This window comes from Haliotis cracherodii, unplaced genomic scaffold (genome assembly GCF_022045235.1).
Source record: "Haliotis cracherodii isolate W230 unplaced genomic scaffold, xgHalCrac1.p SCAF_8, whole genome shotgun sequence".
Lineage (NCBI taxonomy): Eukaryota > Metazoa > Mollusca > Gastropoda > Lepetellida > Haliotidae > Haliotis > Haliotis cracherodii.
Window position 1 is genome coordinate 39,910,042 of NW_027266341.1, and position 288,358 is coordinate 40,198,399.

General features: G+C 40.2%; 6 protein-coding genes and 1 pseudogene across 15 annotated transcripts; 4 read left to right on the forward strand and 3 right to left on the reverse strand.

Moving 5' to 3' along the window:
- Positions 1 to 1,418: 1,418 nt before the first annotated feature.
- On the forward strand, positions 1,419 to 72,065 carry LOC139449517 (serine/threonine-protein phosphatase with EF-hands 1-like). Its single transcript, XM_071230944.1, has 15 exons — positions 1,419 to 1,507; positions 27,843 to 27,932; positions 28,694 to 28,821; positions 39,499 to 39,604; positions 43,363 to 43,511; positions 44,648 to 44,809; positions 54,968 to 55,134; positions 55,347 to 55,383; positions 55,743 to 55,892; positions 57,605 to 57,697; positions 59,388 to 59,573; positions 60,586 to 60,737; positions 62,457 to 62,563; positions 66,573 to 66,736; positions 68,467 to 72,065. The coding sequence occupies exons 2-15, from the start codon at positions 27,875 to 27,877 to the stop codon at positions 68,917 to 68,919; spliced, it is 2,112 nt and encodes a 703-aa protein (XP_071087045.1). The 5' UTR covers positions 1,419 to 1,507; positions 27,843 to 27,874; the 3' UTR covers positions 68,920 to 72,065.
- A 21,842-nt stretch (positions 72,066 to 93,907) lies between these two features.
- LOC139449426 (neuronal PAS domain-containing protein 2-like) lies at positions 93,908 to 149,738 on the forward strand. Of its 5 annotated transcripts, none has more exons than XM_071230810.1 (15): positions 93,908 to 94,165; positions 110,582 to 110,638; positions 119,048 to 119,196; positions 123,269 to 123,360; positions 129,252 to 129,341; positions 129,677 to 129,794; positions 132,707 to 132,826; positions 133,293 to 133,479; positions 133,777 to 133,883; positions 144,277 to 144,424; positions 145,037 to 145,230; positions 145,424 to 145,680; positions 145,843 to 145,917; positions 146,034 to 146,667; positions 147,092 to 149,738. In XM_071230810.1, the coding sequence occupies exons 1-15, from the start codon at positions 94,059 to 94,061 to the stop codon at positions 147,352 to 147,354; spliced, it is 2,598 nt and encodes an 865-aa protein (XP_071086911.1). In that variant the 5' UTR covers positions 93,908 to 94,058; the 3' UTR covers positions 147,355 to 149,738. The 5 variants fall into 5 exon arrangements, with proteins under 5 accessions (XP_071086911.1, XP_071086912.1, XP_071086915.1 ...); XM_071230811.1 differs by having other exon boundaries at positions 146,034 to 146,616; XM_071230814.1 differs by having other exon boundaries at positions 146,034 to 146,208.
- On the reverse strand, positions 148,919 to 205,248 carry LOC139449427 (telomeric repeat-binding factor 2-interacting protein 1-like). The gene is made up of 12 exons (XM_071230815.1): positions 205,132 to 205,248; positions 204,042 to 204,088; positions 202,414 to 202,518; positions 168,922 to 169,005; positions 168,679 to 168,793; positions 164,032 to 164,164; positions 162,447 to 163,009; positions 157,505 to 157,583; positions 155,465 to 155,539; positions 154,348 to 154,409; positions 152,427 to 152,541; positions 148,919 to 149,963 (listed from the first exon to the last, which is right to left on the reverse strand). Exons 1-12 carry the CDS (start codon positions 205,246 to 205,248, stop codon positions 149,833 to 149,835), a joined length of 1,626 nt encoding a protein of 541 aa, XP_071086916.1. The 3' UTR covers positions 148,919 to 149,832.
- Positions 205,249 to 210,872: 5,624 nt separating this feature from the next.
- On the reverse strand, positions 210,873 to 232,305 carry LOC139449343 (arfaptin-2-like). Of its 6 annotated transcripts, XR_011652170.1 has the most exons (7): positions 232,244 to 232,305; positions 229,121 to 229,394; positions 223,855 to 224,259; positions 222,592 to 222,685; positions 222,275 to 222,449; positions 215,511 to 216,227; positions 210,873 to 215,462 (listed from the first exon to the last, which is right to left on the reverse strand). XR_011652170.1 is itself a non-coding variant. In XM_071230663.1 (6 exons), the coding sequence occupies exons 2-6, from the start codon at positions 229,374 to 229,376 to the stop codon at positions 216,075 to 216,077; spliced, it is 1,035 nt and encodes a 344-aa protein (XP_071086764.1). In that variant the 5' UTR covers positions 229,377 to 229,394; positions 232,244 to 232,305; the 3' UTR covers positions 210,873 to 216,074. The 6 variants fall into 6 exon arrangements, 5 of the variants coding, with proteins under 5 accessions (XP_071086764.1, XP_071086759.1, XP_071086762.1 ...); XM_071230663.1 differs by having other exon boundaries at positions 210,873 to 216,227; positions 229,169 to 229,394; XM_071230658.1 differs by having other exon boundaries at positions 210,873 to 216,227.
- A 547-nt stretch (positions 232,306 to 232,852) lies between these two features.
- On the forward strand, positions 232,853 to 240,597 carry LOC139450018 (mitochondrial import inner membrane translocase subunit Tim9-like). The gene is made up of 3 exons (XM_071231638.1): positions 232,853 to 233,009; positions 238,588 to 238,683; positions 240,182 to 240,597. Exons 1-3 carry the CDS (start codon positions 232,977 to 232,979, stop codon positions 240,353 to 240,355), a joined length of 303 nt encoding a protein of 100 aa, XP_071087739.1. The 5' UTR covers positions 232,853 to 232,976; the 3' UTR covers positions 240,356 to 240,597.
- An 8,703-nt stretch (positions 240,598 to 249,300) lies between these two features.
- Positions 249,301 to 250,314, forward strand: LOC139450048 (uncharacterized; annotated as a pseudogene).
- A 21,181-nt stretch (positions 250,315 to 271,495) lies between these two features.
- Positions 271,496 to 272,083, reverse strand: LOC139450990 (uncharacterized). Its single transcript, XM_071232810.1, has one exon. It carries the CDS (start codon positions 272,081 to 272,083, stop codon positions 271,496 to 271,498), a length of 588 nt encoding a protein of 195 aa, XP_071088911.1.
- Between the last annotated feature and the right edge of the window lie 16,275 nt (positions 272,084 to 288,358).

The window sequence follows — 288,358 nt, forward strand, 5'->3', positions numbered from 1 at the left end:
TCTCCTCGGTGCTGAAGATTTGGAAGTCACGAATTTCATTTTAATCGCATCGGATGGTTTCTTCCCTATTAATCTTGTTACTTCATTATTCAGCGCTGATACAACGGCTGATAATCATGTCACCCATTAGGTTGATCTCAATCGCTCGGATTTCATTTCTATCCCATACTGATAGCCAAACAAACGTTCCGCTAATGTCCTGTTAAATCTTTCGACGATAGCTTGACTGCGGTGGGCCTCTCTTTCACCACGGACGATTTCGACATCGTGCTTTGTTTACAGTTTAGTTACCGATCCCATAAACTCGCAACCAGGATCTACTTGAAATAGCTTAGGCCATTTAAGCGGTCCACGTTTATATATGTGGCTCAGTGCATTAGCTACTTCTGTTGAATCTTTCGAGGTTAATGGCTCAGCCTCTTTGTATCGACTAGCCACATCCGCTACTGTTAAAGCGTATTTATACGTTTTGCGTTTTACCTTATCGTGGGGAAGAAACAAGAGGTCAGCCTGATGAACTTCATTTGTTGTAAAAATATCAAACTTCTTCCTCGGTATATAACGCGGTGCCGGTAAATATATTTGCCACAACGCTTGTTTCTTTAACCAATCCTTGGCCACATCTTTAGATACCTTAGCCGCGGTAGCTAATTTTTTTATTGCTCCTATACCTTTCCAATATCCTCGTGGGCTATAGTAAATTTTATTCATTATTAATTAATATTGATGTTTCGTTTAATACAACTCATGACTATCGTTGAATCGCATAATCATTTTGGCATAAAAAATGCCATCTGTAGTAGCAGTATAGGTAATAAATCTAGCTCCAGTGGAGTTGCGGCAGAACCCCCATTACCTATACTACTCAATCATTGATATTCTTCACACACAATCAACAACATTCTTCAAGAACAATCATCGATATTCTTCACACACAATCACCAACATTCTTCATGCACAATCACTAAGATTCTTCAAGCACAATCATTGATATTCTTCACACATAATCACCAACATTCTCCACACACAATCAACAACATTCTTCAAGCACAATCATCGATATTCTTCACACACAATCACCAACATTCTTCATGCACAATCGCTAAGATTCTTCAAGGAAATCATCAATATTCTTCACACACAATCATCAACATTGTTCACACACAATCATGACATTCTTCATGCACAATCATGACATTCTTCAAGCACAATCACAATAACAGCTAAAGGTGTTGTTCCCACTGCTCATCGCTGTATCACTTACACGATTGCTTTGTGTGCAAAAACCAATATTCACAGAGATTGTATAATGCAGTTATTGCATGCATGCAACTCGCTAATAGGGTCTTCCTTGTGTGGCCACGAGCAAGGGAAGGAGGGAGACACCAGTGCAGAGCCTGGCAGTGGGCGAGGGAACAGGGCCTAACGAGGAGGTTTACGCTGTAGCTCGTACTGAGAAGGAGCAAGCTGTTGTGTGGGGACATCATAGATTGTTACAGCCAGCACTGTGAGTACAGCTGAGTATGTGCCTCGTGGTAGTCAACCTAGCTGTACACAGATGTCATACACTTGTCATAAGTCATATACTAGCTTAGGAAAAGGGCTGATTTATTAGGCATTTACTGTCTGCTGTGCTTGTCTAATATCAAACAATAGAATACGGCATTGATAAAGCCTTGTATGTCAAAGTTTTACACATTGAAGTTAGCTAATGCCATCTCTATGTTGTAGACAATGTCTCTTTTTGAGTAAATACAACACACAAACATATAGTGAAGTACGTTGGTCATTATCAACGGCCATATCCCAGAGGAGGATAGTGATATCTATCAAGTATGAACAAATGAATTCAGACTGATGATAGTCCTTGTTCCTTGATAATTCTAGGAATGGTGTAAAGGTACTGTACAGGCATATAATCTGATTCTGAAACAGCAATCATCAGAAACCAGAAACTACAAAGTATGTGGAAGTAGACTTTGATGAGGTACATCTATGCCAACGTATGCCAACATGTTTCTTCACATCCGTGGCATCATGTTCAGGAGAGGAAAGTTGGATGTTTTAGCCAGTTTCACTTTAACTGAATTTGTATTGAAGGATGAAATGTTTATACTCTTGGATAGACTGATGTATGTATGGGGTGTGAGTGGCACAGGGAGTTTAGAGTCTTAGATAGACTGATATATGTATGGGGTGTGTGGCACAGGGAATTTAGTGTCTTAGATAAAACGATGTATGCATGGTGTGTGTGGGGCACAAGGAGTTGAGACTGATATGTATGGGTTGTGTGTGGCACAGGAGTTTAGGGTCTTAGATAAACTGATGTATGTATGGGGTGTGTGTGGCACAGGGAGTTTAGGGTCTTAGATAGACTGATATATGTATGGGATGTGTGTGTCACAGAGAATTTCGAGTCTTAGAAAAACTGATATATGTAAGGGGATTGAGTGGCACAGAGAATTTCGAGTCTAATGGGGCCGTCACACCATGACACTCTGGTCAGCGTTCTATGACGTTTGAGGAAACGTTGGTAGTCGCCCATGGTCGCTGGGATAGCGCCAGAAGAGCGCTGTGTGAACGCTAGTGAACGTCGGTGATCGCCGGGAATCGGCGGAGAACGCTGGTCCGGAAAAAAAGTTTTGAACATGCACAAAAGTTCTCACTGAGACCAGCTTAACTGTTTAACCAGTTTAATTTTAAACGCTGAAGAACGATTAAGAACGTTCGTGGAACGTTTTACTAACGTTCGCCGAGCGTTGCACGCGTTCGGCTATCGTTAGTCAGTCGTTACTCTAGCGTTACTTGGTTGTTACTAATCGTTTGCTTTGCATTGAATGACTCACTGGCGACCTGACAACGACCGCGGAACGGTCCCCTAGCGCACCGTAAAAATAACACACCAGCAAGACGCTATTCTGTCGTTATTCACACGCTCAACACACTCGTCTAACGTTGACAAATAGTTCGTCGTGCGCCAGTGGCACGTTAGCACACGCTAATGGTTTTCAGGGGTATCTTACTTGGTCGCTGTTACACGCTTCTTGTGCGTTAGACACACGCTAGTCATGCGTTAGGCACACGTTAATCACACGCCAGATGTGTCTTCCTCATTCTAGAATGCTAAAAAATTGAACGATTGAAATGTTCAGAGAACGTTGACCAGAACGTCATGGTGTGACGGCCCCTTTAGATAGACTGATACATGTATGGGATGTGTGTGGCACAGAGAATTTCGAGTCTTTAAATAGACTGACGTATGTATGGGTGTGTGTGTGGCACAGGGAGTTTAGAGTCTAAGATAGACTGATGTAAGTATGGGGTGTGTGTGGAATAGGGAGTTTAGACTAATATATGTATGGGGTTTGAGTGGCACAGGGAGTTTAGAGTCTTTAAATAGACTGATGTATGTATGGGATGTGGGTGGCATGGGGAGTTTAGCATCTTAGATAGACTGATATATGTATGGGGTGTGTGGGGCACAAGGAGTTTAGACTGATATATCTATGGGTTGTGAGTGGCATAGAGAGTTTAGGGTCTTAGATAGACTGATATATGTATGGGTTGTGAGTGGCACAGGGAGTTTAGGGTCTTAGACTGATATGTATGGGGTGTGTGGGGCACAAGGAGTTTAGGGTCTTAGCTAGACTGATATCTCTATCGGGTGTTTTTGGCACTGGGAGTTTGGTGTCTCAGATAGACTGATCTATGTATGGGGTGTGTGTGGCACAAGGAGTTTAGGGTGTTAGATAGACTGATATATGTATGGGGTGTGTATGTGGCACAGGGAGTTTAGTGTCTTAGATAGACTGATGTATGGTTGGTGTGTGTGTGTGTGGCACAAGGAGTTTAGGGTCTTAGATAGACTGATGTATGTATGGGATGTGTGTGGCACAGAGAATTTCGAGTCTTTGAAAAACTGATGTATGTATGAGTTGTGAGTGGCACAGGGAGTTTAGTGTCTTAGATAGACTGATATATGTTGGGTTGTGAGTTGCACAGTGAGTTTAGAGTCTTAGATAGACTGATATATGTATGGGGTGTGTGTGGAATAGGGAGTTGTCTTAGATAGACTGATGTATGTATGGGTTGTGAGTGGCACGGGGAGTTTAGGGTCTTAGATAGACTGAGGTACGGTTGGTGTGTGTGTGCCACAAGGAGTTTAGACTGATATATGTATGGGGTGTGTGTGGCAGAAGGAGTTTAGGGTCTTAGATAGACTGAGGTATGTATGGGGTGTGTGTGGCACAGGGAGTGTAGAGTCTTAGATAGACTGATATATGTATGGGTTATGAGTGGCACAGGGAGTTTAGAGTCTTAGGGAGTTTATTGGTTGGTTGGTTGGTTGTTTTACTGACTGACTGATATATGTCAGGGGTTTGAGGGGTATGGGGAGTTTTTACAGGTGTCGGAAATACATGACCAATAGTGTTGGTCACTGTTGTCCATACAAACATGCAGTTAATACAAATAACCTGCAAGGTTTTATTCCTATAGTATCTTGGAGAGATGTTGAAATGTAAATGGATTAATAAAGACATTATGAATAACAGCAGAAACCAAAGTTGATGAATGGACAAACCCAGAATGTATGAACCTGTTTACAAAGGGTACATGGATCTCCTGACTGGGTGGTGTGCTGGAAACACTGGACCAGAAGTACTATGTTCAGGGAAACTTGGTCTTACACTTGTTCTTATAACTACTGCAGCTGTGATTATTATCCCCAGCCACGAAGTGGAAGGGGAATATAGGAATGGGTGCTGTCCGGCCGTCCGTCCGGCCGTCCGTCACATTTCGTTTCCGGAGCAGATCTTGAAAACCGTACCATATTTCTTCACCAAACTTGGCACATAGATAGATCTAGTAGTGAACTGGTGCCTTTTGATAGTTTGGGATTTTTGAAAAAGTTATTTTTTGAGTTTCCATGGAACCCACTTTGATTTAGACTGAAAATGGCGGTTGTCCTCGTTTCCGGAGCAGATCTTGAAAACCGTACCATATTTCTTCACCAAACTTGGCACATAGATAGGTCTACTGGTGAACTATAGTACTCACGGAAATGAAAAAAAAAAGTTTTTTCGACCTCAGATCTTAAATAAATGCAGTTGATATACAAAATATGTAAATATTCAAACAACTAAATTAGTACTAATTGGGCCGTTGCACAAATACAGCATATCAAATGTTTTTATGCCTTTTCACACATAAAAGTGTATAAAAATGTGAATAAAACAGACTATTGTGAAACAGAGCATAACCAGGTGTAAGTAGATCAAGGTGACCTATGACACCTTGACGACAGGTGAGAACAGGTGCATAATGCCTATAGTCTGTTTCTGCTATGTCAATTTGGACTTAGTTTTATTTTTGAATGTTGAAAGTGCCGACAAATTACCTCCTGTAAAGTACTTTTTTTATTGTTCACTGAGATCAAACTAGCAAATCCAGACTAGTACTTTTCGAGTTGTTTTGTTATTTCGTATTTACAGCTACGTAACACTTTGTGTCGATTTTTAAACTGAGAAAAACAGTTTTTTTTTCATTTCCGTGAGTACTTTAGTGCCTTTATATAGTTTGGGATTTTTAAAAAAGTTATTTTTTGAGTTTCCATGGCAACGACTTTGATTTAGACTGAAAATGGCGGTTGTCCTCGTTTCCGGAGCAGATCTTGAAAACCATACCATATTTCTTCACCAAACTTGGCACATAGATAGGTCTAGTGGTGAACTAGTGCCTTTATATAGTTTGGGATTTTTAAAAAAGTTATTTTTTGAGTTTCCATGGCAACGACTTTGATTTAGACTGAAAATGGTGGTAGTCATAGTTTCCGGAGCAGATCTTGAAAAACGTACTATATTTCTTTACAAAAAGGCCCAGTGAAAATAGTTCACAGGAGCTAATGCACTGCACACACCCGACATGTCATATTGTCGGGGGATGTGAGTATTTCATGCTTGTTTGTCCTGATGATTCAAAGCTAGTTTGTTAGGTTAAAGTATGTGTTACTCAAGAGAAGGGCAAATTGTGGTAGATATTGATTGTAAGTGAGCCAGAGGCTGAGTAATGACCAATGCTGATTGCAGGCCTGCAGCTTCCTTGCTGACGACAGAGGCGCACTTGATGAGGGGGATGGGAAATAAAGACCATCTTCTCCTCATAGTGTGGTATTTGGAGATGGCCAGTTTAGGCACATAGTAAGACTTTTATGCAAGGAAGATTAAGTAGATAGCAGAAGTGCTGCACATTAACTTGGCTATGCTGATGGAGCAGGTGTTGAGGCGGTTGCTCAAGACATACTTGGCTCACTGAAGGAGTATCATGACCATAACTCTGAACAGTCAAGAAGGGATGAAATGGATGTAGTGACAGGTCATGTGTCTGCCAGGTCCGGCAAACCACCCAGACAAAGCCTGTCTGAACAGTGGCAGCAGTAGAGGCAGTGTGCACCCACAACAGTGTAGATTACCGACAGCCCTGATTTGTTTGTCCTGTGTACTACCATGTGTCTTGTTGGAGTGAGTGAGTGACCCAGCCAGACATGAGGGAGGGAGGGAGGGAGGGAGAGATGTGGGGGATGAGAACCTATCATGCTGGTCTCAATCTTACAACTTTATTGCTGATAAACCTGGGAACATAATCACGGCAAATCTGGGATTCAAACCCATGGTCACTGAGACCAGTCACAACATGGGTTTGGAACTCTGCACAACAACATGCAGCATACACTGCCCATGCTGCCTTAAAGTTAAATACTGTTAACAACAGTGTATTGAATCCCACCAAGCCTGGGTAATCAAGTTAAGATGCTATTATCATGTTCTTGCTGACAACGGGTGCTCATGAAGTGGAGAGTCACTGGACCAGTGAGATCCATTCAGTTGACCAGCAGAGAAGTCCAGCATGTTATCACTTATCAGCTCCACTGAATACATGGAGAATACTACACCCATTCTCTGTAGATCACGAGTTTCGTAAAAATGATGAGAATGAGTGTGGTATTTTATTTATTACCCATGTTAAATATATATTTAAGTGTAAATACATAACTTTCGTACGTTGACAGACCAGACTGAAAACCGGTTGCAAAATCTGGTTGAGCATGAATATTGATATATGTATCATGGGATTATTACGGTTCTGTTTGGTTAAACAAAACCTTCCAAATGGCATGCTGGTTTTCTTTGGGGAATTAGTCAGCAAAGAGCTGGAGTCACAGGAGACTAATCACAATTTTATTTACAAGAACAGTTAACGATGAACAATTTACAATATCTTAGAAATAAAGCTGAGGGTGCCACAGAGAGTCGGTACAACCCTCTGGGCTGTGGGAGAGACATAACCCTTGTCTTATTGAATAGTTTGTCTAGGAGATGCGCTCCCATTACCTTAGGCTAGCATCTATCTAAAAAGCTATAACTGAAACTACTGATATTTTATATATGCATTTTACCTGATGATAAGTATTACTTGCTAAACTATAATCATATGAAATGATGTATAAATAATACACCATGATAACTCCTAAAAGCACTTGATGTGGATCTAATTTTTATAAGAAAACTAAGTATAAATGTTATATCATAATATATGCCCAAATATGGGCATCGCATATGTATTAACAACATGCGCTTGCAGCTGTGTTTGCAAACAACCTACGCTCAAGATCAAGATCCTTTAGGGAGAATTTCTTCAGCTTATGGTAATTCAAGTGTCATGTTAGTACGCAGGACACCTATAAGAAAATTTTGAAAGTCAGATAAGAGCTGCGCTTTGAATATCAGACCAACAGTGTTCAGGTGGTCATGCTCATGGGGACACAAGATCTATTGATTGGTAGTCGTACATTGTAAATATATATAGCATATAATGTCTGTAGAAGCTCTATTCATAACTTATATAGAATGCAAACAGAATTTAATGTGTGACTATCTTGTTTAGTTTAATAAAGTGTTTGTAAACATCTCTCGCTCTCATAAGATTGCTTCAGTTCTGCCTTGTAGTTGATAAATGAATGACGTCTTGCGATTTTTTATGAATGAAAAAAGAAAAGTCCCAGTGTGACAGAGGTCACGGTTATCCAATCAAAACGAATAAAACAAGGTCAACCTTGTACGACACATGTGTGAATTATAAATGCAGGTGCATGTCCAGACAGGACCTGCATTTATACCACAAGCATTAAGAATCGGGAATATCCTATTGAGAATCCAGTACTCTGGTTTCTCTCTGTGCAAGAGCTAATGTTGCTAATGGGGGCATCCTGACACTTAGACCTAGGAGTGTTTACACTGCAAGAGAAATGAGTATCATGAACTGCCTTGATTTGTTTTTGTTTGTTTGTTTGTTGTTTAACGCCGCACCAGCTATATGACAGCAGCAGTAAATAATTGAGCCTGGACCAGAAAATCCAGTGATTGACATCCTGAGCATCCATCAGCGCAATTGGGATATGATGGCATGGAACAACCAAGTCAGCGAGTCTGACCACCCCATCCCGTTAGTTGCCTCTTACAATAAGCATGGATTGCTGAAGACTGATTCCAGCCCAGATATTCATGTGTAGCCTTAATTTACAGCTCTTAAATGAACAATCGCTATATTGGACAAGGTTATATTGAACAATATTGTCTGCCTGGTGAGATGGATGAACTTGTAATTGCCTTTATAGACTTTCTATCTGTGTAATTAACAAGGCAAATTAGAACTCTGTTCCCCTGGTGTGAGTGAATCAAGAGGGTAACTTAATTAAAGGCAGCAAATCATTCCTTATCACCCCAACATTGGCTTACAAAATATCCCAGATATAATACCTTTGTTTAAAAGCACAAAACACCTGTATCCAGGTACATCACAGTCACAATACACCTGCATCCAGGTACATTACAGACACAACACACCAGCATCCAGGTACATCACAGACACAATACACCTGCATCCAGGTACATCACAGACACAATACACCTGCATCCAGGTACATCACAGACACAATACACCTGCATCCAGGTACATCACAGACACAATACACCTGCATCCAGGTACATCACAGACACAATACACCTGCATCCAGGTACATCACAGACACAATACACCTGCATCCAGGTACACCACAGTCACAATACACCTGCATCCAGGTACATCATACACACAATACACCTGCATCCTGGTACATCACAGACACAATACACCTGCATCCAGGTACATCACAGACACAATACACCTGCATCCAGGTACATCACAGAATGTTTCATGTGTGTGTGTGTGTGTGTGTAGCTTCTGGATAACAGAGTGAATGTTATATGTGTGTGTAGCTTCTGGATAACAGAGTGAATGTTATATGTGTGTGTGGAGCTGTTTGATACTTTGGCCTAAATTAGGTATCACTTCATTTTCAATTTCTTCAGACATAACATTACTTCTGTTAGAAACTTGTGTGAAAAATGGAAACATTAATAGTTATCAGAAACCTTGTGATATAGAATTACAAGATGGCTATGGTAGATAAATGGTGATGTTATGGACCATCTATCTGTAACACTTTGAACAACTACCTGTGCATTTGCCAGAGAAAGAAACTAAACTAGGTGCTAAATGATGTATCTATGCAGTGACTGGTGGACATATGAGACTTCCAGCTGGCATGCAGTGTCCATCAGATATATGAGACTTCCAGTTGTCATGCAGTGTCCATCAGATATATGAGACTTCCAGTTGTCATGCAGTGTCCATCAGATATATGAGACTTCAAGACCGCATGCAGTGTCCATCAGATATATGAGACTTCCAGTTGTCATGCAGTGTCCATCAGATATATGAGACTTCAAGACCGCATGCAGTGTCCATCAGATATATGAGACTTCCAGTTGTCTTGCAGTGTCCATCAGATTTAATGAGACTTCCAGATGGCATGCAGTGTCCATCAGATTTAATGAGACTTCCAGACGGCATGCAGTGTCCATCAGATTTAATGAGACTTCCAGTTGTCATGCAGTTTCCATCAGATATGAGACTTCAAGACCGCATGCAGTGTCCATCAGATATATGAGACTTCCAGTTGTCATGCAGTGTCCATCAGATATATGAGACTTCCAGACCACATGGAGTGTCCATCAGATATATGAGACTTCCAGTTGTCATGCAGTGTCCATCAGATATATGAGACTTCCAGTTGTCTTGCAGTGTCCATCAGATATATGAGACTTCCAGACCACATGGAGTGTCCATCAGATATATGAGACTTCCAGATGGCATGCAGTGTCCATCAGATTTAATGAGACTTCCAGTTGTCATGCAGTTTCCATCAGATATGAGACTTCAAGACCGCATGCAGTGTCCATCAGATATATGAGACTTCCAGTTGTCATGCAGTGTCCATCAGATATATGAGACTTCCAGACCACATGGAGTGTCCATCAGATATATGAGACTTCCAGATGGCATGCAGTGTCCATCAGATATATGAGACTTCCAGTTGTCTTGCAGTGTCCATCAGATATATGAGACTTCCAGACCACATGGAGTGTCCATCAGATATATGAGACTTCCAGATGGCATGCAGTGTCCATCAGATTTAATGAGACTTCCAGTTGTCATGCAGTTTCCATCAGATATGAGACTTCAAGACCGCATGCAGTGTCCATCAGATATATGAGACTTCCAGTTGTCATGCAGTGTCCATCAGATATATGAGACTTCCAGACCACATGGAGTGTCCATCAGATATATGAGACTTCCAGTTGTCATGCAGTGTCCATCAGATATATGAGACTTCCAGTTGTCTTGCAGTGTCCATCAGATATATGAGACTTCCAGACCACATGGAGTGTCCATCAGATATATGAGACTTCCAGTTGTCATGCAGTGTCCATCAGATATATGAGACTTCCAGTTGTCTTGCAGTGTCCATCAGATATATGAGACTTCCAGACCACATGGAGTGTCCATCAGATATATGAGACTTCCAGACGGCATGAAGTGTCCATCAGATATATGAGACTTCCAGTTGTCATGCAGTGTCCATCAGATATATGAGACTTCCAGTTGTTATGCAGTGTCCATCAGATATATGAGACTTCCAGATGGCATGCAGTGTCCATCAGATTTAATGAGACTTCCAGTTGTCATGCAGTTTCCATCAGATATGAGACTTCAAGACCGCATGCAGTGTCCATCAGATATATGAGACTTCCAGTTGTCATGCAGTGTCCATCAGATATATGAGACTTCCAGACCACATGGAGTGTCCATCAGATATATGAGACTTCCAGTTGTCATGCAGTGTCCATCAGATATATGAGACTTCCAGTTGTCTTGCAGTGTCCATCAGATATATGAGACTTCCAGACCACATGGAGTGTCCATCAGATATATGAGACTTCCAGACGGCATGAAGTGTCCATCAGATATATGAGACTTCCAGTTGTCATGCAGTGTCCATCAGATATATGAGACTTCCAGACCACATGCAGTGTCCATCAGATATATGAGACTTCCAGATGGCATGCAGTGTCCATCAGAATTAATGATACTTCCAGTTGTCATGCAGTGTCCATCAGATATATGAGACTTCCAGATGGCATGCAGTGTCCATCAGATTTAATGAGACTTCCAGTTGTCATGCAGTGTCCATCAGATATATGAGACTTCAAGTTGTCATGCAGTGTCAATCAGATATATGAGACTTCCAGATGGCATGTAGTGTCCATCAGATATATGAGACTTCCAGATGGCATGCCGTACAGTGAGTGAGTGAGTGAGTGAGTGAGTGAGTGAGTGGGGTTTAATGAGGCTTTGAATAGTATTCCAGTTATATTACGGTGTGTCATTTTCATGTGGGAGGAAAGCCTGAAGTAATGCCACTTTGGTGAAATCCACCAGAACGGATACGGTGCTGACAAACCTAAAAACATAATCAAGGCAAACTGGGATTTGATCCCTCAATCACAGGTTTGTGGTACGCCCAAGGGACGCATTTCTGCGCAGTGAATTGCAGCGCCAAAGACGTCTGGGTCCCCCATGACCCCTGTAGCACATCGAGTGTTGGGATTTGTTACAGTCGGTCTGTTAGGATGTGGAAATGTGAAGGGATAATGTTGTAGAATGTGGAGGCAGTTATCATATTATGACATGTGAAAGCAGTGCTCTTTCAAATGGGAAGACAGTATATTATGACATTTGAATGTTGTATGTGTGGTGTATTGCCATTGTGATTAGTGCTATAGTAAATAGTACCAGCTAGTTCACGCTATGATGTAGCTCATGACGTCATGACTGACTGCATGTACTGCTGCCATGATAAGAATAAACCCATGTCTTCATGGTTTATTGATACAGAGACAGTTCCCAATATGAGAACTCCAGGGTAGCAATCACAAGGTTTTGTAGTAAGTGAGAAAAATATCATTTCTGTGTGATAAATGTATAATCTTTTATATCTGTAATAATATCTACATGCAACCATTTGGTATCATATACCACACGCCGGGCAGACAAACTGCTATTTTATATGTGATGGTCCGTTTGTTTACATGAGTACATCCATAATTTCTGGAGAATATTACCAATAAGTTGGGTTCTAAATTTCCCATCAATGTTTTAAACAAGTATTGATTTGCAAAGCCAGGTGAATGAGTAGCTGCATATACATGTAAGTCTTATCACCACGTGTGTCTAGTCCATTTACCAATCAATACCCAGTAATAACATAAACCAAGTTTACATGGTTGGGGAGATGTGTTGAAGTATTGCCTAGCAACGTGAGGATTACTTCAACAGCAAGGGTTCGGCTAGCCTCTGGCCAACTCAGTTCTGATAGTGATAGTCTATGTGGGGTATGCATTTGATGTGCATCCCTTAAACTGTCATTGACAGGATCATTACTTATCTGAGCTGGGTTGGTCAATACTACGAAGGAATAGCTAATGTAGACTGTGACAGTAGTTTGAAACAGGTGAGTTATACAGTGTCGAGGGGTTACTCTCTAAAGTGATCTCAAAGTGCCTTCCATTTGTAGCCGGGCGTGGTATTTTGTTGTCCAGCCACTGGGTTGCTAGTCAAAACATGAGGCAGTTCTTGGATGATGATGATGATTTATTTCTGTGTAGCAGATGGTGGGAGGGAAGCTGTAAAGAAGAGTCCTCCCTCCATAAAGAGTTCATGCAGAATTGTTATGATTTAATTTAAGCCAAAAAGGAAAAAGATTAATTTATATGGATAAGTGGGGTAGCACATGGTTGTAGCACATGGTTGAAGACCATGTGCTCAATTAATGTAACACAACATGTGTGAACTGGCAAATATTTAGATATAACAAATTGAATAATAATGCAATTAAATATATTTTACTTTGATGAAAAGCTGTGATACCCTTTCTGTGAATATATTTGTTTCCAAAGCAGGATGGAAAGAGATAAGAATATTGAAATGTTTCTCACCTGTAAAGAGTCCTCCCTCCATAAAGAGTTCATGCAGAATGCATGAGGAGGGCAGGTGAGAAAGGAAGTTTAAAGAAGTGGACCAAAGGGCCAATCAGAACAAAGGTAGCATATGACAGGTAGTCAAGATGCATCACAGTAACATGAAGTGGTGGACATATCTAAAAATAGATAGGGGGAAGTCCAGGTGAAGCTTGAGAAATTACAGAGGCTGCAAAAGGGTATCAAGGTTGATGTTAGTTGGCTGACATTCAACTGCAGACAAGGACAACATATAATGAACACAGAATGAAGTGATGGTGATAATAGATGAAAATGTATATATGTATATAATGAATACTAGCTACAGGGGGTTATAAGTGGGTGGTACTTATGTGGCTATAACTCATTCAGAGTTAGTACCACCACCCGGCTACACATTGTTTACAACTGAGTTATGAAAAAGGTTGAGTGGAGACTGGTGTGTAGAGCAACGAGTCCTCCATATTGAATGGCATTTGGGAGCCCATTCCTATAGACATTTATCAGTCTTGTCTGAAACATACTTCCTCCAGATGCAATCGCAGAGGACGGCATTCAAATAATATGATCAATCTATTGACATGATGACCCTGTGATCACCAAGGACTGTCCATATTCTGGACGTCCACTAGTAACACCAAGGACACCATATTCTGGACGTCCACAAGTAACACCAGGGACTGTCCATATTCTGGATGTCCATGAGTAACACCAAGGACTGTCCATATTTTGGACGTCCATGAGTAACATCAGGGACCAACCATATTCTGGATGTCCATGAGTAACACCAAGGACACCATATTTTGGACGTCCACAAGTAACATCAGGGACTGTCCATATTCTGGACGTCCATAAGTAACATCAGGGACTGTCCATATTTTGGACGCCCACGAGTAACATCAGGGATTGACCATGTTCTGGTTGTCCATGAGCAACATCCGGGACTATCTATATTCTTGAAGTCCATAAGTAACATCAGGGACTGTCCATATTCTGGGTGTCCACAAGTAACACCAGGGACTGTCCATATTTTGGATGTCCACTAGTAACACCAGGGACTGTCCATATTTTGGACGCCCACTAGGAACACCATCGACTGTCCATGTTCTGGACGTCCACGAGTAACATCAGGGACTGTCCATATTTTGGACGCCCACGAGTAACACCAGGGACTGTCCATGTTCTGGTCGTCCATGAGCAACATCAGGGACTATCTATATTCTGGAATTCCATAAGTAACATCAGGGACTGTCCATATTCTGGGTGTCCACAAGTAACATCAGTGGTCAACCATATTCTGGACGTCCACAAGTAACACCAGGGACCAGACATATTCTTGACGTCCACAAGTAACACCAGGGACCAGACATATTCTTGACGTCCACAAGTAACACCAAGGACTGTCCATGTTCTGGATGTCCACGAGTAAAGTTTATTTATTAATTCCCATGATAGTCAGTGATGCACAGGAACATTTTTCTGATGGTAATAATGAATGTAGTTGACTTTAAATTTTATGACCATTACATATCCACAAACATGGCCCTTCAACTGATTTAAGGAATGTAACAGCCAGTGGCTCTCATGTTCCATTTCCTCACTGTTGGTAAGACCTATTTTCAGTGAGTATGGTTTTACGCAGCTTTTAGCAATATTCCAGCAATATCATGGCTTCACACATCGTACCCATGTGGGGAATCAAACCCGGGTCTTCGGTGTGACTAGGCTACCCCACCACCCCTTTTCAATAAGACTTAAGTTGGATAGAAATAAACACTAAATACATCAGTTTGTGAGGTATTTATTCAATTTCTTTTTAACACAAACAAAACTATACAGGTTCCTGAAAACAAAGTACATGCAACTGCTTTCAGGGGTAATATTTACATCTTGTCGCTGCGTGACCTTGACCTTTCCCTGATGTGGTGTCTTGTATTCCAACTGAAGGGCCACCTCCAACAGCCATCCATGCAGGAATGATGTCACCTGTAGGGGGTGATGCTCCTTCCTTTGCCATTGTTAACAGGAGGGAAGCAGAGATCAAGAGAGAAAGGGAGAGCCTTGAAGAAGATCCAAGATCAGGAAGACCTTCAACCACCACCCACAAAAGGAAAATGTTGATAAATCACATAATATGATCATGGATGATGACGACCCTTCCACATGTCATGAGATAGCTGAGAACATTCTGAGGTATGAATTGGGCATGACAAAGGTTTCACCACACTAGATTCCAAGGATTCTGACTCATAAGTTGCATAAGTTTGATAATTTCTGTGGCCAGTGACAAAACTTCAAATGAAGTAGCCCGGACACAATGATGTGTGTACCATCCCAACAACCCTGCTCTTACCAAGGGGGGTGGTTCACATGACAACATACAGCACTGTCTGTAGTCTATTACATCATGGGCAGTGCTTTTGATGTCATCTCCAACCATGATAAAGGAGCTGACATCAGGTCTCCTGAGCCTTGAGTTTAACAAGGGCCAACATTTCAGTAGTTTCCTTGAGTAGACTTATTATTTGAGCTGACACATTAGTTAACTACCTTTCATAAATGAACACATAACATCAACATGAAAGCAAAAACATTTCTCCCAATAATGAAACACATTACAAGTATTTTGTTCGGTTACCTGTAGAGTTAACCAGAGAAAACTGAATTTGGAATTAAATGTGCAGCATTGAAAACAAAGAATTTTCTCCATTAGATTACATACAAACTCTTTGGTTTTTGTGAAGATATTAAGTGAAGTGTGATGGGTTGAGTCTTTAGTTCTGCAATTTCAGAATTGTCTGGATCTGAATTAAATAATCCCATAGGACTGCTCCTTCATGAGCCAAAATGGGCACCCCAGAGAGAACATTCAGCAAGCCTTGCAAGGTTTGGTTCAACATAACATGTCACTAACATGATGTCGCACAGCTCACTGTTATTAAAAAAATATGACAGTGGGAGTTAAATGTAAATTATCAGGCATTAATAAAAGCTGATTAATTTAAAGTAATCTGAAAGGCACTTTCATATTGCTACTTGGTGTACTTAAAATATACTATACTTGGTATACTATAAATAGACATACCAATATGACCAATACAATTCTACAGCACAAGGTCATTTGCCGAATCAACATGGCAGAAATTCTGCATGATCAGAATAATATGATTATGGATGATGACGACCCTACCACATGTCAGGAGATACCTGAGAACATTCCGAGGTATGAATTTGGCATGACAAAGGTTTCACCACACTGGGTTCCAAGGATTCTGATACCTGATCAGAAAGCAGCCTTGAAAGAACTCACATTTATATATCCTATCTTCCCTTTTGTATACAGAGAGCAGCCTTCACATTATCCCTGTGAATGTGGCCTGTCTTCCCTTCTGTATACAGAGAGCAGCCATCACATTGGTTCAGTAAGTGTGGCCTATCTTCCCTTCTGTATACAGAGAGCAGCCATCACATTAATTCAGTAAGTGTGGCCTATCTTCCCTTCTGTATACAGAGAGCAGCCATCACATTAATTCAGTAAGTGTGGCCTATCTTCCCTTCTGTATACAGAGAGCAGCCATCACATTGGTTCAGTAAGTGTGGCCTATCTTCCCTTCTGTATACAGAGAGCAGCCATCACATTAATTCAGTAAGTGTGGCCTATCTTCCCTTCTGTATACAGAGTGCAGCCATCACATTAATTCAGTAAGTGTGGCCTATCTTCCCTTCTGTATACAGAGAGCAGCCATCACATTAATTCAGTAAGTGTGGTCTATCTTCCCTTCTGTATACAGAGAGCAGCCATCACATTAATTCAGTAAGTGTGGCCTATCTTCCCTTCTGTATACAGAGAGCAGCCATCACATTGGTTCAGTAAGTGTGGCCTATCTTCCCTTCTGTATACAGAGAGCAGCCATCACATTAATTCAGTAAGTGTGGCCTATCTTCCCTTCTGTATACAGAGTGCAGCCATCACATTAATTCAGTAAGTGTGGCCTATCTTCCCTTCTGTATACAGAGAGCAGCCATCACATTAATTCAGTAAGTGTGGCCTATCTTCCCTTCTGTATACAGAGAGCAGCCATCACATTAATTCAGTAAGTGTGGCCTACCTTTTCCTTCTGTATACAGAGAGCAGCCATCACATTAATTCAGTAAGTGTGGCCTATCTTCCCTTCTGTATACAGAGTGCAGCCATCACATTAATTCAGTAAGTGTGGCCTATCTTCCCTTCTGTATACAGAGTGCAGCCATCACATTAATTCAGTAAGTGTGGCCTATCTTCCCTTCTGTATACAGAGAGCAGCCATCACATTAATTCAGTAAGTGTGGCCTACCTTTTCCTTCTGTATACAGAGAGCAGCCATCACATTAATTCAGTAAGTGTGGCCTATCTTCCCTTCTGTATACAGAGAGCAGCCATCACATTAATTCAGTAAGTGTGGCCTATCTTCCCTTCTGTTTACAGAGAGCAGCCATCACATTAATTCAGTAAGTGTGGCCTACCTTTTCCTTCTGTATACAGAGAGCAGCCATCACATTAATTCAGTAAGTGTGGCCTACCTTTTCCTTCTGTATACAGAGAGCAGCCATCACATTAATTCAGTAAGTGTAACAAGGTAACGACTCGATCGCCGAATGACAAGTGTGACACCATGTTTGTTTATAAACACTGAAATCCGTTGGCTTTATCCTGCCAGGAAACCTACCCATTATTTGATAAAACAGGCTATTTCCTCGAACATTGCTTATATTCCCCATATATATGTTCTGAAACTAGCAACTACATCATGAGACAAAGCTATTAAATTATTTCTGCTTCTTTTCGCTGACGATATAGTCATGTTCTCGAGCACAATACCTGGCCTGCAAATGCAAATACATGTATTAGAGAGTTATTGTGACGGGTCAAAACTTACTGTTAATATGGATAAAGTTGTAGTTTTTAAAAATGGTGGTAACATATCCAGAAAAGAAAAATGGCTTTACAGAGGGAAGCCTGTAGAAGTTTTCCATTTTATAAATACTTAGGCTTGTGTTTTACAAGTAGATTAACTTGGTCAAGGAATGCACATAACAGTTCATTGCAAGCCAAGAAATTTTTTGTAGGCATATTCTTAGAGTTCTGGACAATGTTACATATGATGTTTATTTTAAAATATTTGATACAAAAATAAGCCCGATTCTATTGTATGGATAAAAGAATTTGGGCCTAGAACATTTTTTTTTGGATGTTATTGAGAAAATACATTTATATGCATGTAAAAGGTTCTTGGGGGTAAAATTTAGCTCAGAAAACGCAAGGGTATATGGTGAATGCGGACGGTTTCCCATATATATCAATAGTTATTTAACGGTTATTAAATACTGGGTCAAGCTATTAAATATGCCATCTTCAAGATACCCGAGAAAATGTTATAATATGATGCTTCTCTACGACAGCCATGGGAAACAAAATTGGGCATCAAAAGTTAAAAACATGTTTACGAATAATGATATGGTAATATTTGGTTACAGCAACATGTAGATATCCCACAACATTTTTTCTCCCGTTTGACACAGACTTTAAAAGATATGTAGATTCAAAAATGGCATGGTTCTTTGTCCAGTTCTAGAAAAGCAAATTACTACACTACATTTAAGACTACTATTATACTAGAACCTTATCTATTAAGTGTAAATTTACATAAGTTTAGAACAGCTCTTTCTCGATTTCGTTGTGGCTCACATGATCTTTTTGTTGAAACAGGCAGATATGAAGGTATTGCAAGAGAACATAGACTTTGTAGGATTTGTAAAACTGATCGTATTGAAGATGAATATCACTTTTTTTGTGTATGTCCAGTGTATGAAGATTTAAGAGCAAAATATCTAAATAACTATTTCTACGCAACCCAAATGGTAACAAATTTTGTAAATTAATGACTTGTGATTGTACAGAAACTATTAGAAATTTATCAATGTTCATTTATCATGCCATGAAACTAAGAAAATGTATGAATTTGTAACACGCCCCAGACAATGTACCATAGACCTTTGGCCTCATAAGTACCATGAATAAAGATTGATTGATTGAGACAAAGCATGTTGTGTGTACATGGTATCTTTTTGTACCCAGCAATCAAGTCAGCTAAGAGGCAGCAATAATATTCCACCCCTACTGCCATGGCAAGGTGGACAGTCTGACCTACAGCTACAGGAACAACTGGGCATCCCCTGCAGTGCCTGCCAACATCAGCTGGTCTATATCAACTGCATTGTAAGTGGAACTAATATAGATATAACTGTCAAGTATATTTGCAGTTCTGATGACTTTCTGCCCTGGTTCTACATGTACAGAGAGGGATAAACATACATATATTAGCATGCAAGGAACAGACATCATGTATGTATCAATTACACACAGGCATTTTATCTAGTGTTTAAGGCCACATTGCCCATTGTATAGTTGACATTTTCAGTTTTATTTGCTGAGTCATGTGATGTACATGATATACAAAAACTATCTGACAGAGAATATATGTTCAACAACATGGCTAGTGAACAAATAACAGCAGAGTTTGGGGATTTTTTAAGACTGATTGTTAACATCTTGTTTTTATGCCTGTTGTTCAACTTTGGATTGTACTTTTCTCAAAGATGTTCATATTTATCACATACTTATAAAACATGAAATTCATACTCAATCTCTCCTAATTGGCTGTTTTCACAGTATATAGAGGTTATCACGCGAGTGTGTTTGGGGATGGTAAATATCCTGCATTAGGAATAAACATTGTATTTAGCGAGCCATGGCGAGCTAAATACATAGTGTTTATTCCTAATACAGGATATTTCCCATCCCCAAACACACAAGTGTGATAACCTCTTTAGCATATAATGTGATTCTTTAAATTTGTGGTTGGAAATTGCTTTCCCTCTCTCACAAACATTACCTGAATATTACCAGTTTTCCTGGAATGCGCGCATTAATATGTATTACGTCACAGGGTAAGTGATGTGTCAGTCGGACAGTGACAGTAGCCAATACAGTTCCAATTGAAATCTGTTTCTTATCCAGTGGCGAAGCAACATATACGCAAAACAACAATTGTTTTTACTTGCATTTCGCGGCAATCCATCGGTCTGTCCACTAGAGTAACTGCCCTTTGTCAAAGGGAAGCTACTCTAACCCTAGTCTATGAGACGTCACGGCCACATTCAGATGTTGTTGATATTCGGCCTGTCCTGTCATTACGTTAAGAAGTGATGTACACACAGGGACAAAACGAAACAAGGTAACAATTCAAACATATTTTGGCCAAATCCAACTATTTTAATTTGTGGAATTGGTTTCAAGCCGCAAAGGTCTACAAGCACAGATATGGCTACTGATCCCATTTGGTTAGAACTAGCCCCCTCGCAAAATTGTTTCGAAATTTATATCTCCAAAATTGCCAAAACTTATAAAATGCCTTCGTGTCACAGTTAGACACTGATTTTCAGTATATTAGACTGTTCTTTTGATAATAATAGCAATTATCTCTGTAGTTTATCCAGATTCTCGATGGTTAATTCTGACTCGATTGCCGAATGACAAGGGCGATGCCATGTTTGTTCATAAACACTGAAAGTAGTCCCTACTTGACCTTTGATATTTGCATCTCTATCCGCATTTGACCCCAACGGATATCGTTTTTATAGGTTGGCTTTATCCTGCCAGGAAACCTACCCATTATATGATAAAACAGGCTATTTCCTCAAACATTTCTCATATTCCCCATATCTTCTCCACGTTTCCACTAAAATGATATCAAGTCTGCTATAGAACCAGAGTATATAAGTATGTTAGAGGATAAATTGATAATTAGGGCATAATGTAATTCAGAGTGTCATTACACAATTAAAATGTAAATGTTAGGTATATATGTGAAAAAGAGAAGTTGACATAGGTTTCTGTATCAATTACACTGACATTTAAGAAAGAATTTTTAAAGCAGAAATAGATCATGTGCACATCAGAACAGAGGCTTCGTTCTTTGTTGGATGAACAGCACCATGGGAAAGCAACAAAGTAAAATCATATTTGTTTGGATTTTGTAATAAAATCCTTTTTTCAGACTTGATATCTAAGGAGATACTAAAAGCAAATGTTATTTGTTTTTCATAATCATTTTCATTTTCACTGATCAAAAAAGAACAGACCGATCCTTGTCAAAAGCGTGTACAGCAAAGACAGTAAACATCCTCCTCATCAGAACCATTTCTTTATCTTCCGCTTGACAGATATACCTCAATAATATTAGGATTAATAAAATAAAAATTATTCACATGAAGAACTTTAATTTTTTTTCCAACCCAACCAAACATTTTGTGTGTAAACAATCCAAAAGCAATAATACATAAAACTTGCCCAGCTTGAGAGAATGACAACAGGATAGAGTACATGTGTACTGACAAATTACCAGGCTGTTCTGAGAATTAGGACACTGATTGTTAAAAGTTACATCACCAATAATAGTTGACGTCATAACTGTTGTGATACCATTACACTGTACATGAACAATGCTGTAGGAGACACTACAAGCCTGAAATCCGTAGTAGGTCAACAATGGCGCCCATGAATGCAAGTGTTTTCTGTATGGAGTTTTATTTATGTCACTTATTTTTCTCCATGTGGAAAACAGATAGTCACAAGACTCCATCTCAAACATGGATGCTAGGACAAGGGGGATGGGCATTTCCTGTACAAACTAGACAAACTGTTACTGATTAGAGACCTAGCATATATCTGAGTCTTATGTGATAATTAAGTAATAGAGTCTGCAGAATACCAGTACAGTAACAAGCCTGATGACCCCCCTTCTAATACATTGAGTTGTCCATAGAAATGATAATGATCTTATTGGGACTGTGAGGGTACATCTACCTTTTTGGATATCTAAACATTCTTTTCTGGAGAACAATTGACTTGCCTTTGCATGTGTTTATGGGCAGGATAAGCTCACCTTTTCATGAACACCTGGTATCTTCACTATTCGATAGTGATTCATAAATACATGCTCATGATAAAGTCAGAATCATACAAACTGCATTTGGTAAATATATATATGAACATAGAAAGGGTTTTGCTGCTAATATTTATTAATATGCATGGCATGTTATAGGAATCACAGTGTAGGCACAACAAAAGGGCATTGATTCTTGTACTCGTGATTTACTTCCTTTTGACATTTGTGTTTACACCGCAGGGGAATGTCTGCTAAGAGAGCAGGGACGTAAAATTGCTAGGTCAAATGGGGGAATGTCTGCTAAGAGAGAAGGGGCTTAAGATTGCTTGGTCAAATGGGGGAATGACTGTGAAGAGAGCAGGGACTTCAGATTGCTAGGTCAAATGGAGGAATGACTGCTAGGAGAGAAGATGCTTAAGATTGTTAGGTCAATGGAGGAATGACTGCTGAGAGAGCAGGGGCTTAAGATTGTTAGGTCAATGGAGGAATGACTGCTAAGAGAGATGGGACGTAAGATTGCTAGGTCAAATGGAGGAATGACTGCTAAGAGAGAAGGGGCTTAAGATTGCTTGGTCAAATGGGGGAATGACTGCGAAGAGAGCAGGGACTTCAGATTGTTAGGTCAATGGAAGAATTACTGCTGGGAGAGCAGGGGCTTAAGATTGTTAGGTCAATGGAGGAATGACTGCTAAGAGAGATGGGACGTAAGATTGCTAGGTCAAATGGAGGAATGACTGCTAAGAGAGAAGGGGCTTAAGATTGCTTGGTCAAATGGGGGAATGACTGCGAAGAGAGCAGGGACTTCAGATTGTTAGGTCAATGGAAGAATTACTGCTGAGAGAACTGGGGCTTAAGATTGTTAGGTCAATGGAGGAATGACTGCTGGGAGAGAAGGGGCTTAAGATTGTTAGGTCAAATGGAGGAATGACTGCTAAGAGAACAGGAACTCAAGATTGCTAGGTCAATGGAGGAATGGCTGCTGAGAGAGCAGGGCTTAAGATTGTTAGGTCAAATGGAGGAATGACTGCTAAGAGAACAGGGACTCAAGATTGCTAGGTCAAAGGGAAAACGACTGCTAAGAGAGCAGGGGCTTAAGATTGTTAGGTCAAATGGAGGAATGACTGCTAAGAGAGTAGGGGCTTAAGATTGTTAGGTCAAATGGAGGAATGACTGCTAAGAGAGCAGGGGCTTCAGATTGCTAGGTCAAATGGAGGAATGACTGCTAAGAGAGCAGGGGCTTTAGATTGTTAGGTCAAATGGAGGAATGACTGCTAAGAGAGCAGGGGCTTAAGATTGTTAGGTCAAATGGAGGAATGACTGCTAAGAGAGCAGGGGCTTCAGATTGCTAGGTCAAATGGAGGAACGACTGCTGAGAGAGCAGGGCTTAAGATTGTTAGCTCAAATGGAGGAATGACTGCTAAGAGAGCAGGGGCTTCAGATTGCTAGGTCAATGGAGGAATGACTGCTAAGAGAGCAGGGGCTTCAGATTGCTAGGTCAATGGAGGAATGACTGCTAAGAGAGCAGGGGCTTAAGATTGTTAGGTCAAATGGAGGAAAGACTGCTAAGAGAACAGGGACACAAGATTGTTAGGTCAAATGGAGGAATGACTGCTAAGAGAGATGGGGCTTAAGATTGTTAGGCCAAATGGAGGAATGACTGCTAAGAGAACAGGGACTCAAGATTGTTAGGTCAAATGGAGGAATGACTGCTAAGAGAGATGGGGCTTAAGATTGTTAGGTCAAATGGGGGAATGACTGCTAAGAGAACAGGGACTCAAGATTGCTAGATCAAATGGGGGAATGACTGCTAAGAGAGCAGGGACTTAAGATTGCTAGATCAAATGGAGGAATGACTGCGAAGAGAACAGGGACTCAAGATTGCTAGGTCAAATGGAGGAACAACTGCTAAGAGAACAGGGACTCAAGATTGCTAGGTCAAATGGAGGAATAACTGCTAAGAGAACAGGGACTCAAGATTGCTAGGTCAAATGGGGGAATGACTGCAAAGAGAGCAGGGACTAATGAATTCTTGGTCGAATGAAAAGAGCAGAAATGATTCCAGTGATGGAAGGAAGAGATGATTCCTTTGATGCAATGACATCTAATTATGATGTTTGGCAGTTATTCTGAACCATTTAGTCTGGCTTAGTGCTACTGTCATGGAACATATGTTCTGAATGCTTAAATTCAGATGACCTACAAGGCTGTGTTTATAAGGCGGCAGTTGAAAACTGCTCTGCGATCTGGTTCCAACTTACCATTACTGGTTTTAGTCCCCTCCATGTTTGGTAGATAATAGAGAAACGCTGGATCCATATATTTCTGTATGACATGAGTGTGGGGCTCCTGTGGGGCGCCGAGAGGGAAGCCATTGACTTCAGTTGATGAATGAGATTGGAAGCACACTTTGATGTAAGACCACCTATGTAATTGAACTTATTTAATGATCACAACTATAGATATCAAATGAGTAAATTACCCATTGACATTGGACTATTCTCACATGTGAATAGCCCATTTGCTTATATATTAGCATCACATGAAACACACAATACATCAATTCATTCCAAGTTATCAGTGTTCAGAAACCAATGTTGGACATTCATGAACTGGAATTGATTTTTTTGAGGAACAGAAGTCAGAGGAGGAATGTATAGTCCATGTTCTATCACTGGTTGATGTACACCTGAGGCATCTGACAGTGTTATATAGTCCATGTTCTATCACTGGTTGATGTACACCTGAGGCATCTGACAGTGTTATATAGTCCATGTTATATCACTGGTTGATGTACACCTGAGGCATCTGACAGTGTTATATAGTCCATGTTCTATAACTGGTTGATGTACACCTGAGGCATCTGACAGTGTTAGGTATAGTCCATGTTCTATCACTGGTTGATGTACACCTGAGGCATCTGACAGTGTTATATAGTCCATGTTCTATAACTGGTTGATGTACACCTGAGGCATCTGACAGTGTTATATAGTCCATGTTCTATCACTGGTTGATGTACACCTGAGGCATCTGACAGTGTTAGGTATAGTCCATGTTCTATCACTGGTTGATGTACACCTGAGGCATCTGACAGTGTTATATAGTCCATGTTCTATCACTGGTTGATGTACACCTGAGGCATCTGACAGTGTTATATAGTCCATGTTCTATCACTGGTTGATGTACACCTGAGGCATCTGACAGTGTTATATAGTCCATGTTCTATCACTGGTTGATGTACACCTGAGGCATCTGACAGTGTTAGGTATAGTCCATGTTCTATCACTGGTTGATGTACACCTGAGGCATCTGACAGTGTTATATAGTCCATGTTCTATAACTGGTTGATGTACACCTGAGGCATCTGACAGTGTTATATAGTCCATGTTCTATCACTGGTTGATGTACACCTGAGGCATCTGACAGTGTTATATAGTCCATGTTCTATAACTGGTTGATGTACACCTGAGGCATCTGACAGTGTTATATAGTCCATGTTCTATAACTGGTTGATGTACACCTGAGGCATCTGACAGTGTTATATAGTCCATGTTCTATCACTGGTTGATGTACACCTGAGGCATCTGACAGTGTTATATAGTCCATGTTCTATAACTGGTTGATGTACACCTGAGGCATCTGACAGTGTTATATAGTCCATGTTCTATAACTGGTTGATGTACACCTGAGGCATCTGACAGTGTTATATAGTCCATGTTCTATAACTGGTTGATGTACACCTGAGGCATCTGACAGTGTTATATAGTCCATGTTCTATAACTGGTTGATGTACACCTGAGGCATCTGACAGTGTTATATAGTCCATGTTCTATAACTGGTTGATGTACACCTGAGGCATCTGACAGTGTTATATAGTCCATGTTCTATCACTGGTTGATGTACACCTGAGGCATCTGACAGTGTTATATAGTCCATGTTCTATAACTGGTTGATGTACACCTGAGGCATCTGACAGTGTTATATAGTCCATGTTCTATCACTGGTTGATGTACACCTGAGGCATCTGACAGTGTTATATAGTCCATGTTCTATCACTGGTTGATGTACACCTGAGGCATCTGACAGTGTTATATAGTCCATGTTCTATAACTGGTTGATGTACACCTGAGGCATCTGACAGTGTTATATAGTCCATGTTCTATCACTGGTTGATGTACACCTGAGGCATCTGACAGTGTTATATAGTCCATGTTCTATCACTGGTTGATGTACACCTGAGGCATCTGACAGTGTTATATAGTCCATGTTCTATAACTGGTTGATGTACACCTGAGGCATCTGACAGTGTTAGGTATAGTCCATGTTCTATCACTGGACAATGTTTGTTTGTTTGTTTGTTGTTTGACACCGCACTCAGCAATATTCCAGCAATATGACGGCGGTCTCTAAATATTCGAGTGTGGACCAGACAATCCAGTGATTGACATCATGAGCATCAATCTAGGCAACTGGAATATGATGACATGCATCAACCATATCAGTGAGCCTGACCACCCGGTCCCGTTAAATTAGTTGCCACTTACGACAAGCATGGTCGACTGAAGACCTATTCTACCCTGAATCATCACGGGTCCACACTTGCCAATGAACACATGGGACATCTGACAGTGTTAGGCATGGCCAATGTTTTATCACTGACCCAACCATGACACTGGGTCTACCATGACACAGAAACTGGGCCTACCATGTCACAGAGACTGCTACCCTGACACAGAGACTGGGCCTACCATGACACAGAGACTGGGCCAACCATGACACAGAGACTGGGGCAACCATGTCACAGAGACTTGGCCAACCATGTCACAGAGACTGGGCCTACCATGACACAGAGACTGGGCCTACCATGACACAGATTCTGGGCCTACCATGACACAGAGACTGGGCCTACCATGACAAAGAGACTGGGCCTACCATGTCACAGAGACTGGGCCTACCATGACACAGAGACTGGGCCTACCATGACACAGAAACTGGGCCTACCATGACACAGAGACTGGGCCTACCATGTCACAGAGACTGGGCCTACTATGACACAGAGACTGGGCCTACCATGACACAGAGACTGGGCCTACCATGACACAGATTCTGGGCCTACCATGACACAGAGACTGGGCCAACCATGTCACAGAGACTGGGCCTACCATGACACAGAGACTTGGCCAACCATGACACAGATTCTGGGCCTACCATGACACAGAGACTGGGCCTACCATGTCACAGAGACTGGGCCAACCATGTCACAGAGACTGGGGCAATCATGTCACAGAGACTTGGCCAACCATGTCACAGAGACTGGGCCTACCATGACACAGAGACTGGGCTGACCATAACACAGTTAAAGCATTTTTATGTTGATAATCATTAAGGCATTTTGTCTGTGCAGGTAGAATGTGAGGGAGTCCACCAATCTCTACCATGGGGTGTGCCTCCTCCAATACTGTCAGCCGCAAGGAAATGACCAAGTCAGAAAAAGGTAGCTTAGATGCATGCAGGGTTAGACACTTTGATGAGCCACTAGAAGCTGGGATACTGTCAGCATTAGATGCATGCAGGGTTAGACACTTTGACGAGCCACTAGAAGCTGGGATACTGTCAACATTAGATGCATGCAGCGTTAGACACTTTGACGAGCCACTAGAAGCTGGGATACTGTCAACATTAGATGCATGCAGGGTTAGACACTTTGACGAGCCACTAGAAGCTGGGATACTGTCAACATTAGATGTATGCAGGGTTAGACACTTTGACGAGCCACTAGAAGCTGGGATACTGTCAACATTAGATGTATGCGGGGTTAGACACTTTGACAAGCCACTAGAAGCTGGGATACTGTCAACATTAGATGCATGCAGCGTTAGACACTTTGACGAGCCACTAGAAGCTGGGATACTGTCAACATTAGATGCATGCAGGGTTAGACACTTTGACGAACCACTAGAAGTAGCATCTAATCATCTCCTCCAGCAAACAATATAAATTATGTCTAACATTCTGTTTTTTAATTAAATGGATTTCTGAGAAAAAAAAATAAAGGTCAAGCTTCAAGATGTGAATAAATGCAAATGAAACTTATACAAAATATGACATTCATTCTCTGGATCCACAAAAGCATCCTGATTAACTTCTTAATGAAATCATTTTTAAAGCTCATGGGCTTAGCTATTGATTGGAAATATTACTGTCTACTATATATTCCAGATTTTCCAGATATATGTATAGTTATATGTTCTGCAGCGATCAAGGCAGCCATCTTGATACAGAAGTGGTACCGGCTGTACACAGCTCGACTGGAGGCTCGCAGGAGATGCACATGGAACATCTTCCAGAACATAGAGTATTATGGGGAACAGAACCAGCTGAAGGTGAGCACTAACATCTTCCAGAACATATCTCGTCTGCTCACTATCCTGTGACCACAAAGGTTAGAAATAATATAAGGGTGACGCTATTTTTCAGGGCATTATCATTTACAGAAGCCCAAGGTCTTCCATTAATTGATGTACTGCACTGATGGAAGTGGTTGCAAATTATTTTTTAACATAATCCCCTCTTATGTCCACACACTTCTGCCAATTTATGCTGGAGTGCTTTTATCCCAATGGAGTAGAAGCTTCCTTCTTGAAAGATTTAATTATTTCGGATCGCGATCTGAGTTTTAAGACTTCACAGGGAAGGGAGGTAACTCGGAAGTTGAAACGGCGGTTCGATGGGTCTGGTGTGCTTCGCTCTGGTGAAGTTACCACATTGTAGGCATTTGGGGGTCAGAAATTTTCTTGAACCGACGACTAATCATGGAATACAATGTACAAAACACTGCAGTGTAAACAAAATGTGAAGATGAAGTAAAATATTGAGTACAAGAAACAATGCCCTTTTGTTGTGCCTACACTTCCTTTGGTGCAAAGTGTCCACCACAGCAGAAGTAATATCATAATCAGCCATGACGACAACACACTTGGGTACAGGTTCATTCGTTGTCCAGGTTTAATAACAAACCTTCTTCATCAGAGATGTTAGATGTTTCCACCACTTCAACTGTTGTTTAGTTTCTGACTGATATTGAAAAAAAACAAGACCATGGCTACAAATCGCTCAACAAATTACCTGGTTCTGCTTCAAAACAATGTAAATTCTCATGAGAGATAATGAGCATTCCAGATCAGGAGTCAGAAACCTTTGTTGTGCCCAGTTCATTCCTCAGAGTGTTCTTAACTCTCTCATGAGAGATGCCTGTTTTATATTGGCTCTGTGACATGTGGAGTGTCTTCAATCATCAACATCGGCCTTACTGGTGGCAGTTTAAGTTCTTCCTGATCTTGGATCATTTTCTAGGCACTCTCTTCCTCTCTAGAACTCTGCTGCTCACCTCATCACAGTGGCAAAAGAGGTAGCATCATCCCCTAAAGTTGATACTTTAGTCACCCCTTTCAGTTGGAGATGACAGCATGTATGCCGATTTTGTCCTTTTTCATCAACATTGAATACCTAGTCACTTGAAAGGGCGTGCTATACATCTCGTGTAAGTAGGATCAGAACTTACCCCTTGTAATTTAGGTTGCGCAGACAAAGATCAAGTATAGGCTGTGGAATGAGGATTTGTCTCTTCCTGGTTGCAGAGATAACAAGAGTCATCCGAAGATGATGTATCCCCCCGACGTGGCATGTCGGTAAACTGTGTGTACCTTCAAATGTATTGAGAATGGCAAGGAAATCTTTTTCCTTGATGCCAAAACCAGAAATATAATGAAGGTTATTATATATTGGTTCATGTAGCTCACTTTCTGATGATCTCATGAAATCGTAATAACAATAACTTCGCAGATTCGCATATGAACAGCTCTGTAGTAGCCTCATGACACAAAAGCATAAAGAGAATGTACTAGGTTATATAGCTCACATCATATATAGTATATGATATCGGTAAATAGTACACCTTAGAATGTTATTGCATGTATAAGACAATAGTATTTATGTAAGTTCATCAATTTTCAATTTGAATTGAAAAAAGAAAAAAAAAGAAGAAAAAAAAGAAAAAATCTGTTAATAGCAAAGCCACCACTACATAAACTGCTTGATAGGTGTAAAAACGTTTGAAAAGCTAAGTTGTATGGTTCGGGAGATATGGTCCGGACAAGAGCACTACCCTCAAATTTCCTAAGTTCATAATATTTCCATGGAAACGACAAAAATATAAAATTCTAAAAATCTCTAAATAGCAAAAGGCACTTCTACTGAGCCTGATTGTTAAGTGTACCAAGTTTTGCGAAGCTAGGTTGTACGGTTTAGAAAATATGCTCTGGACAAGAGCAGTACCCTTAAATTTCCTAAGTTCATAATATTTCCATGGAAACGACAAAAATATAAAATTCTAAAAATTTCTAAATAGAAAAAAGGCACTTCTACCGAGCCTGATTGTTAAGTGTATCAAGTTTTGGGAACCTTGGTTGTACGGTTTAGGAAATATGCTCCGGACAAGAGCACTACCCTCAAATTTCCTAAGTTCATCATATTTCCATGGAAACGACAAAAATATAAAATTCTAAAAATCTCTAAATAGCAAAAGGCACTACTACTGAGCCTGATTGGTAAGTGTACTAGGTTTTGTGAAGCTAGGTTGCAGGGTTTAGGAAATATGCTCCGGACAAACAATTTTTACAGACGGACATACTGATGGCTATATCCCCCCGTCATTATATGTCGGGGGGAAAATAACCAGTGACATTTAGCATACACTAGAGTTGTGTTTATAACCCTGACATTATTGCAGGGTCTTAGCTCATTCTAAACAGTTACGATAATCAAAGACAACTTTCAAAAATATCTAATAGTAATTTCATAGTGTGTTTTCTCAAATAATTAAACTTCAGTGAGCTTTTTGATAATTTATTTTAAACTCTGTTTTGTCTAGTCACTTAAATCAATACAATATCAGAATTAGACCCCCTTTCATGAAAGTTTGTAACTACATCTTTCAAGGTTTTCAGTATAATGTGTACAATGATGGGCACGAAGCACCCATTTCCTCTGCAATCAGTGGAACATTTGTGACATCCCAGAGGGTATGTAATGGTAATGGGGCCTTTACACAGGATGGCGACCTTTGTGCCTCCTGTGTGCGACCACGAAATTTGCCAGTTTGTCGTTGGAGGCTCAACATAGGCAGATTGGTTGCCTAGGTCCTTCCAAGGTGGTACAGGTTTAGACATTGTGATGGACGCCATGGTCGCCGTAAATTTTTGAACATGTTCAAAACAGTCGCACAAAGGTCTCCGAGAAGGTTGGTTGCTCAAAGGTGGCTCATAGGAGGCAGAAGGGAGGCACAAGCATTGCCGTTGTTGCAGAATGAAGGCACAGTGGTCGCCCAATGGTCGCAAGGTAGAAGATGCGTTCAGCTGCAAATGTATTCCGTTAATCTGGGCGATGCATCTGCCGCCCTTGTGCCTCCTTTGGGCAACCAACAGCGTGCATTGAATGATGACTGTGGCCACTGCCGTGCCTCCATTAGGCAACCACGACAACCCTTGTGACACCATGGCAAGTCTTCTGCCTCTTTTCTGCCTCCTTTGACCTACCTGTAGTGCTTCGTCAGCCTGCCTATAAATATAGGGCTTGTACCTGCAGTGTTTCATTGTAGTTGCAGACGCTGAACAACTCGAGCAGTTAATGCTGAACAACTGCTGGAGCAGTTACACAGAAACATGATTTTCTGGGTTTAGGCGACCATTGAGCATCCTGGCCAGTTTTTGAAAGCTCAAAGGTGGCACAAAGGTCGCAGCCCTGTGTAAAATGGGCTTAATCTTGGGGTCACACTCATTAAGGTGAAAGTTTCCAGCACTGGTACAGTCAAACTCAAATTCATGGGGACCTGGAAACAGTGTGAGTTATCTGGGGTTCGAGACAACTAACAAAGTGAATTTTCGAAATTCAAACATTATGATATGAGAGATTATTACCAATTCCGGATGCAACACTAGATGTCAAGGTGTACGTAAAGTTCAGTTCAGGCTGCTGGAAGTAGAGGGGGCGGCATATCAGGGGTATCATCCATCTCACGACCCCCATCTGGATTGGCGTCATTGTTCATGTCCTATCTCACTAATATAATCTTGATCCGTTTTAATTATTTCTCAATTGTCATCGGCAGTCACGTGTGAACACTTAAGTAGCATGCTGCCGATGTGTATACAGTAATCAGCTTGCACCATACGCCAGTTTAACCATTATCACCCAATGCGACAGAGGGTGGGGGTGGGTCAAGGGAGATAACTCTGGTGACTTGCCATTATAATAACCATAAACAATAATGTTGGCATGACCACCTTTTCTCCTTCTCTACGGGAGGATATTGAGGTTAAACCAATGGTTGGACAATCAGTGACATTTATCGCATTAAAAATTGCAAAATAACTGCCTGTTTTATAAAGTCCAAGATTATTGAATTTATGAAATACTTATTCATTAAGCACTATAAGTCCCTTTTTGTTCATAAAGTCACAAGAAAAGTCAATGTTTTGAAACAAACTGAAAAGAAGAGTACTGATGAAGCATCACTGGACAGACTTACCTCAGGTTCATGGGGATTATTCTGCTCCTTTTTGCGTACTCTCAAACACAAGTATTTATGTTTAAATCAGCTGACATTGTAAGCAAACACAACACAGTATTAGAACCATCATAGGACAGACTAACCTCAGGTTCTAGGGTATTATTTTGCCCCTATGAAAAAAACCAACATTTCAAAAATCTAACACAAAATCTTGAAGATGTGAGGGTCTCCTTCTTTCCCGTTTTGGGCGGCTAGGCGTAAGTGGTTGGCTACAGCCCTGTATGGGTTCTGGAGGCTGGACTATCTCTGAGGGAGGATCTGGGTATTGTGGAGGTTCGCTTCCATTTTGATTGAACAGGGGTTGAACCATGACACGTTCTGGCAGGGTCTCTAAAGGTTGATGTGGACTCTTGTCTGTGTTCTCAATGTCTACCATGACTGACTCGTTGGACTCATCTTTGTCAATTTGGCTGACTTGGGGTTCTGGAAGGGTTGGCGAGACATGATAGCAATCTGAAGACTGGACACGATATGCAGTGTCTCTCAGTTGTGCTCAACAAACTTGCGTATATCACACCATAAGCCATCAACACTGGTGACGAGATACCGTGAACGAGAACAAGCTTTGTTCTGATCTGATTTCAAGTACACAATGTCCCCGACCTGTAAGACCTGGTGTGCTGGTAAGTTGCCATTTCCAGCTTTGGCATTAACACTATGAGGGTGGTTTTTCACACGAGATTCATGTTGTGAGAATATTAATGTTCTGTTAGACATAGGAATCTGTAAGTGAGAAAATTGGTCTCATTGGGTCCAAACTTCTCGAGCTGAGAGACCACCTTGACGAATGCGTGTGTTTAATGAGGCAACAGCGACAGCTAGGGTTGTTGATGAGATCGGTCCCCTTGACGGATCTGTTCGTAGAATTTCAAGTTCCAATTTTTGAATAGCTTTCTCAGCCACTGTATTTTTGTTAACGTTTTTAACATGGCCTATCTCAAGTGACAATCTGTGCTTCAGAAGCAAGGGGTTGTTATGCAAGGAGAGAAATCCTGGGGCAGGATCAACCACGAATGACGCATCTAGGGCCATCAAGTGGACACATGCCTACACACAAGCGAAGAAGAGTATCACACAGTGTACATGCCTCCTCATCTTCAATGAGACATGATTCTGTATATGATGATATACACTCTCTGGGTGCAAAAATCATTTGTCGCTCTCGGCGCATCACATCAGCTGCATAGGCAATTCCTAGCACTTCTGGTGGTTTGGATGTTGATTGTTCGACTCTTACTGTTGGTGTCTGTCTGTTGAAATGCATTCAATTGTTTTGTCAAAATCAAGGGCATAAAAGTATCTATGCAGAACCTTCTTCAGTTGATATGTTGAGGGATGGTTTAACTTGAGGTGTAAAGCAGTTACAACACCGTCAATAACCCTACGGGAGATAATAACACACTCTCTTGGCGGTTGCAAGGGATCAGCATACTTTACGACCAATAATCCGTCTTTAGCCATAGTGGCAACAGCTAGATAACGTTTGATATCTTTGATATTGGTCAGTTTCTTGGAGGGGCGTGTGCCGTGAACTAGGTGAGCATGAGTATGCCTCAAATCATTACATTCCCCCTGTAATGATCGCCATGTACTGCGAGTCATAAATGGCAAACAGGTTTTCCCGGACATTATATCCTCAACTGTGGTGCTTCATACGACAAGAGTCTTCCATGGTTTCAATGAAGGAGCATATTTGACAAGATTGGTCTGAACACTCAGGTGCATTTCTGCTGGCAATATCTGAAGGAATTTTAGAGGTTCCTGCTAGGTGATCTATTGTGGCCTGATAGTGACTTACAACAGAGAGGAAAGTTGATGCCCTCAGACTTGCTGAGAACTCTCCCTTGCACAATTTCCGAAAGGCAAGTACACAAGGTTTACTATCTGTGAGGACGTGTGTTTTGTGGCATGATTGTATCAAGTGCCTGATGGCAGCAGCAATCGACAAATGCTTCAACCTCACATGGGATCCAAGATATCTGAAGTGGTTTCAACTTGGCGCTGAAAAATCTGGCTAATTTCGTTTTTCCATCTCGGACAAGGTACATTGTGGTGCCAATACCTGGTTTTCTTAAAGCCCCATCTGTAACAATCCAAAGCTCATCATCAGGACGTGAAAGAGTGATTGTTTTATTCATGGCTAAGGATTTTTGAGCATAACATAACATAACAAGTCCATTTATACTGCGCCAGATTCCATTCACCAAGTCAATGCTCATGGCGCTACATAGTTTTAGCAAATATTGCTAATGAAAGGGGAGTAGAGTTGATAGTGTTGTCTGAAAAGGTGTGTTTTCAGATGAGCCTTAAAGGATGAAAGCGATGGCGACAGCTTAAGATCAGATGGTAGTTTGTTCCATAGCGAGGAACCGCAGAACTGGAAAGATCTCTGACCAAAGGTTTTGAGACGGGTTTCTGGGACTTGTAACAGGTGGTTATTCTGAGAACGGAGAGATCTGGAAGGCTTGTATTTAGGCAGTAGTTCGGTGAGATATAATGGGGATGTTTCCATGAAGCATTTATAAGCCAGGGTTAGAATTTTGAATTCAATTCTGGCTTTAAGTGGTAACCAGTGCAGCGACATCAGAGAAGGTGTTACTGGAGTCCACTTTGATGTCTTCGTGACAATACGTGCTGCTGTATTTTGTACACATTGGAGCCTGTGGAGTTGATCATTTGTGATGTTACTCATGAGACTGTTGCAATAGTCAAGCCGTGATATAACTAAAGATCTAGCCAAAGTGTGTGCAGCTTCTTTTGTGAGTAGATGTCGAACACTTCCGGTGTTGCGGAGATGAAAGAAGCAGGACTTTGAGACATGGCTTACATGTTGTTCCATAGTTAGTCCACTGTCCAGATAAACGCCAAGATTTTTCACTGATTTTGAGAAATCGATATTGGAATCAACAACTAGAATCTTGTTAACTCACATTTTCTCAAGATTTGTTCGGATACCAATCAATAAAGCCTCTGTCTTGTCGTTTATTTTCAGTTTGTTCTAAATCATCCACGACTTGATGGCTCTGGAGCAATCTTCGACATTTTGAAGCTCTGTTTTAGTTTCAGATGGCATGAAAGTCTTCATCAGTTGCGTATCATCGGCGTAGAAATGATAGCTCAGTAGCTGCTTAGAGATGATATGACCCAAACTTTTAGTGTACAGTGTGAAAAGAATGGGGCCCAGAACTGACCCTTAGAGAACACCACAAGAGAGAACATCTAAGTATGATTTAAACCATTTGAGAGCATTTCCTTCTAGTCCTATCTGATGGTGTAAACAGCAGAGTGAAAGGCATCCACTAGGTCATCAGTCCATGCAACTTTATCACTTGACTGACATCCTGCAGTTAAAGAATCAAGAGAACCTATTGTTGCCACACAGTGTGGGAGTACCCGTGACAAAATTTTGTAGGCTCCAATGAATGACCATAGTCCAGAAACAATTGTTGGAAGCATGCAGGAGGACAGAGTGGCAATGCAATGAGGAGTTGTTTGGATAGACCCGTCTTGCCACTTCCATGCTAAAATAGTAACTGAATGTGGAGCAATGAATGACTTGTTGGGGGACAGTTTCAAGTTGTTTTTATCCATAGCCTGTAGAATCAACTGCCAGTTTTCGCTACTATAACCTTTTCAATAAGATCGCTGAATACACGGCACATGAGTTCCTCCAAAGCAGTCTATCGGGCATTAAATTTCCATCGCTGATCGTACATAAACCCTCACTCCACCGAATGGCATTGCCGCCCCACAATACTTCAAAGAATCCTTCGACAGAGGAATTTCTTAGAAGGCACTGGACAGGTCAGTGGTGATGAGGTACTTCGATTGGCTGATTTGTCGAAGGGTAGAATCAACATCAGGGAGCAATGATGGTTGGGGTTTGCTGTAGCGTCCTACATCCTAAAATGAATTAACAAGACGGTATCCTCCAGATGCTTTTTGACTAATGATGAGGCAAACACACCAGTGGTGGAAGAAGGCATCCATGTATGGAGATTCCTCAACATGGACTAGCCTTGCTAATGTGTTATTATCTGGAAAGTCTGTCACATCAGTATTTGAGCACAAACCCTCATCCTCACTTGAGGGTGTATTATCAAAAATGTGTGCGATCAGTCTTGCCTTCATCATATACTTGCGATCCCTCTCCGGTAAAAATTTGGATTCACTCAAAAAGTGGTTTACATTTGACCGTTTTGCTGCTGTGCAGATCGGACAAGATTTTGAATTCTGAAAAGATTGCTTTGGATACTGGCTACGCGACTAGGCCTGAGATCGCATAACCTTTTACATCTTCTGATGTGCGTATTTCCTCTAACAATGAGTCCAAAGCCCAAGAGATTTCAGGTTTGATTGAGGCAAGTGTGTGTGACCGTAACTCGGTCTCACACCATTGCTTAACTAAGCGAGGGAGGTCTTTGTGTAGAAGTCGTAGCCATGTCAATACTATGAGATTCTCTACAGTAGGTGAGACTTCCTCATCTTCTGGGATCTCCTCGCCGTGATGAGTAATACCGGAGTCGCGCTGAAGCAAGTTGTCCTCCATAAATGCTGTTAAACCCTGGTATAAGTCCTCTGGTCTCTCATCTACCCATAATGAAGGCAAATTGATTGCCATATGTACGGTAATGAAGTTGAACTTCTCACTATTGTACTCCTTGATATGACAGGACAATAGCTGGCCTAACATTAGTTCTAAAGTACTAACATTCTGAACGGCAGTTTTACGCCGTGCCTCGGCGACGCCCTTGCCATCGTCAGTGAACCCCCTGTTTGGGTTTACACGAGATTTCTTTAGCCAACTAACACCTACTTCTAATAAAGGGGTAAATGCAGTATCTGTTGATAAGGTGTACAACAAATTTTGTTTCCATCCCTCAAAGGAATTGTCTCATTCTTTGTGAAAATCCACTGTTTTGGAGCCCTGTGTGTTTATGCCATTGTGGTAACACGCAGAGTTACTAGTACGATATAATCAAAACATCAATGCGTTTACCCATCCTAGTGAGAGCGTGTCGCTACGATATCGCCTTGGGAAGGTTTACCAGTCTCATCAGTTGCTACAGTCGCTGCCACCACTTATTACTTATCACCCAATGCGATACCTACACACCAGGAACACGCTTGTAAAACTTCAGTGTTTAATGGCAGATGTTACAGATGAAGGGGGCAAGGGAGATAACTCTGGTGACTGGTCATTATAATAACCACAAATAATAATGTTGGCGATAGACATAAGGTGTGCTTGTTAATTAGGCTTGATTGGCTGATGTCATATTGGTAAAAATTATCCTGCCTTTTATGTAACTCCATTAGTCGCAATGAGTTCACTCCATTGTGAAGTGAGTTGAAAGTTGAATGTTTGGTGAGTGCGTTGTGTGGATGTTATGAATTATTTTGAACTGTTTGAGTCATCAGGGAAAATTTAAATGAGGTCGAGACAACTGGGCATTTAACACATCCAGATTGACAGATCCAAGTATAAATGATGATAAATATAAAAGGAATTACTAGGGATGGGAAGGTGAGTTTGAGACTACCGGAAATTTGACACATCCAAGTTCAACACAGAGGGGTTCAAGTGTATGTTTAAGGGCTGTATTTATTTAATCCTCAGTAAAAGCATACAGCCCAACATATTTTGGATAAACAGAATGTAAACAACTTAAAGCAGTTTGCCTTTAACTACCAAAATATAAATCCAATCATGGAAAGAATCTCAAGACAAAAAGTTTGCCTTGAACTACTAAAATATAAATCCAATCATGGAAAGAATCTCAAGACAAAAACGAAACGAAACACGCTCATCATACATTTCTGGATGGTGACAATTTTCTTTGTATATAGCAGATGATCAGGTTACAATTCTCAGACATGGTTAACAATGCTGGTTTCAGTCATGTACTATGAACATCCTGCATTATTTAATTTACTACATATATCTTACACTCTTATAGTATACTTGAATTACTTCTAATCAGATATTAGCCCTACTTTCATTGGCATTCACGCATGTTTAAGTCGCAGTACTTATTTATGAATTAATGTTAAATGGGGAATTTTAAAATTAATTGCTAATGCTTTGGTGCTTGCATATCTAATAATAATGTTTTGTCCAAAGAGTCATTTTCAATTATACCTGTTATCAATTTTGGCTTATTTTTTTAACAAAATGATTTGTGTGAAAGGAGAGGAAAAGTTGGCGTATGTACAGATTTTACTACATTATGCTCTATTAACCAAAACATTCCCAAAGGACTGAACAGAAGACTAATGTTTATACAAGTTTGAATGCTCCTTTTAGCAAGCAATGTTTAAATATTGTAGTTATTTCATCAAGTCACATTGAACTTCTCACAGCTGGATAGTTACTAGACAGTCATCAAAAGGAAATGACTGACCAAACTAAACCCCACTCCTTGCCTTGCAGTTGTACAACTTCTTCAACAGCATGCTGTCAGAGTTTGATGGGAAAGACACGATTCAGCCTAAGATACTACATGCCTTCAGTCCAACCCATCATCCAACCATATATGGTGAGTAAGCAGACATGTTCATGGACCTGTATATATATACTCACACGCAAAAGAAACGCTAGTCGAGTATGCAGTATACGTGTTATTTATTTTCAATAGTAAAGATAAGAAATACTAATAGGGCAAGATTGACAAGAATTTGGCTGAAGACAGTTTAATGGATTAAAAAGCAGATGACATAATTGTGTTTTTCAAATGTTAAGGGCTTACACAGTTTCGGGTCAATACCCAAAATGTCAGTCAATACCTGGTGTGACCACCATTATCATTGATCACTGCCACACATCTCCTGTACATTGAGTGGATCCTCTTGCACACATCCAGAGCAGCTGTGCGTAGTTCATCGGCAGTTTTAGGGACTGTGCGCACATTGTGCCGACGCCACAAGTGTTCGATGAGGTTCAGATCAGGGCTGAGGGCTGGCCACGCAGAAAGGCCATGGTAGCTCTGGCAACATGGGGACGAGCTTTGTCCTGCTGGAAAATGTGTTGTTGATGGGGTCTGATCACTTGGTCGATATACCACTGAGCAGTGACGCCGTGTTCCCGACCTTGACCAACATTCAGAAAGCACATGGGTCCAAGTCTCGCACAAAGTCCAATCCCTGCCCATATCATGACACTAGGTCCACCCCATGGATCCCTTTCAACAACGTTTCTGTCAGCGAAACAATCACCTCAACACCGCCAAATTCTGACTCTTCCGTCTGCATGGGAGACACAAAAGCGACTTTCATCAGAGAAGATGACACACCTCCACTCCAATTGCAATGACCCTGTGCCCACTGAAGTCGTGCTTGTCGATGCCGTGGTTGGAGAACAGAACGATGTGCTGGTCGGCGACATCTGAGGTTGTTGGATTGGAGACGTCGGATCACAGTGTCCCGGCTAATGTGTCGATTATGTGTTCCTATGGTCTGTCAAGCACTTTCACTTGCAGTTAGGAACGGATGTCGCTGGGTAATCTGCCGATCTTGTCGAGGTGTGGTGACCCTAGGATGACCGCTCCGAGGTAGGTCATCTGTGGTCTGTGTAGCATTGTATCGATGCAGGAGACGGTAAATTGTGGTTATGTTAACGTTGAATTGACGGGCAACATCTTGGACAGACTCTCCAGCTTCCAAACGTCCGATAGCCTGGTTTCTCTGAATTTGAGAAGTCGTGGCATTGTTGACCAAGGAGTGGCAGGTCCAAGAATCAGCCACAGTTTTATACCCACAACAGTTCGTGCATTTTAGATTTCACGAGATATGGGTGCATGATACCCACATATTCATTGAAATGGTGTGTTTTGGCAATTTGTATTTTATGTTGCGTTTTAACTCGGGGCTTCCAAATTGCAACCAAAAATATTGATAACACCATTAGGCTTCACTACATGCTAAAACACGTATCAATTTATGGTTCTGTGTTTATTACTTATTTGCTTAAAACCACTCGCGTTTCTTTTGCGTGTGAGTATACCTTATAGGTTTTTCACATTAAAAGATGCCAAAGTACTACATAAAATAATGTTATCAGACCTGTATCTTTACCATATGGGAAATCAATCAGCATGGTTACTGTGCCTGGCGTCAGTACGGTCAGCCAGGGTGGTCCAGTACATCAAGCCACAGGCTACATCATTCCTCATTCTCCCATGTCACTGTCGCCATACTTGGATAACACACGTCACTTGGAAGAAAAGTAATGATGCTATTCTACAGACACTTACAAAGAGATTGTGATGAATCCTGATTTGTTTTTATGCTTATCATATGATTGACATGCCAGTTTGACATTGATCCAATAGAACTCTATGATTGCGTTAACTTGCATCCATGTAACAATGTCCATTCCAGTAATGTTGGGATATGCCAATAACACAAGCTAACAGTAATCAACTGCAACAAATATTGTAATGAATAAGGGCTGATGTTTGTTTTCCCAATGGTCCTTGTTCTGTCACAAGCTCTTGTCGTTCATGCGCATGATGACAGAGAAGGGTATAACATTAATCATATGTCAAGGCATTATTGATCCTCACAGAGCAAACGACAGCTACTTCTACATCATCACAACATGCGCCTGGTGGCTTCATCACTACATCCTAATGCCAGTAATTTAATCCACTCCACTGATATGTGTGCTCCGAGTATACTAGATGGCAAGGACGATGATATATTGATATCCTTGTTGTTGACCATCAGGAGATGCCCCTCGTTACTTATACTAATTACCACAAACCTGTAGATGGGAGGGCTCCACTCGTCAATTCCCATGCTGGATCATCGACTGCTGCTGCATCATATCCCTACAGTTAATAACCATCGACAAAACAAACCATGGCCATCATGATATAGAGCAAAGCTTGAAGACCAAGCTTACAGAGTAAATAAGAGTAAACAATATCCTAACTGTAAACTATATATTGACAGAAACACACTCACACGTATTCTACCATGCTGTAGTAAATCATGCTGATCATGTTTCACATGTAATACTATTATCTCACACTGATATGTTTCAGATGCCATACAAGTATATCAAACTGATCGTGTTTCACATGCCATACAAGTATATATCACACTGATCATGTTTCACATGACATACAAGTATATCACACTGATCATGTTTCACATGCCACACAAGTATATCACACTGATCATGTTTCACATGCCACACAAGTATATATCACACTGATCATGTTTCACATGACATACAAGTATATCACACTGATCATGTTTCACATGCAACACAAGTATATCACACTGATCATGTTTCACATGCCACACAAGTATATATCACACTGATCATGTTTCACATGACATACAAATATATCACACTGATCATGTTTCAGTTGCAACACAAGTATATCACACTGATCATGTTTCACATGACATACAAATATATCACACTGATCATGTTTCAGTTGCCACACAAGTATATCACATTGATCATGTTTCACATGCCACACAAGTATATATCACACTGATCATGTTTCACATGACATACAAATATTATACACTGATCATGTTTCAGTTGCAAAACAAGTATATCACACTGATCATGTTTCACATGACATACAAATATATCACACTGATCATGTTTCAGTTGCAACACAAGTATATCACACTGATCATATTTCACATGACATACAAATATATCACACTGATCATGTTTCAGTTGCCACACAAGTATATCACATTGATCATGTTTCACATGCCACACAAGTATATCACACTGATCATGTTTCACATGCCACACAAGTATATCACACTGATCATGTTTCAGTTGCCACACAAGTACATCACACTTATCATGTTTCACATGCCACGCACACTCACCTGTACTCTACCATGCTGTAGTAGATCACGCTGATCATGTTTCACATCTAATACTATTATCTCACACTGATATGTTTCACATGCCATACAATTATTCCACACTAATCATATTCACATGCCACACAAGTATATCACACTGATCATATTCACATGCCACACAAGTATACCACACTGATCATATTCACATGCCACACAAGTATACCACACTGTTCATATTCACATGCCACACAAGTATACCACACTGATCATGTTTCACATGCCACACAAGTATACCACACTGATCATATTCACATGCCACACAAGTATACCACACTGATCATATTCACATGCCACACAAGTATACCACACTGATCATGTTTCACATGCCACACAAGTATATCACACTGATCATGTTTGGAAGATGTGTGTTGATGCAGTTGACTGTTTATTCCAGACACAACTGCTGAGGAAGACGATGAGCTGCATGAGCTGACAAACCCTGACACCATCGCCATTGAGCCCAACTACAATGGCCCTCATTTGTTCTTTCCACTCACAAGTATCCAAGTTAAAGGACTCATAAAGGCATTCAAGACAAAACAGGTGGGTTGGAGTGTTTGTTCACTTCAACAGGTGGGTCGAAGTGTTCATCCACTTCAACAGGTGGCTCGAAGTGTTGATCCACTTCAACAGGTGGCTCGAAGTGTTGATCCACTTCAACAGGTGGGTCGAAGTGTTCATTCCCTTCAACAGGTGGGTCGAAGCGTTGTTTTACTTCAACAGGTGGGTCGAAGTGTTCATTCCCTTCAACAGGTGGGTCGAAGTGTTCATTCCCTTCAACAGGTGGGTCGAAGTGTTCATTCCCTTCAACAGGTGGGTCGAAGTGTTCATTCCCTTCAACAGGTGGCTCGAAGTGTTCATTCCCTTCAACAGGTGGCTCGAAGTGTTGTTTCACTTCAACAGGTGGGTCGAAGTGTTCATTCACTTCAACAGGTGGGTTCAACGTACCTGCTTATGTTGTCACATGATACCTTCTGTTGTTAGCAACTCCATGTGAAGTACCAGCTTATGGTGTCACATGTCTTCTGTTGTTAGCAACTCCATGTGAAGTACCTGCTTATGGTGTCACATGATGCCTTCTGTTGTTAGCAACTCCATGTGAAGTACCTGCTCATGTTGTCACATGATACCTTCTGTTGTTAGCAACTCCAAGTGAAGTACCGTTGATGTTGTCACATGATATCTTCTGTTGTTAGCAACTCCATGTGAAGTACCTGCTTATGTTGTCACATGATACCTTCTGTTGTTAGCAACTCCACCTAAAGTACCTGCTTATGTTGTCACATGTCTTCTGTTGTTAGCAACTCCATGTGAAGTACCTGCTTATGTTGTCATATGATACCTTCTGTTGTTAGCAACTCATTGTGAAGTACCTGCTTATGTTGACACATGATAACTTCTGTTGTTAGCAACTCCATGTGAAGTACCTGCTTATGTTGTCACATGATACCTTCTGTTGTTAGCAACTCCATGTGAAGTACCTGCTTATGTTGTCATATGATACCTTCTGTTGTTAGCAACTCCATGTGAAGTACCAGCTTATGCTGTCACATGATATCTTCTGTTGTTAGCAACTCCACCTGAAGTACCTGCTTATGTTGTCACATGATATCTTCTGTTCTTAGCAACTCCACCTGAAGTACCTGCTTATGTTGTCACATGATATCTTCTGTTGTTAGCAACTCCATGTGAAGTACCTGCTGATGTTGTTGCACGAGGCCAGAAAGATCCTCAAGAAGAGAGGGAACATCAACTATGCAACCACATCTATCTCCAAGCAGATCACAGTGTGTGGCGATCTCCATGGCAAGCTGGATGACCTGTACATGATATTCCATAAGGTATGGCACAAGGGTCCCCAAGGGCTACTACCATGACTATAGCAGATATTGTGAGAGTAAACGTGTTTCCCCTGAACATTTGTTCTAGGGGAATCGATATGTTCCTGTGGATTAATATACCTGGGATAAGGACACCCTCCTTCTCTTGGTCAATTTCTACGGAACATATTCATACCTAGGACTAATAAATTGTACACAATATCACCCGGTACAGAAAAGCATTTTAGAGAAATCCTCAATTATCCAGCTTATATTGTATTATGAAAACTATCCAGGACCTATTCGCCACCATAGCCCTGTTTAGGATGTGACATCACCAGTGTCATGCATCTGCATCACTAAGTTCGCACAGAATGTGTCTTGCTCATGAGCTTGAAATCAATACCTCTTCGGAACACAAGTCAGGCATAGAGGTATATTCAAAATCATCCAAACAAGTCCTCAGAATTCAAACGAATAAAAAGATTGCCATTTATGATTTTTAGCTGGAAAAGATGTTTTCTTGGGTACAAAGACAGGGAAGGAAGTCCCTACACTACAAGACGTTTAAGTTGTAATTGCGACGGCACGCCAAAGGCAAGACAAGTACTTGTGGTATCGCTACTTGTTAGAATTTAAATCATTCAAACCAGCCTCAAAAGGAAGCTTCAGTGGAGAATGGGTCTATGGTACTGATCATGACAGAATGAAGATACAATACACTGGAGCATCTTGGATGTGGGGAAGCATCTTTCTAATTCATTTAGCAATTCTAAGTTGATCAATGCTGTTTTTCTGAAGAGGCATTTTTAAAGAGTGAATGAGTTAGCTTTAATGCAGCTTTGAGCATAATTTCAGTTATATCACGGCATGTCAGCTGAATGTGGGAGGAAGCCCGAAGTGATGAAGGTCTTAAACATTTACCTTTCAGGTGAAACCCACGAGAGTGGGTGTGGTGCTGAAAAACCTAGAATCATAAAAGGGGTGAACCGAGATTTGAACCCACAATCATAGGAACAATAGACATCATTGTAATTAATTTTAAGAATACTACTTCTATTACATCATTGGCATGATCCCAAATTTTGGCTGCAATCACACAAAACTGATCTTCAGCATTTAAAACAGAAGTCCTCTTCACTATCAACTACACACAACCAGCTGTCAAGACAATAGAACCGGCAATCAGCATCCTGCTCTTTAGCTTGCCAAGGCGGGAAAACCTCTCTACTTTCCAAAACGTCTATCATCTAGAGACAGACGAATGAGGAGGAGGGTGGGAGTACGTCAGATGTTGAGGTTGTCAGAGGTTGTATTCTTAGAATTATTAACAATGATGTCTATAATTCTTACAAATTCTGAACCTCTATTACATCATTGCCAGAATATACCAGAGGGTTAGGCGGGTTCTGGCTCTGGTATACTCCCAGCGTAGTTGAAAGTAGAATAACATTTTGTGATTTCATCCGATGGTAGTTGTTTCCAATCCTGAGTGAGTGAGTATGGTTTTACGCCGCTTTTTAGCAATATTCCAGCAATATCACGGCGGGGGACACCAGAAATGGGCTTCACACATTGTACCCATGTCGGGAATCGAACCCGGGTCTTCGGCATGACGAGCGAATGCTTTAACAACTAGGCTATCCGACCGCCCTCCAATCCTGAAGGTGAAAAACAATCACCTCAAGAGGACAAGGAAACTTTATGTGCAAAACACAAATATGTTTTATCATCACTAGAACTACCATGATATTTGTTATTCTGTGTATAAATAATGTCGTTGATACTCTAAAGCCATCTCTTTCATTGTCATTTCCGGTTTGGTGACATCACTTCCAGTCTATCATACTTCCGGGTATGACATCACTTCTGTCTTTTTAAATTTAATATGACACCATTCTGACATCCTTTCCGGTTCTGATGTCACTTCTAGTTATATTTCTCCCTCCGATTGAGATGCCAATTCCGATTTTTAAGTGTCATTTCCAGTTTTGTGACATCACTTCTGGCTATGTCCAGTCTATGATAACACTTCTGGTGACTTCTGGTTATGACGACACTTCATTTAGTGACGTCATTTCTAAAACTGACATCACTTCTGGTCTTAATCTACCGTGACATCATTTCCAGTAAATCTACTTCTAAGTAGCCTGTAGCCTATGCACCTACCTTTTAGAAGGCAGGTTCCGGCCCCCAAATCCTCCTTTTTTCCATAGAAGGAAGGAATATTATTGGCTTATGATAGATTGTGCTGCGGCAATCAGACCTAGTGAGTGTGTCGTGTGTCCCTCTCATGTGCAGCTGAACATTACGCAAGTAAACGCTGTTGAGGGAGTCCCATTGAGAGCTGGATATAAGTTGTTCTATGGAAACTGTATTCCGCAATGCGATACTTGATGGACAGAGCAGCATGCGGGTGTAGGCGAGGAGTCTTAAGCTCGTTTATAGCTTTAAGCTATTGTCAATACTTGCAAACCGTAGCTTAAGGAATGTCTTTTTCCAAGAATGCACGAGATAAATAGTTTCTTCCTATGTCTCCTATGAGGTTCTGTAGCTTTCAGACAGAACTTTTAGTCATGCATTTGACACAGTAATTGATCTGGGTGGTCCATTGGGTCCACTGATGTGCTGATGCAGGAATCGTAAAAAAGAGTTGTGCAAAAGATGTGGCTTGGTTCTTGGCAACAAAGTCCGGGAGTGATCTGACTGAAATTGAGCTTCAGACTTCGGCTTTTGTCAGAGTTGAAAAATCTGGAGCATGGATCTCTGATACTCTAGCCGCTGTGACCATTGCAAGTAAAAAGTCTGTTTTCCTTGATATCTGGATCAAAGTGGATTAGGCGAGGGGTTCAAATGATTCCGCTAAAGAGTGCTGAAAGAACCACTGGAAGATTCTTGGAGCTCTGATGTCTTCCATAAGAAAAGACCTCACGAGTCTATTGATAGAGGGATGAACACTTATAGACAATCTATCAAGACGTAGTACGGAATGAGTTTTCTATCTTGCCGAAGATGGAGTAAACATCTGCTTCCATTGGGATAGTCACAGTTCTGTCTCCCAGGTTATGTCGTCTTCTCTACTGGACAAATGATTCCATCCATTGTCATAAAGTGATGAAGATGGTCTCCATGACTAAGCCACGGCTGCAGAGACGGATTTAGAGAAACCTGCATCTTGCATTTTTGTGGAGTGGTCAGATGAAGCATATGCAGATTGTTGTCAAAGAATAAGGGAGCACTTTGTTTTAAACACTGTAAAATGACATGCTATCATGCAATCCCACAGGAAACAATGCACACAAACCCATCTAAACATATGATTCTGACATGTGTTGCATTTGTATGCATGCTATTTCAAATGTACTACCAATATTGCTTTTTTTGCTTTATTTTTCATTGTTCCCTTATTTATTTCCATCGGTCTCGGACTGGTTGACGTAGGGGATCTTGTCTTCAAGGAAGATGGATTGGTTCTTCCATGCGTAGTGTAGTGGTGTAACGATACGGCGATACAGTATTGTATCCCGATGCACAGCCCACGATACCATGCATCAATTTGGAAAGCATGTATCGCGATACATACGATATTTTCATTACACAGTTTTACTTACCGTATTTTCTTGAGTATTGTGCACACTTTTTTTCCAAAAAACACAGCTGTGTAGAAGGGGGGGCGCATTATACATGAATTAATGAGTTTTGATGTTTACCATGAGCACGTAACACCGGAAATACCATGTCAATAAATCCATACTGAAGTTCGCAAATTATTCATGCAATTACACTGTCTGGCTATAAAAAGTGTTCTTTGTATATCTGGACTTATGTTTGTAACTTATTTCATTAATTTTATTCAAAATTCCTTTTAATATTGTTTTAATTAATTTCGGTGAAATCATGTGTGAGGTGATCGGAAGATCGCACAACTCACCTTTATTAACAGCAACCACGGTCAGATTACCACTATTGACGCCTTGAAACGAACTTTAGTTGACAGAGAATGGATACATATATCATAAATGCCATACTTTGATTCGTTAAAAGTCATATTTGTTTTTGTTGGACGATTCTATGCCAACACGTAATTCTCGCCATCACGCGATCACGTGCACGGGAGCCTTGACGGTGACTGGTCAGATTGGTTCCATGTAAAAAATAATACCCGGCAATAGCGATCAGCTTTTCCGCTTAGGGTTATTATTATTTTAAATATGTTTAGTAAAAGCTGCATCTAAATTAACAAGATATTGGAATATATTAGTCCTGATAAAAAAATAGTTTCAGATACAACTTCTGCCGATCCTTGCATTAAAATCCTGTAAAGTTATATCATTGGGTGTGTCTTGACCAAATCACCGGTAGATTCCAAGAAAACGTGTGTACAGCTGATTGCTGTGTCCGGCTTAGTTTACGAGAAAATACACAAGGTAATCTTAATCCCTGGATATAAAACAATGCCTAGCTGAACAAAAAATACAATTTAAACGGTAAATCAACATGTCTGGTGATTTTTTATCTCAAATTTCAAATTTCTACTGACGAAGTTTCTCATCACCCGTTCGTTTGCCGGACTTCGCTGAAGGGGTATGGAGTAATTTTTTTACTGCACAAAATATTCAAATTTCTTTTTTTCCAAAATATTGAACCCCGCTAGAGGGGGGTGCGCATTATACATGGGTGCGCACTATACTCAAGAAAAGTACTTTTAAACATGAAATATGTTTAACAGTTTCAAAGCCAGTTTTTTGTTTCAGTAAAACATACTGTATTGCTGACAATTTGCTATAACAGTAAATAAACACCTTATATCTTCTTCAACTATACTTGTCACATCTTTTAGAGAGCAGAAAGACATCAACTTGGCTTAGCTTGTACCAGTAAACACTGTATCGTGATACCTATCGTATCGCGACCCTCCCGTATCGTTACACCTTTAGCGTCTGGCCACAGTCTGGGAAACCATGGTCTGCTTGGCTGTAAGGGCAATATCAGGAGAAGGGTGCAATCTGACATCTCTGTCTTCCGGAATACTTTGTCTGGTAGATTCCATGGAGGAACACATAGGTGAACAACCGGTCCAATCCATCAATAGGGCGTCCACTTCAAGAACCATCGGGTCTGGTACCGGGGATGCATAGACTGGAAGACAGTTGTTTAGACAAGTCGCATTATGATATCCCATAATGACACTATCCATATACGTCTGGGTGTAAGGACCATTCCATTGTCACTTTCTTCCCTCAGTGAGAAAAGGCTGTCCACTAGGGAATATGTCTCGCTTCCATCTGGCAATTGATGGAGTCTGTCAAGACGAACAATCATTTCATCGCCGTCATCAGGGAGCTGGACTTGGTTCCTCATGGCTTCTGAATGTAATTAAGCTACCACTGTGCTGTTGTCTGTGGCTATGAGGAGTGAGATAGTTGGACTTTTCAGTTCTTGATTGCCTTCATTTTTAGGCAGTTTATGTGCAAGTTCCTTTCAGAAGAGTTCCAAAGACCTTGAACCTTGAGATTGTCTATATGGGTTCCTTATCCCAAGTTGGATGCATCCATGAATAGGTGATGCTCGAGTGCAGGATCTACTAGGGGAATGCCAAAGAGGTTCTGAATAAAATCTCCTGGAATCTGGAGTGAGTCCAGGATCTCCCTCTGTATGTCAAATCTTTAAGGGATGTTAGCCTCCCCTATAGAGACATCCTTCAATGGAGAGATGGTAATGTGTGTAACATCATCAAGGTCTTGGTGTAACGATCCTCCGTGGGGCATAGACAGCGGAAGATGTAGCCATCTTCCCGAGGCAAAAGTGTTAACTGACTTTAAATGTCTAGTTTCCACCCTTGCCAAACAATGCTAGAATTCCTGGGCTCGATTGTAGTGCCACCAGTGGCTATTACGAGTCATGTCCCTTCTATGCCTCTCCTATGGACCAATCAGATTCCACCTCTCGTATCACATGCATTGGCTTCAAACAAAATGGTGGCGCCTAGTTAAGACGATCTGATCGATAATCAAAACCTATATTGTGATAAAGCAGATCTTACATAGCGAGGTGCATCAAATCACATGAGCACCTTAATTAAAAACATGAAATTTTTTTGAAAATATCTGTTGACGAGTTGGCAGTGCACATGCTTTGCAATCCTGCAATCGACCAAAATCTGCATGACAATTTACGATTTAGATTTCTATTTTGTTGCATGATTGTGATTGGATTATGCTACTCCAGCCAAAATGTAATTCCATAATACCAGGGTGGAAACTGGACTTTCATAGTGAGTTAACTCACTTGCCTCGGGAAGATATGTATGAATTTGGTCCAAAAGTAAACTATGTCTTGTGTTGGGATGGTCTCTGACTTAGTTTGATGTACCAAGAAACCCAGGTAAGACATTAGTTGAATCAGGAAGATCCTGCGCTGTAGTAACCTTGATCTGGTGGCAAAAAATTGTCTTGGAAGACAAACTAGTTGCAGATGGGTGAAGTTGATAATCGGAGTTGTGACTCTTGTGCCAAGGTGCTAATGATATCCCGAATTGAAGAACATGGAATTCATATCTTCTTCTCTTCATAATTTGTGATGGATGTATGGGTACACGAAGATGTGGATCTTGCAGATCTATACTGATGAGCCAGTCTCTCGTTCTGAGGCTTGAATGCAACTTCAGTATTGATTCCATCTGGAACTTGGGTGGCAGTATGAGAAAAAATTTGTTGAGGATCTTGAGATCTATTACCATCCTCATGTCTGGGGAGTTCTTCTTTGGCACACGAAATACTGGGGATTAAAATCAAGACATCTGTTTCTTTAAGTTCCCATATGGCCTTCCTTTCTAGTAGTGCCCCAATGGCAATGACAGCTGCTAGTTGCTTGGCCCCTTCCAGATGGAATCTTCGGCCTTCTAGCTTGGATATGAGTAGAGGATAGTGGTGGAAATAGAGAATACTACACTCATTCTCGTTAAATACCATTTTTACGAAATGAGTTGACAATCAATGGTATCTTACCGAACAAAAGCGAGGTCAGACACTTTAGAAAGTTCACCAGTTTCGTAAAAATGGTATCTGACGAGAATGAGTTTGGTATTTCATTTATTACCCGTGTTAAATATATATTCAAGTGTAAATACATAACAACTTTTGTTCGTTGAGAGACCAAACTGAAAAATCTTGTTGTGCATGAATATTAATATATGCCCAAATATGGACATGTTGACATTTCTATGCATACACATTAACAACACGCTCCTGCAATTGTGTTTGCAAACATAACAGCATCGACGCTCAAGATCCTTTTGGAAGAATTTCTTCAACTTATGGTCATTCAAGTGCCATGTTGTTAGTACGCAGGACACATATAAGAAAATTTGAAAAATCACATTAGCGCTAGGGCAAGGTCACCACCGAAATAAGAAAAGACAACTGTCATCTACTCACAGCGTTTAACGCTGGAGATAGGGAATGTTATTGTTCACATTTGGGATAAATTTGGGCCACATAATCAGGAGTCAGGCACACTTCTACGGAGTTTTCGATTGATTTGTATCGGAAATATTCAGTTTGGGTGATCTGGTCGTGCAGTCGTGAACAAACAACTCCCTAAACAGTGCCACAAAATACGCTTTGAAGGGGACACAGATGGCACAACCAGACCATCCCAAGTAAGTCTAGATATCTGTCCAGATATTTTAAACTGACTTCATTTTCACCACACTTAACCTAAATCTAATTGAAAGTTACGAAATTTGATGTGTGTGACTATCTTATTTGGTTTAATAAAGTGTTTGTAAACATCTCTCACTCTCATGAGATTGCTTCTACTCCTTGTGAATGAAGTCTCGCGATTTCTTATGAATGAAAAATGTAGCCCCGGTGTGACAGAGGTCATGATTATCAAATCAAAATGAATAAAACAAGGTCAACCATGTACGACACACGTGTGACGTACAGATTTAATATTTTCACCACGTGGGTAATAAATATAGTTTTACCCTTTTGATACTATGCTGAGGATCCAGCACGTGATCAGCTTCCAGTTCTGGGAGTATGACAAGAGATGTGCCCTTACTGGACCCTGAGTTGGCATTCTATTGAAAGTCAGCAATCTTGAATTGTAGTCCATTGGATGGTTGCCATGTCCTGTGCCATGTGAACCTGTGGTCACCCCGACCTCCAGGTCTGGTGCCTCTTCTGCACTGTCCCCGGCGCTTATAGTCAGATTGGTGTGATGACTTCACTGGTCATTGCGCTCTATCCCTTCTCCGAAATGGTTGTAACATCTAGCTGAAGGAGGCTTAACTATGGTGTTTGGAGACGGGACCGGCTTTTGAAAGTCCTCATCCAAAACTTGAGAAGGGGAGATGATTGGCCTGACTCAACTTCAATAATTCTCTGATGCAAGGTCAATGATCTTGTGAGCATAGCTTGGCCACAGGAGAGTATGATAATGGGTGGAACGGGGGCCTGAGATCCCACATACCCTGCCATCTGTGGCAATTCAAATTCCTCAGACTTCGGTTGTAACAAAGGTATAAGATAATACAACTGTTTGATCTGTCCTGAGGTAGAGAAATAAGGGTCAAAAGCTACCAATGGAGAATAATCAGATCGATCAAAAGTATCTTCAACTTCCTCTGATTCCATAATATCAGGGGTAAGCCATGGTTGTGGTAAAGCCTGGCATATGGCAGCCAGATCAGTCAATGGCTTCACATGATCATCACCTGTCTCATCGTCCAAGGGTGACCATGACTCGGGGACGATAAAGGCCCACGAAGTGTGAGACTTTAATACACATGAAACGGTTAAATGACAGTCAGCTTGGTCTTGATTGCCTTCCCTACTGTCCTTATCTGAGTGCTTCTGAAACGCCTGAGGGTCCGGGGGCTTGTGTTCAGAAGAACCCATATGGGAACTGTTCGGAGACTGAGACTATGATCACCTGGTACAATGACAGTGGCTCGGCTTCTCCCGTGTCTGTGCAGGTACCGTATGGTGATGACCTGCTGTGTTTAGGCAGCTTGGTGCTTGTCTGGTCCATGCAGGAGGTGGATGGTTGGTTTCCCTTGCAATGGTCCTGGTTACTGTGCCAGCTGTCTTTCTTGGGGAGGTAAAGCTTACTGGCATCTACCTCCCTGGTCAATGAGTGACAATCTAGGTGCTCCTACAGACGGTGGTAGAGGTTTATCCAGTGGCTGTCCTCCTAGTGGCCTCTTCTTGGATATTTCCGTTTGTAGTTGTTTCAGCTGTTCCACCTTGGTATAAAAGGCCTCTAGGTGAGAATCAAACATAGATTCCATTGCCATCTTCTACAGATCCAAAGGTATTGTCAGTGTTGTCACTGGTGGAGTAGGAATCTTAGGCATTCCCGATCTCAAAGGTGTCTCAACTGGAGTAGCAGTAGAGGTAGAGGAAATAACATCAGTCATCTTCTTGGCTGCCTCTTTCCTCCTTGGCTGTCTTAGGGACACGACTCACTGCAAGTCTCTTCTGTGCATGAGGTGTCTCTGGAGGGGAATCCCCTGTAATCATAGACTTTCCACCTGATTTACAGGCTGGAGCTTGAGGATGCCATCTGGACTCACACACACACCAAGCACACTGATACTTGAGTGAGTATCATCTGATCAGGACCTTTACTAAAATGGGCTTCTAAGAGTTGAATAAGTTGAACAATAGATATCAACTAATTATCTGAAGTTTAGATATCTAGTGTGACTACATAGCCCTAAGTGCTCAGGATTAGACTCAGTTGAAATACTGATGTTGGCTCTAGCACAACAAGTTTTCCCAACTTGGCAAGCAAGAGAGCTGGATACTGATTGGCTGTCCTATTGTCTTGACAACTAACTGTATGTAGTTGACAGTGAAGAGGACTTCTGTTGAAAATTGATGATTAGACTCCGATGACTGGGCCACCTGTACCCCTGTATAGTTAAAGACAGAACATACACTAAGCAACTTAAATAATGGGTCATCGACTTAATCCATCAGATAACTTGTCTCCATTTTGGAAGTTTGGTCTTTAATCCTATTTTGCACAATGAAGATGTTACAGGTCTACAAAAAGAAATTATAAGACACATTCATGCTTGATAATTGTACTGTTTCTAATCTCTGCATAAACAACTCTCACTATGAATAAAGGTTGAATACTACAGTGATGCTCTTAACATTTCAGAATGGCCTACCATCAGTTGACAATCCATATGTATTTAATGGAGATTTCGTTGACCGTGGGCCCACATCAGTAGAAGTGGCAACAATTCTGTTTGCAAGTTTCGTTGTGTATCCGAACGAGGTGTATTTGAACAGAGGCAACCATGAAGACCACATCATGAACATGAGGTACACATCCATTCAGTCACCTCCGACATGTGTCATTGTTAGTGACATGGTAGCAAGTAAATCAGACAATCTTGCTTCCCAAAATATTTTTCCTCATAAATGAAATCTTCACGCCTTCTTATCCAAAACATACCTCATGTTATTCATGAATGTTTTAAAGAACTAATTTCAAATAAGTCATACATGTTGCAATAATTGTATTCATTTTTCAGATACGGTTTTATAAAAGAAGTCATGAGAAAATACAAAGTATGTTACTTTTTTCTTTTTCACAATCATCATTTAAATAATCAAGAAAAACTTGAATAATAACTTCCAAACACTATTATTTCTCACAACTCCCCCAGTGCTTCTTCATTCATGGCCAGTTGAATTATGCTTCACAGCAAATAACAAGCAAATCCCACTTGATGGATATGCACATAGTTATTGTCAGTTTCTGCACTAACATTGGAATGATGAATTGTCAGCCGTCTCACCAGCAGCAGCATCTCAAACAAGACTTCTGTTATAACATTTGTGTGTCATTAAATAACTTTTAGCATATCATCATTTCTCACTTCATCCAGTCAGGCATTTGATGAGTTGGTCATAAATATATATTCCAGCACCATGCAGACAAAGCAATCAAAATGTTTGAAGAGATCTTCAGCTGGCTGCCATTAGCGACAGTGATTGATGATAAAGTTTTAGTGGTGCATGGTGGGATATCCGAGCAAGTCAACTTGGAGGCCCTTGACCAAATTGACAGACACAAGGTACACTACTACTTATCGTGATTATGTATACCATTCATTTCATCAACTAAATTGAAATTTTCTCTGTAGTCTCCTAAATATATCTCTCTTGTCTATTTACTAAAGTAATAGGTGATTACTCTAGATATGTTTACAAAGACAGTGATACATTTTCAAACATGAAACCATTCAAAGTGGAAACCTATCTGGACAAAAAATTTCTTTTCAAAATTGTCCAAATAATTGATTTATTATCAAACAATAGATAACCACTCTTAAGTTAACTCAGTGTCACTGCAATACACATTTCAGATATTGTAACATGGACTAATGACAGAAGTAGTGCTACAACCATCGTATCTCCCACTCTATAACATGGACTAATGACAGAAATAATGAAACAACCATCGTATCTCCCATTCTATAACATGGACTAATGACAGAAGTAGTGCTACAACCATCGTATCTCCCATTCTATAACATGGACTTATGACAGAAGTAGTGCTACAACCATCGTATCTCCCATTCTATAACATGGACTAATGACAGAAGTAGTGCGACAACCATCGTATCTCCCACTCTATAAAATGGACTAATGACAGAAATAATGAAACAACCATCGTATCTCCCATTCTATAACATGGACTAATGACAGAAGTAGTGCTACAACCATCGTATCTCCCATTCTATAACATGGACTTATGACAGAAGTAGTGCTACAACCATCGTATCTCCCATTCTATAACATGGACTAATGATAGAAGTAATGCTACAACCATTGTAACTCCCATTCTATAACATAGACTAATGACAGAAGTAGTGCTACACCCATCGTATCTCCCATTCTATAACATGACTAATGACAAAAGTAATGGTACAACTATTGTAATTCCCATTCTATAACATGGACTAATGACAGAAGTAGTGCTACAACCATCGTATCTCCCATTCTATAACATGGACTAATGACAGAAGTAGTGCTACAACCATCGTATCTCCCATTCTATAACATGGACAATAGATAACCACTCTTAAGTTAACTCAGTGTCACTGCAATACACATTTCAGATATTGTAACATGGACTAATGACAGAAGTAGTGCTACAACCATCGTATCTCCCACTCTATAACATGGACTAATGACAGAAATAATGAAACAACCATCGTATCTCCCATTCTATAACATGGACTAATGACAGAAGTAGTGCTACAACCATCGTATCTCCCATTCTATAACATGGACTTATGACAGAAGTAGTGCTACAACCATCGTATCTCCCATTCTATAACATGGACTAATGACAGAAGTAGTGCGACAACCATCGTATCTCCCACTCTATAAAATGGACTAATGACAGAAATAATGAAACAACCATCGTATCTCCCATTCTATAACATGGACTAATGACAGAAGTAGTGCTACAACCATCGTATCTCCCATTCTATAACATGGACTAATGACAGAAGTAGTGCTACAACCATCGTATCTCCCATTCTATAACATGGACTAATGACAGAAATAATGAAACAACCATCGTATCTCCCATTCTATAACATGGACTAATGACAGAAGTAATGCTACAACTATCATAACTCACACACTCTAACATGGACTTTTTGGGATGGGACAAGGGAAATATAAAAGATAAAATAATATGAAGAGATAGACTACAATCAAAATTCTATAAGATTTTGAGATGAATTTCTGTTAAATGCTGTTTCTGTGTGTCCAGTTTTTGTCTGTGCTGCGTCCACCCGGTCCCACTGACCTCCACAGCGTGGACAGTATGACCCTGGAGCTAAAGGAACTTGAGGAGTGGAAGCAGGTGACTGCATCAGGGCAACCTGTGGCAATGTGTGTTTATGTAGGGCAACCTGAGGCAATGTGTGGTTATGTAGGGCAACCTGAGGTAATGTGTGGTTATGTAGGGCAACCTGAGGCAAAGGGTGACAACCTGTGGCAATGTGTGTTTATGTAGGGCAACCTGAGGCAATGTGTGTTTATGTAGGGCAACCTGAGGCAATGTGTGGTTATGTAGGGAAACCTTAGGCAATGTGTGGTTATGTAGGGCAACCTGAGGCAATGTGTGGTTATGTAGGGAAACCTGAGGCAATGTGTGTTTATGTAGGTCAACCTGAGTCAATGTGTGTTTATGTAGGGAAACCTTAGGCAATGTGTGGTTATGTAGGGAAACCTGAGGCAATGTGTGGTTATGTAGGGCAACCTGAGGCAATGTGTGGTTATGTAGGGCAACCTGAGGCAATGTGTGGTTATGTAGGGCAACCTGAGGCAATGTGTGGTTATGTAGGGCAACCTGAGGCAATATGTGGTTATGTAGGGCAACCTGAGGCAATGTGTGGTTATGTAGGGCAACCTGAGGCAATGTGTGGTTATGTAGGGCAACCTGTGGCAATGTGTGGTAATGTAGGGCAACCCGAGGCAATGTGTGGTTATGTAGGGCAACCTGAGGCAATGTGTGGTTATGTAGGGCAACCTGTGGCAATGTGTGACAAAGGGTGACAACCTGTGGCAATGTGTGTTTATGTAGGGCAACCTGAGGCAATGTGTGGTTATGTAGGGCAACCTGAGGCAATGTGTGACAAAGGGTGACAACCTGTGGCAATGAGTTGTAATGTGTGCCCATGTGTTGTAGTGTGTGACAGCTTGTGGGGCAGTCTATGTCAGGTCTTAGTGAGGCAATTTGGGGTAATGGCATGTCATCATATCCTAATTCCATGGAGCAATGCCAATGATATGAATCACTGGATTGTCTGTTCCAGACTTGATCATTTACAGACTGCCATCATATAGCTGGAATATTGCTGAGTCTGGCATTGAACAACAAACAAACAATGTGGGATAATGCATAGCTCCAAATAAGCTCTGTATTAGCATAGAATATACAATACACAAAACAAATCACCATTTTCAAATTAATTTTGAGTTGCTTACATACAAATATGCATGAAAAAATTGAAGTGTCCTAATAGTATAACAACACTTCCAATGTCCATCCTCATACCTCCATGTCAGAATGATAAGATCTGATTGGTTCACTCTTGCCTGGGAGGGAAGTAAATGTCTGAACTCCCTTATATCCCGCTTCAAAGTAAAAATCAGCACTTGGATTTTTCCGAGTCATGGAAAGTACATAGCACATGATGTGATGATGATGATGTGATGTGAAAGCGTAAATTAGCACAGTTCACATGAATGAATACACAAAGCCTTGACACTTTTCAGAGGGGTACACAAAGTATGTGATCTAGAGTACCAGCTCTTGGACTTCCATTTTGTCTAAGCCTCAGTGGCTGAGTGGGTTAGGTCACTGACTTTCTGTGTGCTGGCGAGTAGGTGCCTGATTCTGAGACTGTGGTTCAAATCCAGGATGGGAATCAACCTAAACAATGTACTAGAATCTGTACTTTACTGAAAAAGTTTAATCCCAAATATAACATTTGTTATGTGTATAGATGTAGCTGGGGAATAGTTTCTGATTGTGTCTGCATATTCAGGTTTTGGACCTTTTGTGGAGTGACCCTCGCCCCCTCCCAGGCTGCCTGCCGAACACATTTCGGGGAGGGGGATGCTACTTCGGCCCAGACACGACACGCAGCGTGCTGGACAAACACAACCTCCAGATGCTCATACGAAGTCATGAATGCAAGATTGAAGGGTTTGAGTATATGCATAATGGAAGGGTAGGTGCTGCAAATACCTCCTGGTATAGCATAATTAATTATACAATTTAACAAACTTACCTGTATTCACAAAGCTGAATCTGTAGGATTCTCTAGGGTGATATTATTACCCAAGTGAGGTCCGACTGTTCCCCTTGTTATCCCCCCTGCACCTCGGTTCCCCTGGCAGCACATCTCATGCCAGGACATGTTTGTCCCAGTGGCCACATAAAACACATAAACATCAAATTCAATAGTTACAAAATGTGTTCAACACCCTCTTCTAAATGTTTCTCGGCAGTGAGTAGTTTCAAGTTTATTCATGGCATTAGGATGTGAACTCAACTTTTAGGCATGTTAGAAACATATCTCCCCAAAATGTGTTAAAAAGCTACACGGATACATGTGCGTTTGTCATCATAAGGAGTTTTTTCTAAGGAAATCCTCAAAATTGAAAAATGTTCTGACAATAATAAGGTGTTGTTTTTTCATAAAGTCTGTTGCTCAGCAACTGAAGAGCCCCGACAGGGAAAAGTCTGTTTGAGACATTACTATCTCATTCAAATGGCAGGTATAAAACACATTTCAGTTGGAGAAAAACAGTACCAGGAACCAATCTGCATAACAAGGGTTTTTTTGTTTGTTTTTACTTATTAAAAAAATCAGGTTCCTTAAATATCTAGCATCAAAATATATTTTCCTCCAATGACATACATATACAGGGCACTTAATGACAAAATAACAGCTTTAGCTTTACACAAGCAATACACCTTCACTTTTCTTTTATACTTGTATGCATTACAAATCAACAGCTAACCCTGACTAAATCCTGACAAAAGTCAACAACAAATAAGGATTTAACAGTAAATAGTTTTTGATAGTATTTTCACTTGTACAGCCCGAGAAGATCTGGGTGAGAATTGGTCTTCAGCAAACGTAAGAGGCATACCCATTGGCTGATGCATCGTATACCAATTGCACAATATTTGTTTTTGTAAAGCAGGTGCTGACAATATTTGTTTTTGTAAACCAGGTGCTGACAATATTTTCTGCTTCCAACTACTATGACATCGGCAGCAACAAAGGAGCGTATGTGAAGCTGGTTGGCGACAGCCTCCAGTGTCACATCAGCCAGTATGTCAGCACGGCGTCAACAGGACTTCGCAAGATCACATTCACTCAGAGGTATTGCCATTGCACTGACATTGTTGCAAACATCAAGAATATTGCCAGAAATGTCAAATATTTGCTGAGAAGTCAAATCCTGACAGTTTTTTAATTTGTTCTATCCTATTATAGCTCTTGTTACATAATCAACTAAAACAGAGCATCAAAACACAGAGTTTCTGGTGATCCCACTGTTCAGTCAAAAGTAAATCACATAGATATAAAGAATGAACCGCACTTGAGGAAACTAGTGTAAGACATAACGATGAGGTGTTATCATCTCAGTCCCTATCTTACTTCTGCCCAAACACATAAATCAGTACTGTCAACTTTTGACTTGACTCTAAAACCTGAAGACATGTCTATTCCTGTTTGTACTGGATTCCAAAGCTCCATAGAAATCTGTACAATATATATTGCTGGGTCCTGCAAATGTACCACCAAATCCCTGTCTCAAAGACTAACCATAATCCATAATGCAATCAAGGAAGGACTTTCTTTACATTCACAGAAAGTATTTGAGACAAGTGGAATTAATACCATGTGGATTCTTAAAAACTTTGCTTGAATTTATACAATCCCAGAAAAAAAACAAGTTCCATTCTTTCAAAACATTTGATTTTTCCACTTTGTTCACCACTATCCCACATGGCAAACTTGAGATCATGACAAATATACATTTGCATTGTACATGTATATAATACTGCAAATATTCCGTAATTTTGACTGTCAGCATCTAAAATAGGTGGATGGCAAATCTGACAGCATGGACGTGTATTTCTCTAGATACAAATGAAGCAAAATGATCTGAACCATTTCCATGCTATGATCCAGGATCTAAGTTTCCATTTTGATGGCATAAAAAGGCATAAATTGGCATAAATGTATTAGTCTCTTCATAACAAGCAAATGTATACAATGTATCTGTTTATTATAGGGTGGGGATAATATTGGTTTGCATGTTGTGGTCAAGGTTTTAACTCCTTTATGAGTGCCGGACAGATGAACAGAAGGGCCAGTCCTGGTAGGATATGTGCATTCCTCTCATTATACTCTCAATTGTACATATGGTTATACGGTTGGGATCTTAACTGTGTCCAGGATATAAACTCTTTTTAGCCCCGCCCCTTAGTCCCCGGGGGTTGGGGTAGGGTTCAACCCCTCCATTTCTCCAATTTGAATCCCACCATTGGAGAATGCTTCCAACCAAATATGGCTGATAAATATCTCTTAGTTCCAGAGACGAAGTCATTTAAAGCAATAATGCCAAATTACTTCTATTTGGTCCCGCAGCTCAGCCACTTGGGGGGTAAGCCCCTCAATTTGTACAATTTTGAATTCTCACCACCAGAGAATGCTTCCAACCAAATATGGTTGATATTTATCTCTTATTTCCAAAGAAGAAGTCATTTAAAGCAATATAACCAATCATTACTATTTATAGTCATTCAAAAACACATACTCATGATAAAGTTGGATTCGTACAATCGACTCTACTTTATGCAGAGATTTCTATTGGATATGGAAAGGGTTTTGTCGCTGTATTTACTGGAGGGCTTCAACCAACATAAAACAAAACAAACCCCCAAGAGACTGGAATAAGACAAGCAATAAGGCTTGCAACAAACTGCTTGTCATCTTCATAGCATTGTCCAGCAAATCATGTTAGTTTCACTATCAGTTGGTCACCAATCTCTGCATGTTCTACACTGCATGTGTCACATCATGTCACGCCAGGATCAGCTCACTGGAGGCCTCTGCCCTGCATGACCTGAGAGAGAAGTTCCTTGCCCTCAGATCAGACTTGATGGAACAGTTCCAGAAGCATGACACGAAACTCACAGGTAACAGTATGAATCTCAGGAAATATAGGAATTGAATGGGTAGGGTTTGTTAGTTTAAACACTGTTGTAAAGTGCCAGTCTTACAGCAGTAAGAGCCATTATTATCACAGGGTAAATGCCTTCATACATACATTTCATGACATTCTCACATACATTCTATTACTTTCACACACACAGTTCATGTCCTTCAAACACACAGCAAGTTTTCATTCATACCATGACCTTCACACATAGAGTTCATGACCTTCATTCATAGAGTTCATGACCTTCATACATACAGTTCATGACCTTCACACATAGAGTTCATGACCTTCACACATAGAGTTCATGACCTTCATACATACAGTTCATGACTTTCACACATAGAGTTCATGACCTTCATACACACAGTTCATGACTTTCACACATAGAGTTCATGACCTTCATACATACAGTTGTTCATGACTTTCACACATGCAATTTTTCATGCATACTGTTAATGACCTTCACACAATGTCATGCTGCTCTTGACCTTCATAAATACAGCACCACTTTCCCTACGTAAGGGACTTAACTGACTATGAAAGTCCAGGTTCCACCTTTGCCAAACTAGGCTGGTACTTTGTGTTATTTCGAGTTATGCCCCTTCTTTATCCCTCCTACTGACAAATCAGAGTCCACCAATCACATCACTTGCACTTGCTTCAGATATAATATGTAATATATAATATATAATATATATATATGTGGATGCCCAGGTGATGCTGCAAATCCTGCAATCAACCAAAATCTGCACAGCATGGCCATGATGTCATAGGCCTGATGTCATATTGAATTTTTTATTTGACTATGCATAGACTTGTTAGGCCAGACAACAACGCCTAGTTCGGCAAGGATGGAAACTAAACATTACTAGTCAGCTAACTCCCTTGCCTCAGGAAGATGATACAGCACATGCCTTCACACAAGTTATGTGGCCATAAGTTATCAGGCAGTATATTGTTGTAGTGATATGGCAGAAAAATGAGGTGTTCAAAAACTCTTAAACTGCCTTTGTAAATGATTCATTCCCTACCTCACTTCTGCGACAGAATACCTCTTTCTAGAAGTTTCCAGAAGGTTGACAACGTATAATACTGCAAGACTTGGGCGATTCAATGCCTTTTATGACTTGCCCAGTGCACACAAGATACAAGATACACCAGATATATTTAATAGATTATTTATTGTTTTTGACCCATACGGGATACCTATCTGAAAACATCCGGTCAGATTTCAATACTGTCGTTAAGATTCAAGAGCAGAGCACATGCCTCATTCAAGCCATTTGGCTGTGACAAATTCTGGACATACATAAGTGCACCGACATATAACATATGGCCTATAATATTGCTGCTGCTTCATATTTGACCCATGGTATTGCCTTTTGTGACTGTATACCTAATCCTGTGTGTTTCAATATAATTTGTTTATTATCTATTGATCGTGTTTGGTTATTTACCTACTTCACCAATTTCTGGTTTAACCTTCATGTTTCAGTTTGGCAATCACCTCGTAACAACATACATGTATTGACAAGATATGATCAAAAACTTTAATTTAGTAATATGATACTTCTCTGAAGGAAAGGAATCATTACAATCCACTGCATAAATTAGACGTACCTGAAATTTGATTCCACCAACATGTAAAATACAGAGGAGTCACATGATTTCCTGTGTACATACACAAAGGGTTGATTGATATGTTCTGAGCCACATACAGAAAGACTTGACCTAAAGACATTAAACTGATACATAATCAACATAATCCTCTTTCACTTTGATACACTATTGCCAACAATGTTGGGAGGATTTCATCCCAGTTTGGTGAAAGTCCTTCTCTTGGGAGTCCATGATGTCTTCCACAACTGCTATGACATTATCGTTCAAATCAAAATGTGTTCCATCTGGAGCTTCTTCATAAACCGATGGTGTCTGAAAGAGCCTGATCAGGGGAATAGGGTGGCTGCATGTGGAGTTCAAATCTACACTAATGGATTGTACCCTAGACAGTGACTGATTTGTGCACTGGCTCATTGTCCTGATAGAAGAGCAAGCCATTTTTCTCAGCTGCCACATCTCTCAAAAGTTCAGCATAATATGCTCTATTTATTGCCTGGCCTTTTGGAAGGTAGTCCACCATGACACGCTCGGCATCCCAGAATAAGGATACCATAACCTTTCCTGCTGATGGGAACCCATGGAGCTGCTACTTTCTTCATTGCCAAAGTTTCTGTGGTAATGGAACGTACTCTCCCGTGGGAAATCCATGCTGAACTACTAAACTGGTAATAAGTCACTTGCCAGTCGGTCATAACCGTTTCATGGATTCTCTGGTGCCTTCATGGCTCTCCCTGCCACACTTACACTCTGCTGCCCACATTCTTATCGTGGCATAGGAAAGGGCATCCTTTTATTCATTATATTCATGCATGGCTTTTGGTGTAATGCCATTTTTCTGAAATTACGTGATCACTGCATGTTCAAGTTTGTCCATTTTCTGACGATCACAGACCCTGCTTATGTTATGGACTTGTCACAGCGAAACAAAATGCTCCACTGACTCAAGTGTTTGTGAATATAGCTTTATGACATGTAATGTCCACAACACATATTTCAATATTATGCAATTCTTTCTGTGTGAGGCTCAGAACTTAGAGTCAACCCTTGTAAGAAAACACATACACACTTTGGTCGAATTCATCTACATCTGTTTCAAAACTTTATGGTCTCAGAGTGTTAACTAAATGTTGTTTGATCTATCTAGGATGCATTATCATCATTGCATTGATACTCTTGAAACACTGTTGTGGAGGGTCACACTAGTAAGCAGTGAGCCGGAATAGTCATTCATGGCCGTTGTGTTATGTATTAGTGCACAACTGAGTTCAAGAGAATATGCAAAATATGCATCAATTCAATGATAAAATGGAGCGAGATTGGGGGGGGGGGGGGGGGGGGGGGGGTTCAGAAGTATTCATGCTGTCTTACTGCTCATTTCAGAACGCATGTAATTCCCTTCTTTGATACATTTTAAATACAAATCGTTAAATGATATCTGACAGACACTCATGTGATAATATCTGCAAGTAGGATATCCAGGTGTGACTGGGTGTTACCTGTGATTGTTACAGGTAGGATATCCAGGTGTGACTGGGTGTTACCTGTGATTGTTACAGGTAGGATATCCAGGTATGACTGGGTGTTACCTGTGATTGTTACAGGTAGGATATCCAGGTGTGACTGGGTGTTACCTGTGATTGTTACAGGTAGGATATCCAGGTGTGACTGGGTGTTACCTGTGATTGTTACAGGTAGGATATCCAGGTGTGACTGGGTGTTACCTGTGATTGTTACAGGTAGGATATCCAGGTGTGACTGGGTGTTACCTGTGATTGTAACAGGTAGGATATCCAGGTGTGACTGGGTGTTAACTGTGATTGTTACAGGTAGGATATCCAGGTGTGACTTGGTGTTAACTGTGATTGTTACAGGTAGGATATCCAGGTGTGACTGGGTGTTAACTGTGATTGTTACAGGTAGGATATCCATGTGTGACTGGCTGTTAACTGTGATTGTTACAGGTAGGATATCCATGTGTGACTGGCTGTTAACTGTGATTGTTACAGGTAGGATATCCATGTGTGACTGGGTGTTACCTGTGATTGTTACAGGTACAGTATCCAGGTGTGACTGGCTGTTAACTGTGATTGTTACAGGTAGGATATCCATGTGTGACTGGCTGTTAACTGTGATTGTTACAGGTAGGATATCCATGTGTGACTGGCTGTTAACTGTGATTGTTACAGGTAGGATATCCATGTGTGACTGGGTGTTACCTGTGATTGTTACAGGTACAGTATCCAGGTGTGACTGGCTGTTAACTGTGATTGTTACAGGTAGGATATCCATGTGTGACTGGGTGCTACCTGTGATTGTTACAGGTACAGTATCCAGGTGTGACTGGCTGTTAACTGTGATTGTTACAGGTAGGATATCCATGTGTGACTGGTGTTCTGTCATGGAGGAGGTGGTGGAAGTGGACGTACCCTGGCGGATGCTCAAGCCCAAGATGGTCAAGTCTGACCAGGACGGCATGGTGCTGTACAAGTCCATGTTTGAGGAGGTGTATGTACAACACAGATACAGCAATGTGAGTCTTCAGTTACACAGTGGCTTTGAGGCTTAACCTTTAACATGCAAAATCAGGCGTATTTGTTTTCTTCATTTGATTTCCCAAACTATGTTCAATATCACTGTGACAAGATTGAGAGCATTGAAGAAAACAGAAATCCAGAAAATTGTGCCAGCTAAAATAGACATAAATACTTCATAAGGAAACCACCAGCAGAACTGTTTACACATATTCTCTACAGAAAAAGTAGGGCATATATGCAAAAAACAGATGATTGAAAAATTTCAAATAGCTATCAAGTGATTGAGTTAGATGGATAAGAAAAAGGCAAGGTTAGGTGTAACATGTCAATCAACAGAACATGTTGATGTTGTATTGTAAGGGTGCAAACAATCAAGAAAGACAACAGGGGTGTGTAAAAAAAATTAACATCTGGGCTGAATTGATCAATAATTGGTCATGCCCCTGTGAGTGGTCGAACATTCATTTATATGGTCTGAATCAGTTTCACAATGACAACTTGAGGGAATCTTGTCCACTCCCCTTGTAGCATGTCGACCAGTTCGTCTAAACATAGGAGATGGCTTTTAAGGTTGGCGTACACGTCTCGCCATCATGTCCAATTCTGACGATTGGCTGCTGGAGGTTGTCAGTTATGATACATGCACAATGGGCATGAATGTCATCATCTTGAAAGACAAAGCGTAGGGCAGCATGGCCCACAAACCACACAACCATAGGTGCCAGATTGTCATCTCCGCAGTACTGTCCAGTGACCCTTTCACGGAATATACGCTTTGGCATTCTGACAGTCCTAATGATCCCGTCCCGTATTATTACACCCCTGCCGTCATGTTGCCTTACATTGATATTCACATGACGTTCGTGAAGACACCTCCAAACCACCATGTCTACGCCTAACCAGAAAGTCAGGAGTGAATCATGGGAAAACATTAAACGGGACCATTGGCGACTCTCAGCCCTACTGGCATCTGGCTAGGATGTGTAGTCTTCTGTCACAACAGATTTGATGCAAGCAGACAATTACTACTTGTCAGTAACTAGTACGCTGATGCCTTGTGCAAGTGATTAACATGAGCAAGTAAATATTTGATAAATGTGCTGAGTTGGTCTTGCGTAAAATGTATCCTTGCCCTGAAACAACCTGAGTCACCAAAGAGTGAGGTACATGTGTGTAAGACTCGGGGAACACATTTCACACGCATCACTCTGGGCCGACTCAAACAGTGTTCTCACAGTTAAGCATAGAACTCTTGAATTTCAATTGAAATACTGCTATCAAAACAATGTTGTTAAATATTTTAGGTACTAGAGTCCATTGAATGAATATTGGCCATGGTCTAAACGTTGAAATAGAGTCCACAATGATTAAGCACAAGGTCCGGGTCCTCTTACCTACACTAAATATAATAATCAAAACAAGTTCATAACCATGTGCTGGCTCAATTGATATAAATATGGAAATGTTTAAACTTCAATTTCATTGATGACATTACACAAGGCTACAGTATGTTGATGTAATAGTTCAAGAAGGTTATGGAACAACATACATTCACTGTTGCTGTAAACTCTTAGTGACTAGTAGTAAAGTTGGAACAAATTCACTTGGTGTTTGATGTGAAACGGGTCATCTTTGATGATTTGACATTTAGTCAGTGAATGTTGGATGTGCTGCTACATGGGATGCAGAGTGTTCCACTCACACACACACATTGATATACTTGTAGCACAACAGCCCCACCTTGACAGAGATGCTGTATCGCCACAAGGACAGCTTGGAGACTATCTTCCGAATGTTTGATCGAGACAACTCTGGTTTTATCTCAATGGAGGAGTTTGAGGAAGCCTGCAATATCCTCACCCGACACACCAGCATGCAGTTGCAGCCTCAACATATTGCTGACATCGCCAAAAGTCTGGATCTTAACGGTGATGGAAAAATAGACTTTAATGAGTTTCTAGAAGCATTTCGAATTGTTGATGCACATGGGAAAGAGAAAAATATGGCTCGGCGACCATGTTTAAATGGTGACGAAATCATTGAAGAGCTCTTGAGTGACCAGGATGAAATCAGCTTGATCAGTAAAACAGACTCCCAGATGAACCTGAGAGTCTCGAGGAAGACTGACTCTCAGATAACCCTGAACAGTGCCATGGGAATCAAGAGGCTGTCTAGGTAGACCTGTCTCAATGATTGCTGTTGGATGTCAGTAGACACTGGCAGCAGTGCAGTCAGAGTGTGCTACAACATGGCCTCGGGCCTAGAAGGGGTACAATCATTAGGAAACATTAGGAATCATTATGAAAACACTCAGGTCCTTAAGCCATCTGTTAACACAGGTTTGATTGAGCCATCCCTCTCTGACAATATATATTGCAATCTTTTCGGTGTCAGTAATGATAGTATCTTTCAAAAATGTTCCAAGCTAGTCTTCCAACATTTTTACACTTATATAAATATATATATAAATATATTGTTCTGTACTATATATTTTTCTGATGTGGGTGCATAAACAGAAAAGAGGTATGAAATAATGTGAATCTCTATGGATTGTTATGTTGACTTGGTTTGAAATAACAAAAAGACCTTTGTATTTGAAATGTCTACACCATGCCACATGATACCAATGACTTCTTATCCTAATGGCTCATTCTGGTTCAGCTTCTTAACCTTACCTACATCTTAGGTTCTTATGTAAGTGTCAGTGTGTTTGCAAGATGCACTTGCTCACATCTGACTGTGAAGTCTATATGTCAGTGTGTTTGCAAGATGCACTTGCTCACATCTGACTGTGAAGTCTATATGTCAGTGTGTTTGCAAGATGCACTTGCTCACATCTGACTGTGAAGTCTATATGTCAGTCCAACTTCGGCCATATGTATTGGCTGGGTGGGACACGGACACCTACACAATATACATTTAACTCAGAAAGTAACTTCATAGAAAAGAACCAAGACTGGGGTTTTGAGGTAGACATATTACTTACTATTATTTCTAGATCTATTTGTACATGATATGATATATGATAGAGAAATTACTCTTTTGTTCAAATAACTTTAAACAAGAATTATTCCTAAACACGAACATGATGTCAAAATATGACAAATGAGATCAATAGCAGAAAAGAAACAATGCTGAAGGTCATATCTTGTTTGTAAGTTAATCTTCACTACTTAGGCCTACCTAAAGATAGTTTATAAAGCTTGGTTCATGACATTTGACATGAACCCTCCTCAGGGCCTTCAAAGTAATCTTGTATGAACATGTATCACTTTCAAAATTGTGGATTATTTGTAATAGATTTTCATCCAAATCTTTCACAGCTATGAGCCATAAGGTGTTTTATTTCTATATTTTATTTATTTCTAAACAAACTGTCCTAGAGAACCGTGTGCATTGCACTGGCCGATCCAGAGCGGGTGCCGTTTATTTTTCCAGCAACCTTACACCTCAACCACATCCTCAGGCAAATGGCTTGATGATTTGGGCATTATGCTCACACACCTTTATCAAAATCCTGGCCCCGCCTCTGTGTTTGTATGTGGGTAGACAGTGAAATCATATGAGGCAGGGTGTTAGGTAGTGAAACAGGCAGGTATGAATCTAAAGAAGAAATTTATAGAAATACATTTAATAGTATCATACAGATATACTTACTTAAGGTTTACTTTAGGTGTGGGTACACAATTCCAAGACATCTGCTTATTTCAAGTATGTCCAAATGTAATATGTATCTTTATCATTTAACTGCAGCATTTATCCATGGAATGTAGCCTTGGTCTGAGTGTGTTTCAGTATCATAAATATGATATAGAAGGCATAATAAGTGTATTACGAAAGCAATTGGTGAGGATAAGACATATTTGCTATTCCTCATATTTGATTTTTACAATTTAGAAACACACGAGGGTAATAAACTCTATCATAAAATCACAAAGAAAACTCTCAGAAGCCTTAGAAATCTGCTGTCACGGAAATCTGCCTTTGAAGATCTAACAAGCAATGGACTCTTTTTAATTAGTATCCAATCAGCTTGTTACAACGTTTTAATCTGTACTTTTTTTTTACTGTACATCAGGCTTCATTACCTGTGTGCTATTTGTTATGTTACTGTACATATGGCTCATCCAATTATCTGTGTGCTACTTGTTATCCATTGCCTGTTGTTGATAATGTAGATTTTAATCTGGTGTACCACAACATATCATGTATATATACCTCTCATCACTTGGTTGTTGTCACTCCAGCTTCATAACAGTGTAAGAATCTACATCGAAACATTGCTAAATGCAATAAAAACAGAAGTAGTTATCAATAAAGTTGTATATAATGTTAATCTTAAAATAATCAAATTTAAGACAAAGGCTAAAATTTCGCTCAAAGAACTACATTTTAGAAAGCATGCAGTGTTTCAGTTAACTGCCCCATTAATCACATATGGCCAAATGATTTGCAGCCAATCACCAAGACATCAGATAAACCCTATTTAAACCTATTTGGAATGATAGTCCATAGTTTATTGAGTACGCAGAGATTGAATTGATGCATATAATTCTCAAAGAGATTGGTAGTTGTCCTCATTTGAATATTTATTGGATCGTGATATACAAAGTTTATTCAAGGGTAAATTGACTGTCAAAGACACAGTCTGTACATAACATTACCCATTTCTTTATGAATGGTGATGACCTGTGTCACTTTGACACACATGCCTAAATCTTGTCACAAATGGTATATTGGAAATTGCACAGAGAAAATCAAACCATCCACTGTCATGAATGAAACATGCGTAAAACAGCCAGGCTGTAGGCATCAAAATTACTTACAAATCACATTTTTGACGAAAGTGTTTGTGGCCATTTTGACAAAACTTTGACTTGATATATAACCTTGTCCCAAAGTAGAATCACAAAATGGTCCACGGCCAAAACAAAACATGTTTGACCCCTCTATTTCTGTCTTTAATCAAATGTAATTTGAGCACACAGCAATAAAAAGTGTGCACAAACAAGTCACAATAAAGTGCAGCAAATATCCTCCCAATACAAGGGCGGCTTTCGGAATAGGAATCATCAGCTCTGTCTGTATTGTGAAGGAACGTTTTCTAATAATCCTTTGGCATTTTTTTATCGTCCTTTGGCATTTTACGTAATGTAAAGTGATATATATCCACTTCCCAAAGAAGCCCCTGTTGTGACCTGTAGCCTCGGCATGTAGTCGTACTGAGCTACGTAACAGTATTGACATGTGTGGTGTACATGTACTTACACTTTGAAGTCTTCCTTCCCCAACTTGTGTATGTTGTGCTTCAACTAATGAACACATGCAGACACTTGCTGTCAAGATGAACTACTGTCTTTAGTGAATAAAACACAGTTCACATCATTGGCTTCTGTGGTTTTTTTATGTTCTCATATTTCTTTCACGTGTCCAGACAGTTGGTCAGACCTGACGAAGCATGAAGTCGGCGGTGCCGCTGTCATGGGTCTGGGTGAGGAAGGGTGTCCACCCGGATCGTCCCTCACGCCTTCATTTGACGGCAATATGTTTGCCATGCGTCACGTTTGTGTCTACAAGTAGATAAGAACTGACCAGTCTTTGCTCAGGCTCCTAGCTGTATTAGTACAAATCCGGGACAATCAGCTGATTACGGAAAGATGCGAGTGGTGACGAGGGTTCCAAACAAATGAACGAAGACCGCGGGTATAGTGTCAGAAGCACCCATAAAATACCCCAACAAGTCGGAGTTGTAACGCATGTTGGAGACCATCATGATAGTATCATTGGGTCAGCACCATTTCTGTACGTCAATGCTATTTAACCAGTAACAGTGTACATGTCAGTGGGGGTTTCAACCCAGCGAGAATAGATAAAGAATGTTATGAGTAGTATAGGGAATGTGGGTTCTAGCTCACCGCCACCGAGACCAGATTCATACCCAATAATTCTACTACAGAGGTCATTTTTATGCACATTATGCGATGCGATCCAGTGATCGTCATGGATCAAGATTCATATCAAGGAAACAATTTATTCTTAATATCCAACCAGTTCTCTGGTTTTGTTACGGAATACTTGGCGCGCTTGTTGTCTCCCCTCTTCTTTGAATTTTTGTTTTCACTAATCATGCCACTGGTCTTACGAGAATTTGATCGATTCTCCTGCTTCATTGCGTTGTATTTGGTGAGCTCTGACAACACTTAACTAAACTCCTCCACGGACATCTTGCAATCAGCCAGTGCAGTTGAAATATGAGCCTCAATGCTATTTAACTTTGCTTCAGCCAATACACGAATACCATCATGTTTTAATGCTTTCTTTTGCAACTTACGAGAAATATATTTAAGAGCTATTCCTGCAAAGTCCAGAGACTCCGGCTGCTACTTCCATGCCAAGTACGATAGGCGCGGCGATTATAGTTGATGATAAACACCGGCTACACCAAGTCACATCCTAGGTGCTGCAAGTGCAGTGTCAACTCCATCAAGAGCATTCGCAGCTCTGCGATACTTTTTATATAATCCAAATCTAGAATCACGCGCCTTCTCTATTTGATGTTTTATGTCAGTTATTTGATGTAATTGAAATCCATCAACAGTATCCCTCTTTTCAGATGTTTCATCGAGCGCTGGATATAAACCCATAATATATATCATTATATTATATATAAGAGTCTTTAATTGGTCAGCCGAGAATTCCTTGAGAGTATACATCAGCCTTATTAGGTGTATATTATATGGCATAAGGATCTAAGTAAGCGAAAGTTTCCTCCTATTAGCGTGGATGTCAATGAGGTTTGTATTAATGAAATTGTTTACCGCGCTGAAAATACAACGTTGACTTTCATGTCTTTTAAACCATTTAATTCTTAGGCCCGGTAATATCTCGAAGGCTTCCTCTGGCGCATACCCCAACAAGGCTTCAATAAGAAGTGTAGCGCTTGGGGTATATTCTTCAAGTTATTAAATACACCACTGAATTCAGTAACCAAATTTAAACTAACATCTTTTAATGCTGGGCGACTTAATAACACATGACCCGGTTCATCTGACAGGGGAGCGACTAACACACTCTTTTGTTTTGAGGGAATATTAGCCCCGAGTATGATCCCACCATTCATTATCTTAGTTAAATGATGCGCCTTGTAGTTAATGCTGGTAACGCTGCTGTCAACATTACGTCTATCAGACGTGTACTAATGTCCTGGCCCAGAGGTTACTAACGAATGACACTCGCGGATTAATCCACACACCTCTTTGCAATACCATGGAAAAAGCACTAGAATGTATTAGCCAAACCGTTCAACGTCTGTGGGACGTGGAGATTCGATAATGAAAAAGAATATACACATCAATCTTCACGAGTCAGTAGACATGAATGAGGGAATAACCTGAATCTTTCTATGAGAGTCCGCAAGTCTTGGGGTCCTAGGCATGAAAAAGGGAATGCCAAGATTACACCCGAGCCAAAAACCAATAAGATAATCACGCATGTCCAAATCCTTGCCCTAATCACAGATGCACTTGTGGAGTTACGTCCCGACCAACCCAGATGTTTGTCGTACGAGATGACTGACTGAGTCGATGGTCAGTATCTGTGACTTGGTGGATTGCGTGTGATCGGTCCCCCTTCAGCATGGCCGACGTGTCTCATAATACCAATCACTGCATTGTCTAATCTAGTTAAGCAAAACACAAACATCTAGTCATGGACGGGTTTTCCCTTGTGAATCAAATGTCACTGATGAAAATCGGACTAGGAGGGTAATATAGTATGTGCATGTTACCATGGCTACAACAGAATTGGTTTTAATGATTCAAACAACTGTTTTTGTGCATTTCATGGTACCCTACCGGTGTCAAATACACTCAATATTGTTCCAATGTTTTCTATAAATATTAGTTTTTCTGATATTATTATAATAAAAACTAAATATATATGGAATTAAAATATTCATACAGGTTTCATTACCTACAGTATATCTACAATAAATTGAACTCTAGACGTTTGCGTGTCAGACTGAACACTGACAACTCTACGAAGCAGGCTATAGTGACGTCACATGGAGGTACCAAGCACCCATCGCGCTCGCTCAATTCTATTGTCCAGCGGCGGCAGTAGTCCTGCACCATGACTGTGGAATATATTTATTTTATGAAAATAAAAACAATCTAGAAACGTATACAAAAGCAAGTCAAGCCAGCTCTATTCCATATAAAAATCAGCATCGGGGAAATTATTACTACAATATCTGAAAAACTATTGGACCTACTCCAGTCAAAGTTGGTATGAGATGATTCCGGGCAACCTTTCGAGTTTGGAATGGTACAATCGACTCTGGTGTTTCCCGGGATTTCTTATGAATATGGAAAGGGTTTTGTTAGCTTTTAATTTCTACATCAAATGGCCGTTCCATTATAGAAACAAATAATTCCCAAATTTGATGAAACAGTGAGTTATGTTGTGGAAATATGAATAAAATAGTGTTCTAGCAAAAATCAGTATACCTTTATCTTGGGATCAACTTGCGTAATTGATACCACTGTAGCTAAATAATTAGCTAAAATATGTTGTCAATACTGTACACTAGCGTTGCTATTAATACTCGCGTACAATACAATAGGGCAGTGCAGAACTGAGGATACTATGGTGGCCGAGAGGGGACAAGGCTTACTCGCTTTATCGCTTTCTCGCGGTTAAGCAATATCCCCTCTTGACCACTATACTGTAGGGGCCGCATGTGATATCTGCTGCAATTGGGAGGGGATGTTGAACTTTTCTCACTATTTACTTAAAACATAATTTAACTGTACAGACGTAGGTGATTTTAAAACAAACCACAGAGTTTTGCATAACATGTAATTGATTGATTTACGGCCCTATTCAGTTGTATATGACCATCACGCCGAAAGCGCGTGCCAGATCATGGCAATACGCTCTAAAAAAATCAGGTTAAAATCTAAATGTATACTTTTCAAAAGAAGTTTAGAAGACTATGGTTAATTAGTCATGGCTGATTGTTTTGCAAAAATACAATCTTATAATTATAGGTGTTCTGTAATCGGTAGTATATGAATGTTACAGTGTGTCATACTGTTGTCCGTAAATATTCTTTTTGACATTTGATGTATGATCGCTTTAACCACTAATTATGTATGTTTGTGTGTGTGTGTGTGTGTGTGTGTGTGTGTGTGTGACTCATTATCTGTGTAAAAATGCAGTAGATAACTACATAACCCACATCAGAACGCACAATTGTTAACCATACAGTTTAAATGAATAGAGAATTGTTACATAAATATGTATATTCCTGTCTGAGCCTACACTTTAGTCGGATATCTAGTCTCCCCAAATAATTCTTTGGACGTTGCAAACAATACAAAGAGTGGCTGATAAAACTGACAATTATTTGTCAATATATGATCTCTTTTTTATCAGTTTTAAGATTGATGGAGGAACCGGGGGGGGGGGGGGGGTATTATGAACAAAATGAAAATCTGAACAGTGACTATTCTGTTGTAGTCTGTGAATCTTGCTCATATACACTGCAGGAAAATAAACATGTGTGTATATACAAGCTAAGCGAGAAACAAATTATGTTTGTCTTTGTAACATATTTATCTACTACAAGATGTTAAAAAATCTAATTATAAGAGGCAAAATAGCGGTGAGAATTACAGGAATGGATCAGCAAAAACCGTTTTAATGTACGGCATTAAGGGAAATATCGCTTTCTCGCTTTCTCGCTTTACCATTGCTTGGGTGAGGACTTCCACTTTGATCTACTCCGCAAACAGAATAAACATTGATATAACCTGAGTGTTGTTTTTAGGAAGACACTATTGTTTTTTAGGAAGTACGTACTACCCAGCGGTAATGAGCGGTTTTATTTGATGTTTGTTTTGATAAGTTGGCCTGTGGGCAGGGGATCCAATAAAACTCCTAAATAGGGCCATTAATCAATCAAATGTTTTTACGCAGAAATCTGTTGATTGTTATAAAAGCACCTACGTCTGTACTGTTAAATTATGTTTAAGTAGATGGTGAGAAAATTTCAACATTCCACCCATATGTATAATTTGAAATGTGACTGGAAAAATCTTTTATGATTAAAACCCACCTCAGCCTCCCCCCACTCAGGTCAGGTTTAACAATTCATTAATGTTATTTTACGTATATTCTTTGTATCGTATAGAAACACATAACACATGTGACCCATATAGTGGCCAAGAGGGAATATTGCTATACCGCGAGAAAGCGATGGAGCGAGAAAGTGAGAAAGCGGAGTCGCCTCTCCGGCCACCATTGGATACTCTTGAAGCATGGCAGGATTTGTGCCAGGCATCATCACAGCTCGACAATTGTGTGACACCACACTGTATTGTATTTGGTATTAAGGTATCATTTTCAAAGAGTTGTGTTCATTTAATGACAACGTTCATGATATGTTCACAGGATATATGTTCAGTTTATTTCCTCTGAATAATATGTAGCTGTGTATGTAATGTACAGTCACAAAATGGAAATGTATCATATATATTTAGAAGTATACATATGTAAATGATCTTAATACATAAGAGTGATCTTCAGTTTCTATAATATTCTGTGTCGGTTCTTTTTGAAGGACCGTTTTCGCCAATGAGGTACATGTGCGATATAGCTGTAATATAGCTGACTGTGACGTTAAACAACCTTCACGCATTTACATGTTCTGATTCATCAGTTATTCAGGGGCGGAGGAACCAGTGATATACTCGTACCATATGTATATATAGAGCATCCTTGGCATCGTCACTTGGCACGGTAACAAATATAACATACATTTTTTCATATCTGTCATATCATTCTTTATAATGTCTGTAGCATAGGTTCGATTATTCTCACAAAACACAAGTAATGTTTTCTCATTCCAATGCGACGGGACTCCAAATGTAACACAAATAAATACTGCAGACGGTCTAGTCTACTACCCTACATTCTGCCATCATATATGAGCGGCATACAGGAAGTCTTCACTACTACCCTACATTCTGCCATCATATATGAGCGGTATACAGGTAGTCTTCACTACTACCCTACATTCTGCCATCATATATGAGCGGTATACAGGAAGTCTTCACTACCACCCTACATTCTGCCATCATATATGAGCGGTATACAGGAAGTCTTCACTACTACCCTTCATTCTGCCATCATATATGAGCGGTATACTGGTAGTCTTCACTACTACCCTACATTCTGCCATCATATATGAGCGGTATACAGGTAGTCTTCACTACTACCCTACATTCTGCCATCATATAAGAGCGGTATACAGGTAGTCTTCACTACTACCCTACATTCTGCCATCATATATGAGCGGTATACATGTAGTCTTCACTACTACCCTACATTCTGCCTTCATATATGAGCGGTATACTGGTAGTCTTCACTACTACCCTACATTCTGCCATCATATATGAGCGGCATACAGGAAGTCTTCACTACTACCCTTCATTCTGCCATCATATATGAGCGGTATACAGGTAGTCTTCACTACTACCCTACATTCTGCCATCATATATGAGCGGTATACAGGTAGTCTTCACTACTACCCTACATTCTGCCTTCATATGTGAGCGGTATACAGGAAGTCTTCACTACTAACCTACATTCTGCCATCATATATGAGCGGCATACAGGAAGTCTTCACTACTACCCTACATTCTGCCATCATATATGAGCGGTATACTGGTAGTCTTCACTACTACCCTACATTCTGCCATCATATATGAGCGGTATACAGGTAGTCTTCACTACCACCCTACATTCTGCCATCATATATGAGCGGTATACAGGTAGTCTTCACTACTACCCTACATTCTGCCATCATATAAGAGCGGTATACAGGTAGTCTTCACTACTACCCTTCATTCTGCCATCATATATGAGCGGTATACAGGAAGTCTTCACTACTACCCTACATTCTGCCATCATATAAGAGCGGTATACAGGTAGTCTTCACTACTACCCTACATTCTGCCATCATATGTGAGCGGTATACAGGAGGTTCGATCGATTCCTGTACTAACAAACCATTTTCTTTTCAGTTTTGAAAAGAATGATTAATTTTTATTCTAACGTTAACCAAAATACCAGCTCTATGAGCCATATAGTTTTCAAAACGATGATACCTTAACATTTACCCCAAATGAATACATGTTTATTGTTTTCAATGAAATAAGATAATAACTTAATATTTCAATTCCATATAAGTCACATTGTGCATGGTCAGACACATCTTCATTCAGATTTTGTGATTTCTGAGAAGAAAATTCTTTAAAATATTTTCTATTTTGATTATTTTCCATCTATGTTTGTAATGTTATTACAACGTAAACAAATGAACACGTCTGATTCCCATCATGGTGCTAAAGATCCCTTTAAATTTCAGACTTGTCCATTCAGTCGTTTTGGAGAAGTCATCGAAAGTTATCGCGGAAGTACGACGAATGGACAAATGATGGTTAATGCGCCATACCAAAAGCTCAGATGGACCTGCCATTGTTAGAACAAGAGCTCTATGGCGGTTACTGGTCAGTTGTGGGTCAACAATAGGTATAGAACTGTGCGATATATTAGCCTACCTGTCTGGAGAGAGTGTTTGGAGGATTTAGGTTTTATTTTTACAAAACACGGTGCGATCTCGCTAGATGTTGATATTTTAGGTTATAAGTCACTCCACAAAACACCACACTGAGTGGATCATCACCAAAATCATAATTGCAATCTAATTTACTATCTGCATTAGTTTGCAGTATGTATATATTGACTGTAGTAATTTGTTTAGTGATGCATGTCATTAAAGTTTTCAAGTCACTCATAACTCCAACTCATTGGATTTTATGTTTTAATTTTATATTTATATATCTTCCTTTTACAATCAATAAATCATGCCTATGAGCATCGAAAACGTGCGAACCTTGTCCTAAATGTTATATTAACCGCTGCTAAGTAAATAAATGATTTAATTTAATAATTTCCTTAAAGCAGATGGGTCTTTTTCTGACCATTTGTGTAAATATATCTATCTTTAAATCTTTGTGTAAATACGATATTTACTACGGTTGTCTATAATGTCATTTTACAGTGCAGACGTAGGACGAGTCCAGGTTTGTTATTTGTTTTTTGTGTGGCATGTGTTAGCAAGTAATTAACACATACATTGCCGCACATTACCAAGTTGCCAAGAGAGAAGTCCGCTTTTTCAAAAAAATTTTTAATTGTATCTGATTTTGCAATATTACTTACTGACGACGATACATACAACTACTGTTACGAGTTACCACTACTACTAGTAGTGCTACTACTGTTACGTGTTCCTACTACTACTACTACTACTACTACTACTACTACTACTACTACTACTACTGTGACGTGTTCCTACTACTATTTCTGCTGCCACCACCACCACCACTACTACTACTACTACTACAACAACAACAACTACTTTTAGTACTACAACAACAACAACAACAACTACTACTACTACTACTACTACTACTACTACTACTACTACTACTACTACTACTACTACTACTACTACTACTACTACTACCAGATACAAGAAGCAATCTATAAGCTAAAAAATTCTAAATCTCCAGGGGAAGATAACCGTATCTCAGAATTTTTCATATCCTCCTCCGATATATTGTTGCCATCCATGGAATTGTTTTTTAATGTCATTTTTGAATCATCCTATTTCCCTGAATCATGGAGTACAGGTATCATAGTCCCTTTGTATAAGTCAGGTGATAAATCTGATCCTCACGATTATAGACGTATTTCCCTTTTAAGCACTTTAAGTAAACTTTATACATCAGTTGTTATTGCAAGATTAGTATTTTGGGCAAATTCGTACGACAAAATTAGGGAGTCGCAAGCGGGATTTCGAAAAGGATATAGCACAATAGATAATATTTTCATTTTACAAACTACTATTTAACACTACCTTTAAAAAAAGCGTGAAACTTTTTATGCGCTTTTTGTGGACTTCAAAAAAGCTTGCGACTGTGTTAACAGATCTAAATTATGGTTTATATTACACAGGGGCGTTTCACCCAAGATGTTACATGCACTTGAATCTATCTATAGTTGTGTGAAGGGGTGTGTTAAATCAAATAACATATTATCTGAAAGTTTTCATTGCCCTTCGGAGCTCAGACAAGGCTGCGTATTAAGCCCCTTCTTATTTCCTAATTTTATAAATGAGCTTGTTGAACAAATAGAATCTTCATGTGCGCCAGGGCTCAGCTGCATCCTGATATCATACAGGTATTTTTGCTGTTATTTGCAGATGATATCGTCCTTTTATCAGATACTGTCTATGGGCTACAAAAACGAATTAATGTTTGAAGTTGTTTTTGTGATAAATACCACCTGTCTGTTAACTCAGCAAAAACTAAATCGTTGTTCTTAAAAAATGGTAAAAGTCGAAAAGCGGTATTTTAACGAGCACCAGTTTGAATGTGTTTCATGTTACAACTACTATTATTATTGCTATATAAAATGTGAGAGCAGTGGAAAGATTTTTATTAAAGTGCCACGCATTGTACAGCATACGATTGCTACGTAGTTTGGGTAGATATGTACAATGCCCGGCCAGTATGACATATGAGACATTGAAGTCATTAAAGTGCGTACAACCTTTATAGATTAAAAGAAAACACTATAAGCGAGTAAAAGAAAACAAACAAACAAAACAAAACGACAACCAAGCCCCAAGTCTGGATGTCCTCCCGTGATCCACACTCATACCTGCAAACATGCATCCTGAACCACTGAACTAACTCAAACAATCATATCACTATATGGACGTATTTGTACTCGTGCTTGCACACATACATCACTCACACCCTACACCACATCAATCTCAATATATCTACACCAGCCCTCTGTATCCCTGATCATGCTTACCCCTTCCACCATTCCCCTAAATTCTTCACACTGTATAACTTTATCCGACGTCATGTATCCGTACGCATCCTTAAATACACGCCCCTCTCACCATACCTCTACATCCACCCAACTATATCTACACCAGCCCTCATGTATCCGTGTTCATGCTTAAATACACGCCCCTCTCACCATACCTCTACATCCACCCAACTATATCTACACCAGCCTTCATGTATCGGTGTTCATGCTTAAATACACGCCCCTCTCACCATACCTCTACATCCACCCAACTATATCTACACCAGCCCTCATGTATCCGTGTTCATGCTTAAATACACGCCCCTCTCACCATACCTCTACATCCACCCAACTATATCTACACCAGCCCTCATGTATCCGTGTTCATCCTTAAATACACGCCCCTCTCACCATACCTCTACATCCACCCAACTATATCTACACCAGCCCTCATGTATCCGTGTTCATCCTAAATACACGCCCCTCTCACCATACCTCTACATCCACCCAACTATATCTACACCAGCCCTCATGTATCCGTACTCATCCTTAAATACACGCCCCTCTCACCATACCTCTACATCCACCCAACTATATCTACACCAGCCCTCATGTATCCGTGTTCATGCTTAAATACACGCCCCTCTCACCATACCTCTACATCCACCCAACTATATCTACACCAGCCCTCATGTATCCGTACTCATCCTTAAATACACGTCCCTCACCATACCTCTACATCCACCCAACTATATCTACACCAGCCCTCATGTATCCGTGTTCATGCTTAAATACACGCCTCTCACCATACCTCTACATCCACCCAACTATATCTACACCAGCCCTCATGTATCCGTGTTCATGCTTAAATACACGCCCCTCTCACCATACCTCTACATCCACCCAACTATATCTACACCAGCCCTCATGTATCCGTGTTCATGCTTAAATACACGCCCCTCTCACCATACCTCTACATCCACCCAACTATATCTACACCAGCCCTCATGTATCCGTGTTCATGCTTAAATACACGCCTCTCACCATACCTCTACATCCACCCAACTATATCTACACCAGCCCTCATGTATCCGTGTTCATGCTTAAATACACGCCTCTCACCATACCTCTACATCCACCCAACTATATCTACACCAGCCCTCATGTATCCGTGTTCATCCTTAAATACACGCCCCTCTCACCATACCTCTACATCCACCCAACTATATCTACACCAGCCCTCATGTATCCGTGTTCATGCTTAAATACACGCCTCTCACCATACCTCTACATCCACCCAACTATATCTACACCAGCCCTCATGTATCCGTGTTCATGCTTAAATACACGCCCCTCTCACCATACCTCTACATCCACCCAACTATATCTACACCAGCCCTCATGTATCCGTGTTCATGCTTAAATACACGCCCCTCTCACCATACCTCTACATCCACCCAACTATATCTACACCAGCCCTCATGTATCCGTGTTCATGCTTAAATACACGCCCCTCTCACCATACCTCTACATCCACCCAACTATATCTACACCAGCCCTCATGTATCCGTGTTCATGCTTAAATACACGTCCCTCACCATACCTCTACATCCACCCAACTATATCTACACCAGCCCTCATGTATCCGTGTTCATGCTTAAATACACGCCTCTCACCATACCTCTACATCCACCCAACTATATCTACACCAGCCCTCATGTATCCGTACTCATCCTTAAATACACGCCTCTCACCATACCTCTACATCCACCCAACTATATCTACACCAGCCCTCATGTATCCGTGTTCATGCTTAAATACACGCCTCTCACCATACCTCTACATCCACCCAACTATATCTACACCAGCCCTCATGTATCCGTACTCATCCTTAAATACACGCCCCTCTCACCATACCTCTACATCCACCCAACTATATCTACACCAGCCCTCATGTATCCGTGTTCATGCTTAAATACACGCCTCTCACCATACCTCTACATCCACCCAACTATATCTACACCAGCCCTCATGTATCCGTACTCATCCTTAAATACACGCCCCTCTCACCATACCTCTACATCCACCCAACTATATCTACACCAGCCCTCATGTATCCGTGTTCATGCTTAAATACACGCCTCTCACCATACCTCTACATCCACCCAACTATATCTACACCAGCCCTCATGTATCCGTGTTCATGCTTAAATACACGCCCCTCTCACCATACCTCTACATCCACCCAACTATATCTACACCAGCCCTCATGTATCCGTGTTCATCCTTAAATACACGCCCCTCTCACCATACCTCTACATCCACCCAACTATATCTACACCAGCCCTCATGTATCCGTGTTCATCCTAAATACACGCCCCTCTCACCATACCTCTACATCCACCCAACTATATCTACACCAGCCCTCATGTATCCGTACTCATCCTTAAATACACGCCTCTCACCATACCTCTACATCCACCCAACTATATCTACACCAGCCCTCATGTATCCGTGTTCATCCTAAATACACGCCCCTCTCACCATACCTCTACATCCACCCAACTATATCTACACCAGCCCTCATGTATCCGTGTTCATGCTTAAATACACGCCTCTCACCATACCTCTACATCCACCCAACTATATCTACACCAGCCCTCATGTATCCGTACTCATCCTTAAATACACGTCCCTCACCATACCTCTACATCCACCCAACTATATCTACACCAGCCCTCATGTATCCGTGTTCATGCTTAAATACACGCCTCTCACCATACCTCTACATCCACCCAACTATATCTACACCAGCCCTCATGTATCCGTACTCATCCTTAAATACACGCCCCTCTCACCATACCTCTACATCCACCCAACTATATCTACACCAGCCCTCATGTATCCGTGTTCATGCTTAAATACACGCCCCTCTCACCATACCTCTACCTCCACCCAACTATATCTACACCAGCCCTCATGTATCCGTGTTCATGCTTACTTACACCCTCCACCCACCATTCCCCAACACTATAACTATATTATAAACCGCCTTCATGATTCTGTACTCATACTCACGTAGCATTGCATGCATCTAATTACACGTTTAACATATCGTAAATATTATACAATATGTATAGATTAAATATCAGTAAACACAGTAGATTTCCTCAGTCTTAACATCAAAGAAAGAGATGCAGCCAGGAATTTAACAATGGCATCAGAACGCATTAAGAAGTACAACTAGGTGATATCGATAGCTGCGGAAAAGTACGATAAACTTCGGTTACAGATCTCCATAAAGACCATCTAATGACTCAATAAAAAAATCACAGCTTCCTTTAAAGTGTACTTCATCCTCAACAGTGTGATCTCTACAGTATTTGCATATACGATTTTCTAAAGGTGTTACGGGTCTAGTAAATCTCCCAACCTCAACAAAGTTCCACATCTGAATTTGGCTAATATACCACGTTGGGTAGTCCTGCTCCATGACTGTTGAATATATTTATTTTATGAAAACAAATCCAACTTAATTATATACTATTCAAAAAAAGAAACGCATAACCCGTATTTGCTGAGAAGATGTTGTATATTCAAACATGAATAACTTGGTAGGAAATAAACTTGAGTACATGAAATGTTACATCCGTTTAGGAGAGATCAATGTCTATACAATGATGTCCATAACTTGAGGTAAAGGCATTCACAATTTTCCTCAAACGTGAATGGAGTATCAATATCTGTTGTGCCCACCACGTGCACGAGACGCTGGATAACGGCCTGGGGAATCCTCCGCCACTCCTGCTGCAGAAATGCACCTAGTGCCTGGAGAGCTTGGGGTTGATGTTGACGCTGACGGAGACGGCGATCAAGTTCATCCAACAGGTGCTCTATTGGGTTAAGATCCGGGGAACGGGACGGCCAGGGGAGCACGTTACCACTGTTAGCAGCGAGAAAGGTCATTGTGACACGTGCCGTGTGGGACCGGGCGTTGTCCTGCTGGAAAAGCTCACGTTGGACGTCAGTGGCTGGCAGGAGGTGTGGTAGCAGGATGGTGTCTCTGTAGCGTACAGCCGTCAGGTTTCCCTGGACGTGGACAAGATCGGTACGATCAGTGTAGGTAGGATATGGCCGCCCACATCATCACTCTCCCTCCACCAAATCTGTCCACTTGACGCAAGCAGTTAGGGACATAACGTTCATGAACACGTCTGTAGACCCGGTTCCTACCATCACGTCTCTGCAACAGGACTCTGGACTCATTGCTAAACCAAATGCGTCGCCAGTTGCGAAGGTTCCAGGCAGTCACGTTGTTACACCAACGGAGACGATGAGCACGATGGTGACGACGTAGCACGTTCCCGACGTAGGGTCTCCTGGCTCTCAGTCCATGTTCTCTCAGCCTGTTCCGTACAGTCTGGTCTGATATCCTCCTAAGTCCTGGCACCCTGGCTGCAGTGCTCTCACCCGTAGCAGAACGGTCACGCAAATGGAGGACCCGGATGTAGCGATCCTGGGCTGGTGTGTTGGTGGTGGAATGGGGTTTAACGTCACGTCCAAGATATTTTGACGATAATATGAATACAATAGGTATTATTTTCGTTTTGACATATCAGTAACACCTATGCTTTCTTTTTTTGGATAGTATATATGCAAAAGTCTAGCCAGCTCTAGCTAGCTCTAATCTACATCAGCATCAGTAAAATTAGTTGTTTTACTTTAAGAGGAGAGAAGTGTGTTGTGTAACATAAAGATTTCCTAGGCTTTAGTTAGTCTACACGTTGGGATCTACACATACCAGTGCGAACGAAATGCTTCAGAGAGAGGGAGTAGTTTTAAACTGCTTGTATGTCCTCAGCTTATTACAGTTAGCTAAGCCTCTGTTATCCCAAAGGCCTCCTAGCCACATTTCGTGATCAAACTAAATTAGTTTTTCTTTAATATCAGGAAACGAACAATAATGTATATTACCCTGTGGTATTTGTAGAATTTTAGCAATTTGATAACATCATTCTCCCAGATTTACAGTTTCGAAAAGACCAAGTTTTAAAAGAACTAATGATACAATAGGATGGAATAGTATATACTCTCCTCTAAAAACGAATACTTTCAATACAGTGTTGAATGAAACACGACACCGGGCCAATGTCACCTCGGACCGCCATATAAGGAGTTGTTCTACACACACCAAGAAAAAACCGACAATTTTTTTTCTGAATGTTATTGGTGCATCTGATTTCTCCGACCCAACATATAGTTGAGCCGTATGACAAAATGGGCTGGATTATTATACATACTATTAAATACCTGGTAAGGCATGCCGCCAACCGATCTAAACTTACCTATTAACGCTGAGTGCTCTCACTGCAGATATAGCAATTTCCTTAGCTGTAACATTTAAGTCTAAATGCTAATCTAAATGCTAAGAATTTATTACATTTTACCGCAAGTAGAGATTATTACAATTTACGTCAATTTTATTACAATTTGCGTATTACAATTTACGTCAAATATTATTACAATTAACGTTGTTATTACAATTTACGTCAAAATTATTACAATTTGCTGCAAGTATTGCAATTTACCTTTTTATTACAATTTACGTCGTGACAAGCCGCCTTCTCCCGGACATATTTGGTCTGGTTCGATACAGTCTGACTGTCGCAGTTCTTCTCGCCTCTTGCCTTGATTGACAGGTCCCGTGAACTTTAGTTTAATCCCATTCTTTGTTGATTAGCTAATGACTGTAGGCATGTCATGTTATGTGCATAAATTAAACAACCACCTGATTCATGTCACGCCACAGTATGTATTCCTACTCCTTGAATGTTTATCAATCGCGTCATTTTGTCTGCTTTGATATGTACAACTGTTTTTAGTTAAACTATTGCCGATAACGCTTATTTTCGTTGTCGAATTTAATTATAAGGAATGACTGTGGATTGTTTTCGGTTCATTGAGGTATGAATCGAAAATCCGAAGTGAATACGTTTGTAAGAATCCGCTTATAAAAAAATATTCTCTAAATTATTTGTTAGAAGATTCCCGCTGTGACCATCCGCCTGTATTCCAGTATCCAAACCCACTGACGCCTATTCTTTGGTTGCTACGAGACATTTTCCATGGAAACGTCGCTTTTTACCATGTCCCAGTTCGTTATTATCATTATTTGCATATTCCTTCTTGAGGTCAAGTCCTCTCTAGAGAATAGTCTTTACTGACGTGCAGATTCTTCTTGTACAACATCAACTTTCTCTTATGTTCGACTGTCTCTAGTGTCACAAAAACAATCCCTGGCTTATTATCCTTTCGTGTCATCCGCTTTGCACATGCCACCCGCACATCAGTAAATTTCAAGCCGTCTCGAAATAGTTTGGTAACAATTTGGATTGTGACGTTTGTATCCTTTGATTCTCGACTTGAACATTTCGAATGACAATAATATGATCTAAGTCACAATCACTGTCTTTTTCACAGCATCCGCGAATTTAGTCTGTAGCGTATTCACCTGGCTTGTAACAGCTTCCAGACTCTTTGTATGATTGTCAGTTGATATTGTATGGGAATTTTCTAGTTATCGGATATCTCATCTAACTTTGTCATTTGTAAGTAAAACTCCTTTCTTGTGTTTGCAGTTTCTTGTTTCAACAATGCTGTTAAAGTTCTTGTCACTTTGGCCTCATTTTCTGATAATTTGTCAGCAGAAGAGTCCGTCGTTGTGTTAATTGGTGCTAGGATTAGTTTTAAGCAAGTTTCGCATAAGCCAACGGGTACCGAGGCATCTAAATATAATAACTTCCTCACCACAGCTTACATTAAATAGTACAACATTCCTGACAAATAATCATTGTCCAAATACAATGCAATGAACTTCTACTGAATTTCAACAGAAACAATGTAATACGGTTACAATAATTGTTTAACTCTAATTTACACTGCCAGATAACACTACTAAATCGTAGAATTAGTAATATTACTAAATAGCGATAATGTTGACTATACTACTACAGCTACTACTGCTACTGCTCCTACTAAATCGTCGAATTAGTAATGATACCAAATAGTGATAATGTTGAGCCTAAGCTGATACACGTCATGTAACATCTAATATAACTACACTGGGTTGCACATAGCTATATTGATGATAACTGTGCTAACATCTAAAGAATGTAAGGTTTTGTTTATACCAGTGTTGTCACCGAATAACGATCTCGACTAACCAGTTCCAGTAGTGGTGTTTATTATTAGTTATAGTGTCTTTAGTTGCCGTATATACGGTGTCATAATAGGTTTTTCAGAAAAATATTAGACAACACTATATTCTCCAATATCAACAAAGCGTCATGTTTGCGTATTTGTTTTCCCTTATCAAACTGTTACTTGGTGTTATTCATGTGTTGCACATTAGGTATATAGTTGATTGCAGAGCCGTCTATGTGTTGTCTAGTATGAAACCAAGTTGTCCAGTCTTGGAGATATAAACGCAGCCTACACTGAATGTGTTTCTTTAATGCACTCTGAATTTGATAAATGTGCTTTAGCTTGTCCATTACAACCTTGAAATCAAAAGTGTAAATCCTTTTATAAGCCATACTGGTGTAACGAATTGCGGTGGGATTAAGCTTGTGCTGCCGGAAAGCTGTTGCTAAATTGTAAATCTCGTGTTAAAAGAAAATCTATTAAAAACACTTTTGTTTTAGAAAGAAAAAGTTTTGATAAATTGTTACGTAAGTTTAAGAGGTCATATCAACTGAATGAACAACAACGCTTGTTAGACAATTACAGTAACTGCGACTGGCGTAGTTTTTGGAAGGCGATCGGTAAAATAGGTATTCACAGGGAAGTAATGCACGATAGTGTTGTATCTACGGTAATAGGAAGGTTGTTCTGAATAAATGAATGGATGAATATAGTCCCCTATTACTTGATGGTGCCTCGCCTAGTTTTGATGACTGTAGTTTACAAAAGGTTTGTGAGGAGTTGATAAACAGCCAGGTGACATAAGAAAATGTGTTTGACACTAGTGACCTAGATTCTCCGATCGCCTTATCAGAGGTTGAGAGTGCAGTTGCACGTGCAAAACGTGGGAAGGCAGCTGGATTTGATCTACTCCCAAGTGAATCGTTAAAAAATTGTACACGTATTGACATTTTGCTTAGATTAATTAAATACTCCTTTGACAATACGATTTGCCCTGATGTATGGCGATCCAGTTTATTTAATTTAATTAAGAAATCAGATACTGATCCTCGTGACACACATGGTTACCATGGTATGTCCGTCCTTTCTGTATGCAAGATATATTCTGAAATTTTGAATATCCGTTTTAATGAATGGTTAGAGTGTAATAATATACTGGCGGATGAGCCAGATGGGTTCCGCTCAAAGCAAAAGACGCAAAACATAAAAACAATTTATTCTCTGTTATAAATAACAGGAACCTGTCCAAGCAATCTACATTTGTATGTTATATTGATTCCATTAAAGTCTTTGATAAACTAGATCGTAATTGTTTCTGGTATCAATTGATTAAACTTGGAGTTTAAGGTAAATTTCTACATGCAGTTCAAGCAATGTACATGTATGATGACGGTTGGTCATGTGTACGTGTGAATGATGTTAACTCTGACCAGTTTTCTCTGTAGTCTGGCGTTAGGCGAGGTTGCGTTTTGGCGCCAACTTTGTTTTCAGTGTTAATTAATGATCTAGCCGTTGAAATGAACATTTTAAATTGAGGCATCCAGTTAAATAATTATTTTCTTAGTATTTTGATGTACGCTTATGATATCGATCTTGTTGCACCAGGCGAGCATTCTTTACAAGGAATGTTAGAATGTGTGGACAAACTGGTGTTCACAGTGGCATGTACTTGTAAACATTCAGAAAACTACGGTTGTTCATTATCGTCCATGTTCTGTTAAAAGATCCGACTTTAAGTTTTTGATTGGTTGTGAAGAGGTAGAAACTGCTCATGCTTACAACTATCTGGGATTTGGTTACATGAAAATCTTGACTTGAAATTTACTGCAAAAGAAATTGCTAAATATGCTAATCGGGTACCTGGTGTTTTGATTTGTTAATTTAAGTCAGTTGGTGGTTTGGCTTATCACGTTTATAATACTCAGTATAGAAGGTTAGTCCAGCCTATCACATCTTGGAATAATAATGTTTTTACCACCCTTGCTCAATAGTTTGAAGTTACCAATTGCCGATTTGTATAATCTCTCATGTTTAGATTTCAACCTTGCCAAACACTTTTTGTTATCATTAGATAGTTACGATTGGCTGAATGACAGAGGTCTCCACAAAAGGCAACAAGTTGCGTACATATACTAGTAGACTGATAAAGGACACCTTGACTGTTGAAACATATGTTTCTGCTATCATGAGTAGATCTCAACGCAGTGTAACGAGAAAGCTGCGCTGCGGCACTCTGCCATTAGAAACAGAATTAGGTAGATTTACAGATTTTGTTACATCATTAATGTAAACATTTAGTGTTTTGATCACGGGGTAAATGTTACACCTTTGTTTCTCATATATTCTGTGATATTTTACATAGTGTGTGATGGTAAATATGTACTATATGTCTGACGTGAAAGATGTTTATATGAAAAGAATGAACGTGTGGAAGTATGTACATGGTAAACTTAGCTTGGTATACTTTGATAGATGGTTGCGGTTTGTATGCATTCGTATCCCCCCCCCCCCTTCCTTTTAAGTGGACGGATGACAGGTACGCCTATGATGTGAATGTATTGAGGAGAGGTAAGATTTTATTTGTTTGGTGCATGTGTGACTGATTTTGTGCATCTTTATTAATTAATATACTCATGTGTGTGGTGTCTTTTGGCCACAACGTGGCAAGATGGTAATGTATTACCTTAATTATTATTATTATTATTATTATTATTATTATTATTATAGATCTGGGTGGTTCAAAGGCCCTCTGTCCAGATATTGTACATTTGCTACCAATGAATATTTTAATGAACTATATACAGTATATGTGTATATGTGACATGTACAATATGTGACATCAAAATAAAATATTCTTCTTCTTTTCTTCCTAATGTGCAACACATGAATAACAACAATTAACAGTTTGATAAAAGAAAACAAATACGCAAACACGACGCTTTGTTGATATTGGAGAATCTAGTGTGCACGACAGAAATATGTATACATTGGATATATACGACTAGCGACGCGCGTCAATAATGGGGAGGATGTGTGTGTGTGTGTGTGTGTGTGTGTGTGTGTGTGTGTGTGTGTGTTTGTGTAATACATATAAAACAAGACATACTTTGCGGTCAGTGTCGTATGATAAGTAAAAAAGCGAATAAGAAATAAAAATACAGAAAAAAGAAACAATAGCTCAAACACGTCAACAAAGAGCAGGGCAATCACTCCCCTCCATGCAAAGTGTGTGGATAAAAACGCCTCAACAAATAATCAAATCAAAATTGAGATTTAATATCACAAAACTAGATACATAAAATAACTATAAAGTATGTCAGCAATACAATCTTTGAGATAATAAATGTGCCCCATTTTCGCTTCTTCGTGAACTACGAGGGGTGTTCATTAAAGATTTCCCCTAAACCACTTAGGGTTATCATATTTGGTTGAAATTTCACATGTGTAATGATACATGTATCTATGGGTTATGTCTGAATTTGCAGCACCGAACTATCAATCTTACCACTTTTACAGGTTTTATGATCGAGTAAGGTGTGACAATGGAGCCAGTAGAATACCGAGCAGTGATTAGGTTTTTATATTTGAAAGGTCGCACACCAAAAGAAACTTTCGATTAAATGAAAGCAACTTATGGGGAAGATGCCCCATCATATGACGTTGTTAAACACTGGCATCGACAGTTCAAGTGTGGTCGGACATCTGTGGAAACAGCTGCCATTCCTTGTCGCCCCCATTCAGCCATTGATGAGGACACTATCCATCAAGTGGAGACCGCAATTTTGGCAGACCAAAGTATAACTGTTCGCCAGTTAGCACAAGATGTCAAGATTAGTGTAGGGTCTGTGGAAAAAATCATCCATGACAATTTGAACATGCATAAGGTGTCTGCACGATGGATTCCCAGGTTGCTCACACCTTTCCAAAAGCAGGAACGAGTCAATCGCTCAAAGGATCTTTTGGACATGTGCAAAAAAAACCCAGGCAAAATTTTTGACAGACTTATCACACAGGATGAAACATGGGTCTATCACTATGATCCTGAGACTAAAGTTCAGTCGATGCAATGGAAGCATGTGGAGTCACCACTCCAAAAGAAGGCACGTGCATGTCCAACCCTCTGCAGGCAAGGTCATACTCACGGTGTTTTGGGTCCAGCACGGATTAGTGATGATGGATTTCTTGGCAAAGGGTACTAAAATTACAGGAGCTTATTATGCTTCACTGCTGCGGAAATTGCGGGACGCTATCAAGCTTAAGAGGGGAGGCATGCTGACCAAGGGTGTCCGTCTCCTGCAAGACAATGCTCTAGTACACAACTCTCATGTTGCCCAGACAGAAGCGCGGTCCTATGGCTATGAAATCCTTCCACATCCTCCTTACTCTCCTGACCTTGCACCATCTGACTTCCACCTCTTTCCAACCATGACGTCATTTTTGAAGGGAAAACGTTTCACAGATGATGAAACACTGATTTCTGAAGTCAAGTCCTGGTTTGAGACGCAAAATGAGGGCCTTTACAATCGAGGTCTCCATAGTTGCATAAAACGATGGGAGAAGTGTGTAACTCTTGGTGGTTCCTATGTGGAGAAAGACTAATACCTATGCCAAGTTTCATTCCGCTAGGTCCATCGGAAGTGGGTCAGGGGAAATCTTTAATGAACACCCCTCGTACATATCAGAAAAAGGGTTATCATTGTTCAATGAAATTTTAGTACACTAATTTGGTCTAACAAAATTTTGTTTCTAAAATAGTATATTTTAAATACTAATCTCACACTCAAATAAGAATTTTCTAATTTTATATAACCCATAAATTTCTGTACGCTGGAAAAAAATCTATTTATATAACTATAAGCATTCCTCTTCCCGAAGGCCATTGTGTACTCAGTGCAGCGTCGGGGCCATAGCGATGACTAAGACCTACCGCAATGTATACACGTACATCCCGGCAAAGAGTTTTACATCGTATTTCGCGCACGCGCGGACGAGTTGTGCTATCAGTAGAAAGGACGCCTGATTGGTGGTGTGATAAACATATACAACCTAATGGCGGAAGCAATGTGTGTGATGTTTAAATGTTTAGGTAATACCTAGACAAATTGGAGTGTACCTTTTGTCACTGGGATTACAATCTGGAAAGGGTTGCCCCACGGCAAAATGAATTACGGAAAACGTATAGCCCTAATTCCTCTTCCCACCAAGTGCAGCAGTGTAAAGAGTATGAAGGCGAGCTCTTCCATTAGCTCCAACATGAACACCGACAGGTAGGGTCCACGCTCAATCAGTGTTCACCACACACGGCGCAATATTGACACTTCACTCTCTGTTATTCCAAATGCATGAATGACACCATGATTGTGGACGGGCACAGCGAGTAACACGCTGTGTAAGCATGGAGAGCTGCAAAAGACAGCTGGCTATTTCCTGCACTAGACCCCGGTGCATGTTTCGCCCCTTGTGGTATACATTGCTGTCAGGTTATAGGCATGTTGCAGGAGATTGACATTTCACTGAGAGACCAACAATATCTCCCAGAAGACATTTAGAAAACTTGTCAATAAAACTAACACTTGCTTGATGAATTGGAAATGAATGATATTCAGTTCTGTACCCTTCCATATTTTGGCATCATGTATGTATGATACATTGTATCGTTTGTGTGACAGTACGACATATAGCTATCAGCTGGCTATGTGATATTATGGAACGAAGTATCCTGATGTAATGCTGTATATTACAACTATACTGTGAATGTTCATATCAACCATTAATCGATGATAATACCTTCAGTGGGTATGTGTTAGTATTACGAGGGCTTTACCGGGTACTCAAGTACTCGGGGCCAAGTCGGTTTCAGCGCGAGTCCGTTGTCGAGGACACAAGTACTTTCTACGGAGGGGGAATCACTGTTACTTGTCATCTATATTTTGGGGTTATGTGTAGTTGATGTTTTTCCACATGAATTGGATGGTGAAAATCGGAAAATAAATTTCATATATATGTTGTATTTATATCAGTTCTACTGCAAGTACAACCAGTACAATGAGGCAAATGAAACTAGCAAACACCTAAGTGTCAACAGTGGAATAACAAGTTCATGTGTTCAGATGCAAGTGACCGGTGAATAGTAATGCGTTCTTCGTAATGTATTGTGTGTCTTTGTAGATTTCACTTCTTCACTTTCATTGTTTTTCACTGCTGAGTCATTTAGTCAAGTGATCAGTCGGAGCATGGACCCTAAATATATGGACCTATAAATATAGACTCGTATTAAGTGTCCATGGTCGGAGTCATTGTTAAAGGAATATTAACTCTGAATTTAGAAAATCCTATTAACTGCTACTTTTTCAAGCACAGTGTTTTTGCTGTATAGTTAGATATGTAAAATCTAGGCAAACAAATCTGAATTGTTTGGATAATCTAATATTGAAGCGACAAAAGTCTGTCTATAAACATTGAAAATGTCAGCTGGATGCAGAGTCCTTTGTAAGGTTTCAGCTTTATCACTTTTTCATTGGATGACTGCTCTGCTATTAACAAATCACATGAGAGCTTGAATTCACAGTAGACTTCCTGTGTGCTGTCAATCATCCATCTGCTCAGCTAACCCCATCCCCACCAAAACAGAGGAAAAAAGTATGATGTGTTTGAGACACTGATGTTATGTATTTATCTACAGTCCGTTTGATTCCATCTGAGACTGATGAATTGCTCACTAACTCAAAATCTAATAATTGCAACAAAACCAAAATGTGCACAGCGACATGAATTGAACAGACCAACTCTGATTGTTTGTCTCATAATTTTGGACACCCGAATAAAAAATTTGTTTAACAAACGATCATCATATTGTTGACATTTTTCGCCATCCCATACCAAGGAGGACCAGTTGCTCATAGAACAGACAGGTGGGCAAGTTTCATGTGCGAAAGTGACGTAAGGCTTGCTGAGCAAACCATAGATGTGTGATTGCTATACCTGAAACAATGAGAACATCACTCAATGCGATGTCAATTATTAGAGAGTAATTTTGTAATTTGGACCCTCCCTCTCAAAAATGCTGGATCCACCTTGTGATAGTTGAAAATGTCCACAATGGCTTCAAAACAGCCTACTGTCTAATGGTTGTCCTGACTGACGTAGGTGTGTCAGTTTGTCTTGGAAATTAGCAGTAACAGTTTATTTAACAGTTGATATACATGTTACTTGCTGTTAATGCTATTAAAAGTCTTGTAGGAAAGTATGAAATGTCAAGTTGGTCTGCTTCAGTGTCTGTTTCTTGATTGTTTCCACTGATGAATGTTGCAACAAGCTCATGATTTGCAGGATTTTGGTGCAGCAGAAGAGCAGAATGGTTTCACTGGTGGGTTTTATAGTCAGAAATCTGCCATTAAAGAGCAAAGAGATGGTGCAAGACGCCACAAAGCCGTTTTCTTTGTCTTTTTTTTAACCTGATTCGTGTTTGATGCACATGGTTTCAAAATGGCAAATCTGCAGCTAACCACAGTGTGCATGGTGTGAGTACCGGTACTTTTCATGCTCCTATATGTTTATTCATGTCACTAAATTAATTGTTTACATTTAACATTTGGTTGATATGTCAATATTTTTTGGGTGTATAATCATAATTTTGTTTGATGGCTGTGATTTTGGGATAGTTGTAACACTTTCAATTTGTACAATGTAGGTGGCATAATCATGCTTCATTGTACATGTCATTATTATCCCCTGCCCCAACGAAGTTGGCGGGGGATATAGAAATGGGTTCCGTCCGTGTGTGCATGCGTGTGTGAAGAGCAGAATGGTTTCACTGGTGGGTTTTATAGTCAGAAATCTTCCATTAAAGAGCAAAGAGATGGTGCAAGCCGCCACAAAGCCGTTTTCTTTGTCTTTTTTTTTAACCAGCAGTCCCTGGGACCAGTAGCTTTAAAAACCAGTGGGAACACTGTTAAACCAGTGCATCCGTCAATGTCCCATGGTGATTGATATATGGACAGTATATAACATAACTTTGTGTCTAAGCACTGATGTACCTTGTCATACCCTGAAGTATACCGGTATGTTCCGTGATGCAGTGTTACATCAGCATGATCAGAGATGACCATGACTGCTCCATTGTACATATATTCATTCAACTAAGTAATGATAGATCAGTTGTCATTTCCTAAACATATGTATTCAATGATGCAGTGCTACAGACACATCTGTCAATATTGTAATTTAACTCAGTTGGATTGATGGTCATTGGAAGTGGTGTGGTGGGTTAATTATTTATTCCTTTAAGGTTGATTTGTTGGCATTTTGCGATAAGAATTTTCAGTGCTGTCCAGACTCCTTGATGTTTAACTTCAAAAGTTTAAAGGAGCATTAGGTTGTGGCTTTTACCATGCAGTCTGACATTGCCTGTTAAGGTGCATCAGCAGCATTGAGTGAATTAGCTGGCTACTGAGCGTAACGAGAGACTGGGCATCCGTCTGTATGTCTGCAATATATTTCAAGGCAGTGACGATATGTATTTTTTTACGCTGATTGGTTAGTGTAGTATCCTTATTTACATCATTCCCACTCTCTCGCATGATACAGTGAAAGCAGTGACATTGTACAGGTATCGTAATAACTAAATTTTCGTTGTGTTCATTGTAATTCCTGCATCTGATCAGCTGAAGTGGTCACATGTTATTGCATTAATTTGTCAATGAATGTAAAACATTAAGGCACGTCCACCAAAGGAGACTACTTTTATTACTATGGAATATCTGGGAATTACAATTGACAGACGAAGGACTTCCTTTATTTCTACTCACGTGTATCATCATGCACAGGACATATAGCAAAATTCATGAATTTTCATTGTCCAAACTACCGCTTGAGACCGAAGGCCAAGAAGGAATGAAACAGCAAATGTGCAGGCTTGCTTGCCTATTTTTTGGCCACTCGCTTGGGTTCCACAAATTTCATGTCTTCGTATTTCATTTCTAACCCTCACATTTCCAAATGTGTCTTCCCATTTTCAGGGAACTAATGTTCGAATCTGGCGGTAAATGACAATGTCATTTGAAAAAGCCACCTTCTCCCGAACATCATGAACATATTTGTTTCAGTTCGTTAGTTTGGCTGTTGCAGTGCTTCTTGCCTCTTGCCTTGATTGACAGGTCCTATGAAGTTTCTTTTGATCCTTCTCTCCGTTGATTGGCTACTGATTTGTTGGAGTGTATAGTCTTGTGCATAAATAAAAAAATCACCAGATCCATGTCATGCCATGGTATGTATTCTTATACGTTGAATGATTATCAATCTCAACATGTTTGTCTTCTTTGATTTATATAACCTATTTTACAGAAACTATTGTACATAACACATGTTTTCATTGTCGAATTTAAATATAAGGATTTACTGTATTTTTTTCCGGTTCATTGAGGTATGAATAAAAAACCCTATGTGCAAACTTTTGTAAGAATCTGCTATGCGGATTCAAACAGTTTGCACATCGTTTTTTTCATTCATACCTCAATGAACCGAAAAAAAATACACAGTTAATCCTTAAATACATCGTAATACATCCTAAATATGTATAATGAACATGATGAATACCCCAGTGTTTAGAGCTCTTGTCCCTGATTCGTGTTTGATGCACATGGTTTCAAAATGGCAAATCTGCAGCTAACCCCAGTGTGCATGGTGTGAGTACCGGTACTTTTCATGCTCCTATACGTTTATTCATGTCACTAAATTAATTGTTTACATTTAACATTTGGTTGATATGTCAATATTTTTTGGGTGTATAATCATAATTTTGTTTGATGGCTGTGATTTTGGGATAGTTGTAACACTTTCAATTTGTACAATGTAGGTGGCATAATCATGCTTCATTGTACATGTCATTATTATCCCCCGCCCCAACGAAGTTGGCGGGGGATATAGAAATGGGTTCCGTCCATGTGTGTGTGTGTGCATCACGAAATCGTTTCCGGAGCATAACTCAGAAACCGTTAAATATTTCTCTACGAAACTTTGCATGTCTATCAGGCTCATGCTGAACTGGTGCCTTTTGCTATTTGGGATTTTTATGATTTTTTATTTTTTACGTTTCCATGGCAACAAGTTGGACTTAAGTTCTATAAGGGTGCTGTTCGTTTCCGGAGCATAACTAAAAAACTGTTTAATAATTTCTTACAAAACTTTGCATGTTTACCAGATACATACTGAACTGGTGCCTTTTGCTATTTAGGAATGTTGTAAATTTTTATTTTTTACGTTTCCATGGCAACAAGTTGGACTTAGGTTCTATAAGGGTGCTGTTCGTTTCCTGAGCATAACTCAAAAACCATTATATACTTCCTTACAAAACTTTGCATGTCTACTAGGCACATACTGAACTGGTGCCTTTTGCTATTCAGGAGTTTTATTAGGTTTTATTTTTGACGTTTCCATGGCGACAAGTTGGACTTAGGTTCTATAAGCATGATAAGGGTGCTGTTCGTTTCCGGAGCGTAACTCAAAAACCATTAAATACTTTCTTACAAAACTTTGCATGTCTACCAGGCACATACTGAACTGGTGCTTTTTGCTATTTAGGAGTTTTATAAATGTTTATTTTAGAATTTCCATTGCAGCTATTTTGACATGGCCTAAGAGAAATTTTGTGTCAGTTACCTGGTTTGGGACCATAACGTGTTAAAATGGGGGGGGGGGGCATATAGATGTATAGATGACTTCGTCGACTTGTTATGTTAATTATTATGTTATTATGTTTATTGGTTTCTATAAGTAGGCGAACAAATGTTTAATTCTTTGAGCTATGTGCATGATGGGGATAGTAAAAGATGAACACATACATCTGGATTCTTCCAACATATGCAAGTGAGTTTGATTTTGTGTATAGATGTTTATTTTTCTTTGTTACTGCCTTTTACCATTTCTCAGAGAGTTCTCCATCAACCCTAGCCCTAACCCATCAAAATAAAACTGTCAGATATGATCTTTCATCGTGTATTGGGGGCTTAACTGAATTATCATGATTATGAGGATAAGATTTACAGACATCATTTTGTGACACAAGTGGTTAGTTCTATATGTGAGTTTCAATGAGTAAAGATGTGTAGCTTCACTTGGGAGTTGTGTGATTCTTGAGCTGCTGAATATTTGGCAGTTAGACGTTACTGTATGAAGATGTCTGTATTACAAAGGCTGCTTGAGAATTCATCAACATAAACATGGATGTTGAAACAGCCTAATCATTATGGTTACATAGATTATTAACTAGAAACATGTCCCTTCAGTTAAATCTTGGTCAGGTTTCTTATTTTATGAACGATAGCTTGAGGTTAATCTTGATCCTAACGTGGTTCTTATAAAACCTTATTTTTAGCTCACTGAGCTTGATTCCGTCAAAATCATTTTCTATCTCTTTCTTCAGTGGGATAAACATTTGAATGGAAGAGACTTTGCAAAGCCTCATAGGAAGTACTGTCATACAATCGCGTCCATCTATTAGACATCCCAGAATGTTCTTTTGTTCAGTTTTCAAATTTTGAATCGAGAATTTTGTCACAATATTTTTCAAAGTGTAGTCTGGAATAAAAGTCACAAGTTTGAAACTAGTGCTGTATTGCTTGAGAAAACTGCTTTTTGATCGGCTGATGTTGACTTCTTGTTAGTCATTTAATTGGTCTGTCCTCAGATCTTTTTTTAGCAGTGGCGAGCACTAAGATTTGATATTAATGAATCCAAATCTGTCGTTGAAAATTCTATTTATGGCCATTAATCAAGGTCAGGCCATGGTCCACCTAGTTGTCAGTGCTGTAGTCCATCCGTTAACTTTTACTTTTTCGATGTCTCCTCTGTCACTACAAGCCCAATGGAGCTGAAACGTTGAATGATCCTATCTTAACATGATCCCTGTTATTTTTCTTGGCACTAGTTTTATTTGAAATGTTATAAAATTTGGTATATGTATAGTTAGCAGTGGGGCTCAACACATATGTTCTGTGTTACAGTGATCCCTCGCTACAACGCTACATTCAGGGTCCAAATAATTGATGAGCGTTATAGATGATCAGCGGTTTAAAGGGGCACTGATCTAAAGCAATTCCCCAGGACTGGTTGTTGCCTTTGTTATTGTTTTTTCCCCCGTGAGTACCCGGATGATACGTAATGCAACTGAGCGTGACAAACTTGGAGGCAATGTTTGTTTTATCCATTTTTGAACATTGATTGGTTACCCCTGATCTATTAAGATTTTGACATAGGGCGCATGTTAATTAATTTCTTCAGCCTAAACAAACAGGCAAAAAGAACGACGGAGCTCATCGGTTGTCGTCATTTGGAAATACCCCTGATTGTTATAGTTGAAAATAAAGTATCAATGCAGTGAAAGCATTTTCGGGTTTGGGATTGCGTTGATAATACGATTACTACCATGACTACTCCCTTGTTGTCATCCACGTTTTCTGGTATAACCCTACACCTTTGTATTTGTAGTCATTCATTTGATGCTCAGTTAATGAATTTATTATAGGTACAATAAGTGGTAGCACCACTTAGATTACCTGACAAAGGTTCCCATTTGGGATTTATTGTGTCTGGGGTAATTATGCAATCTAAATTCAGGTTTGAAGTGAGGTAAAATGTGTATTATGTAATATGCACGTGGCAGCCCAGCAAGAGATGAATGATCAGTTTATTTTCCTTTTTCGTAAATCAACGGATCATTCGTAGTCATCAAAGGATTAACAGAAAATACGTTGATTGATTAATCACTGTTATCATGGTTTTCTTGCATGGTGGATATGTCAAAAGTGAGTGTTTACATGTCTAGGTTTACTAAAACAAAGGGAATACACTCATATCATGGCGTGAAGTGCCGATGTAAAAACAACATATTTTGTTCAAAGGGTTAACCGATAATACGTTGATTAATTGCTCATTGTTATCTAACTCAATGGATTTTTTTAGGAACCGTGGACGTTGTGAAAATAGTTGTCACGTGGGCTTTCTCAGCCAACCTTTGAGGCTTGACATCTATGTGAAACACCTGAAACAATCAAAGTGATCAGTTTAGAAACGAACACAGGTTATAATATCCCGAAACAATATATATCTTTTAAAATATTTGATTGTTACAGAGACACGTGAAATCGAATATGTTTCTTTGTGCAGCTGCAGACGTTTGGGATATTGTACCTTTGAGTAGATATTCAGGGATACAGTCCTCGAACAAGGACAACATTTTCAGTCTCTTGGTGATGATATTAAACATAAAAATGTTTGGAATTCGTTGTCATAATAAATTTTTCAGTCAATTTGTAAAATAACTGAATATTCAGGAGTTTAATAAATTTCCTAAAAGTGAAAATTTTACACATTTTGACTTTAAAAATATAAACACGATAAAATAAGCAATGCTCAGGAGAAATATTTACTTTGTGTTGCAAGTCAAAATAGTGTAAATGAAAATCGCACAATTACCCAATTACCAAGCATGTGACCTATCAAAACTTCGTCACCGTTACCAATGCTACCCACAAAGATACCTACATTTCCATATCATTTTCGAAACTGTATTTCATTTTGTTGATCAATGTGACCATACGCCCTTATACTATCAATAAAAGTGACAAATGTGCTTACGAATTGCGTAGCACAGGTCGCAAACCAGTCTAGGTTTCTGCTATATCATCCTTGTACTCACGGGAAAAAACAATAACAAAGGCAACAACCAGTCCCAGGGAATTGCTTTAGATCAGTGCCTCTTTAACGAAGGTCGAGTCGTAGGTGGTAGATGTACAACAGAACAGTACACATGCTCTGCCTACCTAACACGATCTACGTTGCACCTTTCAGAGTTTAAAAATGATTAGAATAAAAATTGTTTATGATTCATAGGGTAAAAAAAGATTTATTGAGTATTAATATGCACTTTCAAAGAAACACATCATATCACTTCAGCGAGTTCAGGTGAATATACAGGTGTAACAAACTTGGTCAATAAAAGTATTAAATTTGACATTAAACATTACTAGACATGATGATATACCTTTCAAATTGCATTTCCTGCTCTCCAAGGCATTGTTTTATATGCTGAGATTAAGATTACGTGTGTATTTTCTCGTAAACTAAGCCGGAAATAGCTATCAGCTATGCACGTTTCCTCCCAATCTACTGGTGATTCAGTTATAAAGCACCCAATGATACAACTTCAAAGAATTTTGATGCAATTGTCGGAAAAAATTGTATTTGAAGTTATTATTATATCAGGAATAATATATACCAATATCGTGTTATATTAGTTGCAGCTTCCACTATATATATATTTAAAATGATAAGAATCATAAGCGTAGCAATTTGGTACAGGTGGTATGCAGGATATTTTTTCTGATGGAACAATTTGACCAGTCACTGTAGGAACTTCCTGCGCTACATGTATTTCGCTTGCGAAAATGTTATGTTGACATTTAACACTCAAACTGCCTCAAATATGACTTTTAGCGAGCCATGGTACAGCATTTATGATATGTGTATCCATTCTCTTGCAAATAAAGTTCGTTTCAAGGCGTCAAAAGCGGTAATCTGACCGTGGTTGCTGTAAATAAGGGTGAGTTGTGCGATCTACCGATCACTTCTCACACAATTTCGCTGAAATTATTGTAAACATTCTTTAAAATTATTTAATGAAATTTTGAATACGATTAATAAGATATATTACAAACAATAATCCAGATAAGCAATGAACAATTTGTTTATAACCAGATATTATAATAATAGGATTTAATTGCGTACTTCTTTTCGGATTTGTTGACTGGTATTTCCCGTGTTACATTTTTGCGGTGATCAGCTGATAATGTTTTCTGAGATGGAGAAAACATTGTGTCATTGGAAAACTTGAGTTTATGTTAGTAAATTTTGGAAGGAATGCTTTACTGCGCGCTATAAAAGAGTATATTGAAGAGCGCAATAGAGAGGGAACACTGTATTTGAATTTAATTATTAATGTATCAGATGTATATGGTCTTGTTCAGAGAAATTACTGTGAGCATGGAAATTTCATGTCAACAAATTCATAGTGAAATACACAGGATTGTCCTGTTATTGCTCAGTCTGGTTATAAAAAGTGTTCATTGTATATCGAGACTTATGTTTGAAATCTATTATATTAATTTTTTTCAAGATTTCATTCAATATATATGTGTAGGACTCGGGTATATGGCGGGACTATAATCCGTGGCCTATTCTCAGATCCGTAGCACATTCTCATTGTTCCATAACGTCATGCTTGAGACACACTAATCCTCGCCTGTGATGACGTCATGTAAGTTCAACGTCTATTACCGATAGACACAGCAGTCAGTCGAAAATGATGGATCCGGACACCCTAGAAAACCAAGGTTTCAGATTCAAGCAAGCAGAGCAAGAAACCAGAATGGAAATTACTATCTAATTTGTAAAATATCCTTACATAAAGGCTCTGAATCTGATCTGTAGTGAGGAAGCATGAAAATATTCAGGATTTTCTCAACTTAGTCAAATGAGAGAATGGTGCAGAGGGTTTCGAAAATTATTTCTACAAAGAAACTTCAGTGAAAGTTTTTAAGAAAAATACCAATATGCAATCACTGCACTGATGATGCGGTTCTAAAGGGGAAATGATAAAAAAATAATCCAGAGAAATTACAGCATTGAGCATTGAAAGTCTGTCTCTGTATATGAAAGTATACAACCTTTAGCGCTATAGAAGTTGACAATGAATAATATTGTGTTAATCTGTCATAGATCTGAGTATACTCCAATATCTGCGCTATTTGTGGAATCTGCCTTCGATCTGAGTATACACCAATATCTGCGCTATTTGTGGAATCTGCCATCGATCTGAGTATTCGCCAATATCTGCTCTATTTATGGAATCTGCCATAGATCTGAGTATTCACCAATATCTGCCCTAATTGTGGAATCTGCCATAGATCTGAGTATACACCAATACCTGCTCTATTTTAAACTAACATTTAGTCTCAGAAATCTTATATTACACAATATCCTTATTGACCAGGTTGACTCTAAAAATATATAAAAATTCCCTATGCTGTGGAATAGAGCTGGCTTGAGCTGGCTATACTTGTTTTTGTATGCTTTTCTAGATTCTAGCTCTATTTGTGAACTCTGCCATAGATCTCAGTACATGCCAATATCTGCCCTATTTGTGGAATCTGCCATAGATCTCAGTATATGCCAATATCTGCCCTACTTGTGGAATCTGCCATAGATCTCAGTATATGCCAATATCTGCCCTATTTTTGGAATCTGCCATGGATGAGTATATGCAATATCTGCCCTATTTGAGGAATCTGCCATCGATATGAGTATACACCAACATCTGCCCTATTTGTGGAATCTTTCATAGATCTGAGTATACACCAACATCTGCCCTATTTGAGGAATCTGCCATCGATATGAGTATACACCAACATCTGCCCTATTTGTGGAATCTGTCATAGATCTGAGTATACACCAACATCTGCCCTACTTGTGGAATCTGCCATGGATCTGAGTATACACCAACATCTGCCCTATTTGTGGAATCTGCCATCGATCTGAGTATACACCAACATCTGCCCTATTTGTGGAATCTGCCATAGATCTGAGTATACACCAATATCTGCCCTATTTGAGGAATCTGCCATGGATCTGAATATACACCAACATCTGCCCTATTTGAGGAATCTGCCATAGATCTGAGTATATGCCAATATCTGCCCTATTTGTGGAATCTGCCATAGATCTGAGTATACACCAACATCTACCCTATTTGTGGAATCTGCCATGGATCTGAGTATACACCAACATCTGCCCTATTTGTGGAATCTGTCATAGACCTGAGTATACACCAACATCTGCCCTACTTGTGGAATCTGCCATCGATCTGAGTATACACACATCTGCCCTATTTGTGGAATCTGCCATGGATCTGAGTATACACCAACATCTGCCCTATTTGTGGAATCTGCCATGGATCTGAATATACACCAATATCTGCCCTATTTGTGGAATCTGCCATAGATCTGAGTATACACCAACATCTGCCCTACTTGTGGAATCTGCCATAGATCTGAGTATATGCCAATATCTGCCCTAATGTGGAATCTGCCATAGATCTGAGTATACACCAATATCTGCCCTATTTGTGGAATCTGCCATCGATCTGAATATACACCAACATCTGCCCTACTTGTGGAATCTGCCATGGATCTGAGTATATGCCAATATCTGCCCTATTTGAGGAATCTGCCATAGATCTGAGTATATGCCAATATCTGCCCTACTTGTGGAATCTGCCATAGATCTCAGTATATGCCAATATCTGCCCTATTTGTGGAATCTGCCATGGATCTGAGTATACACCAACATCTGCCCTATTTGTGGAATCTGCCATCGATATGAGTATACACCAACATCTGCCCTATTTGTGGAATCTGCCATGGATCTGAGTATACACCAACATCTGCCCTATTTGTGGAATCTGCCATAGATCAGCCCTACCATAAATCATGGCATCATAGATGATGTACTTTGAATCGTGAAGGTCATGCTTGTTGTTTGACCCTTTTATGTCAACATATTAATTTCATGATCAAAACAGCAAGCCCTCGGAAAGCCTCAAACGGTGACTCGTCAAACTGCTTTTCAGTTAAAATATTGGGTATTTTTAAACGTTATCACTGGTAAAATGGGCAGAATATGTGTGTGTTGCTGATTGCTATTTTTGCGTTATTTTAAGAGACAATTACCCATGGTAATCTTAATCCCTGCTTATTAAACAATGGCAAGCATATGAAGTAAATACAATTGAAATTGTAAGTCATGATGTCTTGTGTTTTATCGCAACTTTAACATGTTCATTGACCAAATTATCTTCCTTCTGTTCACCCGAAGCGATATGATGCAACATGTAGTTTTGACTACATACTATATATGGAATAGCAATGTTCCTGAAACTCGTGCCCAAGAATGGGGTTGCACACTATACACAAGCAAATACGGTAAGCATGCATAATTTGGATTGATTTCATAATCTGCATGATATGTGTCAATAATTAGCTGTCATATTTGGAGCTTTAATAGTGTGGGATAAGTAATGTAGTATTGATATGTAAATGGAATATTCTGGTTGTATTGTTGAGGGTTCATCATATCCATTTTGATGTTCTAGCAATCTCGCTTGTCCACATCTTCCTGTTTCATTGTAGACGGCCCCAAGTCTATGTACACTCAAAGTTTTTACAAATTTCTGGAACAAAACCCCACAAGATATACAAAAAGAGTTTCCCTTTGCCGGGAGAGTGGGTAGGGGGATTGTTTCCCTGGGGCTGTCAGGAGGAGCCAACATTGTAGGGGGAGAGGACTGCTGCCAATGTTTTGTTGACCCATGTAACCCACTGTGTTTCTCCTATCAAATATCCCACTCTTTTACTTGACATTGGTAGAGAAATACAAAAGGGAAGTAACTGAAGAGTTGTCAGACATGAAGTATCTAGTGACAAGGGTTTAAGCTAAGAAAGAGGGGTCCCAACCATGCCATTTGAGGAAGTGCAAGTTTGCTGGTGTATTTGTTAAAGGCAGCATGTCAACATCTTGTCGCTCTCTACCGGGTCATGCTGGTTCGTTGCTGCCAAAAGCAGGTCACTGGGCGTTCAGAGAGGGCATTTCAGTTACAATTTGAATTGCGGAAGTAAAAGACGGGACCTGTAAGAGTGAGTTCATTTGTGCTAAGTTCCATCATGGTGAAAGGACATATACTTCCAGCAGACATGCCTTCTTATCATGAGGAATTCTACCCCAGGTAAGTTTCCCTCCTAGCTATATGTTAGTGCTGGTTACCATGAGAAGTAGTCGTAATACTGTGGAATCTAATTAAATCTTGAATCTTAAAATGATTGTTTTGATCAACATAATCAAAGTCAGGATGCCTCTCAGATTTAAGACCATCTTTACAACTATGACCTTTATTGTAAACAATATGAAATGAGACCTTCCAGCATGTTCATTGATGTTACTTGTGTTCAACTGGCCTTGGCCGCATGGAAAGAAACGTGCTTCCTCTAGTGTTAGTTGCACATGTTAATCTATGTACTGAACTATGTATATATCACTGTGTACTGAAAATCTCAGTTTGAAGATGTTTTTTTGTGTTATACTCAGTAATTGCTTCAGGATAAATATATTTGTAGGGGAAAAGTATGATTGTGATTTGCTATTTTTCACTTCCCTCCCACAGTATGTTATCATGCCATGATAATCCAGAATAAGAGCAAAGCCACCAAGGTTTTACCCTGGCTTACAAAACTAGGGGTCCATGGCCTCCCACTTATGACTTTCAAGGGTCCTTACAGGAAATAGGAGGGTCCTGTACTGTACTGTACTGTACTTTACTGTACTGTACTGAACGTTTTACTTTAATTGCTAATTGGAGGACCTCATCAAGAATTTGATGCTTTGAATATTATTTTACGTTCCTCGGGATGCAACATATTCTATGTTATTCTATTATATGCATTTATGCATCATGTAAAACCATTCACTCAGTCATTAATGACGTACAGATTCTGTCTATTCAACTAGTGACATGGTCCTTGGCTGTTCATGGGTTTGGATTTAAGAATCCCAGCACTCAGGTATTCTTGGTATTGTGATGCTTTTGGTCATCATAACATGAACATGTTAATGACTGACGACCATGTTCCATATCCAAATGAGGTGCTGGGGTTATTGAGCACTTGAAGTATTTGAATAACGGCACTTAAATCTTCAGTGTTTAACATAGGGGCCATAAAAAGGACCCACTGACTGTCAGGCTTTAACACTGCCTCATAATATGAAATGTTGTTTCAATCAAGACAGTGAATTGAATGAACTATGTACCTGCAGTCCTGTTCAGATTGAAGCAGGTGAACAAAATTAGGATGTCTTGCCCTTCTCTTTGCATTAATTGATTGTATTAGTATAGATTGTAAACTTTCTCTCTTTATGTATCTTACTCTCATTCCTACCTGAACCTCAGTGACACATGTTCTGTTAAGACTCAACTCTCGTACCTACCTGAACCTCAGTGACACATGTTCTGGTAATACTCAACTCTCGTACCTACCTAAACCTCAGTGACACATGTTCTGGTAATACTCAACTCTCGTACCTACCTGAACCTCAGTGACACATGTTCTGTTAAGACTCAACTCTCGTACCTACCTGAACCTCAGTGACACATGTACTGGTAATACTCAACTCTCGTACCTACCTGAACCTAAGTGACACATGTTCTGGTAATACTCAGCTCTCGTACCTACCTGAACCTCAGTGACACATGTTCTGGTAATGCTCAACTCTCGTACCTACCTGAACCTCAGTGACACATGTTTTGTTAAGACTCAACTCTCGTACCTACCTGAACCTCAGTGACACATTTTCTGGTAATACTCAACTCTCGTACCTACCTGAACCTCAGTGACACATGTTCTGGTAATACTCAACTCTCGTACCTACCTGAACCTCAGTGACACATGTACTGGTAATACTCAACTCTCGTACCTACCTGAACCTCAGTGACACATGTTCTGGTAATACTCAACTCTCGTACCTACCTGAACCTCAGTGACACATGTTCTGGTAATACTCAACTCTCGTACCTACCTGAACCTCAGTGACACATGTACTGGTAATACTCAACTCTCGTACCTACCTGAACCTCAGTGACACATGTACTGGGTACATGCATTTCGGTATGTTGTACGTAGGTTTGATCTATTGATTTGGTATCCTAATATATTTCTATTGGGATACCTAGCAACAATTTTGGAAAGGGTTTAGAAACTATTCCAGGAATGGATGTTTATGTTTTCGTCCATATATACAGTCCTATTGCCACCTCCAAGACTTCTCCCGGTATTTAGAGACACACACTATGTGGATACAGGAATTGCTTGTAACAACATTGATCTGAACTCAATCTCATGTCAAATATTTGTGTGTCCTTCCGTCTTGAGGGCAAGTGAAGAACTCATCTTGACTGAGGACATGGCAGGCACTGTTTTCCTGTTTGCAGTATTTATGCAATCCCATGTGCTCAGTTGTTGCTGGCAGTCTGTTGACTGGGGGGAATTCACAAGCCTTGTGCCCCGTAGAAAATATGAGGAAGGAAATTAAGAATTTGAAATTGTTGGCCAATTTGATAATTATAGTCACAGATGTGCTGCTAGCTTTGTGTCTTAAAATAAAAAAGATAGGAACCCGTGAGAAATTATTTGTATAGTGCTGCATTTATAGGTGATCCAGAAAAGATAGAGGTTGAAGCAGAATATAATGTTAACCAAGTTCATATTCTGAATTGGGTCCAAGTTTTTTGCCTCGTAACTTCATGCTGACTCAGGGTCGTTTCATAGTGAAAGTTACATAAGTAACAGTGGCTGTTACATGTTTGACATATTTCACATTGTGAGTGACCTGGTGTTTAGATTCAGAAGTGCAGATGACAGCTTGTTTCAATATGAAATCTGTTGATACATTGGAGATTGATAAGGTAATATGGAGGCTGTCTATTATGTGATCCACCTGTCCTCACAGCTGCACATGCGCACATCCTATACCAATTTCATATTCTGTGCATGTATGTCATTTGTGTACGTTTTGTTTCCTTTCAGTGAGAGTATCATGGGCTTTGACGATTTTGAGGATGATGTGAAAGATAATGTGAAAAGGTAGGTTTGTCCCTCCGCTAGGGCTGCCATGGTAGCATTGCTTGTTACACTGCATGATGATTGTGCTTGTCTGTGGCTTCAAGGGACAAACATGTCTCCATTTCGTAAGAGTACACCTGATGGGGCTGTTGCTTGTTATGAGCAGGCCACTTCACAAGACACTAAGTACTAAGCTTCTCCTTGGTCTGGCTGAGAGGGTTGTATTGGTGGATGCCGAGGGTGGTGCTATATGAACTGTCCTACCAACACTGACTGTCAATACCAGTGAAGAGTGGGCTTGTGGTACTGGTGGAACTACAGATCTGACATCATCTCATCACACTCTTGTGTCACTGGTTCACTGCTAATCCACTGCAACTGAATATGACATAGAATGTACAGAAACACAATGAAGTAACCTTGAACATGCTTGATATGATTTACAACTACTGTGTCCAGTGTCTGTCTGTGTAACTATGCTGCTTTGTGTGAACATGCACATGTCTGCAATTGTGTATCGGTTGGATTTTGATGCCAAAGTTTCCTTGTTTGATGTTCTTCACTAGGTTGTCTTTTCCTACTGTGACCGAGAAAGGAATGAAGCCACTTTGAGGAATGCAGTTAGTGTTGTAAATATGTCTCACCTGTGAGATGTTGCTGTTACAGTCACGTGGTGATATGGATGATTGCCGTCAACAGACAGTTTAATGGCTCCATCTGTAAAGTTGAATTTTATTCAATATGAAATTTCTCAACACCGAAAGCCACTTTGTCTGAGGTGACAGAAACTCTAATTCTATTGCACTTCCTGTAGGTTCCAGTCTTGGGTGCATTACTATTGACAGTCATATGTGGCTCCAATGTATGCAGATGATATGAAATATCTTCAATTAATCTTACCAACAAGTGGAAAAACACCATGAGAGCGTATTTCCAGATTAGTTTTTCTTCATGATTTATGGCAAGGCCATATGTTTTGGGGCATGTTGATGCTGGTTGCAGTGACAAGTTGACAAAAAGGAAGAGCACTTCAGGCCCACTAGTGACCTAAAAGAGGGGACATTTTTCAAGAGAGGTGGTCATTTTCAAAAGGGGAACCACCAAGTAGTTTGTCTCCCATCACAAGATTCGCTGTATTTTTCCATACTTTAGTACAAATATCCTTTGCATCTTTACATGCTTGACTTCACCGGTATGTTGTTGTGGACAGCGGTCTTTGCCCTATCAGTAGATGGTTTAGGAATGACAGGCAGCCTGTTTTAAAGAAGGTGCCATGCGGCATGATGGAGGTTGCTTGCTGGCGTTGCACACCACTTACTTCAGTATAAACACTGGCTAGTTAAACAAGTTCGCAACTGTTAATAGCATACATTCTACCAGAATTTGGAAATAACTTGATTCTGATTGGTCAGTCAAAGGTTATTACAATACAATAACCCTCCTCTGATTGAAACAGCCAGCTTGATGACAGCATCACTGTGGAAGCTAATGTATATTGAATTGTACTATTTTTGCTGTCAAAAGTATTTATAGGTAGAATTATGAGTTACAAAATGCAAAGTCACAGTGAGTACAATATTCAAAAGATGTGTGGCAATACATTTTGTGTAGGAAACACAGTAGAAATTTTCAATGAGAATGTTTTTAAAGTTTTAAGGACAACTGTAGCTTGAAATTTGGTGCTCACTCTTTTGCATCACAATGAGTGATGCGACATCCTAACAGTGACGTGCTGTGTAGAATGAAACCTTGCAAGGCTTGCTCATTTTACTTGCGGGGTACACACTTCATGTTAGCTCACAACGTTGCAGTGCTACATGGTTTCAATGCCCATCATATTTTCAAGTGAAGTCTTCAGGTGTAAAAAAAGAATTTTTGTTTAATTGCTGTTGTTCTTGACCCCGTAATTCTGATTGACAAGCCGCTTAAAACATTTCACTCAACCCATGCCACTTCACTTAATCATTTTGCTGACACCAAAGAGTTCATGTTTTATTAAGTTATGGTAGAATGAAGATGTTCTTTCAATGCCTGTAGATTTAACCATGAATTTAACACTTGAAAGCTAATGCTGCATTTTCACTCCCAAATTCAATGTAGTTTGGTTAAATCTGCATGTAACCTAGGTCTAAAAACACAGTATGTTTATCTATTAAATATTTCCCATTGAGGTATTTATGTGAGATTCTTTCATTATGGAAAACTGCTGCTGCATGCAGGTGATAATTACTGAAGAAGATGTGGCAATGCAGCACTCTAGAAAGGCCCTTTTGTATTCAAATTTACACTCTGGAGAAAGTAATTTTTGTGTAACTATGATTTCAGTAAATGTGTAGATTGATATTTTGAAGGAAGGCCTTTTTACCTATGACATAGTTAGTTGACATGCTCCCACGGGGCTGCAACTCTTGATGAGGTAACTCTCCAGAGAAATGACAAAGACTAGAATGTTGTAATAACGATGCATACGTCGGAACTTGTTGGCTCCATCTGTACTCATCAACAACTATGAAAGGACATTGATCTGTGATATTTTCTTTGACACCATGACATCTGTTGAGTTGAAGTGTCTCCCAAACACAGGTCCAGCTAATTGCTGCAGTAGATTATGCTGGAGGGAGAAATATTTCATCCCAAACTAATCTTGTTATTAGACCCAGGAGCTAAACACTGGAAGTGCTTTTATATGTAAATTCTCCACATGCAAGCTGAAAAGTCTATACTGGGTAATTAAGCAGTTTTTATACTATTTGTTTTTTTAGATTGTTCATGTCCAATTGTGGACAAGCAACTCAATATTAATATTAATGATTTATTTTACGTATTTTACACAAATATGCCGTTTATCTAATGCTCTGGTTAGATTGTAATTATGGTAAATAGGCAAAGTAAAGTAAGAGGATGGATTTTTCAATGTGTCAGCATCTTTTTCCTGTATGCAGGATGATGTTATCTGGTGTTCCCTGTGGTGGACTCAGCAAGTAATCACACACTCGTTTCTCTGATCATACCGGCTGTGTTTGAAATAAAGGAAATTGCCAGGCTGCCATCTTGACCCACAGACTTTAGAAGCTGCTTGCCTGACCTAAACATGCTAAATTCTCCCGGCCTTCATTAACAACACTGCAGCTTATTGTGACAAATTTGTCTTCACATACATTTACTGCAGGCCATAAGGACCCTTGCAAATTTGACACAAGATCTACCTGCAGGTGCTTGTTTCGAACACTGTATATTGATGCATCTTTCATATGTCCAAGATACCAGTGAGTTGATAAGCCAGTTTTTGTTTTTGGCCATAATTACACTTTCATTGAAAGCATGTTTTATAAGAATATTAGTCAACTGTACCATGTACGAGCACCAAATCTTGACCATTGAATATAACAAGCCATTTAGATTACAGGATTTGAAGTACATCCATTGTTGCAGAAGATTGGAAATTGTATTTTTTACTCTGCTGCTCAGTGTGGCTTGGAACAGTGATACTCCCTTTTCCTACTTTGGCATAAAAACCAATTCAAACCTACACTGGGAACTCCAGGGTATTTGTGACTCCTTGCTGAGCCGACAATAGGCATAACGGAAGAGTAGTGTTTTAACCCCTAAGTCGAATCGATTGCTGTGTTTACTTGTCTGAGTTGGCATTGTTTCACTAGAGCTTGCCACAGCATGACTGACCGTGTTGACCTGCTCCTCGTGTTGACCTGCTCCTCGGTCTTCCTCTTCCTGTTGGCGGTGTAGGAAGTAGCCAGACACTGGCCAGCTTGACCTCCTGCACTCACTCGCCATCCTACCATTCTATTCAAACAATAGTTTACTGCAGTGAAGATCAAAGAAAGAAAAGAAATTTGGAGTCATCTCTTTGACAGAGTCGTTCATTATATTGGCTGTAGAACAACACATGGTGTACATAATGACAAATAAACAGATGCATTACTAAATTTCTAACGTTATATACACTGTTACAATTTTGGAAAAAGAAAATGTTTTATCATATTTGTGAACATATTCAATTATTTTAAAGTTAATTTCATGTGATAAATTACAATTTCCGTTTATTACAGTATTAATATCAAAACCCTTAACATGGAAATAACTTTTTTATCTGACAACACTGTAATTTGGCCATTGAAACAAATAATCATGTAATGGAGACTATCTTCACACCTGTGGCTGCAGCTTCCATACAGGATTACCATTCATGAATTTGTATGGCGTGCTTGATATACCTTTTTTTAGAAAACAGAATCAATTCTGTGTTAGTTGGATTAAGCTTGACCTTCCAGGTTTTAGCCCATTTTAATATCAGTTTTAAATCTAAGAGTAGCTGGCTGAGTGAGCAAATAATTTCATGTTACATTCAATGTAACTTGATGCTTGATGTAATAGTAAAAGCAATAGGACTAGGACTGGCTAATATATTGATTCCAGGGATCAGTTTTCTTTTGCTCAAATACTTTCCTTACTATTTCACTTGTGAACCATGTATACCATTTAACCTCAATTTATGGAATACACTGTTTATCAAACACTACTCCAATGCTTTAGTAACGTCACAGAAACTGTTTAGGGTCTTTGTCATCTTAAAAGGTTTAACAAATCAAATCATGTCATTCATTCATATACCATAGTCGCCCCATTTAAATCCTTGTTTGTAATGACACTATTGCCTCTAAAAGGGTTTCATGCATGTTTGAATATATGCCCTTTTCAAACTCTGTGAAAGACACAGGTCAATAATTTTAATAGTTATGTAGAGCAGTGTCAGGCATTACCAAACAGCTGTTGCTATATCCCACCTTATTTCTGCTTTGTTCTCATGACATGAAAACATAACTAATGCATACACCAAACATTTCAATAGGAATCATTCATTTGTAAAGACAATTTTTGTAAATTCTGAAACCAAATTTTGATAATTCTGCAATTTTTTAAGCTTAGTTTTCGAGAATTTTGTAGTTTTGCGCATGTTTGACATGTGGCAGGCATTTTTATGATAAACTTATTCATGGCTAGAGTAGCTTATTGAAGTGAATCAGGATACAATAATACAAAAATCAACTTCACTTCAAAACAAAATGTATATCCCTTTACACAATTAAAATCAGCTTTTGTTTCAAATGTTAAAATTCTGCAGTGTATTTGACAAATTTTGCTGCAGATAAATGCAAAATTCTGTACTAGTTCTGCACAAGATGTAATTTTCTGCAAGATAGGTACATTTCTGTACCGAGTGGACATTTCTGCAAAATATTCTGTGACCGTGGAATTGCCAAAAACAGCAAAAGGACATTATGCAAAATATTCTGTGACTGCGGAATTGCTGAAAACAGCAAAACATCACCCAAAAGAGGGAGTTAAGTTTATCAGTTGTACATGGCATTAGCTGTGAGAAAAATACATTGAAATTGCATTCAGTTCAGTAATATGTGTTTGTTTGGTTATACCTGACACTGTTCCACCTAACTTTTCAATGAGCAGGAACAACTGATAAACATTTCCATGTACAGTGGAAACTGTCCAAATCATTCATTCATAGTCATTCTCGGCTAAAACAACAATGCTAATCCTGCATGTAATTCTATAGATCTTAACACTTTATTGTCCGCTTAGTTAATAAGGAAATAAACATACTGTGTTTTCAATGTAGAGCTAGGTTACATGTAGATTGAATTTGGTTTTCGATCTGAATTACGGAATCACTGACAACAGGCTTTAAAATATGGTGCTCTATATGGTCAAGCAGTTTGTTTACACTGTAATAGTTTACATGAACTTTTGACAGGCACTGAAAGCATGTAGCACATGAACTTTGTAAGCTAATGTGATCTGGGCACCCCTAAAGAAAAATAAGCAAGCCTTTGCAAAGGTTTTGATCTATTATGACGTCATATTGCTCATTATGACACTAAAGATATGATGTCAGAGAGTCGTATTTAGAAAAGCACCAAATAGCAAGCTCTCTGTTGTTCCTAACACTTTGTAGATTTCTATAGTGTTTTCAGCACAAAATATATTGCCACATGTTCTAACTGCAACTTTACATTTTGTAGCCTATAATTGTTCATATGATTATTTAAATGCGTCTACCGACAATGATTGTAAAAGAAGTTCTATTCTAAACATTTTAGCTTCAGCAATGATGTGAACGATCTTTGCGTTTTTTGTCTTATTGTACTCTGTGTAAACCAGACTTGTTTACCAGTCCAAACTGAGTCCAAATTGGACAGTTTCCGCTATACAGTTAAGTCTTGTTAATCCGACACTTGTGAATCAGACAATCGGCTTTATCCGACACTTATGATGGGAACCAATTAAATCGGTGCTATTTAGACCTGTTAATCCGACAGTCTTGCATTACAACTCTGACACACCTATCTTGCAACAAATTTCAGAAATCACTCATTAATCAGTCTCGTTAATCTGATACAGTGATCAGTGTACTCTGTGGTCATCTGCCCACAAGTACACAGCCCATGTTTTGATGCAAGACGAGTTGTCTAGTGGCTGCATATAACAACGGCTGCAGAGATAAACTTTTAATGCTTTGAATAAACAAAAAACCAGGATTAATTCACATGTTTAGATTACCTTGATCTCATTAAAATCAAATATAAGTTCTAGCTACTGCTGATAAATCCCATTACAGGTCGTGTCAGAACAACCATTTGTGAACTTCAACTGCCAAATGAAATGACTAACAGGAAGTCGACATTAGCCACTAAAAATGCAGCTTTCTTTAGCTTTGTCGCACTAGTTTCAAATTGGCGACTTCCATTCCAGACTATGCTTTCAAAAGTATTTTGAATAAGTCATACAGTCTGTAACAGTAGTTCAGAATACCCTATGTAAGCATTAGAGTTTCCATGATTAGAAAACATATTCCACTAAAATATAACACAACAATACGAATATTTCGTTTTTCATTATTTTATTACAACGTATATGTATCGTTATCTATCGTGTAGTTGTCAAATTTTTAAACACGAACGTTGATACTACTTAATTTCGTTTATCCGACATACTTGTAAATCTAACATAATCATGTGCAACAGACAATGTCGGATTAACGTGACTCGACTATCTGGAAATACTAATTGCAAAAGTGAAGTTTTAAATTATTTGTGCAAAGGTTCTAACATTCTCCACTTACAGTGTAATATGCATTATCAAATGTTATTTAACTTAATCATCAATGAATTCATTGAAAGTTCAGATGTTTGAGTTTAATGGTTCTTGTATTGGCAAGGCATCAAATAGGAATATTGTATGTAGTGACAAACAACACTTGTATTATTGCATACATAATTTTGTTATTCCTAAAGCTCAGTTTATTTGAGGTCTAAGTTTATGTGAGAAATAGTGTGTCTGTATTGTCTATTATGTTACGTCATTAGGTATGGTCTGATTAATTCCCAACGTGCTGGTCTTGGTTATTGTCATATTGTGGGGAGGGCCAGTGACCATTCCAGTTTCCTGTCTGTGATTGTTGACACAAACCAGTGACCACCCTAGCCAGTGTGCCGACCTGTTGTGACCTGAGTAAAGCCAGGCCACTGTTGAGGGGGATTGGGCTGCTGTGTTGACACAAACTGTGAGGATACACTGCTGAGCACCAACCTAAGTGTTCACATTAGTATCCTTCCTTTAATTCATTACTTGCTTTCCTCTTGAAGCAACTTTTAAAAAGTCAGATATGTGTTGTTTTTCATAATGATTTATTAATAGTTAGTTTACTGTCATTTTACCATCCCTTTGAAACTTATTGATGATTTATTCATTCAGTGTTGGTGAGATTGATTAGAGTTGAACAATGTATTTTTAATGCTTTTGATTTCCACCATTGGCCCTTGAACCCAGCAGTGAGACAACACAGAACTAAGAACATTATCAATTCAATTGGTCACAGGCCTTGCCCCAAGTCTGCAGTTAATGCCAGTAAACATTCCCAAATTGGAATAAAGAAATTTCCAATTCATGTTATCCAACTACTGTTATGGCTTGATAGAATTGACTTGTAATTCTCTGATAACAAGACTAGTAGAGAGGAAGGGGCTTTATTGCTGGTTTTATGATTTTTCATTTAGCATGTTTAGGGCCGTGTTAAAATCATTTGTAAAAAAAACCAATTTTGAAGAAATAATCATTTTTTCCCCATCTTTCCTGCCAGGGACACTTCATTTAGAATATGGGACAGTGTGGTAGCCTAGTGGTTAAAGCGTATGCTCTTCATGCCAAAGACAAAGATTCATTTTCCCCAATGGGTACAACGTGTGAAGCCAATTTCTGGTTGCCCCAAATCCCTGATGTTTGTAACAAAACTGATGTGTTTTATGATTAAAGAACTGCCCCAGTCTATGCCATCTTCAGAACCTATGTGATCAAGGCTGATATTTGATTATCTCCTGTTTTCTTCTTCTGTTTCAGGAAAACCCGTAACTTAAGTGAAAAGAAACGGCGAGACCAATTCAACATGTTGGTGAATGAACTGTGTTCCATGGTGTCTGTCAACAACAAAAAAATGGACAAGTCTACTGTACTGAAGTCCACCATAGCTTTCCTGAAAAACCATCAAGGTATGTAGAGATGCACCAATCTGCTTACAGATCATTTGTTGGACCAAATTATATTATCAAACACACTGTCATAAACTTGGTAATAAACACCTAGGAGATATTGTCTAAGTGCCGTAGAAGGATGATATGCTATGGTAACATACACTTTTCTCATCAACTTTTGCAGTAGTATTGCAATAGTATGAAACCAACTCTTGATATTTATATTAATCAATGTAATAGAAATGACTATAGTATTGGAGACAGTGTCAAAAGCATCCATTCTTCTCTGTCGCTACCGAAACCAAAGGGAAGTAACTCCAATAAGAAGTTGTTGTAATCCTTGCAAATCAACATGTGATGCATAATTTGTTTTTTTATAACTAATGGTGACCATTGAAAAATTTATTGTAATGTGTACTATCGAGAATACTATTGGCAATTTTAGATTCCTATCAATGCAGTACAATCGCCTGGTAAACAACTGCAATATATAGATAATTAGATTTATCATATAATGGGTAGGTTTCTCGGCAGGATAAAACCAATGGATAAAAACGATATCCGTTGGGGTCATATGCGGATAGAGATGCAAATATCAAAGGTCAAGTAGGACTACTTTCACTGTTAATAAACAAACATGGCGTCGCCCTCGTCATTTGGCGATCGAGTCAGAATTAACCATCGTGAATCTGGATAAACTACAGGGATAATTTCTATCATTGTCAAACGAACAGTCTAATATACTGAAAATCAGTGTCTAACTGTGACGTACCTAAGGCATTTTATAAGTTTTTGCAACTTTGAGATATAAATTTCGAAACAATTTTACGAGGGCACGAGGCCTAGCCAAGCGGGATCAGTAGCCATATCTGTGCTTGTAGATCTCTGTGGCTTGAAAACTTCTCCACAAATCAAAATGGTCTGATTCGGCCGAAATATGTTTGAACTGTTACCTTGTTTCGATTTGTCGCTGTGTGTATATCTGACTACACTTCTTAACGTTATGAAAGGACAGACTGACTGTCAACAACGTCTGACCGTGGCCCTGACGTCTCATAGACTAGGTTTAGAGTAGCTTCCCTTTGACAAAGGGCAGTTACTCTAGCGGACAGACCAATGGATTGCCGAGAAAGGCAATTAAAAACAACTGTTGTTTTGCGTATAAGTTGCTTCGCCACTGTATAAGAAACAGATTTCAGTTGGAACTATATTGGCTACTGTCACAGTCCGACTGACACATCACTTACCCTGTGAAGTAATAAATATTAATGCGCGCATTCCAGGAAAACTCGCAATGTTTTGGTAATGTTACGAGAGAGGGAAAGCCATTTTAAAGCACAGAATTAAAGAATGACATTATATGATAAAGAGGTTATCACGCTTGTGTGTTTGGGGATGGTAAATATCCTGTATTAGGAATAAACACTATGTATTTAGCTTGCCAAGGCTCGCTAAATACAATGTTTATTCCTAATGCAGGATATTTACCATCCCCAAACACACTCGCGTTAAAACCTCTATATATCATCACACTCCAATTGCTGATTGCATTATTTGACACATGAAACTGATTGTCTCTCTGTTAGAAATTGTTATGATTGGCTCACACTAAAATGTATGTAAACTTTCTTTAGTAACGGGATGGCAATGGTTTTCAGACACTTTTAATGTGTTTTCCCAAATCAAAATTCTGGAAATTGATGGTGATATGATGATTTATTGCTTTCTATTCCTGATTCTTAATATCAAGTGAAGCTTTGTGTTGGATTTATTGTTAACGAAATGTGTTTCTTTATTTAGGGACCGCCTCCGTGGTCTAGTGGTAGAGCGTCCGCCCGGAGAGCGGAAGGTCCGGGGTTCGATACCCGGCCGCGTCATACCAAAAGACGTTAAAAGTTGGTACTTGTTGTTACCCTGTCTGGCGCTCGGCATTAAGGGGCTAAAACAAGGACTGGTCGGCTCGGAGTCAGTATACTGTGTCTGAGTGGGGTATCCATGTTAAACTGCGGCATGGTATCTCAGTGAGCTCGCACTATAAATAGGCATCAGTCCGGACTAGTACAAGCAGCCACACAAACACATACACGTACATGCACGTCGCTTTTTGAAAAAGCAGGGCCAGACCGATCCTACCTTTTGGCAACTAGAACACTGTTCTCCTTTATCATGTTTCTAAGATAGATATTTATTGGTAATTGATATTCAATTGTTTTTTGGTAAGGTAGTCAATTGTTTATTGGTAAGGTAGTCAATTGTTTATTGGTAAGGTAGTCAATTGTTTATTGGTAAGGTAGTCAATTGTGTTATCTGCCGGAGACTGTTGCAGCTGACATATCTGCTCAGTAATGGACAAACTTTGATGAAAGCTGAAAAGTGCTAATGCATGTTGATCAGGGTAATGCAATTTCTACAAATATAAATGAGATTCCAATAATTTGTATTTATGGTTACATCGTGATTGGTCAAATTTCTAGAATGAAGTTGAGCTGATCGGTGGACAAACACCTAAGTGCATTCTTTCCCAATCCATTGAATCAGTGTAGCCAGCCATGCATGGTAACCGCTTGGGATCTACTTTGGGGTGTTATTTTGTTAGGGGTGTAAGACAAAAGTGAATGGGAGATGATTGGCAACATGTACTATATTTTCTTTAACAATCTTTATCTCCTAGAATAAAATATTTAATTTATGAAATGTTTACACCAAATATATTTAACGATTATAACAAGTATTTTAACACATATATTATCACCACTGATTTTTCTTTCTATTTATTAACAAATAAGTATTCCCCTTTGGCAAAATACCTCAGTTGTGTGCTTGTCAATGAAATAAGAATGGGTGATGATTGGCAACTGTTGCCTCAGATAGATAATATGATTTATTAAAATGTCTTATTATCTTATGTCTTATTATCTGTGCATTGTGTAAACTTCACATAAAACATTTTTTAATGTATTACAAAGATGTTTGCTGTAAGAAATGCACCCTGCCACTGTTGTCAAAATAGTTTGGACATCCTATGTGGTCTAGTGGTCTGGCTTCCGCATGGAGAGCAGAAGGTCCGGGGTTCGATCCCCTGCTGCGTCATACCAAAAGACGTTAACAGATGGTACTTGTTGTTACCCTGCCTGTTGCTCCTCATTAAGAGGCTAAAACAAGGAATGAAGGTTGGCTTGGAGTCAGAATACTGTGTCTGAGTGGGGTATTCATGTTAAGCCGCAGCATGGTATCTCAGTGGACTAGAACTATAAAACCTGCATTAGTCCGGACTAGTCCCAGCAGCCACACACACACATGCTTGCACATTGCTATATATGTGCAATAATTTTGGACGCGCAGTATAAACACCAGTTCACCTCACCTCACCTCACTTCAAAACTGCTTGTACCAAGTTAATGTATTTTCTTCTTTTTTTTCTTCCCAACAATTCTCATGTTGATGTATCTCTTAGCAGCTGACCTAATCAGGCTTGCACATTGTATGGGCTGGACACCTCTAAAATGTTTTCAAAAGCTGACCTAATCAGGCTTGCACATTGCATGGGCTAAACACCTCTAAAACATTTCAATGTTTCATACTTCGCAGGGTAAATTTGTTTTCACTCCTGACAAAGTTGTTTCATTGCCAACCAACATGTTCAATTGGCAGATAAGATGTCCCACTGGAGACTGACTGGACATGGGGAATGTTTATGTTTTATCCTGACATTGTGTCACCGATTTCAGGCTAAGCTGATTCATTGTTGTACTTTTAGAAAAAATATGTCATTGTCATAACACAGTGCATAGTGGTTATTGTATGTAATGGATTTGAACATGTTGAATAGTGATAAATACATCTGTATGGTTTTCTGAGGTTAGTCAAGTTTCTTGTTTTCAATACCAACCACTGAACAACATCATATGAAGGATCCCATGTAGAAATAATTCAGTAACGAATAAGTTATGCCATGTTCAGATTAGTTCTAACTACAGTGTAACAAGCATCCAGACGAGACAGCTGCACGTTGGATGCTTACCAAGTTACCAAGATGAAATTGTTGGATCTCACATACTGCCACTTATCTTGTTTTGTCTTTCATTTACAGAAATTGCCGTTCAATCTCAGATCCATGAAATAAAGGAGGACTGGAAGCCATCTTTTCTGTCTAATGATGAATTTTCTCAACTGATGCTTGAGGTGGGTCTTTTTGTCAGCCTTATTCATGTTGTAGAATTTTGACCAACATTCTCTTAGGTAGGATTAGTACTGTAATAGGCACCCAGTGACAGTAGAACCGTATACATGGGTGGCAAAAGGTCTGATATTTTACTGTGGTGCTTTGCGTTGTGCTTTCTTCTCCCTGTGCAGTAGTCTTGTGTCTATATGTCATATTAGGCTCCTGACAGGTTAATCAACTATAATTATTGATAAAACACAAAGAGTTAAGTTTGATCTCAAGTATGTTTTAACTAAACAATGGGGCCAACTTTCATTCATTCATATTCCACATTGAAATGACTACTATATCCTTGTCAGGTTGAACTAGACTCCTAACCATAAAAATTCCCTTGTTTCTCCAATAATTGTTTGGCTCAACTGAACCCGAATCAGCACCAAATGAACCATCAATAGTACATTGGATTAATTTTAATCAGAACTCTCAGGAACAATAACCTTATCAATAATTCTGACCCGTGCACAACTGCTTGTGTTTAATTTGTACAACGGGAGCCGACTTCTTGATGAAGACAGTGTCTTTCGTCTCGCATTTCCTTCGCCATCTACCCATTGCACCCAAATCTGCAACCACAAACTCTTGTTGAAACATCACTTTCCAACACAAAAATCAAAAGCCTAACATCCTGTAAACCCAGTTTAAGGACATCATCTTGTGAGATAATCATGATAATGGACTGGGGACCCAGTTTCTAACAACGTTCTTGAGGTAACCCCTTTCATCAGAACATCTATGTACAAACATTTTGGAAGCTTCAAAGAACGCCAAACAATTTTTCCTGTGGACCAGATATGCTCGTCAGTGTTGATGACTTCATCTGTTTCCCTACACCTGATATTGATAAAGATAACCAGTTTTGACAAGTAAGGACACCAGTCACGAAAATGACCTGGTTGATTGCAGACATAGAAGGTATTGAGCCTTAACACTAGGTAAGCTACATTTGAACTTTTCTAAGCAATCATCTATCAACTTGGCAACTGCCTCAAGTGTCACATCACCACTACCAACTGAACAGATTGATTGATTCCTGCTAGTGTGTCTAGAGTTTCAGGACTCTCCTCCGTGCTACCTTCATCAGCTTCAAACTCCATGGCGTATGAAATAGTATTTTCTAGTGATTGTGGATGTGCAAATGTGGCATTTTCCCCCATGCCAAAGCTATGCAGGCCAGTTAAGAACTGACCAATTAAATGTCCCTCTAGTGATGAATAAGTGCTGGACAGCTTTATCGCGACCTTGTCGATGATTTTGGAATTCACTTCTATAGGCTTCATTTTGTTCTACTCTGACACAATGCATCTTTGACTGCCTGATAACTGTTGAGTTGTCCTAACATAAGATTACTTTAAGAGCTTTTGTGCTGCAGCTCTCAAACACATACTAAGTTAAATACACATACTGGTGAAAGAACGACTGATGATTCCCTACCTAGGGTAGCATTATATAGGCCACAAGCGGACCATATGACCAGAAAAACGGACCCATCCGATGAACATGCTCCGTGCATCTCAACTCTCTCAATCATGGCTTATGCCTAGCTGAACATAACATAATCACATCTCCCTAGCCACTATGCCCATGTGGGCAAAAGCTACAACAAGGACTACATAGATACGTACTACTGGTATGTCAGCCACCCAAATTCCCTTAAACTAACCCACCCGCTATGTTTCTAAATGAATGAATTTACCCCAAAATCCTGAACCGATCACAGCACCTTGCAATAACTGTTTACAAACTTCATGACCAAGGGGCTGAGACTTTGCGTGGATAGTCTCTAAATGGTTCTCTATTGTCAATTAAAATTATCTCTTTGAAATACCTCTTGATAACTGACATTCTATGATGATGACGATATCAGACTATAGGGATTCATGGGCTGATCAATGTTCCAGCTGTATTCATAACAAACTTCTTGTCTCAACAGACCAGGATAGGCAATGCTGTTTGGATGCATATTGGAGTTAAATCAACTTAAGCCAACTTCCCTTTTAAACTGTGGAAAATCTGCTGAGTGAAAGTAACTAGAAATTTCTGCAGAACTTGTGCAAATTTGTTCTTGTTTTATATGAGATGAAATACAAATCGTTACAAAACCCAGAAGCAACAAACACATTGTCCTAGATGTACAGAGTAATTAAGTCCCACCTGTAGGAACTATGGAATACTTAATCAACTCTCCTTAATGGACAACACTATTTTGACTCTGGCACAACTGCTGTGACTCCCCAAGCCATCATTTCAAAAATTTAGGATTGGCACTCTGTTTGAATGACCCCCAGTCCTTAATAACACATTAACCCTGACCTCACAAAGGTCACCCATGAAAGGTCACACTGGAAGTTATTTTTCCTTTGTAAACAAATATGAGACCCTGTAGATTTACACTTTATGAAACCATACAAGCATGTCACACACTTATGAAATGGTGGAAAAACAATTTCTTTATGCATTCTAAGTTAGTTATATCTTAGCAGAAATTGACCAAACAGATTAATGCAATGACACAATTGAGCTATTATCTATTTGCCTATTATACAGATTGATCAGTCTTAGAATTGTCAGTCTCTTGGCCAAGGCTTTAAGTCCTCTGCTTCTGCAACCGCTTGATTTAATATAAACATTTGGCGTGTTGAAGTGAAGTCAGTTCTTCATATTTGGCACAGTATCTGGACTTACTGTGGTTGCTGAGTGTGTGACTTTTGAAGCATAGATTGTGACACTAATTCTTGAAGTGTTTATGAATTAATATGACTGCACAAACGGGTCACCTGGAGGTATGACTCCACTTACCTGGCGGAATGACTGTAGAGACTCCACTTACCTGTTGGTATGACTGTAGAGACTCCACTTACCTGGAGGTATGACTGTGGAGACTCCACTTACCTGGAGGTATGACACCACTTACCTGGAGGTATGACTGTAAAGACTCCACTTACCTGTCGGTATGACTGTAGAGACTCCACTTACCTGGAGGTATGACTGTGGAGACTCCACTTACCTGGAGGTATGACTCCACTTACCTGGAGGAATGACTGTACAGACTCCACTTGCCTGGAGGTATGACTGTAGAGACTCCACTTACCTGGAGGAATGACTGTAGAGACTCCACTTACCTGGAGGTATGACTGTAGAGACTCCACTTACCTGGAGGTATGATGGTGCTTTCGTCAATTTTGCTGTCTATTTCTGTCTGTAGTGTGTACTGTATCGAAAAGTTGTTGTTGAATTTTCTTTCAATTTGTAGTGACAGTTCATAATATGTTCATTAATAGTGAATATTGTTCCAGGTTCACTCTTTTGTTTTATAGCAACAAGTATTATTATCATTTATTTCCCTCAGAAGGCAGTGTGTTTTCCATGGGCAGCAGCCCAAAAATGATGATGAGTGACCGAAAGTTAAAAACATTTACAATGTTTGTGAGTTACTTTTGAATGATTAACTCATGTTTTTCACATCTATGGACACATCTGGAAGAAAAGGTATCAACTCTAAATTTAACTTGCTGTTTGTCCACGAGAAATAGTTAAACAATTGTATTCCCGCATGGAGACCATTCTTGTAGGTGGGTACGTTTGTGAAAACTCTTTCACCATTCGTGCCTTATCTAAATTGAATATCATCTAAAATATGATCGTTTGTGGTCTAAAGAGTGTAAATAAATAATTAAGGAGGAAGCGTTGATTGTATATCCATTTAGTTTGTGTTTTGTTGTTTCCAAAATCCCTTTGATATTTTTATTTTTAAGACATTGTTTACATTTTTGATTTTCAAGCCCTGCCCTTCGAATGTCATGTGGTGAAAGTTTGCCTGCGTTTTGATACTTTACCTGTGATTGTTTTTTTATTGACTTCTGCCATTGTCAGCTGATACCACATAGTGTGACGATTTCATGTGAACAGGCAGGAATATTAATCCAGTAAGATAACTCATTTCGATAAACTTACAATTTAGGCACAATAAGTTTCTTTTGATGCATTGTTTTACCTTGACAAACCAATTTTTTTTCTGTTTTCTGGTATTTTGGAAGACCACATGTCCAAAAAACAATGCATGATGAACACAATATTTTTGGATGTAATATCCCAGTTGTATTTATATTTGTTTATTGAATAGATAGATACATATTATATCTTGGAATTTCTAGGCAAAAAATTGTGGACATTACGTTAATGGTTTAAAAAATTTGGACAGATATTTTCAAATGGCGAATGGACAGATATTTTCAAAGATATGACACATTTTAGGGATGGTTGCAAAATTAAGAGCTGCGAAAAGTCGTAAAAAGTTTTACATTTTTCAGATACAATTAAATTTGGTAAAATTCAGGGAATTTTTAGAAAAAATAAAATGCAGGTATACACAGGAGCATCTTACAACTCTGGAATTCCAAAACTATTTAATAAAACTTCAGTTAATGAGGAGACTTCACTTGTAACATAGCCATGGTGTAGAAGGATGTTCTTGCATGTAATTGTGTGATGTTGAAGGTCAGTAACTCAGCATGCTCAGTATACCCTGAAAGCTCAATATCTTGAGCATTTATGACTGCTTTTTTAAGAACTTTAAGTGCGAGATATCTAGGCAGATCATGACTGCAGACCCGTGAAGATTCGGGGTAGAACAGGTCTTCAGCAACCCATGCTTGCTGTAAGAGGTGACTATGCTTGTCGTAAGAGCTGACTAACGGGATAAGGGGGTCAGGCTCATTGGTTGATGCATGTCAAACAAACAAATCATGGCTGCAATTGCAGGTCAAGGTCATTAAAATTAAAGTACTTCGGACTTCCTGTTTCAAAGTTGTACTGCATGCATTATCTTAAATCAGAGGTGATTTCTTTAAACCAGAAGTGCTTATTACTTTATTAATAAACTAGCTTGAGGCATGGGCTTTCTGTTTCCAAGTTGTACTACCTTTATATGTTAATGTCAGAATGGTTTATGATATGGTTTATGTTACTGAAGGGAATGTTTATGGGCATTCGGGAAATGGTGAAGATGGACATGCTTTTTGTTTTGCATGTGTTAAATGGCTAGAAGTATGCATTGTTTGGAGCCTAAAGAATTAGTTAGGAGTTAGGGCTTGTGGTGTCAGCATAGGTGTCAGCATATAGAGGCACCATGTGAGGTAATTCCAACATGTTCTATGTTAGGTAAGTTTGAGGTACTGTCACTGTAGATATGGATTATGGCATAACAGTATCGTCAGTTGATGATTGTCACTTGTATAACAGTTGTAGTGGAGTAAAGAGCTATTGTTTACATCAAGCATGTTGAGTTGATGTGTTGAGTCATGTAGAATGGTCATATTGTCAGGTGAATATGTAATGCAAACCCGTTTCTAGTCTGGTACATCACGAAAGGGTCAAAGGTCAAGAGATGAAGGAGAGAGGATACCTTTACATTTGGGATAGAGTCCTGCTTTAATGTTTGTCAAACCAATCAGTGGTGAGTATTCATGTTCTGTTTGGGAATCAGTATGTTGGCTATAATTATGCTTTGACCCAATGCAGTCATTTCAATAAGGTATAGGTACACTCAGATATTGCAATTATCATCGAAAATGTGTGAAGGGTGAAGAGTGACCAGTATCGGGTTCATTGGTTGATGTATTTCAAAACTGTCAGTGATGTCATCAAACCGGAAGTGTATATAACTTCCTTGTCATGGAAGCTACAGGCATGTGACTATATGGTTTGTGCTAATCATGTGTTTTCAGAATGCGAGAAGTGATCACAAACCAGAAGTTCTTACAGCTTTCTTATTAAATGAGTTAGAGGCATAGGACCTTCTGTTTTAAAAATGTTATGTGCAGCTGCCTGATGGTGATGGTGATTTGTGTTGCAGGCGCTGGACAGTTTCCTCATTGTCTTCACAGTAAAGGGGAAGATCCTGTATGTGTCAGAGAGTGTAACATCTCTACTGGGGCACCTTCCTGTAAGTTGTTTGATTTTTCCCATGGTCCGCACACAAAAAAGTCCTTGAATTTCAGAGATTGTCTCGGAAAGCCTTTAAATTGGGGTTTGCCTTGGAAAAAAAAGACCTTAAGTTCTCAATAAGAAGGAGAATCTTCAACACTTGCCTGAAGCATGCTGCCAAATGTTAAACTTATCCTTTGGGGCGATTAGAAGTTAAACATGATTCAGTTGAGTCATTATCCCAGCATTGTTTTCTAATGTGGACATGAGATGGACTAATGAAGAAAAGTAATTAAATTCTGTCAACATACAACATCACGTTTATGATTTTAACACTTTTCGTTTATGTTGCAGAGTGATCTTGTCACCAAGTCTTTGTTTAACCTCTTACATGAATATGATCGAGAGAAAGTGTCTAATTTTCTACAAGATTTCCACTCCATGGCCAACACATCAGCAGAGTTTGGTAAAGGTGAGCCTGAATATCTGTCCGCATGGCAAAATGTAGGCTAGCAGGTCTGTCCGTCTGACATCATGAGGGGTGACTGTAAAGTTCTGAAGGATGTATAGTACACTTGTATTAGTCTGCATGTATTTAGGACAATACTTTCTATGCTTACAGGCTGAGTTTAAACCAAATACACAACCAGGCATCAAAGTGACTAGGTTTTCTCTGTTAATGTATAAGGACAGAATTGACCACTACACTGTCAGCAAGTATGTCCATCTGAAAGGGGCAACTTCAACAGCCATCCATGGCGACATGGGGTCAACTTTAGGAGATAATGCCACTGTTAAGAGGTGGCCAGCAGACTTCAAGAAGGGAAGAGAGCCTTGAAGATGATCCAGGATGAGGAAGACCTTCAACTCCACTACTTAGGAAAACGTTGATGAAGTACATGATACGATGATGGAGGATCGATGCAGCAGCACACATCAAATGACCAATACAGTAGGCATCACTCATGAGAGAGTTGAGAACAGTCTGAACTGGACATAAGGATTCAGCATGCTAGTTTCCAAGGCTTCTGATTCCTGATCAGAAATGCTCCAGGTCATTTAAAGCAGACAGGAAAAGTCTGTTCCAGCAGCTGTCAAGGTGATGAATTTGGTTTTCTGGGATTCCAAATGATTCCTTCAGGTGGACTGCCTCCCAAAAGGTCAGACCATTAATGACCTATATGATGCTAATCTGTTTAGGAAAAAGGTGTGTTGTTTCACCTGGTGCACCTGTATGTCTGTAAGTCTGTGGTAGCCATGTCTGCAATGCATGACTCTAGCTTTGAACATCCTCCATATTCAAAAGATTTGGTACTGTCAACCTCTTCCCACACTTGAAGAATGAACTGCCTGGTGAGCATTAAGAATTGATGATGATGTCATTTCTACACAACGTTTTCCACCGCCAGGAGGAAGCCTTCTATTCCAGTGGGATCCAGCTATTCCTGCATTATGGCAGAAGTGTGCGGACACAAGAGGAGATTATGTTGAAAGTTAATTAACATCCAACAAAGTTAGCCGTATTTTGGTAAAAAGATATTTTGAGAACTATGTGCTGTAAAAAAATTGAACATCACTAGACATTGGGATCAACCATTTCAATTTTATTTCCTGTTCTGTTTAGGTATTGTCTTTATATACATGGATTAAGATGACCAAGTGTATTTGTCACGGAAACTAAGCCACAAATCGCAATCAGCTGTATACAGTTTTTCTCCCAGATCTACCAGTGATTAAGAGAATTTTGATGCAATGATTGCAAGAAATTGTATCTGAAACTATTATCTTACCAGGAAAAATATATTCTAATATCATGTTATTTTAGTTACAACTTTTTACATAGATAGATAGATGGATGGATGGATGGATGGATAGATAGATAGTGTGCTGAGCAATATATTTAGTATATAGAACAAAACATGATGCTGAATACTATCTCAACGTTATTTTTCGTGATTGTAAATGTGACTTTTAATTCGTCAATTAGTCAACTTCTCAGAATGCAGTGAAATTTGGTAGATGTGTAGTTAGTAGTGGGTCTGAACATAGATGTTCTGTTTTTTGTGATATATAAATTTTGACCTCGTTTTTCCATTTACTTTGACCCTGCTCCTTATTGACAAACCTATTTATGGCCATTACCCAGACATTTCATTTCAAAATGGAATGCAGTTTGACACATGTATAGTTTGTTCTTTTACCTTGATTTGACCTTTGCACTTCAACCAGTTGAAAGCCCAAACCTCTTAGGACAGCAATTTCTGTTAAGATGTAATAAAAGTTAGTTTCTGTGTAGTTAGTAGTAGGCTTCAACACATGTGTTCCATTGTTTGCAATATCTTGAATTTTGACCTTGTTTTGACCATGCTCTTAAATCCTCTCAAAAGGCATTCTTGCTCTGTAAGTATTTTTCTTCTGAAATTGACATCTTATTTTGTCAAAAAAAATTAGTGTCAGTTTATATTCCTCAGTGTTTATGCAGAAATATTTGAATATCAATGCTGACAGAAACTTGCATGCCTTTGTTGACATTTTATGTTGTTGACTATATCCAAGTGAGCTACAGTGCTCATGGCACTATGTTTATCAAATGTTTTGAAATTTTAGCCTGCCACCATATTTCATCAAATTATCTGCATACATTTTATGAGCAATTGCAAAAAGAAGGTTTCCGCATATGGTCGCCATGGAAACCAAACTTGACTTTGAGTTGAAATGTGTCAAGCAACATCAGGAGAGGTTTGTGGCCCAGTCAGTTTTACCATCCTTGTGGTATAGGAGAAAAGTAGTGAAACAAGTTCAAGCAGTCCAGAACAGCGCCTGGGCAGTGTTTTCACTTCACCCTGTGACCCCAGTGACTGACCATTACAGTGCAAAGTACGATTGGACGAGTCCAAATTTACTACCCAGGTACCCGCCCTGCTATTACCCGATCCTACCTGGGGACCCTCTGTAGGTCTCAAGAGTTGGGTGCAAAATGTCCGATGGGGAACAGTTTGACCCCTGGCGATATGTATTTAGATACACATATAAAACGATCTGGTCATGCATACACTAAAGTTAACTGAAGTTTTATTTTTTATTCAAACCAAAGGTCAGAAGGAATGGATGCAAAGTCACAAAGAAATGCATGCATGTGTAACCATAGGGTTCTAGATAATTGTTGTCATTAAACAATATACCACGTGACTAACCACGGGTCAGGTTAGTACTGTGGATACCCACCCGACAGGAATACTTGAGTTACCCTTCATTACTGTGCCATTATCTATGACATTGCCAACCATTGTGTGTGTCAGTCAAATGTGTTCTACTTTGTGAAGTTTGATACAGTACAGTAATACTCTAGCTTGGCTGTAGTGTAATTTTTGGTTCTTGTTTCAGAAGAAAATCAGATTTCCTTCAAATGTCATGTCCAGTGTGGAGCTATAAACCCTCAAGACCTCCGTGTGTTTGAGGAGGTGGAGTTCACGGGGACATGCCGCCCCTGGGATGGCGATGAAGGTAGGTGTTCATAACTCAACACTCAACTCTAACTTGCCTGGGTGTGTGAGTTCCAATGTCTCTCATGGAATGTCTCTCTTTCTACATCCATATACACTGAACAAAGTACTGTAGGATCATGAATATATTGGGGGATATTTTTATGAAATTGTGTGCTCTTTTTTGACTGCCAAAAAAATATCCCACAAAGTATTAATGATCCCCAACTTTATTTTGTTCAATATAGGAATCCCTCTCATGCAGGAACAGCTGTGAGCTGATGGTAATTGAACCAGGAACTATATTTGTGCTTGATGTTATTCTGTGTTAAGACAGTAAATGGACATACAGGTAACAACATGGTTCTCAAGCACCTAAATGTCGCCTGAAAACTACATCCTATAATTTTGTTTCTGCAGGATAAACCACACAGTGGTAATTTTTGCGCTATATAGCAACAGTGTCATTGTGTTGTGTTTTGCCGTAGATGCCCAGTCTGACACCGACAGCTATGTGTACATGCGATCTCCCCCTGTGGACTCCACCTGCCTCTGCTGCACAGTACGCCTACAGACCACCAAGATCATCCGTGAAATGCCAATACAAACTGACCTGGCATCAGAATTCACATCCAGGCATTCATTAGGCTGGAAATTTTTGTTTTTAGATCATAGGTAAGTCTTTTAGTAAATCTTGTAAGAATACTAAGAAGCTTATGCATTTGAAGCAGGTACTACAAACAGCTGCAAGTTCGGCATGTCTCGACGTTATCTGCTCCACAATTCACTTAGTACACACTTAGGTGTGCCCTTGTCAACAGCTGAAGTGCAGACCCTGCTACACACAAGATGGTGATATTTTGTTGATGTTTATGTGTAGCTTGTAGGATGTAGGTGTTTTTCATATCTTATGTATGCGTTAGTATTTCATGTAGTTGGAAATAAAACAGGTGATGCTTGCTTGTGTTTCAGGGCACCTCCAGTCATAGGTTATCTACCCTTTGAACTTCTGGGCACATCAGGGTATGATTACTATCATCCAGATGACCTGGACAATATTGCCCGATGCCACGAGCAGTGTAAGTATCAGCCTCTATGTCAGTATGTTGTACACTGCCTGCATGCGACTAGACTGTGGAGCTTGGAGATCCCACCACTTAATGGTAATCTATGTTAGCTGCTCACAATACACTCATCACTTCACAGTAACAACTGAGGGACTCATTCACCAGACATTCTTATTCCTGTTGCCATCCATCGGCATGGGCAGAAGTAGGCTCCACTATTTTGACAGCCCAAAGGCTACAGTCTAGAAACTTGATTAATGGGAACATTTAGTAAGACATACTGTACAGAAAAAGTCTTCTCTTTAACTCCTTAATGAAACAAGATTTACCTGTGAGAGCTGTGTATGTAGAGTCGTACATAGAAAATGTGGGATATTGTCTTACGATGAACCCTCAGGTGATGTGGGATATTATCTCATGGTGACCCCGTGGTTGGTGTATGTGGGATATTCTCTACTAGTTACCCCTTGGGTGATGTATATACAATGTTTTCTACATGATGGTCTTTATGGAGGGTATTAATTACTGAAACAGGATGAGTGTTGTATGTTGGGTATTGACTCTAGGGTGGCATTGACCTATACAGGCTTGTTACTACTCACTCCAGGCCTGAAAGTTGCACTTCTCTGTGTGACAAGGGAAATCCGTGTGTAGAGTATTCACACTACATTATTGTGTGTTGGATAATACATGTGTAACAATATTCTGTCTAACAAAAGACTGCAAGGTAAGAATATTTCCCACTCAGCTAATTGGTGTTAACAGGACATTGAACAATATCTGCACAGTTAAGAGGTATCTTGAGCCCAGTCAATTTCCTTTTGCCACGTTTGGCTACAGTTTGACCACTTTCCTACTTATGCTGTGGCCTGTTTGTGTGGTATGAACTTCTTCTCCAAACCACTGCTATGATGAAGCTGAAACTTGTTCCCACAGAACAATGATGACAGAACATTCCCAATTTGTTTGAAGTTCTAGTCCAAAGCCATTTTTGTGTGTGGCATATTATTCAGCCATGTTTGTTCAGAATTGAAAGAAATATGTTTTTCACCGATATAGGTGATTCAATTAAGTAATACCTCAATAAGTGCAATGGTTGGAAGAAATTAAATTTGAAACAAATATTTTACCAGGAACAATATATTCTAATGTCTTACTTTTTTAGTTGCTGCTATATAATATAGTTAGTAAAAGTAAAAGTAATTATAAGTTTAGCACTTTGGTACATTGTTAGTTATTGTAGTGTGGAACAAGTTTGACAAGTCATAGTTCCACCAAAGGTTTTGCTGTCGCGTAACGAAATATTGATAGGCACCAATGAAGAGAACCAAATTTTTTAATTTATCCTGCATTACTCCGTATTGCATTTACTGCTGTCTTTTGACAGAGAGACGAACTGTGTGAGATCCAGCTGCCGAAGAAAGTTGTCCCAACCAGTACAGGAAGCAGCGCCCTCTTACAGTCGGCACGTGACCTGGAAGTCATGACGTCACACCAAAACACATAACTGCTTTGTCACCTCCACGGACGGACATACTTTGTATCCCTTGTGGAAATTAAAGCTTATTGTTTCTATATTTTGCATGTTTCTACATTCATCGTATGCTGCTACAGTGTTACCTGTTTATGGCCTGTTACGTTTATCGCTCATTGTGGCTCTAGTCACAGAAATTTACGGGCGCAGTGTTGTTCCCGCCATTTTTGCCATTCACCACGTGGCCACGTAATTTCGTGTTCTCACTTTTGAATTCTTTCTTTGGCTTGGGTAATTTAAAGCCTTGCTTCCTTTCAGTGTAATTGTTTGCTCTCATAAACTTCAATGAAATACAAAGTTTTTGAGTTATATGTCGCTTCCTGCACTTTGTGGTTTTGCCACATAGTTATGTTTTACTTAAATTCCAGATTTTCTGCCTCGCTGCACAAATCAGGTCGGGGCCCTGTACTTTCACAAGGCAGTGACGATGTTGCAGTCCTTCGTCGCTGTGCTCCTTCAACTTGATACGAGTATCCAGGGCACACCTCACTCAACGTGCTCGTCGACCCCCTGATATGGCTTACAATTCGGAGACTGCGGTCTTTCTACACCACTCTTGCGTCACCTTTATAGACAACATCGCCCCTTCCGGTGAGGCCCGTAATGGGACAGGTCTTCCGTCTCCTCAGCCATCTAAGTTGTCAGCAGCCGCGCTCAGCCAAGCTGCATAGCTCCTCCGGCGCTCCCGAGAAGCAATACCTCCAGCGTCTCAAGCTCTTTGGCGCTCCCGGCGACTCAAGCTCTCCAGTGCCTCAGGCGCTCCTGGCGCCTCAAAGTCTCTGGCACTTCCGGCACCTCAGGTGCCTCAGCCTTCCCGGTGCCCAGATCAACAAGCTTCAACAAGCTCAGATCAACAAGCTGAGTATCTCTACCAATCTCCTGCTTCGGCATAAAGGGCGCCATTGGCAATCGCCTCTCCGGCGCCACTGACATCTGCTTCTATTACTGACATCTCATAGATCATAACACAGGGAAGTAAGATGAAACAGTTGTCTTGCAATTGTCACCGCTCCTGTTGCTGCTCTCCCGTAGGTCTTCAGGATCATGACTATCGTTCAACTTCCTTGGTGGAATCTTTTCAACCAATAGACATTTGGTCTGATTCAACTTGCCCACTGGCGACGTTCTCCTTAACTCTGTCGTTTAAAGCGCCATGCTTTTGGAGAGATGACCTGTGGGTTTCCATCGAAAAGAGCTTCTGGTGGACAGCGTCTGTATCAGAACTGGCAGATCTTCACTGTTCAGGCTTATTAAGCCTGTTTGACCCCTTCGTCATAAGGCTTCCGGGTACCCACTTCTCAGGATCATGGTTGACTGGTCTCGCATATCACGGTGTATCATATCGCTCTGCACCGGCCCTACCATTCGACAACGACATCCACTGTCTTCTTCGTCGACATTGCCGACACCAACGCTCCTCTACCCTGCCCTAGCGCCAGCATTCCTCAAAGAGACTCTTCCTCGGCACTCCCCGAGTTTTCCATGGTGTCCCCGGTGCTCCCGCGTTTTTTTCGCAAAACTCGGGTGCACCACTTCTTTGTCTACCAGACATTTCATTGAGAATTGCCTGTGTGTGGAGATTGCACCTCATTTCAGGTTACAATGCGGCTTTCCCGGCTACTGTGCAGAGTGATTTACATGTCATGTGTCAACTACTTGGACTGTCAACAACACTGACCATGGCGAGCAGTGCAATGTATTTCTACAGATTGGTTTGCATACTTACATGTTTGCATGATGCAACCACTCAACCACTCAACCAGACGCCTGTCGCAGTTCACCCATGCACAGATGATGGAAACGATAGACCTCCGCTGCCAATACGGCTGTCGCGGGGCACCTCGTTTCATCGCCCCCTCACTATAAGAACAATAGCGCCTATACGGCGTGCAAGGGAACCAGACACAGCGTCGAGTTTATACTTCGTCCCACGACCGTTCCATCAACCCCTGTCCTGCAAGACAACTTGCCTAGTATCGTGTTGTCGTCCTTCATCGTCACCTCGATTTAAGAACAGGAGTGCTTATACGATGCTCAGGGGATGGAAACGATCACATTACTTCGTGCAGTACGGTGCGATCTACCCGAACCACAGTTATACAGATTTCCTCATTCTCTTCTGGACATATTGCCTCAACTTCCGACTACCCGGTTACGTTGATGCCTAGGCTGTCGATTGTGAAGCTGGTTTATTTCATCTACATGGGGTTTGGTTCGCAGGCGAGCACACCTCTCCACGTATCGTCCCGACGGTACACGATCGCAGACCCCTGTTGCTGACTTTTCAACTTTGCAGTCTTGTAGACAACCTCATCTACCATGGCTTCCCGCTCTTCCACTGCCACTTCCACCATGTCAGTGGCTAGTGTTCTGGGATTGCCCACACCAGCCCACGATGTGACCGACTGTGATCCGGAGATCAACACCATTGGCACAGCAACAGCCTCGAGATAAAAGCGCTTATCCAGGACGTCACTTGCAGGTAGAGAATTCTCGGTCATGCCCTGTTGATCATCTCCACTGACAACATCACCATAGTGTGGTGTGTGAGGAACCAGGGTACTCTCCACTCTCCATCCTTGCTAAACCAGACCTTCCGCTTCCTCGACTTGGTGGTCAGCCTGGACCTGTACTTTAAGAAATTGGAGCTTGTCTTGCACTCACCAGGTTGAGAGCATGTTCTAGCACAGGCTCTGTCCAGGCCTAACTAGGTGGCTCCCACCGAGTGGAAGCTCCACCCAGTAGTTTTCACCAGACTATGTCAAACGGTCGACACCCCAAACATCGATCTGTTCGCCACATCTCTGAACTGCCAGCTGTCGCCTTACATTTCACCGGTGCCAGATCCGGCCGCTGTGGCAGTCGACGCGTACGCGTTTCCGCCTCCAGCTCTCCCTCCCACGGTTCTTCAAAGATCCAGGCCACTCGGCACCTGACACTGATTTTGGTCGCGCCGTGGTGGCCGGACAGAAGTTGGTTTATCTGGTTTCGTCTTCATGCCTGGCACATCTGCAGAAAACCCCATGAGCCAAGGGCTTTTCGACTAGAGCGACCAAGGCTATTGCTTCAGCCCACCGTCCATCTACATGGGTACTGTATGATGATAAATGATGCTCGTTCCAGGCATTTTGTTCAGACAAACCCCAGGATCCGATGACAGCGTCTCCGCAGTTCCTTCTATACTTGCGCAGCACCCGTCGGTTGAAGGGCTCTACCATCTCCACATACCTGGTCGAAATCAACTCAGTTCTTGCCATCCTGGACGATCGGAGAATGACGAAAATTCCCAAACTACAGGCCAGGCTGCGCTCGTTCCGTCTTCAGACCACCTGCGTTGGATCTGAATGTGGTCTTAAATGCCCTTCGGACGGCTCCCTTCAAACCACTCCACTCGTCTTCCTTCTATGACCTAAGGAAGAAGACGGTGTTGCTACTGGTTGTGGCTACTGCCGCTCGGGTCAATGAGCTCCACGCCCTCGTCCTGTGTCCGTTCATCATGGACCTTGCTTCATCGTAAAGTATCAACTCCAAGGACAGCCTGATTGATCATTCATTCTGCCCTCCCCCCTCATCTGTTGTGGGTGCTGAGGAAGAGGAGGAGCGTTATTATGCCAGTAAGGGCAGTGAAGGTTTTCTATGTCAATCTAAAGCCTGCCACAAGTCTAGGAAACACCTTTTCCCAGTCTCCCCTTCGTCGCAGTCGTTGGTCAGCAGGAATACTGTGGCTCCGGGTGGTCAACCTCAAAGCCTTTGAAGCCGCCGAATTGGACCCTCTCCCCACGAGATCAGGGTGATCGCATTTACCAGGGTTCTTCACAGTATAACTGTTCCATTCAGTCGCTCATGGAAGCCTGTTCTTGGCGATCGGACACCGCCTTCGCCAACCACTACCTCCGTGATGTAGTCTTGGAAGATGTCGCCGGCGTTGACAGTTTTGGCCCCTGGTTGTAGCCCAACAGGTCACCTATCACCGACGCCACTGATTCTGAGCGGGGCCCGTCGACCTCTATGGTGTTTATCACCCCAGACAAGACGGCTCTCTTGTGTTCCGCATTCGCTCTTAGGTCAGTTTTAGTTTTTGGCTACCCGCCTCATTCTATTTCCGTCACCTATATTTTTGCATCAACTCGTTTCCTGACGACAGGAAAGGTAGATGTTGACACCGGCGCCAACGCCAATGCCAACGCCATCGCCGCTGATTCTCCAACATCCTGAGTGGTGCCCATCGACCTCACCTGTGTTAATCGCCTCCAGGCTAGAGGGCTCTCCTGCGTTTCACATTCGCTCTTGGGAATGGTCGTAGATATTGCCGCCGACGCCACTGATACTTCGATACCTCGAGCAGGGCCCGTCGAACTCTCTGGTGTTTATCACCTCAGATAAGAGGGCTCTACTGCGTTTCGCTCTTAAGTAAGTTCTAGTTTTTGGCTGCCTGCCTCATTCTACATTGTATTTTGGTTACCTATTTGGGTGTTTCGTTTTTGCATCGACTCCTGAAGACAGGAATGGTCGTAGATGTTCCGGTCATCACTTGTATGCGGTGCAGATTCATCAGACCTTGACGGGGGTTTATTATGGATCACATCTGAAGGTATGCCTGCCATGCATGCCGTCTGATAAATGTGCAATACAGAGTAATGCAGGATAAGATAAAAAAATTAGTAAAATCTAAATAATTGTTACATTTGTATACTTATCCTGCATTACGAAGTCTAAGTGCCCTCCCTTCGTGGCACTGCCTCCCCACAAAGTTTCAGATGTTATTTTTTAATGCAGTTATGTGTTTTGATGTGACGTCATGACTTCCGGGTCACCTGCCGAGAGGGCGCTGCTTCCTGTACTGGTTGGGACAACTTTTCTTCAGCAGCTGGATCTCACACAGTTCGTCTCTCTGTCAAAAGACAGCAGTAAATGCAATACAGAGTAATGCAGGATAAGTATACATATGTAAAAAATATTTTGATTTTGCTAAATCTGTTCAAGAGCTTTGAATCCAATTTTTATGCAAGACCCCTGTTCATGGACGATAACGCTAGACCCAACCGTTCAAGAGCTGTGACTGCATATTTGGCAAACAACGCCATTGCAACTCTACCTTGGCCTGCAATGAGTCCTGATCTTAACCCCATAGAGCACATTTGGGACATTCTTGGGCATAGAATGCAGGCAATAGACCCTCCACCGTTACATAAATATAGAATACTCAACTCACTCCCGTGAAATATCATTTTTATGTAACGAGTGAATAGTTCTGGTATTTGAAGAGCGAAAGCGAGACATATACCAGAACTATTCACAAGTTTCATACAATATCAAGTTTCACATGCTTGTTCCCACCAGTGATGACAACCCAGTTTGTTCAAGCGGTTTGAATTAGAGCTACCTCAGCGTTCATACTGAAAAATCTATGTTTTGCCATTACTGAGACATATTTGGGGTTTTAGTTTCAACAGATTCATTTCTTGCATTATTATAAATTTTCACCTTGTTTTGACTTAATTTGGATTAGTAAACATCTTCCCCCTTGAAATCACCAGCATGAGAGCTGAACTTTGGCATGAATGGTTTCTCCTTATGATGACTCATATTTTGTTTGAATCTTTAGTCCTCAGTATTTGTGCAGAACATTGTTGATACAATATCATGTGCTGACTGCAACCCGTTATATCCAGTTAAGATGCTGTGCTGTGAAACTATTTTTCTTTGAATATGGTGAACCAAATTTGCTGAAACTCTTTGTCCGTATAATAAATTTGAAAGTGTAAGAGAGTAAGAAGCATTGTTGAAATGTTCGTTTCATATTTGTCAATTAGTGGCAGTATTTATGCAGAAACTATTTGAATATCAGTGCTGAGCCAGACTGTTGAGTGTTTCTCTCTTAACATCTTGAAATGCTGATTACACATATAGGTGAGCTACAGTGCCATGGTACTATGTTTAACCTAGGGCGCGTCCAGTCAAGAATTTCTTGTTCTGCTGTCGAACAGAGCCATCATTTTGGCGACCTCGGTATGACTGAAAGTTAGCGCCCTGTTGTAAGGTGAATTGCTGTACATTGCTTGCAAGTGATTTTCCTATTGCAACACACCTGTTTGTAGTCCTTTCCGTAAGTAGAGTGCAGGGTACCTCTGAGTAACACATCTCTTTGTAATGCCTCACAATGTGGACAGAAGGAATTGACTGGGCAGAAAATCCATGTGCCTGGTGGAACAGCGCATTTGCCAGCTTGCTTCAACTGTAGCTAGTGACTTGAATGTTCAGTGTGTTGATTGAGCCGAGTGTACAGCATTGGTGGACATTTCTGCTTAAACACATACCACCTTGTATGCCAAGTTTTCTGTTTGGTTGAAAAAACCAGGCGAGGTACAAGGGGTGGCTGAAAAGTTCTGAGTCTAACGAGGAAGGATGTATACACATAAAAAAAAGAAGTTAAGCACCCCCTAATATTGTGTATGATAATACTATTTTAATGCTTAATGTTGATGGCAGTACTAATAATATTAATGTTGTTTTATCCGAATAATGTGACGTCCCAATTTCCCGTGTTTTGCACATGCATCATGCCTGCCTAGCACTCAGCAAAAAAACAGTATGTTCACTCAGTGTAAACTGATTTGTGTCATCCTCAAGTCTCAAAATGGCAAGAAGGAGATTATTTGATGCACTAAGATGGAGAATCATTGGTATGCATGCCGCAGGAATGTCTTTCAAGGCGATTGGACGTCAACTGGGCTACCATTACTCAGTAATCAGCCGACTAGTGCGAAAACACGCCCAAACCAATTCAGTAAAGTACCTGCCACGTATAGGACGCCTTCCTGTGACGTCACGACGTGAAAACAAGATATTACTGCGATGGGCACCTACCTGAGGTATAATTGGTTACCCCATAGACGTCTGCGGAATTGTGTAAGAGCTGCTGGAAATAGGGCCCAAAGAGTTGTCAAAAGCCCCCTACTGGTACAGTGTCATCGGAGACTGTGATTACAATGGTGTTTGGCACACCAAGGGTGGAACCTCAGAACATGGATACGTATCTATTGGTCAGATGAAATCAGGTTTCAGCTGCATGTGAATGATGGCCGAACGAGAGTGTGGAGGCACCAAGGTACAGCATACACCCCCGAGAACATTAAACCAACTGTTCCGTTTGGTGGTGGCTTTGTGATGATATGGATGTGCAATCCCACGATTGCAAGCTAGACCTTGTGATTATATGGGGCAATCCCCATGTTGAACTTTACATCTGGGAAGTTCTGGAACCAGTTGTTGTTCCTCATTTTGACCCTCTGGCATCAAGACCCCTGTTCATGGACGATAACGCTAGACCCCACCGTTCAAGAGTTGTGACTGCATATTTGGCAAACAACGCCATTGCAACTCTACCTTGGCCTGCAATGAGTCCTGATCTTAACCCCATAGAGCACATGTGGGACATTCTTGGGCATAGAGTGCAGGCAATAGACCCTCCTCCACACAATCTGGATGAATTGGCAGCAGCTTTGCATCATGAATGGGTGCCATTTCCCCTTGAGATGATTGGAGGGATGAGGAAAAAGGTCGAGGCTGTCATCCGGGCATGCGTTGGCCCCACCTGTTATTAAACTTTTTGACACGGACATTAATACACATTTTTATTCAATATGTACAATAATTTATCGTTGTTCCATATTAGCAGTGCTATACTTATAGAAGGTGTTGTGGTAAAAACAGCACTGGTGTTCTCAATTGAAATTTCAGTCTGCCTCAAAATTATATTGTTTGTTCTCAGCTCTACAAACATAATGCTTTCTCCAACTTCACTCTGTTCATGTTATTTACCATACACAATTTCTGGGGTGGTTGGGGTGTGTGTGTTAAACTTTTTTTTTATGTGTATGTAATACAGTGTGCATGTTTTAGAACAATACTTTCCAATCTTACAGCTGCATTTAAATGAAATACACATACACACAGACATCAAAGCGACTGTGTATTCTCTGTTGATGTAAATTGACCAAGTATCTCCTCTTGACGGGCCAACTCCAACATCCATCCATTCAGACAAGTGTCAAGTTTAGGGGATGATGCTCCTCCATTTACCAAGAGGTGGGAAGGGAAGAAGCCTTGAAGATGATCTGATTATAGATGATCAGCGACTCACCACATGTCACATGGCCAATACACGAGGCACATCTAAAGAGGACACTGAGGAATGTCTGGCATGACAAAGGTTTCAGGCTCCTGATCTTCTCTAAGTTCATGGTATCTCACGGGAAGTAATTTTTCTCTTTAAAGCAGATCCTGCAGATTTTGTTGAATGACTTGTAACCATGGATTTGTGTTGTGTTCGCCACAATCAGCCAAAGAAGAAGGCAAATCCATTAATGGCCAATATTATGCCTATTCTCTTTAGGCAACTATGTGAATATCAAGGCTCAATGTCAGAAATAATAAGCTTACTAAAGGTGTGTTGTCCCACAGGACAATGCATCTGTGCACAACCTGTCTGTTGTCGTCATGGCCGAATTGCATGACTATTAGGCTCAGAACTTTTCAGGCACCCCTAGTATGCTACTGTTTCCATATATTTCAGGAACAAATGTTATACTGTCCCATCAAAATGTCTGAAGAAATCCAATTTTATTATTAACAATTATAAGTTTACAATTCTTGTTAGAGTACTGCCTGTACAATATTGAGTGCTGCTGTGGTGAAGCTTTCAGTGCCTGCTTACAATATGTGTTTGAGTGAGAGCCTGCAGTTGCCGGTGGATGATGGGTGCAACAGTCTGGTACTTGCTCTGTCTGTGTGTTTGTGTGTGCGTGCGTGCCAGGCATCTTAGCCGCCTGTTGCCAGTGGTTGATGGGTGTAACATTCTGGTACTTGCAGTGATGCAGACTGGTGAGGGCACCTCCTGTCACTATCGCTTCCTTACCAAGGGCCAGCAGTGGATCTGGCTCAAGACACATTACTATATTACATACCACCAGTGGAATTCAAAGCCAGAATTCATTGTCTGTACAAACACAGTTGTCAGGTGAGTTGTACATGTATAACTAGTAACCTGTCAAGGCTCATCTTAACCACAGTCCAATGGCATACTACTTTTGTTTTCCTTTGTATAGTGTCAAAAAAAATAAAAGCTGACAATAACATACTGGTTTGTCATTGTACCATGACACTGAAGATTGCTTGATACTGATTGGTGAAAATCAAGTGTCTATTTCAATTTGATACCACATAAATAAAATGTCTTTTCACACAAACATCTTGTGTATGAAAATATTGATTATCAATAGCCTTACGCACGAATTGTAGTCTATATCAGAACTTCTCATCAATAAAGTTACAAACTTGCATGATGCTTTGTGCAGATTGGTTCCAGAGCAGTACTTGATCTCTTATAGTTCCATCTTCACACAGAGCGGTGGGGTAGCCTAGTGGTTGAAGCCCATTTCTGGTGTCCCCCACCATGATATTGCTGGAATATATCTAAAAGCGGCGTAAAACAAAACATACTCAAACTAAACGCCTCCATTCCTTTGGTTCAAATAAAATGTGATTCCTTGGACTTCAGTATCTTAAATATAGAAGAATGAATGACAACAGCATAGGGTTTACATGTTGTGATGCTGTTGTTCCTATACAGCTTCTCTGAGGTTCGCAGCAGTATTCGTAAAGAGATGGGGATGACAGAGGAGGAAGACTCTGAAATGGTGTCAGTGGATGAGACTGAGATGGAGAAAGGCCAGCACAGTCCATCGTGTTCAGTGACATCTGGACCAGCCTCACACCAACTCTCTGCTGCTGTCCAATCAGAGACACCTGATGCCACTGTCACAGGTAATGTTGACCAGGTTCCGTTGCGAGTGTGTCAGTTCAGAAAGACTTTTTGAATGGAAATTCTGATTGTTACTAAACAGTGTTATGGTATCTTTTCATACATTGTACCGTCTGATCTTTATGAAAGAAGTTAAAGGAGTCTGTCACTGGTCTGCTTGTTGATAGGTTTAATCAGTATATCATTTTTCTTCAGGTGTCAATCAATTAGAGGTGTCAGAAAGTAGTCAGATGCCTCACTCCACACAACTTGATCGGGGCATCTCCAGTAAACCACTAACTAGCAACCTACAGACATATCTACAGCAGCAGCCCACACAGTCCCAGACAGCGCAGGAGATAACAACATCCCCATCAACACCAGTACTACCCCATGTGCTCCCAAGGGGAATGGTGCCAGTCAACATAATGAGCCTGCCTCATGGCATGTTGGCAGTCCAGCAGAATCAGCTGGTGAGTTGATCAGGCTTCATCAGATTTTTTTGGCTGAGCTATTTTTTCATTTTTAAGAGGAAGGTTTACAGCATGGATATATAATATCTTAAGAGATGTGAAATATTTTGTCATAAATAGCAAAAGACACTGAAAGCTTGGATGTGATTGATGTATTTTCAGTCCCGGGTATCAATGGGAGATGCAGTTAGTGTGGTTCCATCTTTGTCACCAGCGCCAGTCATGAGTCCTCAGGAGGTGAGATTAAGACACTGACACATGGTCCAGATCATGAAGAGTGTTTTTTGAAGTTGGATAAATGTGGAATCATGAAATATTTTATGGACAATAAATAAATAATACTTGTGTTTCAGAATCTTCTTCAGCAGCCACAGATCTTTATGACTCGGGCACAACGCCTTCTACATGACCAGTTGCTCCACAAGTCTGAACAGCTTCAGGATGCCATCCGACACCAACAAGAGGAACTGAGACAGATCACAGAGCAACTCACACGAGCACAGCACCTTTCCACCCCTGTAGTTCAAGGTAACAGTCCCACTCTAGCAGCTCGGCACCTCTCCACCCCTGAAGTTCAAGGTAACAGTTCCACTCTAGCAGCTCAGCACCTCTCCACCCCTATAGTTCAAGGTAACAGTCCCACTCTAGCAGCTCAGCACCTCTCCACCCCTGTAGTTCAAGGTAACAGTCCCACTCTAGCAGCTCAGCACCTCTCCACCCCTGAAGTTCAAGGTAACAGTCCCACTCTGGCAGCTCAGCACCTCTCCACCCCTGTAGTTCAAGGCAACAGTCCCACTCTAGCAGCTCGGCACCTCTCCACCCCTGAAGTTCAAGGTAACAGTCCCACTCTGGCAGCTCAGCACCTCTCCACCCCTGTAGTTCAAGGTAACAGTCCCACTCTAGCAGCTCGGCACCTCTCCACCCCTGAAGTTCAAGGTAACAGTCCCACTCTGGCAGCTCAGCACCTCTCCACCCCTGTAGTTCAAGGTAACTCTAGCAGCACCACACTGTACCCACCGTAGTAACTCGGCCTCACACTGCACCCACCATAGTAACTCGGCCTCTCTCCATCTCTGCAGTGCAAAGTAGTAATAAGTAGGGATGATACACCAACTGTGCAAACCAACGCATATGCATGTACTTTTAACAGTGGTGACAGGATGGCAAAATACCTGGCACACTGACGATTTACATATGGCAGCGTCAAGTATGGCGCAATTTATGAAAATATTTGTTTTCACTCCTAAATTTCACTACTAATTCGTGTTTGGTGTAATATTTATTGAAGCAAACATTTACGATATAAATCACTAGTTTTTACTTAGTGTGCGACTGTGACCAATACTTGTATCTAGAAGTTGCCACACATGATCCCACCACTGGTACTGAGTGAATTGTGTGTCTTATGCAGGTCCTCCGCCAGACTCCTCCCACTCACTCATCCTTCAGCCCCAGGTCCAACCCATGACCATGGCTGCTACAGGGCAGCAGGTCATGATGATCCCACAGATGAGCACACTGAGTGTTATCAAACAGCCACAGCAAATTCAGCTGCATCAACAGGTGCAGATTCAGCAAGTGCAACAGCATCAGCTGCAGCCATGTCTTCCCTTCCAGATCGTCCCCGAGGCTGATGATGTCAATTTCAATAATCAAGAAATGTCAGACAATTAGTCTATCGTCAAGTTGTATGCACAAGCCTTTGATGACTTGAACTTCACTTTAAGTGATAAGGATGCTGATCTTCACCATAGGTCTGATACAGCACTTCTCAGGGTGGACAAATCTTCCAAGGTTCCAGTAGTGTTTGGTTGTAGGAGGATACCTCACAGCAAAACCCTGTGACTGAGGCAGTATTTCAACAGAATTCATGAACTGTAAGATTAATGACTATTGAGAAAAGTTGTTATCCACTATGGTCATAGAACATATGATCAACCATGTATTCCAGCCCACGATACATCATGTTGAGATCCACACTGTGAATCATTTATCCTGTTCCCGAACTCATAATAAGGGGTACCACCTCACTTGTATATAGTGTTTCACTTGACAACTTGCATAAATATATTTTGGCCATTCAATTAGTTGAATAATGTCTGAAATGTGCAAAGGTTTGTTGTTATTGTTACAACATTTTCCTCAAAACTGTAGTCTCCACCGTCTTGAGAGCAAACCCAACTTGTACATTCCATGGCTACTTAAGACAATGCACGGCTTTGTTGTGATTGCTTTGTCATTCTACTCCCAATAATCCTGATCACATTGCACCCTTGTGGCTGACTAAATTTTTTAATATCTGAATGACAAAAAGAATACCTGGGTAACTTGGATGTCATCCATCAGACTTTGGGCAGGTGCATTGGTTAGAGTTTGGTGCAGACCCACCATACTGAGTATGTTAGCAATCCCAAGAAAATAGTGCATGAACATTCATAAGTTCAGGACAACAGGCTTAGATTAATTTATTTATCAAGTTTAGATATTTTAAGCAGGCAAGGTTTTGTTAGAAACTGGTGATTTTCCAAAGTTCATTGACATGGAACTGTATTTTTTCATGTTACTAAAATATCCCACAAATCAAATGTCCAGGTCCAATTTGATGTCCTTGTGACCGATTATTCAGTGTAGCAATAAAGGACCCTGTGAATTCTGGCACATGTCATGAGACAATCTCACTAAAACGTTTGTGGTTACATTTATGCAAAAATCCTTCCACATATTCTGTCAAGATGAAGGTCACATCATTATCTTAGGATCTCTTGTATGAAATATTAATCAAGTTGTTTATATTGTGTGATATCCCAAATGTGGCTGTGAATATTTTTATAAAGAAATGTGGTCATTTAGGAGGTAAAAATCTGACCTTTAAGCAGCTTGAGGTTTTACAGGTAACCTAGCTCTACATTGAAATCCTGACTCAAGTTTTATTGAGTCATGGATCTGAATTAAGGAATCGCTGTCAGCACCCTTTAACAGAATAAGGCACTGTATATGCTGAAGCAGTATATTTTCCTATATGGTAATACTCATATCACAAATTGGAAACTATATCTGTACATATTTAAAGATGCCTACTGACAATGGGGGAGAAAAAGAGAGCTCCATGGTGACATGAAAACGGGGACTTATTGTGATCTGGAAATTACTTGATTCTTTTTGGTCCAATTCATAGTAGTAAATTATTAGATCAACATCATCTAACTAAAAAGCCAACCAACTTTGCTGATGAAGTGCCTTTAATTATGACAGTGTAGATATACATTTCATCATTTGCAAGAAGCTGGCATGGAGCATTTGTTTCTGATACGTATACGTATTACCATCGGAGGACATCCCAGAAGGCAGCTTTCTCATGTTCAAAATGACAACTGAACAAATACAAATCTAGAATGCCTAATAGATATCCAATGTACTGGCATACAATCTGGGCAATGCAAAGTCTCTCCATTCTAATGTTTATCCCATAGAAGTGAGACACAGACCATGATTTTGATGGATTCAGTGGTCGTTTGGAATACCCTGTGTTGCATGATTAGAAAATCCATTCCAACTGTCACTTTCCTGATCAGATTGAAAGGTCATATGAGATGTCCTCAGATCTTTGTCAATAACGAGAACTAGGATCTGATTTTTATTAGATTAAAGTGTTTGGGCATATGACAATTAATCAAAAGAATATATTAGCTTGAGAATCCACAAAACAAATTTGTTTTGTTTAGATAACTGCATATTTATTGCAATGACAAAATCATGTCTGTATGTTCACCATTCATCAGCTACACATGACCCTTTCTCAACCATTCATCCAGTGTATGTATTTAACATTCCATCGCTTGTTTGCATAGAATTAAAAAATGAGTGGCCTTACTCAGGGGATTTGAGATTTGTCATGAAAGAACAAGGGTTCTTTTTCAAGCGTATACTGCAATGTTGCCAAAGTGTATATATGAAAGTATTTTGTGCCCCAAACCTTCAATAAAAAAAATATAAAAAAATAAAATATTTGTACATTCCCCCGTTGTGTAAATATAACCATGAAGATGACATTATTTATCAATGTTCAAAATATGTAAATATACTTTGAATAAAGATTTTGAAATGTAACATAGGTTTCATTCTGGTCAATAATTTCTGACAATTAACTTCTGCTCATATGCCCTCAATGAATGCTCTACGGGACATCAAGCGCTTTGGTCCATGTTTCATCTCCAGGGCAACCATGTTGTCCTCATCGGTGCCCAGCAATATCTCATCATCCTTCTGACTCCAGGCCGGGTACCCTGCAGATACAGAATGTCAGGATTGGGTTTGTGCCACAGCAATACAATTCTTACAGTTTGTGATAACTCCAGTTAAAGTCATTGCTTTGTGATCTCTGACTTCATATTATCAAAACCAAAATAGGACATACAATGTGCCTGTGATATATTTACTCAATTTTTTTTTAAGCAGATAAGCTCTAAAGACATTTTAACAAGGAAATTAATTAATTCCACTTAAAGGGGAACTGATCTAACGCAATTCCCACCCCCGTGAGTACCCGGATGATACGCAACGCAGCTGAGCGTGACCAGAGACTGGGCTTCCGTCTGCAAGGACAGCTAAATAAACTTGGAGGCTGGAGGCAATATTTGTTTTACGCATTTTTGTATAAAACACTGATTGGTTAACTGTGATCTATAAAGATTTCGACAAAGGGCGCATGTTAATTAATTTCTTCAGCCTAAACAGACAAAAAGAACAGCGGAGCTCATCGGATGTCGTCATTTGGAAATACCCCAGATGGTTTAATACTAAAAAAGTATCCATGCAGTGAAAGCACTTTCGGATTTCGGCTTGCGTCAATAATACGATTACTACTCCCTTGTTGTCATCCACGTTTTCTCGTATAACCCTACACTTGTGTATTTGTCGTCATTCACTTGATGCTCAGTTAATGAATTTATTACAGGTACAATTAGTGGTAGCACCACTTAGATTACCTGACAAAGGTTCCCATTTGGCATTTATTGTGTCTGGGGTAATTATTCAATCTAAATCCAGGTTTGAAGTAAGGTGAAATGTGTGTTATGTAATATGCACGTGGCAGACCAGCAAGAGATGAATGATCAGTTGATTTACTTTTTTTTGTAAATCAATGGATCGTTCCTAGTCATCAAAGGATTAATAGAAAATACGTTGATTGATTAATCACAGTTATCTTGCACAGTGGATATGTCAAGAGTGAGTGTTTACATGTCTAGGTTTACTAAAACAAAGGGAATACACTCATATCATGGCGTGAAGTGCCGATGTAAAAACAACATACTTTGTTCAAAGGGTTAACTGATAATACGTTGATTGATTGATCATTGTTATCTATCACTCAATGTATTTTTTAGGAACCGTGGACGTTATGAAAATAGTTGTCACGTGGGCTTTCTCAGCCGACCATTGAGACTTGACACCCATGTAAAACACCTGAAACAATCCAAGTGATCAGTTTAGAATCGAACACGGGTTATAATATCACCAAATATTTGATTGTTACTGAGACACGTGACATCGAATAAGTTTCTTTGTACAGCTGCAGATGAATGGGATATTGTTCCTTTGTGTGGATATTCACGGATACATTCCTCGAACAAGGAAGATGCCTAAAATTTCTACACATAAATTTGGTAGGTTGTAATTATGATATTTGCATTTTGTTTTCCTTCATTTGAACCGATTCGTTCTTGTTTCTCTACGTCTTGGTTGGGAAATTCTTCAATGAGCGATAGACGTTGTTTTCACAGGTCATTTCCTTTGTAAGCGTGTATATATTACCGTCAATTTGTAAAATGTGATTCTCTCAGGCAATTATAAAATGTGTAAATAATTCAGTCATTTTGACTAAAATATCTGTCCAGATTGATTAAGACGATCAAAAGAGCCTACAAACATCACAACAGATTATTATGTAGGATTAGAAACGTAACATTTTCAGTCTCTTGGTGATGACATTAAACATCAAAATGTTTGGAATTCGTTATCATAATAATACAGATGGAAATGTTTTTCAGTCACTTTGTAAAATAACTGAATATTTAGACGTTTAATAAATTTGTTACACATTTGACAGTAAAAAAATATACACACAATAAAAAAAGCAATGCTCAGGTGAAATATTTACTTTGAGTTGCAAGTCAGAATAGTGTAAACGAAAATCGCAAAATTACCAAGCAAGGGACTTATCAAAACTTCATCACCATTACCGATGCTACCCGCAAAGATACCTACATTTCCTTATTATCTCGAAAACTGTATTTCATTTTGTTGATCAATGAGCCCATACACCCTTATTAATACCCATAAAAGTGACTAATGCGCTTACGAATGGCGCAGCAGAGGTCGAGAACTAGTCTAGATTTCTGCTATACATCCGGGTACTCACTGGGAAAAAACAATAACAAAGGCAACAACCAGTCCCGGGGAATTGCGTTAGATCAGTGCCCCTTTAACACCTTAAATAATGTTATATTCTTTAAACTATACAATGCTTTCATATTGGAGATGGTGAGTGAGAGCTTGCAAACCCATCCTCTGTCTGGTCCTTGCTGCAGGCTGGAAATGCCCTTGATTTCAGCCAGAAACTGTTGAGACTTATGTCTCCACCACGCCGGGGACATGTTGGGACGACACAGGTTATGGTGTGTGATAGTTAGACAACCACAAGGCCATAATGTAAATATATACCTCAGCAAAGCTTTGTACAACACTACCTTCTGTGTCCACACCAAATCGGATCCAGTGCAAAGCATCATCTTCACTGCCACTGTTGATGTACAGTGCGTACAGCACTTCTTGTAATGTAAGACCCAAACTCTTGCCAAATCTCTGAAAAATACATTTGCCAAATAAACAATGAATTAAATACTGTAAATCATGAAATTAATGCATCATCAAACTAATGCGAGTGCTGACCCCAAGCCTAAACAGATTTGGAAATTAATGCAAGAAGCCTTATCTTTGAAATTTAGGAGACAGCAATATCAAATCTGTAGACTTCATTGACATAGTATGGAATGATAGCAGTTCTATTGAATAAACTCTTTTGCTTGCTTCACAAATGTAACCTCTCCGACTCAACGTGATCTGTCTTCCATGACAATTGTGATGAAACACTATAGACAGGAAGATTTTCTGACCAAAATCATTCTATCATAAACACGAGGAACAAAGTACAAACAAGGGTCATGAGAAGATGACAATCGGCCTTCACCAATTCAAAATAACAAATCATGTGATTGTTACAGCAAGTCCTACTCTATCTTATCTGTCTTTATACTAGAGGAGTTATTGAGCTATCAAACAATATGCCATGGAATTGGGATTCGTAACTTCGTCTTCGTATGTCAGGTCCTTTATCTGAGAAGAGGGACAATCAACAATTTCGAGAATGGGGAGAGGGAGGGGGGGGAAAGAGAGAGAGACAAACAGAGAGAAAGAGAACTGAACTTAACATTCTCTGTGTCTTGAGACTTTGATCGCAATCTCTGGGTGGTAACCATGGTGATGCTGGGAAGGGTTTGGGTGAATAGTTTTTGAAGTTGGAAACTTTGTTCAAGCATGTTTCTACATAGGATTGAAAAAGAAAGAAATAATGAATAGTGTGTAATAGGATAAATTAAAAAAAAATAAGCTTTCAATGGATTGAATCTAAATTTGTAATGTTCCTACTTCGACTACTGTAAATCTGGAAAGGCTAACAATAGCTTTAACTGTGTCTGGAAAGTTTTGTGACACCCTGTTGATGTGATTACCAAAGATCAAAGCTACTTTTGCAGGGCCTATTGTTGATAATTAGGAAGTGGCGTGATGAAAGGGGAACAGTGATTTTTGACAAGGTGCGGGTGGGGAGGGGGTTGGAGTAGCGTGTTTCTCTAACAGTATAGCCTGGCTGGCGTATGTCTGGAGTACTCAGTGTTATGTCAACAGTTTGATGAGAGGCAGGTTAGTGAACGTTGACTAATTAGACTGTTGGACGGGTGTCTCGAGAAATCTCCCCGTCAACAATCTGCAGCCTTTGTGATCAGCCTCCCCTACTTTGGGACTGTAAATCCAGAGACTCTAAAGGAACAGGCCAACATCGAAGTGCATGGTTTTCAAGAGAAGTCACAGCATTCAGAACAGAAAATCAGAAAAAATCAAGAAGCCATCAACATAGAAAAACTCAAACTGTCAGTCAACCGTGATCAAGGCTATTACATACCCACTGCATACCATTAACTCCCCAAAGACCCAAATCAGTCAAAATCCTTTTGTTTATATTACTGGCTTTAACTGTAAGATATTTACCTTATATCACCCCTTGTGTTGTAGGCTCCACTCCAGTGTAACTACATCTACTCAACAGTATAAACACTGCCTCATACCTGTATATATGCTTGTCAAATGTCAACCATACTCTGTACATCACTTCCTTGATAATGGTGTTAGAACCTACACCCAAACGCTGCTCCTAATTGTAATAAAGAACTTGTTCATCCATATATCTCATCATCATTTAGTACTCCAACTTCTAAACGCCTCTCGAAGAAGTTGGTATTAAGAGGTCCTACTCCTTGCACAGAAACTCTACCTTAGCTAGATGTAACGTACAGGGCTGTCCCTGAGGCTCCACCCTGCTATGGACAGTCCTACCTTGAGGTGGAAGCATGTCTCCTCCACTGCCTGGAGCAGGTCAGCTGCACTGTGGTCTCCCTCTGGAACAAGGTACACAGGATACTGTTAGCAAATCAACTGACCATATATATTCCACAGTCACATATAATTGTGCTTTTTTCTTCATTGTATTATGGTGCAAAACATTATTTTTCAGAAATAATGTGTCTTTCCTTACTGCACCAGGGAAGGGGAAGCTTCACACACTTGTAAAACAGGGATAGGACAATGGTCGGGATGTGATGAAGTAGTCAGAGCAGTGGTGTGCTTGGCTGACACAGTGTCATTACAAGGTTAGATCTGGGCAAAACCAATGCCATAACTAAACTATAATAAAAACAAAACAAAACACTTAATAAAAATGTTTCATAAATTTACAATTGAAAGAAAACTAAATATTGCATTGCATTAATTCACATTTCAAGAATATTTAGCAATAACTTGATGAATGACTCTCATCGGTTTGCATTTGTCGGACAGATGTTGAACAACGATTCCCTAAAGAAAATTATGTGTCGAATGACCATGACCTTGGAACGAGAACAAACATCAAAACAATTGCTAAACTTAACTTTCATAAAAGGTGGATAAATTTGAATTGTTTTATATAAGGGTAAAACTAAACCTTTCATGGTTGACTTCATGTCCTTCAGATCTGCCTTATCTTTATATCTAATCCTGAAGAACCATGCATTTGACAATCATGTTTTAGTACATGTATACAACCTTATACTTTGCACAAAGGCCGTTATTAGTGATTCTTCACCTAATTCAGCAATTTGCTTCAAGGATTTGCATTGAATTAATACCTCCAAATAATCCACTCCCATTTCACAAAGCAATTGTAATGCTATGACTCTTGTAACTACCATCACCTCAACATGGACTAATGTCAGTCATAGCTCTTACAATACCTTTGTGAAACAGGGATCTGGTTTTGAATTAAATGACAGGTACACTATTTGTTATTCTCAAAACTGCTTGTCTGTGGATGGGGGCTAACATCAGTTAGTTTCTACTGTTGTTTTCTCTACAGTTTGAAAATGCTAAAAGTTAAGGTGCAAGTTTTGGTCAGCTGAGCTAAACGGGGTGATACCTTGAGACTGTTGTGATTCTGTGTCACAGTGCTCTAATCTCCACCTCGAGTTGCCGCCACGCATCTTCTTAGAGTCTGGAACATAACAATCAAGGTGTTGTATCTTAGTGTGACAAGAATCTTGTAGATGTAGTGAGTAAATATTTGTGTTCGTGATATCAGTATACCTGTACGTCTAAACACGTTATCATTGTACATGTCATGGTGCATGCCTATGCAAGTGATATCAGTATACCGGAAGGTTTAAACATGTGTTATCAGAGTACATGTCATGACGTGTGTCTATGCAAGTGATATCAGTACACCGGAAGGTCTAAACATGTGTTATCAGTGTATGTGTCATGACGTGTGTCTATGCAAGTGATATCAGTATACTGGAAGGTCTAAACATGTTATCAGTGTACATGTCATGGTGCGTACCTATGCAAGTGATATCAGTATACCGGAAGGTCTAAACATGTGTTATCAGTGTACATGTCATGACGTGTGTCTATGCAAGTGATATCAGTATACTGGAAGGTCTAAACATGTTATCAGTGTACATGTCATGGTGCGTACCTATGCAAGTGATATCAGTACACCGGAAGGTCTAAACATGTGTTATCAGTGTACATGTCATGACGTGTGTCTATGCAAGTGATATCAGTATACTGGAAGGTCTAAACATGTTATCAGTGTACATGTCATGGTGCGTACCTATGCAAGTGATATCAGTATACCAGAAGGTTTAAACATGTGTTATCAGTGTACATGTCATGACGTGTGTCTATGCAAGTTATATCAGTATACCGGAAGGTTTAAACATGTGTTATCAGTGTACATGTCATGGTGCGTACCTATGCAAGTGATATCAGAATACCGGTAGGTCGAAACATGTGTTATCAGTGTATGTGTCACTGTGCGTACCTATGCAAGTGATTTCAGTATACCGGAAGGTTTAAACATGTGTTATCAGTGTACATGTCATGGTGTGTAACTATGCAAGTGATATCAGAATACCGGTAGGTCGAAACATGTGTTATCAGTGTACATGTCATGATGTGTGTTTATGCAAGTGATATCAGTATACCAGTAGAACGAAACATGTGTTATCAGTGTACATGTCATGGTGCGTGCCTATGCAAGTGATAGCAGTACACTGGTAGGTCGAAACGTGTTATCAGTGTACATGTCATGGTGCGTACCTATGCAAGTGATATCAGTATACCAGTAGGTCGAAACATGTGTTATCAGTGTACATGTCATGGTGCGTGCCTATGCAAGTGATATCAGTACACTGGTAGGTCGAAACATGTGTTTTCAGTGTACATGTCATGGTGCGTGCCTATGCAAGTGATATCAGTATACCAGTAGGTCGAAACATGTGTTATCAGTGTACATGTCATGACGTGTGTCTATGCAAGTTATATCAGTATACCGGAAGGTTTAAACATGTGTTATCAGTGTATGTGTTATCAGTGTACATGTCATGGTGCGTACCTATGCAAGTGATATCAGTATACCGGAAGGTTTAAACATGTGTTATCAGTGTACATGTCATGGTGCGTGCCTATGCAAGTGATATCAGTACACCGGTAGGTCGAAACATGTGTTATCATTGTACATGTCATGGTGCGTACCTATGCAAGTGATATCAGTATACTGGAAGGTTTAAACATGTGTTATCAGTGTACATGTCATGGTGCGTAACTATGCAAGTGATATCAGAATACCGGTAGGTCGAAACATGTGTTATCAGTGTACATGTCATGATGTGTGTTTATGCAAGTGATATCAGTATACCAGTAGGTCGAAACATGTGTTATCAGTGTACATGTCATGGTGCGTGCCTATGCAAGTGATATCAGTACACCGGTAGGTCGAAACGTGTTATCAGTGTACATGTCATGGTGCGTACCTATGCAAGTGATATCAGTATACCGGAAGGTTTAAACATGTGGTATCAGAGTACATGTCATGATGCGGGTTTATACAAGTGATATCAGTATACCAGTTTGTCTAAACATGTGTTATCAGAGTGCATGTGTATGATCAGATTACCTGAGGCTGTGTTGCATGGTGTTCTGCTGGCCGAGTGGTGGGGATTTCGGAGGCTCACCTCATCATCAGTCGAGTCAGTCTGGTCAAGGCAAAGAGCAACATCATGATCAGTTCCCCACAGCATGCATGAAAACAGCAGACAGTCACAAAGTCAGTGACTGAAGTCAATAGTCTCAGGTCTGATTCCAGTCAACGCACATGATATTGTGTTTGTATAAGACTAAAGAATCTACTCACATAATGCTGAGGAACAACCCATAGGTGCTATCTATTTTGATCTTTTTCACACTTGTCACTTCCAGTTTGTTTTGTTTGTGTTTAATGTCGCACCCAGCAATACTCCAACTGTATGAAAGCCAGCCTGGATATAGTAAATATTCTGTGAGTTACCATTTAAACAAGCCTTTCATCTGATCTTGACCTTTGATATGACTGGTTAATGTGTCACACGTACCTTTTCCAGGTTTCTAAAGATGTACATGATAGAATATCCCTGAAATGTCCAATGCCGCATTTTTCCAAAACAAAGTGCAATGGCTGCAGCAGCAGCAGCAGCTGGTTTGAACTTGGACATTATTTTGTAATGTTAAAACTGAAGTAGCTCTCTTGAGACCTAATGGACAGTAGTTAGAAATGGCTTTCTCATAAAAATACTACTGCAATCCCTGTCATGAATCTTTGAGTCTTTATAGTTGGTGTTTCTAAACAGTAATCACAACAAACTTCATAACAACTGCAACAAGGATTGTAGAAGGCCTTGAATCGCAACTGTCTGTCTCTTATCGAGGTACGGACAACCTTCTTGAATCTTTCACCTGGCAAAGCTTTTCGAATGAGGTAGTTTGTGCTGGAAGTGAATCAAGTGAAAACAAGTTCCTCACAGTGGAGCTCTGTGACTATTATATCTTGTTATGCACTTGCTGGGATTTACACTGCAGTAACTTCATTAATGTCAGATTTTAGAGCTCGCTACCACTTCACAGAGATCCCATGACACTCCACTTCCAATCATCCAACCAATCAAAGTGTTACTGCAAGATTGCTAAAGTCTAAAATTGTTTTTAAGTCATGCAACCTTGAAAAGGTTAACACAGGGCATTCTGAACAACAGTTTCAGGCTGTACAACTGATTCCTAAAGCTAGACATTTTATTCACTTCAGTGGGTTTAACATCTAAAATGGAAGACTTTCCATAGTCCGTGTAAAAAACTGGCATACAATCTGCAATTAATCAATAACTGCACTTGTCTCCATTAGATACTATTTTTAGAACAATTTTAGAGACTCATGAAATGGACCCACTCTGACACATAAAGTCGCATGATCATACATAACATCATTTGTTCTCCAAAACAACAAACACGAATGTACCTTAAGACGGGGACAATCCCAATATCTCTCATATGGGGCATATGGGGCATACTGTTACATGATTGGATTCAGGTGGCAGTGATAAGGTGGCAGTCCTAAGACAGCATGACCCTGACCCTTGATGTAACTGTCAACTTTATACACAGGGTCAGGTTTCATAGTTTTGATGATTTCATAGGGCTGTGGTTTCGTCGCTCGAGAAGGAAAGGTAATGTTTCTCCGTTGCAGCCAAGTAACCATGTCTCTTATAGGTTATTAGAGGTTGGAGTCTTGCTTTCTGGATCCTGCACACTATGATACGGTGCATTGTCCATGACAATGAGAGACTTGGTAGGCAAAGCAGGGACTAATTTATCTTTCACCCACTCCAGAAATACATTGCAGTTCATTTCTGTGTGGTAGTCCCTGTTGTCTTTGGCCTTGGCTCTAAAGACGAGGTCACAGTCTGGGAGAAAACCCTGACTAGCAGAACCAGCATGGAGAACTATGAGTCTTTCACCCTTTCCCATTGGTAACTTTCTACCAGACTCCTTACAGTCACCACTGGGTACCCACTGACTGCTGGCTGTGTGTGACGCATTTACCCATGTCTCATCTAAGAAGACGGGCTCATATCCTTCTTCACGTTTCTGCTTGATGGTGCGAAGGTAATGATTTCGGCTACGAAAAATTTCAGACCGTTCACACAACACAGCCCTATTTTCTCCAGTTATCTTTTTGTATTTGTAACCAAATGTATGCAACAGCTGCCAAAGTTTGTACTTTGTAACACGTAAATCATGGTCAGTTTCAAGGTGTTTCTTCAAAATTCTTAGGGACAGGTACTTATTCTCTGAGTGCAGTTTAACAATTGCACGTCTGACTTGATCCCTCTGAAAACTGTCTAATTTATCAACCTTGCGTGGTTTTGACATGTTCCCTACCTCCTTGGCCTGACTATTTGTATCGTCGACTAACAACATTTTTAAGTTTCTGCGGGGACATACCAAGAGCTTTTGAAGCTCGTTTCAAGAATTTATTAATTGCATAAAAAGGCTTTGCTCTTTATGCTTCACTTCTAAAGAAATCATACACATTCAACATCAACTGTTTAACATCTGCTGAGTAGGGCATCTTGTCATTGAATGAACACGGTCACTGTGTAGCATGTGCAGACCGTGCTTGCGCTGTTCCTTCCACCGTTTGTCCCCCTACGTGTCATGTACACATTTCTATACAAAATTACATGATAGTTTCTTAAAGAACTTCATCCGTCATGGATCTTAAATTAAACCAAATTCAGATTTTGTTGGGTACAGAGTATTAATGGTCAAGTACCGTATTGATGTTTTATACACTTTTCTGGATTTCGAGTTATTTTGCAATTCATCGTTCTCATTTGGAGTCAAACGGACTGTAGGTATAGAGAAGCTGGCATGGGTATAGAGAAGCTGTCATGGGTATAGAGAAGCTGGCATGGGTATAGAGAAGCTGGCATGGGTATAGAGAACCTGGCATGGGTATAGAGAAGCTATCATGGGTATAGAGAAGCTGTCATGGGTATAGAGAAGCTGGCATGGGTATAGAGAAGCTGGCATGGGTATAGAGAAGCTGTCATGGGTATAGAGAAGCTGTCATGGGTATAGAGAAGCTGTCATGGGTATAGAGAAGCTATCATGGGTATAGAGAAGCTGGCATGGGTATAGAGAAGCTATCATGGGTATAGAGAAGCTGGCATGGGTATAGAGAAGCTGGCATGGGTATAGAGAAGCTATCATGGGTATAGAGAAGCTGTCATGGGAATAGAGAACCTGGCATGGGTATGTCATGGGTATAGAGAAGCTGTCATGGGTATAGAGAAGCTGTCATGGGTATAGAGAAGCTGGCATGGGTATAGAGAAGCTGTCATGGGTATAGAGAAGCTGTCATGGGTATAGAGAAGCTGTCATGGGTATAGAGAAGCTGTCATGGGTATAGAGAAGCTGGCATGGGTATAGAGAAGCTGTCATGGGTATAGAGAAGCTGTCATGGGTATAGAGAAGCTGGCATGGGTATAGAGAAGCTATCATGGGTATAGAGAAGCTGGCATGGGTATAGAGAAGCTGTCATGGGTATAGAGAAGCTGGCATGGGTATAGAGAAGCTGGCATGGGTATGTCATGGGTATAGAGAAGCTGGCATGGGTATAGAGAAGCTATCATGGGTATAGAGAAGCTGTCATGGGTATAGAGAAGCTGGCATGGGTATAGAGAAGCTGGCATGGGTATAGAGAAGCTGTCATGGGTATAGAGAAGCTGTCATGGGTATAGAGAAGCTATCATGGGTATAGAGAAGCTGGCATGGGTATAGAGAAGCTATCATGGGTATAGAGAAGCTGGCATGGGTATAGAGAAGCTGGCATGGGTATAGAGAAGCTATCATGGGTATAGAGAAGCTGTCATGGGAATAGAGAACCTGGCATGGGTATGTCATGGGTATAGAGAAGCTGTCATGGGTATAGAGAAGCTGTCATGGGTATAGAGAAGCTGGCATGGGTATAGAGAACCTGGCATGGGTATAGAGAAGCTGTCATGGGTATAGAGAAGCTGGCATGGGTATAGAGAAGCTGGCATGGGTATAGAGAAGCTGGCATGGGTATAGAGAAGCTGTCATGGGTATAGAGAAGCTGTCATGGGTATAGAGAAGCTGGCATGGGTATAGAGAAGCTATCATGGGTATAGAGAAGCTGGCATGGGTATAGAGAAGCTGTCATGGGTATAGAGAAGCTGGCATGGGTATAGAGAAGCTGGCATGGGTATGTCATGGGTATAGAGAAGCTGGCATGGGTATAGAGAAGCTGTCATGGGTATAGAGAAGCTGTCATGGGTATAGAGAAGCTGGCATGGGTATAGAGAAGCTGTCATGGGTATAGAGAAGCTGTCATGGGTATAGAGAAGCTGGCATGGGTATAGAGAAGCTGGCATGGGTATAGAGAAGCTATCATGGGTATAGAGAAGCTGGCATGGGTATAGAGAAGCTGGCATGGGTATAGAGAAGCTGGCATGGGTATAGAGAAGCTGGCATGGGTATAGAGAACCTGGCATGGGTATGTCATGGGTATAGAGAAGCTGTCATGGATATAGAGAAGCTGGCATGGGTATAGAGAAGCTGTCATGGGTATAGAGAAGCTGGCATGGGTATAGAGAAGCTATCATGGGTATAGAGAAGCTGGCATGGGTATAGAGAAGCTGTCATGGGTATAGAGAAGCTGGCATAGGTATAGAGAAGCTGGCATGGGTATAGAGAAGCTGTCACTTTGGCAGCCACATAAATATGGGGACACAAACAAAACATGGTCTCTGGTCCCGATCAACTGATGCAAGTCCACTCTCCATGGAGCTTTGCGTTGGTTTGGGCTCAAGATGGTGAAAGTGTGAAAAATGTCCATATGCAAAATTTCATTGATCATAACTAATTCGCGACTAACTTTGTTAGAGCTGATTTTTCTCTTGACAGGACAATGCAAATACATTGCTCTCAGTACTTGGCATTTGAAATCAAGCAGATATCAGCATCTGTTAAAACAAGAGAGATTTTTGTCATGTGATACAAACCTCTTGATTTGATGTCGATCCTCCAGTGACAGTTCTTTTCCTGTTCCCGGAACATGGGGTGTTCTCTGGGTGGATCTTGGGTGGTCCAGACTGCTCCTGGAAAACCTCCAGCTCCCTGTTGTCCTCATCTACACAAGCAGTAGCCATTGCTGTGTGAAGCAGGTTCTTGTCAAATTCATCTACTTCTGACGAGTCAGAATGGTTCTGTGTATTCTTATTGACAATGAGAGAAAAGTAAGGAGATTGGCCTTGGAGTGATGCAGGGGGAATAGAAAGGGTTTCATCTTTGACTGTTCTTGAGCTTCCTGGTTTTGTTTGATATTGACAGTGGGAAGATTCTTTTCCAGGTGATGTACATATGGTCTTTGAGGTGTAATCATTTAGAATACTCTGAGAGAGTTCAATGCTGTCATCAGTTTCCATTACTTCTTTTGGGGGACTTCCCACCTGTGCTGATGTCATGGGACTTCCCACTTGTGCTGATGTCCTGGGACTTCTCACCTGTGCTGATTTCCCTGGACTGCTAACTAGGGATGTTTTGGGGATCTCTTTGGATCTGTCAACTAGGGCGAGAAGATTGCCAACATACATATTTAGGACATCACAATTAATCGATTAATCAGTTGATTTTTTACACATACTCTTTTGATTATCAGCAATTTATTTAGGATTCTATTGAAACTAAGTGCCCTTGGGGAAAAAAATTGGGAAGAAAAAAATAAATAATTACTTTGTTCAAAATTTGATTTTTTTAAAAGTTTATATTTTTGTAAATTCTGAGGTATTCTAACATTGCAACCAGTGGATGATTCAATTACAAATTTACCAGTTTACAGGACTGGAAGCACTTTAACAGCCGACAGATACGATAACTCGCCGGTCCTATCAGTTAACCTTGTGACACTGTCCTGATGCTCCTTAATTGGTACATGTTTATACATCCCTTGTAAAACCATTGAATTTTTCTGCGGCCTCACCTATTCTACAGAACAATATATCACCCCAGCTATCACAACTTGCATTCACACACATGTGTCGCAACCATTGAAGTTCGCTCAGTCAGTCACTCTGAAGCCTTCTTGTTCTGGACATAGTTTTAGCCCTGCCAGATGCAGAACTCTTCTCATGGACGTATCACCAACATCTTCTGTATCTCGCTTTCATTGAAATTCTTTTTACATTTAATTCCAATTTGTGAATCTTACTAACATTTATTGCAGGTCTTGGGGGCGAATATATGCCTTTGAGCAGGTCCAAATAAACCCCTGGTTATAACACGACAGTTGAATGTGGGAGAAATCCAAAAGTAATGCAGGTTGTTACAAAGTTGGTACGGCCCATCAACAGAGTTATGGTGATAACAGACCTTGGATCATTATCAGGGCGAGTTCATTTCAGTTAGATCCTGGCATGGCGCATAACGAAGTGTGGCAGCATAGACAACAGGGGAAACCAAGCTGAGATATTGGAGAATCATCTACAGTTTCAATTCAGTTCCCCGACCTTAAATGTAGGATAATAATCATATGGAAGCCTTACACACTTTAATTGTCAACAATTTCATTTTCATTCCCCGACAAGTCACCTTGAGTAGCATCTGCTGTGTTTCCTGTCAGCAAGGCCACCCAGTGCTGGGGGAAGTTAGTGTACGTCTTGATATTAGGCAGGATAAACTTCAGGTAATGGGTCCTCATAGACTCACCTGGGTGCATGGAAACCTGGAAAACATACCATTTCTACCTGGGTCATCGTGACAGACACAATCATAGTGACTGGATTGGGCAACATTGGAAACTAACATGTTCGTTATACATAATGACACGAAACTCACTACTTTGTAGGGGCTGGTTGCCTGGGGAGTACCCAACCCATGGCCACAACTATCCAGTGAGAGTGTGAGTCAGGGTTTCATGCTAAATTTAACACTCAAGACGAGCCCAAAGTGACATGGGTTTGTCAAATTTTACTACTTCAAAGACATAATGGGCAGATCTGGGATTTGACTTCCATTGATATTGCTGAATCACAGAGTAAAACGGGGAACTGACTCTCGGCCGTTGGGAAATGGATTAGTAACCTGACGTCAACGAGTCTACGTGATTTGCAGTGAGTGTGATATCTGGTGTCATCTGGTAGGATTCATGAGTTGCTGTGCCACAACTTATGGTCTGAATTGGTGAATGCCAGCTATGACTTCTATGGCAAGGTCTCTGAGATGGTGATTGGCAAAGACTGTATCTGTTTGTATGCATGCACTGAGAATGACAGCTCTCATCCAGAATGAAATAGTTGTTCTGGAGACTTCTGTGTGTTTTCCTGAATAAAGGAAAAAAGGTCTTTTAAAACCTTGTTCTTCCACTGGCGAAATCTAAGCGACTGCACCAGAAATGGAATGGCTCTGTATAGGGCGAGTTCAGTATTTGTGTCGGGGGTTGGTAACCTGCTGGGCTACAACCAACAGCCCAAAATCTTGTACGCCTTCGACGTCCTTGAGAGACATATCACGAAGATAATGACTGGCGAAAACTGTGTCAGAACTCCAAAAACATCCTTCCACGATTGTTTCAATCGAACAATTGCTGCGTTACGCCATGGTAGAGGCTATCGCCCTGATCTCGTGAGGATTCTTCACTCTCGGTGGATCCAGATTGGCGATCGAATAAGCCTGAAGGATGACTGCGCATAACCATAGAGATATGGTGTTGCAACTAACTTCAGTCGTGCACATGGAGAAACGGGCGTAGCACTTCACCCTCATTTGGCTTCCAGCAATAGTCGATATTGGTGGGATGGTGAAGGAAAGATCATGTTGGCCAGGTAGTTGATTTTTTGCAATAAAATCCCAGCACAACCCCATATGTACCACTCCGTGCGTCCCATGCTCAAAACGAATCGGGGTGATGTCGATCGCATGTAGTTCGCTCACCAATGCAAAGAGAAACACTGTTTTCTTGGTGAGGTCATAAAATGAGGATGCATGGAGGGGCTCAAAGGGGGTGTTCCTCGCAAACCTCAAAGTACCACGTTTAAGTCCCAAGCAGGTGGACGGAACCTGGCCTTCTGATCCTCAAGCCTGAATGAGTGTGATAGGGCCTGTAGCTCCGGGACCTTAGGTCATCTTGCGATTTTCCGGAACGGCCAACACTGAGTTAAGTACAATCAAGTACGTAGTAATGGTGCTACCTTTCAAGTGTCTTTGGGTATGCAGATGTCGTAGGTATTCAGCTAGGAATTGTGGTGACGCAGTGGTAGGGTCTTGACTTTTCGCCTTGCAAAAAGTTTCAAACGATCCCCACTTGTCATCGTATAAACCTGTAGTAGAGGAATGATGAGCTAACGTTTTAGCTTTTGCTGCCTGTGCCAAATAGCCCTTTGCACTTAACGCCTTTTCAAGTTGAACCAACCGTGCAGACAAAATCTGTCTGGAGTTGGATGAGACAATTTGCTGTGAGGGGGGATAAGCAGGTTGGACCACTGTGGGAGGGTTAGTGGATCGTCTACTGCTAGATTTCTGAGCTCGATGAACCATCTTCTCACCGGCCACCAGGGTGTGACCAAAGTCAAAGCAAGACTTCTGGTCTCTTGTAAACACAAACTAGATGAAATATTGAGCAATAAAATTGGCTCGACAGGTTTACATACAGTCACTTTCCTGTCACTTGCAATTGTTGACCCTTGCTTAGTAAGGTTTTTGTCTTGAGACTTCTTCCATAGCTTCTTCTCTGAACATCAGGCCAACCATTTAAGATAGTTTCGCTCAGAGTTGCCAGTTCCTCTTTAGTGCACTGCTTGATCTTTGTATAGGTTTGGGGATACTGAGATCATGTCAGCCATGTTGACTGCGTTCAGGTCGACAAAATCAGACTGATTAGATGTCAGGTAGGCTCTTGACAAGGCGTAAACCACTAACATGTCCTTGCCTTTCCTATACTTGGCAGTCTGGTCATACCACTGAAGTTTGAGAAGCATTCTTTGAAGTCTCATCAGTGCTGTGAGGAGTGGCTTCCTGCAAATGTCCTCAAGTGGTTTGTGATCATTGTACACAGTGGTTTCTTTCCCAAATATAGAGCAGTGAAACTTGGTAGCTGCATGGACGATGGATCACATCTCCTTCTCAATTTGGCGTAACTCCTCTCAGTTTCAGTCAGAGAGCGGGAAGTGAAGGCAACTGGCTTCCCCTCTTGAATCAGAACAGCTCCTAATCCGTACTGCGACGCATCGCACTGGATTTCAACAGGATTGTTCACATTGAAGTATGCCAGGACAGGTGGTGCACTGCATAACTTCTTGAGTTTCTGGAAGCTGTCTTCTTGTTCAGGGTCCCAAGAGAATAGTACATCAGACATCAGACATCAGAAGTGAACGAATGGGAAGTGAACCAAAAAGCATAGGTCCAGCCGATCTACCAGATGGAAGAACTGGAACATCTGTTGAAGGAGGGAGTGAAAGTGTGTCGTCCCCTGATTGAGTAGGCACCAAACAACTGTGACGTTGGTGGAAAGAGCGAGTTACGAAAGAGTGTACAGAAAGATCATACACCGAGAGACAGGACAAAAGGCAGGAATTTTCACCCCATGCTCAGGCGGGACTGACAAAGGGCTTGAAGGACAAGAAGGACCTCTGTTTGTATGAAAGCCAAAAGTGTGTCTGGGATCTGGATAGTCATTTGCTAAGATGACTCTGTCATTCGGTGGAGATCCCGTATCCCGTGTGTGTGTCCTGTCCGCCACATCCAAAGCATGGATGGGAAAAGTGTCCTGAAACCGAGGAATCTTGAACACCGGCAATGAAGATAACATGGCAAAATCTTCGTCAAATGCTGAGACCAGATCCTTCAGCATCTGATCCGACAGCATGGAGGGGGGCTCATTTATGTGCACCCTGGCCAGGTGATGAAGTAACGGTGGCCAAACATAGCACCAAGTTGACCAGTCCTTGTTTTAGCCCCTTTACGCTGAGCACCAGACAGGGTAACAACAAGTGCAATCTTTTCACGTCTTTTTGTAAGACACAACAGGGATTCAACCCTGGACCTTCCACTCTCTGGACAGATGCTCTTCCACTGGACCATGGATAAGGGTCCTTCATCCAGTCAGGGACTTGGTTACGGCCTAGATGAGTGTCCTTCTCAGGGGAAGATTTGTCGTACTTGGGCACAAAAGAGCCTTCAGAAGAAGCTGAGTGGAATCCCTATGATCTGCACAGTGCACATATTATTAGGGGTGCTACTCGTAAACGCAGGTATATTGTATCAAGTGTCAAAAGCACAGGGGGTGTGGTGGGTTTCTGCATCTCAGCTGTAGTAGCCTGCGTATTGAACATAGCAAGGGTAGAAGGTGTCTCTGCAGTGCTAAGCGTCTTAGGGTGTCTCAGCGCCTGCTGCGTTTGGCATAACATAGATACCCTCAGGTAATTGGAGAAGGCTTGAGGGGCGAGGGGACGGCAGAAGCAGCACTGAGATGTTGTCTAACAGGGGCCGTCCAGTCCAAACACAAAAGGTGGGGATCCCTGCTAGACTTGTTACTATGCAAGTAATACGAGGCTTAAATCTGCAATTTAAGTAAATTAAAGTAAATTACGCAAAAGAAAGTGCAAACAAACACTTAAACGCCCACATATATTATAGGCAATTTACATGAAACAATTACCAGGCAATAAACAAGAATTCAAGACGCACGGCACAAGAAAGTTACCACATAGACAATTCAAAAATGGCTAATTGGAACAACTATACACCTGATATTACTACTGAGCACAAGTGATTAATGCAATGAAAAGTGGAGACATGAAGTCACAAACCATAAACAATCACACATACAGAGATAGCAATAACAAGCAAAGGATAATGGTAGATTTTTTTAGCTTTATTCTCAAACACGTCTAGTCGGTTTTAATGACAAGCAGTAATGTGCTCATACAAGACGTCTCCACTTCCGAACTCACGTGGCAGCTATGCAAGTGTATTTGCCACACAACTAGTTGGAACAACTTCTTCTGCAGCTGGACCTCTCACAGCTTTGACTTTCTGTCAAAAAACATGAGTAAATGCATTAAGGAATAGTGCAGGATAAGTTATATTTACACTTATCAGAGGGGTACACAAAGTATGTGATCTGGTCTACCAGCTATCAGAATAAATCTGATAACAATAATAGCATGGAGCCCTAAAACGTATTTGCAGGAAATGGTTCGGAAATTCTAAAGTGGTCAGGGCACTAAACTGTAGCCTTACCTCAAAGAGTTCCATATCTTGCCACACTTTCCTGCCATTCACCTCATTATAGCGACGTTCACGCACCAGGTAGCTCACAATCTTCCAGTCATCTTCTCTGGTGTACTTCTGCCTCCTTCAAAAACACAACAATTTAAAAAAATGGCACCTTAAAATTACTTCTCTAGACTTACTAGGAATCTGATAACATCATATCATTGTATATTTTAATATTTCTGGCACACTCGGCTGTAAAAAACATACCCCTTTACAGGTCTCTGGGTCCTGATAATATTTCTGGCAGGTGACAAGTCATCATCACTAGAGGGTACTCTCCCAGGGACACATCTGAAATTTACCATCAATATCATACAATTACACATAGAGTCTGAAACATAATATACAGACTTCGGAAAATCTAAATATTTTTTACATTTGTATACTTATCCTGCATTACCGTTTTTTCTTGAGTATAGTGCACACTTTTTTCCGAAAAAAACACAGCTGTGTAGAAGGGGGTGCGCATTATACACGAATCATGAGTTTGGATGTTTTTTTCCCCCAAGGAAAGACATTACCGTGAGCACGAAACACCGGAAATACCATGTCAACAAATCCATACTGAAGTACGCAAAATAATCATGTAATTACACTGTCTGGCTATAAAAAGTGTTCTTTGCATATCTGGACTTATGTTTGCAACTTATTTCATTAATTTTATTCAAAATTCCTTATAATATTGTTTTTATTAATTTCGGCGAAATCGTGTGTGAAGCAATCGGAAGATCTCACAACTCACCGTTATTAACAGCAACCACGGTCAGATACTGCTATTGACACCTTGAAACAAACTTTAGTTGACAGAGAATGGATACATCATAAATGACATACTTTGACTCGTTAAAAGTCATATTTGTTTTTGTTTGACGATTCTATGTCCACATGAAATTCTCGTGATCACTGATCACGGGATCACGTGCGCGTGAGCCTTGACGGTAACTGGTCATACTGGTTCCATGTAAAAAATAATACCCGGCAATAGCGATCAGCTGCTTCGCTTAGGGTTATTATTATTTTAAATATGTTTAGTAAAGGCTGCATATAATTAAGAAAATAATGGAATATATTATTCCTTATAAAAATAATAGTTTCAGATACAATTGTTGCCGATCCTTGCATTAAAAATCCTATAAAGTTATATCATTGGGTGTGTCTTGACCGAATCACCGGTCGATTCCAAGAAAACGTGTGTACAGCTGATTGCTGTTTCCGGCTTAGTTTACGAGAAAATACACAAGGTAATCTTAATCCCTAGATATAAAACAATGCCTGGCAGAACAATAAATACTATTCAAATGATAAATAAACATGTCTGGTGATTTTTTATCTCAAATTTCGAATTTGTACTGACGAAGTTTTTCTCAGCACCCGTTCGTTTGCCGGACTTCGCTGAAAGGGTACGGTGTAAATTTTTTCTGCGCATAATATTCAAATTTCTTTTTTTCCAAAATATTGAACCCGCTAGAGGGGGGTGCACATTATACATGGGTGCGCACTATACTCCAGAAAATATGGTATTCCTTAATGCATCTACTGATTATCTTAAGACAAAGAAGACAGCGCCTCGCGATGGTCCTGGGTGAAAAAAAAAGAAAAGCTGTTTCCGACTCAAGTCCACTTTTTACAGGACCACCGCCTCTGTCATGTGACAGATTGTGATGTTACATCGAATTCATATTACTGCTAGTTCCCCGAGCTACCAAAAAGAGTTTTTGAAGCGATAGTCGGGGAGGCAAGTCTGCGAAGGGTTGGATTTAGATTTTACAATTTTTTTTACTCCATTATTGCTCTAATAGAGCAGTTGCTGTGTAGAGGCATGGTCAAGGCTACCACTCATCTCATGAGGAATGTTCGCTCTTGGCGGATCAAGGATAACAATCAGATGAAATCACTTAGTGAGCGTACCGGGTACAAGGAGTTCACCTTCATCTGCTAACCCCACAATCGTAGAGAATGGAAGGAATGGTGAGGGACCAGTCGGGTTGGCCTCGAAGTTGATTTTTGGCTATGAAATCCCAGCACAACCCCTGCGTACCCTGCTCAAAACGGACACGGTAGATGTCAAATGTGTGTATCTCGCTCACCCACACCGCAGTGGCTAAAGCCAAGAGAAAATATTTTTTTCTTGGTGAGGTCATAAAATGAGTATGCGTCAAGGGGTTTGATGGGTCTCGAAGGGGGATGCTTGCAAACCTTGAAGTACCACATTCAAGTGCCTTTTGGTACGCAAGTGTATGAGGTGATTCAGCTAAGAAATGAGGTGACACTGTCGTAGGATCTTGATTCTATGCCTAACAAAATGATGCACCAGACCACAGCCCTGAGGCTGTCTGGACCTGTAAATGAGGATTCTATGAACAGGTGTAGATTTAGGGTTAACCTGGATAAGGAGATCCTCCAAAGACTTTCGACTCAATATCTTCCACCTGTTGAGATGTGTCCTTAGAGTGATGGCTGCAAGTGGATCCTGATGCCTGATGTAAGCAGCCAGATAGGATGTATTGGGCGCAGATGTAGATGGCTTCTGATTATCAAATCCTGGGCTGAAGTGAGTAGCCCTGCAACACTTACCATTGGTGAAGTGTGCATGATTGATGCAGGGCAGGTGACAGATGGTGTAAGATCTTTAGCCATGAGTCCTTCAGAGAGATTGTGAGTCATCCGCATCTTGTCTGTGTCCTTTTTTGCTACCAGAAATATGGGAGAGTAAAAGCCTGGTGTTAACGCTAGGGTGTGTACAATCTCTACAGCTCTTTTCTTCAATAAGATGTCCATGGTGGATTTTAGTAGCAGATGTTGCTTCCTTGGATAATCCCAAGATGGAGGAGATTTGGTCAACGGTGGATCTGCCTCTATGTTCAGACGGTAGCCGTAGTGTAGTACATTGAGTATGAAAGCGTCTTCCAGTATGGTTCAGTTCAGCCAGAAGAGGTCTCCCACCTACAGGGGTGTTGATGATTGGGATGACTGGGGGTGGGAGTTCCCAGTCGTGATTGTCCAATGCTTCAGTGTTTCCACCTCTTATACTCGCCCCTGCCTTGGAATTTTCCACGGCAGGACTGATAGGAGCCTTGTGGTCTGCCTCTGCCAGCCATGCCCTTTACCACGACAGGAATCCTGGTCCTGCTCCCCGAGAGCCGAGTGTCTCGGCTTGTAGTTGCCTGACCTGCCTGCTCGTTGGGATAAGCTATGAGACACATGCTCCAATGCCTTAAAGCCCCACCCTGTTGTTGTTGTTTCTTGTTTAACGCCACACTCAGCAATATTCCAGCTATATGATGGCGGTCTGTAAATAATTAAGTCTGGACCAGGCAATCCAGTAACTGATATCATGAGCATCGATCCACGCAATTGGGATCGATGACATGCATCAATCAAGTCAGTGAGTCTGACCGCCCGACCCCGTTAGGTGCCTTTTACGACAAGCATAGTTGCCCGCAAGTTGGTGTTGCAAATACATATAACTAATTATTTTTTTTTATTTGGGACTTTTCTAGTTGGAGCAACACACAATTTAAACCACGAGTCACAAGCGTGGATGCAGACAATTTGTATCTCTACATGACAATTTAAACTATGAGTTAATCCAAGTACTACAGCATCAACAAAAGTCATCAGAAGACGACAAATCCCCCCCCTTCGATACTTCGAAAGAACAAATCATGACTTACTTTAAGCCCAACTTGTTCACTGGACCTTTTTGTAAATGGCCAACTTGCAGCACTAAAAAAGTTATTACTGGTGTTTTGCCATCTGCAGTTTATGATGGAATTGGGAGCGATGTTTCGGTATAGGTTCTAACACTGTTATCAAGCAAGTGAAGTACAGATTATGGTTGACAAGTATATATACAGGATAGGAGGCAGTGTTTATATAGTTGAGTAGGTTTAAGATGCAGTTACACTGTTGTTTTTGTAATGAGTTGTGTTATTACTTAAACAATAATCAGAGAAGTAAGGGAGATCCTACTTTACTTAGAGATCAATGAGAACAGTGGTCACCATGAGGTGTACTGAGAAATACAGCACCAATCATCTGATGATCTGAGTAATAGACTGGAGTCTGGACTGCTACAGCACTGGCAGGATCAGTAAACAACAAGTCCAGTGTGGCTCCAAGACAGTGAGTTAAAGAATGAATGAGTTGTGTCAGTTTTCACTCAGTTCATAGTTGAAATCCCCAGTAACCAAGACATGTTCACATTCATGCTGCTTGGAGAGATCCTGAAGTTTCTGCAAGAAGTTAGCAAGTGAATACAACAACCGTGTCCATGACACTTTTGGAGGAACATACACACAAGCAATGCAGAACTTGCCAACAAGAAAGAAAATGTATTCAATACTGCGAGATGACGTTACATCACATAGCTGGACACTGTTCTTGAAACTTGTTGAAACATACACAGCAATACCATGTGTTGTGTCTCCTTGATAGACTTGATATCCTGGCAGGTCGCTTTCACTGTAATCATTGATGTGTGTTTCTGTGAAACCAAGCACACTGACAAACTTATCCTTCACATTTTCGAAATGAGCACTGAGGGATCGAACATTCAAGTGAGCCACCTTGAATCCATCACCATAAATGTTCTCTACAGGGAGTGTCCAGGTGAACAGTCTTTCATTCCACAATCTAGTCATCTCAGCCAATGTTATTTTGTTCACTTCAACTTTGTGTTCAGCAAAACCTTCAAGTTTTAGGCCTTTCCTTGATTTGACCCTACTGAGCATCGTATACACTTGACTAGGCTGGGCTTTAAAGTTACTTTCTTGTGTAATTGTCATGTTCCCTATCATCTGCTCAAAGGTGCTACCTTGAGACTTGTGGATTGTGAGGCCCAATGCTAAAGTTCCAGGATACCGTTTTCTTTCAACATGACAGAATATTGTACGGTTTTCAAGATCTGCTCCGGAAACAAGCACTACCGCATTTTCCGTCTAAGTCAAAGTCGTTGCCAGGGAAACTTGAAAAGTATTTTATTTTAAAATCCCAAAGTATCAAAAGGCACCAGTTCGCCACTAGACCCATCTATGTGCCAAGTTTGGTGAAGAAATATTGTATGGTTTTCAAGATCTCATCCGGAAACGAGGACTATCACCATTTTCAGTCAAAGTCAAAGTCCTTGCCATGGAAACTCGAAATTTAAAAAAAAAAAAAATCCTAAACTATCAAAAGGCACCAGTTCACAACTGGACCTATCTATGAGTAGTATAGATGATGGGGATTCTGGCTCACTTCCACTGGAGCCAAATTTATACCCAATACTGCTACTACAGAGGGAATTTTTTATGTGTAAATGATCATGCGATTCAACGATCGTCATGAGATTAAACTAAATTGTAATGAAAATATTCTCTATTTTTTTTACTACTACATATACCATTATTTTTAACAAAGTGATATTCAACATTTTTACTAAGTTCTTCGTTCATTTTACTAGGAGACCAGACTATATACTCTTCTTGGTAATTGGAAAGAAACAATTGATGACCGTATTTGGTTGGTTTGACATCACTGATATAATATATATACCCTGTGGTAATTCTCTCCATTTGATAATTTTGTCCATGAGCATAAATGTTTCGATAGCTTTTTCGAGTTCTTCCTTTGTTGGTTTGTAATTCTCCATTATTATATACTTATGTAAGCATTCTTCTAAATGTGATCTAAAGATAGTAAGCAATCTATTTTTAATCTCAAACCAGTTCTTTGGTTTTGGCACGGAATAATTGACGCGCTTGTTGTCTCCCTTGTTCTATGAACTTTTTTCTCTCGTCTTCGCTAATACCACTGGTCTTACGAGAATTGGATCGAATCTCCTGCTTCATTATGTTGTATTTGGTGAGTTCCGACAGCACTAAACAAAACTCCTCCTCGGATATCTTACAATCAGCCATTGCTGTTGAAATATGGTCGTCAATGCTGTTCAACTTTGCTTCGGCGAGTATCCGAATATTATCATGTTTTAATGCTTTCTTTTGCAACTTACGAGAAATGAATTTGATCACTATTCCTGCCAGTCCTGAGACTCTGGCTGCTATTTCCATGCCAAGTACGATAGGCGCGGCGATTATAGCTACACCGAGTCCCATGCCAGTCGTTACAAGCGCGGTGTCAACTCCGTCGAGAGCATTCATGGCTCTGCGATACTTTTTATACAATCCAAGTCTAAACTCCCTCTCCTTTTCTATTCGATGTTTTATGTCGCTTATTTGATGTAATCGAAATCCATCAACAGTATCCATCTTTTCAGATGCCTTATTGAGCACCGGATATAAACCCATAGTGTATATTATTATATCATATAATAGTCTTTAATTGGTCTTGCTTAAATGTTTTGAGAGTATACATCAACCTTATCAAATGAATATTATACGGCATGAATATCTTAGTAAGAGAAATACTACCACTTTTAATAATTTGGACCCCCTCAAGGGTTGCAACGGGTGATGCTCCAATATGAATAATACTGCAACGTTGACGCTCATGTTTCTTTAGCCATTTTATCGATTGACCTGGTAATATTTCGAAGGCATCTACCGGTGCATCTCCGAACAAGACTTCAATAATAAGCGCAGAAATATTAGGTATTGCACTCAAGTTCTGTTTAATATCATTGAATTCAGTAACTAAATTTAAACTAACACTTTTTACTGCCGGAAGACTATATAACATATGACCTGGGTTTTCTGGCAGGGGGGTGACTAACACACTTTTTCGTTTTGATGGGATATAAGCCCCGAGTACGATCCCAAGTTAACCATGGTGTAGTATTCCGTACGCTGGTGCTCACTCTGTTAAAGAAGTCAGCGATGATTTACTGAAAAGAGGTCGGCTTCTTCCGAGCTTTGCTCTCTCGAGTAACAAGTGGAGAGATGATCGTATGAACTTTAAGGGTGGTGTTGCTTTCACCGTCCAAAAGATTGGGCAACCACCTGGAAATGCTTGGAATGAATTTCTATATGATAAAACAGAAAATAATTTTACTAACCCAGGATTTGTAAGATTTAATGAATCAATAAGAACTTATGTATGGGCAATTCTCGGTGCACAATCGCAAACACGAACGTCCATTATTGGTTCTGGGACGGTGCTCGATGCACAAAAACAGTTTGTTGCAAACATGGAGGATGCTATTAATTCACCAGTTGACATACCATCTTCTATAAAGCGTTATCAAGATATATTACAGTACGCTTAATCCAAAGTAGACTTCGTTTATGCGCCTGGACTATACATGTCTCCGAGTAATATGGAACTTAAGATCGGTCAAGTGATAGGCTATAATAATAAAATTGTTATTGCTTTAGATCAGTAAAAACCATGTATAAATTCAGATATTAACACCGAATTAATAACGCAAACAAACACAGGCGAAACGGGAATAGTCAAGCCACAAATATCTACTAACACATCTACTAAAGCACAACCACAAGTGCCACCGCATATTGTAGCTAAAAATCAACAACATATCGATGAAAAAACTGCGCTTATAGTAGGTGGAGTCGCGGCTGGTTTACTCATGATTTGGATAAATACGACAGCCCTGCAATTGCTACGATCAGAGCCCACAAGTTTTGACTAAGCCAAGCGGTGTTCTTAGCTAATAAATTCAAGAGCCAGGAAACTATACTCCCTATTATACCGGGAAGTGCAGATGCGGCTTTCCCAGTGCTGAATCTAATGCTTTTAAATGCTTTTTTATCCACTCTTTTATACCATCCGACCTAGGCGGTGTGGGAGGTCCATTGCCACCGGTTAGCATGAGAGTCAAAGTCAATATAATAAATCCCAACGCGGTTAAAATACTGGCAATGGTTATTCCCTGTTCTCTGAACAATGTTTTGATTTCATCGGCCAGTGTAGTGTCATCGTTGAGGACTTGATCGATAGTTTCTCGAATTCGACTGATTTGTGAACGAAGTGCCTTTCTATTACTGGAAGCAGCCTCGAGGCGGGCTGATCTTTCGTCTAAGTTACGTAATCTTTCTGCAACGCGACATCTACTGAATTCATCACCCGCCTGTTCAAGTTTTGTCTTCTCATAAGCTATATGCTTGTCGATTTTGGATAGCTTGGCTATATTATTGATGAGTTCTCCCCGCATTGTTCGCATTGCCTTGACAAGGCTATGCTAATACTAAACTCTGAATATGGTGACCGTGGAATTATCGTTGGGCTTTCTTCCAACTTATCTATGGTACCTAGTTCATCACGCACAGTCCGAAGAACCTTAGTAGTCTTCGCGGGAAGTTTTGCTCCTCGTGAGTAGTCTACAAAACCTAATTCATCACGAACAGTGCTGATACTGTGTTTAGCAGCTATCGTAGGCAAGGCTAGGGGCTTACAAGTACGAGAATTCATAAGATCAATATCTGGAGTGACACGCAGTCTCAATATTCCTTTACTATCTATCGTTAACTTTGAATAGTCACGAACAAAAGGACTAACATCTTTAAAGGTATCGTAATAATCATTAACGGTTGATTGTAAAAGTTCATCGTTAAGATTCATGCCACCAAAGCTGGTTTCATCAGTACCCTCTTCGATTGTACTAGGGTTATCAAAATCATCAACATTAAAATCATCCATTTTTATATTAAACATAAGGTTACATAATTTCAATATAACAATGTCTTCGCAATACGGACGCAAGTTTAACCCACAACGTAGACTTCAAGATCCATTAGGGGTCAAAGCAATTCGTCAGTCTGTAACTATAACTAATAACCCGAGTACCATTGATCAGAATCAAACACTTCTTGTTCGCTTTCCTAATCTCGGCGCACACGATGTGTTAGTTCCCGGAACTGTCCGACTAGCATTTACGATTAGTTTGACTTCTACCGACGTTAACAGGGAGCCTGTTCAGAACATAGGTCGTGAAGAAAATCGTGATTAAAATTAGCGGTAATGAGGTTTTGAGTATCGACGATAGCGATGTATACTATTGTTACATGGTTCTCTGGAGAACGGATAAAGAGCAGGAAAACTTACAGTACCAAGGTATTTGTAATCGGAACACATTGAGACTGCGTTTGGGTGCTGAAAATGGTGATAATACCGTCGTAAAAGATCTCGCTGTTGCCGGCGCATTAGGTAACCGATTCTATATTCTGCTCGACTTTGAATTACTAGATTCCCACATGCCCTTCTATCAAGCTTCCCTAGGCGATAGGTTAGAATACGAACTCACTTTTAATGACTACGGCAGAGTAATCAGAGCTGCTGAGGATGCTAGCTATTCCATTGACAATATCTCGCTGGAGTATGATATGATAACAGATCCCAAATTAGCCAGACAAATTCGTAACCAGTATACAGGAAGTTTAGCCATTTTGTACGATCGCATGCTTCGACATTGAAGGATCACGAGGAACAAAAAAGATACGATGTGGAATATCAATCTAAATGTCCCCACGAGGGTATTTTAATGTTGTTCGAGGACCCCTCCGATGCATTTAAAAGAAATACCGAGAAGTTCTACAATCCCAAGATTACAAAAGTAGAACTGACTATCGAGGGCGTTCCTAATCAACTATATAGTCAAGGAATGCTAGCGTATCAACAATGTGATGAGATTAAAAAACTTCCTTCTATAAAACGAAGCCCAGAAGTTAAAGTGGTCGCGAAAGATCTGTCTCTCAGGGATGTATCGAGGGGTGAATACAGAGTTGATCCGGGCGATCGTTAACAAGACTGTTTATGAGTATGTCACGAAAAATACAAAGGAGAATCAACCCTTTTCGTAATAGACGATTGCGGTGCGAGTAAAGAACTCACCAAAAAGAAAGATATGCTTTCATATTAAGCATTCTCCGGACGGCATACTCAGCATAGCGTTTGGGTACTTACTAAAAAATACAACTCTGTCCTGAAAGATCTCAGAGAGCAGACCAAATGGGTAGCCCTGTTTCATTGCAAAGACCGAGATTCATTCGAGGAATGTCTACGCGAAAATGATGTTATTTATACCAAGCTCGAACGAGATAAAGTCAGAAAACTGTTAGCATCAACGAAGCACTGTAAACTCGTATTAAACCGATCAACCAGCTGCTTATGCAATTGCTTAGCAAATGTAGCAAAATTATAGCAAAATTATAGAAATATGGGTTTTTCAGATTAAAAACGATGTTTTATTGGTCTGTTTTCAGTTGTACAAATGGGTATCTCATACCTCTAGTCGCATGTTAAAAGGAAACCAGAAGCTGGAATGTAAACAATAAACTTGATTCCGTCCGGTTGCGCACGCACCTCCCTATGACATGTCACAAATCTCTAAGAATAAGCCATCAAGCAGGACTGGACTGGATTACTTCCCAGTGGGGATGGCTGGGTGGGAACGTACGACAGAAAGCAGACCAATAAAACATCGTTTTAAATCTGAAAAACCCATGTTTTAGTCTGTTTTCAGTCATACAAATGGGTAGAACTCGACGGAACACTGGAAGGAGGGTCGGGAAAGTAATCAGGAAGTGGCCTCTTTCACGTCGAATGTACCAAGTTCCTCACCCCTGTAGTGACAATAGAACATTCGACCAGATGCACGGACGAGACAAATTGTTTATCATCGCATGGTTAATGCTCATCGACACACAACTAATTATCGATGCGACAGGACAACTGCACGCGTCAGTTGAAATGCGATTGAAGTGTGGTCGACGTATAGTTTAGTTACAGAGCAACTCGCAGTATACAAGGTAACTAAAACCGCATGGTTAATGCTCTTCGACCCAATAGTAAGTATCGATGCGACAGGACAACTGCACACGACAGTTGAATTGCGATCAAAGTGTGGACGGAATATAATTTAGTTTCAGAACGACTCGTTGTATCCAAGGTAACTAAAAATAGCATGGTTAATGCTCTTCGACACACAACTAATAATCGATGCGACAGGACAACTGCACATGTCAGTTGAATTGCGATCGAAGTGTGGTCGGCTTGTAATGTAGTTACAAAACGACTCGTCGTATCCAAGGAAACTAAAACAGCATGTTTGATGCTCTTCGACCCACAAGTAACTATCGATGTGACAGGACAACTGCACACGGCAGTTGAATTGCGATCGAAGTGTGGACGGCATATAATTTTAGTTTCAGAACGACCCGTCGTATCCAAGGTAACTAAATAAGCATGGTTAATGATCTTCGACAAACAACTAATTATCGAGGCGACAGGACAACTGCACGCGTCAGTTGAACTGCGATTGAAGAGGTCGACGTATAGTTTAGTTACAGAGCAACTCGCAGTATACAAGGTAACTAAAACAGCATGTTTAATGCTCTTCGACCCACAAGTAAGTATCGATGCGACAGGACAACTGCACACGACAGTAGAATTGCGATCGAAGTGTGGTCGGCAGATAATGTAGTTACAGAACGACTTGTCGTATCCAAGATAACTAAAAATAGCATGGTTAATGCTCTTCGACACACAACTAATTATCGATGCGACAGGACAACTGCACACGTCAGTTGAATTGCGATCGAAGTGTGGTCGGTGCATAATTTAGTTACAGAGCAACTCGCAGTATACAAGGTAACTAAAAAATACGAGCAGTACTATATAGTATGGGAAGACGATGCATACACCGAATAACCATAATAAACAGCCAAAGTACTGCATGCAACAACAACCATAAGAATGCGTACATTCACCAACAGTTTTTATTGTAACCTGTTATCTGGCACGAAGTGTCGAGCAAAAAGTCCAAAGTGTGTGCTCATGTTGAAGCTATGGCTCGAACTTCGTGCAGAGGAGAGGAGGTGGGAGGTGCGAGTCCTTGCGCCTCGTAAGCTTTGAGATTGACCGTTCTCAACCAAAAGGAGAGAGTATTGCGTGTAATCTCTTTCTTTGCATTGGTTGAGAGCGGTATGAACAGCCGTCGAAAATGGTGTCGTCGCTGTTCGGATCGCTGCAGATAAATACGAAGCGCACGAACACTGCACAGGGTGAGAACAGTGTGATCATGAGGGCCCATAATGGCAGACAAGGAAGGAATGTGGAACATTCTCGAATCTTGGCCAGGAAGTTGATTTTTCGCTTTAAAAAAATCCCATCTGAGACCAAGATGGACGTTGCCATTGTTACGCTGATCGAACGTAATCCGATCGACGTCAATGGCATGTAGTTCCGATACTCTTGCTGCCATAGCCAGCGAGAGAAGGAAAACCGTTTTCTGAGACAATGTCGAACGCGACCTGATCGAGAGGCTCGTAAGTCTAACTAGACAGGTTGTGCAGAACAATATCGAGGTCCCAGGCTGGCAGTCTGAATGAATGTGACTGATCTTCAACCATGAAGGCACGTAGAATTTTCTGCAATTCCGGTAGAGCCTGTCGCCTGTAGGAGACGGCACCACTGAAGCCAAAGCTGCCAGATCGAGATCGTCGACCCTTTCAGACGCCGAGATGACCGGAGTGATCGTTGTGAGGATGAAGGAGGTCGTCTCGATCTGGCAATGGGAACAGTGGCTGATCGATGATCGGGAGATGTTCCGGGAACCACGTTCTGGCCGGCCAATAAGTCGCGAGCTAAGCAGACGTAGGTCTCCAGTATCGATAGTAATAGTGCCATTGGCCGAAACGCGTAAGCGTCTAGACCCTCACACGATATCGCTAGAGCGTCGTGGTCCCATGCCCGTGGGTCTGGAACCGGCGACATGAATCGAGGAAGGCAGTTAGTGTACCGGTTTGCGAAGAGATCTACTTGGGGCAACCAGTCGATCTGTCAGCAGATGAAAAGACTGTCGGATGGATCATCCACTCCATGGGAGACGGCCTCGATGGTCTCGACAGGGCGTCGTCTAGTTGTCCGAGCCGACCAGTCCTTGTTTTAGCCCCTTAATGCCGAGCGCCAGACAGGGTAACAACAAGTACCCTCTTCCGGTAGCTTGTCTAAAGGTAGTAGACTCCAACAACGATGACGGCGGGGGAAGGGACCTCACTACCTCCCCCGCTGGCTCGCTGTCGACAGCATAGCAAGCGGTTGTAGCTGGTGATGAACAGCAGTGTCCATGGATTCCCAATGCCTGTTTAATACAAAAATCTTGGAGGGCGCTGGTTTCTTGAAGAGTAGCCCCCAATCCAAGTCTCTACTCATGGGTGACGAAAACGGCATGCCATAGATCGGGTAACGCGATCGAACAGGTGGTTTGCTGCAACTCTGCCCCGGCAGAGCAGAGGCAAAGTTTTGGTCCATATCGTGAGCCATGGCTCTGAAGACATCGGGAGGAGAATACTTAGGAGACTGCGGGGTATCTCCGACCTTAAAGCCAGCACACGTCGGTTTGTCATCATCTTTTGATAACTCAGGCAAAAAAGTGAGATAGCCAAGCCATAACCAGGCTGTCGTCACAATCTATCGTCAAAGTCGATTGTGTAGGCGTAGATGAAGGAATCGGTATACAGGTCGATGGTCCATGGACCTCCGACGTAGTCAAATCCTTCTCGGTCGACGCCGTCAAGGCTAGTACCGCCGCCGTGATCTGGCCAATCAAAGCCGGGTCGATATGAAAGTGAGACGAGGGTGACGATCGATCATTATCTCTACGACGCTGATCTCCCAAAAGCTCTCTTCGAGAGCGTCGCACGTCCCCATGGGGACGAGGGCTACGATCTCTAACTGTAGAAGTACTACGATCCCCATCGTAGTTATCGTCCGAATCGAACTCCCGACGACCTCGAAGGCGACAAACGTCCTTGTGTCGTTCACTTTCTCTCGACGAGGCACTCGACCTGTCGTCCCGGGGCGGGAACGACTTGTAGAGTGGGATCTGTGTTCACTGTCGACCTGCACGACGTCCCTATCGTCGTTGGTAGGACGAGAGATGGACCGACTAGTCCCCTCTTGGTCCTCGTCACGAGCCGGTCCCGACGTAACGGGGTGGCTGAGTGACGCTCACGATCAACCGATTGACAAAGATCAGTCGTGCGGGTATTATCATCAGCAGGCGAACGGTCACGTGTCTTGTCGAAAACAGAAGTTGACTGGAGCGGGTCTTTATCAACTGATTTCTTGGGTGTGGCCGACGTGCCACCCCCAGGGCCAGATGTAAAGGCTGCTGAGTCCAGGGATCCACCCGATGACCTACTCAGCTTGTAGCGCTGGCAGTAGCCCGCTTCGCCAACGCACGAAGATACCAATTAAATTTTATTAAAGTGATCACATTCTTTACAACGTTGATCCCACGAACACGTTGAAAATCAGTCCTTAATTATGCAGGAAGGACAATACTTGTGAGGATCTACTTTAGACAGTATACTTTGACACGAGGCAGAAAAGCCCGACATGTTGCCACGTGTATAATCAAGTCAAACCGTGAAAAACGTGTTGAACACAAACAATTTATTACCAAGGATTACATTCCAGGAGTCTACAGGTAAGACATATTATCATTACTTTATTAGAACAACAACTGTAGACACACGATAAGTACTAGTAGAATAAAAACTAGCAGTCTATCGTGAAAGTCCTTCTCGAGCGACCAGCTCAGAGGCGCGCTGAGAGATTTGTGACATGTCATAGGGAGGTGCGTGCGCAACCGGACGGAAACAAGTTTATTGTTTACATTCCAGCTTCTGGCTTCCTTTTAACGTGCGACTAGAGGTATGAGATACCCATTTGTACGACTGAAAACAGACTAAAACATAGCAAAATTATAGCAAATATAGTAAAAATACGATAAATTGAACATTAGCGGTTAATATGACATAATGTGGTTTGAAATCCTCATTCTTTCGCAACAGTTTATTATTACGGGCTGTATTGGATATGCCATATTATATTATGTTAGACTTAAATATCTCCTTAGGTATTACATTATGGAATGCGACGAACTCCTCGAACAAATGCTCAAAGATGAGCCAGAACCTATGACAGATAAATCTTTAGATAAACATAGAGAAAGACTCGCGGCTTTGGTAGCCGGTGGAAAATGTTCCCAATATTTGGGGGGAAATTATACCACTGAAAAAATTGATAACATGACCGACGAAGAGATTAAAAAACTGTACACGCGTTACGAGTCTAGACTGGGAGCTACCATGACTAAAACAATAGGGTCGGCTATATTACAACTATACACAGTTGTAGCTAGTACGTTTCTTCCTATCCCGGCAGAACATCGCATGTATTTATGCGAATCTCTCGAGAAAGACCCATTCATCGAACACGCTATAAGCTCAGTGACCTGTGAGTTTTATCATAGAGTTCTTAGCTCCACTCACCACAGCTTTAATAACGGCTAGGTATTGTCAATTTAAACATACGTGCCCACTTAATAATAATGGAGACTCAAGTAACACCACAACAGATTGCGGAAACACAATCACAACAGATTGTGAACGAGGAAATAATAACCCCGATTGCACAACGTGTGAATGAGGAAGCCAGATTTACGAGGAAGAACCACCAAAAAATCGCGGCTAGTAGAAAGGGTGGACTGGCGCGGAAAGTAAAACTAATGAATAATTCAAATATTGATCCAATTAAAACTTGGGCACTAGTTGGAGTTGTTGCTATAGCGGCTGTATGGTTGTTTTATAAGACCGGAGAAGAGAAAACGTCACCCCCGATGTCACAACAAGTTCAATCAGAGGTTAGCCCCCATATAATGCTATAAGAAGCATGACTACTCCAGTAAAATGTTGGTAAACGCAACATATCATTCAGTGGTGGTCAGCGGCTTGGCCATTGGCTATGCCCGTATGGCTAAAATGATTACTAAAGCCACACCTCCCAAGCTAGATTTTAATGGTTATGATATCGGTATGATGATTCTCGATATTGGATTAGCAATGCCAACAAAAGATATGCTCATCAAACAAGGGCTTATCACGGAAGATAAACTGAAGTAATTAAACATTTGAATATTTTATATTATTGAACATTTGAATATTTTATATTCATACAAACATGGCAACAATTGCGATGATGGTCGGTGGAGCTATTGTAAATGCTTTTTCGGGGAGTAATTTTTTATTTTCTAGTATGAGGGAATCAAACGCTAAAGAAGTTGAAGAGGAGCGTAAACGACATAATAAAGCATAAGAACAACTCAAAGCAGCCCAGTCACAATGGATCACACGGAGAATAGAGAGATTAGATTTTATTCATGAAGAACTGTGTAGACAGGGACATTCAATTCAAATGTTTAAGGATGTCGAATCTGCCATGCATGAATACTTCCTCGTTTATGGGAAAAAACTTGACCCAATACCGTCAGAGGCTCAGAAAAAACGTGGTCATATTCATAATATTTGGGTTGACTGGTGTGATGAGTTTAGGTTACACAATAACTACGCATAAACCATGACCTAGTTAGGGCGGGCGAGCGAGTCACTCTGACTGCTAATCAATAAATCACCAGTGGACAGTGGAAATCACTTTTAGACAAATGATATGATATGTGTATAACCATGAATCTGTGCAAATATACACTCATGGGGAAATCGATTCAATGTCAGAAGCTATCCGTTGGTATTTACTGTGGCACCCACACTTATAACATTAGAAAGGGTTTTAAAAATTACGTTTGTTCTGTATGTGGGATTGGAGTCAAATGTAGTTACAGTTTATGTAAGAGTCACGGTGCTGAATAGGTTGGGGAGAATACATATTTATATATGAAAAACCACCATTTAGACAAATGAATCATTTTGGATATACCATTAAATCACAATGGTTTTTGTCAGAGAGTTGAAGGCTTTGGCAAAGCAACGTGGTCTATGTGGATATTCTCGAATGAGAAAAACTGAATTGATCGATTTACTCGGTTTGGAATACAACAAACCCCAGACTGTTAGAGAACTCAAAGCTCAAGCAAAAAACAGTGGGCTGAGAGCTTATCCTCGAATGAGAAGAGTTGAATTGATCGCTTTACTAGATAATAATTATGTTCAACAAGATGATGTTGATGATAAACAACAAGATAAAAAACAACAAGAATTAATATTTGTACCAACATCCGCCGGCGTTGGTAAATATCTAAGAGGTTGGAAGATGGATATTAATTCCAACATAGATGTTAATGATGTTAAGCCCATCATATCGAGCAAAATTAACGAGGAGTTACATGAATTAGTATAAAATACCAGCTGACGATTAAAATGTCAGTGAGTAAAAGTAACACAGACGATAGCACTGAATAAACCGAACCATATTTCCGAAGCAATCAAGAAGTTATAACTGAATCCGATACTATAAACGCATCATTAGATACATCAATTCAGAGGATACAGGAAACTTTAGAACACTGGACTAATAGAGGTTCGAGTTGGGGTGTGGATAAATTCGATAGTTTATATTTAGATACAGCAAATTATATGCCCTTCAAAGGTGGATCTTATTTAGATTTACCTCCGTATTATAAAAAGAAAAAAGCCATAATTACTGTAAAAAATAAATCCGATGACTGTTTCAGAATGATGATAAGATCTGCATTGTTCCCCAGCTATCCTCAAAACGATGGACTCAACTTTGATGGTATAGACTAACCAACATCAATCTCAAAAATTGATAAGGTGGAAAAGCAAAATAATTTAGCTATAAATGTTTTCGGACATTCTTCTAAAGGAATTGTTGTACACAGGATAAGCTCCGCTCCAGAACATATTCCCAGAATCAATTCATTTCTTATCGAAAAAGATGGAAAATATACATGGATAAAGAGTTTAAACAGGCTATTATACGATCAAACTAAATATAAGGGAAAGAAATATTTCTGCGAAAGATGCATGCATGGGTACAGCAGACAAGATCTATTGGAAGCGCATAAAGAAGACTGTAGTGGTGTTGGACAGACTGCTATCAGGATCGATATGCCTAAAGAGGGGAAAAATACATAAAAATTTGAACATTATTGTAATCAAATGCCAGTACCGTACGTAATTTACACCGACTGCGCTTATCAAACCCATAGAAAATAATCAAGATAGTAGTTTTGCGTACAAAACTCAAGAACATATTCCTTGTGGGTATGGATATATAGTTGTAAGGTATGATGGGAAAACAAATCCGCCCGTGATTTACAGAGGTCCCGATGCAGCGGGAAAGTTCCTAGAATATCTACAAAATGAAGAGAGAATAATCAGGGAAAATTTATCGCGTAAGAAACCCATGTGTATGACGAGGGATAATTGGAGGGCCTATAAGAGGTCAACGAGTTGAGTAGTATAGGTAATGATGGTTCAGGACCACTTCCACTGGAGCCAGATTCATATACCTATACTGCTACTACAGATGGAATTTTTTATGCCAAAATGATTATGCGATTTAACGATAGTCATGAGTTGTATTAAACGAAACATCAATATTAATTAATAATGAATAAAATTTACTATAGCCCACGAGGATATTGGAAAGGTGTAGGAGCAATAAAAAAATTAGCCACCGCGGCTAAGGTATCTAAAGATGTGGCCAAGGATTGGTTAAAGAAACAAGCGTTGTGGCAAATATATTTACCGGCACCGCGTTATATACCGAGGAAGAAGTTTGATATTTTTACGACGAATGAAGTTCATCAGGCTGACCTCTTGTTTCTTCCCCACGATAAGGTAAAACGCAAAACGTATAAATACGCTTTAACAGTAGTGGATGTGGCTAGTCGATACAAAGAGGCTGAGCCATTAACCTCGAAAGATTCAACAGAAGTAGCTAATGCATTGAGTCGCATATATAAACGTGGACCACTAAAATGGCCTAAGATATTTCAAGTAGATCCCGGTCGCGAGTTTATGGGATCGATAACTAAACTGTTAACAAAGCACAACGTCAAAATCGTCCGTGGTGAAAGAGAGGCCCACCGCAGTCAAGCCATCGTCGAAAGATTTAACCGGACACTAGCGGAACGTTTGTTTGGCTATCAGTATGGGATCGAAATGAAATCCGAGCGATTGAGATCAACCGAATGGGTGACACGATTATCCGCCGTTGTATCAGCGCTGAATAATGAAGTAACGAGATTAATAGGGAAGAAACCATCCGATGCTATTAAAATGAAATCCGTGACTTCCGAATCTTCAGCACCGAGGAGAGGCAAAGAACGAAAACTTTCGGATAGAGTAAGGGTAAGATATTTATACCAGGCAGGTGAACTCGAAGGAGGCCTACGTCGCGCAACCGATCCCATATGGTCCCTTAAGACGTATAACATTAGTAGATTGGTTACGAAAGAAGGAGAGCCTATTCTTTATTATCTTCAAGATGGACCGGGTAGGGCATTTGTACGAGAAGAGTTGTTCATAGTTCCCGACGGTACGGTATTACCACCATAACCATAAGCATAGGTAGTTACACCATCATTATCAATCCATCTCTTTGTATCTAAGGGGGATAATGATGTCTTGTTCATTCTTAATCCATATATCCTATGATCGTAACTTCTTAAAGAGTTCATCTCGTGTTTGAACGTTCTACCGTTGAATAATGATTCTTTATACTGTTCATGTTTGATATGCTTTTTTACCACATACTTCTTAACACCCTTAGCTTTTCTTATCTCTCCATTATCGGACTTCTTTATAGAATACATCTTAGGTCTTAATCCTACATACTCCGCTATAGGGGTCCCAGCACATTCATCCTTCATCTTACCTAACACCTTTTCATTTACTACGCTGTGCAGTGGATTATCTTTTGGGTAATCGCTCGTGTCGTACATATCTATTTTTTCTGCCATATCTTTATACACATCCTCGGTTTGTATTTCCATCAACAAAGAATCTGTATCGGTATATAGCACCTCGCATCTATCGCCGTATTGCTTCTTAAGTTCGTTGTAATAAAAGTCATACATTAAGTGTTTTGACAAGTCGAGAATACTCATACCGACGTACACCGGTCTGTTGAATTTTATTGTACTCTTCTGCATATGCAACGCGGCTAAGTCGTTATCGAATATCTTGCTTCTGTTAAAAGCCGGACTGGCTATAAGTTTCCTGAGTCTTTCTTCCTCATTAGATCTGACTAATTTAACATCAACACGCTTCCTTAGATTCTCCATAGTTTTACCGAATACCGAGTTATTCATGAGCTTATATAGATTCTTTTCGAAATCGCTGGTAGCTATCTTTCTTAAATCTGTGTTCAACCTTATATAGGGCTCCATCCAAGGGCTTTGATCAAACTTTAGAACTCTGTGTATTTTCTTAAGTTTCATACCTAACGATAGATACAACTGGAGATTTCTGTAGTGAACTATATATTTTGTCTTATCCATCAAATTTGGTACGAGTTTTTCTACGTTAGCTAACCTACTATTACCCATCAAGGAGTGTTGATATTCTGACATCCGCCCATTAATCTTTTGGGAGCTAGCGGATAACTGTTATGGTCTTTGTGCAACTCTTTTGGATATTCCAAGTCAACTTGTAGTATGTACCCTTTATTCACATAGACCTTGTGAATATCATTCACATCGATATTGTGGTTATCATTCACATCAACCCACTCAAAACCAACCGTGGGTAAAGGTTGACTCATGGCCCATCCGTTCAAATTGTTGGCATCGAGATATAATATGTACGTATCGGGTTTACTCAGATCATATCCTTCCACTAATTTATTAATAGCCTTAGAATACCTTTTCGCTGTCATCGATATACCACCTCTTAATCCTTTCTCAACAAACAAGTGCATATCGTTATCTGTGAGTAGTTTTAGTTCTACATCGGTCTTCTTCAACAATGCATCCCACGATAGTCCAGGACTGGAATAGTACCATGCTGGGTCCAAGCCATATTGTTTTAAAGATGTCTTTCTAAATATCTCTAATATATCCACGAGTAACAGCACATCGGTTTTTAAGTACAGATAGTGTTGATATTCCGACATCCAGTCTTTATTAACCATTAATCTTTCGGGAGCTAGCGGATAACTGTTATGGTCTTTATGTAAGGAACTCGGATATTCCAAGTCAACTTCTAGTATGTACCCTTTATTCTCATCATTATTATTGATATCATTGACCCACTCAAAACCACCCGTGGGTAAAGGTTGACTCATTGAGTTCTCTAACAGTCAGGGGTGGTCTGTTGTATTCCAAATCGAGTAAGGTAATCAATTCAGCTTTTCTCATACGAGAATATCCACGTAGACCACGTTGCTTTGCCATAGCCTTCAACTCTCTGACAAAAACCATAGTGGTTGAATGGTATATGCAAAATGAGACAAATGTCTAATTGGTTGTTTTCATATATCTAAATACGTATTCTCCCCTACCTATTCCTCTCATTGATGTAATCTCTCTTCCTAGCATAAATAATCTGATTCCTGACCCTATCAGCACCGTGTTTCTTACATAAACAATAACGACCTTTGACCCCTATCCCGCATTCAGAACACTTATAGTTTATTTATCCACGCTTGATGTAATAATTGTGTATACCGCAGTAAATTTCAAAACAGCGTCTGTTACATAGAGTCGTCTTCCCCATGAGTGTAAACTTGCAGTTATTCATGTTATATACATCTATCATATCATTTGTCTAAATGCAAATCACATCTACACTATTGATTAGGCTATTTATAGATCATGCATAGCCACAGCTGTGGTTATTTATGAGTAGCTATTGTATAGCTGAAAATCAATAGAGCAGATAACCCCATAATCACAAATGTGACCTCTCGGTCTTTCTGAGCCTCTGAGGGTGTATAAAACTGACTCATTGTTGGTCTCGGTATTGGGTCGAGTTTTTTCCCATAAACGAGGAAGTATTCGTGCATGGCAGATTCGACATCCTTAAACGTTTGAATTGAATGTCCTTCCTTAATCAGTTGTTCATGAATAAAGTCTAATCTCTTCATTCTCTGCTGCGTATATTGTAACTGAGCTGCTTGGTATTGTTCTAATGCTTTATTATGTCGTTTACGCTCCTCTTCAACTTCTTTAGCGTTTGATTCCCTCATACTGGAAAATAAATAATTAATCCCCGAAAAAGCTAGAGCATTAACAACAGCTCCACCGACCATCATCGCAATTGATGCCATATGAATATAAATATTCAATTGCTTAATTACTTCATTATGTCTTCCGGGATAAGTCCTTGTTTGATGAGCATATCCTTCGTTGCCATTGCTAATCCAATATCCAGAACCATCATACCTATATCAAATCCATTAAAATCTAGCTTGGGAGGTGTGGCTTTAGTAATCATTTTAGCCATACGGGCGTAGCCAATGGCCAAGCCGGTGACCACCGCTGAATGATACGTCGCGTTTACCAACATTTTACCGCCTGTAACTGGAGTAGTCATGCTTCTTATAGCATTATATGAGGACTAACCTCTAATTGAACTCGTTGTTGCGGCGGGGGTGACGTTTTCTCTTCTCTGGTCTTATAAAAGAACCATACAGCCGCTATACCAGCAACTCCTACTAGTGCCCATGTTTTAATCGGATTTGAATTATTTATTAATTTTGCTTTGCGCACCAGCCCTCCCTTTCTTCCTGCGGCTATTTTTTTTGGATTCTTAGTAACTCTGGTTTTTTTTGTTTTCTCATTCACTTGTGGTTCCTCATTCACATGTGGTTCCGTTTCCGCAATCTGTTGTTGCGTTTCCGGAATCTGTTGTGGTGTCACCTGTTGTGTCTCCATTATTATTAAGTGGGCACGTATGTTTAAATTGACAATACCTAGCCGTTATTAAAGCTGTGGTGAACGGAGCTAAGAACATTCCGAATCTATGATAAAACTCACAGCTCACTGAGCTTATAGCGTGTTCGATGAATGGGTCTTTCTCTAGAGATTCGCATAAATACATGCGATGTTCTGCCGGGATGGGGAGAAACATACTAGCTACGACTGTGTATAGTTGTAATATAGACGACCCTATAGTTTTAGTCATGGTAGCTCCCAGTCTAGACTCGTAACGCGCGTACAGTTTTTTAATCTCTTCGTCGGTCATGTTATCAATTTTTTCGATGGTATAATTTTCTCCCAAATATTGGGAACATTTTCCACCGGCTACCAAAGCCGCGAGTCTTTCTCTATGTTTATCTGTAATTACTTCAGCATGTTGAACAGATTCTTTGAGCATTTGTTCGAGGAGTTCGTCGCATTCCATAATGTAATACCTAAGGAGATATTTAAGTCTAACATAATATAATATGACGTATCCAATACATCCTGTAATAATGAACTGTTGCGAAAGAATGATGATTTCGAACCACATTTTAAGTAATATTAACCGCTAATGTTCAATTTGCTACATTTTTGCTACATTTTGCTATATTTTGCTATAATTTTGCTACATTTTGCTAAGCAATTGCATAAGCAGCTGGTTGATCGGTTTTTAATACGAGTTTACAGTGCTTCGTTGCCGCTAACACTTTTCTGACTTTATCTCGTTCACCCTTGGTATAAATGACGTCATTTTCGCGTAAACATTCCTTGAATGAATCTCGATCTTTGCAATGAAAGAGCGCTACCCATTTGGTCTGCTCTCTGAGATCTTTCAGGACAGAGTTGTATTTTTGAGTAAGTACCCAAACGCTATGTTGAGTATGCCTTCCGGAGAATGCTAAATACGAAAGCATATCTTTCTTTTTTGTTAATTCTTTACTCGCGCTGCAGTCGTCTATTACGAAAAGGGTTGATTCTCCTTTGTATTTTTCGTGACATACTCGGAGACAGTCTTGTAAACGATCGCCCCGATCGACTCTGTGTACCCCGTCGTCATTCATTACCCAATCTCTCGATAAGTATGTTTTGTTAACGCTTATAGTCGGGCACAGAATAATAATATGATCGAAAACGTCCCGATAATGACTTTCTAAAATATCTAGAATAAAAGCTGTTTTTCCGCAGCCCGTTTGCCCGCATATGATAGCGCAGTGAGGATCTTTAGGTAAAAGATTATTAATAGATTGCTTGCACGAATCTCCCATTCTGTATATTAAGTTGCGCATCCATAATCACGTACAAATATATGTTTAATTTACCAGCCGATTCCTGGAGCTTCGTTATCTGTATGGTGACACCCTCGCTAGCATTTTCTATTCTCCTCCCACTGCCGTGTAATTGGTCATCGTCCGTTGTTCGCATGTCGAGCCATAACGCGTACTTCATGGTGAGGTATTCACCCATCGATACACTCCCGAGAGACAGATCTTTCACGACCGCTTTAACTTCCGGGGAACGTTTTATAGAAGGAAGTTTTTTAATCTCATCCCACTGGTGATAAGCTAGCATTCCTTGGCTATATAGTTGATTAGGAACGCCCTCGATAGTCAATTCTACTTTCGTTATCTTGGGATTGTAGAACTTCTCGGTATTTCTTTTAAACGCATCGGAGGGGTCCTCGAACAACATTAAAATACCCTTCAACGACCTCGTGGGGACGTTTAGATTGATATTCCACATCGTATCTTTTTTGTCCCTCGTGATCTTTCGATGTCGCAGCACGCGATCGTACAAAATGGCTAAACTTCCCGAATACTGGTTACGAATTTGTCTGGCTAATTCGGGATCCGTTATCATATCGTACTCGAGCGAGATATTGTCAATGGAATAGCTAGCATCTTCAGCAGCTCTGATTACTCTGCCGTAGTCCTTAAAAGTGAGTTCGTATTCTAACCTATCACCTAGGGATGCTTGATAAAAAGGCATGTGGGAATCTAGTAATTCAAAGTCTAGGGGAATATAGAATGTGTTACCTAATGCGCCGGCAACGGCCTGATCTTTTACGACAGTACCATCACCACTAGAAGCATCTACGCGCAGTCTCAATGTGTTCTTATTACAAATACCTTGGTACTGTAAGTTTTCCCGCTCTTTATCCGTACTCCAGAGATCCATGTAACAATAGTATACATCGCTATCGTCGATACTCAAAACCTCATTAACGCTAATTTTAATAGCAATTTTCTTAACGATAGCACGACCTATGTTCTGAACGGGCTCCCTGTTAACGTCTTTAGAAGTCAAAACAATCGTAAATGCTGGTCGGACAGTTCCCGGAACTAACACATCGTGTGCGCCGAGATTAGGAAAGCGAACCAGAAGCGTTTGATTCTGATCGATGGTACTAGGGTTATTAGTTATAGTAACAGACTGACGAATTGCTTTGACCCCTAATGGATCTCGAAGTCTACGTTGTGGGTTTAACTTGCGTCCGTATTGCGAAGACATTGTTATATTGAAAACATGAACCCTATGTTTAATATAAAAATGACTGATTTTGATGTTAATGACTTTGATCTTGATAACATAACTGATACTAGTACCATCGAAGAGGGTACTGATGAAACCAGCTTTATGAACCCAACCCTAAATGATGCCCTTTTACAATCAGCCGTTGATGATTATTACGATACATTAAAAGAAGATAAAAATTATGTTATCCCAATAGGTCGTTACTATTCAAAGTTTATGCTAGATAGTAAAGGAACATTGCGAGTGCGTGACTCTCCGCATATTGATCTTATGCATTATAGTTCTCGTAAGCCCCTAGCCTTGTCTACTATAGCTGGTAAATATAGCCGCGAGTTTGTTCGTGATAAATTAGGTTTTGTAGAATACGGACGAGCAAAACTTCCCGCGAAGACTACTAAGGCTCTTCAGACTATGAGGAAAGAACTCGTTAATACAGATGATTTGGAAGCAGCCTCGATGGTGGCCTCGGACGGACTCGGAGAAATCTTAGATACCTATTACGATAATTCCACGTTACAGGTACCACCATATTCGGAGTTCAGTATTAGGGAATTACGAGGTCTTGACAAGGCAATGCGAACTATGCGGGGAGAACTGATAAATAATATAGCCAAGCTATCCGAAATCGACAAACATATAGCTCAAGAGAAAACAAAACTCGAACAGGCGGGCGATGAATTCAGTAGACGCCGCGTTGCTGAAAGATTACGTAACCTAGAAGAGGAAAGATTGGCCCGCCTCGAAGCAGCTTCCAGTAAGAGAAAGGCACTTCGTTCGCAAATCAGTCGTATTCGAGAAACTATCGATCAAGTCCTCAACGATGACACTACACTGGCCGATAAAATTAAAACATTGTTCAGAGAACAGGGAATAACAATTGCCAGTATTTTAACCGCGTTGGGATTTATCATATCGACTTTGACTCTCTCGTTAACAGGGGGTACAGGTGGTAGTACACCGCTTAACGATAAAAAGGGTATAAAAGAGTGGATAAAAAATTATTTAAAAGCATTAGGTTCAGCACTGGGAAAGCTAGCTGAGAAAGCCGCGGCTGCACTTCCCGGTATAATAGGGAGTATAGTTTCCTGGCTATTGAATTTATTAGCAAAGACCACCACTTGGCTTAGTCAAAACTTGTGGGGGTTGATCGTAGCAATTGCAGGGTTGTTGTACGTATTCGCTAAAGACTATTTAACCAAATCATGAGTAAACCAACCGAGACTCCACCCACTACAAGCGCTGTTTTTTCATCGATATGTTGTTGATTTTTAGCCCCAATATGCGGTGACACTTGTGCATCAGTAGATGGTTGAGCGATAGTTGGTGTTTGTGGCTTGACTATTCCCTTTTCGCCCGTGATCGTTTGCGTTATTAATTCGACATTCATATCTGAATTTATACCTGTTTTTTGTTGATCGGTAGCGATAACAATTTTATTATTATAACCGATCACTTGACCGATCTTAAGTTCCATATTACTCGGAGACATGTATAGTCCTGGTGCATAAACGAAGTCCACTTTGGATTGAGCGTACTGTAATGCATCTTGAAAACGCTTTATAGACGATGGTATGTCAACTGGTGAATTAATGGCGTCCTCCACGTTTGAGACAAACTGTTTTTGCGCATCGAGCGCCGTCCCAGAACCGATAATGGACGTTCGTGTTTGAGATTGCGCACCGAGAATTGCCCATACATAAGTTCTTATCGATTCATTAACTCTTACAAATCCTGGATTAGTAAAATTATTTTCCGTTTTATCATTAAGAAATTCATTCCAAGCGTCTGCGGTATCGTTCATTTGTATAAATTTTTAAACAATATAAATTAAACCACTCTTAAAACTCATAATATCCCCTCTCTAATCGTTACTATAAAGTTCCCAGCCTTTATACCAATCACCGGTTTTATGCCAATGATCATATATTCTTGCGTAAAGTTTGCTGGTACTATACAACTTACCAAAATTAACTGGAACTTTATTAAGTTCTTTATATACATAATCGCTTTCTTCTTTGACGGATTTATTTTCCTCTGTGTAAGGTACACCTAGACCATGGTTTGCTCCTTTAATACGCCAATCTTTACTCGTAGAAACATTAAATTCCTGACAAATACGCTTATACGCGGACCTATCATAATTATTATTTGTGGAATTCCACGCTCGATCCTGCGGTAATGGAGCACTAATTTCTTTAAGTATACGTCTAATCTGATAGTACACGTGAAATGTTATAACAAACTTATTCAGTTCAAATCCTGGAGCGTAAAGAGATACGCCACATCCCGTTGTGGCACACCATATGGCAAAGTTTAACTGATTCTGCCAAAATTGCATCGGATTGTGAAACCAATCGTGCACCATTTTATCGCTAGTTGCCGTGACCCTGTACTTTTCAAAGATATCGGGAAATTTAACTAAAAATTCAGCACCAGAGGCAGTTACTATAATCGATTGATTAGTAATGTAAGTTGATTTCATATTTAAGTTATGATATAGTATCATTGTATATTTAATATGTATGTAACAATACCTGGAATAACAAATGGTCAGTCTATTGAACTGCTTCAAACTATCGATAACTCGGATGGACAACTCGAAGTAGCTCTATGCGATGTAACGTATTACCCACGGTGGACCAATATAAATGCTGCGAGAGGAAATAATAAGATATTTGTAATAATAGGTGACCAAAATAGAATTATTGCTATACCTGATGGGTATTACAGCGTATGCTCACTCAATGATGAATTTTTTAAGCCTTGTGGATCTAGTCTCACACAAAATGAGGCGACTGGGATGCTGAAATTATCCCCTGGAGAAAATGGTGTAATTCCTTACGGGAACTTAGGAATTACACTTGGATTTGCAACCGATGATACAACAATAATCAGTGCATCAGATCAGGGACTCAATTTACCCGATTTAGTTCCCTATAAAGAGTTGTTCATCCATCTTGATCAAATAAGCACGACGGTTAATATTCAACTAGAAAGTCCTTCAACTCTGCTCAGAAGTGTTCCAGTGAAAAATGAAAAATACAATAGCGGTAGAACGGAATCTTTCTCGTCATTACAATATAAAAAATTAAAGCGTGGTATTATTTCAGACCTCAAAATTTCTGTATTAGATGTAAAACACCAACCTGTACATATAGGATACTTAAGTGTAACACTCCATATTATAAATAATGGTTGATGCATCAGGCCCTGGAACGATAAGACAATGTAATACAATTGTGCTTTCCGATCTCGGAGACACAGAAGGATTTGATAAACCCGGTTACAATGGTAAGTTATATGCTTTACACTTACACGATAATGTATACAAGCGGAAAGAAGTCACATTCACGGGTAATCTAGAAGATTTAAGCGATGTCGACGGTAGTAGACTCCTTAAAACCACTCCGTACAATATTATTTACAACAGTGAGAATAAATGGACTATGGTCGAAGCAAACATCAAGTGGCTGCTGAATATCGCCATTACCCCACCTTATGCGATGATGGGTAAGGGACATAATTTAACTAAGATAATAAATAGTGGCATCGTACTCGCGGCCTATATCCCGTCAAAACGAAAAAGTGTGTTAGTCACTCCCCTGCCAGAAAAACCAGGTCATATGTTATATAGTCGTCCGGCAATCCAAAATGTTAGTTTAAATTTGGTTACAGAATTCGATGATATTAAACAGAACTTGAGTGCAATACCTAATATTTCTAAGCTTATTATTGAAGTCTTGTTCGGAGATGCACCGGTAGATGCCTTCGAAATATTACCAGGTCTATCGATTAAATGGCTCAAGAAACACGAGCGTCAACGTTGCAGTATTATTCATGTTGGAGCATCACCCGTTACAACCCTCGAGGGGGTTCAAATTATTAAAAGTGACAGAATTTCTCTTACTAAGATATTCTTACCGTATAATATACATTTGATAAGGTTGATGTATACTATCAAAACCTTTAAGCAAGACCAATTAAAGACTATTATATATTCGTAATATACACTATGAGTTTATATCCGGCGCTCGATGGAAAGATGGAAACTGTTGACGGATTTCGATTACATCAAATAAGCGACATTAAACATCGAATAGAAAAGGATAGGGAGTTGAGACTTGGATTGTATAAAAAGTATCGCAGAGCCGTGAATGCTCTGGACGGAGTTGACACCGCTCTTGTAGTAGCTGGCATGGGACTCGGTGTAGCCGGTGTCGGTTTACTATCAACTATAATCGCCGCGCCTATCGTGCTCGGTATGGAAATAACCGCCGGAGTCTCGGGACTGGCAGGAATAGCGATAAAATTCATTTCTCGTAGGTTGCAAAAGAAAGCATTAAAACACGATAGTATTCGAATACTCGCCGAAGCAAAGTTGAACAGCATTGAGGATCATATTTCGACAGCAATGGCCGATTGTAAGATATCCGAGGATGAGTTTCGTTTAGTGCTGTCGGAACTCACCAAATACAATGAAATGAAGCAGGAGATTCGATCAAAATCTCATAAGACCAGTGGTATTAGCGAAGACGATAAAAAAAAGTTCATAGAACAGGGGAGGCAACAAGCTCGTCAATTATTCCGTGCCAAAACCAAAGAACTGGTTGGAGATTAAAAATAAATTGCTTACTATCGTGTGATTACATTTAGACAAATGCTTACATAAATATATAATAATGGAAAAAACTATTAAATGGAGAGAATTACCACAAGGTTTTTATTATATCAGTGATGTCAAACCAACCAAATACGGTAATCAATTGTTTCTTATCAATTTACAAAAAGAGTGTAGTTATATAGTCTGGTCTCCTAGTAAAATGAACGAAGAACTTAATAAAAATGTTGAATATCGCTTTATCGATAAAAATAATGAAGAATATTTTTATTACCATTTAGACTCATCTAAAGCAATGATTGGCCCCAGGTATTGGTGAGCTAGAGCCATGACTATCGTTGAATCGCATAATCATTTTGGCATAAAAAATTCCATCTGTAGTGGAAGTGGTCCAGAACCATCATTACCTATAAAAAATTATATCATAGACTCCAGGTGGTGGTGAGCTAGAGTCAATTTAGCTGAATCTTATGACTATCGTTGAATCGCATAATCATTTTGACATAAAAAATTCCCCCTGTAGTGGTGGTATAGGTATATAAATCCGGCTCCAGTGGAAGTGGTCCAGAACCATCATTACCTATACTACTAGTTGTCATGTTTGTAATAAACCCCTGACTGGGGATTCCGTAAGAGATCATTGCCACGTCACGGGTAATTATCGGGGAACCGCGCATAACGAGTGTAACTTGAAACTAAAAATGAAAGCTCAAACAATACCCATCCCCGTTGTGTTTCATAACCTTAGGGGATACGATTCACATCTCATCATCCAAGCTATCTCAAAGACTGACGGTGGCTTAACGTGCATTCCTAATAATATGGAAAAATACACATCATTCTCGCTGACTAAAACTATACATTATAGGGACAAGGATGGGAAAGCTAGAATAAAGCAAAGTAATGGGCTTAGATTCATAGACTCCGTACAGTTTCTGTTATCTTCCCTGGACAATTTAGCTAATGCGAACAATCCCAATGACTTTTCGATAACAAATCAATATACCGATAGGTTAACTCGTCATTTGTTGCTGAGAAAAGGTGTATATCCTTACGAATATATGGATGATTGGTCTAGATTTGACGAAACTAAATTACCACCCCTTGAATCATTCTATAGTAACTGCCGATTATGAACACGCTCTGACGGTGTGGGATAAATTAGGTTGTAAGAACTTAGGTGATTATCACGATCTGTACTTAAAAACCGATGTGCTGTTACTCGTGGATATATTAGAGATATTTAGAAAGACATCTTTAAAACAATATGGCTTGGACCCAGCATGGTACTATTCCAGTCCTGGACTATCGTGGGATGCATTGTTGAAGAAGACCGATGTAGAACTAAAACTACTCACAGATAACGATATGCACTTGTTTGTTGAGAAAGGATTAAGAGGTGGTATATCGATGACAGCGAAAAGGTATTCTAAGGCTATTAATAAATTAGTGGAAGGATATGATCTGAGTAAACCCGATACGTACATATTATATCTCGATGCCAACAATTTGAACGGATGGGCCATGAGTCAACCTTTACCCACGGTTGGTTTTGAGTGGGTTGATGTGAATGATAACCACAATATCGATGTGAATGATATTCACAAGGTCTATGTGAATAAAGGGTACATACTACAAGTTGACTTGGAATATCCAAAAGAGTTGCACAAAGACCATAACAGTTATCCGCTAGCTCCCAAAAGATTAATGGGCGGATGTCAGAATATCAACACTCCTTGATGGGTAATACTAGGTTAGCTAACGTAGAAAAACTTGTGCCAAATTTGATGGATAAGACAAAATATAGTTATATAGTTCACTACAGAAATCTCCAGTTATATTCAGTTTGATCACGGATTTCATTTTAATCGCATCGGATGGTTTCTTCCCGATTAATCTCGTTACTTCATTATTCAGCGCTGATACAACAGCTGATAATCATGTCACCCATTCGGTTGATCTCAATTGTTCTGATTTCATTTCATTCCCATACTGATAGCCAAACAAATGTTCCGCTAATGTCCGGTTAAATCTTTCAACTTTAGCTTGACTACAGTGGGCCTCTTTTTCACCACGCCTGATTGTGACATCGTGCTTTGTTAACTGTTTAGTTACTGATCCCATAAACTTGCGACCAGGATCTACTTGAAATAACTTGGACCATTTAAGTGGTCCGCATTTATGTATGCGGCTCAGTGCATCAGCTACTTCTGTTGAATCTTTCAAGGTTAATGGTTCAGCCTCCTTGTAGCAACAAGCCACATCCACTACTGTTAAAGCGTATTTATACGTTTTGCGTCTTACCTTATCATGGGGTAGAAACAAGAGGTCAGCCTGATGAACTTCATTCGTCGTAAAAATATCAAACTTCATCCTCGGTATATAATGCGGTGCCGGTAAGTATATTTGCCACATCGCTTGTTTCTTTAGCCAGCCAATCCTTGGCCACTTCCTTAGATACCGTAGCTGCAGTGGCTAATTTTTGTATTGCTCCTATACCTTTCCAATATCCTCGTGGGCTATAGTAAATTTTATTCATTATTAATTAATATTGATGATTCTTTTAATACGAATCATGACGATGGTTGAATCGCATCATCATTTTTGCATAAAAAATTCCCTCTGTAGTAGCAGTATTGGGTATAAATCTGGCTCCAGCAGTGGAAGTGAGCCAGAATCCCCATCATCTATACTACTCTTTGTGCCAAGTTTGGTTAAGATATCTCTCATGGTTTTTGTGTTCTGCTCCGGAAACGAAATGTGACGGACAGATGGACGGCACCCATTCCTATATCCCTCCTGCATTTCATGGCAGGGGATACGAATCCCTAAAAAGCAAAAGGCACAAGTTGACAACCTGGTCTTTGCGTGTGCACAGTTTCATAAAAGAATACCTTTTGCTTTTAGACATGGTCCAGGCAAACACTCCTTTGTGAACAGAGTCAAAATCAAACTTGTTGCCATGGAAAACATTAATTTTAAACACCCCTAAGTACAAAAAGGCAACATTTTACAACCTGGTCTTTGTGTGTGCAAAGTGGTCGAAGAGATATGGTCCGGACAAACACAACACTATGAACAGAATCAAAGTTTGAATCAAAATTGTTGCCAACGAAAGAGGAAAAATATAACCTTTTAAAATTCCTAAATAGCAAAAGGCACCACTTCAACCCCTGATTAATAGCTGTACCAAGTCTGGATGAGAAATGTTGAATAGTTTTTTTAGTTCTGCTCTGGAACAACACCTAGGTGAGTCTCAGCTAAGTCTAACTTCTTTCAATGGAAACAGGGGAAAATCGAATTTTGAAAAATTCCAAAATAGCAAGGGGTACCACTTCAGGTCTTGGTTAATACATGTACCAGGTTTGGCTGAAAAGTCTTTCATTGTTTTCAAATTGTGCTCCAGAAACACAAAGTCTAAATTGTTTCCATAGAAAATTTAGAAAAATAAAAAAAGCACCCCCCCCCCCCCCCCCCCCCCCCCGCCCCCCCACCCAAATAGCAAAAGGCACTATTTCAGGATCTGTTTGATATATCTGCCAAGTTTTGTTGAAAAATATATGGTTTATGGACAGTCGATGGTGTATGGACAGTTGATGGTGTATGGACAGTCGATGGTGTATGGGCAATCTGTGGTGTATGGACAGTCAATGGTGTATGGGCAATCTATGGTGTATGGACAGTCGATGGTGTATGGGCAATCTGTGGTGTATGGACAGACGATGGTGTATGGACAGTCTATGGTGTATGGACAGTTGATGGTGTATGGACAGTCTATGGTGTATGGACAGTTGATGGTGTATGGACAGTCTATGGTGTATGGACAGTCGATGGTGTATGGACAGTCTATGGTGTATGGACAGATGAACAGATACAGGAATTCCATTCAGGAATGATTATTAAAATTTCAACACTATGATACCTGAACTTGGTCATATCAACCAGCTTGTTCTCTTTCACACAGCACAGCACAAATTCTGATTTGATAAAACCACCCGTCGTCACAGAACCTCCTGGTTCCAGTAATCTGCAATACAACGTCAAGTGTAGTGATATCAGTATTAACATAATCACACCACACCACACCACATCTATATACATGTTCATAAAAAATTGCAAGTGATACCATGACATTTAATTGACTAACCAGTAACCATGCAATGTTTTGTTGTGTTTGTTTCCTGATAATAATAGGGTCATCATAAGAACCAAAAAATATTAACAAAAATAAAAATCCAAAAATCATCAAAAGGCACCAGTTCACCACAAGACTGTTCTGTAAAAGCAAGTTTCATCTAGAAATAGCACTGCCCTCATTTCCAGTTTAAGTCCAACTTGTTGTCATTAAAGTAAATAGAAATAAAATGAAATAATAATAATAATCCTAAATCATCAAGAGGCAGCAGATCACCACTAGACTGATCTGTATAGGAACTTTAAACAAGAAATATTTAACAATTAGGAGCTCTTCCCTGGAAACAGAAAACAGACAACGAATGGATGGATGGACATTCTGATCACTATTTCCCCGTTTCCCTGTTTCCCAAACCGCCTGTTTTGTTTTTGCAAAAAGGCTGCTGTAATTTCACATAATTACCGTATTCGACGTAATAAGCCCCCCGCTCTAATAAGCACCCACGTCGACATTTGCTAATATATTGGCTAGTGAACAATCCCAATTAGCACCCCTTCCGACTGATCAATGTACACAAGACTTATTTATTCGCGTATAATACACTCGTGTGTTATATGCACCCTAAATTATGGGCAATTAAATTCTGGAAAAATATATCTGTCGTACATAAACACTTCAGGCTGTCAGCATATACCACGAAATTTATCTTTTGTTTTCACCAAAATAATATTCTAATAAGAGCCCCCTACTTCTAATTTTGAGAGCGCCCTGGGCGCTTATTACGTCGAATATGGTAGGTCAATTTTCTTTTGAAAAGTTACTGGTACCTGTATCAAATTCATCTGAAACTATCGTCGAATCAACAGATGTACCACTGCATTCTGATTTGAAAACGTTGAAAGATTACTTGTTTTTTTAAAGTCCATAATATGAATGAGACTTGTCAAGACATGCCATAACCGATTCTTGACAGTGAGTGATGGCAAATACAAGCAACCCACCAGGCAAGTACTGAAACTTTACTCTGATTGGCCCTCACAAGATTTGGTTTGGTTTGGTTTGTTGTTTTACGCCGCACTCAGCAATATTACAGCTATATGACGGCGGTCTGTAAATAATCGAGTCTGGACCAGACAATCCAGTGATTAATATCTTGAGCATCGATCCACGCAATTGCGATCGATAACATGCATCAACCAAATCAGCGAGCCTGACCACCCGATCCCGTTAGTCACCAGGCGCCTTTTACGACAAGCATAGTCGCCTTTTACAGCAAGCATGGGTTGCTGAAGATCTATTTTACAAAGTTCCACTGTTATAACTGAGCATGAACTTCTACAATCATGGAAAGAATTTGTGCGGCATGTTTACCTGGTTACAATATGTAAATATATGCAATAATATCTGGAACTCACTTGATGCAAGTTTTGGTTTGTTTGCTTGATACACTGCCACCACCATGCTGTAATGAAAGATATTCATACATATTGACAACTTCACCAAATGATACATAAATGATTTGATTACAGAGAAATTCTGCTTATCCATAGAGTAAAGTTCAAAGTTAAAGCATCTGGATTGTGTGTTAATGTCACGACAATCTATTAAAAATTACTAATATGTATAACCCAAAGATTTATTTAACATTGAAACAGTCTGTGCCAAAACTTTTTGTGAATCAACTAGCCTGAACTTATCCTTCTGCATCCCTTCCAGATTTCATATCTTATGTATGGGCTGGCATTGGCTATGCTTACTGGAACGAAGGACACTCAGCTATTTTCAAAAATTGATTAAAAACTGAACAGATTTCGGAAAGACTTCCGCCCGTATCCAACCACCAAAAGTTGTATGTGTATGCATTGCTGCTCAATCCTTTTAGTTAAATATATTTTTTTTTGCTGGGATATGAGTAGAAGTCTTCCAGATTTCCTCAAATGACATTGTACTTATTTGATAGATAGGCCACATATAAGCCTGAGGATCGATAAGGGGTTCCTCGGCCAACCCAACCGATCACAAAGGGGTGTTTGATCGGCAAGATGTGTCCGACCCTCAGGATCGTGAAGGGTAGATCTATTCGATCAGAAAGAGGTACCTAACTCTTATCGTCGTAAGGGGGATTCAGCGGGTATGGGAAGAATCTACTCCAATCCTAAAAATCGAAGAGGCACGCGATATCCGTGAAGCGAGTGTCACAGCCGTCAGACCTAACGCTTAATAAGATGAACCGGGTAAACTGCAATGTTGCCGCTTTTGACAGTTGAATTCGTGCAAGGAACCTTTGACTAAGACATTGTGACTGGTGCATGCACAGACGAAACTATATTTTTTTAGCCTACATGTTACCCAAGAGCCGCAATGTGGTCAGACAATGTGGACCCTAACCCTACATTGTGACTTGACTGTCGGGACCAAATCGCGGCTCTCGGCTGACATGTAGGCTAAACAAATATAAGTATCGTCTGTGGTGAAATCATAATAACACAGGCGCGTTTCCATTACTTCTATCATTGGCTTCAACCTTTTTCTTTCGGAACATGGTCGCATATAAAACGTGACTGGGTGACCATTCTCTGATATGAACAAAGTGCGACTGAATTTGAAGTTTACTGCCGCCATATCTGAGAAGGGGTACTTAAAAAGTATTCCCAGAAACACGAACACATGTTCTCTCTATCCTGGTCTTAAGACAGATTGCACATAATGAAGTGAGCACTTGTAAATTACAAAATTCTGTATTTCGGCTCTTAGAATATTCAAAGTAAGGCTTATATGCTTAATAGATTAAAAGCTATGATTATTTCATTTCGTTCATTAGTTCGTATATTGTAACATTGACATTTTAACAAACTCTGTGCATTGCGCTTTGCTTTTGATGAAGACAGATTTAATGTTTTCAGTAATAGTTGGATTGTAGAGGGAATACCACCTTGTAGCAATTGAACGGCAAAAATCCTTACTGTTATGCAAATCCACGCACATGCACAGTAGTAGTATTACATAGTCAATATCTATGTGTGGAGCTTCTGTCAAGTTCAGCCGGAAGTTGAGGAGGTCACGCTGACCTATCGGGCTGAAACGAGAAGCCGACCGAAATATAGCACTGTGTTTTCTGGTCTGAAGTGTGTTGTTCAAAGATGGGCGAGTCGATGGGAGATCCAAGAATGCGACACTTCGTCGAACAAGAGACCCAGAAACAACGATTCCAGCAACTTGTTCATGGCTTGACAGACAAATGTTTTGAAATGTGTGTTGACAAACCCGGACAGAAACTGGACTCCAGAACAGAAACATGTATGGTTAACTGTGTTGAGAGGTTCATAGATACAACTAACTATGTTGTAAACAGACTTGAAAACACAAGGAGCTCAACGGGAGATTTGAACTGATGATTATACGGGGATGTGACGAATTTGGTGGTCGTATCTGTCTGTTAATGTCATCTTACATGATGCATCGGACAGTAATTTAGAGAGACATATGGTCTCTGTCTACAAATAGACAATCTACCAATTATGCAAGATGGTCATAATCTGAAATGAACCCCTGTCTGTAAACACCATATCTTGTTCATAATCTTTTGTCATAGAATAAAACCTTATGAGTGTATGACTTTGTTGTTTGTATCCTTATGTTTTAGATATAGGCCTAGGACAAATGTTAAATTAAGCTCTGTAGCATGATGCAGTTTCTCGTGTCCGGCATGTCAGAGGCTAAATTTTTCCAATATTTATAAATAATTTGAGAAGTTCCAAATCAGAATGACCGAATGTCTGTATACATGGTATAATGTTATGAATATGTAGCTGTTGAAAAGTATCTGCTTTGTGAATTTTCTGCAGGCCTCAATACTGGCTACCAGTATTTTTTATCATGTAGCCAGTGGTAAAATCAACAAGACAAGCCCAAATGTAAGGTAGCCAAATAGTTTTGAAATTATCTTTTATCAAATAACTATTATAATATGTACAAGATGACGGACTAGACTAGATGGCATAGGTATATCCTTGCTTATCCAGTGAGCATTGTCAACTAAAATAAAATGGTAATTACATTATAATTATGTATTTCTGACATTGTCGACTTTAGGAGGAATTATTCGCAAGTATGGTTATTATTAGCAGACATGTTTTCCACGATCTGCTGTTCTTTTCATTGGCATGCAGGAGACAGGAATCTGTCATTAACAGATTTCTATATAGGTCTTCGACAATGTGTTTAGATCATAACTTAATATATACGAAGTGTTAGACATTAAAAGCCAAAACCGTTCTTGTAAATGGTGTTACCATTTCATTATGCAATTAATATTTTTCCAGGTTCACTCTTTTGTTAAATTAGCAACATTAAAATAATTTATTTCCCGCAAAAGGTGCTCCGCAACATGAAGAAATACCTCCATTTTTTAAATTTTGTATGAATAACTCGTTCATTGAAGACTGTCATATGAGACACCGCTAGACAGCTTGTTTTTTCACCAACACGGTTGTAACATCACCTTCAGTCTTTTCGTATCTGTAAGAATACTAAAATGGAATTTTATTGGATAAAAGTTGGTTTCTAATGTCTAAGTATGAAGCAATGGAATTTAGTCGCCACAAGATATTTTTCAAGGTAGCCATTTGACGACCTCTGCATTTTTAGTCAGAAAACAAATTGAAGTTTAGGTCGCAGCCACTGAAAACATTTAGTGTTAGGGATATTTTGGTTTTTTTTGCCTGGCTTTGACAGCAGTTGCACTTATGTACAAATGGGCGCCATTATGTGTTCGAAGCAGAACTTGTAAACCATGCAATATTTCTTCATGAAGTGTATACAATTCAGGCATGGACTGAACTTGAGCCTTTTGTTATTCCAAAAATTTTGTATTTTCTATCTTTTGCATTTTCAGTGCAGCAAGTTGGATTTAAATGAGGGTAGTGTTTGTGTCCGGAGCATTACTTATTATCTGTACAATATTTCTTTCTGAAATAAGGTATGCTCGTCAGTCAGCCTCGGTAGTCTGTGGGATAGGGTGGATGTCTGGAGAGAGGAAAGTTGATGGTTCGATCCCAGCCATGTCATCCAGAAGATGTGAAAAGATGGTACTTGTTAGGCGAACAAAAATAAGTCTTGGTTCTCAGGCACCACCGCCTGCATCATCATTAAATGTGCTGCACATTTTGTTTTTATTTCTTTTTAAAAACATAAATAAAACAAGAGGCCCAAAGGGTCTGTATCGCTCACCTGGATATTTACACAATCATGACAAATATACATTTGCATTGTGCATGTACATAATGCTGCAAATATTTCGTAATTTTGACTCGGACAGCATTTAAAATGGGTGCATGGCAAATCTGACTGCATGTATGTGTATTTCTCTTGATACAAATGTAGCATAAAGATCTGAACCGTTTCCATGTTATGATCCAGGATAAATCATGGTACCTAGGGATGCTTCCAACCAATGTGGTTGATATCTATCTCTTTGTTCCAGAGAAGAAGTCGTTTAAAGCAATATAGCCAAATTACCCCTACCAGGTATTTGGCCCTGCCCCTAAGCCCCTTAAGGGGTTAGCCCCACCATTTGTACAATTTGTAATCTTCACCACCGGAGAATGCTTCCAACCAAATATGGTTGATATCTATCTCTTAGTGCCAGAGAAGAAGTATTTTATAGCAATATAGCCAAATGATGATATCAGTTGGTTATTTCAGGATAAAAATATAAGTTTGAGTCCCTAGATGACACCCATAATTCAAAGGTTTAGTGGAAAGTAAACCCTCCACATGCCCGGATAACAGCCTCCACGCTGAGTTTCATCCTTCCAGTCAGAATTTGTGCATACTGAAGGGGCAATTGCAGCCATTCGGGATGCAAAGCTGTTTCCAATTCATGCAGGTTCTATACAGGAGGCTTCAGTGCCTGAAAACAGCTCCAAAGGATGTCCCAGTGGATTCAGATCGAGGAGGTTGTCACAGCTGAGGAACGATGGGATTTGGCGTTATCATCCATGAACTAAGGCCTTGTGGAGAGTGGGTGGTTGTCAAAATGAGTGACAACTGGTTCAAGGACATATTTACTGATTCTGTGTGAGGTTGCTCTGTGTGGTGACCAGGTATGGCTTGCAATCATGTGAGATACAAATCCAAAACATTACCAAGTCATACTAATAGAAACAATGCCCTGTTGTTACACTGTCACGTCACATATCCAGACCGTGGAAAGGCTTTCACAGCATTGGTTTGACCATGCTTTCTCACCAATCGGCTGATTACTGAGTAATGGTAGCCCAGTTGATGCCCAATACCTTGAAGGACAAACCAGTGGATTCTTTACCCCACTGATATCCTCTATTGTGCCATGTTCACAGGGAATGAATTTACATTTAAATGCCCACATTTTAGGCCTGAACATAATGCATTTTGTAGAATGCTGCATGCACATGCCACAAGTATTCTGACATCAATGTCAAACATTAACAGTCCCATCCTTACAAAAACACTATTCTCGTCATAGTCACTACTGTCATTACAGTTAACATAAATGGTGATGTTATTGTTGTCTCAGTTATACTTTCCAGGTGTATAAAATAATATATCTGAGAGTTAAGTGTAGACCAGAATCTCTTATTTATGGACAGGCATATATGCTGATGCCCATTTTGGTGCCCCGTCATACATATGTATACAAATAATATAAAATATATGCAGAAGAAATCTTCCCGAGGCAACAGAGTAAAGTTGCTGTAAAAGTCCAGTTTCCACCCTTGCTGAACTAGGCTGGTAATATGGAGTTACATTTTGGCTGGACTAAAGAGTCTATGCATAGTCCAATCAAAATCGCGCACTGAAATCGAAATCCAGTTCGTAAACTGTCGTGCAGATTTTGATCGATTGCAGTATTTGCAAAGAATGTGCACCGCCAACTCGTCAGCAGATATAATTCCAAATCTTTTCATGGTTTTAATCACGGTGCTCATGTGATTTGATGCATTTCGCGATGTAAGACCCGTTTTATCACAATATAGATCTTGATTATCGATCAAATCGTCCTGACCGGGCGCCACCATTTAGTGTGATGCAAACGCAAGTGATACGAGAGGTGGCATCTGATTGGTCCATAGGAGAGGCTTAGAAGGGTCATAACTGGTAATAGCCACTGGTGGCGCTACGATCGAGCCCAATAATTCCAGCCTAGTTCGGCAAAGGTGGAAACTGGACTTTTAAAGCCAGTTAACTCTCTTGTCCCTGGAAGATGGCAGAAGACAGCAAACAACTTTTTGGAAGACCTTTATTGTGATCTTGATCTTATAAGTAGGGCACTCATGATCTGTTGAGACCTTGGTCCCACCCTACTGAAGACCTGTAACAAGTTTCATTAAGGCTATGACATCTAGGATTACCTTGACAGGACCCATCACCAAAGTGTCAAAGAAATTGCTCAATGCTATTATGAAGATATGGAAACGAATATGCCACGCAAAATTATTGGATGATTTGAAATAGATATGGAAAGGTTTGTGTAAAGATGCATGAAAAGTATAAAAGTACTTACATGAAGGAACATATTAATAGCCCTAAGGGAGACAATGGTACTTACAAGTAGATAATTGCTGGGTACAATTATTACCTGGAACTTCAACAAATCTGATTATGAGCACTTTGCTAACTTGTCTCCAGTGACCTGTGATGTTGCTTTGACAGGACAGATCAGTAGGGATGTTGGGACAGTGTGAAGTACTAAATACAACAATCTCATTAAAATCATATCTCAGTTCTCGCTGCCGCTAAACAAAGATCTGAGGACATCCCATAACGGGTCACGTCAGACCGACCTTACGCGAACTCTGACCGACCAATGGAAATACTGACAAGAAGTCGACATTAGCCAATCAGAAGGCAGCTTTCTCGTGCTTTACGGCACTAATTTCAAATTCGCGACTACACTTCAAAATTTTGAAACCTGATCAAAAGAACATTCTTGAATGGCTAATATATGGTCTAGAATGTATAGATTTAGTCGTTAAACCCATAACTATCATTCGAAATACTTTGTTTTAAAGTTTTTGAGGCTGCATGATTAGAATTCACATTCCGACTGTCACTTTCATGATCTTGTAAGCGACGCTCTGAGTGGTCGGACGAAAGGTCATTCTGACGTGATCCCTAATGGGATGTCCTCAGACCTTTGTTGAGCGGTAGCGAGAACTAAGATCTGATTTTAATGAGATTGTAAATACAACAAAACAGGATTCTTCAGACAAGATGGAAAATTTATTTCTGCTCATCCATTATGCTGTGGTGAAATCAATATTTGCTTTAAAAATCAGGTTATGATCACAGATGAAAACAAAAACAAAAGTAAATAATATAAACAGAGTCGGCAACAACAAATACCTTTGTATTTCATGAAGTTGAAGAGTGGTAATAATGTCCAAGTGTTTACATATATATATGTGTGGCAAAGCAAGATGTGACTACAGTAAGGATAACTAAATCCCATTCATAGACACAGATGCAAAGTCGTCAATAATCTACCAGATTCTGCATTACAATATACTGGTAAGCTTTACGAGACAATACTATGGACTCAACCTTATAATAGCAAGCCATACCCCTCTGAAGATGCCAATATACAAGCAGCTGTTGCATTGTAAGGTACTAAAGTCATCCCAGCTAACTCTTCTGACTATGATGGTTTATGAGCATAACTAATGAGATACGAAGAATTAGTTTATCTTTCCCATTCACTGGAATTGTCTCAGGATATCTCATTCCCAACCACCTTCGAAATCATAAGCAGCTGTTACTAAAAAACAGATGTATCCCTACACAACAAACCGTAAACAAGCGGCCTTGTCATGACTCATGTGATAGTGTTAAATAGCTCACTATTACCATTCAAATTTAGTATACTTGTTTCGCTTGCACTTAGACAAAAGGATGAAAAATGTAAGAAACGTGTTATTGCAATTAATTAATCAACTTTAACAAACGTAAGCTGACAATTATATAAGTCAACATTGGCGAGTGAGAGAATTCATAATGTTGGTCACAAGTGTTGACATAACGTTACAGTGGCTCAGTAAGAACATCTTAAAGTTTGAACAAGTTGATGGATGTATAGGGAATATTGATCAAGTTGCAGTCATAGAATCAGAATCAGAATCCAGAATATGCGATGTCTCATTCCATATCAGCATGTTAAGGATAGACTGAAAGAATGAATGATGAAAAGTAGAACTGGCAACAAATGAAAGGCAGAGCTATTTATAAAAACAAACTAATTCCTCAGATCATTACAGAACATTTAATACCCTCTATCTGGCTTACCTCATGGGTCAGAAAGATCCTTATCACACACAAGGTTATGTCCATGTGTGCCTGAGACGACATATCACTCAAAGACAATGATGCACTGTTTTCAAACTGAATGTTACTCATACAATGTTGACAGTAATTCACAGTGACCATAGGAATACATGTTTACTATACATTATTTGGGTTTCATATTTTACAGCTACTATCAAACAAAATATTAAAACATATCTATAACCAGGCACATCTAAAAGCAAACAAAATAAATACTCTAAATGTCCTAAATTCCACCTTTTCTATGCTGGCAGTACACTGGATCAAGGCGTATGCCATCAACAGTCATACGTAATAGTTTTAGGCTGTAAAAAGTTGTCTGATGGTTGACATTTTTTGTGCAACAGCAACTATGTGAAGGTTTGGTTACAATCACTCACAAATATATCTACTGGTATCACCTCACCTACAGTCAGTCAACTGCTTTGTCATAAAAGAAACAAAATCCAGTTAAGTCATAACTTAATTCTGATTATCTAGAATTTTACAACTACCATACAAACTTGGGAAGAAAACACAATGTGATACTGTATTCATTATGTTAACACAAACAGATAAAATATCAAAATTGTAAAACAAATCTGTTTTCTTGAAACATATAATTATTTATTTAATAACTTTTCTTTATCCTTTTGAGAGGTCTTAACAGAGGTTTATGAAAACTGGCCATTCAGTTTGTCCATCACACACATGTAGCTAATAAGACCAGTTACTACAGAAATCAGATTGATACATGAGGGCACTACCCAAATATAAACAAAGCATGTAATAGGACTACTGTAGCAATGTTTCACATCATATCAAACTGGATTTCATAATGAGCAAACACCTGCACTGCACAATTACTACATATAATGTGATGATGAACGATCTTTTTATGCAGTCTTTTAATGCACAACACTGAATTCAGGGTTGCAAAAACACAAATAAAAAAAATCATTGTGTGGAAGCAAACAACACAAACAGTTGGAAGGTAACACTGGAAACCATAATATGTTCATAAAATTTTGGGACTTAAATATATGTTTGAAATGTACGCAAAACTACTTAGCGAAAAACCGATAAAAGGTCAAAGCACAAAGTGAACTAACTACAGCATGTTATACTTTGGGTACCAGGCAATCCACTGCCATGATATCAACAGATTAACCATGACCCTCCCCCTTAGACACTGGGACATACCATGTTCTTAAACAAATCAAACAATACAATCATGCATAAGAAACAGAGAAGTTTGCTCAACTAATGTCTGGGAAAAAAACATACATCTATAACTGAAACTAATATGATTGGGTTTAATGTGAAGGCCAAGTTGCAATTTAGAATAAGATAAATTTAAAACATTTTTATCTAGATCAACAGCCTACAACTCAGGTGCATATGTCTTGTGATTATTAGCTACCATAAAACATGTAAACATTTTCAAACTGCTGTCCACTTATGGTCTGGTGATGTTGAATTTCATCATGTTGATTATACTGAGGAGCTGTCATCCATTCAGTCATTCATTAGTACCCACACTGACGTGATGCTGAACAATAGGAAAGGAAATGGTACTAAAACTAGGATTCCCATACAAAGATATTTACAAACTTACACCATTAGGAGTGTAAAAATGAGCAATGCATTATATGCTATGTACAGTTACAGGCAATGACAACAGATGGTATATACAACGCAGATAATGCTAATAGTGATTGAAATGTACATCTTTGTGTCAATTTCAATCAAAAGCAAAATTTACAATTTATTTTTACATTGCTGCCACCAAGTCATGGCAAGTCACACAGAAGCTAAAGCCACTGAGGGTCACTTGCTTCACATAGGTAGAGTCAGTGAAGGGAATTACTTTTGTAGGACATGCAAGATTAAAACCATTAACACAATGAATAACTTCTGTATCAGTATAAAGTCTGGCCCCCAGTGAATTCACCATGTGATAAAGAAGCATAAATACAGTTAACTGACTAGAGTTTACATGTTCTAGTTGATGTCATAGTCTTTTTTATACCCAAAACTGATCCACCAAGGATTTGTTCCCTTCTGTATTATTATGAAATGTGAAACATGCTCTTTAGATAGTAGGAGTAGTAGTAGTAGTAGTAGTAAACTCCATTACTAACTGAGGATTGGCATATCATTTTATCAGCGACAGGGCACATCATCATCTACACAATTTGGACCAGTATTACCGAAGTAGGGTTAAAGTAACCTGGAAGTTCAATGCAAACAGTAAAAAACAGAGTGCTCATAGGAAATGTATGCTAAAGTATGGTGAATTTCTTTGAGTACAAATAATGTACTTACAAAAGGCTTAGTGCAATGACAAGCACTACCCAACAATAACCAATGAAGTCACAATGTTACCTGGTGAAACATGTCATAAATACTTCTCTTTGAAATACCACAGATTTTACTTCCTTTCATATTCATTCTCAAATGAAACAAGGAGCAAACAGATACCCATTTCATACATTACATTGTAATAACTATAATCATCAGTACACCAAGAGCATGGAGAGTAGGAACATCTATAAACAAACAGAAGGTTCAATCCACTTCCCACACTACCATGAGTAGTGTTGGTGTACAGCGGTATGTGACACTGCCACCGTTAACCAAGTCACAGACTGATGATAGTACCACAGGAAGCAAGGTGTGCGAGTGTTTGCTGGATCAGGAATAACAAACATAAGGTTTCTCTCTGCAAAATGCTGTGTGCAATATGCTGCATATTATGAGAGGACCAGTAATGTAAATAGTTATTTCTTTTATTTGCTAAATGACATGTGTCCAACACGATGAATAACCCTTTCTATATTCAACATATACTTAATGCCATTATTATTCATGAAAAACAGTCATTTGAGTTTACTTTCTCAAAATTCTCCCAACTAGGTTGTTTGATGTTGTGGAGGAAAATGACTTCAGAGATTGTTGATATTATTTTATTCCAAGTGACACAGTAGCATTTTGTCGCCAGTCACTAAAACAAAACAACTCATCAATCACTACTGACTTGGGAGGAGGAAACAATGGCACATGCCACTGTGCAAGAAAATAATGAAAGTATTCTCAAAACACAATAATGATTGAAAGGAACTACAAGATATTTTAAATAATGAGAGGAAATTGGTTTAATGCTGCTTTGAACAGTATTTTAGTTCGATAGGTTTATAAAGGGAAACACCAGTTCTACAAACACACTGATCCAGCCTTGGCAGGAGAGTGCACACACCAGTATAGAGAGAGCTCACCTCAGTATAGAGAGAGCACACACCAGCATGGAGAAAGTAAGCACACACCAGCATGGAAAGAGTAAGCACACAACAGCATGGAAAGAGTAAGCACACACCAGCATGGACAGAGTAAGCACACAACAGCATGGAGAGAGTAAGCACACCAGCATGGAGAGAGTGCACACACCAGCATGGGAAGAGTAAGCACACAACAGCATGGAGAGAGTAAGCACACAACTGCATGGAGAGAGTAAGCACACAACAGCATGGAGAGAGTGCACACACCAGCATGGAGAGAGTGCACACACCAGCATGGAGAAAGTAAGCACACACCAACATGGACAGAGTAAGCACACACCAACATGGACAGAGTAAGCACACACCAACATGGAGAGAGTAAGCACACACCAACATGGACAGAGTAAGCATACACCAACATGGACAGAATAAGCAAAAATGAGCATAGAGAGAAAGTAAGCACATATCAGCATGGACAGAGTAAGCACACACCAGCTTGGAGAGAGAGTGCACACACCAAGACAACCCAAACACCAGTATGGAAAGAGTGGACACACCAGCATAGGCACAACATATCAATAGCCATCTAATGGCTGTAAATCCTTACATCACAATTTGATGAACTCAGTACATCATAAACGTTTTCCCTCAGTCAGCAAATAATACATGTTATCATACTCATATCTGTAAAGGATCTACAGTGCTTGATACAAACATTCATCCACAATGTACGTGTACATTATTAGAGATTCAGTTCATTAAACAAATGTCTGATGTGTGTAAAGCACCTTACAATAAAGTCTAGTATTAGCCAAGGTATCTCCTGCATGTTTACTGTTCTATCCATGATGGCTTCTCAGCATTTGGACGTTTAAGTTTGATGTTAAACTGCTTCAGTGTCGTGTCCAGCATAGCCTCGTTTCCCGAGAAGTAGGCAGACACAGCGTTATGGAACAGCAGCAGCTGTTTGTGCATCACCTTCACCTGAAACAAGGACCACAACCATCAACACAACCACAAGACAAATGGCAACAGTACTTACGAGTAAAACAGTAACCTTTTGTTATGCCATTACTGATGATTGTTAGTGTTCACAGACTGAAACGCTCATAAAATGTTGAATATGGTGGCCCACAGTGATACTCCCATGGCAGCTGGTACATTGGAGTGATCTCCCTTAGTTGTCCAAGTTGCGCCCAGTGCTTGACACCTTCATTACCTTACAAGTACAGAGAGCTCCACTGTGAGGAGCTTGTTTACAGTAGTTGATTCACTTCCAAGACATACTGTATATCGCCGTCCATAAAGCGATCCCCCTGTAAAAGCCTTTGAAATTGATGCTAATTTATATACCCCATATGTAAAGTGAATCGGAATGAAGCACATCACCACCGCATACACAACGCCTACATTTGTAGCCCTTCAGCGAATTCAGTTAAATGAATAGGTGATAAATAGTAGACAACATGATTTACCGATTAAATTGTATTTCCTTTTCTGCTAGGAATTGTTTCATATGCAGAGATTAAGATTTCTGTGTGTAATGTTTTGTAAACTAAACCGGAAGAAGCTATCAGCTGTACACGTTTTCTGGTTGATACAGTTAAAAATTACCTAATAACATAATAATATAATGATTGGGAGATTTGTATCTGAAACTATTATTTTATCAGGAAAAATATATTCCATTATCATGTTATTTTAGTTGTAGCTTTTCTATATGACTATCGTCAGATCTTTTTTTGTATTGAACAGTTTGACCAATCACCGTCGATGCTGCTGCACTCGCGAAAACTTTATATATTGACACATGATATGACTTTCAACAAGTCAAAATGTGGCAGTTATGATACATATATCCATTCTCTGTCCATGAAAGTTTGTTTCAAGGCGACAATAACAGTAATATGATCGTGGTTGCTGTAAATACTAGCAAAATCTAAATATTTTTGTATACTTATCCTGCATTACACCTTAATGCATTCACTGCTTACTTTACAACAAAAGACGATACAGCGCAACGACGATGGTCCTGAGTGAAGAAATAAAATACTGTTGCTCATAGTCCCACTCAACATACTGTTGAGGTCTTGAAGCCAAAGTGGGGAGGCAAGTCTGCGACAGGTGGGCCTCAAACGTAGTAATGCAGGATAAGTATACAAATGTAAAAAATATTTAGATTTTACTATTTTTTTTACTCATCCTGCATTACTCCTTAATGCATCTGTATCGGACAGTTTGGAGGTGGGAAACCCTCAAAATACAGAAACCTCAATAATTCACACCCTGAAGAAATGACATCAGAAGTCGATAAACTGTGATGCGGAAAAGTTCAGAAAAATGCCATCAGGGTCAGGGTATTTCAATGTGAAAAAAACATGAACTAAAGAATAGCTCCCTATACACCATAGCAATAAAATGAAATTGGCTTACCAGCTAGGTCTTACTTAGAGCCCTTGTAGACAACCAATTGTCTAATATTCTTCCACTGGCAAAATCTAAGCGACTGCACCGAAAATGGAATGGCTCTGTATAGCGCGAGTTCATTATTTGTACCGGAGGTTGGTAACCTGCTGGGCTACAACCAACGTTCCAAAACTTCATACGACTTAGACGTGCTCAAGAAAATAATGACTGGCGAAAACTGTGTCAGAATCCTTCCATGAGTGTTTTAATCGAGCAATTGCTGTGCAACACCATGGTAGAGGCTATTGCCCTGATCTCGTGAGGATTATTTGCTCTTGCTGGATCCAGATTGGCGATCTCGTAGGCCTGAAGGATGACTGTGCGTAACCATAGAGATATGGAGTAACTTCGGTCATGGACATAGGAGAAACAGGTATAAATAACCGCTTCATTGAACCACGCCTAGTCTTGGAACGGCAGATGAAAACTCGTAATGCCCACAAGGGGCATAGCGGAAGTTCACCCTCATCTTCGCTTCCTTAGTCATCTTGTGATTTTCCGGAATGGCCAACACTGAGTTAAGTGCAACAAAGTACGTAGTTGGTTGGTGGGTTTGTTGTTTAATGCTGCACTCAGCAATATTCCAGCTATATGATGGTGGTCTGTAAAAAAAAATCGATTCTGGACCAAACATTCCAGTGATTAATATCATGAGCATCGATCCATGCAATTGGAATCAATGACATGCATCAACCAAGTCAGCGAGTCTGACCACCCGATCAACCAGGGTGTGACCAAAGTCAGAGGAAGACTCCTTGTCTCTTTGATCTTTTACAGTACCCTGAGAAGTAAAACTGGTGGCGGAAAAGCGTTTGCTTTTACGCCTTCCCAAGGAATGCTGAACATGTCCACCGCCAAAGCCTGCGGATCTGGTAACGGGAGAAATACGTCATGAGATAGTAATTTTGACAAGTTGCAAACAGGTCGATGTTTGGTTGCCCAAAATTCTGAAGCAGTAACTGGAATGCTTCTAAGTGAAGTTTCCACTTGGTTTGGACCACCCTGTCTGGACGCAATAAAGCATGGATAAAGCATGTTTAGACATACTGGGATGTGTTGAACTATGAACTTTAGTTGCAACCAATTCCACTAGATGAAAAAACATGAATGTCTGTTGAAGCAGGGAGTGGGAGTGTGCTGATTGCGCAGGCACCACACCACAGTGCTGTTGTCTGTGGATATTGCAAGTTGGGCTGAATGTAGTTGATTCTGCCAATGTGATACGGCCAGAATTAACGCTTCCAACTACATGTTGTTTATGTGCTTTTGATGAGCGCCGGACCATAGCCCTGAGGCTGTCAGGCCTTACAGGTGAGCACCCGTCCCCTGAAGGGAGGCGTCTACGAACAGGTGTAGATTCAGGGATAACCCGGATGAAGAGACTCCTAAGACATTCGACTCTACCGTCCACCAATTGAGGTAAGGCCTTAGTTGAGCTGGTAGAGTAATGGCCTTGAGTGGATCCTGACGCCTGATGTAAGGATTCAGGAATTGTTGAATTCCACGAAAGGAGTCCTGCGTCTGGCCTTCCTTGAGAGACTTGCATCTAGGCTTATAATTGCCTGACCTGCCGGGAAACTGTGAGAAACGTGCTCCAAAGCTCTGTGCCGTCTCATCCCTAGCGTAACTGGAAACTTTGGCGTGTGTGTTCGTAATCTGTTCATTAAACAGAGATGTGGAAGACAAAGGATGACGTAGCAGCCTACGCTTAAACTCTAATGTGGATAGGGCTAAATAGCCAAGCCTCCGTGAGACAGTTATTTCTGCCAATGCAGCTTTAAGGTGATTTCTAGTGGTCAACATGACGCTGTTGAAAATCGACTATAGTTTGGAGATGATCTGGTCGGTTTGGGTTCTCCTCAGACAGATGCTGCTCCATACATGTAGACGGTGCTAGAGCTGATAAAGGTTTTAATACCTGTCGAATTTCTGTTTCAATTAATGCAAATCTTGTTTTCCTGAACCTTAAGAGTTGAAGGCCTTGACGAGCCTGTGATTCTCTGTATAACCTCATCCAAACTATGTGCCTGGTCTGCTATCTCAAAAGCATGGATAGGAAATTCATCCTACCTAAACTTGGGTGGCTTAAACAACGGCGTAAGCGTCAGCCTGGAAAAGCCCTCATTCATAAGTCTAATCTAATCTGTCCTCATCGGGCCGACCGGATCGATTTAGGATGTGTCCATAGTGTGTCCTTTTTATCCAGCCTGTTACCTGGAGAAGGCACTGAAATGAGGCGATCCTCTTCCCAATCAGGTACCTGTGCCAGACTGAGATGAGTATTCCATTCTGTTGAAGAATCTTTCTCTTCACCATTAAAATGTTGACGTGAACGTCTAGATGGTGAACGACTTGTACTCCTATGTGTAGTGCTACCTCTGACCGAGGGCTTAGATGATCCGTCTGGTGAATAGGAATCATGCGTCAATGTCCAAGTATGTGCAGGTGCACTGGCACGATTCAACGATGAATGTGCTGTATTATGACGTACAATGGGGGCATTATATACGTTAGGCGCTGGCGTAGGTGCTAAGACCTGTGCCGTAGATGTAACCGACGCAGGCGTCTGATACATAGGCGTAGGCATGGGCGCAGGATACAAATGCGTCATGGACTGCTGCCACATGGACTTGCATCAAATCAGTGTTCCATAACAGTGTTGGCGCCTGAGCGTGTATCTGCTGTGCTGGATATGTTGGTAAGCTGATCATGCGTTGCCTGAATAGCATTGTACACGGATAGCCCTGGGGCTGATGTCATTGTCGATGTGCTTGGATAGTAGGTGTTGGCTGGAATGTGGCTTGGGTTTTGGGCTACCCCCATCAAAGCGTCTTGAGATCTCACAGATCTAGCAGAACTAGATGTCTCAGACGGCTGAAAATTAGGGTCAGTTATGATACTCACAAAATCCCCTGGATTGAGGTTTTCGGCGAAACATGCACTTTAGCAGTGACAGTAACGGCCGACATATAACCCGCCGAAGATAATGGTTGTGTAGTAATGACCGAACCATGTGCCTCGCTATTCAGCGATTGTGACATCTTCTCACGACGGGATTGCTGCAAAATATGTTTGTGAGTGACCTGCCTATAAATTGCAGAACTCGTCGGAGAGAGATTTACACAAAAGACACATTTAGAGTTTGGTGCACAAATTTGCATGCATGTCAAACAACGTGGATGAAGATCCTTGGCAGATTTTTTTCCACGACAATTAGTACAACACGCAAGCATAAGTTACACAAATAAAGACTTTTTGATGATGCAGAACTAGAAGAGTGTAATCGAATTGAATTAATCCGGTAAAAATATTGTAGCGAGTTGAGGGTGTAGTCATTAATTTGTATATACGCGACTCATTGTAACACCAAAGCTAGTAGTATTTAAGAACACATAAATATGTTATACATAAGTAGCTGAGAATTGTAAACAAATTAACTACCCTTGCAGGCAAACATTTGTAACACAATTCAAAATGGCGGTGAACAAACAGCATGTGGTGGGGAAAAAATGCCTAAATAAATCATATGAAACTGCACAACATGGTGAGAGTGTTATGAAAAGAATACATCACCCGTCGCAGATCAATTGTAGACAAAAACTGAAGGTCTAAATTAATCCAAAGTGAAAGCTCAGCTGGTAGACGTCCGTGCTGTAGCACGAGAGGCAGTGATGTGAAGAGGTGACCTCGGGTCATCGAGGTCACAGGACAGCTGTGATGGTCTTGAAAAGTGGGACCACAAACAACAGTATTGTATTTCTTCACCCAGGGACAGGACCATTGTGCTGTCCAGTCTTTGGTTGTAAGGTAAGCAGTGAATGCATTGAGGAGTATTGCGGGATAAGTAAAAAATTTGGTGAGTTGTGCGATCTACCGATCACTTCACACAATTTCGCCAAAATGAAGTGGGAACAAACTTGAATGAAATTTTGAATAAAATAGATTACAAACCTAAGTCCAATAATACAATGAACACTTCAGTATGGATTTGATTACATGGTATTTCTGGTGTTGTGTGCTCACGATAATGTCTTTGTGTTGGAGGAATAAAAAATATCAAAACTCTTCAACCCTGTGTATAGGGCGGTCCCCCTATTTCTAGGTAAGAAAACCAATATACACACCAATATACGGTACCTCATTTGAGAAGCTTTACCAGCCATAGTTTCTAGACTGGTTGTACCTATTTGTAAGTGAGACAAGGGCGATACGATGCCTCCTACGATCTGACCAGAGACTTATCCCCATGCCCAGTGTGGATGGGATAGTTCGGCAAGATAGGAAACTGGACTTATTAATATAATCAGTTAACTCCCTTGCCTCGGGAAGATGTTATATTGCTTGCAAAATAGCCAGTGCATCACTACTTTACAGTTGCATGAAGATATTTAAAATTTGTTGACTTATTGGAAACAAGAAAAAAAATTGATTCCACAGAATTGTAAACAAGAAAAATAATTGATTCAACAGAAGTGAAAACAAGAAACAGTTCGGCTTTGGTATGACTGGGAATAACATTATTTAACTAAATTATACAGAATTAACATCATGTCATTAAAGCAAACCTTGTTTTCTTCAAGGAACTTTAGCTTGATGGAGACATCTCCTCGTAATCTCTCAAACTTGACCTTGTGATCTTCAAACTTCCGTTTGGATTCATCAAGTCTCTGGGCGGTTGTAGAATCTTTCGGACCAAGACTCAAAGTCTCCATATCATTACGATACGCATCAAATTCAAGCCTGAAACAAAGACCATTCAGTATGATGTGGGACACAACAAGGAGAATGTGATATGTACACAAATTATATGTTAAAACGTACTTAACATTTGAGAAAGAAAATTCAAACGCAAGGAAATATAAGGTATGAAGTTGTCCCTTACCTTGCTGTTTCATACAGCTTGACAGTGAGAAGTGTGTCCTCCATGGTCTTGTTACACAACGTGTTGACAGAGGAGGTAAAGAAGTTCAGGGCACCTGCAACGTTACACCATATGTTACTGATTAGCTGTTTCCAGTATTATACATCAGAACTATACCCATTCCTTCTTGAATCATAACATATGTACAGGGATGTGAGCAGGTTTTCCCGAAAAAAGAGGAAAAGTCTAGGGGGGGTAAATTTTTTAAACATTTGATTGCATTTTAAGCAATTTCGTGCAGTTTGAACAACATTCACACCAAGAAATGTAATAAGTCAATGGAAAAGTCAATAAGTCAAGTAAACAAGTTAAATCAGTACTTTTAAACCCCACGTTATAGTGCAAGTATTCTTGATAGAAAACGTATGATGTCCGAAAACCTATGCTGGTGAAAGCTCTGATCGAAAACAGGACAATCCGCGATGGTTGTCCGGTTTTCGATCATATTTTTCCCATTTTTTTTAAAAAAAAATAATTAAATTTTTACGCTGAAGATGATTTTTTCCGAGGACTGCTGTTTTAAAAAAAAGCGATTTTCCGCGTTTCCGCAGAGATTTCACATCCCTGTATGTAACATATGAATACTGACATTAGGTGAGTGAGTGAGTGAGTGAGTATGGTTTTATGCCGCTTTTGGCAATATTCCAGCAATATCACGGCGGGGGACAGCAGAAATGGGCTTCACACATTGTACCCATGTCGGGAATCAAACCCGGTTCTTTGGCGTGACGAGCTAACGCTTTAACCACTAGGCCACCCGACCGCCCCTATACTGACATTGGAACCTAACTGCATATCATATACAAATACTAAGAAAACTATCAAATAGTGAAGACCAAAATTGGTACTTGTACAAAATCTTTGTAATGCCTAGTCTACTTCACTTCGCAGCAAGAAATATCCAAGATGTGCAGCTGTAAGATACAAGAATCTTGCATCATAAAGTAACCCGTACTAGCATCAGTGTCAATGTGCATCACTTCCTGGTACGGTTTCAGTGGAAACTATCAGCATCGCCATGTCAAGCTACATCCCACTGCATGAACATTAAGGACACCACCATTTTGGCAACAAGAATAAACACAGACATTTCGTATTTTGTAAATACATGTACATTAAACAAATCATAATTGAAATTTCTTTTCCTAAATGCTTTCCAAATGTGTGTGATTTCCAATGAGTGGTATGCAAATTATATTTTAAACTATTTTGTCAAATTCTAACCTAACAGGGTTTCTCCATTCTTGACCAAGGACCTCTGTGTCTCACAGTTGTATGTAAACTCCTCATGCAACTCTGGAGCCTTCTGTGCAAGATCAGAGAAAGACTCTCCCAGTGCTCTCTGGGTCTGTACCACATAGAAGAAGTGGTTTGTCAGAGCCCTGGCAAGACGAAGCACACTGGCGTACTTGCGCTGGGTGTCTCGCAGAATTTCTATCTGAGCCTCTAGTTCAAGATCCACTGTCTTAGAGCTCTTGCCAAACCTCTCTGACAGCATCTGCTTGGTGCACTTGAATGTGTTGATACTCCATTCTCGCAGTGACTCCAGCTTGGTTGCAGCCTGAGTGATTGACTTGGGTACAAAGTCACCATTTGTCTGTGGTGAGGACAGCGGCACATTGCTGGTGGCTGCACAAACAAAACATGTGGTTAACAAGGGCAGACATGAAACACAATTGTCACTACATTTCATTCTAGACAAAAAGTATCATCATAACTTTCTTGAATACATCATTAGAACAACATTTTGATTACAGGGAGTATTATGGAAGATCCTATATCAATCTGACAATGCAATGTCAATAGTGACCATGTCAGAAATCAGGACACCAAGCATAAACGTAATAAAACTGTATTGGTACATCATCATGCTTTCATTGGGTTAGTTAAGAAATTGGCAAACAGTTAAAACTTGATCCACCTCTAGAATATTATCAATGAATTAACTTGATCATATACCATCAGCAGTGCTCAGGTCAGCTTGTCACCTTTAATGAAATGTATATTACATGTTGCAATTAGATTCTGAGCGAGTGAGTTCGGTATTTCATTTTCAGTTATATCATGACATGCCAGCTTGTTGCTGGTGGAAAATCCGAAGTGATGCAGGTCTTAGTTATTTACCACTTTTGTCAAACCCACACGCAATGGTGTGGTGCCGGCAAACCTGAAAACAGGGCTCGAATCTTGTAAACTCAACTTGTCCTGCAGGGCTAGTAGATATTATTTTGTACTGCAATATTTTCACTTGCCAGTTTATATTTGATAATTTTATGTTCTCAGTTATTATTACATTTTTTTTCTGTAACTGAAGTAAATTTCCTTTTTAGCCCTGTTTGATAATCAAATCACGTTTTTTCTCATCAAACACTATTGTCCTTGATCAAAAACTTGTACATCAACCATTGCCCTTACAAGTGTTTTCACTTTCGCTTTGACATTATTGTGAGCATGTAACACTGGAAATACCATGTCAACAAATCTGTACTGAAGTACACCATTTAATCTTGTAATTACACAGTCTGGCTATGAAGAGTGTTCATTGTACATGTGGACTTATGTCTGTAATCTATTTTATTGATTCTATTCAAAATTTCATTCTATATTGTCGGTGATCAGTGATTGGTAGATTGCACAACTCAGCATTATTTACAGCAATCACAACTCAGCATTATTTACAGCAACCACTGTCAGATTACCTCTGCTGATGCCTTGAAACAAATCTTAGTTGACAGTGAATGGATACATATACATAAATGTCATACTTTGACTCGCTAAAAGCCATATTTGTTGTAGTATGACTATAAAATGTCAACATAAAGTTATCGCAATCACCTCGACCGTGACTGGTCAAAATGTTCCATACAATAACAAATATCCAGCAATAGCAATCAGTTGTACCAAAATTCTATGGTTATTGTAATCAGAAATATATATAAACAACCTGCAACTAAAATAACACAATATTTTCAGATATATAAAAAAATATTTTCAGATGCACTTCTTCTGATCATTGCATCAAAATTCTTTGAAGTTATATTATTGGGTGATTTTTAACCAATTCACCAGTAGATTGGAAGAAAAAGTGTGTACAGCTGATTGCTGTTTCTGGTTTAGTTTGTGAGATATACACACTTAATCATAATTTCTGCATGTAAAACAATGCCTAGCAGAGCAGGAAATATAATTTAAAGGATAAATAAACACGTCTAGTGATGTTATATCTCAAATCTCAAAGTGACTGAGTTTGTTTTCACCCTTTCATTTACCTGAATACACTGAAGGGATACGATGTAATTTATTTCTGCACATAATAGATAATGCTATTCATTTCTTTAACAGAAAGTTGTCAAGTTTGCTGGCTATTTATGATATGAGTGACATGTATTTTGTTGTTACTGCTGAAAACGTGCGAGAGATTATTTTAGGTTCGAAATTATTTTGCATATTATATTGAAAACGATAAGCGATGAATTGACATGACTGAAATATGTACTCGTCCAGTGGGATGAGCACATGCTGCCACTGATCAATACGAGCGGACAAGTGGATTTTTCGAGCCCTGAGGAAACATTATCAGGGCCAACCAAGATTCAAACCCAAGATCATACACATGCATAATGGTGAGCATTGTGTCAGAATTGGTTTTCTTATTTACATATTCAGGCAAAAGAGCTACTGGTTATCAAAGCAAGACAAGCAGCGTTTTATCAAGAATATGTGTAATCTAAGAATGCTTATTTTTAAAATGTTCTGTAGACACATGTTTTACTCATCATGCTTTATATAAAACAGAAATAAGGAAGCCAAATCATACCCCGTATATAGTGCTTACAAAATAGTGTCACAGCACTGTAGCTCACCTACATGTTGTCAACAGTTCAAAAACAAACACAGCCACAGAACAAAAGTAACTGTCACCACTGATTTTCACATTTTTCAAGCATAAATACCAGTAATGAACAGGAAAATCTAATGTCATCATAAGGGAAAACAAACAGTTCAGCTCCCCCATTCTGGCAATTTCAGAAGGAAAGAAGTTCATAGAGACAAATATGCATTATTGTGAAAATGTATAAAATAACAACATGTTTGTTCAGCCCCACTAGTAACCAAACATGTACCCAATATTGTTATATATGAGTAATGGTCATAAATATATTCAAAATTCAATTGTGGGGGGGTCATACTGAACATTTGAATCAAACCTCTTGAACAAATTGGGGCGTCATCATTGCTAGGAACAAGTATGGGAAGTTTCAGCTTCATTGGTCCAGTGGTTCCTAAGCATGCTGAGGAGAAGATGTTTATGGAGGAAGACGGACAAACAGGCCATGACATAAGCTCACTTGACAAAATGTCCGGTGAGCTCAAAATAGACAATGGGTGTTTAAACATTAATGCAAGGGATGCATTCTTAAATATTCCCCTTTGACTGAGTCAGGATTTTATTTACCCCCTAAACCTTTGAAACGTGTAAGTTACCCCATGGATACTAAATTGTTTTAAAAAACTTGTAAATGCTCAGCATAATTATGTCATTGCAAGCCTTCCCCTAAAAGGTAGGTCAAAATCGTCTAATAACAGTAATTGTGATGACAATATGTCTTTCAGATGTCAGTGTGATTATTGTCTCTTGACTCACAGGCAAACATTATGCAAGCCAGACAGAGAACCAGGGGTGATAGCAATGATTAAATAATACCTACTTTCTTTCATAGTAACGTTGTACGAGGGCAAATACAGATACATGAGATGTGACGCTGATGGTTTGCTTGTGGGAGCTGGTTTATGCATGGGAAATATGCAGTATTCCTGCCTAATGGAAATCCTTGAAAACCCCTGTTCATGTTTAATGCCATCAGTCATGTGCAAAACAGACAGTGTCAGCTGCTACAGTTATCTCCATAATCAGTTAGAATCTACACTCACTTCATCTACATACATTTCATTTCCAGTTGTCACTGACTACAGTAGAATTACACCTTAGCTAAAAGGTTTTCAACAAGAAAAATGACAGTAAAGCCATTGAAGGAGTCCTTGTAAGAGTAGGAAGCACAGGCGACTGCTTGTTGTAAGAGGCGACTAACGGGATCGGTTGGTCAGGCTCGCTGACTTGGTTGATGCTTGTCATCGATCCCAAATGCGTGGATCGAATATCATGATATCAATCACTGGATTGTCTGGTCTAGACTTTATTATTTACAGACCGCCGTCATATAGCTGGAATATTGCTGAGTGCGCCATAAAAAAACAAAAAAAACAACTAAAAAACAATTAATTGCAGAAATTGCAAATTTCTCCTCTCTAATCCTTAACATGCTCAACAGCAACTCTCAGTAAATACTGCTTAATAAATATGCCTGGTCACATGCCTTTCTCTTCTGAAATTTTACTAAAATATAGAGTTGACTAAGGTGACCATGTGTGACAGAAATCAGATGTAATTCCATATATTGTCAAAGGCATATAAACATGAATTAAAGCCATGTAGTGAAAAATAGTAGAATAGTATAACTACATCTTTTTATCAAGCATGAAGGGGAAGGTAATGTTTACAGCAATGGTTTGTTAAGTAAGCATGAGCTGAGGAAAGGTAACATGGTTAGGTAGAGTGTGCAAAACATTACCAGTGCATGTATTTCTGTTTACGAAGTACTTATATTCAGAATATATAATAAAAAACTGATTTCTGTTTAAAAAAACCAATTTCATTTCGTCAGAGGTGAAACTATGAAACAATGCTAAAGAAATTTACACTGATTATATTGCTCATAGCCTACATCTCAGCATCAACATGATCAGGTAATATCAAAACTAGGGATGCCATCGTATATTGTGTAAAACTGATGTATTGGTACAATTTTAATACTTATTCTCTATCTATACAAATGTATGACTTTTAAATTTATATGTACCATAAGCACGATAGAAAGGCAAAAATATTTATTTGAAACTGTCAATTAAATGGATCAGCCTTCTTCATATTTAACATAAAGTTGATTATTTACAGGTTCTTATACTTGATATAGGATGTTTTCATCTGTATCCATAAAATAACTAATTTTGTTATTCAATAATATATGGTGCCATATTTGAGTCGATATATGGATACTATTCAAATTCCAAGCATTGACACCCCAAATCAAAAACAATCATTCAAAATGATCATTCTTCAAACCAACTGGACATCATCTGAACTCTCTGAACTTTCGTGAGAGCAATTGTAAGAGTACAAAGATTAAACAAACATGTTATCAACAATCCTTGTTCATCCACGGTATTATTTCTCCTTTAATAACCTTGCACTCTTAGCTTCCTCCAAATCATGTTGGTATGATTCTGTTAAGTACTAGAACTTCATTTAGACAGATGATAAGGTGCTTTAGCTTGGATAACTATAAGGTAATTAATTCATTGCGAGGCAATGTTATAACACCTCTAACAAGGTTATGAAGTCAGAAGCAAGGAAAGCAGAGAGAAGACACACCAGGAGGCATGGTGTAGGAGCGAGTTAATCGGGCTTGGGGTGACGCACTTCTCGTTGCTGGAGACTCAAATGATGAACTCAAGGCTGTACTTCCTGCATAGGATGCGGTCATTCTGGTCGGTGTCCCACCTTGAACATTTGAACTAGCATCATTCAAATTTGGCCCATCATCTAACATCTCTTTCAAGTCTCTTTCAAATGTGTCTTCTTCCCCTTCCATTCCATTTGGTATTGCTTGTTGCCCTTCTCTAGCCATGGTGACTATTTACATTGCCTTGTAAACAAAACAAAAGAAATACAGGTTTATACACAGAACTTACATTTTGTACAATATTGTATATATTAGAAATGAACTAAATTTTTTATCAGCTTCCATTTTTCTCAATATTTGATCAGTAAAACATTTAAAATATTAACTTTAAAAACTTGATAACTATTTATCCTCAGGGTTCTATGTTTTGACTTTGGCGGAACTTACAAGTTAAAATTCACTTCAGCAAATGAAATTTTAATAGCCATAGTCACATGACTGTTAGATCTAAAGTGTAAATCAATCGGCCTACCTATAGAATACAGTACCACAAAGTTTTCATATATGGCACAATACTCTGTGATGTAAGGGGACATCGAGTGTCCATAAGCTCCTATCAGTGATCTATCATCTCTAAACAAATCTCAAACGTATTTGAATTAACAGGATGAAGTAGTTTCATGTCAAAGATTTTGACTTCAGCAAACTGTCATTTTGAATTTCTCCTACCCAAGCCACTTTCACTTGCTACATTTCTTCACTAATTATTCAAAAGCCAACAACCTAGTGACGGCAGTAGCCATGCCTATGACTTTGTAGTTCCTTACTATGATTCGAGTTGTCCTTACAGTGTTCTGACGGAGTCTCACAAAAAATAGTTGCTGGTCACTTGAAGACATGTGACCCAGGACAGAGATCATCCTCAGGAGACATTGTGATAATGCATTCGACAGGTGCTAATTCTAAATGTTCAACCTTAATATAGTTTGCCTGACAGCCAACAGACTGAGCTACTTCCAGTCCACATTGTTAAATTTACCTAGTCATGTCTAAGACGTTAGGATCTGAACGAGAAGGGTCGAATATGTGACACACTCTTAGTTGGCTTTGTGTCACATGACTTTAGTCTACGGACACTTACGAGTGATCCTGCTGCCATTTGGAACACTGGTCCCATTCTGTAATCTACAAGATACCAAGTGGTGAGGAATGAGCCAATATGGCACGAACTGAAAATGGCTCCAGGATTCGTATTCACAGGTACATGATATGAATAACATGATATTTAATCATTTGTTGGGTGATTTTGTGTCAGAAAAATGTGGGAGGGATCACTGTAAGGAAAATGTGGATCGTAGTGAGGAAGGAGGATGTCAAGGAAGGCATAAGCATGGCTGGTGATGCCACAAGGTTGAGTCTGCTTTTGAATCATTACTGAACAAATGTAGCAGGTGAAAGTGGCTTATGTGGATGTTCCAAGACAGTTTCCAGTAACGGAAATATTCGACACTAAACCATTTCATCCTGCTTTCTCAACTTTTTTATGTGAAGAATATTAGGAGTTGCTATAGAATCTACCGGTAATAGCCACTAAACAGGTACCTAACTCGTAAAGGGGCGATCCATCATAAAGGGGATCCAAGGGCTAAGGATTTTGGGGTAACCTGCCCAACACAATTAACTAACCCTCAGGATAGACGATCAGTGAAGCCAGAGACACAGCCACAAGAAATATGGAGTCTACAAACCTAATTGATTTAGTGAAAAAGATGTTCCAAGGTAAATCAGCTGGCGACATTTGGATGTGTGCAGCATCAAAATAACATACCTAATAAACTGCATTCCCATGCATAATAATGAAAATTAATGAATAAAAAAATGAAATATGTATACTGTATACATAATATATCCCTTTAGCCACATTAATTAAGTTGAAATCGAAATATAAAATCTATTTAAAAAAATGTGCATTTCATAAACTATAGAACTTGCTATAATATGCGCTGTCACAGGCAATATTTCATAAACAAATATTCAAAACTGTGAACATTGCTGGGCTTATTCAATGATACAGAGATGATAGATCACTGAGAGGAGCTTATACACACTAGACGACCCCAGCAACTCTGTTGCTAGGCTGGCCACACAGGGCATTGTTTTGCAGGTGTCTTTTGCAACAAAATTTCACAAATTCCGTCATAGGGTATTGTGTTTGTTAACTTTCGTGGTGCTGAATTCTTATGGTAGGTCGATTCTCCAGTTAAGTGATATGTTAGTTTTGAAAGTATTTAAGAACCTTCGTTGAATTTATATTACCCTACCCGGGTACCTGTTGTAGGTCTCAAGAGATGGGTACAAAATATCCAACTGGGATTAGTTTGACCGTAGCCTTGGCAAAATGTAATTAGATACACATATAGAAAGATTTTGTCATGCAAACACTGAAGTTGACTGAAGCCTTATCTTTTTTCAAACATATGAAAGTCAGAAGGAATGTGTGTATAGTCAGAAAGAAATGCAAACATTAGTGACTTGTAGTGTAAACATGGAGTTTTGGAATGTTTTTGTCATTAAACTATGTGACTAACCACTTGTAGTCCTGTGGATATACGGGTCCTACTCAGAATCCATCCGATCCGAGTTACCCGTCCAAGCCCTTATATGTATGTTTCGCACAATCACAGTAAACAATAGTCAATGGGACTAATGGCTATACTGAGAAGTTGACGTTGTCTGAAGAGCAATGGATATCATACAAAATTTCTATCGTGTTCAATTTAATATGAACGGGAAGCATAAAATGGACAGCATCAAAGGAGTTCAAGAAAAGTTTACAAACATAGTTTGACGAACGAGTCACCTGACGAACAAATGAAATTGTGTGCACTAGTGATCACATTCTGAGAGTGACCGCTGCATCGACTAGTTTCCAACCGATTTCCTTATTTCTCAAACAATGGCCACCCTATAAGTCAGCAGGACAATGCATTCACCGCGGGAATATAATCAGTAGTTACTAAAATACAAAAGCCCTTTACGCTAAGTAAATAAGAAATAAATCAGTACTAGTTTTATATTGTGGTAATACTCACCTGCCGAAATGTCTGTGTGTCCATCGACGTGTTGGCTAATGACGTCATCTCGCGATAAATCCCGTTATTTTGTTATGGAAGTGCTTCTCCTACAACTACTAATGTATTTTGCTTGTGGCATTCAGATGGAGATGGAGATGCACTCACCGAGTTCATTTCCAATGTTCCGTCGACTGTGTTTGATGAAGTGAAATTATAGAAAAGCGTGATGACGTTTTTAAAACAAATTTGATGAAGTGATGACTACAAAAAGAATACAGCACCAAAAAATTGAGCAGTGATCAAATTACCTCTTTAAATATCATGATGGTGGGTGGAGCAAAATCATCGTATCAACGATATAAAAAACGGGAATGAAATTATACGGGAGAGTATCCAAATCTAGGAATTTGTAGCTACACACAAACAAAACTATTTTTTGTACAGTTCCCTATCCTTTGAAGATGCAAAAGCCACTGTCTCACACATGAATTCCCATGTATGTACATGCTTAAGACATTACATTTTATTCCGAAGAAGGGATAGATAAAAAACGTAGGATATATATATATCAATAATTATCAACTTTACTATGTTGTTACGAAGGTTGTATCTTATGTTTGTTGTCAACTCAGGGCAAAGCAGAAAGCACATGTGTGACTTACAAGCTAAGAAGGCCTGCGTTTCACTGACATCGGGACTGTCCCAATAAGTAAAAAATCATTTTCTTGATACAGTGGCCATATTGAACAGAATGAATTTAGCAGACGAAGGGCAACAAAGAAACGTTAGTAATGTGAATAGTATGTGTTATTATCTTAGGCATGGGAAAGCCACTTGACCACCGATAGTGGCGATACTGGCGATATTTACATTTACCGTAACGTACCAGTACCGAACATCACATTCTGTGTTTGAGTACAGCACTTACCAAGGTCAACCGAAGTTAGCACATTTCTGGAAACCAGGGTTGACAAAATTTAACCTGAGTTAACCAGTGTTAATTGTGGGTAACTCAGCGTAGTACCGAAATAAAAGATAAAACCTAAGATGTGTTCACCATACAAAATGGTTGCTCGGAGAAACATAAGTCTGACAAGAGCCATGTGAAATAAACATTGTGTAGTGTAATACAGTATAGTTTTGCCCAGAACTATTATTGTTATATCAGACAATCTTATATAATGTTATATCAGGAACAATTTCACTGATCAATAATTGGTGTCGATGCACAATCTTGATAAACAGGAAGCACAGTATTACCAAGGATACATAAGATCGAACAAGTGTGAGAGATTAACAACATTAAGCGTTTTATTGCTTGACATAGGGCCAATAAGTCGACTGTTCTGAAGAATATTTTTGCAAGCAGTAGCTGATAACTCCCCAATCCCTTGTTCTGCGATAGAAGTTTCTGCTCCAGTGACCACAGCATGGGAATGGCATATCACGTGGCCTGACCTTTTTCTTGTTTGTAAACAAATGCGCTTGTTGTGAAATATGAACAGGCAGGCCTAATGGAAGCCTTTCTTTGCTTTTTACATATTATTTTCATAATAATATTGATATGCTACTACAACTGCTACAGTGAACATGATAATATAGCTTTACACATTTCAGTGACTGTATTGCTATTTCACTGTAGGGCTTCGATGACAGCATGTGGAGCCATACAACCAATGTAAACATGTGCAGATGTAAATAGTTTATTGTAATGTTTATTGTAAAAAAGAGTCTCTACAAACATGTGTCTACAGCTAGCTTTTCTTTTTCAAGCTGCTCAGAATTAATTATAGTCAAGAAGTTTCATGGTGTAAAAATGCTTGTCACAGTACATATCGTATCATGACCTATGTATCATTTCATACCTAGATTATATACAAAATACTAATTGCCAGCTTGATAGGATTAGAAGCCAGTGTTTATCAAAGTCTATATTACAATAGAAATGCCTCGGTCATGTGAAGCCGATTATGTTCAAGATATTGCACATGGCTTTCTTCTGTTATTGAAGAGTCTACACACTTAGGAAATCATGTCATGAAACATTTAACTTCCATTGAGAAAAAATCCTAAAACATGAATATTTTGCGCTATTTGACTGAAAAAAATGTTTGAGGTTGTTAAACTAGAAGTATGTAATATATTTCACCAAGTGTAATTATACAGGAAAAATGTATCGTGCATGAAAACTCACGATGCTACAATGTATCATTTCACCCCTAATATTCTTTTGAGAAATGAATCGTCCGTGAACAAACAGTGTGACGTCACACTCAGACATTATTTCATGCATGATTTGAAAGCACCTAGAACCGTTGGCGTACTGGTCCTCTAATTCTTGTTAAGTGACAAGAAGGTTCGGAATAACTTGGAACATAAAACAGAGATGCAAATTCATCAACATAGTTGAGTTATTAATGTATAGTATCAATACCTAATTAATTATAATTGTTAAATGTTTTTATTTGGGATTGAATCACTAAATGAAACTATACTCACACTCAAAAGATACGCAAGTGGTTTTATAAATTGATATGAGTTTTAGCATGTAGTGAAGCCTGATGGTGTTATCAATATTTTTGGTTGCATTTTGGAAGCCCTGAGTAAAAATGCAACATAAAAAAACGAATCGCCAAAACGCACTATTTCAATGAATATGTGGGTATCATGCACCCATTTCTCGCGAAATCGAAAATGCATGAACTGTCACGAACTGTAGTGGGTATAAAACTGTGGCCGATTTTTGGACCTACCACTCCTTTGTCAACAATGCCACGCCTAACATAAACTCAAATTCAGAGAAACCAGGCTATCGGACGTTTGGAAGCTGGAGAGTCTGTCCAAGATGTTGCCCTTCATTTCAACGTTAACATAACCACAATTTACCGTCTCCTGCATCGATACAATGCTACACAGACCACAGATGACCTTCCTCGGTGTAGGGTCACCACACCTCGACAAGATCGGCAGATTACCCGTCAACTGAAAGTGAAAGTGCTCGACAGACCATAGGAACACATAATCGACACATTAGCCAGGACACTCCGTTCCAACAACCTCAGATGTCGCCGACCAGCACGTCGCCCTGTTCTCCAACCATGGCATTGACAAGCACGACTTCAGTGGGCACAGGGTCATCGCAATTGGCGTCATCGTGAGTGGAGGTGTGTCATCTTCTCTGATGAAAGTCGCTTTTGTGTCTCCCATGCCGACGGAAGAGTCAGAATTTGATGGCGTTGAAGTGATCGTTTCGCTGACAGAAACGTTGTGGAAAGGGATCCATGGGGTAGACCTAGCGTCATGATATGGGCAGGGATTGGACCTAATGTGAGACTTGGACCCATGTACTTTCTGAATGTTGGTCAAGGTAGGGGACACGGCGTCACTGCTCAGCGGTATATCGAGACCAAGTGATCAGACCCCACGTTATTCCATTTTTTGCACAACATCAACAACACATTTTCCAGCAGGACAACGCTTGTCCCCATGTTGCCAGAGATACCATGGCCTTTCTGCAACAACACAACATCCGTGTTCTACCGTGGCCAGCCCTCTGCCCTGATCTGAACCCCATTAAACACTTGTGGGATGAGGTTCAAAGGCGTCTGCACAATGTGCGCCCAGTCCCTACAACTGCTGATGAACTACGCACAGCTGCTCTGGATGTGTGCAAGAGGATCCCTAGGGCCTTCACAAATTGTCTGATCCACTCAATGTACAGGAGATGTGTGGCAGTGATCAATGTTAATGGTGGTCACACCAGGTATTGACTGACATTTTGGGTATTGACCCGAAACTGTGTAAGCCCTTTACATTTGAAAAAAACAATTATGTCATCTGCCTTTTAATCCATTAAACTGTCTTCAGTCACATTTTTTGTCAATTTTGCCCTATTAGTATTTCTTGTCTTTACTGTTGAAAATAAATAACATGGTATACTGCATACTCGACTAGCGTTTCTTTTGCATGTGAGTATAGTTTTCATTAACAATGACATCACTTGGAGGCTGCTTTACGGAGTACTGCAGCCAAGGGGTTCATTAGGTCTAGGCAAGTATGGTCAGCCCAAGTATGGTGTAAATCAGGTAACGTGCTAAGATTCGTCAACTTTTACCATGAAGCACATGCTGAGTAGCCATTTTTCTCTGTGCAGTGCAAAACTATAAAGATTTACAAATTTTCCTCAAATTACAAAATAGATGAGATAGCCCATCCCCTCATCCAACTCACAACTCATCACAAGGATTGTTAAAGGGGTACTTTGCCCAAGGAAACGTAAAGGGGTGTTTGATTGGCAAGGGTACCCATTTCTAAGGATTGCAAAGGGATATTTGATAGAAGGGGGTACTTACCCAAATAATTGCAATGGGGTACTTGATTGGAAAGGAACTCAGGCCTAAGGAAAGAATTGGGGGTAACCTACCCTAAGCCAACTAACCATGAGGATCGAAGAGGCACAGCAAACTCAGTGAAGTGAGAGCCATACCCAGAGCCAAGAAGCGCTCTAAGCTGCACCCGGTTAAATTCAGTCTTGCCTTGGTGAAACCTAAAAAGTGAGCACAGTATTCTGTGGTACATAGTGATCCCACCCGAATATTACAGACCCACCCTCGAATCTGTGATCATTATATTGATGCTTGTATGGCAGTTATTAGGATGCCTCCAGACACATCCTGCACTGCTGCTGTTTTCTGAGAGAAAGACGAACTGTGTGAGATCCAGCTGCTGAAGAAAAGTTGTTCCAACCAGTAGAGGCAGCACCCTCTCAAAGTCGGCACGTGACCTGGAAGTTATGACATCACATCAAAACACATAACTGCTTTGTCACCTCCACGGATGGACGTACTTTGTATCCTTGTGGAAATTAAAGCTCTTTATACTTTGCATGTTTCTACATTCATCATTAGCTGCTATAGTGTTACCTGTTTATGGTTTGTTACCTTTGGGGTCTTCCCTTTTGTAATTGGTAATGTTTATCGTTCGTTTGTGACTCTAGTCACAGTTATTTAGGGGCGTATTGTTGTTTCCCGCCATTTTTGCGATTGAACCCCGTGGCCACATACTTTCGTGGTTTGCGTTTTGAATTCTTTATTTGGCTTGAGTATCACACTAAATTTATTTATTTTGTGTTGGCTAGTTTAAAGCCTTGCTTTTTCACTACCTTTTTGTTTGCTCTTATAAACTTTTTATAACATGAAAGGTTTTTGAGTTACATTATGCTTAAATTCCAAACTTAATGCCTTGTTCCTCTTACTGCTGCGGGAACTGTGGGAACACCCGCTGCCTTGATTGTACGACTCCCTGTACCATCACGGTGCAGTGCCGATACGGCAGTCCCTTGTTGCTGTGTTCCTTCAACTCTTACCTGCAAGTATCCAGAAAACGTCTCACTCAACATGCTCATTGAGACCCTGACATGGCTTACAACTCGGAGACTCTCTGACCGACGACCTTTTACGCCTCCCTTGCACACACCTTTATCGACAACATCTTCCCAGGTGACACCTGTAACAGTGTTACAGGACCAGGTTTTCCATCTCCTCTACCATCTCTGTTGACCACAGCAGCACCGGCACCCTTGACTTGCATGACTTCGGCGGTGCCACTGGCGCCTGGTTATCTCAACTCTTACTTGCCCATTGTGGGTGTGGACGTTTAGCTCTTTTTATGCCCAGTTAGGGCAATGAAGGTTTTTCTACGATGGTCTAAACCCTGGTCAAGTCTAGGAAGCGCCTTTTCCTGCTGGTCTCCCCCTTGTCACGGCTGAAGGTCAGCTGGAATACTATTTCCCAGTGGCTCTGGGCGGTCATCCTCCAAGCTGTGACGTCTGATAAAGATCAGAGTAATGCAGGATAAGTTAAAAAATTAAGTAAAATCTTAATATATTTTACACTTGTATACCTATCCTGCATTACGACGTATAAGTACCCTCCCTTCGCTATGCTGCCTCCCCACGAAGTTTCAGATGTTGCATTTCAAGCAGTTATGTGTCTAGAAGTGATGTCATAACTTCTGGTTCACGTGCCGACTGTGCGAGGGTGCTGCCTCTAATGGTTGGAACAACTCACACTGTTCGTCTTTCTGTCGGAAAACAGCAGTACATGCATTAAGGAGTAATGCAGGATAAGTATACAAATGTAAAATATATTTAGATTTTACTAAGTTTATAGTATTATTAGTTATTAAGTATTCATTCTTTTTGCTTTTATTTCATCTCATAGCTGTGCAACATATGAAGAAGGGCATGAATTATGAGTTTATGACTGTAAAATACTTACTCAATGCCTTGAATTGTCACATAAGTCGACCATGTCGTATCACACTGTGCATACAATGTTTGAATGTATCCTTGTTTGTTTCAGTTGAAAGATTTTTTGTTGCTGTACAACAAATTAACAGAGCAGTGTTTTGAGAGATGTGTATACAACCTGAACAATGTTGGTGTGTCCAAGGCAGAGGTGGGTGTCAAGCTATGGACAAGAGTTAACAAGCCATTACCAGTTGAAGTGAATGAAGTTTACCAAACATTTGGTAATGTCTGTTGTAGCAGTCTCACACCACCCTGGATAATGAGTTATTTTTCTGATGCACATTTTTGCAAGTGCCCAATTAGCACCCCTTCTGATTGATCAATGTACACAAGACGTGTATATAATATGTGTGTTATATATGCATCCTTGATTATGGGCAATTCAGTTCTGGAAAATATAAGAATATATCTGTGGTGTACGCACAGACTTTTCTTTTGTATCATTACAGGCTGTCAGTATAAACCACGAAATTTACGATCTTTCAATTATTTCCAAAATTTTATTCTAATAAGTGCCCCCTATTTCTAATTTTGAGAGCGCCCTGGGAGCTTATTAAATCGAATACGGTAATTCATTTTAGTCAATCTGTCTACAATTCAGTCTCCTTTGCAGGCAGTACTTATATTGACTGAAAATTTTAGTCAATATGTGCATTGCCTGAGTGAATCAGTCAATATACACCTGACCTTCAACTCTGAGAAATGACCAAATATGTACAACAATGTTGTAAAAACAGCGTGTTCACTGAGAGCAGTATGTAGGATTTCAGGGATCATATATACATACATAAATGTCTCATGCAAGTATTCAGAAACAATCTGACAATCTGCATTTTGTTTTTATGTTTTCTGTTGTAATTAATAAGACATGCAGATAAATACAGTTGTTGTGCATAATTTTGGGTCATTCATGGAGCCAGATAGGAGGGAAACTTTGACAGTTTGTTTTGTATTTACTAAATCATCATAATGTATAGTCAAACACGGTTGTGTCGAAGTTGAAGGGACTTACGTAAAAACTTCAAGTTATCCAAGGCTTGCCAAAACCAAAACTGATGAATAAAGAAGGAATACGCAGGGACCAAGCTTTTACTTTGAGACAAGCGTTAGTTTGACACATCAAAGTCGACACAACCATGTCAAACTGTATCTTTTTCTAATTCCCTCATTCTTTCTATACTACTCTTCCAATGCATATGCTCACAAAATGGAGCCAATGTATGCAAAGAAGAAATGAATAGGTCTCTAGAAATAGGAGAAAATGCTACACGTATAAAATTATAATTTCTCATTTTTTTTCTAAAATGTATGCATAATTCAGGGATATATGTATCACAGCGGAGTGCGAAACATATGTGATGTAATAGGCGTATCATGGTACATAGATAGATACAGGAATATCCTAGTGCTTATGTGCATAATGACAAGCTGTACAGAGAATAATGAGCAGAGAAAAAACAATGCACTGGCTGATTCACAAGATATGTCCGACTGATGACAAGATGTGCAGATGATCAACTTCTTCATAACAGTTGTGGTATTTTGTGTGTGTAGATTCTATTTCTAACGCCATAATGAAGCAAGTTATGTATCCAACTTCCAACTGTTTCTCAAAGATGAACATAAATCCAGTGTTTATGTTTTAGACTGACTGTGTCGGTGTGTGTACAGACCGCTATGTCACCTACAACCAGAAGCTGATGATGAAGTTCATGGAGCACCAGAACTTGAGACAGCAGGCAGCAGCACGAGAAACGGAGGCAGCAGCCCAGCAGGGCGGAGTCGCTCCCAGCTCGGTGGGGGACACTCCCAACTCCTAAAAGGCCACAGTCTTGGCCTTCACCTCTAATACCTATTAACCATGGAGTAGAGGTTACAATACTACAGTACTACTAGATCGGGGACACAAGTGTTGTGGAGTGTTACAAGACCCAGCATGCAGCAGTCACTGGCTGTTGGTGCACGAACCTGGATAATCATGTGACTGTTCAGGATGGTAGCAAGGCTTGCAGGAGTGGCAGATTGAATATATAATGCACAAGTTATTTATCATAAAGAATGTTCAAGCCACCCTGAAAGTTGTCTTGTGTTTTATTCGGGGGGATGAAACTATTCAGTAATGCACTCACTGTCAGAATGATACTTGACACACATGATGGCTGATTGTACATACACACACCACGCACAGTGATATGAGGAACATCTTCAAAAGGCATTTGCTGTTTTGCTTTTCTTAGATGTTTGTCAATAGAGCTGAGTGCGTATCACGATACAGGCTGATGATGCCACTGGTATCACGCTACACCAACAAATAGGAAACACTATGAAATCACTGAAATATACCTCTAAAACCTCGGGATTCATACATTTACTTATTATTATCTCAAAAACAAAAACAATAACCCAACAGACACTACTATAAATCGGCATCATTCCGGACTATACTAGTACAAGCAGCCACACACATATACGTGCATGCACGTCGCTATATAAGTGCAATAATCTTGGACGCGATGTTAAACCCCATTTCACCTCACCCAACAGACACTTACTATTAACCAACAGACACATACTGTAACCCAACAGACAACAAAAACTTGTTAAAAAAAGAAGAAAGTTTCAGATGAAGGGATGGTTTAATAGTTTAGTAGCATGCACATCCTCCATTACCACATCCTTTGAAGTTGCGCTATGCTACTTCTGCCATTACGGGAGTTGACTTTATCTGTTCTGTTCTATTTATAGCATATGGTCTCACGGCGATTCAGGTATTGTCTGTACCTTAGTATCGATGATATCGTACATATCAGTGATCCATTAGAGCCCAATTTATCAATGAGTACAATCAATTCTGTTATATTCTAGCTAATCAATCTCAGTTTTATTCAGTCTTCCACTTACAAGTTAGCAGTCTTTACACATTTGTCTATAAAGTGATTGACCTCAATTGTAAGAATGGCTACAGAGTATATGAACAGCTATATTTTAAAAATCAAATCCTTTGAAAGCTCAAGGATAGGCATCATGTTTAAGAACAGTGGAGTGTCAGGAGGATGGCCTCCATACAGGGACATCTTTCATTTTCAAGGATCTATTTTTTTCCCCAGGAGAGTTCAATACCTTGGTACAGGAACAAATATGCCATATGTAATGGTTTCAGATGAATGTGGCTTGTATACTCTATTCTGTAACAGTGCGAGAATGTGGCTTGTATACTCTATTCTGTAACAGTGCTAGAATATGGCTTGTATCCTCTATTCTGTAACAGTGCTAGAATGTGGCTTGTATACTCTATTCTGTAACAGTGCGAGAATGTGGCTTGTATACTCTATTCTGTAACAGTGCGAGAATGTGGCTTGTATGCTCTATTCTGTAATAGTACTAAAATGTGGCTTGTATACTCTGTTCTGTAACAGTGCTAGAATGTGGCTTGTATACTCTATTCTGTAACAGTGCTAGAATGTGGCTTGTATCCTCTATTCCGTAACAGTGCTAGAATGTGGCTTGTATACTCTATTCTGTAACAGTGCTAGAATGTGGCTTGTATACTCTATTCTGTAACAGTGCTAGAATGTGGCTTGTATCCTCTATTCTGTAACAGTGCGAGAATGTGGCTTGTATACTCTATTCTGTAACAGTACTAGAATGTGGCTTGTATCCTCTATTCTGTAACAGTACTAGAATGTGGCTTGTATCCTCTATTCTGTAACAGTACTAGAATGTGGCTTGTATACTCTATTCTGTAACAGTGCGAGAATGTGGCTTGTATCCTCTATTCTGTAACAGTGCTAGAATGTGGCATGTAGCCTCTATTCTGTAACAGTGCTAGAATGTGGCTTGTATCTTCTATTCTGTAACAGTGCGAGAATGTGGCTTGTATCCTCTATTCTGTAACAGTGCTAGAGTGTGGCTTGTATCCTCTATTCTGTAACAGTGCGAGAATGTGGCTTGTATCCTCTATTCTGTAACAGTGCTAGAATGTGGCTTGTATCCTCTATTCTGTAACAGTGCTAGAATGTGGCTTGTATCCTCTATTCTGTAACAGTGCTAGAATGTGGCTTGTATCCTCTATTCTGTAACAGTGCTAGAATGTGGCTTGTATCCTCTATTCTGTAACAGTGCTAGAATGTGGCTTGTATCCTCTATTCTGTAACAGTGCTAGAATGTGGCTTGTATCCTCTATTCTGTAACAGTGCTAGAATGTGGCTTGTATACTCTATTCTGTAACAGTGCTAGAATATGGCTTGTATCCTCTATTCTGTATCAGTGCTAGAATGTGGCTTGTATACTCTATTCTGTAACAGTGCGAGAATGTGGCTTGTATACTCTATTCTGTAATAGTACTAGAATGTGGCTTGTATACTCTGTTCTGTAACAGTGCTAGAATGTGGCTTGTATACTCTATTCCGTAACAGTGCTAGAATGTGGCTTGTATACTCTATTCCGTAACAGTGCTAGAATGTGGCTTGTATCCTCTATTCCGTAACAGTGCTAGAATGTGGCTTGTATACTCTATTCTGTAACAGTGCTAGAATGTGGCTTGTATACTCTATTCTGTAACAGTGCGAGAATGTGGCTTGTATCCTCTATTCTGTAACAGTGCGAGAATGTGGCTTGTATACTCTATTCTGTAACAGTACTAGAATGTGGCTTGTATCCTCTATTCTGTAACAGTACTAGAATGTGGCTTGTATCCTCTATTCTGTAACAGTACTAGAATGTGGCTTGTATCCTCTCTTCTGTAACAGTGCTAGAATGTGGCTTGTATCCTCTGTTCTGTAACAGTGCTAGAATGTGGCTTGTATCCTCTGTTCTGTAACAGTGCTAGAATGTGGCTTGTATCCTCTATTCTGTAACAGTGCTAGAATGTGGCTTGTATCCTCTATTCTGTAACAGTGCTAGAATGTGGCATGTAGCCTCTATTCTGTAACAGTGCTAGAATGTGGCTTGTATACTCTATTCTGTAACAGTGCTAGAATGTGGCTTGTATCCTCTATTCTGTAACAGTGCTAGAATGTGGCTTGTATACTCTATTCTGTAACAGTGCTAGAATGTGGCATGTAGCCTCTATTCTGTAACAGTGCTAGAATGTGGCTTGTATACTCTATTCTGTAACAGTGCTAGAATGTGGCTTGTATCCTCTATTCTGTAACAGTGCGAGGATGTGGCTTGTATACTCTATTCTGTAACAGTGCTAGAAAGTGGCTTGTATCCTCTATTCTGTAACAGTACTAGAATGTGGCTTGTATCCTCTATTCTGTAACAGTACTAGAATGTGGCTTGTATCCTCTCTTCTGTAACAGTGCTAGAATGTGGCTTGTATCCTCTGTTCTGTAACAGTGCTAGAATGTGGCTTGTATCCTCTATTCTGTAACAGTGCTAGAATGTGGCTTGTATCCTCTATTCTGTAACAGTACTAGAATGTGGCTTGTATCCTCTATTCTGTAACAGTACTAGAATGTGGCTTGTGTCCTCTATTCTGTAACAGTGCTAGAATGTGGCTTGTATCCTCTATTCTGTAACAGTACTAGAATGTGGCTTGTATCCTCTATTCTGTAACAGTGCTAGAATGTGGCTTGTATCCTCTATTCTGTAACAGTGCGAGAATGTGGCTTGTATCCTCTCTTCTGTAACAGTGCTAGAATGTGGCTTGTATCCTCTATTCTGTAACAGTACTAGAATGTGGCTTGTATCCTCTCTTCTGTAACAGTACTAGAATGTGGCTTGTATCCTCTATTCTGTAATAGTACTAGAATGTGGCTTGTATCCTCTGTTCTGTAACAGTACTAGAATGTGGCTTATATCCTCTATTCTGTAACAGTGCTAATGTTTTAAAATACATTCAAAATGCTGACTCTCCAACACATGCCAGTGAATACCTTTCTATATCAAGCCTATGATATACTATATAAGCTGGACCAGTGAAGTTCTGGGGTAAAATAGGTCTTCAGCAACCCATGCTTGCTGTAAAAGGTGGCTATGCTTGTCATAAGAGGCGACCAAGGGGATCGGGTGGTCAGGCTGGCTGACTTGGATGATGCATGTCATGGTGAGATTGTTGAGTAGGTACTGAGTAGGACATGGGTACTCACAGGACTACCCCTAACTGTAGTTACACAAGTAATTGATTTTGCATTTCTTTCTGACTATTGAAAGTTTGAATAAAGATAAAGCTTCAGTCAACTTCAGTGTACGCATTACCAGATCATTTAATACATGTATCTAAATAGGGCTCTAGTAAAACCATTCCCAATTGGACATTTTGTACCAATACTTGAGATATACAGCGGTAGGGTCGGGTAATAGGGAATGTAACCAGGTAGTAAATTTTGTCTTGTCCCAGCCCCATGCTCATGATGTCACTCGCTGGATTGTCTGGTCCAGACTCGATTAATATTGCTGGGTTCGGTGTAGAACCAAAAATTTATATATAACCATGACCTGGCTGGTAGAAATAATTGGTTCGAATCCCAGTTGCCCCCAAATACACTTTAAAAAAACAAACGCACAGGTAGATTTTTAGTAAATTTATTGCACCTTTAAAAGTCGATATATTTAAGTTAATATCATAGATAGAAATTTGGCAGCACAATAGTCACATGTTCTTGTTGTACAAAGGCATAGAACACTGTTCATTGTTATGACACACAAGACCACATGATAGCGCTGAACTCAGTATCTCGTGTGACCGCCCCGGGCAGCAATCCTGTCTCTGCATCTCCTCGGCACTAAGTATACGAATTCTGTCACGCCATTCTCCTTGTAATGCTTTGGCCAGTTGTGGGAGTGTCTACGGTGTGTTCTGACGACGTGCACATCGATCGAGTTCATCAAAGAGGTGTTTGATTGGATTGAGATCTGGAGATCTTGATGGCCAGGGCAGGAAGTTGATGTTGGCATTATGAAGGTAGTCTACCTTGACACAAACTGGCGGTCAGTGATTGAAAGTAGGTGAGAATGAAGAATTTGATTCATGTAGCGATTTGCTGTCAAATTGCCCTGAACCACAACCAAGTCAGATCTCGTGGTGTAGGATATAACCCCCACACCATGACACTACCGCCCCCGAAATTGTCGAATTCACATACACAATGTGGGGCAAAACGCTCATTTTGACGACGATAAACACGTTAGTGAAGAAGAAAATGTGATTCAAAGCTAAACCACACTCTAACCAGTTTCTCAAATTCCAACTTGAAGGCTGAAAGGTATGGCACCAACGCAAGTGTCGCTGTCGATGGATCTGTTGCAAAATAGGGACGATAACTGGTCTTCTAGGTCAGATTCTGGCGAAGATGGTTCCTGAAAGTCTGGACCGATATCCTCCTCAAACCAGGGATGCGTCCTGCAGTTTCCGCAGCTGTGGCATTGCGATGACATAGGTGGAACAGTCAAATGTAGCTATCCTGTGCAGTGGTGGTAACTCTTGGTCGGCCGGTTCTCGGATGGTCTGCAGTGGAATTGATCTGTGTGTATCGGTCTCAAAGACGGCAAATGGTGCTGTGGTGGACGTTGAAGTGGCGTGCAACAGAAGACTGTGATACCCCTCTTTGAACAGCCCAATGGCGATGTTCTGATCGGCAGCGCTGAGTCTCGGCATTTTCGAATTTGAAAAATGTTGACAGTTGAATGACAAATTATTGGCGTATGGTTACCTTTTTATAGCCACTACCACGAGTAATGAATACCATAACATGCACGTGCATTTGCTTTACTGTTTTCCTCCATGACATTTTTGAACAAGTGTGAAAACAATGCTGTTTAATACATTGCAAATCGGCAATAGCTGCATTTCGACTCACCGTTTGTCGAATATCAGGCCAACAACATTTTCCAATTAACATATATCCAATTTATATACCAGATTTTTTGTGTAGTCAGGTTCAATGAACACCATACTATCTGTGCGTTTCTTTTTTGGAAGAGGGTATGTTCCTAGGTTTGTCAGCACCATACCTGTGTTTGTCGGTGTCACCAAAGTGGTAATCGTCTGAAACCTGCATCACTTAGGGCTTTCCTCCCACATCAAGCTGACACGCCATGATATAACTGGAATATTGTTAAGAGCGGCGTTGACCCAAAAGAATTCACATACTGAAGGTTTGTTTGTTTGTTGTTTAATGCTGCACTCAGCAATATTCCAGCTACACTCATTTAAGGTCATGGGGGACATTTGACCAATGGATTTAATTGATGTTCAGTCTGCAGATAATGGATGGTGGGGGTGACCTTTACCTTATTTATGAAGGCACTGGACATTCATTCTCAGCTAAATGGTAAATTACACAATTGTGCGTTAAACTTGGTTAATATCCTAGCTGAAAATATATTTTCTGTTACAAATCTTATAATGCAAGCTGAACGGATAAATGAATACACACGTTGATGTACTTCGTTCAGTTTGTATCTTCACCAGTCTATATTGTAGCTTATAAATTCGTTCTCAGCCTTGTCTCCGTGCTCAGTGTGTGACTTTTCGACTGAATAATTAAATATTAAGCACATGATATAACACGTTACTTTTTCTTTTCATGCATAATGATCATACATCATCATTACCAGCAGTTTTCAAGCAATGGTTCTGATAAAATATACTGAACAACAAAAGTTCCTGTGATATTGAATAAGATTTAATGCAAATTTGTGTTTTTTACCAAATCTGAAACAATTTCGGCTTGCAACAGATAAAAGACTCCTGTAAGTGTTCAAATGGTTTAACTTGCCATACTGACCTCAGAAAATGCGTGATTTCATATAAAAAAAACCACGAACATGCCAAAATGTCAATTTACATATCAATAGCGTGTGTGTCCACCTCTGGTTGCGAGGCAAGCAACACATCTTCGTCTCATGGAATGGACCAGGCGTCGCACAAAGTCCTGTGGGATATCTGTCCTCATCTGCTGGAGCATGTTTCGAAGTTCCTGGAGTGTCTGTGGAACACGTGGTTGACGTCGAAGGCGCCGATCCATCTCATCCCACATGTGCTCGATTGGTGAGAGATCAGGGGATCATGACGACGCAAAAAACGGTAGAACAACAGGGCCGATGACCTCGTCGCGGTAGTGCTGTCCATTGAGATTTCCCTCTATCACTATCAAACGGGCCCTCTCCCACCACATACCATAATGCTGCCGCCCCCGAACCGGTCTTCTTTCATGACACAATGATTGACGTAACGTTCACCTTGACGTCGGTACACTCAAATCCGTCCACCGATGTGGCTGAGGTGAAAACGAGACTCGTCAGTGAATAGAACTTGTCCCCCCTGCATGACCGTCCAGCGTAGACGCTGTCTGGACCACTGTAGACGTGCTTGGCGGTGATTTCCTGTCAAAATGGGACGCCTGGCGGGTCTTCTGGCGACAAGCCCTGCACATCTGAGGCGACGACGTACAGTTTGTGAAGATATTCGTCGAAGGCCAGGGATGCTTCTTGCAGTCACTGTTGCTGGCTGGAATCGATTTCGTAGGTGTGTTGTTCGAATCCAGTTGTCTTGTCGATTATTGGTTACGCGTGGCCTGCCACTCCGAGGATGGTCTCTGACTGCATTCGTCTGTTACCAACGTTGCCATAAACACCAAATGGTGTTTCTGTGGACGTTAAATTTTCTTGCAACATCACGTTGTCTCGATCCTGCTTCAAGCATACCAATAACTCGCAGACGCTCATTTTCGGACAGGCGGGGCATTTTGTAATGTCGAATAATTGCGTAATTTTGTTGTTTTTCTGAGTGGTTGTTGTCAGCACGATGCTAGACAATGCATATGGAATCCCGTTAACGCACATGTTTTTATTACCCATTCTTGGGTAGTGAAACGCATGGGGCTTGCATATAAGTAAACTTTTGCGTGGAATGCATGATTTTCTGTAGCAGTTGCGTTTTTGTGACTTGATTCCATACATGTACTACAATATTGAAAACCAAACTTTAAAATTGGTGTCACAGGAACTTTTGTTGTTGAGTATTATTCTATTGTCCCCGATTTTACCAACAGATACGTTGGTCACTTTTGTGTGAAGAAGTCACACACCAACTAAATAAACATTATAACACAATGTGTCAGATATGATTTGTTCAAGTGTAGTCTTAACACATTTTATCATCACAACATGAATCACAAAATCACAAAATCACAAAATTATACCAGCTGGGTACGATACTTTTCATCAGATACGTTAGCATGATTCATTGCCGCACACGCCTGATAAACTACAATACATCATGTTGTGTTTGTTACTTTCATAAAACAACGTGTCGCCTATAGGAAATGTCCATCCCGAACCTTGACATGAGTGTCGCAGCTAACAAAAAGCAAAGCAAAGTGAATGTGAATTGTTGGAGGGAAAGTACTTAAGAAGTACAGATGTGTGTCGGGTTTGAACAAGGCTACAGGCTTGTCAGGAAGAAGTTTATCTCGGACCACCTCTAATGTAATAGAGATTCGAGGAAGAGCCCGTCTCACTCTCGTAAGAGAGCAGATTAAGAGACTAGTTGTGTCATTCATGGAGAGAGATGATATCAGCGTATGTATGCCAGGCAAAGCAGATTCCAAGAGCCTAAATGGTGTCAAACATCAAACAAGAATAATGAATGATTATCTGTCTGAGGTGTATGCTAAGTTCAAGATTGAAAACCAGAATATGAAACTGTCATTTGCATCATTCTGTAGGCTACGGCCCAGATACCAACAGACATCAGAATATGGCCGTGAAACTCAAATGTATGAGAAGTGTTGGATTACAAGTTCCGAAAACACCGGATATGGCGTATGACAGTGTATCCGTGGACGCAATGGATCAGATGCTGGAAACCATTCATGAATGACGTAGAATATGATGAGTGGAAGCGTGTGGATGTTGAGGGAAAAAAGAAAATGAAGGTGGTGAAGACAACAAAGAATGTCACTGACTTCAAGAATTATATGCTACTTGAAAATGCTGAGTTCTGTGACCATGAGTCGAAGGATACACCCCAGATGGCCATATCATCATACAAATGGGCTTTGCTGAGAACTATACATGTTCCAGGATGGATGAAATCCCAAAGTGCATACTGGAACCCAACAAATGTCATGCTTCACACTGTAGTGGTAAACAACAAGTCGGACAAACTGGAACCCAACAAATGTCACGCTTCACCTGTAGTGGTAAACTACAAGTCGGACAAACTGGAACCCAACAAATGTCATGCTTCACCCTGTAGTGGTAAACTACAAGTCGGACAAACTGGAACCCAACAAATGTCACGCTTCACCCTGTAGTGGTATACTACAAGTCGGACAAACTGGAACACAAAAACTTTATCTATGTGTCTGAGGTCAATCAGCACAACTCGACTGAGGTACTCACAATCCTCAAACTGATGTTACCTGAACTGAAAACCACTTTCCCTTATGGGGGCACGTCCCTTGCGCCCTCTTGCGTCCCTTTGGCACGCAAGAAACCTATGATTGTGGGTTCAAATCCCGGTTCGCCCTAATTATGTGTCTAGGTTTGTCAGCACCATACCCGTGCTCGTGGGTTTCACCGCAGTGGTAAACGTCTAAGACCTGCATCACTTCGGGCTTTTCTCCCACATTAAGCTGACACACACTCACTCACTCACTCACTTTCTCTTATGCAACTCATGTTCACTTTTGCACTGATATCCCGTCATCACAGTACCGAAATCGGTACATGTTTGATGTCATTCTGAAGCATAAGGAGGTGTTTGGGCTTGAGGCACGTTGGAACTATTTTGAGTGTGGCCACGGGAAAGGTTCCTGTGATGGACTAGGAGGTGCATGTAAATGCCAGGCACCCGACGCAGTAAAACAAGGAAAAGCAACAATTCAAGATGCCCATGATTTTTATGAGTGGGCGAAACACAATAAAAAATCAATCCGATATATACTAGCCACATAAAGAAACTGTGCACGGAGAAAATATATTCTGGATTGAAATACAACACAGCAAGAACCAAATGATGCAGACGCTGTAGCAGCTGAATGATCGGACCATAAGAAAATGTCAACGGGACCTGAACAACATCTGTTACGATGACGTCAGAAGATCAAAATGGAGTAGGGGGTCAAACGACAAAGTCACAAAGTCAATAACGGGTATGACCACCCTGTGCGTGAATCACATCAATGCATCGGCGACGCATGGAGTCCGCCAAATGGGCATGGAAGGCCTGGAGAATGGCCTGCCATATCTTCCTCAAATCCTTTGCCAAGTCACGGACGTTATCTGGAGGTTGTGGAAGACGACGCAGACGGCGCTCCATTTCATCCCACACATGCTCTATTGGGGAGAGATCTGGAGAAATTGCAGGCCATGGCAGTAACATGACATTGTTATGGTGAAGGAAATCCATTGCGACCCTTGCCGTGTGAGGACGAGCGTTGCCCTGTTGAAATGTCAATCCCGGGCCATGGCGTTGCAGGAAAGGAATGACCACAGGCCTCAGAATCTGATCCCTGTAGCCAACACCGGTGAGATTGCCCTGAACAACCACCAAAGGGGTTCGGTGCCGTGCTGTTATCCCACCCCAAATCATCACAGAGCCACCTCCAAAACGATTCCTCTCCACAATACAGTTGCGTGCATAACCTTCTCCCAAACGCCGGTAGACACGTTGGCGCCCGTCACTGTGGGAAATGTTGAACCTCGATTCATCTGTAAAGACAACATTTCTCCACCATATTCGATGTTGGCGAACATGATTTCGACACCATCTTAGACGGTTGACTCGATGACGGTGTGTCAGGATGGAACGTATGGCAGGGCGTCGTGGTCGATCGAATCCCGTACTGACGTAAACGATTCCTGACAGTGTTGGGATGGATACGGCGCAGTCCAGGAATTGTCTGGGACGTCGTTACTGCCGTTTGGAACCTGTGTCGGAGATGTGTAACTCGAATCCATCAGTCCTGTCTTGGCGTCGTTACTCGGGGACGTTCTGAACGTGTCTGGTCGGCAACGTCATTTGTGTTCTGATAACGCCTCACCAATGCCGATATCGTGTAACGATGGCATTGGAAATGTGTTGCCACCTGTTGTTGCCTCATTCCCGCTCGGATCATTCCAATGGCTTCATGACGCTGTGCAGCTGTCAATCTTGGCATGATTTGCTTGTGATATGCTTGTGTCTGTGCCTGAGAAGTTTTGAATTTTTGAATGACCACAGATCATGCTTTCCAAAGTGACAGCGAATTTTGAGTTGCACATGCTGTGTACAGCTGCACAGGATGCACGTGCAGTAACACATTGCACGTCCATAGGCCCCCATCAATGACGTCATATCGCATGGCACGTGCATGAGCGTTTGAATGTCTCCAATAATTGCTGTGTTCAAACCTATCTTTCATATATGGACGGTGTGCCCTTATATCTATATTTTCTCCGTGCACAGTTTCTTTATGTGGCTAGTATAGATTCTACTCAACTGCTGAAGTAGAGAAGGCTGCGTAGGACATATCTACTCTAACGCAAAGGTTGTACATGGTACAATGAAGTTGCACGCAGTCATGCAGCAGAATGGGGTTCTTTTTTCAGGATCTGTATCATGCTACAGTACAGGTTGTCTGAGCGGCAATGACTTATGTGCTGGTTGGCGGCGTCAACCTGTTGACCAAACCATATCCCAGGAAAGGCATGTACTGCAGCCCACACAGGCTTCTGTATTCCCTGTACCTGCTGCAACTGCTGTGCCTGCTGCACCACATGTACCTGCTGCACCTGCTGTGCCTGCTGCACCTGCTGTGCCTGCTGCACCACATGTACCTGCTGCACCACACGTACCTGCTGTCCCAGTTGTTAGCAGATTTCTGGCTGCCATACATGATGATAACTGGTTCATTGGGAATGTTCTTGAAGTTGACATAGATGACGGCGATACCAAAATAACTTTCATAGAGAAAACACAAGACACAGGCAAGACTTGTACGTACAAGTGGCCATCTCGTCCTGATGAAATTTGTATAGAATTTGATGATGTGATCTGCTTTATTGATGAACCGGTCGCTATTGGCAAAACAAAGCGCCGGTACAACGTAGTTGCACATGACGTCGCCCGTATTGAGAAGGCATTCAAATGAACATTCACTTTTTTACAAATTTCCAAGATTTCAACCACAATGCCTCAAAAAGCATCAGATACGTTATGTTAGAGTTTGTGCTTAATGTCATATGGAGAAAATATGAACCTCATCTTTCATATAAATGTTTAAACTTCAGACGTTTTTGAGCCAAAGATCGGGCACTTTTGTTGTTGATTCAGGTTGCCATCAGATACGTCAGGTTTTGCAGTTGGAGATTATTGCTGTGTTCTCTGTAGACCAATTCTTGAAGGCCAGGGAATTGGTGAGTAGTTTGTTCGATATTTGTACAAATGTTTGTTATCAAGTTATTTTTGAAAAATGAACAACCTTTCATAGCCAATAAGTGTCTGTTATTATTTGCTAATATCTGTAGAAAATGTGTTTCTTGAACAGGTGTCCACGACACTGTCCTATTTTGAGACAAATGATCCTTAGGCAATGACTTTGTTTGAAAATAATATAATATGTAGTCCTATTCAAATGACAATACACCTTTTTGCAAGTTAATAAATACTGTGCTATATATTTTGATTGCAATGATAACATGCAGTCTAACGTATCTGACTATAGGACATTTGACATGATATGTTATTTCCGTTTTCATTAACAACAACTCTGATGTAATTGGGTCCCAATGATTGATTCTGAAAGTCTGAATACTGTTTTTTACTGAAAATAAGCTAAGTTTTTCAATATCAAGAAATATATTTATCAACATTTGATATGTGAAATATACCATTTAGCTGAGAATCAGTGTGGAAGTATTTCCTTACAGTTATCACGGTTAGAGCAATATCTCAAGACATACTCAACAGATTATATTCATATTAACTGAAAAAGTTATTTAGGAGATTCTGCAGACACCACTTGATTAAGCAGTTGATTAATATGGCCTTTGTATTTGATTCACTGATAAATTCCACATCTGGGTTTCCCAGATGGTCCATATTACTCAAAGCAGCGTAAAACCACTCACTCACTCATCTTGGCAACATTAGCAAGTCTTAATTGTGAGCAAGTATGCTTCTCCTAATATGTCCCATTAGCATTTATGCAAACGTGGCCATAGTTGCTCTTTTGTTGATACAAACTATGACCAAACAGACATATATTATAACCCAACCGACACATACAATAACTCAAAAGGAACATACTATAACCCAACAATCACATACTATAACCCTAAAGTCACATACTATAACCCAACAGTCACACACTATAACCCAAAAGGCACATACTATAACCCAACAGTCACACACTATAACCCAACTGACACATACAATAACTCAAAAGGAACATACTATAACCCAACAATCACACACTATAACCCAACAGGCACATACTGTAACCCAACAGGCACATACTGTAACCCAACAGGAACTTACTATAACCCAACAGGCACATACAGTAACCCAACAGTCACATACTATAACCCAACAGGCACATACTGTAACCCAACAGTCACATACTATAACCCAACAGTCACACACTATAACCCAACAGTCACACTCTATAACCCAACAGTCACACACTATAACCCAACAGACTCATACTATAACCCAACAGACACATACTGTAACCCAACAGACACATACTGTAACCCAACAGTCACACACTATAACCCAACAGTCATACTCTATAACCCAACAGACACATACTGTAACCCAACAGACACACACTGTAACCCAACAGTCACACACTATAACCCAACAGTCACATACTATAACCCAGCAGACACATACTGTAACCCAACCGACACATACTGTAACCCAACAGACACATACCGGTACTGTAACCCAACAGAAACATACTGTAACCCAACAGACACATACTGTAACACAACAGACACATACTATAACCCAACAGACACATACTATAACCCAACAGACACATACCGGTACTGTAACCCAACAGACTCATACTATAACCCAACAGACACATACTGTAACCCAACAGACACATACTGTAACACAACAGTCACACACTATAATCCAACAGACACTACAACCCAACAGTCACACACTATAACCCAACAGACACACACTGTAACCCAACAGTCACACACTATAACCCAACAGTCACATACTATAACCCAACAGACACATACTGTAACCCAACCGACACACACTGTAACCCAACAGACACATACTGTAACCCAACAGACACATACTGTAACCCAACAGACACATACTGTAACCCAACAGACACATACCGTAACCCAAAAGACACACACTATAACCCAACAGACATTATACCCCAATAAACACACACCATAGTAACTAGATAACAACAATTGATGACATGTTTATAAACTTTTAATAACAGTTGTAAATTGACGGATGGATATTACAGGAATACTGAAAAACTGATTTAAGTAAATGCATATAAAACAAAATGAGTAACAATGACTGGAAGCACCATGTCTTTCTCCAACCAACAAAATGTATTTGGAAGTCAGTGTTGAACAATGCACAACATGTAAAATAATGCACTCATGAGTACTGTACAGGTTGACACTGGTTAGAGGTGTTGATATCACAGTAGTGCACAAACTATAAAGTTGTAACAAAAGTTCCTAAAATCATTTATATATGTGAACATCTGTCATCACCAAACCTGCCTCATATCAACAAGTTGAGGTCATTGTTGTACAGGAAACAGTGTTCGTTGGTAAGATCAGCTAACCTGGAGTCCACCACCTTCAGTATGACCAGTGCTGGTTTCAACACTGGACTGTGGAAAATGGCGTTATTTCTCCCTGAATGCTTGAGGTGCAGTGATGACACGGTCATGTGACATATTTGATAAATAAGGTCAGGTGATCATGACGAGAGACAGAGCTGTCTGAATTTGTGGGTTCATATTCTTGAAACATGTACAGTTCTCACTGACACGTATCTACCACATTTGTTTCAGCTACAGTTACTTGGTGCATGAATCACAGGATTGTCCTTGATAATATTAGCGGTGTTTTTTCCCATTTAATCTCCATGCTGGTTACAGGTACAAACCTATGATACAACATATGGTGTCTCCACCCCATCTCTCATGTACAACACTCATCTTGCTAGCCTGTCTTGGTTACCATGCATGAAGACTGTTGGTACTTGCTGTGTGTCACTGTGGTTGGTTGTCTTTGATTCATGTACTAACCAACCATTCTAGTCTGTCTATCCAAATCTTTGTTACCATGCATCACCCAACTTGAAGATTATTGGCACAAGTAGAACACTTGTCAAGTCTGTGTATCCATATGAGAAAAGATGAACTGTTCATCAAATTATTCACTATGTGTTATCATAATAACTTGGTGTTCATTGTATGTAATCTGACATCTTAGTTCCTTGAAAAGCCACACTGGACAATAACTTGCATGCACTGTATACATGCTGAGAGATTCATCTGGTAATAACCATTGCATAGACTTCACTAAAGGGAACTGCCATGAAATGTTAGTGGGTAAGAGTATTCACATGTACAGAAATACATAAAGCTGAGACATTCATCAACCACAGGGAATATATAAAATGAATCATATTCCCGTTGATTGTTACTATCAACAAATGTATATATAAATAGAAGGATAAAACACCTACCTCCTTAAAAAGTTTTTCAGTTGTTTAACATGACCTGAGCAGTAGTGTACATCGGCACTCTGGAGGGATTTCCAAGATGGCGGCATGAGGATACCCCAGAAGGGTAAGTGCAACCATCTTGGACACAACGCCCTATCCAAGCACGATGATGTCATGTCCGGTCACATGACCGGATGTTTCAGCTTTTTGACAAGATCTTGAGGGAAGTGCCGAGATCTCACCGAAAGTGACAGAAAGTGACCAAAAATGATGGGATCTCACTGGAAGTGAAGGAATCTCGTTTGACGAGACGAGATATCTTGGGACGGGACAGAAATGAGTTGGGGCGCATGCGTAGAGGAGAGAAATGAAGAGGAAGGAGGTGGGGCGGGGCAGGTGATGTGAGGGGCGAGCTTGGGCTGGGTGAGGAGGGGCGGAGAGAAGGAGTGGCATGCTGGATGAAAGATGAAGAACAACAAAACAGACAAAGAAGAATCAGGTAGTTTCGGGCCTGTGCTTCAACCATTCTTTTGAGACGATTGGGGGTGGCCCTGAAAAGGGCCGTTGGAATGGTGGGAGTCTACTCACGTGGACAGATAGCCTTTGGTCTGACCCATGTGGTGTTGTTGTTGTTGTTGTTGTTGTGGGTTGCAGAAGGCATTCAAGAGGTCTTCCATGGGTTCCAACAACTGCAAGATATGCTGAAGTTGATTGGATACCTTGGTTACCTTGGCACTCAACAGTGTCAGTAGGAGATTATCTGCACCCTAGGATTTAGCTACTTTCATGGGAGGCTGGTCTGGCTGGTGGACTGCAGTTGGACCCAGTGCCTTACCAGTTGGAGCAGACCAGCTGAAAAACAGCTATGAAGTTCCGAACAAGTACCCAATGTTACGAACAACAGTTTACCCGAGCCTGGTTAGAACGTCAACCACCCGATGACCTACCTGAGACCAGTTTGATGCTGTGATGAATGACTTGAGAGACGATGTGGGAGACCACGAGGATGACCGATGACCATGTTGTTTTGGCTCTTGAACACCCAGCACTGGATTCAGAGATCCGTTCTGGCATATGTTTGAGCTCCATGGTGAAGACATCATGGCTATGGTAGAAGAAAATCAGCAAAGTTACAATGACTAGCTGGTGGATGAAGAAATGAAGATCGATTTACTTCATGTAGAAGATCAAGACTGAATAGGAGAGGGGCATGGACAACCAAGACATATAGCAGGGTTGACTACCTTCCTAGAAAAGAAAAAAATGTACAGGCCATGCAACGTGGGATCAATTTAGTCAGCGCTTGCCTCCATACTATCAGCGGAAGGTATTGTCCCAAGATGTACTGAATCATGTATTGTACTATCATGATCTCTATTATAATGTCATCATGACCATTCCCGTCTTTACAGGCTGTTTCCAGCACCATTCGACAGTCTATGACAAAAACATCCCAGCACCTGTTCCACCATTCACACCTGTCATCGATGCTGGGCCAAAGTTAACCTGAAAACAATCCACAGCATAGACAAACACATCTGTGGTATGGGTCAAGACTGCAAGAGTTTTAAAGAACCTGTGGGCCCTAACCACAAGTCATGTAAGTGATCACCGCAAGCACTGAGGCAATGAAGAAAAAGAACAAAAGCAGCTCAAGTTTTTTCTTCTATGACTTTGAGTGCCCCCAATACCAAGGTTCATGTTTCCAACTTGTGTGTGGTGCATCTGAGATGGAGAAAATGGCCTCTGACCAATTGTGTGAGGACCTTCTGAACAAAGAAGGTAGGGGCTACCTGTGTCAAAGAGTCTTTGAAGAATCTACTACCTTGAATGACATGGGGATTGGTTGATGAGTCGGGCAGAAAAGATGAAACTGAAGAAGAAATGTAAGACACTCCTGCAGTCAGGCACAGCACCCAAGCAACACTTAATCAGAAGAGGGCAAAGACATCTCACCTATGCTTCATGATGACATCTTGTTGATTTCTCACAACTACCATGGTTATGATGGACACCTGCTACTACAGTATTAGCTGAAGGGGCTGTCTTTGATCTGGATGAGGAATTGTTGGCCTACTGTCAGGGTGATGTGGACATTTATGGAACCCCTCAACGCATTCTACAGGGAGCTAATTGCATGCACACCAATATTTCTTAGGAACTCGAAACACCACCAAAACGTCTTTCTGTGATACAGTCAATATTATCACATGATCAATTTCATGAATGTGTGGAGTTTTGACAACATGTTTTGGTACATCTTCCCGAGGCAAGAGAGTTAACTGACTTTAAAAGTTGAGTTTCCACCCTTGCCGAACTAGGCTGGAATTACTGGGCTCGATCGTAGCGCCACCAGTGGCTATTACCAGCTATGTCCCTTCTGAGGCTCTCCTATGAACCAATCAGAATCCACCTCTCGGATCACTTCGTTTGCTTCAAACAAAATGGTGGCGCCCAGTCAGGACGATCTGATCGATAATCAAGATCTATATTGTGATAAAACGGGTCTTACATTGCGAAATGCATCAAATCATGTGAGCACCTTGAGTAAAAACATGATAAAATTTGGAAAATATCTGCTGACGAGTTGGCGGTGCACATGCTTTGCGAAGCCTGCAATCGATCGAAATCTGCACGACAGTTTACGAACCGGATTTCGATTTCGGTGCGCGATTTTGATTGGACTATGCATAAACTCATTAGTCCAGCCAAAAGGTAACACCATAATACCAGCCTAGTTTGGCAAGGGTGGAAACTGGACTTTTATAGTCAGTTAACTCTCTTGCCTTGGGAAGATGGTTTTGGTATGAATGCAGTGTTTTTGACAACATATTTTTGTCGCCTTGTTAAGATAACAGGAGTTTGGGGGGCTTGCCACCACACAACAGCTTGAATAAAATGCTTTCATAAGTGATTTATAATCCATAATCATCAAAGTTATTCAACCATGTTTGTTTGAAATGTGGCCAAAATTTATGTCACTGATGAGGTTGGTATGGAACTTCTATTTCCAAGTACTTTTTATTATGCCGTTGCCCTTTTTTAAAAATATTGGGATTGATAGGTTGAGTCATATTTAACCATACAGATGCAAGCGGAATCTTTTTTTCTGGTCATTTTCAGCTTTATTTTCCTCTCTTCAAAAGAGTAGGGCTTTCGTGTACTGCTTTAATACTAGCGTGTACCCATGCTTCACGTATGTATTGCATAATGAAAATGTCTGAGAAGTGAAAACAAGCATCACAGCATGGTCCTGTTAACATTGCTCTTTTGCACATGAAATTGAGCTTTTTTACCCCACTGATTACTCCACTGATTACTCCAAAACTTCAATTAGGGTTGGCATCTCTACACCATGCAAGTGCTGATGGCAGTCGGTACATGTCGGACAGAGACCGTGAAGATCTGGGGTAGAATAGGTCTTCAGCAACCCATGCTTGCTGTAAAAGGCGACTGTGCTTGTTGTAAAAGGCGACTAACTGGATCGGGTGGTCAGACACGCTGACTTGGTTGATGCATGTCATTGATTACAATTGTGTGGATCGATGCTCCTGATATCAATCATTGGATTGTCTGGTCCAGACTGATTATTTACACATTAAACAATAAGCAAACAAACCAAAAGATGAATGAATGCCATCAAGTTGTTGTGAGGCCAAATCAGATGAAACCTTTCAATATGTAGATGACTGCTCTCTCTAACCTTACATTTGTAAGTATGGTACCTTCCCAGTATGACATCCAGTCATCAAAGATCATCCTCCAGTGTCCGCACTGTTTTAGCTTCATGGCCTTATCCAATGTCAGGTATTGCCACCCTCTGACCTCCTCCCTACCACGTCCATGACAACATGTTATTCCCTCTGCGTTGCACTTGTGCTGAAGGACCGCTGGATGGTTCATAACCCTACAGTGATGAATACGTCGGGATGTATGTTGGCAAGGAGCTTCAGTATGCAGTTCAACAGTGTGGCTATCAGGTGCTTCACATCTACGAGGCTTGTCACTTTGACATGTTATCAACCTACTATCCTGTCACTCAAGGAAGCCTGTTTGCCAACTATGTGTACAACTTCTTCAAGATCAAACAAGAGGCAAGTGGTTACCCAAAGAGATGTGAAGACACAAATACCAACGTCAGTGACATTGGGATAGAGGGTATGACCTTAGATCCCTCTAATTCCACGAGAACCCTGGACTGCGTGCTTTAGCTAAAGCATGCCTCAACAACCACTAGGGAAAGTTTGATCAATGTCGAGGGTTTGGAAAAGCAGAGTACATCAGTACACTGCTGAGTTTCTTTGCGTGCGTGCGTGTGGCTGCTTGTATAAAGCCGGACTGATGCTGATTTATAGTGCTAGCTCACTGAGATACCATGCCGCAGTTTAACATAAATACCCCACTCAGACACAGTATAATGACTCCGAGCTGACCAGTACTTCTTTTAGCCTTTTAATGCTGAGCGCTAGACAGGGTAACAACAAGTACCATCTTTTAACTCCTTTTGTATGATGCGGCCAGGGATCTAACCCCCGACCTTCTGCTCTCCGGGTGGATGCTCAACCACTAGACCACGGAGACGGTCCAATTAACTCTGTCTCAACTATGCACCTCAGAGGGATATTTCATGATACATATCCTGCACACAATGTCGACTCAAGCACGCCTCAAGCTGTATTCATACCTGTAGCTCTTGGATCAAAGTGTGTTGTACTTTGATACAGACAGCATCATGTACATCCATCGACCACTGACCTGGAACCAACCCCAGGATGATACTTTGGGGTATCTCACCTATGAGCTTGGCGGGGGAAACAGCATCCATACCTTTGTCTCTGCAGGTCCCAAACTACTTTACAAACAACTTCACTCTCAATCAGATGGCACTAGACCAGCTGAAAAGTCCATGGATTTATCCTCAATTACTGGACCAGTTACCAAGTGAACTTTGACATGGTGAAGAACCATTTGTCAAAGCTTATCGCCTGGTCTGTATCACATACCGCTGGAGACACAGGCAGACTAAAGTCATTATCATCACCATGGGAAGTCTCGTTCAAGACAAGTACATGTTCTTCTATTTGAAACAGTCTCACTTTAGTCAACATGACCCTGTGGCCATGGACATTGATGGCATCATGTTTAATTGTACAGAACAGTAATACATGTATCACAAAGCATGCATGTTGGAGATCAAGGGACAGCCAACCATGTGTTATCCTCCTCCTGTAGAACAGAAACGTCTTGGGAAAACAGTCAAGCAGTTTGCAGTCAAGCAGCAATGTGACGGAGTGACCCCTCATGTCGTGAAGAAAGCCACTCAAGCCAACTTTACACAACATTCCATCTTACAATGTTACCCGATGTCCGATCCCAAGGTACTTGTTGAAGCTAGTCCTTATGATAGGTGATGGGGCATTGGCTTGGGAGTAGATCATCTATGTCTGACAGAATCAGCATGGAGAGGTCAGAATCTCCTTGGACAGATTCTCATGGAAGTGAGACATACCCTACTGTTACAATTAAGTGACGTTATCATGCTGCTGATCACGTTTGACTGTTGGACTCAACTACATCAAGAAGTGACCTCATACCAGACATATCCTTCATCATGCTTTTCACCCTGCTCTTCACGTACTGTGGCTACATACATTGAAGAAAGACGATTCTTAGAACTGTTTAGACAAGCTGTACAAGACGCTCTTCAGAAGCAACATGACCTCAACGTCATAGCGTGTGCACCTGTGACATCAAAGCTTATGCATGACCACCTATAAAACACAGGACTGGGCAATGCATGGTATTTAGATGCAGCTCTATCTTGGAACTTAGTACATTGTTTAACACTCCTCCGCTATTTGTTTAAATGCCCATTACATAGTACTGTTTAAAAACTGCAGGGATGCCGCTCAAATTGATCACTTGGCCTTTATTCGGGAAGCCTATGAGGATGCCACCTTGGCTCCGTATTCCTACTTGTTTTTGGACTTGAAATCCACCATGTTAAAAGAACATCTTGTATGCACCCATCTCTTTTGCAAACCAACCACCCATTGCCAAGTAAAAGCATTAATAGAGACCGCCATCTACCTCAGGGTTCAGTTGACGCCTTAATAGCTGTCATGGGGCGCAGACAGAAGCAGGTGAAGTCCACCCAGCTTCAATAGTTTGTCATTGCCATGAGAATTCTTCGAGGAGGACACGTTCCTTTGAAGACTGAGCTTACATCCTGGCGGATAAGACACCAAGATGTGTTGACCAGGATTGCGAATCCACATCCCTGTGTTGATGAACGTCTGAGTTATGCTACACAGTGGGAGCTGTGCCATAGCTGGTGTTTTGACACACATTTCACTGAACTGGCAGTCCTACCGGCAACAGCCCCCACCATGTCAGCCTGCACCACCGCGAAAAAAGGCAGCACCAAGTGCTATACTGAACAGAAAACGTGTATAGAAAAGAAAACAGATGATAATCGCAGCATAAACAGCAGCAGCAGCAACCTTGACACATATGGTGTTACGAAGCTGACCTCATCAGGGGTATTATCCCTACTCTCTCCACCTACATGACCATCCAGCCACACCCTTGTCAGTTGATGTTCAACAGCAGTACCATCAACAACAACAACCACAACAAACACCCATCATGTCTCGACGTTGACACACCACAAAAATGAGGTGAGGTGAAATTGGGTTTAACGTTGCATTCAAGATTATTGCCCTTATATAGTGCATGCTCTTGTGCATATGCTCGTTCTATTTTGGACTAATGCGGATTTAATAGTGCTAGCTCACTGAGGTAGCATGCCACAGTTTAACATGAGTACCCTACTCATACACAGCATACTGACTCCGAGCCGACCAGTCCTTGTTTTCACCCCCTCATTGCCGAGGGCCTGGCAGGGTAACAAGTACCCCGGACCAGTTGTACTCCATCACTAGACTTTGGTGGTGGTCCACACCAGAAAGAAACCATTTGTCATGTGTTCACCTCTACAGCCAGGAGACAAGCTATTTTGATACAAGCCCCATCCAATCTGATTCAAGCCATATATGAATGTGCAGTTAATCTGTATGCAGGCAACACCAACGCCAACATTTACAACAGCATGGCAAACTAATGCATACTTTGATGAAAAGGAAAGTCTCTGTGGCCAAGAAACGTAAGTTATTGTCTGCACTGGCATATGTGGTTGGTCCATTGTTGTCTGGATTGTTGTGTGGTGGGAGATAGAGGGAGCTCCCTTTGTTAGTTGAATAACCACCACCCACCATGAAGCATGCACGGAAAATTGCTCTGGTCCCTCAAGACATATGGCAGAGTCTGCAAGAGGAAAAACGCCAACAGCATTTGCTCAAGTCCAACCTGTTGGAACAGCGGAACGGTTGCACACACTTCATGACATAAATGCCTTAATCCAAGAAATTAGTGTTCCCTTTATGAACAGAGAACAGCAGTATAACACTTTACTGCAGCTGACCTTGAATGCCTTTTCAAGACAAAGTAGCACAACAAGCTCCTTTCAAACAACGGACCCCTGAGGCTGGATGATTTGGTTCAACAACATACTAAAACAGAACCCCCACATGGATGGTAAGTATTTAGCTTCCAGCAATGTGCCTCATGAACAGATTGACAACCCTAAACATTGGTCATGGATGATGAAAACCAAAGGACAACCAAACAGTAGTCTGGTGTCAACCACTGCAAAGAAGCGCTGCAGCCACCTATACGACAGTGAATTCAGTTTTGATAAAAGAGAGAACAGGGCAAGGGTCAGCATGAGATGAGCTAAGAGAAAGACAGGCAGCACTACCTCCACCGAGGGCTCATCTTCGCTCAAGCAGGTGTCTCCTACATAGACACCATGGCTCCAATACACCTGTTCTGATCCCAAACATCCTGCATGGTATGGAATGGATTGCATTGTGGCCAGCAGCAGGATGCCAAGCCAAAGATGCTGGTCCGTCCCCAAGGCCCACACGTCAGATTCGTCAATGGTTGAAAACCCAGGACGAGTATACACTGCACAGCCATGCCTAACGATCGTTTCCCAAGAACTGTTACTGTGTTGGGGCATTGATGACTAGCGTTTGACAAAGGTTATCTCCCAAACTCGACAACCAAATTGTTCCCCTGTTTCACAACATTAGTTGTGTCTCTGGACAACATGAAGAGTGAACATACACACCACACTACCATTTCCCATCCATGTGAATCCTCAGCAGTGGGGCGTGAGCGAACTTCATTTTCCAATGCCATGGTACAATGTGACTTACCCCTTCAACTGGTGTGTCCTGAAAGTGAACTCGGAAAAAAATGACCATGATTTATAACTCAGCTGCCCTTGATGCTATAATGACAGAAGAGGACCCAGGCCTAGCCAGAGTGACCACCTAAAAGATAATTATTCCAGAAGGGGTTTCTTCCTGATCATATTGCTTCAATAAACCTACACACACTTGATGCAGAAATATACAGGAGGTGTTAACAATGTGGATGGTAGAGGTCGTTACACAGTCACTGTGAACAACCCAAAAGACCAACTCTGATCTGACATACATGGAAAAACGCATTTGGACTTTCATGCTCGAACCCTAAAAGACCTGTAAGAATTTCAATGATGACCCCTGCAGAACAGCCAACCTGCCTGATCGTGATACAATAAAATCAGCATACCGCACCCGACTGATGTTACCAGCTCCCTTGGTACATTGTGGGACACCAGTTTGTCACACACCTCTATGCCACCGGTTTGGGCAGACAGCAGCGAGGGAAAGGCCTGGCAGTATACTGAGGATGAATCCATCAAATTGCCATGCAGGTGATGGAGATTGTGTATCGATTGGTGTCTCAACCGAAATGAGCTCAAAATCCCAGTTTCCATATTGCTGTCATAGAATGCAGTAACACCTATCCTCCCCACTTTATATAGTAGGGCTCAGACAATCAAAAAAGACATGATGTTATCACATGCTATCTGATGATGTCATCAGTGCATGCACTACCATGATGCCATTGGGTCCTATCTAAGCTGAGGATGCTTGAGGAAGGATATCAGTCTCACTGACTGTTGACAACATGGATGCAAGAACACCGACCAGTACACAAAACAGCAACCTTACCAACCAATTGTGGAAGGAAACAGTGTCTAAGATGCAGTCCGTCTCTCAGAAAGGTGTTTCGGGGCCTATTGAAATGCAAGGTAGGAAGCTGGAACAGACTGGCATTGATACAGCTGGAACAGCAGCAGCAGCAACACAAGCAGCAGCATCCCCCAAGAGAGAAACATCTGAAACCCAAACCAATTCGACATAGTTTAAGTATTCCCTCAGGATTGGGGGTGCAACATATGCACTCGGTGCTAAAAAGCAAATCGCTCCAACCTATTTGACTTTGTCCCGGTAGCCACCTTGTATGTCTGCATGTATTGTTTGGGAATAGTTAGAAAGACCCAACAAGAATTGCAAGACAGTGTGTGCAGGGGCCAATTTGTTTTCATAAGAATGGATCTTGTGTGCAGTTGTCAATAAAAACTATTTTTCCCTTCCCAGCCATTTCATGGTCTTCACCAATCATCTCAAGAGAATGCTTGAAACACAGGCTCGTAACTACCTACTTGATATTTGTCGGTTTTGTTTTTGTTTTTCTTCTTGTTCTTTTATCCACTACTTTTATCCCCCACCCCCCGCCTTCTTCCTCTTCCTCGCTCTCCTCGGCAAGTGCCCTAACCTATTATTCTGTCCTGCCTAGCGAGATCACGTCACATCCTGCGAGATCCCGTCACTTACGTGAAACCCTGTCACTTCCGATAGATCTTGTCACTTCATGCGAGATTCCGTCATTACCTGCGAGATCTCCTCAAGATGGCGACACATCTAGTCATCTGTTGTGACGCCAGTTTGACCGGATGGGGCGTGTTTGTCTGATTCTGTGTATCCCAGCATCCCCATCTTGGAAATCCCGTCAGAGTGAAGATGTACACTACTTGGGCTAAAATGAAAAAGATTCCATTGGCCATTGCATCTGATTACACAAGAGATATCCCTTCTTGCTGCAGGGCTGATATCAATGCTTTCCTCACAGCTAGACAATATTTATCACAAACATTATTGCATATGTGTCCTATAATAATATCACAGCCTTCTATGATGATCATGATCATTAGGGATTTAAGACTCGTAGATGCTGTTTTTCCTAACTGTTCCCCGTCTTTTCAGGAGCTTCTCAAGTTGTGGAAGATGGGAGTTGCTTGTCTTTGCTACTGCTCCTTCACCAGTATGTGGGAGGTTGTCAGTATTAGTATCCTGCGGTGACTTTGCACGGCTACATGTGGAATCAATTCTTGTGGAAGCCTTGCTTGAGTATTGGCAACCTCATCTGTGAAGAAATGCACATACATATAGTCTGGAAGTTAATTTAAGGTACCGACGTTTACTATAATATCTGAAAAACTATTGGACCTACTCCAGTCAAAGTTGGTTTGAGATTATTAAACAGTCATTCATAACTGGATATTACATTTAAAGACAATCGGTGCATGAATAAAAAATCTGTCTATTTAGCTATCACTATATTTCATCAACAACCAGACCTGTTTGGCACGGGTGGAAGGAGCAATTATTGTAACAGCCATCTGCATCATGCTACCCTTGCGTCACAGGGCCATATGACACAGTTGAACCAATCAACTCAACTCGAAAGGTTGCACGGGAATCACGCACGCACGAATACGGTGTAAGCATTTGATTTCATGATGTCTCAGCGCAAGCATCTTTCCGCTGATGCGATAGGTTTCGTTGTTAAAATATTTGAATACTTTAAGGCTGAAAGTGAAAGACGTTCGCCCTTCTTTGACATTTCAAAGTACATGAAAAGAACAATTCATGCGTTACAGCTTCCCAAACAAACCGTAGTTAAGATTTTGAATTCTCATAAAAACACATGCTCCCCTGCACATCCCTTAGGGGGCATCTCAAAACAGGATAGGAAATTAAAGTTAGATTCCTTTGATAAGAAAGTTGACAGGGACGTGATTCGGCGGTTAACACGAGAAAATGAATTTATTTCAACACGAAAACTAAAACAAATTCTCCTTACAGAGCATGACTTAGATATTTCCAAATGGACCATTTGTAAACACCTTTCCATATTTGGATATCAGTACAAAAAGATGAAAGGGTCGAAACTAGCAATGTGTGAATGACCAGATATCATTCGTTTGTATATCAATTATTTGCGCACTATTAAAAAGAAACGAGAAGAAGGCTATGAGCCTGTCTATTTGGATGAAACCTGGGTTAACGCCTGCCACACAGCGGCTTACTAATGGTCTCACCCAGATACCAGAGAGCCACAGCGCAAGATCCCCCCTGGTAAAGGGGAGCGCCTGATTGTCCTCCATGCAGGCTCCCACAGAGGTTTCCTCCCTGGGTGTGATCTAGTGTTCAGATCCAGATCTACAGATGGCAGAGACTACCATACCGAGATGAATAGTCAGGTTTTCACTGCGTATGTTGGGGAGCAGCTCCTCTTAGCACTGCCTGATAAATCCTTGGTGGTTATGGACAATGCTCCCTATCACAGTTGTTGAGATCCTATTAACTGTTGTCCAACCTCAAATTCCACCAAAGGTGAGATATATCAGTGGTTGGACAACAACCGCATTGCTCGGTCCACGAAAGCCAAAAAAACTGATTACTACCAACTGGTTCTTCAGAACAAACTCCCGCCCTCTTATTTGATTGACAACATGTTGAGAGAACATGGTCACGAAGTGGATAGACTTCCTCCTTACCATTGTGACTTGAATCCCATCGAACTAATCTGGGGTGATTTGAAACATATGGTCGCACGGCAAAATAAGACCTTCAAGCTTGCCGACGTCAAGCAGATTGTCTTGAAGGGGATGGGAGAATTACAGATGTACATTGGGCAAACTGTGTCCAACATGTTATCAAAGTTGAGGAAGAGTATTGGAAACAAGACCAGATACTGTCCAGCCTATTGTTGTTCATTTAGGTGACAGCACAGACTCCGAATCTGACGACGAGGGCATTTCGTGGGACCAAGAATAGTGCAATACATATACCCCTGTTTCACTACGACATGTAATAGCTCGAATTACCACGAATATGAATTCTTACATATTCGTACATATTCTTAATCATTTCTTAAGAATCTTAAATATATCTTATTTGATTCCCAAACATTCTTGTAGTTCATGGGATTCGTGAGAAATAATTTGTTTATCAAAGAATTTCTAGGAATCGTCTACGAATTTCAGGTTCGTGCTTTGTAGTACATGTCATAATCGGATCTTGTCCACTTTGTGCAATTCTTGGCTCAGAATTTGATTCTCTTTCACCCGAAACAGCCCCGAAAGTCTCGAATCATCTACGAAAATATTAAAATATTTTCTTCGAAAGCATAAAATAATGATTTGTCTAAATGAATAATTACGTATGATATATTACACCTAATAACATGATGCATGAAAAATAATAATGTGGCAAGGAATGATACAGTCAAGTCAATAACACTGACCTGAAAAAGAATGCAAAAATAATTGGATAAATATGATTAAATAACTGCTTGAGATGCCCAACGCTAACACCGTATTCGTGCATGCGTGACTCGTGCAACCTTTCGAGTTGAGTTGATTGGTTTAACCATGTCATATGGCCCTGTGACGCAGGGGTAGCATTATGCAGATGGCTGTTACAATGAATGCTCGTTCCACCCGTGACGAACAGGTCTGGTTGTTGATGAAATATAGTGATAGCTAAATAGACAGATTTTTTATTCATGCACCGATTGTCTTTAAATGTAATATCCAGTTATGTATGACTGTTTAATAATCTCATACCAACTTTGACTGGTGTAGGTCCAATAGTTTTTCAGATATTGTAGTAAACGTCGGTACCTTAAATGAACTTCCAGACTATAGGTTCCTGCAATGTATTGACTATGTCCCTAAGAAAGAGATTGAACAAGGTAATGTCTAAAGTAATGACTGAAAAAGAAGGAAAATGTTTGCTTTGGGCTTAATATGCAAATTCTAAATTGTAAAAAATAATTTACCAGTAAGTTGTTATATCACATGAGTCAAAAGTGAGCTTGTAACAATAAGGAATATGGAAAATAAGTGTTTGAAAGGGTAGTTTACAAATGAGTATTTTGTGATGTCTGGATGCTAGCCACTCAGCTAACCGAAGACTAGGAGGGCATGTATAATTTCTTTTGATGATAATCGATCTGGCAAATAAATGTCTATATATTAACAGTAAAAACAACTGGAAATGATATCTCATGACCGGTTTTGACTTGTAGAATCAAAACTTATTGGCACACACTGAAGTATTGATATTGCCTCTGACAATATATATTGACGGAAAAAAAGTAACCATGCTTCAGAAAAAGTTCAATAAAAATTAATTTTATTATGAAATTAAATAATGCATCTTTCAAAACAAATTCATGAAGACATTTCTGTGACTTTTAAGGTCGTGATTCACAATTTGCACATGCATGTTAATGCACGTAGCACAATTTGGATGTTTGCATGTTCAGTGGGAACATAATGTTTAATGTAAACAGCACATGTTTTTTAATGCGTTTAGCTATCAGGTGCTCAGTTAATTGTAAATAATGCTTACGCAATGCCACAGCTTGCTGAAAATCAATGTCTACATGATGTCACTATGGCGCAAATGAAATTGCCAGACATTTTATTTGTCATCAAAACACAATATTATCTTTTTGAAGATGTTTTCTGCAGTAGGGCTGCATAGCATTGCTGTACTGCCCTGACCATCTGTTTCTAAATCCCTCTCCCCAATAGACCATGCCTAGGATGATATAGAACAATGCCTACGACAGGACCAGAACCAGATGGTAACGCTAGCTCAGTTGGGCCAATCTTTCAATAATCTGGTGTCATCAATGCACCACCTGCATTATTAATTGAGTTGTTTCACCAACTCTTTTTTAGTGTGTGTCTCTCTGTCTCCTGTTACCAGGTAGGGGTTTTGTCAATGACTTTGTTATGATAAAACACTGATCAGATGATTGACCAAATATTATGTTGTTACTTTCAATAACAACATTTACACCACTTTAGGTGAAGCATAGTTAAATTTTTTCTTAGTATAAATCATAATCATTTCAAATATATGCTATGCTGACACATGTAAGAAACTAATATCTAGCATTTAATGACAATTGATATCAACATGCAATCATTGTACACCTGTCATGTAAACTCTTGTTTTCCCTCTATCCCTTATTCACTGAATGCATGCTATTAGAGATGGGGAGGATATGAGCCAAGTTGTTCAACGCCCGGTGTAAGGTGCCAAAATCTACCCCCTTCAGAGTATAATGTGGGAGTTCTACCCCGGGGTATAATCTGGGAGCTCCTCCCAGAATCTACCCTGGGTTATAGCTATAACCTAGGAGCTTTAAGAATCTACTGAAGCCCTGTTTGATTTAAGCATTTTTATTTCATGAATGTACTTGAAGTTTTCTTTTTGGGGATGCATCTAACTCAGTCTTGATCTCTCCTGGTCAATTGCTGTAACAACATTGTCATCTGAATAAGTTTACATAAATGCCTATTCAGTACACATCTAATTAGTTTTAAAACATTCATATCCCAGAATCTACCCCCAGGGGGTATAATCTGGGAGTTCCCAAAATCTATCCTGGTGTAGATAATACCAGTAATAAATTGTTAGAAAAATCCAAAAATTCAAAATGTTGTTTTATACATGCAAAGAAGAAATAAATATTGTTTAAACTAATAAAAAAAATATCTTACAAATCACATTGACTTTAACTCTTGTAGTCATCATCAATTTGTAAGTTCGAAAGTTGGTGTTGAGAATTGTGTGAGGAAATGTCTTACACTTATGTTATTGAATAAGCTTTAACATGCTTTGTGAATAGACCTACCTACTTTTGATTGCATATAAAACCATTTTGAAACCAATTATAAGTATGCACTTGTGTCTGTAAGTACCTTTGTTTGGGGAGGCATGTGTCACAGTATAAAGAATACATTCTGACTATAGAAGACAACACATCATTAAAACCATCTAATTATTTGTCCATTTACATTCTTATTCTTCTAAATATAGTCAGATGGGTGTTATAAATTTCCCAAAGCAATTGTCATTGTTTTAGTCAGAGTTTTTATATTATTATCAATAACAAATAGAGAAAACTAACATAAAATGTGAGGGCAATTTATTCTGAAAATCAATATCCATTGATTCCTTGAATTATTTCAAAGTCACTGGACATTTATTACAACGTCAAAGTGTTCATGGAGGTTGGTCAGATACACTGCACCAATGGACAGTTTCTCAAGTGTGAATGATGCTGGGTAGCATAGCCATTTCATCTCCTTTCCATAATGTGTATAGACAACAATGTCTGTTTGCAGAAGAGAAGCAGTGGCCATAATCTCTGCATCCGTTGCCCAGACACCATTTTCTGCCATTCTTGATGATTTGAAGTATTTCGTCACATTCTGCTGAAGGTAGTGTTCCAGCTTTTCCCCTTTCTCACTCATGTGTTGTACAACAGCATCTCTCAGGCGTAAGTGGGACGTCTCCTGACCAGTTAGGAAATAACTAATGGCACAGAAGAAGCAGTTGCCATCACCCTTGGTCTTGTGTTGTCTTTTTGGTGCCTCAAATTCTTTCTCTCTTCCAAAATAAACAGACTTAAATGAAGGTAAATGTAACTGTTTAGAAAGTTCTCTTCTTCTTTGAATGGCCATTGGCTGGAAGCTGTAATGTGGCCTCTTGGGAGTGTTGCTGGTTGTGGTGCTGGGGTTCTTGGACTTGATGGGACTGGTACGGCTAGTAGAACTCATAAACCTAGTGTGGTGTGGTACAGTAGGACTGACAGAGCGTTTTCAACTGGTGTGGCTGGTGCGACAGCTAGGACTGGTTGAACTGGTAGTCTTGGTAGATCTGGTGGTAGGCCTGGTGTAGCTGGAGCAACTAGCAGGACTGGTAGGGTTGGTGGGGAAGACGTCATGTGGAGTGTGTCTTTTCAAATTTGATCCATCGTATGCGTTGCGAAGCCCTTGGCCACTCTTCAAACTCTTCAACTTAACATGTCCCTTGCCAAACACTTGATGAACTTCATATGGTCCAAGGAACCTCGGCTCAAGCTTAGCTCCAATTCTGTTGATTCGGCGGCAATTCTTCAGGTAGACGCTTGTCCCTAGCTCCAACTCATGATGACTGTTGTGTAGCTTGTCATGTTGTTCCTTCTGAATCTTCTTGGCCTTTGTAATATTGTTGCTGACTTTTGATGTCATGTTTTGTCGCAGGTTCTGCATGGCTTTGAGAAAATCATCACTGATCACATCTTCTTTTTGCTTTGGAGAGTCCTTAATGTCCATCGGTAGTTTTGCCTTTCTGATGTACATGCATTCAAATGGTGTCATCTTGGTTGATGCATGTACAGATGTCTGGTGGGCAAACAGAACTCCAGGTGTAAAAACATCCCAGTTGTCTCCTTGGTCGTTGACAAGCTTTGAGAGGGTATTCTCAAGGGTCCTGTTGTCTTGCTCTCATTGTCCATTGGTCTGAGGATGGTATGGTGAACTGACCAGCTTGGTCATAAGATTGTCAATTATAGTGTTGATGAATTCTCTACCTTGATCACTGATCAAAATGTCAAAGCAGCCAAGTCTGCACACTGTCTTGTACAGGAAGTCAGCCACAGAATCTGCAGACTTATCGGAAAACGCATCTGCTTCAGTCCACTTGGAGAAGTGATCGGTGACAGCAACAATGTAGCAATTCCCTCGTTGTGTCATCTGAAATGGTCCCATCAAGCCTATACTGATCTGGCTCCAAACTTCTTCTGGCACAGGCATGGAGTGGAGTGGTGGGGCATCCGTTATTTTAGGATTGAACTTCACACATGTCTCACAGGCCTTGCAATAGGACTCGATGTCTTTCTTCATTCCTGAAAAAGGGACACATATTTTATTCTCAGACAAAAATCAACAAATCTAAAATGATACAAGAATATATGGTCACATGCACAATCTCACAAGCACACACAATAACATCTAAATCCAATTTAATTTTTTTCCATTTCAGGCGACCAGAACAGGTCTGTTTTGATTATGGGACCACCTCTGATACATAATTCAGGGTAGATTATAGGTGGAGCTCTAGAAAATACTTGGGTTTAACTTAATCATATTTAGGATATATGGAATTCCGATGCATTTAAAAAATATTGAAAAATAGGTCTGACACATTACTGAAAGTAATTACCTTTCCAGTAAAACTTTGCTGCAATTTTCTGATAGGTCGTCTCTGTAGCGAAGTGACCACCAGTGGTTGGGTGGTCATGACAGGCCTCCAGTTCTCCCTTAAGTCTTTGCTGTGGCAACACTTCCTTAACGTGGTGGAACAAGGTTCCATTCTGTGCAGTGTAAGGCTTGGCAACTTGTCTAAACTTGGACTTGGCATTGGTACGAAGATCACCCATGAGCTTGTAGATCTCTTCTGGATAGCTGTGGTCAGATTTGGTCAGGTACCTCAAGACGTCGTCATAAACTTGATCATCCATAATTCAAAGTGGATAAAATCTGTACCTTTGCATTTATATACATACATGTGTAAAACCTATTCAAATGAGTCACATTCTCATCTCACATGTGAGATTTCTTTAATTATGATTACTGTTTGGAACAACTGGTGCTCCTACCTTTGTCTTCTCAATTTGAATAACAGGATATGCATGTTTTAAAACTAATTAGATGTGTACTAAAAAGGCATTTATGTTAACTTAATCAGATGACAATCTTTTACAGCAATTAACCAGGAGAGATCAAGACTGAGTTAGATGCATCCCCCAAAAGAAAACTTCATGTACATTCATGAAATTAAAATGTTTAAATCAAACAGGGCTGCAGTAGATTCTGGGAGCTCCCAGGTTATACCTCGGGGTAGATTCTGGGAACTCCCAGAATATACCCCTGGGGGTTGATTCTGGGAAAGGGGGGTAGATTCTGGAAGGCCCCAGATTCTAACCGGGTATACTTTGAAGGGGGGGTATACTTTCAGACTTTACACCGGGTTCCATTTCCCACATGGGTACAATTAGTGAAGCCTAATTCTAGATGTGATACTGCTGGAGTACTGCAAACAGCGACGTAAAACCATAGGTATTTTCATGTAAAAAATCTGTAAAGCAAGTAAAAAAGAGTAAAGCTTTAAAACGCTATTAGAATAGACATGGAGGACATGCAAATTTGAAGCATCAATTACAAAAGTGAATGTCCGATGCAATTCCCTATTTTGACTTTGATAAGATATGTTGTTGTGATTTTTCAGGAGAACAGTTGACTTGTCTTTGCATGTGTTTGTGATGGGTGACACCGGTGGGGCAGCATATGATCAATTTTTGTGATTCATTAACACATGCATATGGCTTGGAAGGAATCATACAATGGACTCTGATTTTAGCGGAGATTTCTGCTGATTATGGAAAGTTTTTCTCACTTTCATTTATAGGTCCAGCAGTCAAGTGTATGAATGGAAGATCTGAGAAAAGATCCTGAACACAATTGTCTCATATACACTTCCAGTTCCAGTTGTTGAAATGGGTTCCATCACATTAATCAGGATGATGACCTGCAATCATCAATGAATGGGTTCTCAAATACTAGTACACCAATAGGGTCACCTCAGTATCATTCTACAGAAGATATGTGACTGCCATCAGATAGGTTCAAATAATATAATGCATCCTCTTGTATACAAGGTTCCTCCATGAGAAACCTGAAGGAACAGATACAAGAGTTTCTGAAACTATGCCAGGTTCCTCCATAGCAACCTAAAGGAACAGATACAAGAGTTTCTGAAACTATGCCAGGTTCCTTCATAAGCAACCTAAAGGAACAGATACAAGAGTTTCTGATACTATACAAGGTTCCTCCATAAGAAACCTGAAGGAACAGATACAAGAGTTTCTGATACTATACAAGGTTCCTCCATAGCAACCTAAAGGAACAGATACAAGAGTTTCTGAAACTATGCCAGGTTCCTCCATAGCAACCTAAAGGAACAGATACAAAAGTTTCTGAAACTATGCCAGGTTCCTCCATAGCAACCTAAAGGAACAGATACAAGAGTTTCTGAAACTATACCAGGTTCCTCCATAGCAACCTAAAGGAACAGATACAAAAATGTTTCAGTCACTAAGCAAGGTTCCTCCATGGCAACCTAAAGGAACAGATACGAGAGTTTCAGTCACTAAGCAAGCTTCCTCCATAGTAACCTAAAGGAACAGATACAAGAGTTTCTGAAACTATGCCAGGTTCCTCCATGAGCAACCTAAAGGAACAGATACAAGAGTTTCTGATACTATACAAGGTTCCTCCATAGCAACCTAAAGGAACAGATACAAGAGTTTCTGAAACTATGCCAGGTTCCTCATAAGCAACCTAAAGGAACAGATACAAGAGTTTCTGAAACTATGCCAGGTTCCTTCATAAGCAACCTAAAGGAACAGATACAAGAGTTTCTGAAACTATGCCAGGTTCCTCCATAGCAACCTAAAGGAACAGATACAAAAGTTTTAGTCACTAAGCAAGGTTCCTCCATGGCAACCTAAAGGAACAGATACAAGAGTTTCTGATACTATACAAGGTTCCTCCATAGCAACCTAAAGGAACAGATACAAGAGTTTCTGAAACTATGCCAGGTTCCTCCATAGCAACCTAAAGGAACAGATACAAGAGTTTCTGAAACTATGCCAGGTTCCTCATAAGCAACCTAAAGGAACAGATACAAGAGTTTCTGAAACTATGCCAGGTTCCTTCATAAGCAACCTAAAGGAACAGATACAAGAGTTTCTGAAACTATGCCAGGTTCCTTCATAAGCAACCTAAAGGAACAGATACAAGAGTTTCTGAAACTATGCCAGGTTCCTCCATAGCAACCTAAAGGAACAGATACAAGAGTTTCTGAAACTATGCCAGGTTCCTCATAAGCAACCTAAAGGAACAGATACAAGAGTTTCTGAAACTATGCCAGGTTCCTTCATAAGCAACCTAAAGGAACAGATACAAGAGTTTCTGAAACTATGCCAGGTTCCTCCATAGCAACCTAAAGGAACAGATACAAAAGTTTCAGTCACTAAGCAAGGTTCCTCCATGGCAACCTAAAGGAACAGATACAAGAGTTTCAGTCACTAAGCAAGCTTCCTCCATAGCAACCTAAATGAACAGATACAAGAGTTTCAGTCACTATGCCAGGTTCCTCCATAGCAACCTAAAGGAACAGATACAAAAGTTTCAGTCACTAAGCAAGGTTCCTCCATGGCAACCTAAAGGAACAGATACAAGAGTTTCTGAAACTATGCCAGGTTCCTCCATGAGCAACCTAAAGGGACAGGTACAAGAGTTTCAGTCACTAAGCAAGCTTCCTCCATAGCAACCTAAATGAACAGATACGAGAGTTTCAGTCACTAAGCAAGCTTCCTCCATAGCAACCTAAAGGAACAGATACGAGAGTTTCAGTCACTAAGCAAGCTTCCTCCATAGCAACCTAAAGGAACAGATACAAGAGTTTCTGAAACTATGCCAGGTTCCTCCATGAGCAACCTAAAGGAACAGATACAAGAGTTTCTGAAACTATGCCAGGTTCCTCCATAGCAACCTAAAGGAACAGATACAAGAGTTTCTGAAACTATGCCAGGTTCCTCCATGAGCAACCTAAAGGAACAGATACAAAAGTTTTAGTCACTAAGCAAGGTTCCTCATAAGCAACCTAAAGGAACAGATACAAGAGTTTCTGATACTATACAAGATTCCTCCATAGCGACCTAAAGGAACAGATACAAGAGTTTCTGAAACTATGCCAGGTTCCTCCATAGCAACCTAAAGGAACAGATACAAAAGTTTCAGTCACTAAGCAAGGTTCCTCCATGGCAACCTAAAGGAACAGATACAAGAGTTTCTGAAACTATGCCAGGTTCCTCCATGAGCAACCTAAAGGGACAGGTACAAGAGTTTCAGTCACTAAGCAAGCTTCCTCCATAGCAACCTAAATGAACAGATACGAGAGTTTCAGTCACTAAGCAAGCTTCCTCCATAGCAACCTAAAGGAACAGATACGAGAGTTTCATTCACTAAGCAGGGTTCCTTGCCATGCAATCAGCTCCACGGTTCAACTCAACAAAAAGATTAGGCCTTACAAAACCCATTCTAATACAGATCTGACATTTTTGTTTTTGTTTTTAGGTGGCACAACCACTTGCTTATCACTATGATGTCGCAGCTGGCAGAACTTGATTTTGGTTAGGGATAGGTCTCTGGGGGGAGGTTATATCTTAGCTGATTAGCTGGGGGGGGGACTAAATGGAGCTTTGTGAGTTTGTGTGTTTTTATAGGTTTAGAATTTTAGGGCCCAGTTGGCCTTTTTGGATTAGATAGATGCCTTGTGCTTTAAAGGTTTGTAATTCATTCAGTCAATCCAGATGGTTGGCACTGTAAATTATCTGTTGCATTAGTTTTGGGTGTTTTTTGTGTTTATGTTTTTTATTGTTCGGGCTTTAAATTATCTGTTGTATTAGTTTTGGGTGTTTTTTGTGTTTTTGTTTTTTATGGCCTGGAGCCCACTTAATGAGTCAGAAAGGATTAGGTGTTTTTGGTGTCTATTTATTTGAGCACTGTACAGGGCTGTTACTATCCCCATTAATTCAGCTGTGAAAATTGATTGATTAGTTGGGAGCCTTTAGGATTTTGTTTCTTTTTTGGGTTTATTGATATGGATGCCGAATCCTGTGCATTTTGAGCCCGGGTCAGAGGACCCGTCTGTGTAAATGTGGCACTAATTTGGTCATATTTTGTGAATGTATGCTAGTGTGGTGGATTGAGCGGTATTTGTATCAGTTTCTTTATTTAGTCTGGTGGAGAGAGATATGTCGATTTTGGGGTTTGGAGTTTGGGTATGAAGGTGTTATTTGGTGCTGTGATTAGTTTTTAATTATTTTGGTTGTGTATTTTTAGGTAATTCATTATGCGTTGAGAGATTGGTATTAATTGAGGGTTTTTTCGAGCTTTAGGTTGGTGTCTGGGGTTTATGCTGGTTTTAAGGAATCGTTGGATTTGTGGGTTTTGTTGGGTTGAAGCGAAGTAATTTATTGTAAGGTGTTCTCAGCGTAGATCCAGGGGTATTTCACCTGTTAGTGCTTGCAGTGATATGCGCAGTGTGCCTTGCTGAGTGCATGTAATATCTTAAGTGCTTGATATTGAATAGAGTTTAGTTAATTGCTTAATGAGGAGTTTAAGGTGTTGTATATTTGGCATCATTAGGTCTTTAGTGCATCTGTTTGTTAGATTTTTATTGTGAGCACCCCAGGTGAAGTGTTCATCAACGATTAGTCCAAGAAATTTGGTTTCTTTTTTTAACTGTATGGGTTTTTTGTTTAGTTGTAATTTGGGGGTCATTGCACGCATATTTCTGTGTTTGAATACTATCCCTGTAGTTTTTTCGGCATTTAGTGAGAAACCCCATATATTTGCCCATATTTGAATTTTATTTAATGCATTCTGCAGAAATGTTTTGGCCATATTTATGCTTCTGGTGTGGATCCAGAGGGCTCAATCATCCACGTATCTGGAAGTTTGAATTTTATTGGAGATTTCCCTCGAATAGGTCATTGATCATAATGTTGAAGAATGTTGGGCTTAGAATGCTACCTTGGGGTGTGCCATTTTCTAAGGGACACTGATCTGATAGCGTTTGGTCGACACCAACAGTTATTTTGTGATTAGTTATGAAGTCTTGGATATAGTTTATTATTTGGCCTGTTCTGCTTTTTTAGTTTTTGTATTAGCCTGTTATGCCATACCTTCGAAAGCTTTAGAGAAGTCTAGAAATATGCCTACTGTCTATTGTCGGTTTAGTTGGCCCGTTTTGATGTTTTGTTTTACTCGAGTGAGGTTGCCTGAGGTTGAGCGGCCTGGGGTGAATCCTCTTTGATCCTGGTTTATTATATTGTTTTGGTCTAGATAGTGTTGGAGTCTATTTTTAACCATTGCCTACATGATTTTACATAAGTTTGAGGTAAGGGAGATTGGTCTGTAAGAGATTGTAGAGTTTTAGTAGTGATTCCATAAGATTTTGGGGTAGCTGTTTAGTTATTAGGTATGAGGTTAGGTCTAGTCTGGGGGCTGTTCCATTTTTTCTATTATTTAGTACATGGAGTAGTTCCTCTAGTGTAAATTGCTGGTTAATTTCTAGGTTATGACCAGGCTTGTTCATACCATGTCACCAGTGATGTATCTAAACTGGCTCAGAGGTTGACATTTAGCCCCAAATGTCAATAAAATGTCCAACTTTATGTTCAAAAAAGTTTTAAAAAATGTTTTGGGGGTTTAAAATATGACATGTACTTCACAGGTAACAGAGCCTGTAAAGATGATGAGGCCTAATTGTGGCTTAGTTTGACAGTAGTGGATTCATGCCGTGTTGAAATACCTCTGAATGTAAGAAAATGATAATATTAAAAAATCTCCATTTGAACAAAACATGATTGGTTTCCCAATCTGCCTCCTTGGTCACACTTGAAGAATATTGGACTTATGAGCTGCCAGTATATATGTCTGTGACAAGTCTACCACAACAGTGGTTCAAAGCCACTAGCCAGCAGCTGCAGTTGCCATGGTTATGGCTGAAACATCCATCTTCCAGAAAAGGAAACCTGGGATGGCAGAGCTATCTGAACAGAGGTACTACTGTCCCTCAAAATACTTTACCTGTATTGAAATATAAATACAACAAAAATTAAAATTACATTTTTATTAGGATTCAGAGAATGGTCGTAAGTCAAACTTAGGTTCAAAGAATATCTCTTAAGTTCAAAGTTTTATCAATCATTTTACTTGTTGATATCTTTACTGTTAATGATTATGAAGCAGTAATTGTGACCAAACTCTTTTCTCCAGGAAGTATTGGTTTAGGAAAAGGTATAAGTCTAACCCAAGGGATACGTAATGGATACCGAGTAAGAATTGCACAAACTGTACACACATCACTTCACAGGCATCGTTTGATCCTGGAAGTAAGTTTGATAAATGTGCAAAGCATGCCGGCCTTCTGATTGGCTCAAACTGATGCATGCGCCAGTTTTGATTGATAGGTCCGGTATATGTATTCGAGGGAAACTGAAAAAGATTCATTCATTTAAACTGTCTGACATCAAGCAGTTTGTACATGCCCCTTATGCTGGAATCAGTGAATTAACCCAGAAGTACCCGTAAAAGATCATGTTTTGTTGAATAAAATAACAGTGGAGGTGCATCTGTCATCATCCCACAGAGACTCCGGGCACTCCAGTGGGGATGATGACGCTTGTGTTGAGATGCTCCTTTTCCTGTGTGTCACAAGTTTCATCAACCTTGTCACAGGAGTTATACCTGTCATTTGATTGATGTTACAGTCTATTTCTCAAATGTGTGTACATAACTGAATTTTTTCAAAGGATTTTTAAACATCAAGAGTAAGCAAAATGACATACATGTATTCAAATTGCATGAGGATAAACTGATTGCTAATTAAGGTGGCATGAAAGTGGCCCCCTACATATATGTGGACTTACTGCCCAGAACATTTGCCTATTGGAGCTTTACTCACAGATTACTGTTAGCTGTTTTGATGCTGGTCTGACCCGAAGATGGGATCGTGCAGCCTGTCCTCGCTGATCACGGATGTCTGGCAAATTCCAGTTTAATTGTGTGTTCGGTATCTTGTTAACAATGTCCTTGTAGCTGAAGTACGGCCCGTCTCTTGCTACATGAGCGGGAGTATGCGCTTCTGCCATTGAGGGTGATGCTTGGCACTGAGCAGTGTTTGGGCACATTCCTGGAAGTGGAAACATGTATTTTTAGATATGAACCCCTCAGGGGGTCTGAGGCAGAATAGGTCCCCAATACCCGGTGCTATTCATAACAGGTGAATCAGGAATAGGCGGTTACAAGGAGGGACCTGGCTGATTGTGGGGCACCATACACGACTGATGTGAGTTGTTCAGGACACTGATTATTGACAGGCAACAAATTAACTAATCTGAGAATATAATAGTACTTGAGTAATGTGATGATTACCTCTCTATTCACACGTTGAAGATTTACTTGCACCAATCAACATGACAGCAAAGTTTCCAACCTTGAGTAGCTTACTGTGCAAGGCTACGGAGAGTTTAGTAGAAACGTATGGTGTATGGTTAGTGAATTTTGTCTGAATTGATACCCTCTTCAAACAAGGTATATTTTGAATAAACAAGTGATAAATTATATGGAGATGTGTATTATTTAATCATTGCATTGCTTCATTACTTTGGTACAAATTCTTTGTCAATTCAAATTCTAACTCTTATGTGGGGAGTAGACTTCTGGTGAAGAATTGAGTGCTGGTGTCCCTGTATTTTCCCCCTCACCAGTAACAACATACATTCTCATTGTCGGCCCCTTACACATACAGTTGGCAATAGCTAGGTTAGACTATATATTCTAGATTACTTGATGTCAATAATATAACTTGTCAGCAGTGTCTATAGTGAGTGAGATGGATTTAATGCCGCTTTTAACAGTATTGCGGTGTGGGAGGAAAGCCCGATGTGAAGCAGGTCTCAGACTTTTACCACTTCAGTGAAACCCACAAGCACAGGTATGGTGCTGACAAACCTAGAAACATTATCGGGGCAAACCAGGATTCAAACCCACAATCTTAGGTTTCTGGCGTGCCCAAGGGATGTAACTCTGCACAGCGAATCACGGTGCCTTAGACGACAGGGCCACCCGTGCCCCCCAGCAGTGTCTATAATGGTTATTACACAAGTGTGCTTGGGGATGGTAAAAATCCTGTATTAGGAATACACATTGTATTTAGTAAGCCTTGGTGAGCTAAATACATAGTGTTTATTCCTAATACAGTATATTAACCACCCAAAAACAAACAAGCATGATAACCTCTCTATCATATAATGTCATTATTCAATATTCTGTGCAAACATTAACTATAATCATTGCAAGATATCCTGGAATGTAGGCATTTTTATCATCCAAAACTGGCTCCCACAGGATATATCGCTTGGATGAGATCAAGCAATATCTACACTGTAGATATCGCTGCAATCAAATTACATCACAGTGCTTTGAAGACCATTGAGACGTCACTGGTTACCATGACGTCACAATCAAATGACATCACTAATGGCTCTGCTACTGAAGCCGTTAGCAGTACTTTTTACACTGAAGACACCGCTTATTACTGTTTACAAATTGAAAAAGCTGGAGGAATGATGTTGGATGATCAGCGATATCTACAGTGTAGATATTGCTTGATCTCATCCAAGCGATATCTCCTGTGGGAGCCAGTTTTGGATGATAAACTTACTATATCAATAACATGATAGTTTTAATGAAATAGAAATTCAAATTGACAAAGAAAGTAATTTAGCAGGGGTAAGTGTATTCGGCGTCACAACAGTTGGGTTGCGACGGGTACTCGAGTACCCTATAATGGGTCGGGTAGCTTAGGACTAGAGTCCAATTTTCAGGACTCGAGTACCCGTTCAGGGGAGATAACTGTAATCGCCTTTCATAACTCGTAAGTCACTTCAAAATGGACGACAAAGCGGACAAACGTTCAAATGTTTTAGGTAAGCCATGCAGGCATTTAATAAAAAACATAATACCTTAGAATAGATCAACTGATGTTTGATGACATTTTATTCGCAAAAGCATTACAAACAAGTGGGACAACATTGAACTACGGGTACTCGAGTCCGGTTCGGGTATTGTCTCAGGGTACTCGAGTTCAGTTTTCGTACCCAGTCGCAACCCTACACAACAGTCATCATTTGTTTGTAAACATAATAGTCATTCGGTTGCGAGTTCCAACTCCAAGCATGGTTGTGGCCACCTATCACAGTGGGGAGTTTTGACTGGTGGCAACGATGATATAGAGAGCTCCGCGAACGGGCTATCGCTGCGAGGAGCTTGTCTAAAACCATTATGTTCAACACAGATGTAGGTGGACATTTGACTGAAGCACAAGCAATTTATCAATGACTTACGATCTGGAAAGTTGTCCGTCATCATCTGACCTCAGGTCATCACCATGGAGTAGCCAATCACTGGCCTGGAATTTGATCTCACACATATGTTTGATACCAGTTATCACAAATGGGTCTCTCACCCACAGGTGTGTAAGAAACCTTTTTCTTATACAGTGGCGTAACAACATATATGTATAGGCTAAACATCAAATTGTTTCTACTTGCCTCTTGCAGCAATCCATCAGTCTGTCTGCTAGAGTAACTGCCCTTTATCAAAGGGAAACTACTCTAACCCTACTCTACGAGATATCACGTTTGTTTATAGTCTACCCGTCCTGTCACAACTTTATAAAATGCAGACAAATGTACACACAACACACGACAAAACGAAACAAGATAACAATTCGGACATACTTTGTCCAAATCCAACTGTTTTTATTTGGGGAAAAGATTCCAAGCCGCAGAGGTCTACAAGCACAGGTCACAGACACTGATTTTCAGTGTAGTGGACTGTTCTTTTGATAATGATAGCAATTACCCCAGTAGTTTCTCCAGATTCCCGATCGAAAATTCTGAATCGATCGCTGAATGACAAGTGCGATGCCATGTTACTTTGTAAACACTGAGAGTAGTAATTGCATCTGTAGTTGCATACCACCCCAACTGATGTCGTTTTTTATTTCATACTTCAGTTTTCTGAAGTTGAAATGGGTGATATTTTCATTGCAGTGAACATAAAACTTTGACAGAACTATTGCCATACAAGAGTTACCTCCCCTTAAATTCTCTCCCTTTATCGTACATGTCTGGCCCGTTCACAACTTTTTTACGTTAGTTCCACATTGACAGGGCAAAGTATTGACAGCTGGTCATTTATGGAGTTCATATCACTTCTTGCCGTTTATTATTCTCTCGAAAATATTTCGTTATTACAGTAAATATCTTCTTTAACTGGTCAATCGAGACTCTTCGTTTTGCAAAGCACCATTTTTGTTACTTGACCAATGTATATTCTTTCGCTTCCAACAGCGGCAGCCTGATTCCCTGGGTATGCTGCGCTGGCACTACAATGACCCAGGCAATGACTGCACAATGGCGGCCTCCACTAGACGAATAAACATGGCGGACACGCCAAGTATTTACTATAGACAAACTCTAGAACGGGTGGTTAAAATGTGTTCTTAGCATTTTCATGAATGCTTTTGCAAAGTGTATGTCACAAGAATAACGTCCGTTGTTACTTTTAGTGAAGGAAAACATCATTTAAGCTGTTTCGGGACTCGAAAGTGGTGGTCACATCGGTGAAATGTAAACAATGACACATACCCCATTTTCAACAGTGATATGTGCGTTAATATTTCGTGTCAGCTCACTGTTATCACAAAATCGTATACATAATACATGAAATTAAACGACCACGTCAATGAAATACCATTGGCATCTTTATTTTAGCAAATTTGATTAAGTAAATGTCGCCGATTATGCCCTGTTTTCTCCCATTGTAAAATGGTGGTTTAGCGGAATTATTGAATGCCCAGTTTCCGTAATAATGTTGTTTAATGATAGGGTCTGTCATTGGTTCTGATATTTGGCCTCTGAATTTTATTCACATGAAAAGCCATTTATTTGGCATTTGTTTTCTTTTCACACAATGAAATTAATCATAAATATATCTAATAATAGTGGAAACATATATTGGATTAATTTCAATCTACAGTCTGTTCGACTCCAAATGAGAACAATGAATTGCAAAATAACTCGAAATCCAGAAAAGTGTATGAAACATCAATACGGTACTTGACCATGAATACCCTGTACCCAACAAAATCTGAATTTGGTTTATTTTAAGACCCATGACGGATGAAGTTCTTTAAGAAACTATCATGTAATTTTGTATAGAAATGTGTACATGACACGTAGGGTGGACGAACCGTGGAAGGCACAGCGCAAGCACGCATGTACTGCACGTTCTGTGGTAGGGAAAATGACAGAGCGTTAGAGGGGCCGCCTCATGATAATTTCAGTCGCAATCTGACTCGCTCATGCCATAGATCTCGTCGTCGGAACTGCTGCTGCCTGAACCGACTGCCACTATTATAGGTTGGACTGTTGCTGGCCGTAGTCCATCTCGTGACCAATAACGTGGCCTTATCTCGTCAACGACTTTGGCCACACAACGCCTCCATGTTTCTACTGTTACCCGACCAAGGGATTCCTTACGAGTTGGAGTCTTGCTTTCTGGATCCTGCACACTATGATACGGTGCATTGCCCATGACAATGAGAGACTTGGTAGGCAAAGCAGGGAGTAATTTATCTTTCACCCACTCCAGAAATACATTGCTGTTCATTTCTGTGTGGTAGTCCCTGTTGTCTTTGGCCTTGGCTCTAAAGACGAGGTCACAGTCTGGGAGAAAACCCTGACTAGCAGAACCAGCATGGAGAACTATGAGTCTTTCACCCTTTCCCATTTGTAACTTTCTACCAGACTCCTTACAGTCACCACTGGGTACCCACTGACTGCTGGCTGTGTGTGACGCATTTACCCATGTCTCATCTAAGAAGACGGGCTCATATCCTTCTTCACGTTTCTGCTTGATGGTACGAAGGTAATGATTTCGGAGACGAACAATGTCAGACCGTTCACACAACACAGCCCTATTTCCTCCTGTTATCTTTTTGTATTTGTAACCAAATGTATGCAACAGCTGCCATAGTTTGTACTTTGTAACACGTAAATCATGGTCAGTTTCAAGGTGTTTCTTCAAAATTCTTAGGGACAGGTACTTATTTTCTGTGTGCAGTTTAACAATTGCACGTCTGACTTGATCCCTCTGAAAACTGTCTAATTTATCAACCTTGCGTGGTTTTGACATGTTCCCTACCTCCTTGGTCTGACTATTTGTATCTCGTCGACTAACAACATTTTTAAGTTTCTGAGGGGACATACTAAGAGCTTTTGAAGCTCGTTTCAAGAATTTATTAATTGCATAAAAGGCTTTGCACTTTCTGCTTCACTTCTAAAGAAATCATACACATTCAATATCAACTGTTTAACATCTGCTGAGTAGCGCATCTTGTCATTGAATGAACACGGTCACTGTGTAGCACATGCAGACCGTGCTTGCGCTGTTCCTTCAACGGTTTGTCCCCCTACGTGTCATGTACACATTTCTATACAAAATTACATGATAGTTTCATAAAGTACTTCATCTGTCATGGGTCTTAAAATAAACCAAATTCAGATTTTGTTGGGTACAGGGTATTCATGGTCAAGTACCGTATTGATGTTTCATACACTTTTCTGGATTTTGAGTTATTTTGCAATTCATCGTTTTCATTTGGAGTCAAACGGACTGTAGTGTTTCTGAACTAGATCTATGTGTGTGCTTGTTAAAATGTTGGGTCTGAATGGGATAATAATAAAGAATATAATTAATTTGGTACTGTGGCATACACATCCATGAGAATTCTATATGATGCAATATAGCCACTGGGGAATCCTGTACAGAACAACATAAAGAAGTGTGCATACCATTATTATTGAAAAATAGTTATAATTATAATCATCATGTTAGATGAAATATCTGTGTACGAAATTATCTACAAATAAACTACTCAATGAAAGAAGTTAAGCTACATTATTGTTCAAGCAAAGGAAAAAAACCCAGTATGACCATGATGGTAATACATAACATTAAAAGTGCACAGAAATTGTAATATTTGAGGATGAAAGCTGGAGACGTGTACTTTCCACTATTTATTTGTGAACTGTTTAACTATGGTAATGATTACAGGTACCAATGGAACCTGTCTAGACTATGAGTACCATAGTTTTTTGGGCTTAAAGCCAGTATCAAAGCATATACTGACATCATTCAGAGCATGATAATCATGTAGATCTGACAGAAGTAATTAATCACATATATGTAATTTGAAGTCATCATTTATTCAGCCAGTGGATAAAATGATGCATTGCTTCACACTCTTATGCTTTAACAGTACTGCTTCCATACCTGGATCAACACACCATCAGTGATTTTGCTTTGAATTCAGGAGAATTTATACTGAACTTGTTGACCAATTTTGCATTGTAAATTACATACTAACAAGTTCCAAAACAGATAATGTTAATTTTTGTTTTTGCTTTTATTCAGGACATCATGTTTATCAGCTTTGCATGTTTTTTAGATTGTTCAATTTGCAGTAAAAAGAAAACAAGATGGAATTTTCTCAGATGTGTGTTCGTTCCTAAGAAAGCATTATTTGAATTTTGATAATAAATAATATGTATCATCATAACTTGGTGACAACCCCCACTCCCCACCCCAATATCATGTTTATGACAGTAGACAGATGGGTACATTATTAAATTGTAACAACTGCTTAGCTTTTTACCAAATATGTCTTTGACAAACTACAGCCCTTGAAAGTTTGTGTTTCACACATAGTTTCCTGTGGTTTTCTTGACAAAATCAGTGGCCTCTTTCAGGACAAACTGTTTGGGTGTCTGGATCTCATTTGTATCTAGTAGAATTTCATGGCATAGTGATTTTTCCATATCAGCTAGAAAACCTGCCAATGGTGTAATTTATAATAAAGTTTTCTGTAACCTCATGCTTAAGTGTCTTCAGTTGATTAATTGCCACACCATGACTACTGGTTCATTTTTATTTTTTTCATCATGTGAAAAAGAGAATACACATGGATGTGTATGCCACTGTGTCAAATTAATTCAATATAATGAATATATTCTTTTTTATTATGCCATTCACACCCAACATTTTTACAAGCACACACATAGTTAAAAAACACTAGATTAGAATTAATCAATTATTTTTCCAAAATTATTTGATCTATTTATGATTAATTTCATTATGTCATAAGAAAACAAATGCCAAACAAATGTCCTTTCATGTGAATAAAATTCAGAGGCCAAATGTCAGAACCAATGACAGACCCTATCATTAAATACCATTATTACGGATCAAAAGTGTTTGTTTTTTCTAGTTATTATACTGGGCGCTAGCTCCGCTAAACCAACCACTTTG

Bases quoted from the DNA above. Each gene is read 5' to 3' on its own strand.
- LOC139449517 (XM_071230944.1), top strand. From the start codon at position 27,875: ATGGGGTGTGCCTCCTCCAATACTGTCAGCCGCAAGGAAATGACCAAG. The intron at 55,135-55,346 runs GTACACATCCAT...TTCATTTTTCAG, and splicing joins GACCACATCATGAACATGAG to ATACGGTTTTATAAAAGAAG. The intron at 59,574-60,585 runs GTAGGTGCTGCA...TTTGTAAACCAG, and splicing joins AGTATATGCATAATGGAAGG to GTGCTGACAATATTTTCTGC.
- LOC139449426 (XM_071230810.1), top strand. From the start codon at position 94,059: ATGAATTACGGAAAACGTATAGCCCTAATTCCTCTTCCCACCAAGTGC. The intron at 132,827-133,292 runs GTAGGTGTTCAT...GTTTTGCCGTAG, and splicing joins CCCCTGGGATGGCGATGAAG to ATGCCCAGTCTGACACCGAC. The intron at 146,668-147,091 runs GTAACTCTAGCA...TGTCTTATGCAG, and splicing joins CTCCACCCCTGTAGTTCAAG to GTCCTCCGCCAGACTCCTCC.
- LOC139449427 (XM_071230815.1), bottom strand. From the start codon at position 205,248: ATGGCGGCAGTAAACTTCAAATTCAGTCGCACTTTGTTCATATCAGAG. The intron at 168,794-168,921 runs GTATGTTTTTTA...GTGTTTTTGAAG, and splicing joins ACCCAGAGACCTGTAAAGGG to GAGGCAGAAGTACACCAGAG. The intron at 163,010-164,031 runs GTGACTTGTCGG...TTCTCGCCCTAG, and splicing joins CACAGCAGATGCTACTCAAG to TTGACAGATCCAAAGAGATC.
- LOC139449343 (XM_071230658.1), bottom strand. From the start codon at position 229,376: ATGGCTAGAGAAGGGCAACAAGCAATACCAAATGGAATGGAAGGGGAA. The intron at 224,260-229,120 runs GTGTGTCTTCTC...TTGTTTGTGCAG, and splicing joins CTCCTACACCATGCCTCCTG to CCACCAGCAATGTGCCGCTG. The intron at 222,450-222,591 runs GTAAGGGACAAC...TCTTTGTTTCAG, and splicing joins AAGCTGTATGAAACAGCAAG to GCTTGAATTTGATGCGTATC.
- LOC139450018 (XM_071231638.1), top strand. From the start codon at position 232,977: ATGAATTTAGCAGACGAAGGGCAACAAAGAAAC. The intron at 233,010-238,587 runs GTTAGTAATGTG...TGTTTGTTTCAG, and splicing joins ACGAAGGGCAACAAAGAAAC to TTGAAAGATTTTTTGTTGCT. The intron at 238,684-240,181 runs GTGGGTGTCAAG...TTTATGTTTTAG, and splicing joins TTGGTGTGTCCAAGGCAGAG to ACTGACTGTGTCGGTGTGTG.
- LOC139450990 (XM_071232810.1), bottom strand. From the start codon at position 272,083: ATGAGTTCTACTAGCCGTACCAGTCCCATCAAGTCCAAGAACCCCAGC.